Source organism: Marmota flaviventris, chromosome 10 (genome assembly GCF_047511675.1).
Source record: "Marmota flaviventris isolate mMarFla1 chromosome 10, mMarFla1.hap1, whole genome shotgun sequence".
Classification (NCBI taxonomy): Eukaryota; Metazoa; Chordata; class Mammalia; order Rodentia; family Sciuridae; genus Marmota; species Marmota flaviventris.
The window spans coordinates 70,295,773-70,578,831 of record NC_092507.1 but is presented as its reverse complement, the minus strand read 5'-3'; the positions used below and the strand labels follow the sequence as shown (position 1 = coordinate 70,578,831).

At 35.7% G+C, this 283,059-nt stretch overlaps 1 protein-coding gene and 1 non-coding gene across 5 annotated transcripts; one reads left to right on the top strand and one right to left on the bottom strand.

Annotated features, from left to right (window-relative positions):
- Nucleotides 1-73,098: 73,098 nt before the first annotated feature.
- Ttll7 (tubulin tyrosine ligase like 7) lies at nucleotides 73,099-226,461 on the top strand. 4 transcript variants are annotated; one of them, XM_071617983.1, is made up of 23 exons: nucleotides 73,099-73,280; nucleotides 92,991-93,122; nucleotides 140,541-140,641; nucleotides 140,940-141,071; nucleotides 142,907-143,028; nucleotides 143,842-143,909; nucleotides 147,776-147,934; nucleotides 151,409-151,625; nucleotides 155,337-155,501; nucleotides 163,699-163,857; nucleotides 168,403-168,497; nucleotides 174,243-174,390; nucleotides 174,474-174,547; nucleotides 175,615-175,750; nucleotides 178,207-178,293; nucleotides 182,438-182,633; nucleotides 183,032-183,109; nucleotides 188,589-188,794; nucleotides 189,803-189,937; nucleotides 191,714-191,794; nucleotides 204,250-204,410; nucleotides 211,097-211,270; nucleotides 222,285-226,461. In XM_071617983.1, exons 4-23 carry the CDS (start codon nucleotides 140,972-140,974, stop codon nucleotides 222,403-222,405), a joined length of 2,682 nt encoding a protein of 893 aa, XP_071474084.1. In that variant the 5' UTR covers nucleotides 73,099-73,280; nucleotides 92,991-93,122; nucleotides 140,541-140,641; nucleotides 140,940-140,971; the 3' UTR covers nucleotides 222,406-226,461. The 4 variants fall into 4 exon arrangements, with proteins under 4 accessions (XP_071474084.1, XP_071474082.1, XP_071474086.1 ...); XM_071617981.1 differs by having other exon boundaries at nucleotides 140,541-140,736; XM_071617985.1 differs by lacking the exon at nucleotides 155,337-155,501 and having other exon boundaries at nucleotides 140,541-140,736.
- Nucleotides 76,534-76,605, bottom strand: Trnav-cac (transfer RNA valine (anticodon CAC)). The gene has a single exon. It is a non-coding gene; the product is annotated as a tRNA-Val (tRNA).
- Nucleotides 226,462-283,059: the final 56,598 nt, after the last annotated feature.

Genomic DNA, 283,059 nt, shown 5'->3' with positions numbered 1-283,059 from the left:
CTCTTTGGAGGAGCCGCGGGTGATCGTGCAGGGTGCAGTTTGCTTACGTTGTGCCCCGAGTCTCGGAGGCTCTATTCACAGCCCTGGGCCAGAGAAGAACCTCTCTATCGGGCGGGAGAACACACGCAGGGGGAAAACCTCGGATCCTTCTGACCCTACTGTCAGCGTCAGTCTTTGGGAAATGCTTGATCTTTAATCATGGCTGTGAATGGAGCTTCCCTTTCTCTTCCACCAGCAGGTACTCACTAAACCCACCACGTTGTTGCTCTGGTTCTTGGGCTTCAGTCACAATTTCTCAGATGCATTGAATGCGACGTTCACTGGCCATGGCCTTACTTGATTGCCCTCAAAGGTTTTGTCAGATTTCCCAGGAGAGACAAAGGAAAACATTACTATTTTTGCACAATTTCTGTTGCTGTACATCATCAGATTTAGCAACCTTTGGTGTAGATTGCAAAACAAATATATTCCCAACCATAGTTGAGTTTTTATTAATATACATCTTAGAGCGCTTGAATTTGCTATAAACTGTATTCGGTCATTTATGTAGCCTTCTAGTAAATTTTTCTATATCCCTTTAAACTTTGCTCTGTGTGCATTTATTCCAAATTTAGAGTAGAAAAATTAACTTCTGGAGGATCCAAGGTCACACACATTTATTTTGTGTCTTCAGAACACCAAGCCCCATAGGTATTTATTGGGTACCAATTGACTTGAAGTAAGTGAAGGAAATTTCTCAGAATTTTAAAAAAAAAAATCATTACTAATAAAACAGAATGGTAACTGTAGAAACTTTTCTCAGTAATTTCTTCCTGCTATCTCTTTTTGTCAATTCCATTTAATTAATAAATATTTATATCATGTAAACAATATTCCAAGTATTATGGTCCTAAGAACCCTATGAGATTTATAGTATTACTATCATTGTTTAACTTATGAGCAAATTGAGGCACAGAAAAGTAACTTGCTACAGGTTGCACAGCTATTTTTCAATAGAGGCAGGATTTGAACAGAAGCAATTAAAGACATGCCACCTCAAAATATGCCAGATTGGTATATTATATTAAGTTAAAATCATTTGAGCAACTATAAATTTAGAAAGGGCCACCTGGCCTTTCACTATATACAGCAAGTCATATTCTTTTTGGAGGTATGTTCTTCAAATACCAAGGCTGGAAAATAGCCTCAGGTACCAGACACTGATAATTGAAGCTGCAATGAACCTGAATAAACAAACTCTTTGACCTAACCCTTATCTTCTACTAGCTTCTTGTTTTAGTCTGCTGTTTTGCTGCTGTGACCAAAAGACCTGATCAGAACAATATAGAGGAGGAAAGTTTATTTGGGACTTAATGGTTTCAGAGGCCTCAATTCTGTCTCAGTCCATAGACAGCCAATTCCATTGCTCTGTGCCAGAGGTGAAGCAGAACATCAAGGCAGAATGGTGTGACAGAGGAAAGCAGCCCAGGACATGACAATCAGGAAACAAAGAGAGTACTTCTCTCACCAGGGACAAAATATGTACCCCAAAGGCACAGCCCCAATGACCCACCTCCAGCCACACCTCACCTGCCTACAGTTACCACTCAGTTAATCTCTATTAGCAGATTAGTGCACTGAGTAGGTTAAGGCTCTCATAATCCAATCATTTCGCCGTTAAAGATTATTACATTGTTTCACCCTTGAGCCTCTCTGGGATGTAACACTTTTACATTCCCTACATCTATCTCTTAGTAAAGTCCCTAGAATTTATTGCCTTTGTTCGGCTATCCATTTGTCCTGTCCTTCCTTCACAAAGTTGTTGTAGTTTATCTAAAAAGTCCAAAAACATCATGATTTAGTCATTTCTTCAGACTTCACTGTTTGGGGAAGATCCCATATGCATGTAAAATGAATACAACTTTTATACTTTTCTTTTGTTAATTAGCTCTTGCATTTATTAATTGGGTTCCCAGATCCAGCCGAAAAATTCACATAAGAAATTAAATAGATTAGAGAGGATTTCTCTATAGGATCTAGGCAGATTTTTGTCCGTAATGTTGATCAGACAGCTTTAGATGTAGTGATAAATTACATTCCCTCCATCTGAAATCCTATTGACTTGAAAAGATAGATGAACAAGTTTACTACCTGAGGATATTCTATATTGATCTAGTATCACAGTTTACTGAATTATTTAATGTATTTATATCCATTGAATCTAAACAAAGTAAAACAATAATAGGAAAGCAATGATTTGAACTAAAATAGGAAAGCAGTGATTTGAACTAAATGATGTGAGATTTTTGTCTCAACATGCAATAGTGCCATTTCTTTCTAAACACATTTTTGTCTCAGCATGCAATAGTGCCATGTCTTTCTAATAATATTAACCTTTGCATATGTGATATTCTGCCCTACATATGTAAAAAGTTTAATAAGTAGCAACAACCAGCTATATACCAAATTTTTATTTATTCTGTCCTAGAAAGAATCTTTCTAGAACTTAGAATACTCATACTATCCTCACTGGGATGGGTTTCAAATGTAAGCCTAATAAAAGAGTGTTGTATGCTTAATTTGTCACTTTCCTTAGCATTATTTTGAACTCTAGGTCTCTAATAAGAGAGCAGCCATCTGTTTAGTAAATCATTAATTTGCAAAGGAGATGTTTGATAGCTCTTAAGAACTTAGGTACAGCATAACCATATCCTAGAAAATTCATAAATAAAGCCAAAAAAATCAGCCTTGTAAAATTATTTCCTTTTTCAATTTAACTTCATAATTGGATAAGGAAATAAATTATTTGTTAATAATAGAGAAAAATGATCAGCAATTTAAATTGCTTGCAAATTTTCTTTATACCATTATTTCTGTTTCTTAGTTTACATTGTTGTTCTGGTTAAAGGAGATTATACTTTTAAAATATGGTTTAGTAAGTAGTTTTTGACTAGTTGACATTAGTAATCACTAACTTGTAATTACTAACTTATAATCACTAACTTGTAATTACTTGCCAGGTATATGCCTGTAATCCAGTGCTGAGGAGGTTGAGGCAGGACAATCACAAGTTCAAAGCTAGCCTCAGCAACTTAGCGAGGCCCTAAGCAACTCAACAAGACCTTTTCTATAAATAAAATACAAAAAATGGTCTGGGAATGTGGCTCAGTAGTTAAGTGCTCCTGAGTTCAATCCTAGTATGAAAGAAAGAGGGGGAGGGGGAGGGAGAAGAAAGGGGAGTGGGAGGGAGGTTGGGAGGGAGGGAAAAGCATTGTTGGAATTGATTGCTTATATAGCATCTAAAAGACTTGTTTCTTCTTTTCCACCTCTAAATTCTGGGGCAGAAATTTCATTAATTGTCCAGTAGTTCTTCAGTGATTAGAGCTAGCATGGGACAGTTGCTCCATGGCCACTGATGTCTTTGCTATAGATAAACATTGAGAATAGTATCTTGTAAGTATCAGTATCACAGTAAGAAGGGAGTTGTACAGAGAAAAGACTTTGAGTCTACACCCATATAATATTTTTGTTAATCTGAGAACATGCAGCACTATGGAATAAAAAAAAAAATTGTACCAGTGGCAGCTTCTTTATAATTCATTATCTGTTTTCTAATACTTCATAAAAAACATTTTCCCATGTCATTAATATATCTGATCCCCACAACAAAACCTTCAAAAGCAAAACATCTTATATACATTAGTCCTGTTGTACAAATGAATAAAACAGAAGTTCAAAGGAATTAAGTAATTTGGCCAAGGTAATTCACATGGTAAATGACAGAGCATTAGGTGACATGCCATCACTGTGTAAGACAAAGATACTCTCAATCCTCTTTAAGATTAAATTATATTATCTCTATTTTACAGATGAGAAAACTAAGGTTTAGGAACTAAGAGCCTTGCCATCTTCTTCCTAGAGTTAGATCTTCACTTAGAAGTGAGAAAAGGAGGGAAAAAAATGAATCAATTGTTATTTATACTTATTTTCTAGTTTTAACTTACATTGCCAACTTCTTATATTGCCTACTTGATTTCATAGTACTTTAAAATAAAGCACCTTTTCTGGGCATGGTGGCACATGCCTGTAATAATAGAGGCTCAGGAGGCTGAGGCAGGAGGATCCCAAGTTCAAAGCCAGTCTCAACAACTTAGCAAAGCCCTAAGCAACTTGGTGAGATCTCTGTCAAATAAAAAGGGCTGAGGATGTGGCTCAGTTGTTAAGTGCCCCTGAGTTCAATCCCTGAAATAAAAAACAAATAAATGAAAAATAAAAATAAAACACCCTCAAATACGATATATATATATAGAGAGAAATACTTGTTTTTACTTTACTAGGGCAGATAAACTGAAATTGGCAATTCTTAGAAAATATGATCAAGCAATTTTGCTTTTATATTGTATTTTATACCAAATAAGTGCAAGTGTGGGATTTATTAACCATTAAAAGATTATGAGTATTTTATTTGTTTATTAATAATCCACCTAATCTAGTATTTCATTAATGAATAGTATATCCTAAATCAAATGACACCAAATTAAATATCAGGCAAAGAACAGAATGTTTCCAAAATGAAGAGTAAATGTCATAACTAATAAATGACAAATATGATAATTGTTCAAATCATTCTAATTCAGTACAAATTTTTTCTTGGTGAACATATTTTTAATCTCTTTGCTCAGTTCCTAATATTTTATCCAAGGCTTAGAATGTATCTTTTCCCATATTTCTTCACAGGTAAGGAAACTGAAAGAGTTGACTGTGATCTGGTAACATGCTCAAAAGACAACAAAAGTGAGGGACTGTCAGAGTAGAAGTTCAGTTTATCTTTGCAGAGGGACTAGAAAACAATCTGAAAATGTCAAGAAAAAGAAAAGGAAACATGGAGGGGAAGGAAAATCAATAGCCTCTTTTCCCTTTCTTAATGCATAATATGCTCCAAAACTGTAGTGAGATCTCTGGTATTTGAGTTTTGAGCTGTGCATCTTCTGATGAGTATCAGTAGAACAGTGCTAATACCTGGATTTGCAACCCTTTGCTCCTTTATGAAATCACTAAACTTGACACAAGACCTTTCATGAAATTTCAACGCTTATATTTGGAGCCTGTCTATGACTAAAGTGAAAGGGCAGAATCTGGGCTAAATTAATTCAATTTATATTTATATTATTGATAGTGACAAGCCAGAATATGTGTAGTGAGGTAAAAAGAGAGTGTTAGGGACAAAAACCCTCTGAGATTATGCTCTGTTTTTGCTACTATATGTGACCTCTACTTAAGTTACTTAATTCTTTTGGCTGTAGCTCTGTCTCCTACTCTTAATTATATTCTTTTATTTATATTTCAACAACAATCACTCAATAAATTTGGTTACAGTAAGTTTAATGAGTTCCTGCTAAATGCAAAGTACTATGGGAGATCCAAAGATAAACAGAATCTGTTCCCTATGCTCAAGTGCCGCAGTCTGGCTGGGCACAAATGCCGCAGTCTGGCTGGGCACACAATCACGAGCCACCACACAGCTTGTAGATTCAAACAGCAACTCTTTATTCCCGAACTCACACCAGCCGTCTACAATCACGTTCTGGCGAAATCCACGTTCTCTGCCCAAATCCACCTCCACTGGGCTTCTGTCTCCAAAATATACTGTCTGAATCCCATGAGAACTCAAGGGGAACTCAGGCAGCAGGATACGCCCTATTCCCAGCAGGAATAATCTTAAACCTTAAACCTGGAACCTAAACTGGGAACGCCCTAAACACGATTATCTTAAAACCGGGAACACCCTAATCTGCCTTGGTCCTTGAGCAAGGTCACCTACATTCAATGTCGCTGCAACATGTCGGCAACATGGGGTACGCTGGCAAGGAAATTGTCATACCTACTTGGCTAATGGCTCCCAGCACTCAAGAAGTTTCTGTGTAAGACAAGAAGGACTTACAAGTAATTATGTAAAATAAGACAAATTAAATGTGTACTATAGTGTAAATATAATATAATCCAGTAGTAATAAAAGATTGAAAATTATTCATAGATTTTGTTTCCTGAGTGACAGAGCAACAGAGATTAGAAATGAAGATGATAAAGCGTTTTTAAATTAACAACATGTGTGATGTGAGTTATACCTAGTGAGAGGTAGCTACAGTTTCTGATTCTTACTCAGAACAAGGCAAGTAATTACCAGTGTCATGAGACTCATTCATGAGGGATCAGAAATTTCCCATTATCTAAAGAAGATGGAATAGAAATTGAAATATTAGAAGAAGAAAAAATGTTTACTACAGATATCTACTACAGTTTATTTAACAAACTGAGTAAAGACAAATATTTCTTAGTGGAATTGTCTTATAATGCTCCATCCCCCCTCCAAAAAATGTGGTGTGTGGTGGGCTTTATCATAAAGTCTTAGTTTGTTAAAGATGCTGAAGATACTCTGTTAACTGATATGGTAGTAAGAATAATGCCTTCCCCAAAATGTCCATGTTCAAATTACTAGAACCTGTGAGTATCTTACCAACTATGACAATGGGAATTAACATTTCTGGTTAGCTGATGTTAAAACAGGAGATAATCCTGGACTATCTCTGTGGGTTCTGTGCATTCACAATGGTCTTAAAAATTGGAAAAGAAGCAAAAAAGGAGGTCAAAATGGTGTGATAGGAGAAGGACTCCATGTCATTGCTGACTTTGAAGATCGAGGAAGGGAACTAAGTCAGATAATATGGGTAACCTCTAGAGGCAAGTTAAGGAGAGGAAAATGATTCTACCCTCATGCATTCAGAAGGACATACGGAGCCATATTCTCTTCCAGTGAGGTGCAGGTCACTGGCCTAGCTCTATGTAAGAAAATTTTACATTGCTTTGAACCACTTAGTTTTTGCTAATTTTCTAAGGCAGCAACCTAAAAGTAACCCATCTCATCTCATTATAAAAATAGAATAAATAGAAGGTTAAGTGATTTGCTAAATTAACCAAGACTCCCAGTTTCTAAACCAGTAGTCATGGGCCTTCATACAGTTGTGTTAGAAATCTTACCACTTAAACTCATGATTATTTGAAAACACAGGATAATCTCTTAACTAAGCTAACTAGAAATCTTAATTCCCTTGATTCCCTTCTATCTTGATAGAAGGCAAGATATTCACAGTTTCTAGGATAAAGAATACATAAGGAAAAGTATGTTTAATTTTCTTCTATCTTATTTTGTTAAATAAGTAATTCTTCAAAGTCCAAGTAAAGAAAATGAGATTAAACATAATTTCTTAGTTCTTATGACCTGGAAGTCAAAGGGGTTAAATTCAATTAAATCTATTGAATATGGTAGAATTATTATAGAAAATTAAGGTGATTTTCATTTCTTTCTTTTACTTTAAATATGACAACTACATTCCAAAATTTATTTCCAAACACTTTAGTTTTTATTTATATGCTACTTATAACCACAATTACTTTCTTAGAATCCTAAATAAAAGATTTTTTTGTTTGTTTGTTTTTTAATGAATAACTGTAAAAGTGAAGGGGTGGCTAGAGAGAGCTGCATTCCTCTAAGAGAAAATTCAAAATTCCAGAAAGGAAGTGAGGAAGAAGGCTAGAAAGATTATCAAGATGTCAAGACACTGACATATTGTATGTGGTGGTACAGCCAATGCAGATAGTAGATCTAGCATGTAATTGATTCCAAATTGTTTATAATGTAGCACTTACGATAGCCCCTCAACCTTCAATTAAAGTTCTGCTACATGCAACAGTCTTGTCATTGTAGTTACTCTGAAGAGAAAAAAAAATAAAGGGTCATTTTTGCCTTTCACTTAAATTATGACAAACGAATAGCCGTGAAATATGGAACAAAGAACAAAACTTTTCTGAGAGGAAGAAACTGAGAATCAGAAAATCTATTAAACATATAACCCCATCAAAGGTGCATATAAAAATATAATCCCTCAAAGGTGCGTATAAAATTATGAGGAAATTTTGATCCTGAAATCCATATGATCAGGATTTGAATTACTTTTTTTGTGTGGAAAGTTAAATATCTGGTTGATACCAGCTCACTAGTGTTGAACAGAATATAATCATTATGACCAATAATTTTAATCATGATAACTAAAATTTATAGGAAGTTCTTTACTAACCTCTGCCCCCAAACCTTTTAAATATATTACTTTATAGAATTCATTGAAGAATTCTATGAAGTAGTAACTATGGTGACTTCCATTTCTTTTTTTTAATATTTATTTTTTAGTTTATCTTTATTTCATTTTAATGTGGTGCTGAGGATCGAACCCAGTGCCCCTGTGCTGGGTGAGCACACTACCACTGAGCCACAACCCCAGCCTATGGTGTTTCCATTTCTTAAGATGAAAATGAAACATAAAAAAATAAAAATAAAAAAAATTGCTTGCCCAAGATTTTATGCACTTAGAAAAGGAAGAACAAAACACTTCACTTGAACTCAGATTTGTCTCATTTCACAATGGTAATGAGTAAAACCAGTGTTTCCAAAAATCTAGTCTAAATCATTTGTTAATATGATTGGATACTATTTTATAAATGCAGACACTTGGACCTTGTCTAAACTTATAATTGAAAATTAAGCCCTGTTCAAGCCTATTAAATCTTCTGTGTGAAATTAAGCTTCCTTTTAACAAAATATGATCTGTGTGCGTGTGTGTGTGTGTGTGCATGTATGTTGTTCTTTATTTGTTTAAAAGTGATCATTATACACATTTAAGTTTAAGCACTACCACATTCTAACATATCCAAAATCTTAATTGCCCTAGATCAACTGTCCTAACACAGGATTGTGCAAGAACCCTTATGCATACTGAGGTTGTACTGGGCTTCTGGATTTGGCACTGAAAACTTATTTAGTATATTTTTGCAATCTACTTATATACATGTGAGAAAATGATTGAAGAAAGAAAATTGACACTTACTGAATTTCACTTTGGGCATGTACCAAGCAAGGCACTTACATTAACTCATTTAATCTTCAAATTGTTATCAAACTGCTTCCCTCCCCTTCTAGATGAAACAGAACTTCAGGTCTTCAGATTTCTCTTGTGTAGGTAACTATATTATTTATATCTTGTAATTATTGTCTCCACCACTTATCTCCTTTCTCCCACTCTTTCTGTTACATGTTCTTAAACTGTGAAGTGAGGCATACCAAACAAAGACTGTATAAATGTAAATATACAAATTCAGAAATAATTACAATAAATCAAAATTTTTGTACCCACATTCAGGTCAGAAACAGAATATCATCATATTTCAGATGTATACTATGCCCCCCCCCCCGATTTATATTCTCCATCCAGACACAAACATACCCTCAATTAATTAGTTGCCCAATTCTCTTGTTCTCTTTTATAATTGTAGGTTTGCTTGTTGGGTTTTGTGGTGGTGGTTTTGCTACCCAAACATAACAGCTGTAGAAAAATAACTGGCTCCATTTTGCCTGATTTTCAAATTTTTAAGAATTCTTTTGTAATCTGTTTTTTTATACAATGTAAAATATAATCATATATATACATATATTTGCTGTAATTTACTCATTACATGTCTATAATATTTTATGAATGAATTTTTATATAAACATACCATAAATTTTGCATCTATTATTTTATGAATAGATGTTTACAACGCTTCTAGAATTTATATTTTAATGGTGTTTCCACGTGGACTTTTGATTCTTATAATCTAGGAACATGGAATGGCTTCCAATTGTTGTGTTTCCTTCAATTTCCATCATCAATGTTTTATTGATTACTGTCATGATTTCTAGTTCATATAATTTGTTATCGATATATTTAAAAAGCTACTGATTTTTATTTTAATTTTGTGTCCTAAAGTTTGCTGAATTTGTTTGTTCTAACAGTATTTTGATGGTTTTTAGTGTTTTCCATATATAAAAATGTCATCTGCAAACAGACAATTTGACTTCCTCCTTTCCAATATGGATGTCCAATATCTCTTTCTCTTGTCTGAGTGTTCTAGCAAAGACTTCCAATACAATGTTAAATAAAGTAATGAAAGTGGGCATCTTTGTCTTGTTTCAGCTTTTCAGCATAATGTTAGCCATTGGCTTATAGTATATAGCCTTTATTATGTTGAAGTATCTTCCATCTATAATTTGTTTCAGGTTTTTATCATGAAGAGATGTTGAATTTTATCAACCACCTTTTTAGCATCTATTGAGAAGACCATATATGGTTTTTGTTTTTCATTGTGTTAACATGCTGTGTGCCCATAATTATTTATTTTTATTTTTATTATTACTTTGAAAGTTCTCTATGTCTTTTATTAGCTATGTCATTTGTAAACATATACTTTAAATCAGTGGTTTGATTCTGTCAAAGAATAGATGCTCTTAATTTGAGGAAGTTCAATTTAATAGTTTTTGTTTTTCCTTTTCTTTCTTTTTTTCTTTTTTTGAAATTCCTTTTGCTATTCAATCTAACAAACTTTTATCTGTTCCTATGTCATAAATTCCAAGCACAGCTAGCTTCACTGGTAAATTCTATGAAAATTTCTTCTTTTGAAGAAAGAAGAAATACCAATCCTACAGAGAATCAGAAAATTTAAAATACAGAGAAGTGGAAAGGGGGATATATATCTCATCTTATTGTGGTGTCAGCATTCCTATTACTAAAACCAGACAAAGGCATTACAAGATAATAAAACCACAGACCATTATAAATCACCAGCATACAAGCAAGCATGCTAAATGAAATTCTAATATAGCAAATCCAATAGCATTTAAAAGGGAAAATACATTATTGGCATATGGAATTTGTCCCCCAAAATGAAAGCATTTCTTAACATTGGAAAAACAATCAATGTAATGTACCACATTAACAGAATGAAATATTATAACAGATATTCATCTCAATAGATGCAGAAAATAATTTGACAAAATCCAACTTCCATACCTTATGGAGGAGGAAGAGAAAGGAGAAGAAGAAGGAGAAGGAGGAAGAAGAGGAGAAGGAGAGGAGGGGTGGGGGAAGAGAAAAACAACACTTTTCAGCAAACTATGAATAGAAAGAAACTTCCTTAATTACAATATATATGCCATCTTCAAAACCCTACAACCAACAACAGACTTAGTTAGCAGTGGAAGATCAAATGCTTGCTCCCTAAGACCAGAACATTGTGAGAATGGCTACCTCCACCACTTCTGCTCAACATTTTACTAGAGATTCTAGTCAGTGCAATCAATAGTTAAGGAGAAGACATAAAAGCTATATAATTGAAAAAGAAGAAATTATATTTTTTTGCATAGGATTGTGCATGTGGAAAATCAAATGGAATTTATTTAGAAGTACTAGACCTACTAAGGGAATTCAGCAAGGTTGTAGAATATCAGATCATTATTTAAAAAAAAAAAAACTTTTTTTTCAGTTGTAAATGGACACAATACCTTTATTTTGTTTATTTATTTTTATGTGGTGCTGAAGATCGAACCCAGAGCCTCACACATGCAAGGCAAGCGCTCTACCACTGAGCTACCCTCAGATCATTATCTAAAATTTCCTAGCCCCTTAGATCATTATTTAAAATTCAATTTTATATCTATATTTTAGCAATGAACAATTAAAAATTTTAAATATATCTTATATAGCATCAGTTATGTTAAAAGATTAAGTTTGAATCTAACAAAGAGTTTCAAGACCTGAAAACTTAAAACTATAAAACATAGCTGTGAGAAGTTAACAAACTAAATAAACTAAGGGACATAGCATGTTTAGCTGGGTGAGGTGGCAGGAGTGGCTGTGGGGCTGAGGTAGGAGAATCCTCAAAGCCAGGCTCAGCAAGTTAGTGAGGCCCTAAGCAACTCAGTGAGACCCTGTCTCTAAATAAAATATAAAAAGGGCTGGGGATGTGGCTCAGTGATTAAGCACCCTTGGGTTCAATCCCCCATATCAAAAAAAAAAAAAAAAGGAAATAGCATGTTTATAGATCAGAAGACTCAGTTTTGTTAAAATGTCAATTGTCTCCAAACTTTTTCTAAGGATTTCAATGCATTCTCAAGAAAAATTACAAAAGACCTTTTTTGGGGGGCTGGGGGTGGGCATTAAATGACATTGATTCTAAAATTTATACAGAAATGCAATGTATTTAATTAATACAACTTTGGAAAAGAAGTAAGTTAGAAGACTTACTATCTAATTTAAAGACATATTAAAGCTACACTATCAAGAGTGTGCTGCTGCTATGAAAATAGACAAGAATATCAGAGACAAAATAGGACCATACATACATATATAGTCCAGAAATAGGACCATACATATTTTCAACTGACTCTTGACAAAGTACACACGGTTCAAAACTATATCTTCTGTGAAGAAAGGATAATCTTTTAAAGAAACTATGTTAAACAACCATTGGATATCCATAGTTTTAAAAAGAAATTTGATTTATATCTCACGTACAAAAATTAAAACTATGTATTTCTATGTGTAAAATAAAGCCTATAAATGGTTATCTAGTAATATTTTATTAATTTCTAGTATTTTTGCTAGAGTACATTCTTTGTATTACTTCATTCATTGAATTTGTTTAAATGTGCTTTATGACCAGGTAAATAGTATTTTTTTTTTTTTTTTTTTGTACTGGGGATTGACCTCAGGTGCACTCAACCACTTAACCACAACCCCAGCCCTCTTTTGTATTTTATTTAGAGACAGGTCTCACTGAGTTGTTTAGTTCCTTACTTTTGCTAAGGCTGGCTTTGAACTCACAATCCTCCTGCCTCAGCCTTCTGAGCTGCTGGGATTACAGACTACCTCACCCAACTAAATAGTACATTTTTGCACATGTCACAAATCTACATGAAAAGAATAAGTGTTCTACAGTTATTTTGTCTTGTTTCATATACCTCAATTAAGTTTGTTAAACTTGTTATTGAAGCACTTTACATGCACACTGACTTTTGGATATTTAATCTAACAAATACTGGAAGAGGTAAATGAGAATCTCCCACTAGGATGATGGATTTGTTGACTTTTAAAATAATATTTACAATTTTGTTTCCTATATTTTGAGACCTGTTATTAAAAGCATGAGGTGATAGAGCCTCATTCACTTATTCAACAAACACTTCCTAAGCTTATGCTATCTGCCAATTATTATGGTAGATTCTGAAGATAATAAGGCCAAGGAACTCAGTGTAGGGGAGAACACAAATAAGCAAACACCTTCTACTGCAGTGTGCTTTTCCAAATGAAGGGTGATGCAAGGTATAGTGGCATAGATCTGCAATCCCAGCAACTCAAGAGGCTGAGGCAGGAGGATCAAGAGTTTGAAGCCAGTTTGGGCAACTTAGTGAGACCTTTCCCCAAGACAAAACAAAAAAATAAGATATCAGGATGTAGCACAGTGGTAGAACACCCCTGGGTTCCATCCCCAGTGCAAAAATAAAACAAACAAACAACAACAACAACAAAACAGTGTTATAAGTACTTATTGGCATTCGTGGGATTATTCAAAGGGAACATATCTATCTGTGATTTGGGGAAAAGCATACAGAAAAAAAAAAGTGTTGTTAAACTTAAATGTTGAAGTGGAAGTGGAAGTTGGCTGGAGGATTTAAGAGATGGTGCTGTGGTTTTAATATGACCCCTCAAAATTTATACATTGGAAACTTAATCCTTTAATACACATGTAGATAATATTTGGAGGAGGGGCTTTAGGGTGGAGGTAGGGTTAGATGAAGTCATGCAGATGGAGGCCCATGATGGGATGAATGGATTTGTAAATGGAGGAAGAGAGACTTGAGCTGGCTTGTTCCCTTGCTCTCCTCATGTGATGCCCTCTACCAAGGGATGACTCACCATGATGGAACCTTGATCTTAGACTTCTCAGGTTCCAGGACTATGGGGAATAAATTTCTTTTCTTTACAAATTATACTGTCTGTGGTATTCTGTTGTAGAGTGCAAAATAAACTAAGACGAATGGGAACAAATTCATGAAGCAGAACAGACATTTGAGCCTGTACAAGGGCAGTGAAATGCAAGAATGTGGTCAAGTCAGGGAAACACAAAGCTTCCTGTGAGGAAGTGTCTTGATGAGAATGGGGAATGAGATGAAGATGGTGAAGTAGAAAATGACTAAATTAGAAGGGACTTGTAACCTATCCTAATGTGTTTTTATGTCCTTTGGATGTGAAAGGGAACCGTTGAAGGATTTTATAGGGGAGGTACTAATGTGCATTCCAGAAACGACTCTCTTATCAGGGTGAGCAATAAATTGAAAACTCTCAACCGGAGTCAGTGCTGTTTCCCTTTCCAAAGTTCATTTTATCTCTTCTTCCCTACTAACACAGCACAGTTATATTTGGCTTTGTGAGAGTGTGTGCATGTGTGTGTGTATGTGTGTGTGTGTGTGTGTGTATGTATGTATGTGTATATATATTGCTTTACCCAGGCTCCTTCACAGCTGAGGGTGGATATACAATCAACCTGGGGCCAAAATATATAAAGTAAACCTTTCTGAGAAAGTGTTCAATTTTCTGACTTAGGTGCTTTCCCTTCCTTCTTACCCTTCCTCCTCTTTCCTGCCAAGACACAAAGACAGAAACCACTTTCTCCACATGGGACATTAGAAAGAGAAGAGAAGCCTGGTCTTTGATGATGTTATTGAGTCTATGAAACAATCTCCTTTTAAGCGGCCTATACCCTTCCTTAAATGTTCTTAAACACCCCCTTTCACATTGCTGTTTCCATCATCTACCATTTCAAATCTTATCTCCTTAACAATAGTATATACTTCTTGGGGAAAACAGAGTGTTATACTTTTTACAATGTTTTATAGATACTGTAAATTTGAACTGCATACTTACTATTCCTTTATCCCAGGTTTGTAAGATATATTTGAAGAACAACGTGGCAATGTGCTTAAAGCAAATATTGTTACTATTCTTTTTCTTTCTGTAAATGAGAAAATAATTTGTGATAAAAATTTGACTAAAAAAATTGAAAAGAAGTCAGCTAACTCAAAATATTTGGTATTCTTTTAATTTTTTTATAAGTTACTTTACCAATTTTTCTGAGATTGAGAGTTTACCTCTAAGAACTCTCTTGTTTCCAAAACAATTCTATTTCAATTTTATGGTCAAAAGAATACAAAGCTCTTATGGTCTCCTTGTAAATTAGACTATTATATTTAGTTATCCCTATTACTAATATACATAAGGAGTATGAAATATATAGCACATTGGCTAACTATTAAGAAAATAAATCTAGATGATTACCTTATTTCTTACACTAAAATTAAGAAATATTACATATATACATGCAATAAGTACAACCCTAGAAGTGCTGTAAGAAATCATAAGTGAATTTTTTTATAAGTGAATAATTTTATAATGAGGAAAAAGATTGTCTAAGTATAACATTGGACTGGAAATAATACAATAAAGGAAGATATGTTTGTGTGTGTGTGTGAATATATTAACATTTTAACAAATGTCTTTAGAAGACTATGTAGAAATAAAAAGGAAAACAGAAAAAGAAAAACATCGAAAAATTACAATGGATTCACTAATGACTTTATAAATTAAATTAGATAATCAGTTATTAATCATTTAAATTAAAGAGTACCTACAAGTGAGTAAGATGAAAAAAAAAAGGCAACATATGAACAGCCAAAAAATAAGAAAGGAAATTCAGATTTACCCATGCTAATAAAATAATAATGTATAGGATTTTCTACATATCTAATTCACTACTGTTATGAAGAATGATGACATTGGACTTGAGGCTTGTTAATGCATGTGGTGTTTTATAGTGTCTGGAAGGGAGTATTAATTTATGCAATTCATTTGGAGAACAATTTTGTAAATAATGACAATTATTTTGCAAATAATGGCAATTCCTATCAGTATGTAGAAAGTATTAGAAAGCAATAACAATAGATTAGTAAAGATAATTTGAAAATAAAAATTAACAAATTAGAAAAAAATTACCATATAAAATGAAGCTATGCCTTCCGGTTTCAAAATGAGATAATATTACCAACTAGCTTAATTATGATCCAAAGGAAAAAAAATTAGACTATCATTCAGTCCCTAAAAACTTCAGTAGTGTTGCAGACACAACTTCCATGGAGTTTATCTCCAACCTTCTGACATGCGTGTGTCTCACTAGAGCATTGAGTTTGCTTTCCACTTACCACTCATCAGATTCACTTGGCCCACTGTGAACCAGCATAAGTTTCTATGGAATGTCAAATGTTAAGGTCTCAATGAACTGCATTTTGACAGAGGAATTAGCATGGTTGTAGGTCAACATGGTTTGAATGTTTGTGTTCGTGTTGAAAATTAATCCCCAATGAAAAAGTATTAAGAGGTGGGCCTTCAGAAAGTGATTAGGCCATGAAGATGTGACTTCATCAACAGACTAGAGTTTTATGAAAGAGCTGAAGGGAATTAACTAGGTTCTTTTTGTTCTTACACCTTCCACATTTTAGGACATAGCCACAAGGTGCCTTTTTAGAAGCAGATAGCCATCCTTTCCAGACACTAAATCTGCCACAACCTTGATCGTGGACTTCCCAGCCTTTAAAACTTGAGAAATAAATTTCTGTTATTCAATAATTGCCCACTATTTTAGTCAGCATTTTTGCTGCTGTGACTGAAAAGAGCAATTTTAGGGGAGGAAAAATTTATTTGGGGGCTCATGGTTTCAGAGGTGTCCGTATATAGACAGCCAGCTCCATTCCTCAGGGCTTGAGTTGAGGCAGAACATCATGGCAGAAGAGTATGGCAGAGGGAAGTGGCTCACAGTGTCAGAAAGCAGAGAGAGCAACTCCACTTATCAGATACAAAATACATACCCCAAAGGCATGCCCTAATGACCCATCTCACCCAGCCACACCCTACCCACTTCTATCCGCCACTCAATTAATCCCATCAGGGAACTTATTCACTGATTGGATTAAAAGGGTCTCATGACCCGATCATTTTTCCTCTAAATCTTCTTGCATTTTCTCACACATGAGTTTTTAGGGGATACCTTACATCCAAACTATAACACCCCATCTGTGGTATTTTGTTATAGCAGCAGGAATGGACTAAGACAGGTGAAGATAATGAGTGAATAATGCTGTCTTTACCATGTAAATACCATTTTTATTCCTCATTACTCTGGGTTTTTTTTTTTTGGGGGGGGGGCATGTGCCAGGGATTCAACTCAGGGGCATTCAATCACTGAGCTACATCCCCACCCTATTTCATATTTTATTTAGAGACAGGGTCTTACTGAGTTGCTTAGCACCTCACTTTTTACTGAGGTTGGTTTTGAACTCTCAATCTCCCTGCCTCAGTCTCCCCAGCCTCTGGGATTGCAGGCATGTATCACTGCTCTGGGCTCCTCATTACTCTTGCCAAAAGAGCAATTTCCATGATAAGATCAGTATCTATGAAGGCTGTGTTGATCAGCAGTCAGCAGCTACACTTAGGGATATCACCTGGCTAACTTTATAGCAGTGCACAATATCCATTGCAATCCACTTAAGTTTTGCAGACACGAAATAGACATATTGACAGAAGATACAACTCCACTCCAAGAACTACCACCCCTGTATTCTGCATTCCTTAAGTTTTTGATAGTGATACTATGGTTTGAAATTCCTCCTGGAGCATAGTTGCTTTCCTGTAAGAGTGGCTTGTATTCCATAGACCAGGGAATACTTTGAGGCATCTGATATTGAGTACATCTATTCCAAGTATATGCTTGACGATTGGGGAACGAACTATCAGGAAAGTTATAGATCCAAGAACCTACTTCAGGACAGACTTAAACCAGAACTCCATTCATTACCTAGTTTTTATAAGCCTATCAAGGGTTGTAATGTCACTTCAGGATCCCTGGTATCAACATCAATTCATATTCCATATCTGAGAATTCTGAAAGTACATGAGCAGTCCCTCCTCTTCAGTGCATAATTACATTGATAATTGACCACAGATGTTTTAAGTAAAATTCAAGGGAATGTTTATCACACATACTTGTATTGTGTTGCCAGATATTTCCTCAAGAGGGTTTGGCTTCCTTCAATCAATGTGCTTTGGGTTTGTAAACTGACATAGATACAAAATGTCTGAGAAAGTACTATTTTCCATTGCAGTAGCTAATCACCAATTGCTAATTTTTGTTGCCTATACAAATTAAGTAACAGCCCTCATTAGCTGTCCATTTTCTTCACTCCCTAGAACATTTTTTGCCCATCACCACAGTTCCCTGTGAGTTAAAGCACCCTGATTGTTTTATGGCCTTGTTGTCCATTGTAGTCCTTATGTCCACATTGCCTCTAATATACGGAGCCACCACATGACCTCTCCCTTTCAGGAACACTCTCACGAGCAAGAAAATCAATTCCATGGTGATATCTTCTACTATTGGTCCTGAAATATTGAGCTATGTCATTCATTCCTTGTTGCCTGGGCTCTCTTAGGAAACAGTAGGATAATGGGTTTCCAGTCTTCTACATCCAAAGCATTATACCAAACTATCCCAAAGTATTTCTAGTATCCTCACTTCATTTCTATATGCATCATTACATCCAAGCTTCAAAATGTCATCTCAAAACCATACTAAAACTGCCCCCAATCATCCTTGTCAAAAGGCTGAATCACAAGTCCTGGGAGGATATTTCCATGTTAATGTAACTTCCCCTATTGGTCTATATCCCTCCATGACTATTACTGCCAATCTAATACCAAAAGTGTTCCCCTAATTCTTACAAGTACTTCACAGCCAGGTCTGGAAATTTCTTTTGTATACAAGGTGCTTCAGGGGCTGGAGCTGTGGCTCAGTTGTGGAGTGCTTGCCTCTCACATGTAAGGCCCTGGGTTCTATCGTTAGCACCACATAAAAATAAATAAATAAATATGCTAAAGGTATTATGTCCATCTACAACTGAAAAAATTTTTAAAAAAATATATAGAGAGAGAATTTTTAATATTTATTTTTCAGTTTTCAGTGGACACAACATCTTTATTTTATTTTTATGTGGTGCTGAGGATGGAACCCAGCACATTACTGCTTGAGCCACATCCCCAGCCTGCAGAACATTTATTTTAAAAAGTGCTTCAACTCTTGTTACTTGCAGTAGTTATATTATATAAAGTCATCACATTAGAAAATACATAGGGCAAATATAGGGGTAGGTTTCCATGAGCTTCTGGTTACATTTTTCTCATCAGATAAATATATAACCATTTTTATATGTGTTTTGTTTAAAGATACTTTATTTAATATTTTTTACTGATTCAATAACATTTCTTTTAATTTTTAAATTTGTTTTTAATTGACTCATTAAAAATTGTGTGTATTGGGAGCTGAGGTTGTGGCTCAGTGGTAGAGCTTTTGCCTAGCATGTGTGAGGCACTGGGTTCAATCCTCAGCACCATATAAAAATAAATAAATAAATAAATGTCTAACTACATCTAAAAAATTTTTTTAAAAATTGTACATATTGGATAGTGTATGATATTTTGATACATAAATTTAATGTTCAAAAAGAGTAAGCATATTTATCTCAACAAATATTCAACATTTCTTTGTGAAAGCACTCAAAATCACTTCTTGCTTTTTTGAAATATACAGTACATTGTGATTTTATGTACTCATCCTACTGTGCAATAGAACACCAGAACTCCTACTTAACTGTACCTTAGTACTCACTGATCAATATTCCCCTCCCTCCATTCCTTCATTCTTTACTCATTAATGTGGAACTTGCAGCCAATAGCACTACATAACCTGAATGAAGCTTATATAACTCCTACATTTTCTCTATAAAGCACATTTTGTGCCAAGAAACATTGAGACAGCATTCTATCATTACATTTGGGGTCCATTTTGAACACTGAAATTACCGATAAAGAGCACAAAAATGGGAAAAATATGGTTACAGATAGACTGGCAAAGGGGCTCATGTTTACAGTATCAGAGCTAACACAAGAAGGCACAGAGTGACCTTGTTCAACCTAACCTGAGAATGTATGCCATTAACACTCAAATTTTTGTAGTTCTGTGTATGACCTTGAATGACAGCAAAGTGTCATATGAGTATTGTCTTGTGGTTACAAATAAATCCTAGTAAGTAGGTGAATTTGCAAACAAAGTCCTTGAATGAGGATCAGCTGTATTTCCAGATGAAACAGGCTACATCTCCCTAGTCAAGGCAATGGGTGAATGATGGAGAAGGTAGATCTTAAAGATAGACAAACATTATCTTTTAAGTCTGTCTCATCTCAGGTTCTTATTAGGTTTTTAGCGAAGGGGAGGCTACTCTCTTTTAATAAGTGTCGAGGGTTTGCTATTCAGGGTACTCTAGTGATATTAGTCTCAGGCTCATAATCCTGTCTTTGACACTGGAGACCTGAAAAGGTTGGGCATTCTCTCTTTATTATAACATTGCCACTCTTACAAACAGCTCCTGAGTCTAGTTTTCAGTTAGCCTGCATGAGACAAAATGCAAACACTACTATTGACCACATACACAGAATTAATGGAGTTTAATTAATTGAGCTTGTGTTTTTCTTTTTCAAAAGAATTTTTAACTAAAAGTTAATAAATGCCTACAACAACTCCAGTCTTCATAATTATTCTCTTTCTCATACCTGTCAAATGCTATAACTACTATATAGCCCGATACTTTACCTTTTACTTCTACTCCATTCTAATCCTAGTTAACCACAGGAAAATTCTAAAACAGGAAACTAATAGGAAAAGCACAAGCTTTATCAGATATTAAAATATTTTACTATCCAGGTAATAGAGGGAATCAATAGGAATTAAAAGACAAACCAATGGAATTGAATAGGGAAAAAGTGCAATGTATATGGGAAAATAGTGTATGTTTAAATGTTGTTTTTCAAAGTAGTTAAATCACGGATGTTTGGTGGTGGTGTTACAGAGCTGGGTCCTTCCAGGAAACTGAGGCAGCATGAAGACCCTCCTGCTCTTCAAACTCTGATTCTTGCAATGAAGTCAGAAAGATTTCAGACATGCCACAGAGTGACAGGAATATGTTTAGTGATGAGATAGGCAAAGGGAAAGGGGACACTCTCAAGGGAGAGAGTAGGTCCTCTCAAAGAGGAGAGGGACAGTGTGCCCCTCCTGCTCTCCAGTTTTTTGGGGAATCCCAAAGAAATTTCCAGAGAGTCCCACTCAAGTCCACTTCCTGACTTTTTAAAAATAATTTATTTATTTATTTTATTTAGGTATATATGAAAGCAGAATGCATTTTGATTCATTGTATGCAATTGCAGTACAACTTTTCATTTCTCTGGTTGTATATGTGACAATATATGTGCAGTCATACTGAAAGCAGGATATAAGACTTTCAACTCCCCACTAACATGACCACTCTTAGGTCACTTTGGCCCATGCTAACTAGTTCTAATTGAATTTTTTTTTATACTGGGCATTAAACCCAGAATGCTCTACCACTTCCCTAGCCCCTATTTGTAATTTTTTAGAGACAGGGTCTCCCTAAGTTGCTGAGAGCTTCGATAAGTTGGTAAGCCTGGCTTTGAACTTGTGATTTTCCTACCTCAGCTTCCCGAGCCACTTGGATTACAGGTGTGTGCCATTGCACCTGGCTTCTAATTGGATTCTTAACCATAAATTCTTATAGATTTTATGATTAGTAGGAATTATCCTTATCTCCCTGAGTGTCAGGATCTAATTTATGAAAAGGGTCACAAAAGTCTCCCCCTTCAGGATAACTTGATTCCTCTTACAGATGTTATTTTAGGCCTACTACATTTCTCCTGCAAATAACAGGTAGTTTGCTGAGGAATGTGACATAGCCTGTCCACTTAAGCTAAGCAGAGTTGCAGGTAATTACTTCTTGGAAAAGAAAGTGTGTGGATGTCAGCACAGTGGGTCCATTTTATATTTTCTTGACCTCATGATCCCATCATTCCCATCTGTCTGTCCCCTAACATTCTTCACTTAAGGACTTTGGGCCCCTAAATTCTTTTAGGATATTGGACATTGACTTATTCTGGCTGCTTCCTGCTGAGAGAGGGCAAAGTTGGGGGAAAGTGACCAAAAGTCCTTGTTCTCTATCAGGTGGATAGTTAAGGGTATTACCTCACCTTCCCACCACTTGCCACTGTCCTTTAACAGGAGAGGCAAGAGGATCTTTCTGATGTGTGTGAGGTGTGGAAGTAGAAGAGTCAAGGATGATTCTTGAGGAATGAGTAAATGAATAATACTAGTATGGAGGAGTGAGGGAGTTTCTGAATGAGATCAGAAAGATATTTCTGGGGAGAGAGTGCAGATGAATGTAGGGTGTCATGGGCCACAGTGAGAATGTGAGAATTTCAATTATATTTCGAGTGAAATTGTTATTGGGCAGATGTAATACCAACTGAGAGGAAAGAAGCTAGTCTATAACACTCTGCTCCGGAAATACTTTTAGTCATATTGGTAGGAAAATAGGTTTTATTCAAACAGCTTTGAAGGAAGAAGATAGAAGCTTAAATTGTTTCAAAAGTTCCATTTCTGATAATCCTGAAAATAAGCATGACTTAATTTTTTTTTTTTTAATACTGAGGATTGAACCCAAGGGCACTGAGCCACATCCCCAGCCTTTTTTATTTTTTTTATTTTGAGAGAGAGTCTCACTAAGTTGCTTAGGACCTTGCCAAGTTGCTAAATCTGGCCTTGAATTTGTGATCTTCCTGTCTCAGTCTCCTGAGTTGCTTGGATTATAACCATGGGCCCTAGCCTAGCTTAGCAGAGTTTTAAAGAAGAGGAAGGGAGGTGACAAAAGGCAGGAAATGTACACATGTTGATTTACTGAGCTTGCAGTTAAGACAGGCCTGAGCAGGCAATCTCTGCCCCCATCTTCTTTGGTGCTTGTCAGTTTGGGGAATCAGAGCCTTTTAGCTTCCTTGCTCAGCCGGAGGAATGTGTTCCCAATTTGGGGAGAGAGGGATCCAAATTCAGTCTATTTAAATCCTCCTCCCATTTAGTTCATACCCTCAATCTTGAGGAAGTTGGAGTTTCCATGTCATCTGGCTGGCAGTTCATAAGAAGTTAGATGCTTATTCCTCAATGAGGCAAATTCTGAAATTTTAATAGCTCTGCCCAGGGGAAGTAGTCTAGTGTTATTCTGTGTAAGAATTCTCTTTTCATAAACTTCTAGCTGTTTATTTTTTTGGTGGGTTTTGACAAGTGATTCTACATGATTTACACTCCCCATCCCCAACTGTCTCAGAATGATTCTCTCTGAAAAATCTATTGTTCACTTGCCAAGCATCTTGGCTTTGCCCTCTTGGGAGCTCTTTCAATCCTTTTATCTGAGTGCTCCCGTGTTGATGCGAAGTGACAGTTGGAGTCAGCAGTAGAAGACCCCCCTTTCAACCAATTTTAAGCAACAGAGGTTTTCTGAAAGATTAGCTCTTAATCAGATGTGGTGATGCATGCCTGTAATCCCAGCAAGTTGGGAGGCTGAGACAAGAGAATTGAAAGTTCAAGGCCATTCTCAACAACTTAGCAAAATCCAGTTTCAAATTAAAAAAAAATAAATGGGGATTTAGCTCAATGGTAAATCACCTATGGGTTCAGTCCTTAGTATCGAAAAGGAAAAAAAAAAAAAAAGATTAACTCTTAGACCTAAAAAATATAAACCACTAATAAGAGGATAGCAATCCAGTCTGTATAACAGATTTGAACTAATGAACACAATCTCTTTAGTTTTATCATCTTTTTTTTTTAATTTTTTATTGTGGGTTGTTCAAAACATTACAAATTTCTTGACATATCATATTCCACACTTTGATTCAAGTGGGTTATGAACTCCCACCTTCACCCCATACACAGATTGCAGAATCACATCAGTTACACATCCATTGATTTACATATTGCCATACTAGTGTCTGTTGTAGCTTTATCATCTTTATCCAAAGAAAAACAGCCTGTCTGAAGTAGCAATCCTGTCAGATCTGCACTGGAAGAGTGTCTGTTTAGCTAGAATCCTTTTTATGTAAATCAAGACTATCAACTGGGTAGAAAGCATCTTCAGAATTAAGGTACATTTTACAGATTGTAAAAGCTTTGAAAAAAGGTTGCAAGGATTAATGTCATTACATCTATTAAAAACATACATTTATTGGAAAGTGCTTTGTAAACTAAGTTGCAACACAATGTAAACAAGTTCAATTAAGAAAATCCCTTTTTAAAAAATAGCCAGTCTTACACATATATTAAAATCTTTAACTTTTAAATTGTCTTGTGTTGGAGGATGAATGAAAAAGAACTACCCCCTATGAACTACAGACACATGGTTTACATTATGTAAAAATGACTGCAAACAACATAGAAGTTACTATTATTACTCAGAGAACTTAGCAACTTAGTAAAACAATTTAGTTACCTCTCTAATATGTTGACACTAAGCATGATTTACAGCATTATATTCAGACTGTCAGATTTTTAAAGCTTCAGAACATTTGTAGCAATAAAACATATGACATTACTTTTTAAAAAAGTGATTCATTTAACTAGAAGTACAAACTAAAAAAAGACACTCTAGAACAAATGAATATTTGAACAATTGAATATTTGAACAAATCTTAATTCTTGTAGGACTTTATTTTCTTTTAAGCAATTAAAAGCATAACAAAATCAGCAGAAAACCTGAGATTATCTTGATAAAACATAAAATCTTTTTCAAGCCAATTCTCTGCAAATTTTGCTGAGTGACCCAGTTATTGCCAAATTATTGGATCCTTACTGGCAAATGCATTTTAAAAGTTATTTTTAAGTTCCTCTGGAATTAAAAGCATTGCTAGACTTTTGACAGACACAGAACAAAATTCATTTAACATTTCAATAAGGCAGTGAAGCACCTTGTTGATGGGAGTAATAAAACCCAAGCAGTTTGTGCAGTAAATACAAAACCATGAATGGAAATTACTTGAGTTGTTCCACATGTATCACCATATCCTATATAGTCTCTAACAAGGCAGGCATGATAATAAACTCAAAAGAGGCAAACTAGTTTTATGGCATTTAGGTTAGCGGATGAAAGTACAGGTTTATAGTTAATTTCTGAAACTGATAGAATTTATAATCAGTTAACAACAACAAAAACACTACAATTATGGATCATTATAAAATGTTTTTCTAGAAATCAGAAATATAAACTATACATAGTTTACCAGCCTTTTCAATAATCTGTTATTTCCTTTGGCTTCTCAGGTCTGAAACAAGGGAAGTGTTACTAAAAGCTCCATCCTTGTCCCCAATGCCAATTTAACAATGAGAAAATGGTTTTGAGAAAAAGGAAAAAGCAATGTATTGCTTTGATTGAAAAGGAGAAACCACTGAGCCACAAAAAAAACCACTGATCCATAAAAAGCCCAGCCCTTTTTAATATTTTGTTTAGAGACAGAGTCTTGCTGAGATGCTTAGGGTCTCACTAAATTGCTGAGGCTGGCTTTGAACTTGCAATCCTCCTGCTTCAGCCTCCCTAGCTGCTGGGATTACCAGAGTGCACCACCAGGCCTGGCAGAACAGTGTATTTTTAAAGAAGCTATCAAAGGCTACATTCCAGATGTTTCCTGTAAGGGGATTATGATTCACTTCTTAATTTGGGACAAAGAGAAGAGGAAAAAACTTGTCTGTTTTAAGATAAGTTTCAGTGACGGAGCAGCAAGGGCTGTTTCATTCAAAGCATGAAGAGGACCAATGTTACAAGAGGACAGTGAATTTCCACATCTATCAAACAATTAACATTGTAGATAAACCATGAATGTCATACATAGATATAAGCATCACACATTTATTATACAAAACAGAACACTTCTGATCTTAAAACACGATGATTTTTATCCCTAAATTATGATTTTATTGTGAAATCAAAATAATTTTAAAACTTACATTTTTAAAAATTCAAAATGCCTGTCCAATTTACTCACTTTAATAGCTATCTTTAGATTGCTCAGGGAACTTTAGCATAGTTAACATTTGAAAGTTTACTTTTTTTTTTTTTTTTTGCTGAAAAGGTTCTAAAAGGTTGTTGTATATAGAAAACATTAAACACTAATCTCAAGCATCTAGAGCAAATATCCTAATTGGTTAGCAGGCTAGAAAAATGTTACTACGTTTTAAAGACATTCTTATTCTGAATGTTTAAATTATTTGTTATAAATTTACTAAAGTTATGTAGATCAAAAGGCATTTGGACTAAGTTTCTATAAGTCAACTAAGTACATGCAAACAGACAACTCAGGAGCATATAAACATACCTAAAACTTAGATTTAACATTTGCTAGTTTCAAAATTCAGACTTTTGACCAGATATTGAAAGCAGTCAACTTTTAAATGTGAGTTTTCAAAGTTGTTGAGGTCAGGTAGAAAATTTATGCCTTAAAGACAATGGCAAGGCCTGGTGAGCAAGTTTCTTATCTAGAGACAGACAAAACAAAACAACAACAAAAAAATACTTTAGGTAGAGAAAACTAAAAGCCTTAATTATGCAAAGCAAAAATATACAACTTAATCATGAAGAATAAAAAACTCAGTAAATTCACTTGATGTGATGGGTTAGGGCAATTTATAAGGTCTAATAAAGCAATCATGGACGGATTTAATTCATTTCCTTTTGATAGAGGCCCATCTGATGACTGAAGCAAAGAGTATGTGGGGAAGATAAAGCTGTTGCAGCCCTCAGAGTCTGCCTAATAAGCCAGTTGTCAAATTAACAAACATGAAAGAATTACAATAAATCAGTGGCAATTTTAGGAATTCGGGCCATAATATACTCTTTTTTTTGGTACCAGAGATTGAACTCAGGGGCACATGACCACTGAGCCACAAACCAGCCCTATTTTGTATTTAATTTAGAGATAGGGTCTCATTGACCTCACTTTTGCTGAAGCTGGCTTTGAACCCTCAATCCTCCTGCCTCAGCTTCCTGAGCCACAGGAAGTGCACCACAGGCATGCACCACAGTGTCTGGCTCATGATCTACTCTTCCAAAACAAAACCAAACAAATTAGTGTTCAACCAAATCAATATAATCCTGGATTTTTAAAAAAATTCTTACTAACCAGTACCCCAAAGCAAAGGTATAGAACAGTTTACTTAAGTTCCTGGCAGCTGAAGTCCCAAATGGGTCACTTGAGCCCAACCAAGAAAAAGCTCAATGGCAGCAGACACCCAGTACAGCAAAATGATAGCCAGTACTACCAAAAATGGTAGTCCAAGTATTACTGGGTGGCCCAGATTCTGCTTGGGCAAGAAAGAGGCTAGGCCATAATACTCACGGCTCCAGAAATAGTGGGAATAAAATTGGTAGGAAAATAGGTTTTATTCGAAGTTAGCTTTGAAGGAAGATGGAAGAAACTTCATTGTTTCAAAAGTTGCAACTACAAGGGGCCACATATGGTGACACACATGTGCAATCTTAGTGACTTGGGAGACTAAGGCAGCAGGATGGCAAGTTCAAAGCCAGCCTCAGCATCTTAGCAAGACCCTGTCTCAAAAGGAACTGGGGATGTAGTTTTAGCTCAGTGGTAAAGCACCCCAGGGTTCAATTCCCAGCTCACTACACACACACACACACACACACACACACACACACACACACACACAGAGCAAGCTCTGGGAGGAGGAAAGCTTTAAAGAATGAAAGGGGTGCATTAGGACAAAAGGAGTTACAAGGTTCTGTCTCCTTCAGAATCATTGTCTTAAAGGAGTTTCCCAAGTTCCAAGTACCCTCCCCAGCCTCCTCATTATATAAGTTAGGACCTCTGGGGACCAGCATCTGTGTCTCCCTTTTAGAGGTTTTCTTTAGAATTTAGAATGGGAAAACACGGATGTCAGAGATGGAGAAATAGATTGAAGAAACAGGGAGGGAGCCTCCCCAATTTCCCTTCTTAGCAAGAGGAAGGCATTCTCTGTTTCAGATGGTGAGGGATGGTGGCAAGTTTAGTCTGTTTCATTGGAAGATTCAATTGTAGATCACACAAGGGAAGAAAACATGGAGGTTAACAAGGGGTTGGGCTTGGGATAATTTATGAAACAGGATTATGAAATAGGATTTGCTGATGAATTGGTTACACAATATGAGAGGAAGTGAGGTGTCAAAACAGATCCTTTTTTATTAGCTAGAGAAATTCAAAGAATAAAATTTGACTTACTAAGGGAAGCATGGGGGAGCAAGTTTGGAGGGAATTGTAGAGAGTGGAAGTCAGGAGTTTGGTTTTAGACACATTAAGTCTGGAGATGACTATTAAATGTCCAAGAATAGATGTCAAGCAGACAACTGGCTATGGGACTGGAGTTCAGGTGAGAAATTGGACATGTAATTAATTGTCTGTAGTATACAGGTCTCTTTCAGAACTTGTTCAGTACATATGAGAACATGGCACAAGTTCCCTAAAATACTTGCCTTAGGGGCCAACCCCACCACTTGGGAACATTTTCCTCCCTCTGAGAAGGAACCTGCCTGGGGGGAGACTGCAGTCATTGGCCCTGATAGGCACCAAAGAAGATGAGAGTGGGGACTGCCCCTCAGGCCTGGGTAACTGCAGGCTAACTAAATCTGCGTATTTCCTGCCTTTTGTCCCTTAAAGTTCTCTTAATTTTTAGGGATTTCCGAGATGGAATTTCTGAAACTATGAAATGTCTTCCATCTTCTTGCAAAATTAGCTTTAGCAGAGTGCAGTGGCCCATCCCAGCAACTTGAGAGGAAACTGAGACAGGAATCTTGCAAATTCGTGACCAGCCTCATGGAGACCCTGTCTCAAACTGAAAAATAAGGAATGTGGCTCAGTGGTTAAACGCCTCTGGGTTCAATCCCCCCCCACCACCACCCACATGCAAAAAAAAAAAAAAGTTGGCTTCAAATAAAACCCATTTTCCTACTAATTTGACTCAAAATATTTCTGAAACAGTGAACTTTATGGACTACTTTATGTACTAGTCTTTTTCCTTCCTGGGCAGGATCTTGTGCCACTTATTATTAACAATATAATGAGGTATCTCAGTGTGTGCTTCAACACAAATTAATGTTTTACTTTGAAATGTGTCTCCAGGTCAAATTTCTTTCTTTCTCCTTCCTGCCTTTCTTCACCATCTGGTGGGCCCCTTACACAGTTTTGCCCTTGCCTTCTGATTGCTCAAGAGGGGCAAACGCTTGCCATAACAACTGGAGTCATGTCTTTCTCACTGGCCTGTACTTCCTCAAGGGCCCTAGGATACTGGGTGCTGGAGAGGGTACCGGACTAGCATAACTCATGCTAAATATAACAGGAACAAGAAAAGGCACACAGTAAGTCTTGGTGTGTGTGTATGTGTTTGTTTGCTTGTTTTAGGTAGCGGATAGAATCTAGGGATGCTTTACCATTGAAGTATATCCTCAGCCCCCCCCCCCTTTTTTTTCTTCTTCTTTTTCTTTTGAAATGGGTGCCTTACTAAGTTGCCGAGGGTCTTGCTAAATTCCTAGAACTTCTGTTCCTTCTGCCTCAGCCTCCAGAGACCCTAGGTTTACAGGTGTTTGCCACCATGCCTGACTCAGGCAGTAATTTCTTCAGAAGAATATAAACCTAGCAAAGGCCTATACCTAACCTCTGACATATATTATTCATCCCATGTTACTATGTACTAGTATTAAATTCTCATGCTTATGGAGTCCTATTTTCTCCTCTGTCATACTTCTATTGTAATCCATTTCAAACTTCACTTTGTTTTGGTAAATATAGCTAAAATGTTAGTATATTATGTCTAGAAATAACCTGTCATAAGAAGAAACCTGATAATGTGATTAAATGCAAAGTTTGCCTTACATTCCCAACAAATTTGCTTAAGATCTCTTTCCTTATGATCTGAATCACTATCTAGGCCAAATTCCTTTTTTATTTACTTTACTTCAGAATTTAAATAATTTTCCTCAAGATGTTTTCTTTGACTTTGTAAAGACAAGAAAATTATGAGCATGTTGTATCACTTGTTTATTTAACTACCTCTAGTTTTACTTTACTGGTTTTAAAATAAACTAGAGTTTATTCCATGGCTTTCATTTGAGCTGCATACTAATGTTAGTCTGTGGTGCTCCCCAAAGAAGAAAATTAAAGAATAAGGTCTTGAAACATCTGGGGAGACATGATTAGATGGGCTTTAGGAGGGCTCTTGGGGGAACAACCTGAAGATTCACAAGCTGACATCTGGAGCAGGAGTTCAAAATATAACATAGAAGGCAAGTTTAGAAAAGTGGGGTTAAATTCCACTGGTCCTAAATGGCTTTCATTAAGAATTTTATTTGGGTTGGACTACTATAAAATGGTATTTAATAGCAGTCAAACCATTTAATAGCATTTGAAAAGGGGACTAAGGTAATAAAATGCTCCTTAGGAATATGATCTAAACTATAATATGCAGGTTAGTTTGGTCCAGAGACTGTACTCTCTTTTTGAGTATTCTGGTATTAGTACAGTCAATCAGAAAATGTTTGGGGTTGGCTTAATTGCATATCTATTTCTTTTAATTAATACTGCACTTCTGGTCTCAGCAAAGGAATATGCAGAGTTTGATAGTGAACGACCAATACCATGTCTTTCCTGGAGTCATGACCTGTGTCCATTTTAAATGATTTTTAAAATGAGATTTTCTTTAGGTTTAAAAATAAGAATGAAGATTGATTCTTCACCCTTCTTGTGCATGTGTGTGTATGTGTGTATGTCACATATAACTAAAAAGAACAAATAAAAAACTGTTTTAAAAAATTAGGAGAGTGGCATTCATTTACATTTTAAAAAATTCTTTACTATCTGGCTTGAGAGAGCACAGCTGGATTTTCATATCTGCCTTTGCATTTAATCTTTTGTAAAATACTGCTTTGGTTGAAATGTTTGAGGAAACTCCACACTAATACAACTATGTAGCTGGTCTTTTCAGATAATGTAGTTATTCTTCTTTGATACAACACTCAAATTCAACAATTGCTAGTTTTTTTTTTCTTTTTAGTTTTGGGTACCAGGTATTGAACTCAGGGTCACTTGGTCACTGAGCCACATCTCTAGCCCTATGTTGTATTTTATTTAGAGACAAGATCTCACTGAGTTGCTTAGCACTTCACTTTTGCTGAGCCTAGTTTTGAACTCATAGTCCTCCTGCCTCAGCCTCCTGAGCTAAAGCTGGATTGGAGACTCCGAAATCCTCCAGGTATACAGGCCTGCACCACTGTGCCTGGATGATAATTGCTAATTTCTTAAGGGTTACCTGTACTGTGGAATTTGAAACTTTATCAATAAACTTTATGCATACACTTATATTAAAAATCAGAAGAAGAAGAAGAAGAGGAAGAAGAAGAAGAGGAGGAGGAAGAGGAGGAGGAGGAGGAGGAGGAGGAGGAGGAGGAGGAGGAGGAGATGATTATGATGGTGCTTTGCTTACACATCAGGATCTAAGAAGTTATGTCACCATTCTGAGCCATGCAGGTACTCAGAGGCCTGTGAGTCTTGATTCCAGGGAACCCAGGCACTGAGTGAGCTGGGCAGCAGACCATGGTGTCATCCACATTGTTCTGGTTCTGCAGGAATGCTGGCTGCTCAAGTTAAGGGGTCATGGCATCTTCCACTGAGATTTCAAAGGAAGGCCTGAGAGGCTGAGCAAAGCGTCGCAGGGTCAGAATCCCTGTAATGTCCCTGAGAAGGTGATGCATAAAGCTATGAAGGTGAAGCTGAAGCTGGATTGGAGACCCCAGGAATTAAAAGATGCTGGTAAAGTAGACTGTCTGCTGAAAAAAAGCTCCTGGTTGTGGAGAAAGACAAGCTAAAAGAGAGACCATGTGCACTACAACCAGTGAGGCAAAGTGCTGGGGCTTCCCAAATCCTTTGGAAATAACACCTCACGTGGATGTGTCCTAGATGCTATATGTGGAGTTATAAGAACTGTTTGTCCAGTGGATTTTGATCCTGTTTTGGCTCCATCTTTTCTTTTTGTGCCCCCATTCTTCCCTTTAGAAATGGGAATGTTTACTCTGTGCTGCAATATTGAATATATATAACTTGGTTTTGATTTTTAAAACAGCTTACAACCAAGAATTTGCCTCAAATCTTAGAGGACACTTTGGATATAGACTTTTGGACAATACTGAAACTGTTAGGAATCTGAGACTCTTAGAGATGAACATGTGAATTTTGTATTGTCAGATAGAGATAAACTTTTGGGGGCCAGGGATAGAATGTTATGGTTTGGATATAAGGTGCTCCCAAGTTTCTATTAATGCAGGAATAGTCAGAGGTAAAAGGATTGAATTATGAAAGCAATAATCTAGTCAGTCCATCCTAGTTTAAATAGACTGATGGGATGGTAACTATAGGTAGCTGGTCACGACTGGAGATAGGTCACTGGGTAAAGTACCCTAGAAGGGTGATCTTCCCTCTAGCTCTTCCCAGTCCTTCTCCCTGACCCTGCCATGAGTTCAGCAGCTTTCCTCTGCTGGGCCCTTCCCCTATGGTGTGCTGCCTCATCTTGAGCCCAGAGCAATGAAGTTGGCCATCTATGGACTGAAACCTCTGAAACTGTGAGCCTCGAATAAATTTTTCCTCCTCTAAATTGTTTTGGTAAGGTATTTTGGTCACAGAGATTTCAAAGATGACTAAAACAGGTACTATGTGTAGTTTTCTCCTTACAGAATCAGTGCATTGTAAGAACATTTTAAAATATACAATTTTGTGTTGTTCATTCAATTTTCGTTCACACATACTCCTTTTTTATTGTTGTTAATAATACATTTTTAGAGTAGCAGATAAATGACTCTGGGACATTGCCTGGGCTATGTTTTTTTTTTTTTTTTTTTTTTTTGCGGGGGGGGGGCAGTACTGGGGATTGAACTCAGGGGTACTCAGCCACTGAGCCACATCCCCAGCCCTTTTTTGTATTTTATTTAGAGGCAGGGTCTCACTGAGTTGCTTAGCACACCACTTTTTTGCTGAGGCTGCCTTTGAACTTGCCATTCTCCCATCTCAGTGTCCCTAGACTCTGGGATTACAGGTGTGTGCCACTGTGCCAGGCTGGGCTACAATTTAAAGAAACATAATCATAATACCTGGAAGGCTAAGTCAAGTATTCCATGAAAGTAAGACATTGAAAGCACAGAAGCAAAGTATGTCTGGTTCTGCAAGTTTTAGAAGTATTTGAAATCTACTAACAGTAGAAAGTAAAAATAAAATGTGCAGATGTGTAAAACATGGCTATAGAACTAAAGTGCTGGAGACTAAGATGCAGGTACAGCTTTCAAGGCCAGTTCTTGTGGTGTATTCTCTGTATTTCTATTTCATTAGCCCTCTAAGTCTCATTTCCTAAATATGTGAAACGAGGAAAAATAGTGTCTATCTTATGTTATTGCTACCAAGATTAAAATGAGGTAAATCATGCAAAGCACTTAGCACAGTGTATGATGCACAGTGACTACAAAATAAAAATGTCAGTTACTTCTTGTTAGCATTGTTCCTATAGCTTTCATTCAGAGAAGAAAAATCACTACAGGTGTACAGACTAAGGAGTTTATTATAGGGATTAGAACTTTCACAACAGTGGTAGTTTGTCAGACTGCATAGTCTTGTACCTGTGATTGAGTCTAAAATCACAATAGTTCAACTGAGCTGTCACTTGGAAAGTGCTGGGTAACAAGTTGGGGAGAATAAGGGCAAATTAGAACTGCAGTGATGAATTGAAACCATGAGAACAACTAGACCCTTAATGGTGTGAGGAACCTGCCGAAGGAAGTGGTACTTATGCTATGGAGCGTCACATCTACCTAGCCCAGGACAAAAAAGAAGGAATCTGGGGTGAGCTGAAGAAGCTGTTAAGTCCTGATGGTGCCCCATACCTAAAATTTAACTAGAAAACCAGTGTGACCTGCCATAATTTCTGGTGCCATACTCAAACTTGAGAGCACAAAAATGGCAGTTAAAAAAAAATTCCACCATCCAAACTATGATGGTTAATTTTTGGGTGTCAACTTGATGGGAGTGAGGAATATCTGGAAAATTAGTACAGTATACTTCTATATTTGTTAGGGTGTTTTCAGATAAAAGTGGCACGTTGGTCAGTGAACTGAGTCGGGGAGAGCTGCCCTGAATGTGAGTGGCACCATCCCAGACTAGAGGCTCAGATGGGACAAAAATAGCAGAAGAAAGGGACAGTCTCTATTGCTGTCTCTGTCTGTCATCTCTTCCTCTCCCTCCCTCTCCCCTCTCTATGTGTCTGTCTGTCTCTCACCTTCCTGGTTTGAGATTTAACCATTCACTTCTAAACACATTTCTGCCATGATGTTCTGCTCTCACCAGAGGCCAAACCAATAGGGACTCCCAATCTTGGACTTGAACTTCCCAAACCGTGAGCTATAGAAAATTGCTGTCAGTTGACTTAGGCATTTCATTGTAACAAAATAAAGATGACTAAAAGAGAAGATTGGTAATGAGGAGTGGGGCCATTACTGTAACTATACCTGAGATGTGTAGAAGCCTTTGGAATTGGCTAATAGGGAGAGGCCATAAAAGTGTGGAGGATAAGGCTAAAGAAAGCCTAGAATATTCATATTGTAAATGAAGCATTTAGGGGCAATTATGGGGAGCCCAGACCAGAATGCTGACAGAAATGTGGACAGTAAAGGGCTGCCTGACTGACGAGGTCTCAGAAATGAGGATTTTAATGGAAACTGCAAGAAAGTCTCCCCTTGTTATAGTGTGGCAATGAATTTGAAAGCCTCATGTCTATGCCCTGAGACTTAGTGGAAGGTCAATCTTAAAGGCAATGAACTAGATCATTTGGCAGGGAAGATTTCAAAATATCAAATCATCAGGTTGTGGGCAAATCATTGTCTATTTTAAGCTAATTTTTCAGTTAAGAATTAGAAGTGAAAAAAAAACAGAGCAGCAATAGATGAAAAATTTGCAGTCTGGCCAGGAAAAGAGTGAAAAAGCTTGTAAGGATGTGAGAAGGAGGGTGCAGTTAGTTGCTAAGGAAATTAGAACCCATAAAAGGAAGCCAAGTTCTTTACATATGGACAATAGATGCCACAAAGATAGCTCAAAAGTCTTGGAGGCTGTAGCCCCTCTCACAGGTTTGGTAGTTTAGAAGTAAAAATTTACTTTAGAACTTCCAAGACAAAATTCTTCCAAGAAAGGAATACCCTGTATATCCAGGACCACCTTGAAATTTCTTTTCCCAAGTTCAACCAGCAAGGCACCTCACAGCCAGTGACATGGTGTAAGTTGGCCCAGGTGCAGATCTTGCCTCGTTGATGTGATGCTGGTTTGTGGAACATCCAAAGTGGAAAAGATATAGGGTCATGGTGGCTTCCACCATGATTTCAAAGGAAAACCTGGTGGCCAGGCAGTATGGGTTGGGATCAGCTCCTGTATAGAGCCCCTGATGGAGTGAGGCCTAGAGGATTTATAGAAGTAAAGCCAAAGCCAAAGGGGGGAGGAGAGAGCAAGAGTGCAAGCAACATACAACACCCACCAGAGAAATCAGCAGGCAGTGAGCAAAACCAGATAGCTTCAGAGAGCTGCCATGTAGGATGTACCTGCAAATCCATAAGAGCAGGGCTGCTCAAACCTTGAGAACCCACCTCCTGTTACAGTGTGCCTCGCAAGCTGGACATGGAGCTTCAGTCTTATTTGGGTCCTATTCCTCCTTTCTATTTTCCTATCCCTCCCTTTTGGTATAGAAATGTTTTTCCAGTGCCTGTCCCACCAGTGTATCTTAAAAAGATAATGATTTGATTTTCATTTTTAAAGGGGTTCACAGCTGAGAGTTTACCTTGAGTCTCAGATGAGACCTTGGGATAAGATTTTGAGCAAAGTTGGAACCATTAAGACTTGGGGATTTTTAGGGGCAGAATTTTGCATTGTGAGATGGATAGAAACCTTTGGGGACCAGGGGAAGATGATATGGTTTTGATGTAATTTGAATGTCCTCCCAAGGCCTATTATGTTAAAGATTTGGTTACCATGGTGGCATTATTGAAAGGTGCCGTGGGCTTTTAAAAGGTGAGGTTTATGGGAAGTCCTTGAAGAGGACTGAAGAGGTGTCTCTATAATAGGATCTGAGGAGTTGCTGAAAGAAAGAGGGAACTTAATTCGGGACTAAAGGGGTCCTTGATATGAAGGAAAAGGACTTCAGCATGTGCCATTCGGAGGCATGGTGGTCTATTTAGGAAATTAGACACATATTCAAAGGAGAATACAAGTTATTTCAAGAGTAAAAGATGCCTCTTGGAATTCCCAGTTCTTCTTCTAAAGGAAAGTTGGTACAGAATGGGTATGGGAAAGTATGGAGGAATGATATCAGTATGGTGATTTCAAGATGATTTATGGTGATCTGGTCAGTCTTTGCAACCTTAGGCTGACATGGTCTCCATTATTGTATCAGTAAATGACACTAGAAAGTTTCCTGCATTACCATAGTGAGTGGCTACACTTGCAGACATCCTAAGAGAGCTCCTGTATTTCAGAAATATTCTTCCTTACTTCCATTGTGGAACAGCCCTGCAATTTCCCTGTAATAGTTAGTATCCATCACCCCAGCCAGCACAGTAAGTACCTTCCTTGATTCAGAGGGATGAGGAGTCCAAAGTAGCCATGTGACAGTCTTACATTCAGTTCAGTGGAATCATTGTCTTGGTGGAAGCATTCTTGCATTTGAAACTAAGACTCTTAGGCCAGCAGAGCATAAGGTTACAGGAATGGGAAGCTAACATTGTCCTACTGGGTCACCAGGAATATTAGTGAGTGACACTATTTCTACTTTCACTCCTTGATTCTTGGGCTTTAATCCTAGCTATAGGAGTAAAAGCACTATATATTGGATGCTGATTCAGAGCATATATAGCATTACACAGTCAGCCTTCCATAACTGTAGGTTCCACATTCATGGATTCACCAAATTGCAGATTTAAAATATCTCCCCCAAATTGCATCTGTTTTGAATATTTACCAATTTTCTTCTTGCCATTATTTCCTAACTAATAAAACAGAACAACTATTAACATAGCACTTAGATTGTATTAGTCATTATAAGTGATGATAATTTAAAGTACACTGGAAAATGGGCATGAGTTACATGCAAATACTATGCCATTTTGTATAAGGGACTTGATCATCTGCAGATTTTGGCATCTTCAAGAAGTCCTGGAACCAATTACTCATAGTGAAGGACAACCGCACAGCCTTCTGGAGAACCTTTATCAGCTCTGTAAGGTGTTGCCATTTTTCTGGCTCTATAATTGTGTCTTCAAAATGCTATTCCACTGTTCTGTCAAAAGAGCTACTCAGAGTAATACTCCATTGTGTATAAATGCCACATTTTTTTTTATCCATTCATCTATTGAAGGGCATCTAGGTTGGTTCCACAGTCTTGCTATTGTGAATTGTGCTGCTATGAACATCGATGTAGCAGTGTCCCTGTAGCATGCTCTTTTTAGGTCTTTAGGGAATAGACCAAGAAGGGGAATAGCTGGGTCAAATGGTGGCTCCATTCCCAGCTTTCCAAGAAATCTCCATACTGCTTTCCAAATTGGCTGCACCAATTTGCAGTCCCACCAGCAATGTACAAGTGTACCCTTTTCCCCACATCCTCGCCAGCACTTGTTGTTGTTTGACTTCATAATGGCTGCCAATCTTACTGGAGTGAGATGGTATCTTAGGGTGGTTTTGATTTGCATTTCTCTGACTGCTAGAGATGGTGAGCATTTTTTCATGTACTTGTTGATTGATTGTATGTCCTCCTCTGAGAAGTGTCTGTTCAGGTCCTTGGCCCATTTGTTGATTGGGTTGTTTGTTCTCTTATTGTCTAATTTTTTGAGTTCTTTGTATACTCTGGATATTAGGGCTCTATCTGAAGTGTAATGACAAAATCATAGAATTTACAGGGAAATGGATGGCATTAGAGCAGATTATGCTAAGTGAAGCTAGCCAATCCCTAAAAAACAAATACCAAATGTCTTCTTTGATATAAGGAGAGTAACTAAGAACAGAGTAGGGTCGAAGAGCATGAGAAGAAGATTAACAATAAACAGGGATGAGAGGTGGGAGGGAAAGGGAGAGAGAAGGGAAATTGCATGGAAATGGAAGGAGACCCTCAGAGTTATACAAAAGTACATACAAGAGGAAGTGAGGGGAAAGGGAAAAATAATACAAGGGGGACAAATGAATGCCAGTAGAGGGGGCAGAGAGAGAAGAGGGGAGGGGAGGGGAGGGGGGATAGTAGAGGATAGGAAAGGCAGCAGAACACAACAGACACTAGTATGGCAATATGTAAATCAATGGATGTGTAACTGATGTAATTCTGCAATCTGTATATGGGGTAAAAATGGGAGCTCATAACCCACTTGAATCAAATTGTGAAATATGATATATCAAGAACTATGTAATGTTTTGAACAGCCAACAATAAAAAATTAAAAAAAAAATCCAAGTATAATCAGATATTTTGTGTTGTGAAAGAAAATTTGACCTATTGAAATAAAATATCAACCTTGTAAATTTAAAGTAAAAAAAAAAAAAAGAGCTACTCAGGATAGATTGGGAAATATGATAATGCCACTAAATTCCATGAACCTGGGCCTGTTGCTGAATTTCTCTGGCTTTGAAGTGAGTTCCTGGATTACAAGAAATGCTCTATGGAATGCCAACATGGTATTCATTAAGTCATTCTTTTAAGTCCACAGTTTTGTGAGAAGCATTTGCATGCAGGGAAATCTGTATCCGGAATTAAGTATCTATTCTAGTAAGGACAAAATGCTGCCCTTTGCATGGTGGAAGTGATCCAATGTAATCAACCTGTTGTCAGGTGGCTTACTGATTGCTCTAGTAAATGGTGCCATAATAGGATTCAGTGTTGGTCTCTGAAGCTGGCATATTGGTCACGTGGTCATAGCCAGGTCCACATTGGTGAGTGGAAGTCCACATTGCTGATTCCATGCATAACCTCCCTTCCTGGCACCATGATCACTTTGATCACAAGCCCATTGAACAACGAAAGGGCTGCCCAGAGGAAAGAGGTTGAATAATTATTTTATTCATTTGGTTTTAAATCCTTCTCTGGGGGCTGGGGCTATAGCTCAGTGTCAGAGCACTTGCCTCTGATGTATGAGGCATTGGGTTCGACCCTCAGCACCACATAAAAATAAACAAAAAAAAAATAAAGGCATGCTGTACATCTACAGCTACAAAAAAAATTTTATTTAAATCCTTCTCTGATTATGTCATCCTCGAGTGATTATTCAAATGGGCATAAATATCTTCATTTTTTTTCCTATTTAGAAGACATCTATCCATATGCCTCTTCCCAAAATTTCCTTGTCATCTATTTTCCAATCCTGTCCCTTCAAAATCCCTGATAATCCAGCTAATTCATTGATCATAGCCCATGAATCCACATATGTAATCACATGTCTGGCTATTTCTCCTTCTAAGCAAAGCGAACAACCCAGGTCCAGGGCTTGAAGTTCAATCCACTGGGAGGATTCCCCTTCACCACTGCCTTCAAGGATATCCCTACTGGCATCTGTAATGCAATAGTATATCATGTAGAACCATGTCTAAACTAGGCTGAAACCTTTTCTTCCTCTGTCAGCTTATCATGGAAAGCTTCCTGTAGGGTCAAATGTGCAGTCTGGGAGATAAAAGGCAGTGTAACCGGGCTGCCACTTCTTCATAGAAATTACTTGGGCTTTCAGGGCCTGCTCAGGCCCATGACACATATACCACTTCTATTTGATAATGGAGTGCTATTGTACACAACCAACTTTATAGATTTATGGGCCAGATAACACCCAGATCATGATGGGAAGCTCAGGTTTCATGTTAGCTTAGCCCAAAGTTAACATCTGTCTTTACTAAGGCCAAGAGTTGTTTCTCCAATGGCCAATAGTTATCTGTGGAGAATGACAAGACTTTTTGTCCAAAATCCTGAGGGCCTATATCGTGATTTACCTATAGGGACCTGCTAACAGCTACAAACAGTATCTCTGACACTTCAAATACCATTCGATATGCAGGATCATATGATTCAAGAAGCAGAGAAGCTTGCACAGCAGTCTGGAGCTATTGAAGATTCCTCTCCTATTCTGGGTCCCATTCAAAACTAGCAGGTTTTCAGTTCATATAGTAAATGTCTGAGAGTGGAACACTCGAATGAGGAATATGTTGTCTCTAAAGTCCACAGAAACCCATTACCCATTGTGTTCCTGTTTTGGGTTGTAGGAAAGGCCAGATGCAACACTTATTCTCAGCCTTAGAAAATAGATCTTAATATGCCTCCTACTGGACCTCTAGAAATTTCACTAAGATAGAAGATCTCTGAATATTGTTGAATTATTTCCTAGCCCCTAGCATGTAAATATCATATTGATAAGTCTAGGGTAGGTGCTTCTTCTTGCTCACTAAGTCCAATCAACTTAAATTCTGTCAATGTAATAAACAATGTAGAATCTTTGGGAAGGGGATGACAACCAATATTCATGCAAATTAAATTCTTCATAGGGCTAGAGAGTTGATATATCCCTGATGTAGTTCAGTGAAGGTGTATTGAGGCCTTACCATCTGAAAGCAAACTGCTTCTGGTGGGTATTGATGACAGCAACAGAGAAAAAGGCATTAGCTAGATCAATAGCTGCATATCAGATGCCTCATAGGGATGTGTTAATTTGCTCAAGCTAGGAAACCACATCTGGTATAGCAGTTGGAATTGCCATCTGTTTCAGCTTATGATAACTCTCTGTCATTCTCCAAACTCCATATATCTTCCATATAAGACAAATAGACTATTTGAATGGGGATATGGTAGGAATCACCACCCCTGCATCCTTCAAGTGTTTGATGGTGGTACTAATCTCAGCAGTCCTTTCAGGATGTAGTAATGCTTTCGCTTTAGTATTTTCCTAGGTGGGAGAAGTTCTACTGGCTTCCATCTGGTCTTTCCTGTTGTAATAGTCTTCCCTCTGTGGGTCAGGGAACCAATGTGTTTACACTGGAAATGGCAAGATTGTTTTCCTCTACTGAGCATAAATGGAGGGATCATGAGCAATTTAAGTTCAGTTACAAAGAAATACAGATGGCTTTACTGCTGCTTGTCAATATTATGACTATACATTTTAGACTGCTATACGTTAAGCCTGTGGCATGTAGGAAGCATTCTATAAATATTTTCAATTATTATTAACCTCCCACTCCCTGAATGCCAATTATTTGGTTCTCTATCCAGGAGTCTTATTTTAAATTATAGATTCTGCTTTCTTTCAGTGGTCTATCCCTGCCCTGGAGTTTTTCAGTGATACTATGGTTTTCTGTTACTGACTGCTTGCTTTATAATACATATTCTAGGCCCTTGCTGCTGTCAGTTGCTACTCCCACGGTCCTTGCATTAGTCTGTTCAGTTGATAAAACAAGATACACCATACACATGATAGCTTAAACAACAGACCTTTATTTTCTTTTATGACTACAGGCTGGTAGTCCAAGATCAAGGTTCTAGTTAATTCAGTTTCTGGTAAGTGTTCTCTTTCTGGCTTGTAGGAAGGGGTCCTCTCACCTTCTCTATAAGACAATATACTTATTGTGTTAGCATTTTTCTTAGTGTGTGTATGTGGTGGATTTGGAGAGCATGAGGGAATAGAGGGAGGACTAGCTTTCTGGTATCTCTTATAAAAACACTAAATCAATTGGATGAGGCCTCACCCATATGACTTCATTTTACTTCACTTCCTTAAAGGGCCACAGCAACACTGGGGATTAGGCTTCAACATATGAATTTTGAGGAGTCCACAAACATTCAGGTTGTAACAGGTCTGCTCCCAGCCTGTTACTCCATCCTCTTCTAGGTTACTTTCTTTGCCCTGGGAGTTCCCACATTTGCTTGGCTGTGGCTATTTCTTTTCTATGCTGACCATTCAAGTGAGTCAAATATTCTTAACCATTGTTTCCTATTTACCCAGTGTATTTAAACCTATTTACATGTTAAACAATAAATGCCATTAAATTATTCTATTTAATTTCATTTATTTTGTTTTATTAATCACTAGGAGAGGATGGTGCATTTTCATGGAAAGGCATAAAGTAACAATTTCATTTGTTAGTATACATTTTTAAAACATGTGTTTTCAAAGTTATTACAACATATTATTGGGAAAATAGTCTTGTCTAGTGTTTAGACTTGCCTCAAAACTGAGAAATAAGGGAGCCACTAGTAGTTCTATTTATTTAAATTTGATTGACCTTATTCACCCTTTCTGATCCATCCCTATCATTTCATACTCTCTCCTGGCACTTTTCACACACACACACACACACACACATACACAATCCCCACCACCACCACACACACACAAAGGAGAAGGAGAAAGAGATGAAGGTTGGGGGGTGGAATAATAACTCTCAACAATCCATTGAGATAAATATTTATAGATGTGAGGACTGAGTATTAAAAAACCATTTTAATGGGTAATTTGCATAAATTATAATAGCCTTGGGAACAGAGGTGACTGTAGTGTTGGTGGCACCAGCAGTAGCAACTGCTGACTCAAGTCCCTGAAAGGTGGAGCAGAGATTGACAGCAGTAGTGGACTATGGAGCATGTACCACCAGGGCTTTGACAAGGAATGGGTAAGATTTCAGCATTGAATTTTGGCTTGTTCAGTAGCAATAACCACTAAAGAATGTTCTTCTTGACATTCATTTTATGATATTTCATTTGAAATAGTAGTGAGAAAAGTACTTTTGTTAAATCATGACTTTAAACTTTTAAGAAATTGATATTTTGACCCAGACCCAAAACACACACACACACACACACACACATATAAAACTTTATTTTCATTTATTTATATGTGGTTGCTGAGAATGAACCCAGTGCCTCATACATGCTAGGAAAGTACTCTACCACTGAATTACCACCCCAACACCCAAACCATAAATCTTTAGGAATATTTGCTATACATAAACTGGAGGCAGAGAAATCTGGTCTGAACTCCAACTCCTTCCTTTATTAGTTGTACCACTTTGGTAAGTTATTCAACCCCTTAACCCACATTTGCTCATAAATAAAATGAGGATAATAATAATATTACCTAGTTCATGGTGTTGTGATCAGTATTAAACTATATAATGTATGTACAATGATTAATAGTGTCTGACATGCAAGAAGTAATCAATAAAAATGTTAGCCATATACATATATTTTGATGAATGGATAAAGATGAATGGGGCTTTACTGTGTTGGGTAGGCTGGTTTCAAACTTCTGGACTAAAGTGATTCTCCTGCCTCAGGCTCCCAAGTAGCTGGGACTACAGGTGCACAACACTGTGCCCAGCCAGTCATGTGTTTTTTTAAAGTGCAAGGAATGAAAATTTAAGTTTGACAATATCCTTAATGGTGATGCTTAAAGACATACAAATAAATAACTATGATGCAGTATGAAAAATGGTTTAACCGAAGTATCTAAAAATACTATAGGAAAACAAAAAAGTAATTGTGTAGGGATAATGGGGAATACTATGGAAATTACATGGTTGTTTAGTTAGAACAGAGAGAGGAGTATACCTCCTCAAGGAGAACACATTGATGAAGGTTATTTAGGGAGAGACATCAAAGGCAAGAAATATTGAGAGTGGATGAGGGCCTGAAATAATCATTTAATTTTAGTTAAAAATGTTGAAATGGTTTTCTGTGTAACGTAAAAATTCTCATCTGTTTTCACTATTATAATTTTATTCACATCTGCAATTCTTTTTTCTACTCCCTTTTTAAACTTTAAATTTTATTTTAAAAATCCTCTTTTCATAAAATGATATAACAGTCAAAAAAGTTAACATAGTTTCAAATTGAATGAATAAAAAGTAGAATCTAGAAAAAGGAAAACGATAGACAATCTCTATTCTTAAGTCAAAACTGAGAGTTTATTATTCTAATATATCTGCCTTGCAAATTTCAAATAAGAGTTCTTTTTAAATTTTAATTTGTTATATATGACAGCAGAATGCATTACAATTCATAGTACACATATAGAGCACAATTTTTCATATCTCTGGTTGTAGAGTCACACCATTCATGTCTTTTTACATGTACTTAGGATAATGATGTCCATCTCATTCCACCGTATTTCCCTCCCTCCCCTTTGCCCTATCTAAATAGAGTTTATCTAATCCTCCCATGCCCCCCACCCCACCACATTATGGATCAGCATCCTTAAATCAGAGAAATCATTTGGCATTTGTTTTTTGGGGGATTGGCTAACTTCACTTAGCATGATATTCTCCAACTCCCTCCATTTACCTGCAAATGACATGATTTATTCTCTTTTAATGCTGAATAATATTCCATTGTGTATATATACCACATTTTCTTTATCCATTCATCTACTGAAGGACATCTAGGTTGCTTCCACAGTTTAGCTATTATGAATTGTGCTGCTATAAACATTGATGTGGCTGTGTCCCTGTAGTATGCTGTTTTTAAGTCCTTTGGATATAAACCAAGGAGTGAGATAGGTGGGTCAAAGGGTGATTCCATTCTTAGTTTTCCCAGGAATCTCCATACTGCTTTCCATATTGGCTGCACCAATTTGCAGTCCTACCAGCAGTGTATGAGTGTGCCTTTCCCCCCACATCCTCACCAACACTTATTGTTGTTTGTATTCTTAATAGCTGCCATTTTATTTACAAATAATTGAAATATTCTTTGCTTGCAGTGGTCAGTTCTGAGCACAGTGATCAAGAGGGACAAGGCAAACTGTAGTGCTTTCAGATGAGAACAACCACTATAGTGATGAGAAATTTAAAACATTACCTGTGAAAAACATTCGAATGATCCAGAAATGATAATTAGAAAAGAGCAGATAAAGGAAAAGGGGAGAGAAACAAATGACCACAGAAGGGAGAATCACTAGCTATACGAAGTTAAGAGAAAAACTAATTCCCTTAAATGTAAGGAAGAATATCCTAACAAATCAAACCGTCTCAATAATAGGGCTGCTTTAGGAAGGAACAAGCTTGTGACCACTAGAGTTGCTTAAGCAGAAGTTTGTTGGAAATATCATATACAATATTGCAGTGTTATATAGGGAACTAGGCCAAATGACATTAAGGTCCCTTGCAGATCTGAAACAGGACCTCTCTTTGAAATTTGAAGATATGTGCCAAGACCCCACTATGTGGATGGAAGTCAATGAAAGATGCTTAAATGATTATAGATGAGAATGTATAAATAATGGTAGAGTAGAAAGTAGGAGAATATAAAAAATCCTATTGTAGCAGTTCACTTTTGTTAGATAAGCTGGAGTTATATCATTCCAAAATGTTGATGGCCTATCAAGAAAGTGTCTTTCTTACTCTAATTACATATTAACAGCAGATGGACAAAACTTCTGGATCACATATTCTTCTTATGGTATCTGGCTGAAAAAAAAAAGCCAATACCTAGCCACTAGTGATATTGTGAAATTGTAAAATCTTGTGAAGTTTCTTAAAACTTCTGCTTATTGTTGACATTGCCATTTCCACTCCACTTCATCAGTCACAGCGAGACGTATGGCTAAGCCTGCAGTCAGAAGAACAGGATGGATGGCACTGTAAGGGAGAAACAGCAACTATTTTGACTACTTTTAATGTATTACATAAAATCTTGTAGTTCTGGTTTGACACTTGACAGTTCCACACAGTGAAATGACTTCTAAGGAGCAAGAAAAACCTTTTTATATAGCACTTATTTTGGAAGTGCTTATTCCTGCCAAAAAGCAAAGTAATTTAGAAAAACCAACGGCCTACTTCACTGCAGGAAAAGAAAACAAAACTCCCACTAATTCAAAGAAAGTACATTTGTAGAGTTGCAGGAAAAGGTGTGTGTCCTTATTTTTCATTTTGCCTGCGAAGAGACATAGAATATCAATGGCTACTTAAAATGGATGATAAAGACTGTGTTTTAAAAATAAACTTTTGGGCAATAACTATGGAATTAGAGAATTCTTTGTAAGTTTATGACCATAACTGCTTAGATGATGCGAGATATGACCTTGTTGCATGTTGGGGCTGTGCAGCCGGGTGGAGGAGCTGGTGGTGAATTGGACTAGAACAAAAGAGATAAGCAGAGGGTAAATTTTCAAGCATCTGTCATATCAAATTAAGCATCTGGACTAAATTTAAAGCTCTAAAGAGTCAACAAAGACTTTAAGCATGGGAGAGGCTGGATCAGGTGTGTGTTATTAGAACAAAATGACTTGGACAACTATATCGAGAGTGGATTAGCAGTGGGACAAAATTTGAGGCAAGATTAGGTAACTGTTAAAAAAAAGTAAGAGTAAATCTTAGAAGAAGTAAAAAGTCCTTGAAGTAGTCCAAGAGCAATATAGTCCAAGAGTAATATAGCAGTGAGAATAAATGAAAAACTATTATAGAAGTCAAATGGATGAGACTTGGTGGCTAATTGAGTTAGAAGGATGAATGAGAAGGGCTCAGTTGGTTGACCGTCACATTTTGGGGGTGGTATAAATGGGAAAGCATAGTGAAATGTCATAGGAGTGCATACCTAGGTTTAAGTCCTAACTCCTATGTTAGTGGCCTTGGATAAGTTGTTTCACTTTGTTGAGCCTCAGTTTCTTCATCTGCAAAACTGGGTTCGTAGTACTACCCGCATCATATCACTGTTGGAAGAGGTTACACACTGTCCCCAGTGCCAGGTTTTAGAGACCATTTAGAGCACTTTAGAGAGTTGGGGAAGACATGAATCATTGTGCCATTTTATTGTATTGTGTTTCTGGAAAAAGTTGGCCCCATTGGGAAAAGAGAACATGGATGCCTGTTTTTTTTTTTTTCAGAATGGATATTCTGAAAAGTGCTTTCTCAAGAAAGCCAAAACCTTTCCTCTCTTGTGCATAGTTCAATTCTGGTTTGCCTCATATACGTTTCTGCTGGGTGGCTCTTCTCTCTTTAGTTCCGTACTAGATATCTTTGAGTTTGAGCTTTTACACAGCTCCAGATTCACTATACCAAGTACTGAGAATTAGTTTAGCTTTTACAGATCTGGTAGGAGGAATGTAGAACATTTTGGGATTAAAGCTCAAATGTTTTGTTTAGCAGAAAAGGAAGCTTCACAGAAAAGTGGACAAATTTTAAAATTTTTGCATCAACTATAAGTTCTTGGTACGTTAGTGGAGAAATCACAGAATGCTCAAAAAATTCTACAAATATCAATCAGATAACTAATTTCCCAGCCTGATGTCAGCAGTGAAAACATCGTTCCTATTAGTTTTATTAGCTAGTATTATTCCAGAGAGATGGCCAATTGAAGTGTGGCCAAAAACTATTAAGAGTTCTTGAGATTCATGAAAAACCAGAAGGGAATAGCCAAATTGGAAAGATGTGCTTGTATCTATTTACTCTGGATACATAAGATGTATGTGTGATTGCTGGTTGTCTCTCAAATTTCATTCTTCCCTTCTTTCTTTTAGTAATGGACTCCATGAGCTTAAACTCAAGTGAAAACTGAATCTCCCAGTCTACTTTGCAGCTAGGTCTGACCGTTCTGCCCAATGAGATATGAGCAAGAGAGGTGTCACCTCCAGGTCCTATTCTTGAGAGGTAGCTACTTGCCCTTCACTTCTGTGTCCCTTTCCTCATGGGAACTATGTGTCTATCAGGTGAACAAAGACAACAAAGGTAGGAGAACCACAAGTACCTGAATGATATTGTGGAACAGACCCACTTACAGTCCACCTACTTGTGGAAAGTTACATGGCAGAGCACTGATTTCTATTTTTTTAGTACTATAGTTTTATTTTGGAGTCTCTTCCTTATAGCGAGTTAACCTAACACTTTAAATAAAACTCTTGATACCCTGCCAATCAACTGAAAAACAAAACAGCAAAACTTTTAAAGATGTATAAATGATTAAAATATGTAATTAAAGATGGTGTCTAAAACTGTTATTATAATTAAGTTGTAATTTTCTGAGTGCAGAAACCATCACACCTCTATAACCTGCCTGTAAATTGCTTAAACTTTGTACAAACTCATTTCACTTTTTGAGGAATACATTAAGTAAGGGATTCTCAAGTGTTTTTAAAGACACATTCTTTGGGAGTGTTGTGGCTTTTTCTGGCTTCAGAACACAGATAGCAGAGCAATTGTCTTGGTACGAATTCCAGTGGGACTGCTATTTAGTTGTTAAGCAAATCAGGGAGTCTGCTCCCACATCATGTATCCTGGATGTGCATGAAAGGCTTCATGTTACACCAAGGTAGTGATGATCACAGTGCTGAAGAAATAGAGAAGATGTGCAAAATGAGAGAGAAAGAGAGAAAGAAATTTCTATTTACAAAGAAAGCAGTGATTTTTTGTTGTTGTTGTTGAGTTATTACTAACAATCCCAATTAGCACCTGCTCCTTTCTGTACCATCTTTTGATGCTTAATATATTAGATATACCTCAAAACTCAGAAAAAATAATCATTACTATAAATGAATAGTGTTATGTGTCTCTGGGTCTAGTCAAGCATTAAGTTCCCAGATACAATTTTCTGGTATTTTTTTCATTTAATAAATTCTGTATGTGTACATATTATATTTCCTGAGTTTCTATTGCCCAGATTTTTTTCTTCACAATTTTAAAACCATTGAATTTATATTTCTACAAATGAAAAGCTTTCAGCTAAGATAAATAACAGATGGACTTCATAGAAGTCAGGGCTCTAATGCCAACTCTTATCGTGAATAACTATGTGACTTTGGCCTGGTTACATAATTGATTTAGCTTCTAAACTATAAAATGAGAGAATTAAACTAGATAATTTCCTAATGGCTATGTTCTGTAACTCTACAAATGTGTGTATCATGAGATATTTTATCCTCAGGGAGTCAAATTCTTTGTTTTAGCATATTTAATGCATGAGGAATGTACATTTAAAAATATTTTTAGTTGTAGATGGACATCATACCTTTATTTTATTTATTTATTTTTATGTGGTGCTGAGGATCAAACCCAGTGCCTCACACATGCTAGGCAAGTGCTCTACTATGGAGTTACAATTCTAGCCTAGGAATGCACATTTTTAAAGACAGACATTTTTTTCCCATAAAGTGTATGCATTTTATATTTTCATGCATTTTAATGTGAAAAAATCTGAACTTATGAGACTTTAAAAACATTTTAAAGGCTTTTATTGGGTGACTGCTAAGTTCTAGACCATATAGTGGGGAGCAAGGCAGACAAGATCTTGTCTTCTATGCAGCTCAGGGAAGGAGAATATCAAAAAGTAGTTTACATGTGTATTCTGAGGAAGAAGTACAGGAGGCTTTGACAGTATTAGAGAACTGATGACAGTCTGTGTAGGCTACAGTACGGCATGAATAGAAGGAGGTGAATTTTGAGATTAACATTTCAAAAATAAATGACTATTTCTTTTGAACAGCAATAGAGTTTAGAGGTCCATATTAGCGCTGGCACACACTGTGTCATTTTGGAAAATTTTTCTAAACCAGATTTATCATCTGTGAAATGGGGGAAATTGAGAGTGCCTACTTCATACGGTTTTCAGGAGGGTTGGGTGGGATACTGCTATGCCTTGCAAGATAATCATTACTATAAATTAATAGTGTCACGTGTCTCTGGATCTAGTCAAGCATTGTTTAGTTCCCAGCTACAATTGATAGATCAACTCTGATTTGCAGCAGTGATTTTTAAATTTGCAAACTAACAAGCAATTAGTAGTTTAACCAAAGCAGAGCTTCATAGAACTTCCCTAGGCTCTTTCTCTTGTGTCATAAACAACCTCTCCTCTATCAATCAGATGGGAGATATAAAGGGGAAATGGGAAAAGAGCAAGGAATGAGCAAGAAATAATCTTTTGGGGAATTTCAGCCCATGTGCCTGACTCTACAATGATAAACTTGAATCTTTCACCACTCAGTTGCCATTCTAGCAGGATGTGGACTTGATCAACATCCATTGTATATAAGACATAAACTTTATAAGTCATGATATGCTTAATTTCAGAAAAATATTAACTGGTTAAGGAGGGCAAACCTAAACAAGAGTGACAAATCATGGCATTTGCAAGTAAATGGATGGAATTGGACAATATAAATGCTAAGTGAAGTTAGCCAATCCCAAAAAACCAAATGCCAAACTTTTTCTCTGATATAAGGATGTTGGTTCATGATGGGGTTGAGGGGGTGAGCACTGGAGGATTAAATGAACACTAGATAGGGCAAATCTAGTGTGGGAGGGGAAGGGAGGGGCATGGGGGTAGGAAAGAGGATGGAATGAGATGGACATAATTACTCTAAGCATATGTATAAAGACATGGATGGTGTAATTCTACTTTGTGTACAACCAGATATATGAAAAATTGTGCTCTATATGTGTATGATGAATTACAATGCTGTCATAGATAACAAATTAGAATAAAATTTTTAAAAAAGGAGTGACAAGGGTTGGGGCTGTGGCTCAGAGGTAGAGTGCTTGCCTACCATGCATGAGGCACTGGGTTGGATCCCCAGCACCACATACAAATAAAATAAAGATATTGTGTCCACCTATAACTAAAAAATAAATATATTTTTTAAAAAAAGGAGTGACAAAAACAATTCCAGGAGGGGAAAGAGAAATTTTCTTGGCCAACCTACAACTAGATATAAGAATAATGTTGTATTAGGTATAAAAAATACTTGAGTCTGGATATCTATAAAGAAAAGAGGTTTATTAGTCACAGTTCCGGAGATTCAAGGACATGGTACCTGCATTTGCTATGCTCCGGTAAGGACCTCATGTTAGATGGCACCATAATGACAAGACCATATGTGGGAGGGAATGATAATGAGAACAGAAAGGAAAGCAGAGAGTAACTCAAAGACCAGATCACTCTTGCTCTTATGATAATTAACTAAGAGTCTTACAAGAGCTATCTTAATCCCTTCTGAGGAGGGCATCTCCAATGACCTAATGACTTGGCACTAGGTCTCCTCTCTTAGAAGAGATCCTAACATCTCCCAACACTGCCACACTGAAGACCAAGCTTCCAGCACATGAACCACAATCTCACTTTCTTCCATGTCAGCAACATCACACACTCTCAGATATTTCTATGCCTCTGCAGGCTCTGACATTCTGATTTGTGAGACAATAAGCTGTATGCAGCCATGTTTCCAACCTTTTTCGTGTTCTTGCTACCTAGATAGCCTCATCTTTCTTACTCTTAATCAGGTTCAGTTGCCTGAAACTTTGTCTTTAAGCCTTGGCTCATTCAAAAAATATAAAATATGATGATATGCTAGAATATGCTATGATACGATAATATACAGCAGAGTTATGAGCAAGCTTGGGAAGAGATATGATCCACTTAATATCCAAAATAGTCTTAATGTCCAAAATGACAAACTAGTTGAGGTAATCACAGTATCAAGTCCAGAATCTCAACTGATTAGAGGTTGATGACAATTATTATTTCTCTACACCAACCTCTTCATCAGAAAAGAAAGTAGGTTATTGGAAATTAAGCTCAATCTTTCAGATTCCTTAGGTAACATCCTCTATACAGAAAAGCCCAACCATGTGACAGAGAACTTTTAAACATGAAATCGTAAAAATTTGAGTTTATTTTAAAAAGTGATAATAAAATAAAAACTAATATAGTGGTGAATGTTATTCTGCTTTTCTACTAGAACCCAGAATGAATAATAACATCTTGGCTGGTCTTTTCTTGAACTTGTAAATAATATTGACATTGATTTTTATTATTAATCTTGATATTTATGATTTATCACTTTATAGCTTTTAACCAAAACCATTCTGAAAACCAGTACAATTTAATGATTCTGTTTCCTAACAAAATGACATCTCAAGAACATTCAGGGGACTCCCCCACCTATGGAAATATACCATATGCTTCAGTGATACTGGAATGGACAGGCAGAGCCCTGAAGGAACATACAAGATTGGCCTTCAGACATGGCAGTAAAATCATCTGAGGTTCTCATGTATCTTCTCTCATTATCTTAGGGCAAAGTGATGATGCCAGAATGTAAATACATGAAAGAATTGCCTGAAGACCCTGTCATCATAAAAAAAAAACATTCATAAAAGACAAACATCCAGGCTGCCTCTACTTTTATGTTCCAAGAGATGAGCAAAGGATAAAAGCTTTTCATATGCCTTTCCCTGAAGAAAAATATCATTAATCTTCCTACTAAAGACTTCAATAAAATCATGTCAAAGGAGCAATTAAATAAATCTCAACTTACATTAATTTGATATATACATAGGAGAGGTAAAAATAAAGTAAATGGCTGTTCAGAATTGTCAGACAACTGGAAAATGCAGAACTGGAGCAAGAGCTGAATCATTTCAAAGATGAATAAAAAATTGCTCAGAGACAAAGGGAAAAACAACAAAAAACTTCTACCAAAATCTTGTATCTTGAGGGTTTTAGTTATGCTGCATGGTAAAAATGGAAAGTTTTGTTCTCCAAGTTAACTCTTCCTTTAATAGCAAACCAGAGATGACAGTGTGTCTATCATTTATTGCCCAAAGTTAGATGTTAAGAAAAACTACAATTTGAGATTATTGCCTTTTATGAAATAGGCTTTTTTTTTTTAAAAAAAAGGTTTTTGTAATAGTAAAAGTTTCTACCAGGAGGTGAGATGTATAATATTTTAATCAAACACCTAGAATTTGTTTTAATTAGGTATGGTAAGACATGAAGACACAGAAACAGTTGTCATGAAAGAAGGAGTTGGTACTCACAGAGTCCCTAGAAACAAAAGAAGTGGCTCAGGGAATAGGGACTCTCTCTAGTTGCCTGATATCTAGACCTGAGGCAATTAGGACAGGTGGATCGTGGCCCAGGATGCAAGAGCCTGATAAAGGAGGTGAATGGGAATATGGGCTCTGGATTGGTTGCTTTAGCTCTAGGAGATGTATTAGCAGATGAACTACCTGCTGTATAGAAAATTAACTAACCCAGGAAAGAAACTTCCTTCAGGATTGGCAAGATCTCAAATGGCAAAGCATGAAAAACAAACAGACAAAAAAACCCAAACAAACAGACAAAAAATCCCAAACAAACAAAAAACAACCCTAGAAACTATGGTTATAACATAGAGATATAATAATAGAATTCATGAGAAAAATATAGCCAAAACATTGAAAATATACAAAACTTTAGCCAGGTGATGTGGCACACACCTGTAATCCCAGTGGTCATTTGGCTGAGGAAGGAGAATTGTGAGTTCAAAGACAGCCTCAACAATTTAGCGAGGCCCTAAGCAACTTAGTAAGTCTAAAATATTTTTGTAAGAATACATTTTTAAATATAAAATATTTAAAAAGCCTGGGAATGTGGCTCAGTGGTCAAGTGTCTCTGGGTTCAATCACTGGTACCAAAAACAAAACAAAACAAAAAAAGCAAAAAAACCTCAAACTTTAAAAAACATTGAAGTATTCATCAATACCCAGTATGCAGTATGACATCTGGTTAAAGGCAAATTATTTCAAAGCCAATCACTATGTATCTTAAAAAAAAATACTCTATGAACAGAAAATGACACTTTCTCACACTAAATCATTTCATTCCCCCTCCAAAAAAATTATCTCAAAAAACCTGGCACAAGTGAAAGATTATCATGACTGTTCATTTTTTAAAAAAATACATATTTCCAGGTCTTTAAGATGACCATTCAAATATGGCCTATTTACTGCTTTAAATCCATCTGAATGTGTTTTTTTTTCTTTAAAAAATTTTGTTTTAGTTGTAGATGGACACAATACCTCTATCTATCTATCTGTCTATCTATCTATCTATCTATCTATCTATCTATCTATCTATCTACCTACCTACCTACCTATCTATTTATTTTGGGGGGGCACCCAGGATTGAACTCAGGAGGACTTGATCATTGAGTCACACCCCCAGCCCTGTTTGGTATTTTATTTAGTCGCTTAGCGCCTCGCTGTTGCTGAGGCTGGATTTGAACTCCCAATCCTCCTGCCTCAGCCTCCTGAGCCACTGGGATTAGAGGCGTGCATCACTGTGCGTGGCTATTTGTTTATTTATTGTTTATTTTTTAAAAATTAAAAAACACAATTTTTTAGTTGTATATGGAAGAATACCCTTACTTTACTTATTTATTTTTATGTGGTGCTGAGGATTGAACCCAGTGCCTCACACATGCTGGGCAAGTGCTCTACCACTGAGCTACAACTTCAGCCCCATTTATTTATTTTTTGCTCTAATACAGGCACCTCTCTCAAGTTTTGGATTCATACATCAAACTTTGTATTTGACAACTCCATTTGGAATGTAATAAACATCTTAGCATATCTAAAACAGAACTATTTTTACCCCACTCCTCACAATCTTTAACAGGCTTCCATAGCCTATGCAATTCCACACTTCCAATTAGTAGGATGAATTGGAAACTTTTTAACTTCTCTTTCACATTCCACATCCAATCCATCAGCACACCCTTCTAGATGGGTCCTGCTGAGTGTTCCACAATCCATTTCTTTCTATTGCAAATCTGGGCCCCCAATATTTGTTTATTAATATATAATAGTTAAATGTTGTTTTAGTCAGGCTTGATAGTTTGTTTAGCAAATGTAGAAGACTCATCTATTTTTTTGCTAAAGCTTATCATCAAATATTTATTTTGTATATCTTACATACTGTCAATCTCATTTAAACCTGATTTTTTGTGTTTAAATCATAATGATTTTAAGGATTCCATCTGATGGTTTCATTCTATCTGGGCCATCTCTGAATTGGTTCTGTAATTGCTTTATAGCTTCACAGTAGGCTTTTTTTCCCCTTATTTTTTTATTCAATGTTGGTCATGAAGGTAAACAGTAGAGATGAGGGTAAAGAGTATTTATACCAGATGTGGGTATATCTCTTCTTCTGTCAGGCCTTTAGCCAGGAATTGAGCTAGGTTTGGGCATTATTTTTGCTTTTCTGCTTTCAGCAAACCACAGACTTCAAAATTCTTAGCAGTTGGGCTACTACTACTTTTTTACTTCTTGGGATAGAAGTCAGAGTGCTGAAGGGTTTCTCTCATGGTTCCTGCTCCTTCCTCTACTTTCAATCATCTTGGTACAGCTGTGTTGCAGAGGGAGTCTGTCCCCACATTCTTGCCTCACTTTCCTCCATGATAGAATGCAGTTTCAGAGAGATTCTCTGGGGTCCTCTTCTAGTCTCATTATTAGTAAGATCCTGTACAGCTGGACTGAGAGCATGATGCTTTCTCAGTATTTCTGCACATTCTCTCGGTGGCAATGAAACTATTTTGTACCTGGGGTTGGTTTTGTGCAAAATATCCTGTTTTCTCCCTGTACCAGCAGACTTCTTCATTAGTAGAACTATAAGATACACAACCCAGGAGTGTTTGTTTGTTTGTTTCATTCTTTTGTACTGGGGATTCATTCAGGAGCACTCGATCACTGAGCCATATCCCCAGCCCAATTTTGTATTTTATTTAGAGACAGGGTCTCACTGAGTTGTTTAGTACCTCGCTTTTGCTGAGGCTAGCTTTGAATTTGAGATCCTCTGGTCTCAGCCTCTGGAACTGCTGGGCTTACAGGTGTGTGCCACCACACCCGGCTCCAGGAGTGTTTCTTGCCTCTCCCTAAGAGGAAGGTGGGTTTTGCTTCTACTGTTTCCTCATGCAGAGAGTCTTTGGGTGTACCTTATAGGCAAGATAGTTTGTTGCACCTTTCCAAGTGATTTTTTGGTCTTTGCATCATAGGAGAAAAGGAAACAGAAGTAATCAAGGCCATGTGTTGCTAATCATTTCCATCATACTTAATGTTAGTGCAGTGGATCTTGAAGATTTAGCAGTTAATTTGTGAGCATAAAATGCTTGAGAATGAATGAAATCTATTCTTTTTGCTGGGATGCCCAATTATCCCTTACCCCACATTTTAAAGCCATATGCGGCTTCAAATGTTTTAAAATATTTTTAGCATTTGTTGTTGTTATTGACTTTCACGAGGGTCACTAGTTTTACCACATTCTACTGAGGGTCAAAAGGTTTATGTGTTCTATCTCTCCTTGAAAGAACTTGTCTCTCTCTGGAATTCAGATTATTTAGTTGACTTATGATTGAAGATTTCTGAAATACTTAAGTCTGGTTGTGCTTTTGTAGATTATCTAGCCTTTTTCTTGTTTTTAAGTTTAGCATGATCATATTTATAACTTGGTATATCCTAAGAGGAAATTGAAATCTTCTCTTCTTCAGTTTTAAGTTATAGAAATCAATTTTGGCTAACTTAAACAAAAAAGACATCTTATATTGCTTTTGGGGATTTAACTGAATCCACAAGTAAGTTAGAGAGACAGGTTCAATATTATGCAAGAACCAGGGAAATTTCAAATGTTGAGGCAACAAGAATTACTTGACTTGTAGTACCTCTATGGAAGGACACACTCCAACTATTCTTGGTTCTCAAGAGTGAAAGTCTTAGGAAATTTCTGATTGGTCAGCTATATCTGTCTCTTCCTTGGCTTTAGGAAGTACCACAGCAAGACACAAACAGGTACTATGCACCAAAATAATTGTTACATCACAGTAGTAGGGTAGGCAGATTCTGTGTAGGTAAGAAAAGTAAATTTCTACTATGTCTATAGTTGTTACTGATTTGTTGACTTTAATTTGTTGTAATCTAGATTTCATTCAACAAATATTTATTTGGTACATCTTATATACAAGGCAATGTTATTGTTGGAATTATGGCCAAATAATCACAACACAAAGAACATTTATGAATTAAATCAATAATTTTATGCTTTATTTTTTTATTTATTCTTGAACATTTAGGTAATAATGAACCTATAAAATTCTAATCTACTTTGTTCTGGCAACGAGTAATAATGGAAGAGTAGAAAATAATACTAGGGTACCTATTTTTACTCAATGAAAATGCAAAATGATGATGTGGTTTATTATATGACACTTTAAGAAAAACAGCATCATATTCTTTGGAAGAGAAATACTCTGCATAGTATAAAATTACTTTTCTGTTTTTATATTTAGATGAGCTTTAGTGATTGCTCTCTATGTTCTGAGAATGTTATAGGATCTATTAGTCTTGGCAGTGACTTAAGGCCAAAAGGCAAAGTCAGAGGCAGTACAGAATCACATTTGATAGGATTATTTATTATGAGTCAGGTTTTCGTTCCTGTACTTCTAAGAAAATTTCTGTTTTGGGAATCTGAGAGTGGGCCAAAAGGTTAGCAATTTTAATGTTATATATTATTTACTTGGCAGATGGAATAGATTTCCTAAGGAATTGGCCTGGTGATGAAATGTTTTTTGTGGGATACTTGAGTCCTAAAATGTGGTGGACTACACAGACTTCTCTTTCTTAATGAGGTAGGAGAGTGAAGTGGGAAGGATGGGAATGTGCTGAGAAATCAGGAAGAGCCAGATTTAGACAAACTTAGTTTTGAATCCTAAGAAATTTTACAATTTCTTCCTTTGTGACCTGGGGAAGTTATTGAATATGTTGAAAATTTCAAATTCCTCAGGTATGAAATGGAGGTTAGGTGGTCTTCTCATAAGGATTAAATGAAGTATTTTATACTATGTATTGTGCTTACTGAAAGTTCTTTTAAAAAGTTGTAATTATTACCTTAATAATCTACCAAGCTTATAGGCTAGGTAATTTGGTTTAGATGAAATTGCTTTATTACTTATTTAGTTATTTTGAGACAGGGTCTCATTAAGTTGTTTAGGGCCTTGCAAAATTGCTGAGGCTGGCCTTAAACTTGTGATCCTCCTGCCTCAGCCTTCCACGTGGCTAGGATTACAAGCGTATGCTGCCAGCCTGGCTTGCTTTATTTATTTTTTTATAGAGATAAATTTGATACACTGAAATCTTGTTATTAACACATTGACTTACTATAATTATCAACTAGAAATTTTAGTCTCACTCTTAAAATAATCAGACTTGCAAATTATAAGAAGGTGTCTGTCACTGGGAGCAGCAAACAGAAAACCTAAGTCACATTCTTGACAGAGTGGAGAAGTGGGAGCTGCATTGAGTAATAAGAATCACATTCCTTTTTTAGATCAGATCAACCTAGTTTGGGAACCATGCACATACCAGAGATCACTCTTTGCCTGAGGGACTCATGGAGGTAGTAGTCCTTAAACTCCATCATAAAAATGTAGAGCCCTGTTGAGAGGCACAGCCGAAGGGGCCCCAGCAAACTTCCAGCTGCCAGCAAACTTCCAGCTGCCAGCAAACTTCTAGCTGCCAACTGATTGGCTCCTCTGCGGTGATGCTCATTGGGTTGTTTCCCCGCTCTTTCAGACCACGGAGCTGCTCATTGGGGGACTCTTTTTGGCTCCGCCCACAAGACCCAGCCAATCGGCCTCAAGAGCAGGAAGAGTGGGGGAGGTGGAGAGGCTTGTGGGAAGCCGGTGGTGGCAGTTGGGCTCTGAGGGTTTTTCCTGAGGAGCTGTGTGGTGTGGTGTGTGTGTTCTAAAAATAAAGTTTGTCTTTTGATAATGGAGTACCCTCTATGGTGGTTTGAGAACGGCATTCATTAGCTCAATGTCTCCCTCTACGGCATCGTGGGCAAATACCCGGTATTCTACTCCTTTGATACCTAGTTTTGTTAAACCCTCCTCCTATGGGGTAATTCCTTTTAAAATGTCCTGTTTGTTCACAATTGTAGCATGTTCTTGGCCTGGCATCTAAAACCTGTTTTACTGCAGCTGCCACAACTTGCCCTTGTTCATTAATGTCTCTACATAATTTAATATATGTGTTTAAATCTTCATGTTTCCATGGTCTAATGACCTCTCTGCACCAACGATTCGCTTGCTCATAAGCCAGTTGTTTTATTAATGGCCTTGCTTGTTCTGTATTCCCAAAAACTCTGGTAGCTGTTTGAATAAGCCTATCTACAAATTCAGTGTAAGGTTCATTAGCTCCTTGTGTTACCTTAGAAAATTGACCTTGTAAACCTCCATGTCCTTGTAAAGTCTTCCATGCCCTAACCGCATCTACAGCAATTTGTGCGTATACGCCAGGATCATATGCAATTTGTTGCTGCTGATCCTCATAAGGTCCCTTTCCTAACAACATATCTAGATTTCTCTGAGGATAACCAGCTGCTACATTTCGCCTAGCCGTCTCCTTGCAAAATTCCTCATTGGCAACCTTCCATAACAGGTATTGTCCTCCATTTAGCACAGCTTTACACATATTAGCCCAATCTGCTGGCGTCATGTTCAAGTTGTTAATGGATTCAACCATGCTTACAGTGAAGGGTGCTTGAGGACCATAGGTTGTTACAGCTTCTTTTAGCTGCTTCACTGTTTTGAAATTTAAAGCATTGTGAATTTGCTGCCCTCCTGCCTCAAATACAGGGCATGTTAATATTTGAGATCCTGTCTCAGGATCCCATCTATCAACTGCAGGGGTTGGGGGCCTCACAGCATATGGAGGTGGTGTTGTTGGTTGGACACTTATGCCCTCTGGTTATATAAAGGTGTTAGTAGCAGTCTCCTGTTGTAACTTTTCCCCTGATGGCTTTTTCTGCTCTAAACTTTCTCTGACTAGCTCGAGAGGCCTTCTCTTTTACTTGAATTTTTTCCTCTGTCTGACTAGCTCGAGAGGCCTTCTCTTTTACTTGAATTTTTTTCTCTGTCTGACTAGCTCGAGAGACCTTATTTTTACTTGAATTTTTTTCTCTGACTAGCTCGAGAGACCTTCTCTTTTTCTTGAATAGTTCTACTATAACTATAATACAACCCAACAAAATAACGCCAAACAAAACTGAAACAGAATGAAACAAAATTGGAACAACAAAAAATCATTATAGCCTTTCTATCCTCCTGAAATGTCCATCCGTCCTTTCTCCCTATCTGTTCCTCAGACGTAAATAGTTTTTCCTCAGATGTGAGTGGTTTTTCTTCCATCTTACACATCTCCAGGGACAGGAAACTTAAAAGTGAAGCAAAACAAAAGAAGAATCTTAAAATGGCTACCCATCCTCTTGCCCTGCCCTCAGGGGCGAGCAGTTTACCTTATCACTTACCCTCAGTCGTTCCCCGTGCGAGCCACCAAATGCCACAGTCTGGCTGGGCACAATTCAGGAGCCACTTGTCAAAAGAAATGAACTTTATTTTTAGAACACACACACCACACCACACAGCTCCTCAGGAAAAACCCTCAGAGCCCAACTGCCACCACCGGCTTCCCACAAGCCTCTCCACCTCCCCCACTCCTCCTGCTCTTGAGGCCGATTGGCTGGGTCGTGTGGGCGGAGCCAAAAAGAGTCCCCCAATGAGCAGCTCCGTGGTCTGAAAGAGCGGGGAAACAACCCAATGAGCATCACCACAGAGGAGCCAATCAGTTGGCAGCTAGAAGTTTGCTGGGGCCGCTGTGAGCCAATCATCAGCTGGCAGCTGGAAGTTTGCTGGCAGCTGGAAGTTTGCTGGGGCCCCTTCGGCTGTGGCTCTCAACATCTCCCCCTCTCTGTTTAAACAACAAGCATGTGGCTTAGGGACCGTGCCTGCCTTAGGTTGTCCAATAGTACATATGGTCCTTACCCGTCATTGGATGAGCTGACCTCAAGGCGTCAGCCTCCTGTCTTTGATTGGTACCATTGCAATTGGATCTTACCCGTCATTGACTACCGGTCCAGCATACAGCCACACCTGTGGAGAGGTATTTGTACCAGCAGGGGGGGGGTGAGGTTCTTTGCCTCACCTCTGTTGGCCCCCAAATTTTAGCTGAACGATCATGACAAGCAGAAGGGAGGAAGATACACCAAGCCAATTGACGGCTCCTTTTGGAAAAATTGTACCACTGATGACACCATCAGCAAAAATACCCCAACACTACCACAAGTCGCTGCACCAACAGATAGTTCACAATGCATACAAGTGAGTTCACAATGCATACAATTGATACATAGTCCAGGCAAGTTCTGCAAGCAGTTCAGTGATGGCTATTGCAGAAGCTGTAGATTGGTTTTATCTTTGTCTTCACCGGCACTGGGATGAAGATAGGAATTCTGGCAATAATGGCTAAAGAAAAAAATTATGTAACATTCCAGAAGGCACTAAAAGAAAACAATTTTCTGAACAATTTACATTATCTTGAACAGAATTATTAAATATAATGAAAAGGAAAGGTGAAAGTAAACAAACAGATCTGTTAACCTCCTTTTTTGTTCACATATTAAAACAATCCTCAACAGCTGTTTACCCAATTTAAATTAAACCATTTAAATCACGTGAATAAAAAAAAATATTTGGATCCATTTTTTCATGAGCGCTCATCATATATGATATATGGACATACGTACATACAACATAAAACACAAGTGTGCACACATAATATAATACATACAACACATAACATAATAGTAAAGGCCTTATTTCAAAAGAAAGCCCAAATCGGCAGAACAAATATTTCAGAGGGTTCTTTAAAAAATGTTTAAATTTTCTTTGTTGGTGATTCCTTTAAATTGTTCCTTCTCTAAGTAAAAAAGAGACATCACTATGCATTATGAGCTAGATGAACCATTTGAGTCCTTGGATCAGCCATGGATTTCTTATGGGACTCTAGAGAATGATCATGTGACCCGGTTTCCTTCTAGGTCAAATTTTGATTATAAAATTGTATTCCTTCAAACTTCAGAGTCTGGGAGTAAAAAGGGAGATAGAGTAACTATGAACAGCCAGACTGGGTTCCTTCCATACCTCCTTCTTAGATTCCCTGAGAGGAGTGGGACTGGTAGAGAGAGTTGCTCAGTTCAGGACACTTGGTTACCATGTGGCATCCTTCCCCTTTGCTTGAGATTTCAGGAAATCAGTCTGCTGCTAACTGTGCCACTTCTCCCTCAGTTTGCTAGTTGATGATAATAAAATGCTATACCTAAAATGGGAGCCAGTTGAGACCAGGAAAAACAAAACAAAACAAACAAACAAACAAAAAAACCCCAAGCAGCCAAGATCCCAAATTAAGCAACACAACTCACTCATCTTTGTCATGGCAGTCCCAAAAGCCACTTTTGGGGAGGTCTTAGTCTACAGTAAAGTAGGCTTTTTACTTTTGCTTGAGCTCCTACCGTCTCTGGAATTGAATCTGGGAGCTGGGCTAGAGGATAATGTGAGCAAAAGATATTAAATTATACCCAAATTTCCTCTCTCCCCCAGCATAAAGGCATGATATTGAAGCTTGTGCACCTCACTTCTCCCTTAGGATAAATACTTTTTTACCGGGAAATTCCTCAGTCTCTCATTCAGATATATGCTTGGCAGAAATTAGTCTTCTAGTCAAACCCTAACTGATCTTTAAAGTATGGACTACCTGGACTCAGTCAGGAGCCCTAGTTTCATTGTCCTTATTGTATCCTTTTTAAAATATGAAAATAGATGGTAGAATATGCAACAACAACTGACTCAGACAGCCTGGCTCTATGAGGGTAGCAAAATGGTCAGATGACTCAGAGCAGATGCCCACTTCTCTTGCCCCAACATCTTAGCATCATATAAACTCCAGAATCATGACCCAGTCCCAAGGAAAATGTGGGAAGATCTTGACTTGAGACTAAATCATTGACTGATAGAGAAATTAAAATAAAAGTTAATTTGAGTTATCAAAGAATATGGTTAGGCCTAAGGGATATTCTGGTCATATCTTGACACAAACCCTGCTTCAGTTTCCTTCACCCTCAGCTTTCATGCATGTGCCTCTCAGGAGCCTTATGACTTCTGGCTTCCGTGGGCAGCTATGTGGAAGTGAGGTCTTAGGCTTTGTTGGGATTTTTAGCAGAGAGAAATTAGCACAACACTTTCTCACACAAGGGATGGACAAAGAACACCATCATGTAGCTAGTTAGAGCCAAGAGTATCTGTCATTGGGAAATGCTGGGTGGTTAAGAGATCTGTGGGTCTCAGAACAGAAGACAATGTTGGCTCAGATCTCCTGACCTTCACAAGGCCAAGAACGAACTGTGCAGGAAGTTAGATCTTCCTGTTTCTCAGGCTGTGAGAGTACTGGGAGACTTGAGATCAGGGGTGGGGTGATTTCCTTTAGGACCAGCCTCTCTGCTTTAAACTGTAGGCCCCTGTAGCTAGAGATGGCTTCATCTTTTACTGTCATTTAGCATCAGCACCAATGAGCTGATATAGAAGAATAATCCATCTAATAGCTCAGAGGAGAGCAGTCATAAGAACAAAATCACTGTTAAGAGTGCTATGGAGGAGATAGTGACAACAGGAATTAAGAGTCAAGAACAGTATGAACATTCTTTTGGAAATGACAACATGGCTCCCCATGCAAAACATAAGGAAAAAAACTGAAGGTGATGATAGTCTCTATTGAAATCTGAATTAGTTATCTTGAAGATTCAGGCCTAAGAAATATCTCAAAGCATAATGCAAAAAAGTGAACCTTAAAAGGAATGGAAAATGAAGTCCACTGCATCCAGCCTTTCTCCCAATTTCAAAGGGAGAGATGCCGCAGTCTGGCTGGGCACAAATCACGAGCCACTGAAGCAGGAACAAACTTTATTTTTAAACTGCAGGAAAACACTTCACACAGCTCCCGGGGAATCCTCCCAAACACGCCAGCAACCCCCAGCCGGAACTAACTCTCCCGCAAATCCCTCCTCCTGCACTTCCCCAACCAATGGGAACTCTCGGGGAATCCCCGGAAATCCCCACGAGAACTCCAAAATAGTGCGAGAACTCAAAAGTTGTGGCAGAGGCGGACAGGCAGAGGCGCCTGTCAATCAATACTGTTGGCAAAATGCCAGGGGCCATACAGACTCAGCCGTGGCTCTCAGCAGAGAGAAAATAACAAGTGGAAAAAAGCCAATAACGTAAAATAATCAGAAGAAAATTTCCCTGGTTTAAGACTTAAGTTTTATAAAATTCTTGAATGCTAGTGATATAGAAAAAAAATCTCACAAGTTTCAAAGCTAAAGAACAAATGATCTATAGAGGAAAAATATATCAGATTTCTTACCTGCAGTAATGAAAACTAGAAATAATTAACCAGTATCCATAGAGTACTTTAAGAATAAGATTACAGTCAGATAATTCATTACCTGGACAAGATATCATTCACCTCTCAGCAAGAAAGAAAGATATTTGTAGATACACAAGAGTTAATTGCTTGTGTATTTCATCACAAGAAAATCTACAAGATGAAGAAAAACACTTTCAAAACATTTTTCAACTAAGAAATAACAATGAATATAGAACCAATACAAAGCCTAAAATTTTATATATTTATCAAATTTTCAATATTTACTTGTGAAAGCATGTGTTAAGATACATGAAAAAAACTTAGAAAAGGCAAAAGCATCTTTTTTTTCTGAATGTGCACATTAATAGAGACTTATTTAGCATAATTTTTATTAGTGTTATATTTCTAACTTAATATTTTCTTTCTCTTATTTGTACAGATTTTCAAGAAAAAAGGTAGAGAGAATTTAATTCTGAAAAACTATATATGCACTACATACATTCAATTATAATTTTTTAACATTTTTTTCCTCTAGTTATCCAATTTTTAAATTAAATGTTTTATTTTAGAATCATTATCAATTTTCAGAAATATTATAAATATTACAGTTTTTCATATACCCACAGTTTTTCTTTTATTATAAACACCCAGCACTATCTTGGTGTGTTTGTGAACACATAGACATATTATTATTTACTAAATAAAATTTTATTCATATTTCCTAATTTTTTACCCAATTTCCACTTTTCAGTTCCACGATCCTATATATAATACAGACTGAAAAATGTTTTGAAAGTGTTTAGACTTACAGTAGACATAACTTACAAAATATAACAAAAATATGATGTGTTCCATTAAATTAACATTGACGTAAATGTTTAGAAAATAAGTTTACATGTGAATTAATTGAAGTATTACAAGTTGTTCTGAATATTTTCTATATCAAATATGTTTGTATGTGTATATGCAAGTGAATACCACAAGTTCAAACATTTTTAAACTCACATACAGTATTTTAATATTTAAATGTACAATGATAGTGGGGAGTTTTATTTTTATTTACTATTTGAACTCAAATTGCTCTCTCTGTAATTTATATTCAAAGTTATTCAGTGCTGAACTTCAAGTGGTATCTTATTTCTCATTTCTCTTTTGTGGAGTGTGCTCTTAAAACATGAATATTTTATGAGAGACGAAATGCAGAGACTAGTTTGTAAAAAATCTGAAAAATATTTTAGAATTTTGGTGAATGATAAGCACAAAATAACTTAATATTCAATAATTGAAGACACTTGAGTCAAAATAATTCCTTCAACAGAATTTTTTGAACAAAAATGTATTCATGATATTTTCCCTAAAACTGAGGCACTGCTGTAACAAAGTTTTATATTTTAAAACTAAAGGTGAACAGACTGCCCATCAAAATCAGAAAATCTTTCACTGAGTAGTGGTAATTTTACATGTTTTATTATGATATTTTATGAAATATGTGGTTTAATTGTTCTAAAGGAAACAAATAATTTCATGTATAAATACATTTTTAGTAAAAGGAAGATTTTAATTCTTTACATTTACGTTAAGTTTAATTGAAGTATATATGAGTTTAAATCACTATTCAAAATATTTAAAAGAATGAAACATTTCCTATACTCTATAATCTTGATTTTTGTTATATTTTCCTGCAATTTTCAGCTTATTTGTAATTTCATATAATATTCAACCAGAATAAATTAACACTAAAAATAAAAAAGATGAAGAAAAAAAAACAACCTGAATTAAATAAGAAATAAACTAGAGCAGAAATCTCAAAATAGAAAAAAGATAAAGAGAGAATTAGAATTGATAGGAGAAAAAGAATGTTAAAAGAGGAAGAAAGGAAAAGTGTTCTAAAACACTCAATGAAGGAAGAAAAGAGGGAAATAAAAGACCTGGCAATAAAAATATTCAATACTTTGCTTTCATATGATAGTCCAGTAATACTCTCTAATTAGGAGAGCAAGGGAAAGGATAACCATTTATGAAAAGGAAAAATCTATAAAGCTTGAAAATAAGTGAGAAACAAAGGTAATGAATGAAATCTGATCAAACAGGCATGTATAAGGAAAAAGTAAAAGTGGATAACATGATCAGGTGAATTAAATACAAAATAGGATGAAAATAAAGTCAAGAATATCAGGTATTATACAAAATGTGAAATTCTTTTATTAAAAAAGACTTAGATTTAGTTACTAAAAGAACAAATTGCAAAAGGCATACTTAAAATAGTAATAAAGAGATTGAAAATAGAAGAATCAAACAAATCAATTAATACAAACATATACAAAGACATCAGAAGAGGCAACAATAGTACAAAATGTGGAATATAAGATTAAAAACACTAAAAAAATAAGGACAGACATTGTGAATTGCTGTTTTTAGCAGATAACATAAGAAACAAAATATATATAAAATTTTTAGGAGTATGAGAGGACATTTTATTAAAAAAAAAAAAAGTGAGGGCTGAGCATGTAGCTCAGTGGTAGAGCATTTGCTCAATTCCAAGTATCACACTATCTCCCTCTACCAAAAAACAAGAAACAAAACAAAACAAAAGAAAAAGAATCTGATTTTTCAGCATATTTCCCAGAATTGGAAACAAAACAAAAGCCAAAAAACTATAGAGATGACATGCTATAAATGAATAATATAACTATTAAACTTGATTCAACATATTACATATTGCCTTTAGTACAATCTGACTACTATAACAAAGTGCCATAGACTGACTAATTTATAAATAATAGAAATTATTTCTTAGTGTTCTGGAGAGCAGGAAGTCCAAGATCAAGGTGCCAGCAGATATAACGTCTGGTGAGGGCTCTCTTTCTAGTTCACAGATTGTGCCTTCTTGCTGTGTCTCACATGGTGGAAGGGTTAAGTCAACCCTCTTTTAAGAGCACCAATCCTATTCATTAGGTCTTGTCCTTATAATCTGCTTATCTTCCAAAGGCTCCACCTCTTAACATCAGCACATTGGTGATTAGATTTCAATGTAGGAATATTGGGAGGGTACAAATAAACATTCAGATCACAGAACAATTTAATATAGAACACTTTATGTATTGAATAGGACATGTACATATAAACAAAATATATTTAATCGTTCCATAAAACTTTTACAAAAATGAATCATGTGCTTAACCAGAAAGAAACCTTTAACAAATACAAAGAATTAGAAAGTTTATGGGTTACATTGTCATCACAGTCCAAAAAAAGTTAACAGGAAATAAAGAAACACACAGTGATTTATGTCTTGTATGAAAGAGGAAATTAAAGAAGAAATATAAAAATGTCAAGAAATGTTGGAAAATTGAACACTTTTAAAACAAGGAGTTACCATAAAAACAATGAGGCTGAGTAAAACCTGAACTCAGAAGAAAATACATGACCTTTAATTATGGAAGCAAGAAGGTGGAAATAAAGAAAGTAAGTACTTACCTTAAATTCAAGGAAGAATGACAACACCAAAACAAAAGAAATTTTATAGAAGTATTAATAATGATAAAGCTGAAATTATTAAAGTAGATGAGATAGTAGAAAAATATAATAAATTTAAAGATTGGTTCTCTAAAAAGATAAGATTGATAAACACCATGTGAGCTTACTAAGGAAAAAAGAATGAAATTAAATTAGGCAAGATTAAATATATGAAAAGAGTAAAGAGATTAGAAGAATTCTAAGTTAATTCTAGTAGTGACTTGGTATCAATATATTAACAAAAAACAGAAAAATTGAACACTTTCCTAGGAAAATGTTCATCAGAACTGACACAGAAGCAGTGAAAACCTGCATAGACCAATTTTATAGAAGAGATTGGAGAAATGATTAATGATATACTATTGAAAAAGACTGCAGGCAGATGAATTCATAGCTGAATTTTTAATCTAACTATTAAAAATAGATAATTTCAATATTATTTAAACTATTGTAGGTGTTAGAAAGATTGAACGTTCTTCAGATGATTTTATGAAGTCAGAATAACTCAAATAAGAAAGCCTAACAAGGAATCCAACAACAATTAAAAATACAGGCCAATGTCATCTTGACATAGATGACAAATATTTAAATAGCATATTACAGAATATAATGGAGGAATGAATCAAAAGAGCAGTACACTACAGCAAAACAGACTTTATTAGAAGAATAAAAGTGCAGTTCCATACCAGGAAGCCTAGCTACATATTGATTACATTAAAAATTAAAGGATAAAACCCCCTGAGCATTATCAATAGAGTATGAGAGGAAATCAGATAAATATCTAGTGACCAATGCAAGTGTAACTCTTAGCAAAATAGGAACAGTAAACTATTTTAATAATAAAGGTAAGCGACCAGCCAACACCATTATAAATGACAAAAATTAAACTTTTTAACTAAAATCAAGTGTCACATTTACATTGGTGCTTCAAGCAATCATAAATAAAACAACTTGTATAAATGTCAGAAAAGAATATAAATCTCTTGATAATGATCATATACCTGTTTTCTTTGAAATCCAAGAAACTCTCATGAAAAGGCAAATAAAAGCATTTGATACATTGAATGAATGCAAAATAAATTGTAGAAATCACCAGCCTTTCACTAGTCAGGCAAAATTACTTAGAAAAGGATATAGAAATAGCATTTGATTCAGAAGACAAACACTAAAATAATTTGATATAAGTTTGGTAATAAAGAAGCAGGATACAGTATATGAGCAAAACTGTAAAAATATTATTAGGAGATGTGAAACAAAATATAAACAAATGGAAAAGCTATCATATTTTTTTGGATAAAATGACTTAATATTATAGTGCTAACTCTCAAAAATTAATGCATAAATCTATGCAGTTCTAATAGTCTTTTTTCTCTGACATAAATGCCATATAATAACTGAAAAAGGCTTAAGTTGTCTACATACAACAGTGTACAGTGTCTATAGCAGTAATTATCAATAATTTTAATCTTTAATTGATTTCCATATGTGTTTGTTGGGATCAACCTAACTACTATATATAACCATAAAGCTCTAAAATAAGAAATAGTCTTTAACTTGGAGCTTCATAAAGCCTTGTTGAGAATCACTGAAACAACACTACAGAAAGGTTCTAAAGACTTGAATAAAAGCATTTCTATTGGGGATGAAGTTGTGGTAGAGTGCTCACCTAGCACGTGCGATGCCCTGGTTTGATCCTCAGCACCACATATAAATAAAATAAAGGTATTGTGTCCAACTACAACTAAAAATAAATAATAAAAACAGTTCTATACAACAAATGTCAAATTATATATAATAGGTTTTAAATATCCATCTCCCATTTCCTGCTCCATAAATGGTGGAGTTAAGATTAAGTCTAGGAGGCTGTATTTTTTTTTTTTTTTTTTGAGTCCACATTGCTCTTGTCCTGTAGGATGTAGTCAAACTTGATTGATGGATTGTGTGTTAGAGTCACCTATGGACCTTCATAAGAATATCAACTCAGGATTTCATCTGAGTTCCTTCATTCAGAATCTGCAGCAAGAGTTATAGGAATCATAGGCAAAGTTTATGCTGTAATGATCACTTCTATCAAGATCACTTTTCTGATTGCAGAAATCTAGAAAAGGGCACTCAAAGTTTCCACTAGAGGATGGTCATTTAAATCTTCTTTGTGAGAAATGACTCATTTTCTTTTAGAAATGAGTGTTGAAAATGAATTTACAAAATACATACATATCAATTTTTAATTAGAGAAATCTGCAATGTACACCCTGCTTTCTTATATCAGGAAGCAGTAAAAAATATGTTGACAGGAACGGTTTGTGTTTGAAACCATATTTGGCTCTTTTTAGTTTACCTGGTGAAACTCTTAATTTGTTCATCTATAAAATGCACATGATAACAGTATTTACTTTGCATGATAATCACACCTAAAATGCACAAATTCTTTAGTAAGTTTTAGCTAAAAGTAGACAAGCAGAAGCGCTATTAATCTCCTAAACAAGAGTTATTTGAAATAATGTTAATCATAGTACATGTCTCAACATGAGGCTAACATATAGTAGATAATATTCTTGAATCAAGGTTCAACATTGTATGATTTATCATGAAGTTTTATCAAAGCCATTAAGTATTCTTTTTCTGATTTATTATTGGTATCATTTCAATGAAATATTTTCCAACATCCCCAAGTCATGCTACTTTGTGAATACAAATGAATTCACCTTAATATTCAGTGTCTAAATCAAGTTTAACAATCAGCTTAAGTAATAATTATTCCTCCAACCCAGGTGCCCTCATACATCACAGGAAATCCTCAGCTACGTGTCCAAGGTGCTCAGGAACAATTCTACTCCTTCTCTTCACTACTGTCGGATTCGAGTCATTTCCTTGACCTTGTATTGGTCACAGTGTCCTTCCTGAGAATATGCCCTTGCTGGGCAGAGTAGTTCTTTATTGGTGTCAAGGCTGCATAGAGATCTATGGCAGACTAGTGGACACAATGGCTCTGGGCTATAATACTTTGTCACTCAACTCGTAGTAAGCAGTTAATAGACTGGAAAACTCACAAATTATATATAGTAGGTTTTAAATATCCAAAGTATTTGTGAAAATGATTCCTCAGCTTCTGGACCTACTGTGTTTCCTTAGGGAGCTCAAAACAATTTGAAGACTCTGAGGGAGAGCAGAGACTTTAGGTACCATGCAATCAGGTCCCTCCATTCTTTTTGACCGTTTTTCAAGGCTACCATCACAAAAATTCTATTCTTCCTTTATTCAGAAACGTAAGTTCTAAGCATGTCACCCATAAAATAGATGGCTAAAAATGACATCAGTTCATCAGATCCATAAATGATAAGTTGTAAATCCCACCTTGGTTTTAGGTGGATCACTCAAGGCCTCATCTTCCTTCCTATACTCTACCATCCAGCATCTGACATAAGGCCCTAATTGAAAAGGCATCTTGTCAGCCCTTGCTCTGTTCATGTCATTGCCTTTGAAAGCAAAATAAGTGCTCATGGAGAGAAGAATCACATTTCTGAGATTGAGTCATTTGGCCCACAGTCGAGCTGCCTGGCTTCTCTGGGGACCTAGTGCTCTGTCTCCTCAGCAACATGGAGCTCTGGGGATTTCTGTTGTGCTGGGATTGACGTGTGAACACTGACAATAACAGTTTAGATAATAATAATAACACACCATACAGAAACAATTTAATCTTATTCTTGATTTCTGAAAAAGTTTTCTTGAGAAAACGTGAGAGTTGTTAGTGTCCTGTTAACCTGTTGCTTTTTTTTCTTGAAATTTTGGTAAGGTGCATGAAGAACCATGAGAGTAGTTTTGTTGTAAAACTCTTGCTCCTTTCTGGGATTGGAAGAATGATAGCATAATATGGTTGAAGTGCAGCATAAAGTGTCATCTAGTGCATCTACTGTAAATGATCACGTAACTACTGATTAATGGGAATGCAATGGAGAATTGCTCCTCATCTCACTTGATCCTAGCAATGCATTGCTGATATTGATGTTTCAGTCTAATTCTGGGTGAAGTCCAGGCTTTTCTTTCTAATTCCTATTCCTACATCAGGGTGATGTCTACCTTAGATACACCCAAGGTCTCATCTCTGTACTATAAAACCCATTTCTCACAAATGAAAGTTAAACAAATTCACATTAGGTGCCAATCACAGGTGTGATAAGGCTTAATATGTTCTCTCTCCTATAGACACTCTTGTGGAAAGGCATTAGGTGAGAAGACTAGGCAGCAAAGTCTTCTCTTCCACTTATAGTCTATGAGAGTTTAACCCAGCACTACAAACTCTTGGGTCCAGTTCCCCCATGTAAGAATTAGGAAAAATGTTACCAATCTTACAGTTTTTAGAAGAATAATGAAGGGTCGAAATTGACAATACTCTCAGTACAATGTTTAGTTTATAGTAGATACTGAACTTATGTTGATTTACTCAAAATAGGACAAAACTTCAATCTTGAGAAAATTAAGTTGTAAAATTTCGTATTACTTGTGATGCATTTGAAAGGGCCTTCCCCCCCTTTTAATCACATTTTATAGATAACTATTAATTCTGCACTCACTTCTCTTTCTTTCTGTAAGGAAAATTGTACTGTACACTTGTTTTGATCTTTGCTATGGTCTGAAATGAACCTGTGTAAGTTTGGTTGCGAAAGGGGCCAGAACCACAAAAGTCCAAGGAATGTCATGTATGGGAGCTTTTCCCAGTTTCTATAAAGTTCATTTCATATTAAGGACATGATTGTCTCCGACTTCAGACATTAATATTTAACATGGTGAACAATGAACCTAAAATATTCCTGAATTTTTTCCCTATAACCTTTTGTAGATCTCTAAATGGAAACAGACTCCTAATCTTATACATTCCAACTGCTGCAATTCAACATCTTGCTTAGAACTAAGTGTGATTCACAACTCTTCCTCACCTTCCGGTAGGTGCCTTGTACCTACTGGATGGGGCTGCACCTGTTTTTATTTTCTAACTTTCAACACGATCTTGGATACCCCTTTTATTCTTTTGCTTCAAAGATGCTTCGTTAAAGGATCTGACGAGCACCTTCAAAAATTCGAGATGCTCCACTGTCTTGTGGTGAGCTGTCGGTGATAAGCCGCACCATACAGGACCTGGTGCCACCGGGACTCAAGGTAGAGGTGGAGGTGGCACGCAGCGCGGCGCGCAGGCCAACGCCCTTTCGCATCTCCCTCGTAGGGGACACCGCCCAGGCGCTCCCGTTGCTAGGTCTTCTGTTTGCCGCGTTGTAAAGGAGCCCTGAGCGCGACCAAGGCTAAAGGGGAGGGGGGTGCCAGGAAAAGCTCGAACGCTGTCTTCAGTAAACCTCGAGGAGAAGCAGCGGCCCTTCCTGTGGTCCCTCCTGTCCCCAAGCCCCCACCGCGCTGGGGGCGTCGAGCTTTCCCCTTGTTTTTGGTCGCTCCCAGCATTCGCGGGCCCTCAGCGCCCTCTGCGCCCGCGCCTCTCAGTACGATGCGCACCCCCAGTCGCGGCGGGCTAATGGTCTGGCCCGTCGGTAGCCGCCACCCCCTTGGGCAGCTACAGCTGTTCCAGCGGCTCCCGGTCGAGCGCAAGAGTCCGGAGCCGTGGCTGCCGCGGGCGGTGGGCGGGCGGGGTATCACCGGACCACCAGCGAAGCTGCCCAGCAAGGGGCAGCCCCCGCCGGCCAGTGGCGGAGCGCGGGACCCGCCGAGGGACCGCCCGCAGCGGAGTGGCGAGGACCGGGGCTGGGCTTTTCTCCACCCGGTGAGTACCTTCTGCCGCCATCCTTCCCGACCCCCTCCCACCGTCCCCTAACCCCGGAGGTCTCGGTCCCTACCATGCCCCCACCAGTGACCGTCCCCGACTGTGTCCTCGGCCGGAGACAGAGCGGGACAGAGAGCTGCTGCTGTCAGGCTAATGATTCAGCACCATTCGCGCGTAGAGGTTTGGGAAGAATGGGGGAGGGGGTAGGGGACGAGGTCAGTTGCCGGTCTCACCTCAGTTTCTAGGCTCCCTATAGATGACCTGGGCGCCGGGGTCGGGTAGGGTGAACAGAGAGGATCTCTGCTGGCTTGTTCTGTAATTCCGTGCTTTCCCCACAAGCTAGTGCAAACCTCCGTGAGTATGGGTGCATTCTGGAAAGTGTGTCAGATTAACGTCTTTTCCCCACATCCAAGTGAAGTTTAGGGTCCTTGTAGGTACCTCTCGGTTTCTTTGCTTCTGTTTCCATTGGGTTCATGCCATCATTTATTTTATTTTATGCCACAGCATTTCTTCCACTAATGTGAAAGATGTCTTATCAAAGTTGTCTTGTATTCTGGGTGGGTTTGATTGGTCCTGGCACAGAAGGAAAAGATTTAAGGGAGGTAGGAAGTAATACTTTCATATCATAGGTTCTTACTTTTATATATAATATTTCACTAAGTCCTCACAACAACCCAGGAACAAATGTGGAAAGTGAGAAGCAGAGATGTTAAATTACATTCTCAAGGTCACAGAATAGGAATTTGAATTCAGGTCTCCCTAACTCCAAAATCCATTGTTCTTACTGTACTAAACAGTAGTGGGTCCAAAGTGTACATATATATACACACTACTAGCTATTAAATATAGTGTTTTCATAGGAGTGATCTCAAACAATAGCACCAACCTGTAAACTTTCTGTATGTGGAATTATTGCTTTTTTAGTACAGAAGAACATTTTTCGTTCTTCATGTGTAAAAAAAAATGATTTTCTTAGAAAACATTTAGCAAAAAATAATATCTGAACAACATTGTAGAGGAGGGTTAGGTCATGATGGATGTTCAGCACATTTTTGGTAGTGAAATTTGGTGGGTGCCCATGGGGAAAGTCATGAAGAAATCATTAGGGCAATAAAAAGAAATCTGGAGTATTTTTTTTAACTTTAGGTAACATTTTAAATAAAAGCGACCATTTGGTTCATGAGCCCTGTGACATAATGACACAGAAAAGAGTGACAGATATACCTAGACTCAGATCATGTTATTTGATTCATTACGGCTCTGTAATTTGACAGTAATAACTCCATTTTGTAAACTAAGGAACTGAAAAACAGAATGTTAAAAGAGTACTCAGTAAGTGGTGGAATGTGGACAAGGATTTACTCTTAGGTGCTACCTCTCTCAGTTAAAAAATATGTATGTAGTCATAAAACAGAGTTCCTTATAGTGCAACGTTGAATTGATTTGTTTTTGCCCTATCTTTCAGAGTCAACAATTATATTGACCTTGTATATGCCTTCTGTAAAAATAATGGATGTGATGTTCTTTTTTCTTTTTTGGTGGGTTATTTGATTTGCTTTCATTCATGATTATGGAGTTTCTCTTAAGATGTCCAATCATGTTGATGTCTCAGGGAGCAGGTTGCTATAGGACAAATGTTTATTTTCTCTAAGTATCAGCATAGTATTTGATGGTAGATAGCAACATAGTCATTTAGTTTATCATTTCTATAGTATTGAGCTATTTACATTGGCAAATTCTTTCTTAAGTTAGTGGGAGATTGATAACTAAAACCCACTGCCTACATAAGGACATAAAATGAGAACACATATTCATATTTGTTGTTGAGATAAGACTGTAAGTGAGGTAGGGTCCTATATCTAGTCTTAAACTTGATTCCTAGGAGGTTATTTCTTTTTGTGTTTATGTGTCTATTGGCTATACACTGAACCTTGGTGAGGCATTTTGCAATCCAGTCTCTTGAATCCCAAGGGGACAACCGAATTGATTTGAATGAATAAGGAAAAATACAGCATCACTGCTGTTCAAAAAAAAAAAAAAAAAAAGGAAAGTGCATGTCTTAGTGATGGATGGTCAGTAGCAACACTTTAAAAGGGAGACATCATGTTTTATTTAGATAACATCACTGAAAGTATGAATATAATATCAACCCGGCTTTAGAACTATACTTTCTGTCTTTCCCTGTGTTTATCCAATTTCTGCTGTCAGCAGACCTTCTAAATTCCTGACTTAAGGAAATTAAAGTCTAGTTAGGGAGATATTTACTTAACACATGAGTAATTTACAACAAAATAACTTAGAATTGGCTTATTATTGGAAAGAGATGGTACAGAATTAAGTGTTATAGCAACACCTTAGGAAAAATTAGAAATAGCAGAGGTTGGGGTGATCAGAGGATCAGCAAAGCCTTCATGAATGGAAGTGTATTAAACCAACCTCAGAACTGATAAGCATTTCCACAGGCAGGGAGAATGGGAGACAAAGGTTCATCTGAGAAGTGCTCATCTATCGTTTGGATACATGGTGACAGATTATGAAGAACCTTGAATGTCTGATGTGAGATCTGTTTCTGATCTGGTAATAATAGAGAACTAGGGTAGATTTCTAAGCAGGTCAAGTTTCTCTTGCTCATGTTCTCCATATCCCTTGCCCCAAATCCCCTTCCAGAAATCCATATATTTCCTAATAGTAAAATAATTTGATATCAATTAAGTGAAGAAAAAGGTTTTTTTTTTCCAAAAAAAAAAGAAGAAGAAGAAGAAGAAAAAGAAAAAAGCTTTCCCTTCTAAAGAAATTTGCCTTTTTTTAAAAAAATGCCAAAATTGAATATGGGGGCAAGAAAGATGGGGGAATGAGATGGACATCATTACCCTAGGTACATGTAGGACTGCACATATGGCGTGATGCTACATTGTGTACAACCAGAGAAATGAAAAGTTGTGCTGCATTTGTGTACAGAGAATCAAAATGCATTCTGCAGTCATATATACCTAATTAAAATAAATAAATTTATTAAAAAAACCAAATTATGAACAATCTAAAAACTTCAAGAATATGAAAAGGAAAAAAATTTTCATAATCTTACTATGTAAAGACAACCATGATTAATATTTTGATTTTTTTCCATGTATAGTTTTAATCATGGTATATTAATTACTTTTTTATATATATCTTAATTTGACAAGAGTATATTTTGACATATTATGTATACATGGAGTATAACTTAGGAGCCTACTCTTTTTTTGGGGGGTGGGGGTGGTACTGGGGATTGAACCCAGGGCCTTGTGCATGTGAGGCAAGCACTCTACCAACTGAGCTATATCCCTAGCCCTAGGAGCCTACTCTTGTCATTGTACTTGGTGTGGTGTTTTAGTGGTCGTGTATTCTTACATGAACATAGGAAAGTTATGTCCAAGTCATTCTACTGTCTTTCCTATTCCCATACTCCTCCCTTCCCTTCATTCCCCTTTGTATATATATTTTAACTTTTAACTCTATAACATTAGTTTTCACTGAATAACAATTAGGCAGTAAACATTTAAAATGAATATAATCTTCCACTAGGTAGATGTACTAGAATTTCGTAATCATTCCTGTCACTATATTATTACATCTTTGTTCATAAAAATTCTTTAGGATAGTGTCTCTGGATATAGGGGTATGGATTCTTAGATTTAGACTAGTTTAAGCAAGTTTTGAAACTACTTCCATTTACCATATATATATATATATATATATATATATATATATATATATGTATATATATACATATATATATATATATATATGTATATATATACATATATATGGAATATAGAATATTTGTATGTTAATATTGAAGATACTCAATACTGTCTATAGCTCCTTAGATTATACTCTTTCAGGTAACCTCTTCTTTTGATTAGAAAGATTAACTAAATCATAGTAACTTAGAGAAAGGCGGGTAGTAGGGACTATAGAAGAGAGAAGCTGTTTTAAAGTGGGAGAACAGGTTTGGGGAAAGTGAGCAAGAATTTATAGTCTTAAACGGGCATACATGATCATTGATTTTCTGATCCTAGGCTTTTGTTAGAGGACCGTAACTTTAAATCTCCACCTCCCTTGTCCCACTACACACTGTACACCATATCTGTCTCCTTCAGACTTCAGCTTCTGTCCTCCTGTATCAGATTCTCAACTCTCCAGCTGCATTATTATCCTAGTAATTCAAGGCACAAATATGAGCTCACTCTTGCACTCTAATTTGGAGAATTCACATTGTTGATGATAAGAATTTGGGACCTCTGCCCAAATCTTAGCAGATACCCTGGGTACAAGGTACAAGGTACAAGGGTGTGTGTGGGAAGCACACTTGATGGACAATGCAGATTCCTGTCCCTTTCCTTAAGCACATTTGCCAAAAAATGACCTTTTTGAGAAGAGTGGCTACTTGGAGAGGCATAGCGTTCCTAACATCACCCCCAAGCATCCAGATACTCCCTTCTCCTTGTTCCCAATATCTCTTCACCAGAGAAAGTTCCCCTCATGGAGGAGAGACACTTGCCTCAGTTAATTCTGTTCTAGGGACATATGGCATTTGCTCCTTATCATGAGAAGGACAGGGACCCAGTTTTGGACATGTGCTTTGGTCAGACCCCTGACTTACTCTCACAAGTTTTCACTGAGCTGCTTTTGGGACCTGTTTCCACTTACCTAGGGCTACAAGGATGAGAATCTCTTGAGGCGCATAGGCCGTTAAGTATCTCTGAGTACCAGTGAAAGGGATGTCACAGATATGAATGTACCTTGAGGGCACAACTGGGGAGCAGAGGCAGATTATTATAATATTCCATCATTCTTGGGGAAGCCTGTAAAGAAACAATGATAACAAAAACATCATGTTATAAACCTCAAACAGACCATTCTCCCCCTTTATCAAGTCCCAAGAGATGATTTCTGATGAAACTGGGCATTTGGTGGGCAGAGTACTTTAAATAGAATTTCTGCTGTGTTTATTTGAGACCCATTATTAAACAATTTGCTTAAGCTCTTAGAAGGTGGTAAATCTGTTTCCATTTCCCTCATGCATTATCTGTCAAAACTGAAGTGAGACTCAGAAGTTTCCCTAGTGTTTAAAATAAAAGTCAAATTTCAATACACTTTCCTATTTATTCTCTGCTAGCCTTTATTTCCCATTTGACATTTATCTGTTAAAACTTCTGTTCTTAGTACACATAGTAGTTGACAGAGCTAAGGCACTGGGATTGTTTAGGCTATGGGAAGCTGAGTGATAAATAAATATTCTTCTTTTTTTTCTTTTTTTTACTTGAAAGTACCTGATCATCACACACATTTCAGTGTAAATCTTTTGAAGATTTAAATTTAAGTGGTCAAGTGCTCACTGATCTTTTCTCTAGCTGGCCCAAAGATTTCTGAGAATGCTTTCCTTGATGAAAGTGATGATAGTGTTGGACCACTGGATGTGCTGAAGTACCTACATTGTTTGCTTTTTCTAAATTGTGGCACCGGAGCTTCCAAACTTCTTTGTTATTTTTGTCCTTCTGCCTAGCCATGTGAAATGGAATGCTATATTTGACAAAGGGTTATTTTTGAACATTTCTCTTACCCACTGTTTTGTAAAGTGTGAACTGGTGCCACAGCTAATTTGACAGGATGGCAGTAGCCTGTTTCTGTAAAAAGTTGTTCTTGTTTCTCCTTTTGTGTAGGTGCAGTGACATTATCTTTCTTAAGTAATTTGAGCATTTGTAGATTTGGATGAGAGAGCAGCAGTAATCCAGACAGCAGCTTCCAGATCATTTCTAGGCTTAGGATCAGAATTTTAATGGATGCTTATGTATAACTCTTGGTTAAGATAGTACTGTCTTTCTTTTATAAGTGAAGTGACCCTACTTAAACTTTGTGTAACATCTGTTTTAACTGATGTGGTCCTACTATGTCATAAATGTGTGGAGTATTGGTAGAAAAAGTTATGAACTATAGATTTAATTAGAATTATTGCATTTGTTGGAATATTTTCATGTGTAATTTTCTCATGATTATTATTTTAAATCTTTTTTCAAGGTATGTATAAAATAAAATGTATGCCTATGTGTAACATTCATAGTGATTGCTAAAAAATTAGGACAATAATTTCAGCACATGTCTCAGTCTATATTTAGAACACTCTGCAGCTAACCAACAAATACACGATAGCTCTGTGGAGAAAAATGATAGGAATTGCACACATTCTATAGTCAGTTTAATATTTATGAAATCAGATGAAGGTATTTTCATTTAGCTTTAGGTTTGATCACATCCAAGATGATATTTTGTTACCTAGCATGTCTTAATCTAGAATCCTGAAGATTGACACGTACTATGTTGTCCATTTTAACAATGTGCAAAAATAGAGCTAGAGAGGAAAGAAATAGGTAAATTAACATTTAGAATCACAGTGATATTAGAAATTGGTCTGCAGCTGCCCCTGATTGTATAGTGTTTTTTTGATTTACTTCTTTAAGGGTTTTTAAGGAAAAAGTAATTTCATTGAATGTTTTTTACTGATCTCTGATATTTATATTCAGTTCTCATCATCTTCTACTTTGTTCAACACACACAAATTTTAACTCATTATTTTTGGAATATATAAACAAGTTATTTTTACATCTTGCCATAATAATTAAAGGAAAATTAACATCTAAAAATACCAAGAGAAATTTGAAAGGGATGTCAGTGTTTCTCAAAATTAAGCAGACTGTATATATGTGCCAGTGCTTTTTCACATGTCAAACATCAGTGCCAAATAAACATTTTTTTGCCAGAAAGAACCATGTTCTACTACATATGTTGTGGTATTTTCACTTTGAAATAAGTGGCATTTTCTCTTTTAAAAATTATATTACGTGTATAATACATTTTGAGAGCTATTTTCCTCCTTGATTAAGAATTAAAAATTAAATATATTCTTCATTGGTTATAATATGGCATATGTACTTCCATATTGTGTTCAACAGTGTTACTCTGAATTTTGATTTTAGAATTTACAAGTAATTAGAATAATCAAATATAGGAATCATGAAGGTAGTAAAGTGTAGCATCTACTGGGAACAAAGTTAAGGAAATTCACTGAGCAAAATCTATGAACAGAGAGATTTAGATCTCTAAGAAAAATTAACTACTGATGTAGCCCAGGTTTTTTTTCTCTTCTTATTTAACTATACATATTCTGGCAATGTGAAAGTTATTATCATAGTTCTTGAAGAAAAAAAATATAATAGTCTCATTATATATGGTATCATTTTCCAGGGTTTCAGTTACCTATGGTCATCTCTGGTCCAAAAATATTAAATGAGAAATTCCAGAAATAGCAATTCATAATTTTTAAATTGTATGCTATTCTGAGAAGCATGATGCAATCTCATGCTCTCACATTCTCTCCAGCCATGAATGGGAATCTGTTTAGTGTATGTAGGCTTCATATCTGCCCACTGTTAGTTACTTAGTAGTCATTTCCATAGCAGCAGCCCAATGTTGTTTTCAGGTAACCCTGCTTTTACTTAATGGTCCCAAAGTGCAGAGTAGTGATGCTGGCAATTTGGATAGGCCAAAGAGAAACTGCTCCCTTTGAATGAAAAGATGAAAATTCTCAACTTAGTAAGGAAATAAAAAAAAATCATATGCAGAGTTTCCTAAGATCTACAATAGAATAGACATTTGGAGAGGGAGGAAACAGTGGGATATGGGGGGCAGGCACATTTATATTATTTTTACTATAGTATATTGTTATAATTGTTTGATTTTATTATTAGTTAATATTAATTTCTCACTGTGTTTTAAATTAAACTTTACCATAGGGGTGTGTGTGTGTGTATGTATGTATATATATATATATATATATATATATATATGTATATATATATATATATATATATGAAGAAACAGTATATATAAGGGTCAGTACTAACTCAGGTTTCAGGATCTACTGGGCGTATTGGAATGTATTCCCTGCCAATAGGGTGGACTACTATATTCAACATTTTTTTTCAATATAACCTTTTTTTTAGAATAGTGTGAAAATATTGCTATTTATGTAATTCTTTGGGTGATATCTGACATGTAAGGATTACAGAGGTGCATACTTTTTTTGCCAGTGAATATTTTGTAGTATTGGTTTCTTTTAATAGTTTTTATTGTTATAAAAATACACAATATTTTATGTGTTAGCCATTTCTAAGTGTATAGTCTAGCATGTTAAATATATTCCCATTTTTGTGAAACTGGTTGTCCAGACTTTTTCCTCTTGTTTACCAGAAACTATATACCCATTGGTAGCTCAGCTCACCTTCCTTCCCACTTCATCTAGCCCCAGACAGCCACCATTCTACTCTCTGTTTCTGTGAATTTGACTACATTAAATACCATAGATAGGTAGAATCATATGGTATTTATCTTTTTGTAACTGGCTTATTTCACCTAAAATAAAGTTCATCCATGGATATGTCAGAATTTCTTTCCTTTTCAAGGCTGGATAGTATGCCTCTTTATCCATTCATTCATCCCTGAACATTTGCCTTGCTTCCACTTCTTGGTTATTGTGAATAGTGCTTCTGTGATCTTGGGGATGCAAATATATCTGCAGGACCTTGATTTTATTTATTTATTTTTAATTAGACCCAGAAGTGGGATTGCTGGATCACATAGTAGTTTTATTTTGTATCTTTTGAGGAAACTTCATAGTGTTTTCCATAGTATTTGTACTATTTTACAGTCTCATCAGTAGTGCACACAAGTTCCAATTTTACCAAACTCTTTCCAATACTTTTTGATTTCTGAGATGATACTTCATTGTAGTTTTGATTCTCACTTCTCTGAGGATTAGTGATGTTGAGCATTTTTTATATGCTAATTAAACATTTGTATATCATCTTTAGAGACATGTCTATTCAAGTTCTTTGCCTATTTTAAAATAGTGTTATTTGATTTTGTGATTTTTTGCTCATGTAACATTTGTTATTTTTAGCAGTTTAAAGAAGGTATTGTTGAAATAACTTCAAATTGATGTTTATTGTTTTTCTCCTTATTCTTTAAAGTCTACAAGATTATTTTGCAACTATGTAATTATTATGCCTGCCATAATTATTTACAGATTATACTTAATTTGATTGACTTTTTCTTTGTGAAGACCCACTTATGTGTCTATTCAATGTAGGATTTTGTTGTAATAATTTAACCATATGTTAATAGGAATTGTGTGAAACCTATGCATCATTTTAAAGATAACTGACATCTTCACTATATTTATTCTTCCATGGCATATCTTTCCAGGTATTTAAGTCTTCTTTGGTGTCTTTTATCAACATGTTATAATTTTGATTATACATCTTGTACATGTTTTATTAGATTTATACATAAGTATTTAATTTTATTTGGAGCAAATAATAGGAAAATTTAAATTTATGTTTCCATTTCTTTCTTATAATGGGGGAAATTCAGTTGATTTTGTATCTTGATCTTGTCAGGCAGCTTTACTAGACTTGCTTTTTGGTTCTAGAAGTTGAAGATCTTTTGAATTTTTCTTTAGTGTATAGGATTATGTCATGTGTAAATACAAAGTTTTTTCTCTTTTTTATCTATATGCCTTTATCATTCTTGCCTTATTCCAACAACTAGAACTTCCAGTACTATGTAAATAAAAGTGGTGAGAGTGCTTTGTTCCCAAACTTAGAGGGAAATCATTTAGTCTTTCACTATTATTACGGTAACTGTAGTTTTTTTTTTTGTACAGCCATGCTTCTTTATCTGTGGGGCCAGTCATACACATATTTCTTTCTTGTCATTGCTTGCTGAACAGTACAGAATAATAGCTAATTATATATCATTTATGTTGTATTAAGTAGTAATCTAGAGATATGGCTTAAAGAATACAGACAATGTGTAGAACATATGCAAATACTATGTCATTTTACATAACGGATTTGAACACCCAGAGATTTTGATATACATGGAGGATCTTGGAAATAGTCTTCCACATATATGGAGGAACTAAAATTGTACATGATTTTTCTGGGGTCAAGCAAATTCCCCTCCGTTTCTAGTACCCTGGGTCTTTTTTTGTCCTATATGGTTGTTGAATTGCATAAAGTACTTTGTCTATGCCAATTAATATGGGTATATACATTTTTTCTTCCCTAGTCTGTTGATACAGTGATTACATTACTTGATTTTTGACTATCAAATTAGCTTCTCACACATGAAACAAAATTTAATTCATCACAACTACACACACACATTATTTACATACATGCATCTGTATACACATATGAACACACATTTTTGGATTCAGTTTGTAAAACTGAATTTTTTGTAAAAAATTTTACAAAAAAAATTTGTAAAGATTTTGCATCTAAATTCATGAGAATTAATGGTCTATAGTTTCCAATGGTTTATAGTTTCCTTTTTATTATGCTTTCTTTGGCTTTGGTTGTTCCCTTCTCTTTCATGTTCTGAAAGAGGTTGTTAAAAATTGGTGTAAATTATTTGAGTGTTTGACAGAATTCTCCAACGATACTATCTGGGCCTGAGTATTTCCTTTTCAGGAGCTTTTTTGTGAAAAAAATCAAAATTATTTCTCTAATAATTAAAGAACTATTCAGGTTATCTGTTTTTTTGACTTATTGTTGGTAATTTGTGGTTTTTAAGGAATTATTTATTTCTTGTAAGTCGTTGAATTTATGATTGTAAGGTTATTCATAGTTTTTCCTTATCCATTTTCCCCCATTGTTCTTTTATTGGCCATAGATTCTGTTGAGATATTGTTTTATTCTTGATATTGGTGACTTGTGTCTTATCTTTTAAAAAGATCTTTGTTAGTCTTTCTAGAGATTTATTGATTTAACATTTTTTTGAAAACCTCGTTTTTGTGAGTTTCATTTTTATTTTATTGAAGTATATACACACACATACATCAATGTACATGTATTTTTTCTGCTTCTTAAAGTAGGAACTTAGATTACTGATTTATCATTGTTTCCGTTTGCTTATGTAAACATTTAGTGCTCCAAATTTTCCTCTTAACATGGGTTTGTCTTTATCTCACAAATTTTGGTGATTTTCATTTTGAGAATTTTCATTCTCAAAAAAATTTTCCTTTGAGGCTTCCTTTTTGGCCCATGGACCATTGAGAAAAAATTTATTGTTTGTCTGCCCATCTGTCTGTCTGTCTGTCTATCTTTCTTTCTTCTATCTAGATATGGAGTCTTACTGTGTTGCCCAGGTTGGTCTTAAACTCATTGGCTCAAGTGATCCTCCCACCTGACTTCTGAGTAGCTGAGACAACAGGCATGTGCCACCACACCTGAGAAAGCATTAATTCCCAAGTGTTTAGAGATTTTGCTGTTATTTCTGCTGTTCATTTCTAGTTTAATTTCGTTCAGTCAGAGAACATACTCTGCATGGTTTAAGTTCCTTTAAACTTACCTGTCCATGTTTTATGAACCACAGCATGCTGGTGAAACTCTACAGGTTCTTCAAAGAATGTGTGTTCTATTTTTGAGTAGAGTGTTATAATGTCAATCAGATGCTGCTGGTTGATGGTGTTGCTCAGCTTTTCTACATTCTTGCTGACCAGTTTTTCCTAGTAGTACTATGAAGTTCTCATCTACAAATGTAAATTTTAAAATATTTTTTCCAACTTTATCAGTTTTTGCTTTGTGTATTTTGAAATGTGTATGTTTGGCACATGCACATTTAAGACGACTTTATTTTCTTTGTTAAGAAAATATGCAAATACTATGCCATTTTACATACATTTTATTATTTTGTCATAGCCTCCCTAATAATTTTCTTTTGCTTTGAATTCTACTTTAGATGCTATAAATACACTTTTGCTTTATAAAATTCATGACTGCATGATATATCTTTTTATATCTATTTATTTTCAACATACCTATGATATTATTGTGAAATTGAGTTTTGTAGACAATATGGAGTTAGATTATATTTTTTAAGTTTACTTTGTTGATCTCTCTTTTAATTGATGTATTTATACCAGTTATATTTAATTATTGATATGTCAAGTTCTCCCTTTACCTCTGATTATTTTTTTTGTGTATTTTCTGTTTCTTTTTCTTGCCTTTCTGTGGGAAAGAACATTTTAACATTTTTTAAGTTGCATTTTGATTTATTTATTTATTTTTTGTTATATCACTTTATATGGTTGTCTTGGTGGGTGCTCTAGATGTCTGTCACAGCCTACTGCAGACAATTAGCCATGGTTTAGAAAACTGCACTTCCATTTAGGTTCTTTTACCCTCTCCACTTTTTAAATATAATAAGGTATTTCTTCTACATACATTGATGACTGTAACAGTGGTATATATTGCTTTTCCTATAAAAAATGATTAATGAATTTCATGAGGTTAGTGACAGGCTATTATGTGTACTTCTGTTTTTACCTTTTTTGTTTTTCTCTTTTCCCTTCTGAAGGTCCCACTCCTCTGTTATTGTTTTCTTTTCATTAGAAGGTTTTCTTAAGACATTCTTTCAAGTTAGGTGTGCTAGTAACACATTCTTAGTTTTCCAAATTCCTCTCTAGAATGCCTTTTCTATCTTTCATTGCTGAATGTTAGTTTTGCCAGATAGCGTAGATAGGGTTAATAAGTATTCTCTTTTAGCACCTGAAAAATGGGCCCCTGTTTCTGGCTTCTGCAGTTTCAGATAAGAAATTTATTGTCATTTGGATTGTCGTTACCTTACAAATAATGTCAGTCATTTTACTGTTTTTAAGATTTTTTATCTTTAGTTTCCATAAATATGATTTTGATGTGTATTGGTGTATGTTTGAGTTTATCCTATATGGGATTCACTTAGTTTCTTAAATCTGGAGGCTTATGTCTTTTGCCAAATTTAGGATTTTTCAACCACCATTTCTTCAAATGCTTTGTCACTCTTATATTCTTTCTCTTAATTACTAATAACATTAGATTTTTTTTTTTGTTATTATCCCAGCCTGCTTTCTCTCTATTGTTAAGCTTGAATAGATTTCATTAACCTTTCTTAAGTTCAGGGGTTCTGTCTTCAGTCATTGCTACTTTACTATTGAGACCGTTCAGCAAGTTTTTAATTTTAGCAGTTATATTTTAAAGCTCTATAGTCTCCCTTTGATTCTTTTTCCATCACTTTTATTTCATGGCTGAGATTTTGTTTTTTCATTTGTTTCAAGAAAATTGACTATTGAGGCAACTGAAAAAAAGAGTTGCTTTAAAATTCTAGTTAACTCCAGTATCTGATTATATTGAGATTATTCCAGTGTGATACTAATATCTTGATGTTGGCATCATGATGGTCTGTTTTCATTCAGTTTGTGATTTTCCTGGATTTTGGTGTGACAAATGAATTTTAATGGCACCCTGGGGATAGTCTTGTTAGGAGACTCTCAGTCCTATTTAACTCTTAACTTTATTTAGCAGGTAGTCACTTATTTAGATCTGGAGTGTAGGTTCTGTCCTACCTTTTTGTGCTTTTCAGAGCCATGGCAGTGCTACTTTGGTCTGTTTCATTTTGTGGTGCTCCTGAGGCTTTTGCCTATCACCCTTTGCTGATACTGTCTATGGGGATGTGGTATAAGGCACTGCCCTGAACTGCCACTGGTGGGGAGATGGTGTGGGACTTGGGTCTCCTTATGTCTCTGGGTGGAGGAAGGAGAGACAAAAGTCTCTGCTGACACTTCCCAAGCTAGGGAATCATGCTGTCTGAATCACCTTCCTTGTGAATGGAGGTGGAAGTTCCTCATTAGGTCCATGTTAGACTTTCCTTTCCCAGTCTTTCCCAGTGAGAGAAGCCTTTTTTTCTGGAGGCCTGTTGGTGGTCATGGGTGGAGGATTCTGTGATGCTCTGTCCTGGGGAATATGTGAGATTAATAGAAAATCCAGGGAACTCAGCACATTATTGTTTCTCACATCCTGAAGTTCCTAAGGCTAGTCTGCCTCCTTACTTTCACCTTTCAGAGTCCTTTTATTGTTTTATGATGAATAATTTCCAGAGTAGTCAGTTGTGTATAAAAAGCAGGATCAGAAAAAATTAAATCTATTACAGTTTGTTCTAGAATCAGAGGACATGGTTTTTAATGTGCCGTTTTACTCACAGCAAAGTATGCACAGAGCATTTCTGCTGTACATCAAAGTTTGATGGCTGTCTCAAGAAAAGCACTTGTGTGATGTTTTTAACTGCTTTTGAGATACCGTACCATTTTTACTTGAAAGAAAAACTGACATAAAACAGTTTCTTTTTCAGACTTGAATGTTTGGCAGGCATTTTTCTTGAAAGTGAAATGAGCCTATTACTTAAAGAAAAACCAGTATTTGTTGCAAATGATGAAATTGTGTTTGCAAGAAAAAAATCAGAATTTTGGAAACTTTAATCCACCACTGTGAGCTTTTCTTCTTCCCAGTACCTAAATGTGCTTTTGATGAAATCATTTAGTGTTTTTAAAATACTGTATAATAAAATGTATCAACCTTTGGAAGATCTGGATGGCTGAGTAAACCAATATTTTGCAATGATTAATGCACAGTGTTGCAGAATTACACACAGGTAAAACTTCCCTTTAAAGCATAATATAGACCACTGAATTTTAAAAAAAGTTATTAATATTATTTTTCACTGACAAATCACAATCGAATATATTTTGAGGGTACAATGTAATGTTTTGATATGTATATCTACTGTGGCATGATTAAATTAAGTCAATTAATATATCCATCATGTCACTTACCTGTCATTTTTATTGTGAGATGTTTGAAATTTACTCTTTTAGTTATTTTGAGATATATGATACAGTTATGTGTTGCATAATGATGTTTCAGACAAAAATGATAGCCTCTAAGGTTATAATGGAACTGAGAAAGTTCTGTTGTCCAGTGTTTCTGTTCTGTCTTTACATGTGTTCAACACATGAATACTTACTATTGTGTTACAATTGCCTACAGTAGTCAGTACATTAACTTGCTATACCTGTTTGTAGTTTAGGAGCAATGGTCTATACTATATGGCCAAGATGTATAGTAGGCTGTTCCTACTAAGTACACTCTATGATGTTTGTACATTGACAAAATTGCCTAACAATGCATTTCTCAGAACATATCCCTGCTGTTAAGTATCACATGGCTATATTTTATTGTAGACTACAGTCATCTTTCCTTGTAGTAAAGCTCAAAATCTCTGAGTCATAAATTTTGTGCCTTTCACCTATAATTCAGCATGTTCATCCCCATCCCAGCCTTTGATAAGCGTCATTCTATTGTTATTGTTATTATCATTTTGGTACTGAGGATTGAATTCATGGGTACTTAACCACTGAGCCATGTTCCCAGCCCTTTTTAAATATTTTATTTGTAGACAGGGTCTTGCTGAGTTGCTAAGTGCCTTGCAAAGTTTCTAAGGCTGGCTTTGAACTCTCAATCCTCCTGCCTCAGTTTCCCGAGCCACTGGGATTACAGGCGTGCACCACTGTGCCTGGCATCATTCTACTTTTTATGAGTTCAACTTTATTAAATGTCATATTTAAATAAGATGATTCAATATTTATCTTTCTATACCTGGCTTATTTCACTTAGCAAAATGTCCTCCTCCAGATACATACACATTGTCACAAATGATGGACTCTTCCCTTTTAAAAGGGTGAATAGTATTCTATTGTGTATCTCTCTCTCTCTCTCTCTCTCTCTCTCTCTCTCTCTCTCTCTCACACACACACACGACCACATTTTCTTTACCTATTTCCTGTTCATTTGTTGGTAGAGACCTAGGTTGTTTTCATATCTTGGCTATTGTGAATAATGCTCCATCACAGCAATGAACAACCCAGGAGCAAAGATATTCCTTCAACATAATGATTTCAGTTCCTCTGGCTATACATCTAGAAATGTGATTACTGCTTTGTGTGCTGCTTCTATTTTTGGTTCTTTGAAGAACCTCCATATTATCTCCCATAATAGTCGTATTAATTTATATTCCCACCAACAATGTACAAGAATTCCTTTTTCTTTACATCTTTCCTAGTACTTGGTACCTTTTGTCTTTTTGATACTAGCCATTCTAACAGATATAAAGTGATATCTCACAGTGTTTTTTATGGGCATTTCCCTGATAATTAGTGATGCTGAACAGTTTTTCATATATCTGCTCTCCATTTATTTGTTTACTTTTCTATACACAAAAGCTTTTTAATTTGATGCCATTCCGTTTTTGCTATTGTTGCTAGTGCTTTGGGAATCATGTCCAAAAAATTGATTGCCCAAGCTAGTGTCAAGAAGCTGTTCCCCTGTTTCCCCCGCCCCGTTTTCTTCTTGCAGTTTTACAGTATCAGTTCTTATGTTTAAGTTGTTAATCCATTTGAGTTCATTTTTGTAAATAAAATAAGGTTCTAATTTCACTCTTCCACATGTGGATATCTAGTTTTCCAGGATCATTTGCTGTGGTTGGAATATGATTTGTCACTTGCAGAACTCAGGTTGAAATTTGATTGTCATGGTGATGGTATTGGGAGGTGGGCTCTTTAAGAGGTAATTGGGTCTTGAATGCTCAACTCTCATAAATGGATAGTCCATTCATGAATTTATGGATTCATGGATAAATGGGTTACTGCAGAAATGTTATAAAAGCCAGCCTTTGTTTGGCTTGCTGGTTCTGTCTCCTCATGTGGTGCCCTTCACTATGTTATGATGCAGCAAGAAGCCCTTCCTGGATGCCAGGGCCATACTGTTAGACTTACAGTCTTAACCACGAGGTAAATAAAGTTTTATTCTTTATAAATTATTTGGTTTCAAATATTTTATTATAGCAACAGAAAATGGACTAAGACACCATTTATTATAGGGACTAGCCTTTTTTCATGGTATGTTCTTATACCTTTGTCAAAAATCAGTTGAATATAAATGTGTGGGTTTGTTTCTGGGTTCTCTATACTTTTCCATTGTTCAATGTGTCTCTTTTTATGCCATTACCATACTGCTTTCACAATAATTGCTTTATAAAATGTTTTGAAATTAGGGAGTGTGTTGTCTCCAGTGTTGTTCAATGCTCAAGAGTGTTTTAGATATTTGTGCATTTGATGTAACAGAAAACAAAAGTTCATTAATATAATTTTAGATTTCACTCCTCTTCTTTGTAACCGCCTATCTCTCTGATGTCAGATTTTCTCATATTATCTAACCAGAACAATTTAGATTGAATGTGGAAGCACATGAAAGAATACAGCTGTCCTGTGTGAATAGTCAAGAGATTCGACAAAGTGTAAAACAATTTCCCTGTTCTCCTTTTTTTTTGTTTTGAAATTTATAGTTACTTTTAAATAAATGTTTTGTTTTTATTAATATTAAAAATGAATAAATATTTTAATTATCACTTTTAATTTCTAAGATGGTAAGTAATGAAGGTGTAAACTATAAAACTCAATAATTTTTAAAAGTGTAAAGGGTTCCTAGATCAAAAAGTTTGAGAATCATAGCCTAAGACATCCAAGATAAGAGGAAAAGTGAGGCCAGAGGTGTAGGCATGTGGCATCTCACATTTGGCTAATGAAGAGCTCTCTTCTCACTGGGTTGTGCTGTATTCTTGTTTTGTTCTCTTTAATACTTGCATTTCTATAAAAGATGCTTTTTCCTCCATATTGAATCATCGATATACATTCCTCTCTCTGTAAATAAATGTAGTAAACAGAACCCTACAATGTAATATTAACAACTAAATCTCTCAAAACTATCTCTGTTCTGACTTTACTGTAATCAATACAACATGTAAAACACAACTGTATCTTAATTATGAATTATAATAGAATAATAATTTTGGTTCAATGGTGAGTCACCCAAGATGAAGTAATTAGAAAGTTTTACCAAGAACTGACTCAAAGATGATACAAAATATCTGATTTACTTTTTTAAAAAAATTGATTAGTTAAATGACTTTTGTACTTTTCCTCAGTACTTTATCAAGGTATAATTTAAGTATAGTAAAATGTGCAACTGATTCTTTACAAGATTTTGACAAGTAGCTTTCAAAGTTGCAAGTGGTTTGTGATAGTATGCACATGCAAGATGAGAGGAGCAAATTTGAGAATATCAGTTTAAAAAAATAAAATGAAGTGATCTTGGGGAGAGATCAGTTGACAGAATTCATGCTCTGAAATCCTATGTATTTATTAGAACCAGGGCACTCATTTAATTCTTAGTTCTTTAACTTCCAGGTAAAGAAGGAAGTCAAAAGTTTAATGATTACTTAAAAAACTGATCCATAAGAAACAAATTGATTGTTCAAAAAGAACAAGTTTGTCTTGGTATAGAATCAAGAGTAGAATTACTGTTATTGTTTCTTTTAAAGTGGACTTAGTATAGTGTAATTCACAGTGTACTCAACATCCTTACAGTGAAATCTAACAGCATTCCATTTAGGCTGTTTCTTTAATGTCCTTCAATATGGGCCCATGACATGGCTCCATGTCATTGGGGAAAGTAACTTCTCAAGGTATTATTAGTTTCCTTTCTTTCTTTTATTAATTTTTTTTTGTAGTTGTGTATGAACAGCGCGCCTTTATTTTATTTGTTTATTTTTATGCGGAGCTAAGGATCAAACCCAGTGCCTCACATATGTTCGGCAAGTACTCTGCCACTGAGCTACAGCCCCAGCCCTATTAGTTTCCTTTCTAATATGACAATAATGTTTACCCTTCAAGCATTTTGACATCATAAAGATAATATAGTGAGTACTCAATAAATTATAATTATTGTTCTTTTGTTACAGTAGCTGTGACAGGCAATGTGATATGATCGAGGTATGGAGTTTTCTGGTGACCTTATGTCAGAAATGGATGTTGTAATGTCCAAAGAATGAAGGTCCTGCATTTTTAAAAGGAAATATTTCATATATAATAGTACTTTTCTTAGCTGAAAAAATTTGAGGGCTAGTATAAAGTTTTACTGCCTCAAAATTGCCTATTATTTGTATCAAGTCAAATGAAGAATCACATGATTTGAGAGTTATTTAAGAAATAGGGGTCTTCCAAATATATGTGTTTGAATAGAAAGTCATAGCACCTAAAGAAATGACTGTAGAGAGGTTTGAAAATTTCCTCCAAAATAACTTTGGGTTTGTTCCAACACAACAGAAGAGCTGATGACAGAAATTCCAGACTTGTGACATGAACTGTAACTCCAGATACCCATCTCAGCTAGCACAGTTTTATGTACAAATAAAACAGGCAAGACTACTGTCACTGGTAATCCTCTTAGAGGAAGGAGTAATTTTTTTTTCTTCAGATCACAATATTTTCTTCTGGAGTGTTCTTTCAACTATCAGTCAAGTCTCTATCAAAGGAAAGAAAAAACAAATTTATTAGGGTTAGGTAAATTCTCAGTCAATGAAGGTTGAGTTAGGCCTGGACTATATAAACTTTTCAATTTAAACAGAGGAGTAGATTAGATTGTAGTAATTGCACAAGCATTCCACAAGGATGACTTGCTTTGTTAGTGGTCTTTTAAGATCAGCTATCAGAGGAACCTATCAGGATTTTGATGTTTTAAATATTTGGAGTCTTTGTTAAGAGTAGGATTTTCTTTCATTATTAACCCCCTGAGAATTTGACTTTAGCAAATTGTGCAGTTGCCACACATTTTCAACATCATTTAAAGCCACCTTGGGTTATCTACAGAGGACTAACCAAGATTTATCCTGTATCTGCAGACTGCTGAATCTAGAGCCGATCTCCCGTCTCCACCGGGAGAACCGCAGAAGAAAGGCCCAGGTTCTTCCTGCCTGAACTAATCCAGTGGGAAGATCGTGGTCATAAGAATCTGAGTCCACTAGGTTCTTTAGGTATGTGTTGAACTAATCAATAAATTAAGACTCAACTATATATTCTAGTCTCCAATAGTGTTGTATTTCATATTAGAAATTTTCATTTCGATCACTGTTAGATTGGAATTTCAGGGTTTTAAATAAATCTCTCCTTTCATTCTTATTTATTTCTTCTTTTCCAAATACCAAGGTACTTCTTATTTTATTTGGAAGCCCTTGTGATATATTTTGGTTTAAACTGGTTCTTAAAAAAAATCAGTTATAAAGAGGTAAAATATTAAAATATCAATCTTATTTTCATGGTTAAGATTTATAATTTCTCATAGGAAAATTGGATGACTCTGTGTGTGTGTGTGTGTGTGTGTGTATGAGAGAGAGAGAGAGAGAGAGAGAATGTGTGTGTGTGAGAGTGTGTGTGTATGTGTACATTTCCTTTATTACTCACCACTTGATGGACACTTAGGTGGTTTCTGCTTCTTCGTCATTGTGAATAGTGCTACAGTTAAATATAATTTATATTAAATATAATTTTATAATTATAATTATAATATAATTTATATTAAATATAATTTTAAAATTATATATTATACTATACATGGGAGTGCAGGTGTCTGACACATTAATTTCATTTCTTAATTTACATTCCCACCAACAGTCTGCAAGCATTCTTCTCTTTTCTCCACATCCTTATCAGCATTTGTTATCTTTACTCTTTTTGATATAAGCCATTTTTACTGGAGTGAGGTGATACTTCGTGGTTTAGATGAACTATGCATGATTTTTGACATACACTATTTCTTCTCTATAATATGTGGAATCACGAGCATACCATTGTAGAGAGTGATTGGGAAGGGTAATCCTCCTTTTTTTTTTTTTAAGTGACTATAATTTACCCATTTCATTTGCATTTGGGATAGAGTTTTGGTTAAGGATCCCTTTGTTAGGCTCAGTCTTCTGCTTGTCTTTTTATTTTTATTTTTGTCTGTGAGCAGTCAGCTAAATGCACTGAAAAGCCGAGAAAGAAAAGCCTTGTGGTTCATGCACGGGCACATTGGTATCTCAGTCTCTCTTTCTGCCTGGTGTCTGCATCATTTTTTATGATCTATTTAAGAGTGGCTTCAGATTCCATAGTGGATGTAAGATGATTATTTTTACTCTGTGATTTTTAGTTATATATTAAGTAGGTAAGATAAATGTTATATAAAATCTAATGGACTAAATGAGGAGAACAGGAAATGCATTGGTATAGGCTTCTTGCAGGGAACAATATCTAAATGGCAATCTAAACTTTTAGGTGAAATAGTCACATAACTCTTGTAAATGGAATTGAGCAAATAAGAAAAACATTGCTCTATTCTAAAAACATACCTAAATTATCTACCATGGAATCAGATTTTGGCTTTGAAAGGTTTTTTCTTTTAAATTTATTTTTTAGTTGTAGTTGGACACAATACCTTCATTTTATTTATTTTTGTGTGGTGCTGAGGATCAACCCCAGAGACTCATATGAGCTATGTGAGCACTCTATCACGGAGCCTACAACCTCAGCCGGGCTTTGAATGTTTTTACATTTATGTTGTCCCATTTCTAACTTTTTTTTTTTTTGGCTAGAAGAGGCAAATTGAAATTCAGACAGCAAGCTATGATTTGTCCATTCCTAGTTCTTCTATCTGTGCTTTAAGAGGAAATATTTGGCTTATAGCCAATTTTCTACCTTCTTTGGACATCATCCAGCTGTGGGTGCTGTAGTCTGTCTCTTCCTGAGATAAATTGGCAACCCTGCTTACCAGTCAGTTCCAGCCATGCTGGCTTTTGCTTCTAACAGCTAAGTCTGATAGTGTTATGTGAAGCTGTATAAAATAGAAGATACTGATCTGGGCCAGAAATTTAAAGGAAAAAAGTGCTAAATAATTTTTCCCTTTTGTTTTAAGATTTCATGATGTTTGTATATAACGATTTTGAAGTTTAACGTCTCAGAAAGAGTGGCAGAATTTTTGCTGTGGATTCCTAAAATAGATTTTTATGGAACAATGTCTGTGCTCTCTGGAATTCTCTCAAGCTTAATTCCCATTTCTGTCCTATAGTAATTTTAAACTTTTTATTTTTTGAGGCAGGGTCTTGCTAAGTTGCGTAGGGGCTTGCTGAGTTGCTCAGGCTGATCTTGGACTTGAGATCCTCTTGCCTTAACCTCCTGAGTTGCTGGAATTACAGGCATGTGTCACCATGGCTTTAATTCTTTTTTTAAAATTATATATTATACTAATTGGTACTTACTAGATGTAGTCAATAATATTTATTAAATGTCTTAATTATTTAGGTCATTGTGATACATAAGACTTTCTGCTTGTCAGGTATATAAGGTATAAAGTCACACACACACACACACACATATATATATTATATGCATGTTTATTAAAAATTTTTTTAATTATGAAAACATCCCAATATTTCATATTAAGTTGAGAAATGGGAGACATGATAAAATGACTTTATTGATATGACCAAAGATAATGAAAAGAGTTTGATGGAGCTAAGAAGTGAAAATCAAGAATGTAGTTAGTATTTGGTATTTTTATGAAATTCTTTTTCCATTACAATTCATAGCATAGAAGAAACCATAACTTATTTGGTGTATTTTACTTGTAATTGTTCAATAAATGCCTGTTAAATTAAAAGCAAGTAGAGAAACATGAATTGGAAAAGTCTGTTTTATATTAAAGTGGGTAAGAGTATATAGTATGGAGAGCTGATCTACTTAATTAAAAAACAAAATCTGCTATGTTAAGCTCTGTGCTTTATTCATATTGCTCAGAATGATACTGCCTTTCCAGTAAAAATTCAAAAGCAAATACTTAAAAATATAAGACATAATGTGGTAGGCATTGTAACAGTGGGAATGAACTTGTGTTAGCTTTTCATTGTTGTGATCAAAACACCCAACAAGAACAACTTGAAGGAGGAAAGATTTATTTTGGATACAAATCAGTAGGTAGAGCTTAGAATATAAAGAGAAGCCCCTTTGATATCCAATATGTAGATATGCATAGGAACTATTTGACTCCTTCTCTGCAGAGTTCCAAGATGGTAGGAAACACTGATGACAGTGGCAAATTTGCCATTCAGAAGCCAACATGGTATAGTGTAAAGACTTGGAGAGTTAACAGACTTGTCTAATTCTTTAACAAGTCATTGAATCTCTCTCTGAGTCTTAGTTTTCTCATCTGTAAAGTGAATCAATAAAGCAACTTATGAGGACAAAATGAAATAACTATCTAAACAGTGGTTCTCAAACTTGTCTGCACATATAAATCACACAGGGAGCTTTACTAAGGTCTCACACCCAGGCTTCAGTCCAGACAATTATCTCAGAAAATTTGTGGCTGGGACCACCACATCAGTATTTTTAAAAAGTTCATTTGGTTTAGTCTATGTTGAAATGCTTGGTCATAAAGCCTATAATGAAATATGTGTAACATGGTAGGCACTCGATACACATCTAGTTCCCTGAAACACACACAAATGACAGCCTTTAAGAGTACTTAGTATATCATGTAGAAAATGTATTTGCTTTGTTTTTACTATTGTTCTGTCAGATGATGGAATAACACAGGACTGAGATAAAAAGAGAGAAACTGCTTATTAGAGAGGAGAATGGCTACTTTTATTTTCAGACGCTATCTGTAATTATTTCAATGAATTATAATTATTTCAATGAAGCAAGACAGAAAATTTAAAAATATTTTAATTAAAATTTAAACCTTAATGGCTCACAGGTTGGGGATAACCTTAATTTGATACAGAGAGATACTTGAAACATATAACAATCTTAATTTTAGCAAAGATATATTCATATTACATAGATCATGTCTACATAATAAGTGTTCTACATAATATGCAGACATGTAGATGTATGTTTTCTTTATAATAGTTGGTTGACTTTTAGTATTTGTGTGAAATATCGAAACCAGAGTTGAATCTTATAAAGACTGACATGTATTGTTAATATGATAATTTGCCTCCTGGTTTCATACTGCTGTTGTCATTATCAAATTATCTCCTCTGATCGTGGAACCTGAGTCTCTGAGTATAGATACTTCTATTAGCCACCAAAATCTATTAGGCTAACATCATGAAGACAAGAACATATTTTATGTGTTTATTAACATGATCTATATTTTCCATTATATCAAATAGAATATTTAGCAGTCTGCTTGTATACTTTTTAAAAATTGTTTGTTTTGACTTTGATCTTAGAAAGGTCATTTATTTATTGGAATTATTTTTTCAGTATGATTTTTTTTTCCATAATAACTACTTTGAAAAGAACATCTAGAATAATAATTATTTGAAACATTCTTTAAGAAAGAACTTACTTATTCTTCTCATAGTCTTTACTGTTGCTAATTTTCAGCAATCATATATGTTCCTTATATTAGGTGCACATTCAGACAACAAAACAAGCATTTTTCCCATTTCCAGGAAATTGATGTATAAATTGGTATATTAATTTTGCTTAGGTGAAATGCAAATTTGTTTTCTTTTACTTTTATGGTTTTTAGATCAACATGTTCAATTATTAGAACATTTGTAGACTACCTATATCCTCAAATTTAAGTGAGTTAATGCATGTAAAATTCTTTAAATAATACCTGGCACACAGATTTAATAAATATTAGTTATTGTCTGCTGTAAGAAAACTGAATAATGTAAAAGTACATTATAACAGAGCCAGATACTTGCAAAATAAGTTAGAGAATTTTAAATTTTATGACTGAGTATAAGAGTTTATATTTCTGCTTTCTAGTGTTTACCACCTGAAAAGGAAATGCTTGACACACCAATAGGTATCTTGTATTCAGAGATGAAATTAAGATCGAAGTTTCTGGTTCCAGGAAGGAAAAATAGCATTTGGAGGCTTAACTAATTTTGTTAAAAAACCCTGATATTAAGGATATTAAGAAAATTGAAGAATTATAAGCCTAGGGAAATGCCCAATTTGTTGTTTCCATAGCTTTCCAATATGACAAAACCCAAACTGGTAATAATCCACTTGGATTGAATTAAAGAATTTGTGAGAAGTATCCAAACCAAAGTTGAATCTTATGAAGACTGACATGTATTAGTATGATCATCTTCCCTATGGTTCAATGCTTTGGTCATTATCAAATTACCTCTTCTGACACTGTGGAACCTTAAGAGTCCCTTGTGATTGACAGTTAAAATCTAGAACCTGTCATGGATAGATTTTGGGACAATATTATCAGAGGCTATATGATTTATTTAGGAATACCGATTAAGCATATTTCATAGAAGGTAATGAGTTCATGCATTCCTATGTGACTAAGAAAACTGACTTGATTTTGCCAAGCAGAAAAATGTAACTCCAGTCCCTCCCTCTAATCTTCTTCCATCTGCTTTCTTCCCTTACTATATTTTTTATTCCTCCTTCCATTTCTTTTTGAAGAGCTTTATTTTTAACTACATTCTTTTGAAAAATGCTCACATACAAACAGGGAAATATATTTTCCATTCTGTATTACCTTTCTTTAAAGAGCTTGAGATATGTTAAAATGATGTTAATGAAAAAATAAGTAATGACATTGTTGGTCATGATCATATAACTGTGTTTTTCTTTTTCTTTTTTTTTTAATTTATTTTTTTTATTGGTTGTTCAAAACATTATAAAGCTCTTGACATATCATATTTCATACATTAGATTCAAGTTGGTTATGAACTCCCAATTTTACCCCAAATACAGATTGCAGAATCACATCGGTTACCCATCCACATTTTTACATAATGCCCTATTAGTAACTGTTGTATTCTGCTACCTTTCCTATCCTCTACCATCCCCCCTCCCTCCCCTCCCATCTTCTCTCGCTACCCCATCCACTGTAATTCATTTCTCTCCTTGTTTATTTTCCCATTCCCCTCACAACCTCTTATATGTAATTTTGTATAACAATGAGGGTCTCCCTCCATTACCATGCAATTTCCCTTTTCTCTCCCTTTCCATCCCACCTCATGTATCTGTTTAATGTTAATCTTTTCTTCCTGCTCTTCCTCCCTGCTCTGTTCTTAGTTGCTCTCATTATATCAAAGAAGACATTTGGTATTTGTTTTTTAGGGATTGGCTAGCTTCACTAAGCATAATCTGCTCTAGTGCCATCCATTTCCCTGCAAATTCTATGATTTTGTCATTTTTTAGTGCTGCGTAATACTCCATGGTGTATAAATGCCACATTTTTTTTATCCATTCATCTATTGAAGGGCATCTGGGTTGGTTCCACAGTCTAGCAATTGTGAATTGTGCTGCTATGAACATCGATGTAGCAGTATCCCTGTAGTACGCTCTTTTAAGGTCTTCAGGGAATAGTCCAAGAAGGGCAATAGCTGGGTCAAATGGTGGTTCCATTCCCAGCTTTCCCAGGAATCTCCATACTGCTTTCCAGATTGGCCGCACCAGTTTGCAGTCCCACCAGCAATGTACAAGAGTACCCTTTTCCCCACATCCTCTCCAGCACTTGTTGTTGTTTGACTTCATAATGGCTGCCAATCTTACTGGAGTGAGATGGTATCTTAGGGTGGTTTTGATTTGCATTTCTCTGACTGCTAGAGATGGTGAGCATTTTTTCATGTACTTGTTGATTGATTGTATGTCCTCCTCTGAGAAGTGTCTGTTCAGGTCTTTGGCCCATTTGTTGATTGGGTTATTTGTTTTCTTATTGTTTAATTTTTTGAGTTCTTTGTATACTCTGGATATTAGGTCTCTATCTGAAGTGTGAGGAGTAAAAATTTGTTCCCATGATGTAGGCTCCCTGTTTACCTCTTTTATTGTTTCTCTTGCTGAGAGAAAACTTTTCAGTTGAAGTAAGTCCCATTTGTTGATTTTTGTTATCAACTTTTGTGCTATGGGTGTCCTATTAAGGAATTTGGAGCCCGACCCTACAATATGTAGATCGGAGCCAACTTTTTCTTCTATCAGACGCAGAGTCTCTGATTTGATATCTAGCTCCTTGATCCACTTTGAGTTAACTTTTGTGCATGGCGAGAGGAGGGGATTCAGTTTCATTTTGTTGCATATGGATTTCCAGTTTTCCCAGCACCATTTGTTGAAGATGCTATCCTCCCTCCATTGCATGCTTTTAGCTCCTTTATCAAATATAAGATAGTTGTAGCTTTGTGGATTAGTCTCTGTGTCCTCTATTCTGTACCATTGGTCCACCCTCCTGTTTTGGTACCAGTACCATGCTGTTTTTGTTACTATTGCTCTGTAATATAGTTTTAAGTCTGGTATCGCTATACCGCCTGATTCGCACTTCCTGCTTAGAATTGCTTTTGGTATTCTGGGTCTTTTATTTTTCCATATGAATTTCATGATTGCTTTATCCTTTTCTACAAGAAATGCCGTTGGGATTTTGATTGGCATTGCATTAAACATATAGAGAACTTTTGGTAATATCGCTATTTTGATGATGTTAGTTCTGCCTATCCATGAACAGGGTATATTTTTCCATCTTCTAAGATCTTCTTCTACTTCTCTTTTTAGGGTTTTGTAGTTTTCATTATATAAATCTTTCACCTCTTTTGTTAGGTTGATTCCCAAGTATTTTATTTTTTTTGAGGATATTGTGAATGGAGTGTTTTTCCTCATTTCCGTTTCAGAAGTTTTGTCGCTGATATACAGAAATGCCTTTGATTTATGCGTGTTGATTTTATATCCTGCCACTTTGCTGAATTCATTTATTAGTTCTAGTAGTTTTTTTGTAGACCCTTTTGGGTCTGCTAGGTATAGAATCATGTCATCTGCAAATAGTGATAATTTACGTTCTTCCTTTCCTATTTTTGTGCCTTTAATTTCTTTCGTCTGTCTAATTGCTCTGGCCAGTGTTTCGAGAACTATATTGAATAGAAGTGGTGATAGAGGGCATCCCTGTCTTGTTCCAGATTTTAGGGGGAATGCCTTCAATTTTTCTCCATTGAGAATGATGCTAGCCTGAGGCTTAGCATAGATAGCTTTTACAATGTCGAGGTAAGTTCCTGTTATCCCTAGTTTTTCTAATGTTTTGAACATAAAGGGATGCTGTACTTTGTCGAATGCTTTTTCTGCGTCTATTGAGATGATCATATGGTTCTTATTTTAAGTCTATTGATGTGGTGAATAACATTTATTAATTTCCGTATATTGAACCATCCTTGCATCCCAGGGATGAATCCTACTTGATCATGGTGCACAATTTTTTTGATGTGCCTTTGTATCCGATTCGCCAGAATTTTATTGAGGATTTTTGCATCTAGGTTCATCAGAGATATTGGTCTGTAGTTTTCTTTCTTTGAGGTGTCTTTGTCTGGTTTCGGAATCAGGGTGATGTTGGCTTCATAGAATGAATTTGGCAGAGCTCCTTCTTTTTCTATTTCCTGAAATAACCTGAAAAGTATTGGTATTAATTGTTCCTTAAAGGTTTTGTAAAACTCCGCTGTATACCCATCTGGTCCTGGGCTTTTCTTGGTTGGAAGTCTTTTGATTGCTTCTTCTATTTCATCTATTGTTATTGGTCTGTTTAAGTTGTGAGTATCCTCCTGACTCAGTCTGGGCAAATCATATGACTTAAGGAATTTATCGATGTCTTCACTATCTTCTATTTTATTGGAATATAGGTTTTCAAAATAATTTCTAATTGTCTTCTGTATTTCTGTAGCGTCTGTTGTGATATTGCCTTTTTCATCCCGTATGTTAGTAATTTGAGTTCTCTCTCTTCTTCTCTTCATTAGCATGGCTAAGAGTCTGTCGATCTTATTTATTTTTTCAAAGAACCAACTTTTAGTTTTGTTAATTTTTTCAATAGTTTCTTTTGTTTCAATTTCGTTGATTTCCGCTCTGATTTTAATTATTTCTTGCCTTCTGCTACATTTGCTGTTGTTTTGCTCTTCCTTTTCTAGGGCTTTGAGATGAAGTGTGAGCTCATTTATTTGTTGGTTTTTCCTTTTTTTGAGGAATGACCTCCAAGCGATGAATTTCCCTCTTAAAACTGCTTTCATTTTGTCCCATAGATTCCGATATGTTGTGTCTGTATTTTCATTTATCTCTAAGAATTTTTTGATTTCCTCCTTTATGTCTTCTGTAACCCATTGATCATTCAGTAACATATTGTTCATTTTCCATGTGATGTAGGATTTTTCCTTCCTTCTTTTATCATTGATTTCCAGTTTCATTCCATTATGATCCGATAAAATGCATGGTATTATCTCCACCCCTGTATATTTACTGAGGGTTGCCCTATGGCATAATATATGGTCTATTTTTGAGGAGGATCCATGTGCTGATGAGAAAAAAGTATATCCACTTGATGATGGTTGATATATTCTATATATGTCAGTTAAGTCTAGGTTGTTGATTGTGATATTGAGTTCTATAGTTTCTTTATTCAGCTTTTGTTTGGAGGATCTGTCCAATGGTGAGAGAGGTGTGTTGAAGTCTCCCATAATTATTGTGTTGTGGTCTATTTGATTCTTGAACTTGAGGAGAATTTGTTTTATGAACGTCGCAGCACCATTATTTGGTGCATAAATATTGATAATTGTTATGTCTTGTTGGTGAATGGTTCCTTTTAACAGTATATAATGTCCTTCCTTATCCCTTTTGATTAATTTAGTCTTGAAGTCAATTTTATTCGATATGAGGATGGCCACCCCTGCTTGCTTACGAGGACCGTGTGCGTGGTATATTTTTTCCCAACCTTTCACCTTCAGCCTGTGTATGTCTTTTCCAATCAGATGTTTCTCCTGGAGGCAGCATATTGTTGGATTTGTTTTTTTAATCCATGTTACCAGCCTGTGTCGCTTTATTGGAGAGTTTAAGCCATTAATGTTTAGAGTTACTATTGATATATGGTTTGTACTTCCAGCCATGTTTGATTATTTATCTTCTTCTTTTTTTTTTTTTAATTTAGTTTGTTTCTCCATGGTTAGCTTTCCCCCCGCCCTCTGTCTTTATAGAGGCACTTCCCACTGATGGTTTTGGTTATTGTTTTTCATTTCTTCCTCGTGTAGTGTTTTGCTCAAGATGCTTTGCAATGCTGGTTTTCTGGCTGCAAATTCTTTTAGCTTTTGTTTATCATGAAAGATTTTTATTTCGTTATCGTACCTGAAGCTTAATTTTGCTGGATACAGAATTCTTGGTTGGCATCCATTGTCTTTCAGTGTTTGAAATACGTTGTTCCAGGATCTTCTCGCTTTCAGCGTCTGGATGAAAAATCCGTTGTTAACCTTATTGGTTTACCCCTGAATGTAATCTGCCTCCTTTCTCTTGTAGCTTTTAATATTTTCTCTTTGTTCTGTATATTGGATATCTTCATAACAATGTGTTTTGGCGTTGGTGTACTGTGATTTTGTGTGCTCGGTGTCCTGTATGCATCTACAATTTGTATATCCATTTCCTTTTTTATTTCTGGAAAGTTTTCTGTAATTATTTCTTTCAGCAGGTTACTCATTCCCTTGGTTTGAATCTCTGTACCTTCTTCTATCCCGATGACTCATAGGTTTGGTTTTTTTATGTTATCCCATATCTCTTGGATGTTTTTCTTGTGGTTTTTAACCAGCCTTTCTGAGTTGGCTAGGCTCTTTTCAAGATGATATATTTTGTCTTCATTAACTGATGTTCTGGCTTCTACTTGCTCCACTCTGTTAGTGATACTCTCAATTGAGTTTTTAATTTGGTTTATCGTTTCCTTCATTTCTAGAATTATTGTTTGGTTTTTTTTTTATGATCTCTATCTCCTGATAAAGATGCTTAACTTCTTCTTTTATCTGTTTATGTAATTCATTTTCAAAGTGTTCTTTCACTGTTTGGATTTGCTGTCTTGTATCTTCTTTAAGGTTCCATTCCATCTGTCTAAGGTATTCCTTGAGTTCTTTATATGACCATTTTTCTGCTGACTCTAGGTCCTCCTGAATATTTAGGCTGTCCTTCATTGTTTGTACTCCTTTTCTTCCTTGCTTTTTTATGCTGCTCATGTTACTTCTTGTTCTGTTTGACTGCTGAGTTACTGTTTACTCTTATAGATTTATTTGATGCTTGGGAGGAAAGATATTAGAAGGGAAGGGAAGAAGTCACTAAAGAGAATGAGAGTAGGCAGGTAGAATTCAAGGAAGGGGGAATAAGAAAATTGAAAAGAAATGAAAAGACAAAAGAAACAAAAATAACAAAGATTAGATAATAGAGAAAGAAGAAGAGACGAAAAAAAAAATTTTAATAAAAATAATAATGATAATAAAAAAATGGAAATTAAAATTTAAAATATAATAATAATAATTAAATAAAATTTTTTTTTTTTAAAAAATTAGAAACATTGAAAAAAAGTTAAAGAACAACAACAAATAAAAATTGAAAATGAAAGAAAAAGAAGAAAAAAAAGAAAAAGGAAAGAAAAAAAAAAAAAATGATAATAATAATAATAAATGCAGTCCTAGAGTTCTATTAACTTCTCTTCTAGTAGGTGGAGCTGTGCCCACTGGGCCAAGCTTCTCCTCTCAATAGGTGGGAACCATTCCCTGTGCAGCAGCTCTTTCTCCTAGAATGGGCGGGTCTCCAATCCTGAGTGTCTAGGGCCTTGTCTTGTGTTTCCTCAAGCCAGGCCGTGCTCACCTGTGGCGCTCACCACAATACTGGCTACACGCCAGGTCTGCTGCTCCTGGGAGCCCTGTTTTCATGAACACCTGGGCTCACTCTCCCTGTTTGCCTCCCTCAGACCCTAAGTTTGTAGAGCTTGGGGCTGAGATCCCCCAGCGAATTTGCTTGCCCTCCTGTAGCCACGCCCCTGGTGGCTGGTGCAAGAGACCTCAGTTGTCAGCACTGGTGGGAGCTGTAGCCGGGAGTTCCGCGCCGCGAGTCCCGCGCCACTCCTGATTCCCTCAGTCTGGTTATTGCGTTCACAGGAGAGCTGGGAGTGGCCCTTAAGGTTTCCCAGCTGTGTGGAGAGAGATGACTAGGGGATTACACACCTGTCGCGCTGGTTTCAATGCAGTTATCTCCTCCGCCCGTGATGCCATTTCTCTGCCATGGTGGTATCCCATGCAAATGGTGACCGTTTGTTCCCTTTGCCGGGTGACCAATGCAACGGGTGGGTCCTGACTGTCTCTCCCAATCCCCGTTTCAGTCCTGTGGCCACTGCCTATGAAGGCTCGGTTGGCTTTTACCTCTGTAAGTTCCTAAGGGCCGGCCAATTATTTCAGCGGGATCGTTAGTGCTGAGTCACACGAAGCAGGCGAACCGGAGCTTAATTGCCTCCGATTCGGGCTCTGTGTGTGTGTTCTGAGGGGCCCAGCCTGTACACCCCAGATCCACGTCAGCTCAGCATTGCCTAGTGATCCTGAGCAAACAGCATTTAGACAGTTTACGGCTCCCTATGCCCGCGCAGTTGAAGATGTCAGAGACTTGATCTCTCTGCGCCCGCCACCATGTTAGATCCCCTCAATGATATTCATGTTGCCCTTACAGCTTCCTGGCATAGGCAAGTTCTTGGGATTATACAAACTGCTGCTTCTGTTTCCAGTCCAGATTTCTAGAAATGAAACCCTGCCGCCGTCGCCTCCGTCTCTGGGCCGCGCTCACGAGCGCCGCGCTCGTCTGCGACCGTAGCAGAGCCGCCCTGGCCTCCGCACCTCTTCAGCCCGGTGCCCGGCCCCAGGGGCCCAAGCGGCTGCCGCCGCGGCTCTCCGTCCCCCTCCTCCGGAGCACGGGTCCCCTGGCAGGGGGGTGCAGAACGACCCCAGAGCAGGCTCTGCCCGAAGGTGCAGCGGCGAACAGGCCACCGAGGCGCTCGAGGCTGCAGTCCAGCCTTCGGAGGACAGGGCTCGGCACGCAGCCCAGCTCCAACCTCTAGATGCTGCTGCCGGACAGTGTATACAGAGCCATCAAGACAGCAAGCAGAAAGCAAATGGCGGCTCCTGCTGAGTGGATTTTCGGCACAGAAACCACAGCCCCGCCAACAATCCCAATCCACAAACTCTCCCTGTATAAAAAATATTCAAAAAAAAAAAAGAAAAAAAAAAAAAGAAAAGAAAAAAAAGGCGGGGCGCACTGAGCTTTCTTTGCCTCGGGTACTTACAATCCACTGCTGATTACACATTCAGCTTCTCCGCCCGGAGCGAAGCGAAAGAGGAAGCTATAACTGTGTTTTTAAAGGTGCTTTGTTGTGCCTTCTAATCATCTTTATTGACATCTGAAAAGAAGGTAGTGCACGTAGGGTTAGCTCACTGTGGAGGTCAGTCATGATAGGGTTGTTGAATCTGAACATGGAAAACAGTATAGGGATGAATTTGAAGCTTCGCTGCAGCAAGGTGGATGGATCAAAAAATATATTTTTTTAAAGTAATGAACTGATGTTGGAATTGCATCCTCTAGAATCCAGGATGGCTGTAGGTAAGTCAGCAAAATTCTTTAATCTCAGTTTCTTCATTGTTAAATGAAGAAAATAATCTTTATTGACTTTTCAGTGTTTTGAAGAAAGCAGGGATTAAGAGTATGAATGCCAAACTAAAACTGTTTTTGCTTATGTAGTAGTATACCAGTCCTATCACTTACAGCAGTGTATCTTCATCTTTTCATCTTCAAAATGGGAATGATAGTAGTACCAATTTTTGAGGTTTTGCTAGGTATTATATAAGATAACCTATATAATGCTTAACATAGTGTTTTAACAGAGAGCAAATATTCATTCATTCACTCATTCAAGAAATGTTTATTGAGTGCCTGTTATGTCCTAGATACTTTTATAGGTGCTTAGGATATGTGAGCAGAACCAAATAGTACTCTTCTTTGCAAGTTTATAGTCTAATGAGAGAGAATTAAACACACAATTACTATGCTAAATGTTGTAAAAGAAAGGCACTTCAGGCTGTGAGAGTCTTGTCGGGGGAAAGATAAACTGTAAGTAGGCAAAGGCTAAAGATAGGAAGGAGTGGATTCCAGGAAGAAGGAATAGAATGTGTAGAGTTCATGTAGTAGGAATATGTGGTGGGTGATTACCACACAGAGTGTGGAAGGGAAGGTGACTCAGGATCTGAATGGAAAGATTGGAAGGCTAACAGGTATTTTGTTCTGTTGGGGCTTCCAACAGGGAGGCAGAACCTCTGAAAATGATTTGGAATAAGGTGTTACAGGTACTTGGAAGATGGCTTCTGAGGACTGGTATCTCTGCATTGGGTGGTGAATCAGCAAGGCTAGCTATCATGAAGAACAGCTGGACATCAATTGAAACTCACTAGGATAAAACCAAAATCTGTATCAGACTCTTTGCAACCTTGATCATGTGGTTGACCTCTATGAGAAGCTGGTGCTCTTTGCCAAGGAGCTGCATACATGCCTAACCCAGGGGGCCTGGGTTTGGAGGAGCCAAAGGAGAAGTGCTGGCAGGAACTAGGGAAGTTGCAGAGTCAAGTGTTTTACTAAGCCAACAAGGGGAGCAGACCCATGCCAGTATATAGGAGCTATAAAGGGACCTTATATTAACTTTCAGAGCATAATGATCCATACTTTAATTCTGCCTTTCAAAATCATATGCTAACTTATTTGCCTAACTCCAACTTGGAACCAGGCAGGGAAGGGAATTGTGTGGAATATTATTAGCTTAATTGACAGCATCTTTCCTCAAAAGGTCTTTTTTTGGCTCTGATTAGGGTTTTGGTTTTCATGATGTGAACATTGAAAAGCCATCAAAAACAGCTGAAGTGTTGAGGAGATGAGAAATGGGAGAGTAACATGGCGTGATTTATAATTTTGAAATCCTGCATTCCATTTCAGAAAATAAATTGAAAGAGATTGAGGGTGAAGATAAGTACTGTTAGGAAGTTAGTACAGTGGTCCAAGTGAGAGGTGATGGTGGCTAGGAGTAGAGATGCAGGCAAAGAGGATGTGAACAAGTAACAGTGTGTCCCAGAGATATTCAGAGGGTAAAGAACACAGGATTTGGGGATGAAATTGCTTAGAGCGGAGGGAGAAGAATACATTTTGAGTATTTGGTGGCTTTGAGAATATCCAGATGGAAGCGTTTAGTAGACAGTATAATACTGATATTAGTCACTGTTACAGGAGTAGAAGCAGCAGTTACAGAGCAGTTTGTTTATATTATTATCATTGACTTATTTTTCAGGGACATAATACTACTTTAATTTTATGGGTATGCAGTACCCTGATTATTCCCTGGCATAGAATAGGGCTAGCTTTTTATATCCCTCTTTTATTCTTTCACTAAATCTTTGCATAAGGATACATTTTTTTTACTCTTTTCTGTATGTCTGTTAATTCCATTTCCTCCCAGTTCCTAGATGATCCTCTTGACTTAGTTTGGGGGTCAGCACACTTTTTCTGTATAACACCAGTTAGTTTCTTTTACAACTACTGAACTCTTATCTCTTTAGGGGAAAAGCACATATGGACAATACATTAACAAATTGGGCTGGCTGTTCAGTAAATCTTCCTGTCCTCTTCACTGTGTAGGTTTTCTGATACAAATACTGTACCTACTTGACTCCTTTTAGATTTATTTATCCATTTTATTTAATTGATTTTAATTCAGTAAATCTTTATTTACAGAATAGGCATGAGGTGAATTTGGCCTATGAGTGGTAGTTAGACCCTTGTGCCTAGCCCATCATGTGCTTCACTTTTGTTTTATTTTTAATCACCTTCAACCTACTGGCTCTCAAATATGTTCAAGTTTTTTTTTTTTCTAACGTCTATACCTTCCCCTCACCGCTCTCCCAAGAAACTTTCATTGAGACCTTCTTTTGTCAAAATTATATATCATCTTCTTTCCTCTCACTTCTTGAAGGTTATCTCTTCCCATCTAGTTATCTTAGTAATTCTGATTTGTCCTATTGCTGCCTCAAAACTAATCATGAACTTTTCTAAATAAAATGACTTCCCTTTTTTCATCTTTCTCTTTGTAATATCTCAGGTGGTTGCCCAAGATGTGCCTTTTGGAAACTTTGTTCTGCCCTTGACTGCTGTGACCTTGGAGTGTCCCCTCATTCTCTTCCTCTCTCTGGCTGTATATCACTACCTTTTAAATACTTCAGGGACAACATATTTAGAATAAACTGTACAGATCTTAAGAGTCCAGCTTAGCTATACCCAGATCAATTTATAGAACCTTTCCAGCAACCCAGAAGTCTCCTTCACGACTCTTCCCATCAATTACCCTGATCCTTCCATCCCTCACCACATTTCTTTTCCTTTTTCCTCTCTAATTTCTATATATGAGAGAAAGCATACTACCCTTTGGCTTATTTCATTTAACATAATGATCTCAAGTTCCACCCATTTGCCTGCACATGACATCATGTCATTTTTCTTTATGACTGAATAAAACTTTATTGAGTATATATATACCACATTTTCTTTATTCATTCGTCTGCTTGTGAGTACCCAGGCTGATTCCATAGTTTGGCTGTTACGAATTGTGCTAATGCGGCAGGCTTTATTAAACACTCTTTACTGGCTGCTTTCCCTTCCCTCTGATGAGTTTCTGGTTCTGTACCAGTGTTTCCTGCACTTTACAAAACTACTTGTATTTGAATCCTCATATCAAGGTTTGTTCCTGGAGAAGCTGAACTAAGACAGATTTCTTGGGTAATGCCTACAGCGACTTAACTTGTAAATATCCTCTAATTTTCAGCTGATTCCTGGAGTGACTACTTGGACATATCTCAAATAATGACATGTCCAAATAAAATCAGAACTTGAAAAATGAAGTGCTTCTGCATTGATTATGAAGAGAAGATATCTAAGATTTTGTCACTATGCTTTCTTTCTATTCATTTCTGAAGGAAAAATCTTTTAAATGATTCAGTATGTACTGAGTGTTCCTAATTTTCTCTGACTTGGGTGTGAATAGCACCTCATACAAATATAACTTATATTGTAGCTCACAGTTAGCTATTTTTACATGATGATCTCAGCCTTGGCTTGGATTCCTGGAATATGGGATCAGTTGTTTTATATTTGGATTTACCCTAGGAGTATTAACTTCAGAGGTGGTTTAAGAAATATTCAAGTACTGAAATAAAGACAAAATGTTGTAATTCACATATATAATCCTGTGTGCTACTTGGAATGGCCAAATTTATAGATTATTTTAAGAGGTTTTGTGAATATTATATGTTAACATTCATCCTGACATATCATTTATAATTGATTTTATTCTTATATTTGCTTTAAAATATTAAGAGCTTTTAAAAAACAAATTGAATTTAATATGTGGAGTAGATAAGCAAGAAATATAATATACCAGTTTTTCCCCTGGCTAAGTTATAGTAAATATATAAAGATTTGAAAAAGAAATATAGTAGTTTAGACACATTTGTGTAGTTGTAATAAGATAAAAAATCTTTTTTTTGACATTATTCATTCACGGTAAAATAAATATTATTTCATTTAGTATAAATCCTTACTCAAATAATTATGTCCTTTCTATGCCAGGAAAATCTCTTCATAGTCACTTTTAAAGACAATATCATATTCTGCTGTTTGTCCATAACTTCACTATTTAATTTCTTTATTGTATACATTTCGATTGTTTTCAGTTAGCAGTATTTCTAAATAATGTCTTGCCATACATTCTTGTCCACAAACTGCCTCAGTATTTTGGATAGTATTAGAACTGGTTTCTAGAAGTAGAATTATCAAATTAAGAGCATAGCTACAGAACACATTTTAGGCTTTTGCTAATGCTTTCTAGAAGGTTTGCTTTAGTGATGGTCCAGAGAGAAAAGTTCCTATTTTTTATTTTTCCACATTTAAAAATTTTTAAAATTCTAATTTGTTATATATGACAGCAGAATGCATTACAATTCATATACATATAGAGCACAATTTTTCATATCTCTGGTTGTACACAAAGTAGAGTTGCACCATTCATGTCTTCATACATGTACTTAGGGTAATGATGTCCATCCATCTCATTCCACCTACCTCCATGCCCCCACCTTTCCCCTCCCCACCCTTTGCTCTATCTAGAGTTCCTCTAATCCTCCCATGCCCCACCCCTACCCCATTATGAATCAGCATCCTTATATCAGAGAAAATATTTGGCATTTGGTTTTTTGGGATTGGCTAACTTCGCTTAGCATTATATTCTCCAACTCTATCCATTTACATGCAAATGACATGATTTTATTTTCTTTTAATGCTGAATAGTATTCCATTGTGTGTATCACATTTTATATATATATATATATATATAAATCACATTATATATATTTATATATATAATCACATTTTCTTTATCCATTCATAAACTGAAGGGGATCTAGGTTGGTTCCACAGTTTAGCTATTGTGAATTGTGCAGCTATAAACATTAATGTGGCTGTGTTTCTGTAGAATGCTGTTTTTGAGTCCTTTGGGTATATACTGAGGAGTGAGATAGCTGGGTCAATGGTGGTTCCAGTCCCATTTTTTCAAGGAATCTCCATACTGCTTTCCATATTAGCTGCACCAATTTGTAGTCCCACCAGCAATGTATGAGTGTGCCTTTTCCCCTACATCCTTGCCAACACTTATTGTTGTTTATATTCTTAATAGCTGCCATTCTGACTGGAGTGAGATGAAATCGTAGTTTTGATTTGCATTTCTCTAATTGCTAGAGATGTTGAACACTTTTTCATATATTTGTTGATTGATTGTATATCATCTTATGAGAAGTGTCTCTTCAGTTCCTTGGCCCATTTATTTATTGGGTTATTTGTTTATTTGGTGCTTAGCTTTTTGAGTTCTTTATATACCCTAGAGATTAGTGCTCTATCTGATATGCATGTGGTAAAAAATTGTTCCCAAAACATAGGGTCTCTATTCACCTTGCAGATTCTTTCTTTTGCTGAGAAGAAGCTTGTTAGTTTGAATCCATCCCACTTACTTATTCTTTTTTTAAAATAATATATATATGTATATATATATGTGTGTGTGTATGTATATATGTATATATACACACACACACATATATATAGTATATATATATATATATATATATATATATATATAGTTGTAGTTGGACACAATACCTTTATTTATTTTTATGTGGTGCTGAGGATCAAATTCAGCACCTCACAAATGCTAGGCAAGCGTTCTACCACTGAGCCACAACCCCAGCCCCCATTTATTGATTCTTGATTTTAATTCTTGTGGTATATGAGTCATATTAAGGAAGTTGGGGCCTAATCTGACATGATGGAGATTTGGGCCTACTTTTTCTTCTAATAGGTGCTGGGTCTCTGAGTTAACTTCTAGGTCCTTGTTCCACTTTGAGTTGAGTTTTGTGCATGGTGAGAGATAGGGATTTAATTTCATTTTATTGCATATGGATTTCCAGTTTTCCCAGAACCTTTGTTGAAGAGGCTGTCTTTTCTCCAATGCATGTTTTTGGTGCCTTTGTCTAATATAAGATAACTATAGTTATGTGGGTTTGTCTCTGTGTCCTCTATTCTGTACCATTGTTCTACAAGTCTATTTTGGTGCCAGTAACATGCTGTTTTTGTTACTAGTGCTCAGTAGTATAGTTTAAGATCTGATATAGTGATGCCACCTGCTTCACTCTCCTTGCTAAGGATTGCTTTAGCTATTCTGGGTCTCTTATTTTTCCAGATGAATTTCATGACTGTTTTTTTCTGTTTCTACAAGGAAAGTCATTTAGATTTTGATTGGAATTGCATTAAATCTGAATAGTGCTTTTGGTAGTATGATCATTTTGAATATTAATTCTGTCTATCCAAGAACAAGGGAGATCTTTCCATCTTCTAAGGTCTTCTTTAATGTCTTTCTTTAGCACTCTATAGTTTTTGTTGTGGAGGTCTTTCACCTCTTTTGTTAAGTTGATTCCCAAGTATTTTTGTTTTTTTGAGGCTATTGTAAATTGGATAGTTTTTCTCATTTCCCTCTCAGAGGATTTGTCACTGATGTTCAGAAATGCCTTTGATTAATGGGTGTTGATTTTATATCCTGCTACTTTGCCAAATTAATTTATCAGTTCTAGAAGTTTTCTGGTGGAATTTTTTGGGTCTTCTAGGTATAGGATCATATCATCGGCAAATAGTGCTAATTTGAGTTCTTCTTTTCCTATCCATATCCTTTTAATTTCTTTCATCTGTCTACTTGCTCTGGCTAGAGTTCAAGAACTCTGTTAAATAGAAGTGGTGAAAGAGGGCATCCCTGTCTTATTCCAGTTTTAGAGGGAATGCTTTCAATTTTTCTCCATTTAGAATGATGTTGACCTGGGGCTTAGCATAGATAGCTTTTACAATGTTGAGATATGTTCCTGATATCTCTAGTATTCCTAGTGTTTTGAGCATGAATGGGTGCTGTATTTTTTCACATACTTTCTCTGCATCTATTGAGATGATCATATGGTTTTTATGTTTGAGTCTATTGATTTCCATATGTTGAACCAACCTTGCATCCCTGAGATGAACCCTACTTGATTGTGTTACACTATCTTTTTAATGTATTTTTGTATTTGAGTCACCAGAAATTATTGAGAATTTTTGCATCTATGTTCTTTAGAGATATCGGCCTGACGTTTACTTTCTTTGATATGTCTTTGCCTGGTTTTGGAATGGGTAATATTGGCCTCAGAATGTGTTTGGAAGTGCTCCCTGTTTTTCTATTTCATAAAATAATTTGAAGAGCATTGCTATTAGTTCTTCGTTAAAGGTCTTGTAGAACTCAGCTGTGTATCCATCTGGTCTTGGGCTTTTCTTGGTTGGTAGGCTGCTGATAAGCATCTTCTATTTCATTGCTTGAAATTGATCTGTTTAAATTGTGCATATCATCCTGATTCAATTTGGGCAAATCATAAGACTCTAGAAATTTTCTATTTTATATGAGTGAAAATTTTCAAAATAATTTATAATTATCTTCTGTATTTCTGTAGTGTCTGTTTAATATTTCCTTTTTCATCACATATGTTAGTAATTTCAGTTTTCTCTTTCTTTTCATTAGCATGGCTAGGGGTTTGCCAATTTTATTTATTTTTTCAAAGAACCAATTTTTGTTTTGTCAATTTTTTCAATTATTTCTTTTGTTTCAATTTTATTGATTTCAGCTCTGATTTAATTATTTCCTGTCTTCTACTGCTTTTGGTGTTGGTTTGTTCTTCGTTTTCTAGGGCTTTGAGATGTAATGTTAGGTCATTTATTTGTTGACTTTTCTGCTTTTAAGGAATGAACTTCTTGCAATGAATTTTTCTCTTAGTACTGCCTTCATAGTGTCCCAGAGATTTTGATATGTTGTATCAGCGTTTTCATTTACTAAGAATTTTTTAATCACTTCCTTGATATCTTTTCAAACCCATTGTTCATTCAGTAACATTATTTAGTCTCTAGGTGTTGGAGTAGCTTTTTTTTTTTTTGGAGTAGCTTTTATTTCTTATTTTATCATTGATTTCTAATTTCATTCCATTATGATCTGATAAAATGTAGGGTAGTATCTCTACTTTTTTGTATTTGCTAAGAGTTGCTTTGTGGCATAATATAAAGTGTATTTTAGAGAAGGATCCTTGTGCTGCTGAGAAGAAAGTGTATTCACTTGTTGATGGATAATATACTCTTTGTATGTCAGTTAAATCTAAGTTATTTATGGTATTATTGAGTTCTGTAGTTTTTTCATTCAGCTCTTGTTTGGAAGATCTATCCAGTGGTGAAAGAGGTGTGATAAAGTCACCCAGAATTATTGTGTTGTGGTCTATTTGACTCTTGAACTTGAGAAGAGTTTGTTTGATGAACGTAGATGATTCATTGTTTGGGGCATATATATTTATAATTGTTAAGTCTTGTTGATGTATGGTTCCCTTGAGCAGTATATAGTGTCTTTCTTTATCTCTTTTGATTAACTTTAGCTTGAAGTCTACTTTATTTGATATGAGGATGGAAACCCCTGCTTGCTTCTGTGGTCCATGTGAGTGGTATGATTTTTCCCAACCTTTCACCTTCAGTCTGTGGATGTCTTTTCCTATGAGATGAATCCCTTGGAGGCAGCATATTGTTCGGTCTTTTTTTTTTTTTTTTGATCCACTCTGCTAGCCTATGTCTTTTGATTGGTAAGTTTAGGCCATTAACATTCAGGGTTATTATTGAGATATGATTTGTATTCTCAGCCATTTTTGTTATTTAACTTGACTTGGTTTCTCCTTTGATTCGTTTTTCCTTTAGTGTACTACCTCCCTCTGCTGATTTTCATTTCCTCTTCATGGAATATTTTGCCAAGGACGATCTATAGTGCCGGCTTTCTAATTGTAAATTCTTTTACCTTTTTAAATTTTATTTTATTGTTTTAATTGATTTTATTTTTTAAATACATGACAGCAGAATGCATTACAATTCTTATCACACATATGGATCACAATTTTTCACATCTTTGTATATAAAGTGTGTTCACCACAAATCATGTCTTCATACATGTACTTTGGATAATGATGTCCATCACATTCCACCATCCTTGCTAATCCTCTGCCCCTTCCCTTTTCCTCTCACCCCTCTTCCCTATCTAGAATTTATCTATTCCTCCCATGCTACTCCTCCCTATCCCACTATGAGTTATACCCAAAGGACTTAAAAACAACATACTACAGGGACACAGCCACATCAATGTTTATAGCAGCACAATTCATAATAGCTAAACTCTAGAGTCAACCTAGAATGTCCTTCAGTGGATGAATGGATAAAAAAAATGTGGCATATATACACAATGGAATTTTACTCAGCAATAAAATAGAATAAAAATCATGGCATTTGCAGTTAAATGGATGGCATTGGAAAAGATTTGCTAAGTGAAGTTAACCAATCCCCAAAAAACAAATGCCGAATGTTTTCTCTTTTAACTTTTGTTTATTATTTTATCATGAAATCTAAAGCTTAATTTGCTGTATATGAGATTCTTGGTTGACATGCTTTTTTTTTTTTTCAGAGCTTGGTATATGTTGTTCCAGGATCTCCTGGCTTTGAGGGTTTGGGTTGAAAAATCTGCTGAGATATGAATTGGTTTCCCCCTGTATGTGGTCTGATTCCTCTCTCTTTCAGCCTTTAAAATTCTATCCTTATTCTATATGCTAGGCATTTTCATTATAATGTGCCCTGGTATAGATCTATTGTAAGTTTGTACATTTGGTGTCCTGTAAGCCTCTTGTATTTGATTTTCCATTTCATTCTTACGTTTGGGAAATTTTCTGTTAGTATCTCATTGAAGATATTGTGCATTCCTTTGGTTTGAAACTCTGTGCCTTCCTCTATCCCAATAAGTCGTATATTAAGTCTTTTGATGCTATCCCATAATTCTTGGATGTTCTGTTCATGGTTTCTTACTATCCTCACTGTGTGGTCAACTTTATTTTTCAGATTGTGTACTTTGTGTTCATTTTCTGATGTTCAGTTTTCCAAGTGATCCAGTCTATTGTTGATGCTTTGTATTGAGTTTTTTATTTGGTTCATTGTTTCCTTCATTTCAAGGATTTCTGATTTTTTTTCAAAGTCTCCCTCTCTTTCTTAAAGTAATCGTTTGGTACCTGTATTTGCTCCGTTATCTCTTTGTTGGTATGATCAATGGATGCCTGCATTTGCTCCCTTATTTGATTATTGGTGTCATCAGTGGTTGCCTATATTTGTTCTCTTATCTCTTTGTTGGAGTGATCAGTTTTTGTCTGTATTTACTCATTTAGGTCATTCTTTAATTCACAGATCATTTTACTTATGAACGTTCTGAACTCCTTTTCTGACATTTCATCAGCTGCACTGTCCATGGGTTCTGTTATTGTAGTGTCCTGTTTGTTTGGGGCATTTTCCTCTCTTGTTTTTTCATGTTGTCTATGTGTCTTCCTTTCTTGCAGTGTGGATCTGAGGTATTACAGTTTTTACCATATAATCTCGTAGTATCCATGCAGATTATCTGTACCTCACCTTGGTGTTGGGCTTCCAGACCCTACCGGTGTCCCATGATGGATACTACTGCAGCTAAAGATGGGGGCGACAATAGCGGAGGTAACTTGAGATAGCAGTGAAGGTGCCCCAAGATGGATGCAGTGTCTTTCAGAGATGGGGCTGAAAGGGTGGGCCTTACGCTGGCTTTGGGATGCCTGCTCCAGACGCAGCTGCTTTTAGGCCTTGTCTGTTATCCCAAGGTAGAGGCTACTATGTGGTGAAGGCTATGGAGTTGTTTGCAATGTCCCAAGATAGAAGTGGGTTAGGCCTGAGCTCTCAGGTGTGGGGAGGTGGCAGACCTGGATCTACCCTGGGCCTGGGTTCCCTTGCAGGTTGGTGGAGGTGGATCTGGTCCTGAGCTCTGTCTGGTGTCTGCTGGTCGGTGAAGGTGGTCTGGTCCTGTACTGGAGCCAGAGCTCCAGCTGAGGTCTGCTGGTGGCGAGATGGACCCGGGCCTACCCTGGGCCTGGGCTCCTGTGCAGGTTCTTTTCATATTTTTAATTGGTGCATTATGATTATATACAGTAGTGGGATTTGTTACATATTCATACATGCACAGTAGAACAATATAATTTGGTCAATTTTGTACCCCAGTATCTCTTCTTTTCCTCCCCTCCTCCTTCCTCCTGTTTTCTTTTCTCTACTTTACTGGTTTCCTTTCTATTTTCATGAGATTCTTCAAACCTTTTTTTTGCCCTTCTATTTTTTTTCTCTAAGTTCCACATTTGAGAGAAAACTTACAACTCTTGACCTTCTGAGTTTGACATTTCTTTTAACATGATACTTTTAAGTTCCATCCATTTTCCTGCAAATGAAAAGAATTTTATTCTTCTCTTTGGTTAAATAAAACTCAGTTATGTATACATAACCCATTTTCCTTATCCATTCATCCATTGATAGACACCTTGGCTGATTCCATAGTTTGGCTATAAACAGGATACGCACATGTTGTTATGGTATGATGATTTAGGATAAATGCCAAGGAGTGATATGGCTGGGTCATATTGTGGTTCTCTTCCCAGTCTTTTGAGGGACCTCCATACTGATTTCCAGTGTTTGTACTAATTAACAACTCCACCAAGAATGTAAAAGTGTTCCTTTTCCCCTACATCCTCTCCAGCATCTATTATTGTTTGTATTCTTGATGGCTGACATTCTAACTGAAGTGAGGTGAAATCTCATATAGTTTTGATTTGCATATTCCAGTTAATATGTGGACTATTTTATCATATATTTGTTGTTCATTTGTATTGTTTAGTTCATTTGCCCATTTATTAGTTAGGGTAGTGGTTTTTGTGTGTGTGTGTGGGTTTGAGTTCTTTGTGTATTCTGGATATTAATCCTCTGTCAGAAAAGTAGCTAGTAAAGATTTTATCCCATTCCGTAGGTTCTCTCTTTTCACTCTTGTTTCCTTTGCTGTGCGCAAGCTTTTTAACTTGAGGCCATCTCATTTATTAATTTTTGGTATTGTTTCCTGAGCTTTAGGAGTTCCATTGAGGAAGTTATTGCTTGTGCCTGTATGTGGGAGTGTTAACCATAGGTTTTCTTATAGCAGTTGCAGAGTTTCTGGTTTAATTCCTAGGTCTTTGATTCATTTTGGGTTGAGTTTTGTGCAGGGTGAGAGATAGGATGTAGTCTCATTCTTTTGCATATAGATAACCAGTTTTTGTAGCATAATTTGTTAAAAAGTCTTTTCTGCAATGTATATTTTTGGCACCTTTGTCAAATATAAGATGTTGTATCTTTTTGGATTTGTTTTTGTGTCTTCTATTCTGTTTCATTGATCTATGTGTCTGTTTTTATGCCAGTAGTATGCAACTTTTTATTTTTTTGCTATAGCTCTGTAACATAATTTGAAGTTCAGTATTGGGATGCCATCAGCATTGCTTTTTAAAAACTTTTTTATTAGGAATATTTTTCTTTTTTTATTTACATACATGACAGTAGGAGTAATTTTGACATAATTACAAAAACATGGAATTTGTTCTAATTCAGTTCCTGGTACTTCTGCTTTTATCTCTTTCTTCCTTCCCCTGTTCCTTTCCCTCTGCTCTTTACTGCTATTTGCTTATAGTTTTTTAAAAAAATTAGTATCTTGTGGATGTACATTGTGGTGAGATTCACTGTGGTATATTCATATATGTATGTAGGAAAGTTAGGTCAGATTTATTCTATTATCTTTCCCTCTCTAATCCCTCCTCTCTTCCCTTCATTCTTGTTTGTTTACTCCATTGATCTTTCTTCTATCCTTTCCTCTTATTTTGGATTATCTTCCACATATCAGAGGAAATATTTGATCTTTGACTTTTTGGAACTGTCCTTTTTCACTTAGCATGATAGTCTCCAGATCCATCCATTTACTGGCAAATGCCATAGAGTCATTCTTTTTAATGGCTGAGTAATACTCTATTTATGTATACCACTTTTTCTTTATCCATTCATCTGTTGAAGGGCACCTAGGTTGGCTCCATAGCTTAGCTATTGTGAATTGAGCTGCTATGAACATTGATGTGGCTGAAACTCTGTATTATGCTGATTTTTAGGTCCTTTGGATATATACCAAGGAGTGGGATAGCTGGGTCACATGATGGTTTTTTCCTAGTATTCTGAGGAATACTCCATACTCTGCTTTCCAGAGTAGTTGCAACAATTTGTGCCAATTTCCTTAAGTCTTTGCCAAGGTTTATTGTTACTTGTTGTATTCTTGATAATTGCCATTCTGACTGGAGTGAGACGAAGTCTCAGTGTTGTTTTAATTTGCATTTCTTTAATTGCTAGACATGTTGAACATTTAAAAAATATACTTGCTATTCATATATGTCATATATTTCTTATTTTGAGAAGTGTCTGTTCATTTCCTTTGCCAATTTATTGATTGGGTTATTTGTTTTTTGGTATTAAGGTTTTTGAGTTGTTTGCATATCCTGGGTATCAATGCCCTATCTGAGAAGCAGGTAAGAAAAAAATTTCTCACATTCTGTAGATTGTTTCTTCACATACTTAATTGTTTCTTTTGGGGTGAAAAACCTTTTTAATTTGATGCCATCCCATTTATTGAGTTTTTATTTTACTTCTTGTGTTCTAGGAGTTAAGGAGGTCAGTTCCTGAGGCAACATGTTGGAGTGTTGGGCCTACATTTTCTTCTAGCAGGTGCAGGGTCTCTGCTCTGATACCTAGATCTTTAATCCACTTTGAGTTGAGTTTTGTGCAGGGTGAGAGACAGGGTTAAATTTCATTCTACTACATATGAATTTCCAATTTACCCAGAACCATTTGTTAAAAAGGCTATCTTTTCTCCAGCATATGTTTTTGGTGCCTTCGTCTAGTGTGAGATAGTGGTATTTATGTGTGATTGTCTCTGTGTCTTCTATTCTTTTCCATTGGTCTTCTCCTGCTTTGGTGCCAAAACGACGCTGTTTTTGTTACTATAGCTCAATAGTACAATTTGAGGTCTAGTATTGGGATGCCTCCTGCTTTGCTTTTCTTGCTAAGGAATGCTTTGGCTATTCCGGTTCTCTTATTTTTTTTTTTTAAGTGAATTTCATGACTTGCTTTTTCTGTTTCTGATTGAGGAATATCATTGGAATTTCAATGAGAATTGCATTTGATAGAATTTCTTTGTCTATTCTGGTACTTTTATTCTTCCAAATGAATTTTGACTGCTCCCTTCCAGTTCTGTGAAGAATGTCATTGGTATTTTGATGAGGATTGCATTGAGTTTATTTATATATTGTTTTTGGTAATATGGTCATTTTATAAGTATTAATTCTGCCTATCCATGAACATGATAAATCTTTTTATCTTCTAGTGTCTTCTTCAGTTTTTTTTTTTGATCAGTGTTTTATAATTTTCATGGTGGAGGTGTTTTTAACTTCTTGGATAGACTTATTCCTAGTATTTTTTTTTAGGTTATTGTGAATGGAATTGTTTTTCTCATTTCTTTTTCGGCAAATCCATTATTGGTGTATAGGAAAGCTATTTATTTTTGGATGCTGATTTTGTATCTTGCTGCTTTCCTGAATTTATTTGTTAGCTGTAAAAGACTTCTGGTAGAACTTTCTGGATGTTCTCAGTGTAGAACAATATCATTTGCAAACAGTGATAATTTGACTTCTTTCTTTATTTTTATCTATTTTATTTCCTTCTCTTGCCTAATTGTATTGGCTAGGATTTCAAGTACTATATTGAATAGGAGTGTGAGAGTGTACATCTTTGTATTGTTCTGAATTTTAAAGACAAGTGTTTTCAGTTTTTCCTCATTAATTATGATTTTGTCTTTGGGTTTATTTTATATAGCCTTTATGATGAGGTATTTCTGTTCATAATGCCTTCAGCATTTTTATCATGAATGGGTAATGACAGAGGAAAATTATAAGCTATCTTTAAATAAGCAAACCAATAACTTTAAATGCTTTCAGTTTAATTTTAGTAATTACTATGCCCAGTTTTCTAATTTAATAGTACTAAAGACAATGAATTATTCATGAAGTGATGATTTATATTTACAACAGTGATACATTTAATGTTGTATTACATGAAATATTATTTGTAAATGACATTTCCAATTTAGTGATGTAACTCTGGATAGAATCAGTACAATCTAGAATAAACTGAAAAATAACCATTGTCTATCATACAATATTTTCTCATGTTCCTGCATCCTCTTTGGGAATCTAAATATTTACTTTATTAAATTACCCTTTTACCCTTTACCCTTTTACCAAGAGTAAACTCGAGGAAAGTATGGTAATCAGGGAAATGCATTGAATATCATCAAATTGTGTTCCTGACATTTCTAAGAATATCTGTGTTTACTTTGAGGAAATAATTATAAACAATAAAATTGAATAGAGAATTTTTCAGCTATTTTTAAAAATTGTTACTTTAATTTAAAAAAAATGTTTGAGCTGGGGGTGGTGGTGCTTTCCTATAATCCTAGCAACTTCGGAGGCTTGGTCAGGAGAATTGCAGTTCGAGGTTAGCCTCAACAACTTGATGAGATCCTGTCTCAAATTAAAAAACAAAAAAAGGATAAAGCATCCTTGGGTTGAATCCCAGTACTACCAAAACAAACAACAACAACAACAACAACAACAAAAACAAAAACAACAACAAAAGAAAATTATGGAATGCTGGAGGGCCTATCATGTTCAGAAGATGTTTCTTTATTAGTCAAGGGACAATTACTCTTTTGTATGATTCATAAGTACAAATAAGTAAGAATGGCCTTTCCTGAGAATAAAGATTTTATGTTGAAATTAATGTTTGTACTTAACTCTTTATTCTTCTCATTAAGAAGAATATATTTATAAAATTTTAAATAAGAATAAATGACAGGGATGCTTTCTATAAATAGCTTTAATGTTCCTCATTGATATCCTTACTACAACTCACTGCCTCCTTTCATGAAGGAAAATTAATTCCATTTGACAGTTACATGATTGTCTCTATGAAGTCAGCATTCTTACTTCTTCCTTGACAGCATAAGATGAGAACTCCATGGGGAGAAGTGTAATTACGAGGAACTTTGTATTGAGAAAGATACTTCAGCTCCCTAGTCTTAGTGTTAAAAGAGATCAAGAGCAATGATAATTTTCCAGGCCAATATATTAGTTTCCTTTGAGTCTTCCAATATATATATATATATATATATTCTACTAATATTTGTAGTAATGTCGTCTGCCTGGAATTCAGCTGTTTTGCTGTGTTTTAGTTAGCTTTCTCACTGCTGTGTCTAAAAGACCTGATCAGAACTATTGTAGAGGAGGAAAAGATTTTTGGCGGGCTCAAGTTTCAGAGGACTCAGTTCATAGATAGTAGGCTCATTCCTCAGGGCTCCAGGTGAGGCAGAACATCATGGCAAAAGAGTGCGGCAGCGAGTGAGAGGAAGTGGCTCACTTCCTGATGATCAGGAAGGAGAGAGAGAGAGAGAGAGAGAGAGAGACAGACAGACAGACTCCACTCAGCAGATACAAAATATATACCCCAAAGGCATGCCCCAATGACCCACCTCCTCCAGCCACACCCCCTCTGCCTTAGGTTACCACTGACTGAGTTAAAGCTCTTATAACCCAGTCATTTCTCCTCTAAAGCTTCTTGCATTGTCTCACAAATGAACTTTTGGGGGGCATATCACACCCAAACTATAACATACAGTTTCATCTAACTAGAACCCAAGTGATAATCAAGAAGTAAACATAATTGAGTTCTGGTTAATCAAAGAAGAGAAACATCCCCATTGATAATGTGAATTTATATATTATCTGTTTGCCATTTGAAACCTGCTAATGTACTTATCTTCTTGGTAGATGAGTGAGGAGCAGAGAGTAAGGAAAGCAGAAAGAAATGGCAGGCACCGTCATTTTGGGGTTAGGTGATATGAAGGGCTGGTAGTCATGACACCTGTATTTTTCTGGCTAATTTTTTTATTGCCCAGGATCACAACCACAGATACCTGTGATAGTGGCTCTTCATTATTTTTTTCCACTGAGTCTGCTATTGTTTTTGGCAAGTCCAAAGGCAAGGTGCTTTTCCATACTTTGCTTCAAATCAAGGCAGTCCCCCCCACCCAGCAACATGGATTCTGGTCCTTATCCTGCCCAGCCCTGGAAGAACTATCACAGAAAAGTGGTGGAGTATGGGAATGGTCCTAGGTTGAAATGCTGCTCCCACTTCTTCCCCAGGTTCATTACTGCTACCCTTACTACCTCCTTTCGTGAAGGAAAATTCCATTTGACCCTTATGTGACTGACTTTATGAAGTTTAGCATCCTCATTTTTCCAGCATTCTCACTTTTCCTTGAATCCAGGCTTCTTTATTTCTTGTATGCCTTTGGTCATTTTCCAGAATCCTGAAATGTTTGTTTCTTTGACAGTTTTATCATTGTCATTTGAGGAGAATTGCTGAAAGCAATCTGATTCTGATTCTATATCCTTTTTTTTTTTCAACCAGAGATTGAATCCAGGGGTGTTTTACCATTGAGCTACCATTCCCAGTCCTTTTGATTTTTTATTTTTGAGACAGGATCTCACTAAGTTATTGAGGATTTTACTAAATTGCTGAGACTGACCTTGAACTGATCCTCCTATCTTACCCTCATGAGTCACTGGAATTACAGATATGCACCACCCTGTCTGGCTCTAGGTTCATTTTCAGCTGAAATATGGGAAGTTCTATTTTGAGTGAGACTTGCATTAGAAAACCTATCTAGGTTATGAATGAATAACTTAAACCATTTCCACCTCAGGGCCAAAACTTTTGAATTTTAGAACTAGAAAGGATTTGAGTTCCACCTTCTCTCTTTTTCACATTCATGATTGTAAACCTGAGTGCCTTCTGCAGATTATTGATGTCATTGATTTAGAAATAGCTCATGCATGAGTCAGTCATTGCTTTCCCCTGCCCTGTGCAGCAGCAGGAACTGATGTCCTTCCTCTGTTCTCAGCCCTCTGACTCTGAGCTAATCCAGGTCTAAGTGCAGAAGGATTCTCAACCCTGCCCAGGGGTGAGTCTCATGTGAATTGTGGTGTATTGAACCAGAAGCACAAGCAGTCTTTGTTTCCAGGAGATTTGGATGCACATTCTAGTTTGAGAACTACTGGCATGGTGTAAAGGCTTAAATGGTGTTTACTGCTGCCATGAGTTCTGTACACTAGACATTCTGATAGCTAGTAAGTTGCTGTTTCTTACTATAGCTAAGATCAATTGCATGCAAGACACCATTGTTTTATTCACTTAGGCAAAGAACTGCAATTTCAATTATGTAACAGTGCTTTCCTAATATTGCAGTTTATTTCATACATGTTGATAGAGTCTTTAGAGGTAGTTTTTAAGCATCACATATCACTTTCATCCATATAGAGAAAGGAAAATACACATAAAATAAATTGATTAAAGCATTCCTTAAAAAATTCTTTACATTGGAAGAGAAACTCTTTTGAATTTCTTCTTGATTCAGTTCTCATACCAAGGTATCCATTGAGAGTCAATGTTGTAGTATTTTATTTTACTCTCTCACATTTTTAAAAATATATATATTTATTTATTTATGTATCTTTAGTTTTAGGAGGATACATTAGTTTGTTTTTATGTGGTGCTGAGGATCGACCCAGTGCCTCATGCATGTTAGGTGAGCACTCTACCAGTGAGCCACACCCCAACCCCTACTCTTACATTTTTTATTGGTGTATCAAAATTATGCATATAACTGGCAGTTGTTATTAAATATTCATATATGCACACAATATAACAATATAATGTGATCAATTTTGTTCTCCAGTACCAGTATTTATTAAAAGAGTTCCACTCTTGTATATGGGTTTTTCTTTCAGCTTCCACACTGATGCTGTGAATTTTGTTGTGTATGCGCAGACACTGTCAGGACTGCCACCTGGCTGACAGCAGTGATAAGATACATCATAATTCTTAGAGGTTCTTTTTAAGTGGTATAAAAGAAAACAAAACAGTGTGGCTTAGAATCAAAGAAAAGTGGTGGTAATCATGGATAGTATCTTATCTCTGATTTCCTCACTTTTGTTATAGATATAAATTTTATTGATTGTTCTTTATTCTGTGTCCTCATCCATTTATTTCTTTTGTAGTAAGCATCCTTGCTTTTTATCTTGTTTATATTTATATGGTTTATCTTTTCATCTGGAATCTTCTTGCTGTATAAAACATTTTCAATTGTAATTTTAGTTATATGAAATATAACTGATCCTATGGAATAATGAATGAATTAGTCTGGGTTCACCAGAGAAACAAACAATAGTTTTGTTTTTTTTTTTTTTTTTTTTGTGTGTGTGTGTGTATGTGTGTGTGTGTGGAGAGTGGCGGGGGAGGGAGGAAGAGGAAGAGAGAACAAAGATACTTATTTAAGAAATTGGATTATGTGATGATGAAGGTTTGCAAGTCTAGTAGGCTGGCAGGAAAGAGTTGAAATTGCAGTTTGAGTCCAAAGACGATCTGAGGCTGAATTTCCTCGTTCTAGGGGAAGCTCAGCTTGTTTTCTCTTAAACTTTTAGCTGATTGGATGAGGCCCACACACATTATGGAGAGTTATTTGCTTTACTCAAAGTCTATAGATTTAAATATTAATTTATCTACAAAGTACCTTCACAGCTACATCCAGACTGGTATTTGAACAAATATCTGGGTATTGTGGCCTCTCAAAGTTGTCATGTCAAATTAATCATCTCAATGAGATTACCTGTGTGAATGATCTTAATCTTGTGATGCCAAATCTTGATCCGATAAAGGTACAGTTTCTGAGTGAATTTGATCATTCCTGAGTGATTGTACCATTTTTACCTATTGCTGTTTACTTAATAGTGGCAAGTTTCACTTCTCAGACTCTATGATCTTGGGGTGTGTGGTGACGATGTGAAAGTCAGGTCTGCTGATGAGAAAGAAGAGCTTGAAGTATTTAGTTCCTTAAACACTGGGACTTAAAAATGAAGCTCCTGATGCCCAGTGCTGTGGAGATATAGGCTGTACACACTGCACCTTTGCCCTTAAAAAACTGCATGGTACTGGCACCAAAACAGGCTGGGTAGACCAGTGGTGCAGAATAGAGGACACAGAGACTAACCCACAAAATTATGACTACCTTATATTAGACAAAGGTGCTAAAAGCATGCACTGGAGAAAGGATAGCATCTTCAATAAATGGTGCTGGGAAAACTGGAAATCCATATGCAACAAAATGAAATTAAATCCCTATCTCTCACCATGCACAAAAGTTAACTCAAAATGGATCAAGGATCTAGGGATTAAATCAGAGACTCTGCATTTAATAGAAGAAAAAGTAGGCCCTAATCTCCATCATGTGGGGCTAGGCCCCAATTTCCTTAATAAGACACCTAAAGCACAAGAATTAAAATCAAGAATCAACAGATGGGATGAATTAAAACTAAAAAGGTTTTTCTCAGCAAGAGAAATAATATGTGAGGTGAATAGGGAGCCTACATCCTGGGAACAAATTTTTACCCCTCACACTTCAGATAGAGCCCTAATATCCAGAGTATACAAAGAACTCAAAAAGCTAAACACCAAAAAAACAAATAACCCAATCAACAAATGGGCCAAGGACCTGAACAGACACTTCTCAGAAGAGTATATACAATCAATCAACAAATATACGAAAAAATGCTCATCATCTCTAGCAATCAGAGAAATGCAAATTAAAACTACTCTAAGATACCATCTCACTCCAGTAAGAATGGCAGCCATGATGAAGACAAACAACAACAAGAGCTGGCGAGGATGCGGGGAAAAAGGTACACTCATACATTGCTGGTGGGACTGCAAATTGGTGCAGCCAATTTGGAAAGCAGTATGGAGATTCCTTGGAAAGCTGGGAATGGAACCACCATTTGACCCAGCTATTTCTCTTCTTGGACTATACCCAAAGGACCTAAAAACAGCATACTACAGGGACACAGCCACATCAGTGTTTATAGCAGCATAATTCACAATAGCTAGACCGTGGAGCCAACCTAGATGCCCTTCAATGGATGAATGGATAAAAAAAATGTGGCATTTATGCAGAATGGAATATTACTCAGCACTAAAAAATAATAAGATCATGGCATTTTCAGGGAAATGGATGACATTAGAGCAAATTATGCTAAGTGAGGTTAGCCAATCCCAAAAAAACAAATGCCGAATGTCTTCTCTGATATAAGGGGGGTGACTCAAAATGGGGTAGGGAGGAAGAGCATGGGAAGAAGATTACCTCTAGATAGGGAAGAGAGGTGGGAGGGAAAGGGAGGGAGAAGGGGAATTGCATGGAAGATGGAAGGAGATCCTCATCTTTATACAAAATACATGTCTGAAGATGTGAGAAAAAAAAAAGAATAGCGTTACCTTAGATTAGGTAGAGAGAATTGATGGCAGGGGAGGGGAGGAGATTGGGGGATAGGAAGGATAGTAGAATGAAACAGACATTATTATTACTGTGTGTATATATGTGACTGCATGACCAATGTGATTCTGCAACCTGTATACTGAGAAAAATGAGAAATTATATCCCATCTGATTCAAATGTATGATATATCAAGGTCATTGTAGTGTCATGTGTAACTAATTAAAACAAATAAAAAATTAAAAAAAGAAACTAATATTTTAGTTGATGTGTATTTTAGAAGACATTCAAGTGAAATATTTAATAATTGAATAATAATGATGTAAGTATTTAAAATTGCATACCAAATATATATTGTTGTAAGACTTGTCTTTTCCATGTTCTTAATGTAAATAAATCTGTTTTTGTTTTAATAGAGGGCCCGAGAATAGAGAAATGAAGTTTTTCAAAGAAATGTGTTAATATACACTTAACCAATATGACATGATCATCTAAACCAGCTTAAGCCAGAAACAGATGAGTTTTGCAGTACATTGATTAAAATTTCTCTAATAAATGTGATTTTTTCCCCAGTGAAACTTTATGTTGGATAATTCTGAATACTAGATATGATTAAAAAAAAGTAAGTCCAGATCCCCTGAGGCACAACTGAGAAATCAACTGGCTTTGTTTTTTTTAGTATACAAGTTAATTTACAGCACTAAGATGCACATTGTGGGTATATAGTTACATATGGTTTTATAGACATCTAGGGCCAATCATCATTCTTGAGTATATTTATAGTTGATGAGAACAGTATGTCACAGATTCTGGATGTGTTTTTATTTTTCAAGTAATTTGTGAACTGATACATTTTCTAAAAGAAAAATGTGTACGTCAAAGACAGGAGGCACACACACATTCATTTATTATAAGTATTAATGCATATTGATTGTACAAAGTGATGGAACAGTGACATTTCCATACATGTATATATTGTGCTTTGATCATGTCCACCCTCCCTTTTACCTTTTTTTTTTTTTTGCTCTCCCTTTTCTCCCTATCACCCTCCTTCTCTTTCTCTAATAGTCCCTCTTGTATTTCTAAGTTTGTTTGTTTGTTTTAGTTTCTGCATATGAGAGAAAATGTGATACTTGTCTTTCTGTGTGTGGCTTATTTTGCTTAAAATGATGTCCTCCAGTCCTGCCTAGCTTCCTGAAAATGACAAGATTTTATTCTTCTTTTTGGCCAAATAGTACTACACTGTGTGTGTGTGTGTGTGTGTGTGTGTGTGTGTGTGTCTTATACTTCATGCATTCATCTGTTGACAGGCAGTTCACCTGTTGACAGGCACCTGGTCTGATTACATATCTTGGCTGTAGTGAATATTGCCACAACATGGATGGCTATTTGGGTTCCTCTTTTGCATTCTGACTTCATTTCCTTCTCATAATGGCCAGGAGTGGGTAGCTGGATCATATGGAAGTTCTGTTTTTAATTTTTAAGGAACCTCTATACTGCTTTCCACAGTGGCTGTACTAATTTACAATCCCATCATCAGTGTATAAGGGTTTCTTTTTCTCCATATCCTTGCTAGCTTTTGTTATTTTTTGATAATAGCCATCCTGAATGGGGTGAGATGGAATCTCAATGTAGGTTTGATTTGCATTTCCTCTAACAGCTAAAGGTTCTGAGCATTTTTTTTCTTATATTTATTTGCCGTTTTGTATTTTGTCTTTTGAAAAGTGTCTATTTGGATCATTTGTCCATTTTTTTTTTTTGCTAGGATAACTTGTTATTTTGTTGTTAAGTTTCTGAATTCTTCATATATTCTGGATATTAATCCTCTGTCAGATGAATAGCCAACAAAGATTTTTCTCACATTTTGAAGATTGTCTTTTCACTCCATCGACGGTTTTCTTTTCGGTGCAGAAGCTTTTTAATTTGCTGTAATCCCGTTTGTCAATTCTTGCTTGGTTTCCTGAGTTATTAGAGTCCTATTCAGGAAATTGGTACTGGTGGCAGTATCTTGAAGTGTTTCTCCTGTTTTTTTATAGCAGTTCCAAAGTTTCATTTCTTAAATTAAGATCATTGATCTACCCAGGATCACACAAAAGAAAACAAAACAAAGCAAAAAGATCATTGATTCATTTTGATTTTCTTTTTTACAGGGTAAGAGATAGGAGTCTAGTTTCCATCTTCTACATTTGGATATTCAGTTTTCTTAGCACCTTTTGTTGAAGAGGCTGTTTTTTTTTCTTCCTGTAATGTAAGTTTTTTTAAACACTTTTGTCAGGAATGACTTGACTGTAGATATGTTGGTTATTTCTGGGTCCTCTGCTCCATTCCATTTCTCTACATGTTTTTTTCGTCCCAGTGTGCCTCTGCATGTCCCTGAGGGCAGAGGGAGACTATGGAATCTCAAAGATTTGTGCTGGGGGCATGATGGTGGTGGGTTCTGTGCAATTCTCCATCCAGTTTTGGTGTTTCCAGTCCTTACTTCCCACCCCATGCCACCATGTGCAACTGCTTACTTTCCCAGACTCTAGTAGCTGGCTTGTCAAAAGGAGGCATGTTCTGTCTCTTCTGCCCTGATTCTCAAAGCATTGACCTCAGACCATAGGGCCCTTCCCAAAATGGCAGAGAACTTCTCCAGAGCCAGTTCATCATGCATATGTTTAGTCTGTGTTTCTAAAGGGTGCTGAATCCTGAGCCAGTGGTGTTCACTGGGACTCTTCCTCTTTCTCCTCTCCTCTTGCCAACCCCATCCCTGCCATGCTTCCATTCAGTTGGTGCTTTTCATTCTGTTTCACTCTCTATTCACTTCTCTTCCACTATCCAATATCTCTGTGTTTCTCCAACTGTCCTGGAGAGACTAGTATGTCCACTGTTGAACTCGGGTCACCTATCTCACTGAGCAGCTACATTGTAGTTGTTTTCATTCTGTCTCAAGGAGATACAGGCAAGTTCTTGTTGCTTTTTATCTGCTATCTTTGGAAGCATGTATATTATCTTTGGCATGTATTTTTTTTTTCTAGAGTACCCAAGGAGATGATGAGCATTGAAAAATATTAGCTGCTTTAATATCGTCTGTAATGAAATAATGAAGAACAAATAAACTTTTAAACATATTGATGACACATCTTTATAGTATTTACCATGTGTGAGAAGAGAAGATAGTGGTCAAGAAAAGGAATGAAGGATTAAAAAATGAATTTGAATTATTCAGAATATCTGTGGAGATTATATTATTGTCCACTGGTTAACTTTAGGACCCAGTTCTATTCTGCATTCCATTATTGTTTATTAGAGTGAAGGACAAAAATAGTTCTTTTCCTCTGCGTTTCCATAAAAGGAAATGCCTCATGACAAAGATTGTAGTGAAAGAGAGAGAGTGTTTTCAAAGAGCTGGAATGACTTCTGGAAAAGAGTTCTATTTTAAAATGAGCTACACTTATTAAATATAGCTGATTTGATTTAATTTTCTCAACAGTCTGTTAGATAAAGGGTGTTAATATTTTATTTCTCTTCAAAGGTCATCTTGTAAATTCACTTTGCATCTCAGCTAATAGTTCAGAAACAAAATAGTCTTATTATTCTCTTTCAAAATGTTAGACTCACGTTCTAGCTTGACTAATGGAGGTATATGCTGCATTATGTGGGATAGGTCTATGGGTTTGCCTTATTCCACATGGATTTTGTGAACTTTGATTCTTGGACCATGCCATAATTTACTGGGATTTAATTTAATTGTGAGAGATTTGAAAGCTGTGACAAATTTATCTGATTCTAGAAGTTAGTACAATTAATTTCTTTCTAATTTTAAATTCAAAGACTTCCTAAAGAACTATAGCCCCTAATATGGTAGCTCAGCAGTTGTTCCTGTGTTCCAGGATCTGTGTTTAGCATGGAGAATGTGTACCTTAAGACACTTTGCAAGCTGTCTCAGAGAGGAAACACGTAAGGGAGCCTTCTCTTATTTCATATAAGTTGTGACATTTTAGGCAAAGACATTTTAGTAATTTTCTTAATTAAAAAAAAATCAAACCTAAATTATTTCTCAGGCTCTGTGTAGAGGGAAGATGGGACCAGCATCTGTAGGCATGTATCTTCTCAGACTCAAATCTAGTTCAGAAAAATAACCTATCTTCTGAAAATTAGCCCCAGTGCTGACCCTCACTGGCTTTCATTGGATCCATGTTCATTGCTGAACCAACTCCATGGTCAAGGGGATGGAATTCTTTATTGTTTTCGGCTAAGTCATTGACCCATTCTTGGAGCTAGGATCAGCATCATCCCACCGAAAACACGCGTGAAGGAGATAATGCAAAACAGGCCGGTTGGTGGCATATTGATTATTTCATGCTGAAGTTACCTGAAGAGCTGGAATGACAGAAGGGGCCATTTGACCTGATTTTCCCTAGATGCAGTTTCTTTTGAGAGAAATATCCTTCATATACCAGTTTGGAAATAGGTCGTGATTATCAGAGATTAATAATGGGGCTGCAATGAGCCTGAATAAGCAAAACCCTTGAAGTGACCCTTATCTCCCACAAGCTTCTCCTTCCTTTATACCTATACCACCCACCACAGATCTCTTTGTGACATCCCTAGAATTTGTTACCTTACTCAAAGTATCCATTTATCCTGTCCCATTCCTTCTTAGATGTTTTTTGTTATTTGCCTAAAAAGCATCATGTTCTGGTCATTTCTTCAGACCTTACTCTTTGTGATGATCCACTTGTACATCTAAAATTAATAATTCTTTTACACCTTCTCTTGTTAATTGGCTTTTGTATTAACTGGGTTCCTAAACCAGCCAATGAGTATACATAACACCTAAAGAGGAAGCATGATCTCTCTTTCCCCTACACAGGGGTTGAGAATGAGGGAGAAGTGCTTCACCAGAGGAAAAATAGATTACTGTTAGCAGAAAATGGACAAACATAGACTGTGGCAAAAATGATAGTGTTCAGAATCACTGTATCAGTGACTTTGCATTTGGCTTGTGTATCTTTTTTTTTTTTTTTAATAACCAAAACAGTAATTTCTCTTGGAGTAGCCTGTTCATTCAAAGGTGCAGTTACGTGATTGTAACAGAAGCTTAAAGTAACAGTGGCTTAAACGTGATGAAGGTTTATTTTCTCTGGAGCTGGGCTATCTGAGGTTGACACAGCATTTCCAAGACAAAATCAATGTCACTGGCATTGCCTTAGCTCCTGGAATCACATTTTCAGACCTTACTCTTTGTGATGATCCACTTGTACATTTAAATTAATAATTCTTTTACACCTTCTCTTGTTAATTGGCTTTTGTATTAATAGGGTTCCTAAACCAGCCAATGAGTATACATTGAAGAAAAATAAATAAGTGCTTTCAAGGTGTTTTTCTGGGAAGTCCTGCTTAACAACTTTAATTTTCACCTTATTGGCTCATCAGTCCCCATGTTCTTGGCCACATACACATGCATGCAAGGAAGTCTGGGAAAGGGAGTTATTTAAGCCATCTCTAATAAGCCTCAACTGGTGGTTTGTTTGCAAGGACAATTTAGGAAATACCTACTAGGTAGGTGACTAGTAATGTTAACTAAGTGCTGTTAACTAATATGGGTAGCACAGGAGGTTTATTTAACAATTCAATGAATTTTATAACTTAAAATTTAAAATTCATGAAAGCAGGTGGAAATACAATTATCAGAACTAATATATGCCCTGAAATTGGTACCAAGGTATACTTTGAGTATTAAACAGGAGTTCAACAGAAAATTAAAGATAACTCTGATGTATTTCTCTTGGATGCTTGACATTCCATGTTAGGTATATCATGATATCCTTTACCAAGATAGGAAACATAAAAGGAATATCAGGTTTTCAGAAAGAAGTTAAAGAGTTAAGTTTTGGATGTTTAAAACAGTAAATACTGGCATCAGATGACATTTGGTTGATGTCATCTGTTCACCAGCTAGGCAGCTGCACATTTTAATATCTATTGTGCATTATCTGGCAAACAACGCATGGCTTGCTATTTTAGAAATTTTCCACTTCTCTTGTTCCCTCTCTTCCATCTTGTTGGATTCCCTCTCTCCAGGACCTTGGTTATGCTAGGCAAGTACTCAGCTACTGAGCCACAGTTCTATCCCATACTTTCACATTTTGATCCAACTCTAGGAAGAGTTGGGTCCAAAGAACAGTCAGTTCCAATGCCATAGCTTAGAACAAGAGTTCTTTGTGTACTAAAGCATAGTTTGGATGTTTGGAGGATATGAAGTTCAATTCTCCTAGTCTGGGTTCAGTATCTTGCAGGATGAGGGACTAGGAGGAGGCAAGTGGTTTGACAAAAGTAAGCAAAAATGAGGAAGTTAACTGATATCATCACATGAGATCTCTAGGGAGCAGATGCAATTTATTTTTAGGCTATTGGAGTACTATTTAGATATGAAATATTATATTCTAGGGGAAAATATTATATTCTAGGAGAAATGTATCCAGTCTTTCAGCTCATTTAAGCATTTGATAGATACATTATGAAATAATTTTGTCTTCTGTCAGTTTAAATAACTTAACTGTAACTCTTACTTACTTTGACCTTTTCCATCCATCATTTATTGAGTGAGGTTTTTGCCTTTTTTATTATCCTATGTAGCAAAAATACAGACATTGATAAGGAAAAATGCTTCTAAGATATGCTGTGTTACCATTACCTTTTTATCAGTACCCCTGCTTTTTATTGTCACTCTAGGCTAAATTCTAAAGACAAGATACACTATAGACCTAAGTGTAGGTGATGTAGTTTAAAATCATAAATACTGAATAAATACTAAGCAAGCTTAGTATTTGCCAACATTAATTCATTACAGAATGAATAAATAGTTCTATTTGTTCTTCCAGAATATCACAATTGATTTATTTTAGCTATCAGGTTTATAGAAGTGGTTGATCAAATGATACTTTCAAATATCTGGAAGAAACTACATCTTTAGCTATGGCTTTGGGGAATATGCCCAGCCGGAAAAGGAGGCAAGAGTTACTATGTAGGGGAGTAAGTAGTTTCTCTAAACCCCTTACTTTGTACAATGAGTGGTGTCAATGCATTGTTGTTACTGGGGGCATTTGGGTGATGTCATTTGTTCACCAGTCATGCAGCTGTGCATTTTGAAGTCTATTGTCATTTCTTGGCAGATAGCACAAAATAGGATCAGTTATGCTTTGGAAGGGACCTTTCTGTGGTCCCCATTTATAAAAATAGATGATTTCTTTATCCTTTATCTCCAATTACAAATTGGCCTTCTTTTTTGTAGGCATTTTTTCATTTTGATGCAAAGTACCAAGTCCTATCCTATTTCCTAGATGAGAAATCTCCAAGTTATTTGAGATTACTTTTCCCTTCTTGATCACTGAGTCCTGTTGCTATTTTGTAGTAGCAGTATTCTTCTCCCTGTGATCAAGCTCTTAGCATCTCCTTCCTGTACTTTAGAATGCCCTTCTAAGACTCTCTGTCTTCACTCCTGCACTCACAAGAACTATGTACTGTGTCAAAAGGAAATCTGGATTATGTTACTCCCCTTAGTGTCCTTTAGAGATGCCACAATGCATACAAGTTAGGAACACACTTAACTTTCCACAGTGTGATTTAGGACACAATATGTCTGAAAAGACACACAATGGCTCAAGCAAAAGTATCATGGTTGTTTCATTCCCACCTGTTATTTCAAAAGGTTAACCTGTGATCAGTGTATACTTTTCTTTATATTAGGAAATATGTCTATGATATGTAGAAGAATACAGACGCTCACTCTATAGACCAGGGCTGGCTATTTTGTCTTCCTCCTTCCTCTCAAGAGGCATCAGATTTGGTGTTTGTCATTCCCACCTAGTTCTTTATATTTTTGTTTCATATGTATTTTCTAAGCTAACTAAAACATTATGTATATATTTGTAAATATATAAAACACACATATACCATATACTCACACACACAAACACACACATAACAGTTATTTAGATAGCTTTTATTCACTGTGTCCAAAATACCTGACAGGAAAAATTTAGAGGAGGGAAAGTTTATTTGGGATTAATGATTTCAGAGATCTCAGTCCATAGATGGCTGACTCCACTACTCTGGGCCCAAGGTGAATAACATATAATGGATGAAGGGCCCAGCAGAAGAAAGATGCTCAGCTCATTGTGAGATCAGGAAGCAGAGAGAGAGTGTGTGTGTGGGGAAGGAGTGGGAAGGAAGTGTCACAAGGAAGATGAACCCTTTTAGGGCATGCCCCCAGTGACTCTCCTCCTCTAGCCATGCCCCACATGTGTACAGTTACCACCCAGTCAGTCCATTCAAGCTAGGAAGGACTGACTAGGTTATAGCTCTCATAATTCAATCATTTTACCTCTGAACATTCCTGTATGACAGGAGCTTTGGGGGGCATCTCATAACCAAACCATCTATCTATCTATCTATCTATCTATCTATCTATCTATTAATTATCTATCTAATGAAAACATCTCCACCATTCTTTGGTGGATATGTATTGTGATCAAGAAATATATCCTTAATTATTTTAAGTTCCTGAGATTTTTTTTTATTTGAAGGAAAATATACTCTGTTCTGACTAATAAAATTTGTTTTTTTGTGGGTTTTGAGAACTGAAAGTCATGCAAAAGGATAATAGTTATGAAAATGAGATGGGGAATAAGCTAGATTCCAAAATGTCACCTATGATGCTAGGTGACAAAAAGAGAACATAAAGGTTGATGGCTTTTGTTATAAATATGAAAATGTTGACACAAACTTTTATTATAGTATTTTACTTTTTTTGAATAGTGAAGTATGCACGGGGTACTAAAAGGTGTTCATGCAGGCCTGTCTCCCTTGGCCCTTTCCCCAGCCATAGTAGGCCACTATTGCAGTCTGTATATATTCCATATATTCTTCTGTTGGATTACCCAAGTGGCAGTATAATAACCTTTTTTACTTTAAAAACATGAAAATAATAGATTGTGAACAGTAACATGTTTTCTTCTCAGAGATCTGTGACTTTCCACTGCTTACTCCCAGCTATCATAGCTGATATTTTTCAACTTATTGTCTTAGTCCATATGTTGTTACAACAAAATACCACAGATGGGGGGAGATCTATCTATCTATCTATCTATCTATCTATCTATCTATCTATAAATTATTTTTCATAATTATTAAGACTGGAAATCTCCTGATCAAGGGGCCAGAAATATCCTTGATCTCTGAGGACTACACTGTTTGCTTCTAGGCTGCCACCTCATTGCTGTGTCCTCTGGAAGGGATGGCCTTAGATGGCATAAGGGCTGGAAAGGCAAAAAAGGGCCAAAAGCTGTGTGAGGGCTTTTTTGTAAGGGTCTTAAGTCCCATTCATGAAGGAAGAGCTTTCACCATCTAATCAGCCTCTAAAGTCCACCCACCCCCAGTACTGTTGCATTGGGGATTAAGTTCATCATGATTTTAGAGGACACATGAATGTTCAAGCCATAGCACTCATGAGCGGGTGCTTTTTGGACACTGTCTCAGGCACCATTCAAGGCTCTGGGAGTGGAGGAATGAAAAAGATGGACAAAACCTACCTTGTTTAGGGAGAGCTTGCCTTTATTATAATAGAGATATAAGTAAAGATCTCCATGATAGACCAGAGGAGGGAGAAATGAATTTCTTCAAACACAATAAGAGGAAGATTTCCGGGAAAAGCGGATGTGTATCTGGACTTTAAGTGATTGGTAGAAGTTCAACGGGAAAAACTGGAAAGAAAAGATTCAATAGCACATTTGTACTGGAATTATTTTGGTTTTATTTCAATTGTGTGTTATCTATTGTACTAGGAAGTTCTATATTCAAGGTTACTATTGGCTTGAAAATTTGGCAACTTGTTTTCTTTTAAAAATGATTTGTTTTGTTTCTTAGGAGTCATTTTCTGATGACCTACTTTTTTTTTTTTGACCTGTTTATTTAGGTGAAATCGACATGAACATTTTTATAAATGTTTTTTATCTGATTTTTTTCCTTTTTTCTAAAATTCATAATAGTTTTTTCTTTGTTTCACTTTTTAAAAATAATTTTTTATGCATATGTTTTAATTTTATTTGCTTTAATGTCATTAGGTGCCTATGGTTGAAACTCCCAACTTTGGATTCATTCTAGAATTACTTGAAGAGCTTTACAAATGCCATTGACTAGGCACTATTTGTTTCTGAGGTTTAGTCTGGGCACCAAGATTTTCAAAAGCTCTTCAGGTGTTTTTCCTTTGCACTCAAACTTTAGAAACTATTGACTTAAGGAGTTTAGAAAGTAATTAAAACATGCTATTTTGGGAAAGTAAATAACTGTGGCTCACCTGAGTAGCGTGATCAATCTATCATCTTAAATTTCTTGTCTGGAATAAAGTGAAATAATTAGAATTGGGATAATATACATTGAAGTCCTCACATTTGATAAATATTTTTATCAAACCATAAAAGGAATTAAATGAAACCTATATATGGACAGAATAATTTCCAAGGCTTAGATTCCTGCAGGGATGGGATAAATTGTCTTATTATTGTATAGAGTTCAAACTCTATACAAAACAAATACAAGATTTGTTACAAATTAGTAAACTTGCTCACAGAGCCTGTTGGTGTTAGGTGAACATTGTTTTCAAAGTCTTCTTGACTTTGGCACCTATTTTTAATGTACTGAGTACACTGATACTATAAAGGAGGCCTTTGTTTACTCTAGTAACAAGATGTTGGACATGACCTAGTAAACTCCTACCTCCCGAACTATCAGAAAACCTCTAGAAAGATATGGAGCTGAACTCTATGCTTCTACTGTCTTTTCTTCTGTGATGCGATCTAGTTTGTATCCAGCTTACAATAAAAAACTGAAGGGAGGTTTAGCAATGTTTACTACGATTTCACTGTTCGGTTTTAAGTATCGCAAATACTATTGCAGTACATATTGCAAGACATGCCAGAATACAGCTATGTCTTGCAGTATGTACTGCACTAGAATTGTAGACTTCTGATATGCCTGTTAGCATGGTATCTGAAAATAGTGAAATTCAATGAAGAGAATATTTAATTAGAATTGAGTTCAAAGTCTAGATTTACAGTTTCTAAGCTGCTTTATCTCATCTCCAGCCTTAGTTTCTACATCTGGAAAATGGGAAAGAATTGAACTGAAGTTTAATGTTGGTTAATGAGATAAACTGTTTTAAATATTAACACATTGCCATTTTTCTGAAATAATAGATCACTAGTTTTGAAATAATGGTATTTGGGATGATATATGTGAGTCCCATTTAATGTAGCTGTATTTCTGAATTTCTGATGAACCAAATAAATTTCCTAGTAAAGGTGTTGGTAACATGCTTTTATCATAATAATAGATTTCATAATTTTTCATGCGCTTAGAGACGTTTTATAAAACTCAAAGATTCTTAACATTTAAGAAGGGAAAAATCAGAATGTTGATAATATAGATCTCACAATATAGTCAGGGCATAGAAACCAAAGTTTATACATATACAGTACCCACACAAAATGTACTGTAGGCCATGTTGACATGCAGATCAAAGTGGTTTATTCATCTAAAAATGCTTGTTGTGTTCCTCTATGTACTCAAATAAGATCATCATGGTGATAACCCCTCCTATTTTATGCAGCTTAAAATTGTTCTTAAAGATACAATTCAAATGTGGTCTACTTTATTATTATTCCTTTCTTCCCCCTTCAAAACAAATCCCTTCTCCACATTACTCAGCAAGCTGTCTCTACCCTGGTGGTTATTTTATAAAATATAAATATTTTACACATATTAAAAGTATCACTGCAGTTATATTTTAGGTATTAGATTGAAGGTTGCATGATTTCTGGTTAAGGAAGTCTGGCTCTGACATTAGAGGTATCTTCATTTTGGGGCAGGAGCTGTGGCTCAGCGGTAGAGCTCTCGCCTAGAATGTACGAGCCCCTGGGTTTGATCCTCAGCACCACATAAAAATGAAGAAATAAATAAAATAAAGGTATCATGTCCATCTATAACTTAAAAAAATAAACAAATATTTTTTAAAAAGTATCTTCATTTTAATTTCCACTTTTGTCTCTCAGCAGACAAAATTGTTTGTTCTTTACAAGCTCAATTTAGTTACCTGTGAGATGGGGACAAAAAGCTTCTACCTCAAAGGCTTGCTGAAATTAAGTGTCATAATATAAAATGCTGAAGATTGTAAGTGTTCAATAAGTGGTAGTGAATTTTTTATTGTTGTAATCATGTAAAAATGATACATAATTTCATAAAACCCCCTCCACTTGACACACTCTTCCAGGACCAAGACCATCACTTGGCATTTTGTGTAACTTTTTAAAATCTTTATTTTTTAGTTGTAGTTGGACACAATACCTTTGTTTTATTTATTTATTTTTATGTGGTGCTGAGGTCAAACCCAGGCGGGCCCTTTACTCCCCCAACCCATTTTGTATATGTTTAAGGAGAAGTTCATTAATAAATACTTGTTGACCAAATACAGTAGTTTTTGTCATTACTTGACTTTAAAAAAAAATAGCATTGGCATATATAAAAAATTCATAAAACATTTTTTCTAAATTATTTTGTTTTAAAATCCCTATAGGTACCTTCGAAGTTCATAACTGTCTTAAAATCTGAGGATTCCACCAAGATAATATGATAAGAACTCACAATGATTTGGAACCACATCCTACTTAAACTAATGTAAGACGTGCAGATTTCATGAGAGTGTGGTACAGCTGCAAACATTGCTTTCCCATTGGCATAGGCAGTAATGCCATCTCTGCCTCAGGAGGGAGGTGAGCAGACTGGCTGAGCCACATTACACCATATGATATGATGTAGATCATTACTGTTTACTGTTGAGTGTGCAAAATTACTTTTATACTTTTGAAGTACCATAATTTATTATTTTACCTTGTTGGGGGCATTTGTGTTTCTGGTGTGGATATTTTTTTTCAATTTCTGTTATATTTGGTTGTTTTTTACATTTCTTTTAAAGTTATTCAGGGACCCTCTCCCCTGGATTTGAATATGGAGTTACCTTATCAAAGCACCATGAAAAGAAAAGTTAGAAAGAAGAAAAAAAAGGGAATCATTACTGCAAATGTTGCTGGGACAAAATTTGAAATTGGTAAGTCTCCTCAGAATCATGGGATTTTAAAAATTGCTGGAAAAACTGATTTGGTGATGAAAACAACATAAAATTGCAGAGAGATAACTATCTTTTATGTAATGGGTTTTTAAGTGCTTCGTATAAAATTTCTGACATGCTGGAAGGATTCTTTTTCTATGCAGTGGAGGATGATATCCTTAAAAAGATCCTAAGTGGTTTCTAAAATTTCAGTTCAAACAAAAAGGCAGTTAAATAGCTTAGATGAAAAAAAAAAAAGTGAGAGTTTTAAACTTGACATTGTATTTTTCCTTAAAGCTCAACTTAGCTCTCTGAACTTTGATGTTCTTTATAAATGGGATTTAGACATGACTGACCCTAAAATTTGATTTTGTGTATATAAAGAAAGAATAGATCTTCTTCATTCCTCTTACACAACCTCCATGTTGTCAGCTCCACTGGTGTGTGTGCCCATGATACCCAGATTTAAGAAGCTTATCATACTCCCTGCTCCATAGCTGCCAGTTCTGTTTATCTCAAGTTCCTCTCTGTGAATTTTGAGAGGCCCCTGACAGTGGCTCTCATTTACTCAGGAATAGGTCTGCTCCTGAGCTGTTTGTAGACCAGTTAAAGAATTCTCCCAGGCTATGCTGCTATTGTCCTTGCCCTCTGTATGAGCTGTAGGTGGCACAACCCTCAGGATGCCAGAGCTCTGACAGGAGGCAGGAATGGACCTTTTCTTCAGTTCTTGTGTGTTTGCACATGATCACCTGGGGCTTGCATACAACCCCAGGTTTCACTTGGCCTCCCTGGGAAACAGCAACTCCATCTCAGCAGCTGTCTCCATTTCCCTCCCCTCCGTCACCCTATTTGCTGTTCTCTTCCTCATACTTGTCATGGACACTGCTGCATATAGAGTCCTTTCTTCTCAGCTAGCAAATGTTAGGAGGCCCTAGAACTTGAGACCAACAGGTGTGGGGTTATCAGTTTTCTATGTGAGCTAAGTCATTTCAACAATTGATACATCATAGATAGGGTACTAGTAAAAAAAGAAAAAAAAACATTAAAAACTTGTATAGTTTTTAATGCACTCTTATATAGTTCCTGCATCATTGTGTTCTGGTTCAGAATTCTGTAGGAACCCCCAAATTATGCTAAGTATATTGCTTATCTTTATTTTAAACTTGAAATTTGTTGGAAGAAAAAAATGTCAATATATTAACTGTGTTCAGAAAGGAATGCTTAAATAGTTTGTACTCAAAATGAAGTTTTTCTCTGGGTATTGATTTCCTCAGTAGAATGACAGAATTAGGTTGGAAGCACAGGAGGGGCCATATCTAAATTCTTCCTGTGAATTCTGCTACACTGGTTCATACTCAGAGTAAACAGAGATGACTTGGTTTCAGGAGCCAAAAATAATTTGAACTAGGGAGGTGGAAAATCCAAGATAGTTCTGAAGATCAGGTGCTATTTTACATTTGCCCTTTTGTACCTATCTCCAGGTCATGAAAAAGAAGTAAAAGTGAAATTTGTATCTCAGTCTTGTCTCAGCTGTTTTTTTTTTTTTTATTGTGCTAAAATTGACTACTTAACCCTTTGGGAGTTTATGTGCCTGTTAAATCTGAGAGGACTAAAACTAGGGTGTTGCGTACAACCTAATACAGTTCTTGGTTATTTTGAGAAAAATTTGTTCTTAGATAAAACTGTTTTAATTAGAATTGAAGTTATGCTACAAGTAATGCATTTTTTATAAATGAAATACTACATTAATTAGTTTGTATTATTTATGACATTATATATTACATATATAAATATTTCAGAAGTATTTTAATTCTGGTTTAACTATTTGTTTACAGTTCGCTTAGTAATAGATGAAATGGGATTTTTGAAAACTCCAGATGAGGATGAAACGAGTAACCTTATATGGTGTGATTCTGCTGTTCAGCAGGAGAAAATTGTAGAGCTGCAGAATTACCAGGTGGGACATTAATCACAACCAGTTTTTAGTATGAGGAAATTATATGGACTCCATCATGGTTTCTTTACATAGACCCTTAGTCTACTGACATAGTAGATTCCAGTTCTAGTTTACCTCAGCCTGTTTTGTTGCTTTGTGGTTGTGTTGACTCTGCATGGAGCCTGCATCTTTTTCAAAAAACTTAACTTTTAACCTCCTCTTTCTTTAAATTATATTTAGTAGGAAAAAATCCTTTTCCCAAGAATGTGTTCTGCATTACACATAAAGAAGAGATTGCACAGGGAGATCAAGAAATGGAACTATCTTGCAATGTTAGATATATGTAATTTGGCTTTTATTTTTAAAATGTAACATAAATTTTTATTCAGAAGAAAGTAGAAATCACATTGAAAAACTAAATACAAGGACTATATAAGTTGAAATTTTATATCATCCTTCTTCATTTGTTAATTTAGAGGATAATATATAAATGGCCAGTTTTTTCTACAAGGCCTATGTGTATTAAGGTAGTAAATGTAGTATGCCCAAAACAGTTTGGATATTGAATTACCACATATTCAACACAGGACATCATTTACCATCTATGTAAAATCTTTATCTGATTTCTTTAAAATTTTATAATTGTGTTCTGTATTATGACAGACTTCTTAAATCACAATTTAATTATAGATCATTTAATTTAAAATCCTTTACATTAACAATTTCTAGTTTATTAAAACAAAACTCAAAGGATGGATTTGATTGTATTTAGTATAAATAAATATATTCATTAATTCAATGAGAATATTAATATTTACTTTTTTTATTTTCCAGAGGATCAACCATTTTCCAGGAATGGGGGAGATCTGTAGAAAGGATTTCTTAGCAAGAAATATGACCAAGTAATCTTCATTTCCTTGTAATAGAGAAGAGCTGTTTAAGATTTTATACTGTGAATATTTTAGTGCTCTTTTATGAGTTTCCATTGATTTGAAATGATTTCTAGATGGAAGAGAATTTTAGAGCTAGAACAATCTTAACAGTTCCCTTGTTCTAGTCTTTCATTTTGCAGAGGAGGTAACTGAGAATCAGAGAAATGATTATCTTGCTCAAAGTCAAACAAATAGTTAATAACAGAGCTGGATCAGAATTCATCTCATAATCTCAGTACTCTTTTTACTGTAATTTGCTGTTTCTTTAGTATTAGAAGTTGTTCTTTTAAATGTGAGTAGTAGTCTATGTGGCATTCAATTGATACTTGCTTAGTTTTAGTTAAACTGTACAGTAACTAATTGGTTGCATTATATGCCGTAAATGTGTGTGTGTGTGTGTGTGTGTGTGTGTGCGTGCGTGCGTGTTCACACTGGTTATTGAACATCTAACATGTGCCAGGCACACAATACACAGATACAGGTATGCATGCTCACTCAGGGATGTACATGCATGTAAATTAATCTCTGAGGTCAGTAACAGTGTACTTTCACAGAAAAAATTGTTAACAAATACTTCAGTGTTTTTCTAGATGAACTGTAGAATGTTTATGTACTTTATACTTTTGTTGTTTTATGTTTTAGATTTTTTTTTCAGTTTAAGAATGTTGAGTGGTAAGAATTTACTAAAAGGAAAGAAGTCTATTCTTAAAGTATAGTAAATTTATGTTTATAATTAAGAACTATTAATGTGTGAAAGTTTATAATTTTTCATCTATTAATGATACAAAATTTTTTGTAGGTCTCGTATATGATCCAGAGGCTGCTAATTTTTAAGTAAAAAGATAATAAAACTTAGTTCCTGCCTAAAACTCACAATTTAATTAGAGAGTAAGAATAATACGAAGAGTCATGGTGTTCACAGATCACTATTAGAGAGAGCTCACACTATTCGGGGGTCAGAAAGGTACAGTTAAATATACAATGGATGTGGAAAATGTGTACAGGGCTTACCCTTTGAGAAGGTAAGGAGCTCACAGCAGACATAGCAGTGGGAGAAAATATGTGAAGACTTGAACCAGCCTGACATTTGGGCACCTTTAAGCAGTTTCTATGGTCATGTATGATGTTGCAAGACCCAGTCTGAGATGATGCTGGAGATTTATGCAAATGCAAGGACACATGTGCCATGTTATTATATTTTATTTCATCATTCATTCATCTTTTTATCTACTCAGCAAAAATGTTGTTTTTCATCTTGAAAGAGGAAATTATTGAATAAACTTAAGCAGAGAAATAATGTCTTAGAATCATGGTGGCACTCTGCATAATGAATTCAATGAAGGTAGGAGTAGAGGGAGAAAACTGTGAGATGATTGTCACTAGTTAAGAAGTAATGACCATCTAATGAACCACAGGAGTGTTAGTGGGAATGAGGAATGGAGAAGAAATCTGAGTGTTGTTAAAGATAAAATTAATGTGCCATCAGGGATATTAAAGAGATGGAATTGACTGAAAATGACTTTGATGTGAGTATTAAAGATGGGGAGGGGAGAGGCTTTCAGGATGATTCCCAGGTTTTTGACTTGGAATATTATGTAGGTAGCATGATTAGAAGGAATATAAGAAGAATAGGCTTCAGGGGAAATGGAATTTACCTCTGTAAAGTTTTGGGCATGTGTCTCGTTTGTCATTTAACACACTTATTAAGGACCTACTATGTACTATGAATGGTGTTGGGGTCTGGGTACATAAGTCATCAATAGCAGATCTATTGTTACTACAACATTCAACTGCAAGTGTGATAGTGCTATGAAGTGAAGGTTTGTAGTTCTAAACCTGTGTGTAGAACAGGAGCTCTGACCTAGTTAGGAAGGTATGGGAGAGTTTCCCTGAGGAAGTGATGTGGAAATTGATACATGAATGATGAATAGGACTTTATTGGTACAGATACTAGATAAGAAACATCCAGGCAGGAGGAACTGCATGGGCCAAGGTCATATGGTAGGAGAAAGCATAAATAATCAATATACTGAAATAATGTCAAGTGCAGTTGCAGCATAGAGGTGGATGGGGAACAGGGGAGAGATTAACTGAGGGTGAAGATGTTCAGAATTATGATCTTTATCTCCAAGCCATGGGGGAGGTAGGGGTAAGGAGACTAGGAGTGATGGTAGTTTGCCCAGATTCTCATTTTGTAAAGATGCTTTTGGCTGCTTTGTAGATAAAGAAGTTTGTGTGAGAGAGGTAAGAGGATAAAGGTAGCTCTGTGAGCAGGCTACTGCAGATGAGCAGTTTCTTATTACACAGAATCCATGGAATTCTCCCTATGGAAAAAGTAGTTTTCTAGAAGTTATAACCTAAACATAGAGTTAACTAAATTACTTATTTACTATCAGTAAGTCCATGACAAAATAGAAATTATCACAGATATCTTCTTAATTAAAACTGAGTATTTCTTTTGAGCTAGATAACTTAAATGGAGTAAGTATTCACTTGAATATATGCATGCTTTGCTCTTTTCCAAATATGTATGGTTAGTTTTTGAGATGTATTATTCTGATAAAAACTTTTACATGATCTAATTTCATAGAATTGTTAAATACATAATAAATTTAAAGGTGTTGGAAACAAAGACCGTGACATTAGCACTGTTATTTTGCTTTGTTTCAATTGTCTTTAATTTTCAAACCAACCTATGTTATTCTATTTTGTACTGAGATTATTTTAGTTCGTTGGCTTAAAATAGATTTGCCAGATGAAATGGGTAATTATTTTCTTTCTCTTAGGGGTAACTTTTTTATAGGATTCTCATGAGAAAGCACTTTTTAAATATAACTATATGAGTCTTCTGTTGTGTAACTCAAGTGACTGATATATTCCACACCCAGTCTTAGAATTTAGACTCTGATTCTGTGCAAGCATTATGCTAAGACTCCATTTTATTTTTAATCAATTTTGCTTGGGGAAGTGAAATTTCAGAAAAGACTTTTGGAAAAAAATTTTCTTTTAAAACAATCAGATTTTCATTAGTAGGCAATATTTAAAAAACCTTTCTCATAATTTCTTCATTTTACTTCTAAGTACGGAATTATTAACATTTGGGATTAATAAAGATTAAACATTTTAAGCTTATTATTATTTCTAAATTATGTGATCTAATAAAAGAGGTGACCTAATTTATAACAAACCAAAAGTATCAGGACCTACATCATAACTACGCAATCACATGTACAGATAGTGCATACAAATAATAATCAACACCTCTGTTGATTCAGATGCTTTCACATGGTTTCTCAGAAAAGCAGTTAAATTCTAAAAACAGTAGCATCAAAGGAAATTAGTTGTTCCCCATGGGTGACCCAGAAGTCACGTTTAAAGAGCCAGTGTGTCTGGCATTTGGCCTTGAGCTTCCTTGCCAGTTGGTGACTCACTCCCATGCCCTTGCCTCATATGCCATCTATGCACTCATCATTTTGTTTTGTGATTAACAGCCTTTCTCTGAATTCACTGGGGCAGAGACTATATTGCTTTTATGTTAATATTGCCAGTACCTGGCACAGTGTATAATCAAATAGATCTTTGGTGCAGTAATACGGAAATTAAATACATAATAGGGCAGAGATTTTGGTCTACGTTTTGCACTGATGGATCTAGAAAAGTGTAGACTAGTGTCTTGTACATAGTAGGTGCTTAATAGACATTTGTCGAACTGGGTCTATAAGTGAGTGAATCAATGAAGAATTGGAGAGAATTTAAATCATTGTAGTATCCCTAGCAGAGAAATAAAACAAAAAATTTTAATACAATTTATCTTTCATACTGTCTCTAATTTATAGAATGATCAAGTCTCGGCCTCTGGATTATACCTTTATTCCTCGAACATGGATCTTCCCTTCTGAATATACTCAATTCCAGAACTACGTGAAAGAGTTGAAGAAAAAACGGAAGCAGAAAACTTTTATAGTAAAACCAGCTAATGGTGCAATGGGTCATGGGTAGGTTTATTATTACCTGGAATATATAAAAGCTATAAAAATGGAAGGAAAGTAATAATGTGTATAATTACTCATGGTTGAGTACTGTTATGAAAAAATAATAAAAATTAAGTTTTTAATTACTGTTTTTTGGAACTAAATGCTTAATGAGGTTCATTCTTTAAAGTTATCTCACAAGCTTCAGTAATTCAATTTAAAGATTAAATCAGTAGGTGTGAGACCTTTAATAAATAACGAAATGGAGGGGAAAAAAGCTGTATTCTACTTTCTTCATAGACATAAAATGCTCATTTATAATAATTTTAATAATCTTAGAGAGTAAAGTCATTTGTTATAGTAAAGAAAAGGAAATGGAAGGAAGTTATTCTTTGTATAGCTATAACCCTAAAACAGAATAGTATGATCTTTGCTGGATAAATAGTTTTTTTTTTTTTAACTGTAGCCATGATAATTGGGTTGCAAATGAGTAGAACACATTTTAAGCTAGAGTGCCAAGAATTAGACATGTTAACTGAAAATAGAATGTGGACTTAAAATTCTTGTTTCCTTTTGCTTTTTTATATTTAGTTGTTTACAATGCACTTTTAAAAAGAAAATGTGGCTGAAGCTATTTTTAATAAAATAGACTTAAGTGATTTAAATTTTTTATAAAAAATGCTATGGGGAAAAAGGATTCTTGGAAATGGTAGCTACTCTGGAAATTATTGTCCAAAAAATTTCCTTTAACTTTTAATCATAATGTAATATTTCAATCATACATTATATTTAAATGTAGTTTGATAAAATAATCAAGTATGTTAGTGGCAATTTTGTGTCAACTGCTTAATGTTAAGTTGGTTTCCTATAGGTATCAAAAGGAAATTTTTTGGAAGGATTATTTAATTTTATATTTTTCCTCAATTTTAGTGTTAATATTTAATATAAATATATTTATATTTATTGTTAAAATGTATGTAAGTAATAATTCTCCAATTTCTTTTTATTACAAATTAAAATTACTGGAAGAGCAGATAATTGAAAGGGTATTCTGTGTTGCCTGAGTTTGTGTCCTGTAATGCAACAGTATGTATGTAAAGTTGCTTCTTTTCTTTGTTAAAGATGTCTGCTTCTTGCTGATCTTCTGTGTAGTTATGGAGTACTGTTGCTTCCAACTGTTATTGAACTGTTTATCCCCTTGACTATACCAGTTTTTGCTTTATATGTTTTAAAGCTCAGTTGCTAAATGCATATATATTTGTACTTATTATGTATTCTTGATGCATTGGTATTTTTTATCATTGCATAATGTCATTTTTTACCTCTTGTAGTAATTTTTGTCTTAAAATGTCTTTTATCTTATACTAGTATAGCACTCCAGATTATTGTTTACATGTAATATCTTTTCACTTTCAGCCTATTCATACCTTTGACTACAAAGGGAGTTTTTTTTTTTTTTTTTTGTAAATAGCATAATAGTTAGACCATATTTTAAAAAAATCCATTCTGTCCAAGCCCTGTCTTTCATTAGAGAGCTAATCTACTTATACTTAATGTAATTACTGAAAAAGAGTTATTTCATTTTGCTATTTTGTTCTTTATTTTGTATATATCTTATTATATAGTTTTTATTCCTAAATTTCTCCACTCTACTCTCTTTTGTGTAAATAGATTTTTTTTTGTAAACTTAAATTCCCTTGTCATTTCTTTTACTATAAGTTTAATGCAATTAACACTAATTTATAATAATCTAGTATTCTGTGTCCATCAGCATAGATTTATAACTGTTTTTTTAATGCAGTTGTCTTTTAAATCATTAAAATAATGAAGAATTACAAACCCAAACTACATTGTTAGTAACTTTCATACTTATTTGTGTTGCCACCTTTCTGGTATTCTTTGGCAATTTATTTATTATAAAGTAGATATGGATCTCTTTGAATTTATTCTCCCTGGAGTTAAATAAGATTCTTGGATGCATAGATACATGATTTCCATCCAACTGGGAAGTTTTCTGCCATAATTTCTTTAAATCTTCTTTTTGATTTTTTTCTATTTATTTTTCTTTATTTGTTTTTTATTTTTCTTGTTCCACAGACTACATAATTTCAACTGGCCTATCTTCAAGTTTGCTGATTCTTTTTATGCTTTCCCCAGTACACTATTTAGTGACTTTTCCATTTCAGTTACTTTATTTTTAACTCTCAAATTTGTGTTGGTTCTTTTTTTAAAACAATTTTTTTATGCTCTGTTTAATGAGATGTTGTTTTCATGATTTTCTTCAGTTATTTTATATAGTTTCCATTAGATCTTTGTATAAATTTTTTTTAGATCTTTGTATAAATTTTAAATAGTGATTTAAATAGTTGATTATCTAGTAAAGCCAACATCTAGGCTTTATTTCTTTATTTCACTGCATATGGGTTATATTTTGTTTCTTATTTGCATACTTCATAATTTTTGGTTGAATATTATAATGTAGCAATCATGGAAATCAGACTCTTTCCCCCTTGTGTTGTTTGTTGTTGTGGCTTTGTTGTAGCATTTTTTTGTTTATTGACCTCTTAGAACTGATTTTGTGAATTCTGTATTTTTTGTTGTGTGTGGCCACTGAAGTTCCTTCTCTGGTTTCTTAGCTGGAAATTTGACAGAGATACCATCAAACACTTAGACCCCCCCAAAAAGCTTGGAAAACCTGGCTGTCTTTGCAGATGTGTGCTGTGTTTGTTGGGTGCTCCTTTACCAGTTCACTTTAGCCTTTAGTGCCTACTTGTTTGATGGTTAGTCTGAGGTGAGAACGTGTGGTCTTTTCAGATATTTACTGAGCACGCACAACCTACCCCTGAGCATGACCATTGCCCTCTAGCCTCACTGGAGAAAGGACTTCTCAAAGTCCCAAAGATTTTCATTCCCAAGCATTTTCACCTAGTCTTTTTAAAGTTAGTCTGTTGTTTGTTCCAAGTATTGTTTGTTGCAGTAGGCAACAGACATTTACCCTTAAATATTTTCAACAATTGTCCCCCAAGGGGCACCTCAGCTCTGGTAGAACTCTGAGTTGCATAAGATAAACGGAAAGCCTTGAGTTCTTCCAGGGAAACACAGACAGGTAAAATAAACAACTGCAGGAATAAGGTCCATTCGGCACATTCCAGAATTGGTACTTGTGCTAGGAATATAGGCTGTTGTTTAAGGCCACTGCTCAGCTGGGATTACATGGTGGGGCCAGAGCAGGTTAAAATACTACAAAACTTTTTTTTATAGATTTAGCTGTTTTTTCCTTGATTAAGTGGCCTCTGGATCTTGTAGGCTTTTGATAAGTTTCTGGAGCTCTAAAATGTTGATTCTGACAGTTTTTAAAAAACTATTTCTTGCTTTTGTGGAGGGATAGATTTTTGGAGTTTCCTGTTTCGTTATTTTCCTCCAGAGTATGTAGATGACTTTTTGAACATTTTGTTTCCATATCACATTATTCATTTTGGTGTTTCTCTTTAAACTTAGGATTTCTTTGATACGAAATGGTGATAAACTTCCATCTCAGGATCATTTAATTGTTCAAGAATACATTGAAAAGCCTTTTCTAATGGAAGGTTACAAGTTTGATTTACGAATTTATATTCTGGTAACATCATGTGATCCATTAAAAATATTTCTGTACCATGATGGACTTGTGCGAATGGGAACAGAAAAGTATATTCCACCTAATGAGTCCAATTTGGTAAGTGGTACCAGAGAGAATTTTTGTTTTCATTTATTTGTTTAATATATACTTACTGAAGTATCTATTACATATTTAAGATTGTATGAATCAAAATTGCTCATCTTAGGCTTTTATGATCTAGAAGAATCATATGTCCAAGCAAGACTGCCTCTAATTTTTGTTAGCACAACAAAAAAAGTAGGATTGTAAATTTACACTGATGAAATCTGAATTTAAGATATGATTTAGCAGTTTGTGTGCTTTTTAATGTTTATTAATCGGAACGTTTTGTAGATGCTTTTTCATTAAGATTTCTTTTGTGCAGGCATAACATATTCATGAAAGTCATACTGTAACATCATGGAAACCATCAACTGTAATTTGCAATTTATGAAAGCCAAGTTGCAATTTCTTATCTATACATAAAATTTTAGTTACCTTCTAATTCTATTTTTGGATCTACTATTCATAATAAAAATTGCAATTAATTATTGTTTTTTGTTTTGTCAAAAGCCTGATTATTGTTCCCTCCTAGTATTATGCACATAACTATCCCCAACAAGAGAGGTCATATTTCAAAATTGAATAGTGGCTGCTCATAAATTTTGCTGTTTGATACACTGAGAATATGTAAACATTGGCAAAGGAAGAACAAGGGAGCTGTCAAAGTTTTATAGGAAAGGCCATTAAAAGAAAGAAACATCTCATTAAAGGTCATAAGGAGTGGAGATAGCCAATCACCAAGAAATGTTTGAAATATACTATGTTGTAGGCATTGTGCTGGCTTTGGAAAAAGAATGACCAGGACAGATACAGTGCTTGACTTCTCAGAAGCAACACTCTAGTGGGGAGGCAAAAAATAAAATAAGCAAATATAATTACTGATGGTAAGTGTGATGGTCTAAGAAACTGAGGACGCTGTGGCAGTGCATAGCAGTGGCACCTGACCCAGTTTAGGATAAAGATTTAGAGAAGTAGTTTCTTTGTAAATTGAAGTCTGCATAATGGGGTGCTTATTCTGGTTTGGATGGAGTGAGGTGTGGGGTTGGCTGGTGCCAGAGGAATGAACAGATCAGAGGTAAAAGAGAGGGTAGTATGTCTGGAGAAAGCAGAAAATTCAGTTTGGCTAAAGTACAGATGAAGTTGGAGAGTTCGGCACAGCAGATCTTTCAAGACTTTGTAGTCCATGGTTGTGGTTTGGTGTGGGTATGAAGTGTCCCCCCAAAGCTCCTATGTTATTGCAGAAGTGTTCAGAGGTTCAGCCTAGCTTGAAGGAACTGACTGGGTGGTAACTGTAGGAAGGTGGGGTGTTACTGGAGGAGGTGGCTCACTGGGGTGTGCCCTGGGAGGGTTCCTCTTCCTTGCAGGCCCCTTTCCCTGTCCTTCTCTCTGCCTTCTGGCTGCCAGGAATGGATCAGTGCTCCTCATCACCCTCTCCCCACGAGGCACTGTCTTACTTGGGTCCAGAGCAATAGACTCAGACGTCAGTGGACTAAACCTCTGAACTATGAGCCAAAATAAACTTCACCTCCTCTAAGTTGTTCTTGTCAGGTATTTTGGTCACAATGACACAAAACATGACATACCATGTCTAGGATTTTGGAATTTGAGTTAAAATGGAAGGGAGCATTGTGAGATTTTAAACTAAGGAAAGAAAGGGCGATATTTGTGTTTTAAAAAGGTCACATAGTCTGCAATGTGGGGGATGTGATTGGGGTGCAGATGGGTAGCATAGATTAGAGGAAGGGAGACAAGAGACTGAGCTTTAGTGTGATCACATATGAGAAGGGGAATGACTTAAACTGAAAATAACAGCATTGAGGCTGGACAGAGAATATGAAATAAATCTTGAGATTTATTTATGATAACATGGCTAAAACTGATATAATATGATGGCAGGTTGAATTTGTGGAATTGAGAGTAAGGGAGAGGAAAATCAAGAATAAAATTCAAGATCTTTGGCATGGGCAAGGGGGTGAATGGAACATTATTCACTGTGACAGGGGTTTATCAAAGATTTTGTGGAAAGTTTCTGTGTTCCTTTGAAATGTTTATGTGACCTCCAAGTGTATCTCTTCTGTAGGCATTTGGATATATTGTATGGGCTTTTGAAGTTCAGAAGAGAGGTCTGGACTGTAGGTGAATCTGGCACATGCCAGTTCATAGATTATAATTAAAATAATTGGAATTGGTAAAAATGGATTATCAGTTATGTGAGGCCATAATAATTTTTTTTTTTTTTGGTAGTATTGGAAAGAAGCCTTGGAAGCTCTTTTTTGGGTGTTTCTTTTTTTAACAAATGCTTTATTATTACATGTGAGGATTGTGTGTATACAATTTGCTCAAGAATACTGGATTAAGAAATTATAATGAGTGAAGGGAAATGTGACCTCTAAAGTCTCATTTTGCCAAGTGCTCTGGAATCACAAAAGCTCCTGGCTTTGGTTTTTCATAGAACAAGGATGTTTTTCTATTTAAATGTCATTGTTAATTATCATACAACATCTACAATTTAATGACTGAATTCCTAGAATGAGATATGAAAACTAAAAAAGTGAAATATGAAATTTTATGCAAACTGAGACCACAGTTATGTAAAAGGTCAGTTTAAGATAAAAGATTGGGGGGAAAAAGAAATCAAACAACGTTTTCACTGGTTGTTTTGGGTATCAGGCTGCTGCATTCTCTTTTCCTATTTCCAACTTTTAAAACAGTGAACATGTATAATCAGCTGTGTATTTCTATGAAACTTAAATATTTAAAAACTAAATATAAAAAGATTTTAAGGCAAGAATGTCAGTTGTGTTGCCATGTAAGAAACATTCATTGTAGTGGTTGGCCAGTCCTTAAAAAGCTCTGTGTATATAATTCATTATGTTGGCACTGTTATATTCACAAACAGGGTAAAGTGGGATCATATCATTTTCACCCTTTGCAAGTTGCAAGATAGACCAAGGAATGTTTATTGCTAGCTTGATAAATCCATCAATTTTGTATTAATTGATCATTATATGAGACATTTTAAATTTTGGCTTATTTTTTAAGTTTGTTTAAGGAGAATATTGTCAACAAACTTAAGAACATAAAGAGACTAAAATGTAAGAGCCCCAGCATGGAGCACAGAACGTTTCCTGTTAATCATTCAGACACTCATAGCATCATGTGGTTCTGTCTGCCAGCCCTGAGTGCTCTGCCCTGTTGATGAGTTATAGTGACCCCCCTTCAGTAAAGGAGCCCTGAGGTTGTGTTTGGTAGTCCTGTCTCTTGATTTATGCTACTTGTCTGAGCTTTTGTTTTTTTTACTTTTCTTTGAAAAGGCATAAAATGCTTTTGCAGAAAATTCCTTTCCTCAAATTAGGGTGAAAATGTTAAGGACCCAAAATATTAAAAACAAAGTAATGAAAACAAATTGGGAACATTTTGCTGCTTAGCAATAGATAGTTTCATACTTTAATCTAATTATTTTTTATGTACTATTCCTTTGATGCTTCTTTATGATAGCTAATGTTGTGAATCCTATATAAGGTGATTTTGTAGGTGATTACATTCTTAATCCTTTCAAGGGAAATAGGCCATTCCATTTCAATTGAAAATTACCCAAATAATAAGACGATTGGCAATCTGTATAGTTTAAAACCATTTTTAATAATTGAACGCCTTCTTTTCTGTGAAAATACACAGTTGCAGAGTCGCCTAGGTGGTTATGACTTTGGTTCTTACTCCTTACAGACCCAGTTATACATGCATCTGACAAACTACTCTGTGAACAAGCATAATGAACGTTTTGAACGGGATGAAACTGAAAACAAAGGCAGCAAACGTTCCATCAAATGGTTTACAGAATTCCTACAAGCCAATCAACATGACGTTGCTAAGTTTTGGAGTGATATTTCAGTAAGATTGTCTCATTCAATTGTAACCATCTTTTCTCAGCATTAATTTAAAATGCCATGAAGCACTTAAAATAAAGAACAGATTACATCAGATTGTGCAGATAAAGAGCATTTTCATGAAGGATGTGGACCTTGTGATGGACCTTGACAAGTAGGACTTTAAAAACTGCTAGAGAGAGGAATTTTAGGTGAAGACAAAACATAGGTAAAGGCTTGGAGGTATGAGAGTAGTGATAGGTGGTGTAGGTTGTCATGTAAGGTATGTGGGATATCTTGGAGACTTACTGCTGAAAAGATATGTGGGGCCAAATTTTAGGTCTGAAAAGTGAGGCATAGCTTGGTCAGCAGTGGAGATTTATTCAGTTTTTTTTTTTTTTGGAAGAGAGCAATATAACCCAAACCAATGCACTTAAAAGATATATATATATATATATATATATATATATATATATATATATATATATATATATATATATATAATAGGGGTAGTATGGTTTAAAGTGAAGATCCAGAGTAGACAGGGAGGGCACTGGGAGTCTCTAAAAGTAGTTGAAGTGAAAAGAATGGTCTGAATTGAACCTCAGTAAAAGAGGTGACAGTGAGGTAAATATTGGGGTGAACTGAGTATCTATGGTGGAGACGATTGGAGTCCCTTCTGAAGTTTTCAGGAAGATTTGTAGGAAGAATGTGTGTTGCATTATCTGAATTAGACTGAGAAGGAATTTATTTTAAGAAGATGTAGAATCTTCTTTTGAAGATGAAGGAAAAGAGTTTTGTTCACTTATTCATTTGTTCATTCAGTCATGTAATACATGGCATAAGTCTGTCTCTGGTTGATAACTTGAAAAGTTAAAAGTCACAGCTTTGATGGTTACACAAAAATTGTTAGTAGAAGGCAGTGTCATGAGTACAACAGAGGCATGCGTTCCATACCATGGAGATGTGGAAGAAGACCACACCTGGTAGCTTCAAGTGATGTAGACAGAAAGCAGAACTTCCTGGAAACAGAGACACCTGAGCAGAGGTTTTTAAAGTGCATGAGGCTATGGTGGTGAGTTCCACTTTGGATATGCTGATCTTGAAGTGCTGTCTTAGGTAGAAAGTCAAGAAGGCAGTGAAAAGTGTGTGTTTGGGGTACAACTGAATTAAAGCTGTGGCAGTGGTGAAATTCCAAAAGGTGAAGATATAAAAGAAAAGGAAATGGATATAAAGATAATCTTGGTGGAACAGATCCCTTATCAGTCCTGACGGAAGTATAAAAATAGTATTTATAGTTACAGTATGTCTGCTGAAAGTCTCCGTATAATTAAGACCATACAACTCATCTGAGGTTTCTTCTTAGAATGATCAAATAATACATCTGTCATGGAAGATGGTCATGAAAGTTCAGAGTTGGTTGGACTTGGTTCTAGTTAAAAGGTTCTTGATATTTTTCAAGAAAAATATCACCTTACTTGTCTGATACCTAAGGGCCTATAAGTCCAAGGTTCTTAGGTATCAGACAAGTAAGGTGTGAAGTGATCTGAACAGAAGAAAGGCAGGGTGTGGTATGCTGGGAACAGCGGCAATGCGAAGAGAGTGAGAGGTCCAAAGTGGGTGCGGGCTACTCAGCATGAACCTGTTGGTGCCACGTGGTACTCTAGGCTCAGCGTTACTCATCTGCTAATTTGTTAATAGAAGACATAATGATTTAGCTATATTGGAAATTAATTCAAGAATTTATTAAAAAAATGTTGTCATCTGGATGTGGTCTGTTACCTAAAAATTTGTTAACTTTCAACTATATCATCCTGAGAGACTAAATACACTAAATAAGAAATTTGATTATAAAAATGTGTACTTGTTGGTTTCATTTATCAAGGCCAGTTTTGTGGAAATTCCAAAAATTGTTGTCTACTATCATAGTGGGTTGGAAGCATCCAGGTGGTGAAATTCATTTTCTTTGGAGAGTACCTCACTGATGGAAGGTCATACGTAATGACCTCTGGATGATTAATTGAATGAGCCATTAGATGATTAGCTCAGTGATATCAAGAAAGTTTTACAGACCCTCTGGCATTCCGTTTTTTTTTTTTTAATCAAAGTTTTTTTTTAATTTAATTTATTTTTTTATTATTGGTTGTTCAAAATATTACATAGTTCTTGACATATCGTATTTCATACATTTGATTCAAGCAGATTATGAACTCCCATTTTTACCCCGTATACATATTGCAGATTCACATCGGTTACACATCCACTGTTTTACATACTGCCATACTAGTGTCTGTTGTATTCTGTTGCCCTTCCTATCCTCTACCATCCCCCATCGCCTCCCCTCCCCTCCCATCTTCTCTCTCTACCTCATCTACTGTAATTCATTTCTCTCTCTTGTTTTTTTCCCCTTTCCCCTCACTTCCTCTTATATGCAATTTTGTATAACAATGAGGGTCTCCTTCCATTTCCATGCAATTTCCCTTTTCTCTCTCTTTCCCTCCCCCCTCTCGTCCCTGTTTAATGGTTATTTTCTTCTCATGCTCTTCCTCCCTATTCTGTTCTTAGTTGCTCTCCTTATATCAAAGATGACATTTGGCATTTGTATTTTAGGGATTGGCTAGCTTCACTTAGCATAATCTGCTCTAGTGCCATCCATTTCCCTGCAAATTCCATGATTTTGTCATTTTTTTAGTGCAGAGTAATACTCCATTATGTACAAATGCCACATTTTTTAATCCATTCATCTATTGAAGGGCATCTAGGTTGGTTCCACAGTCTAGCTATTGTGAATTGTGCTGCTATGAACATCGTTGTAGCAGTATCCCTATAGTACGCTCTTTTAAGGTCTTTAGGGAATAGTCCAAGAAGGGGAATAGCTGGGTCAAATGGTGGTTCCATTCCCAGCTTTCCCAGGAATCTCCATACTGCTTTCCAAATTGGCCGCACCAATTTGCAGCCCCACCAGCAATGTACAAGTGTACCCTTTTCCCCACATCCTCGCCAGCACTTGTTGTTGTTTGACTTCATAATGGCTGCCAATCTTACTGGAGTGAGATGGTATCTTAGGGTGGTTTTGATTTGCATTTCTCTGACTGCTAGAGATGGTGAGCATTTTTTCATGCACTTGTTGATTGATTGTATATCCTCCTCTGAGAAGTGTCTGTTCAGGTCCTTGGCCCATTTGTTGATTGGGTTATTTGTTATCTTATTGTTTAATTTTTTGAGTTCTTTGTATACTCTGGATATTAGGGCTCTATCTGAAGTGTGAGGAGTAAAAATTTGTTCCCATGATGTAGGCTCCCTATTTACCTCTCTTATTGTTTCTCTTGCTGAGCAAAACCTTTTTAGTTTAAGTAAGTCCCATTTGTTGATTCTTGTTATTAACTCTTGTGCTATGGGTGTCCTATTAAGGAATTTGGAGCCTGACCCCACAATATGTAGATCAGAGCCAACTTTTTCTTCTATCAGATGCAGATAGAAGAAAAAGTTGGGTTTGATTCTTTGAGGAGGTATTTGTGAAATCATGGGAACTGTTGGACTTCTTTAGGAATGTATAGGGGGAATCAGCCAGAGAGAGATAAGCATCATTATTCTTGCAGACATGGGTTTTAGGTGATACTTTTTCTAGACAATTGAATTAGAAGAAGATCCATAAGCAAGACTAGTAGAGGGCAAGGGAATTGACTTTTCCGTTATTAGCTCAAGTATAATTTTTAGAAGTGAACCCAAAATTGCTAATGTAGGCCTGTTGAACTCTGACACATTTCATGATCTTGTCTGTAAGTGGATAAATTTTGTATCATTATTGGCTGTTACTTAGAATATTATATCAATAATCTGTAAATAACCAGTTACGTCATAATATTTTTGCCAAAGATGTATGATTATGTACATAATTGTTGGCATACATATAATTATTTGAAAATATGCCTTATTAAGAATAGGTATACTTTATATAAATATTTGTTTAAGGTGAATCAATGGTATAATATAAAAATAGAATTACAGGAAAAGGTAGAGATAACTATTATGCAGTACATTTTTATCTGAATGCCTTGATTTACAAATTCCATGAATTAACTAAGGCTCTTTTAAAAAATATATTTTTTATGATTTTATTTATTTTTTTATGTGGTGCTGAGGATGGAACTCAGTGCCTCACCTTTGCTAGGCAAGTGCTTTACTACTGAGCTAAAGCCAGCCCCTAAGGCTTTTTTTTAACAACCTATTTTTTAGATGCTTTTTTCAAAAAGTAACCATCTGTATATGAAAACTAACATTCACGAATACCTTCTGTGAAAATCAGAGCTGTGTGTTTTTGTGCTGGTCAAAAATGAGTAAGAAATCAGTATTAAATCAGGCCACATGGTATATATATACACAATGGAATATTACTCAGCCACAAAGAAGACGAAATTATGGCATTTGCCAGTAAAGGGGTGGAACTGGAGACCATCATGCTGAGTGAAATAAGCCACTCTCAAAAAACCAAAGGTTGAATGTTCTTTCTGATATGTGGATGCTAACATACAATATGGAAGGGAGAGCCAAGAATAGAAGTTCACTGGGTTAGACAAAGGGGAATGAAAGGAGTAGAGGGGGATGGGAATGGGAATGAAAGTAGAATGAATTGGACATAACTTTCCTGTGTTCATATGCGAATACATGAAACTCCACATTATGTACAATGGCAAGGATGGGATCCTAATTAGAATTAATTATACTCCAGGCATGTATAATATGTCAGAATACACTCTACTGTCATGTAGATCTAAAAAGAACCAATAAAAATAAATAAAAAGAAAGGCTACAGAGATTAAAAATGAGTATAAACACTCATAAAATCATCTCTACTGTGTGCTTTTTATACAAATATACTTAATATACAAATTTACAAATCATATACAAAACAAGGTCACTATTGGAAATTCCCCCAAATAGTGGTGGAATTTCATTTGCATTTGGTTATATCACTCTGAACTTTCACATCTACTTGCAGCTTTGCCTTTACCACTTTGAAGTGTTGTTTTCTGTGAAGCGAAAACACAGGTTTTTAATTCAAGATCTTGTTACATAAGCCATTACCCTAGCCTGTCTTGTTTCACAGAGATACTTCCTGGCTAAATTTTAACTTTCTCCTACTCTTTAGAGGTTTCAGTGATATCTCCAAAGATTTATGTGACATGGCTTTAGTCTCTTATATGCCATGGTTTATGGTGAATTTATTATCTTAACTTCCTGAGAACAACTCTTTATGGCATCTCTCATACTTATCCCCAAGTATGAGCTGTACTATGGTTGTGAGTAACTATGAGGTTAATGTATATATTATAACTATAATAACTATTGCTCCCACTAGGAAGTAGAATACTTGCATCAGACCTGACGTGAGATGGAATTCAAGAGAAATGATGGATTGGCAATAACAGAAATAGTAGTTAAGTAGCTAACAGTTATTGCAGGTTTACTCTATGCTAGGCACTATGTTAAGAGTTTTGCGTGGAATCTCATTCTGTCCTTATGTCAGTCTCTTTCAGTTTGCATTTAGGAAAAATGAGACTCAGTGTTTAAGCAACTTGATTGAGGCTGCACAGATAAGAAGTAGCAAAACCAAAGCCAGGAGTAAATCCAGAAGTCTGACCTAGAAATCTGTTTCTCAGCTGCCTTCCTGTACTGCCTGTACTTGCAGAGAAAGTGTTAAAAAGCCAACGTTAAACAAAAAATTAGTCAAGATAGGTATATTTCCATAATTCATTGCTTTTTCTCAAACATCAGTGAAATTCATTTGGAAAAATAAGAGGTCCAAAATAGTCAAAGCCTACCTTACTGAGAAAAGTAAAGCAGGGGGCATCACAATCTCAGACCTTAAATTATACTACAGAGTTATAGTAACAAAAACAGCATGGTATTGGCATCAAAACAGGCATGAAGACCAGAATAGATAACACAGAGACAAATCCACAAAAACACAGTTAACTCATATTAGACAAAGGCACCAAAAATAAACCCTGGAGAAAGAAAGCCTCTTCAACAAAGGTTTTGGGAAAACTGGAAATTCCTATGTAGCTGTATGAAATTTAACCCTCATCTCTCACCCTCTACACAACTCAACTCAAAGTGGATCAAGGATCTAGGAATTAGACCAGAATCTGCGCACATACTAGAAGAAGATGTATGCCCAACACTCCAACACGTTGGCTTAGGAACTGACTTCCTTAACAAGACCCCTAAAGTGCAAGAAGTAAAATCAATAATCAGCAAATGGAATGGCATCAAACTACAAACCTTCTTCACAGCAAAGGAAACAACCAAGAACGTGAAGAGAGAGCCCATAGATGGGAGAAAATCTTTGCTACCTGCACCTCAGATAAAGCTTTAATTTCCAGGATATATGAAGAATTAAAAAAACTTAACATCAAAGAAACCAAATAACCCGATCAATAAATGGCAAAGGGACTAAACAGACAACTTCTCAAAAGAAGAAATATGAATGATCAACAAATATTTGAAAAAATGTTCAACATTTCTAGCAATTAGAGAAATGCAAATTAATAAGTACACTGAACTTTCATCTCATTCCAGTCAGAATAGCAATTAAAAAGAATACAAGTAACAATAAATGTTGGTGAGGATGTGGGAAAAAAGGTACACTCGGACATTGCTGGTGGGATTGCAAATTGGTGAGGTTGCAACCACTCTGGAAAGCAGTATGGAGATTCCTTAAGAAACTAGGAATGGAATCAGCATTTGAATTGGTTATCCCACTCCTCAGTATAAAATCAAGGGACTTAAAACTAGCATACTACAGTGATACAGCCACATCGATGTTTATTTATAGCAGCTCAACTCACTATAGCTAAGCTATGGAACCAACCTGTGTGCCCATTATTAGGTGACTGGATAAAGAAAATGTGATTTATATACACAATGGAATATTTCTCAGTCTTAAAGAAGAATGACTTTCTTATTGACTTTACAACATTTGCTGGTGAATAGATGGATCTGGAGACTCTCATGCTAGGTGACATACACCAATCCCCCGAATCCAAAGTTCCGATGTTCTCATAAGGGCAGGGAGGGGAAGAATAGAGGTTCAGTGGATTAGACAAAGGGAAATAAAGGGAAAGGAGGAGGGATAGGAATAGGAAAGACAATGGAATTAATCTGACATAACTTTCCTATATACATGAATATCCCATAATGAATCTCAACATTGTATACATCCATAAGACTGAGATCCTAATTGGAGTAAAATATAGAATAAGATATCCTCCATGTTTCAATAAATATATCAAAATAGGCTTTACTGACATGTATAACTCAAAAGAACAAAAATAAGCAAAACAGCCTTCTTAAAAATAAGTTAGTAATTAATCCTAGTTTCTATTTTGTGTTTCCTAACAGAAAATGTTGATAGCCAGTTCTTTAATTGGAAATATTATCATCTCAGATAAACCTTAAGAACTACAAAATCATCATGGTACAAAAAACAACAACAACAACAAAAAAAACCTCTAATGGATTATATTTTTCTAGCCCTTCCATCCTTTGTCTCAGTAGAGGTCCCATGGTGTTATTTGTAAGATAACTCTCCTTGAATTTTTTCTTCCCAATTACTCTCATCCCTTTCTGTATGGGGCTAGCATATGCTCCTGATCTTACGTATTGAACAGATAGAACCGCATGTATCAACTTTTTTTTTTTTTTTTGGTTACCATTGTTTTTGAGCATCTACTAATGTGAGGCAGTATTTTAGGTACTGAAATGGGACTGTAAATAAGACAGTCAAGGGCCCTTCTTTGACAAAAAGAGCTGGTTATATCCTGTGTGTAGTGATGCAAAAAGCAATCATGGTTGGTTATTTTTCAAATGGGTTTGAGAAAGGCCTGTGAGAATATCAGAGAGTCAGACAGGGGAGTGAGTGAGTGCAGGATAAAGAGTGTTCCAGGAAGAGGGAAGAGCTAGTGCACAGGATCCAAGCTAGGAGGGAGTGCCATTTACTGGAGAAACCCAAAGAAAGTGAGCATGACTGGGGCCTCGAGGGCATGGGAAATGGTTGGATGAAATGAAGCCAGAGCAGTGGCAGAGGACAGATGCCATAAAGCTTAGGAAACAGGGTCAGGTTGCTAGTTTGTAGGCCTAGGTCATGTCATCCTGGTATATATGTAAATGAGATGCAAAGAAATAAGTCATCTTCACCTCTTTTGTCGTAATCTTTGTAGGAATTGGTGGTAAAGACTCTGATTGTAGCTGAACCTCATGTCCTGCATGCGTATCGAATGTGTAGGCCTGGTCAACCTCCAGGCAGTGAAAGTGTCTGCTTTGAAGTCCTGGGATTTGACATTTTGTTGGATAGAAAACTAAAACCATGGCTTCTGGAGGTAAGGCACTCTTTAAAAAGTCAGAGAAGTTATCACTGTTGTGTATTAAAACTTGTGTTTTATAAACGTGTTCTTGGCACCGTTGTCCTCATTAACCGACTAGAATCAGGCCTGACTAGAGTATGTGGGAGGAAGAAAATGAAAATTCAGGGATTCGCATACTTGTAAGACTGAATCAATATGTGTGTGATATTACTTTCCCCAAGTAATTAGCATTCAGTGAATTTTTAGGATTAGAGATTTTTGAATGTAAGCACAAATCTACTTTTCCTGAGTTATTGAGTTAGTACTTACTTGATCTACGAATTCTGGGTATGATCTTTCCTCTGTGTGGCTGCCTGGGCTTCAAGACCCAGCCTTCAGTGTGTCTCTTTTCAATCTCTCTAAGAAGACAGAAGTTTTAATTGGTTTATTAATCAATATTTAACGTCCGGTACACCAGGTGGAGTAAATTGTCCTTTAAGGCCATATTATATGCCTGGGGGTCCCCTCAGGTCCAACCTGTTAACTGTATGCCTTTGGGTTTGCTGCTCAACCAGGTAAGGCCAGAGTTTTCATTACTTTCTTTGATTATACAAGGTCACCTAAAACCATTTGAAAAATATGGAATAATATTACGGAGGAAACTAAAATTACTGCTGTTTAAGATGTTTATGTTTCCAGAAGTCATATTTATTTTACCCATGGGAAACGTTGGAAATCATGCTGCCCAGACATGCTCCATCCTGCATCTCCCTCCAAGCTCCCTGAGCTGGGGTCATGGAACTTTCTCATGGCTACTGAAACACTGTGTTTAGGCAGCTGTCAGAAAAATAGCACATATCAAAGCAGTATTTACTGAATTAATAACATATTGCTACAGAAGTTATAATCAATAGTTACCTTTTGTTTTAAATCGATAATCTCTTTTTTTTAGCCATTTAGAAGTTGGAAATTGCATCTGTAATACCAAGTTTTGTATAAGCAAGCTGAATGAGTGATAGGTGAGATCATGATGTTTGCAGTACATATTTTATAGATACGAACTTTCCTAATTTGAAGGCCAAACCTCTGTGTGTGTGTTCATCTCTCTGGGCAAATAATGTGTATTATATCTTCATGTAAATAAAGTTCCCTGCTGGCTATTCATATTTTGGTCAACCTGGCACTAGCAGTAAGATTACAGTGAAGAATTTTGCTTACCCTTTGCTCCCTCCATTCCTTAGATAGAAAAGCATGACTGGATGGTTGAATTCTGTATGTTTTTTTAAAGACTAGAAACACCATCTTCCTTCATTCTTTATACTCTGCATCATTATTTCCAGATCAGTCAGAACCATTAAAAACCTCTAAAATAAACAAAATCTGTGTATGATAAACATTTATATATTAAAACAGTTAAAAGAATTTTTTTAAGATCTTGGTTTGTATTTTGCACCCATCTGAAATTTTAGTGGTTCTGATGCACATTGTTAAAAACCTTTTGGCGCCATCAAGTGGAATAAGGTAGAAGCTACATCTGAGAATGTGACAGCTAACTAGAATAATTTCAGGTAATGATTGGTAGTGGTAAAATTTGAAGAAAATTTCAAACATAGAAAGCATTTTAAAAATGAAAATTTGTGCAGAGTGTTAATATATTGTCAATACTTTAAGTACCCTTGAATTAAACAAGGACCCATTGAGTTATAGACATGGTGCTAGGTGGTGGGGAAACAAGAAGAATCAGACAGAATACTTGCCTTGGTTTAGTGGAGACCCAGATGTGTGTTTTATGGTAATAGTTGGAAGCATTAACAAGGAAACAGAAAAACAGCACAAAAATAGTGATTAATCTCTATGTGCAGATATGTATAATTGAGAATTTAAACTAACAAATGAAAAAATCCAAACCAAATCAAACCAGACCAAACCAAACAAGAAATCTCTGCCAGTACATGTGCCTGAATTCCAGCAACTTGGAAGGCTGAGGCAGTAGAATCACAAGTTCAGGGTCAGCCTCAGCAACTTAGTGAGACCCTCAGCAATTTAGCAAGACCTTGTTTCAAAAAAAAAAAAAAAGCTAAGGATATAGCTCAATGGTAAAGGGCCCCATCCCCAGAAACACCCTCTCCCCCAAATCAAAAGAAACGATGAGAACTTTGTACAAAGAACATCTGAGCAGTCTTTAAGGCTGACATAGGGAGTTGGGCTGGGAGAGATTAGGTGAGGGTCAGGGAAGAGCTGTGGGACTGAAGGAACAGCAGTAATAATGTAGGAGCATCACCTAAATTAGTTTTTCTTCTGTCTGTGCACATATTAGTTTATCTTGTGTGGGTAAATTTTTCAAATACTAATTTCTTCTGTATTGTAGTAGATGGAAGAAAGAAGTATATGAAAATTGTCTTATACTGAGATGTCAGTAGCATCTTGGAGGAGGTATATACCTGGCAGAATTCCCCGCTGCAATTTGGAATGGAATAGCTAAATAATTCTACAAAGATAGATAACATTCTAGTGAAACCCTTAATCATCAGTTCCTAAATCTGGTTTACTTCATAATCTTGTTACATGTAGCAGCCAGAGCTATATCATTAATCACCTTAAAATTTCCAGGGATTTGAATTAGTATGGTTAAAACTTTTTTCATATAAATATATTACTTTATCCTTTCTCTGCACTTGTAAGGGGGAAAGGCTTAGAGCTTTGAAGTAACAGATTAATAAATTCTGTTTTTCAAACTGACCTAGAATATATGGATGTTCTTATAATTCTCAAGCTATTTCCTTATCTTTAGACCACATCACACAAAGACAGGATTATGTCACCTTCTAAGTCAGAAATCAACAGAGAAGTCAAAATACTACATGACCTTTGTCTGTGAAGGGAGTATGATGCATTCATCACAATGATGGCTTGATGAAAGATTTGCATGATACATTGTTAAGGAAAAACTTGGATTATAAAATAAAGTATGGTTAGTATAGACATGTATTTAGAAAATAAAATGAATTGTAATATATATATATATATATGCATAGAAAAAGTAAAGTATGGTTAGTATAGACATCTAGAAAATAAAATGAATTGTAATATATGTATGCATAGAAAATGTCTGAAATACTCTTGACCAAATGGTTAAGAATATACCAGGGAGTGGAATGACAGGTGATTCTTTGCTGTTTGCTTTGTTTCTATTTACTATTTTTCTGCTGTGAAACCGTGCCACTTTTCCAATTAGAGAGATGACATTTCTGGATGTAGTTTTGAGTATAATATGGTATTTCCTCAGGTCTCAGCTATAGAATGTATGCTATTGGTTGTCCCTTGTGATGAATTTTTGTAATTATGTCTAGAAGCGTATACTTTTGTTGAGATAGTTTAAGGGGTCAGTTGGTAATGAAGAAATGAAGTTATAGTTTTAAACTCATCAATATTCTAACCAACTCATTTAATTTAGAGTCTTAAAAACCTGCAGTGCCCATTAATTTTCCTAACAACAGTATTAAAACCCAACAACAACAAATACAAAAAGAAAATCTCTAGCCCTTGAGAATAGTACAGTATTGTACAAGGAATTTCAAGGTGTGTGTGTGTGTATTTTATATATGTTATATATATATATATTGCTTCTTTTTCATCTTGATAAATTCCTGGGAATAATGTCAGAATGTAGGATGGTCAGGAATGGCTCATTTATCCCCATTAGTCTGTTCTTGTATGGTTAGAAAGGCTCTTAGAGATCTGCAGCTACCCTTAAGAGGTAACATCTTCTCAATAGGTAATGGAGGGAGGGTAGGGGAAAAGGAGAAGGAAGGACAGTGGAATGAATCTGACAGAATATTTCTGTGTACACATGAGAAAACATAACAGTGAATCCCATCATGGTGTACATCCACAAGAATGGCATCCTAATTAGAATAAGATATACTCCATGCTTGTATAATAATTATGTTAAAATGGATCCTACTGTCATGTATAACTAAAAAGAACCAATAAAAAAAGAGTATCTCTGAGAAATTCAGTCAATGCCTTTTGAAATGAAAATTGATGAATCATTGTTTGAGCCAGCTAGAAAACACAATTTATTTTCTATGCCTCAAAAGGTGACTTCATCAGGAATATCTGAAGCAGTGAAAAGAGAGCACTGATATTTTCTACTTGCTAAAAATGTACATGTATGTAATTATTATGGTGTTGGTAATGTGCATGTCACAATCACTGTTCTTCCAACTTTTTGTCAAGTTATGTTCCTTTTAACTTCTCTAAACTTAAAAACTCCAGTGTTGGGTTAATGGGCTGGAGAGAGTGGCCAGGTGATGCCGACTGACAATCTAGATCTTCAACTTGAGACAACAAGAGCAGGAGGTCATGCTCCTAGTCTATTCCTTGCCATTCCTTGACCTAGGGTGATGGGCAGGTAAGATGCGGTAGTGGTGACTGGGCCTTCCACCACACAAAGCTTTGGTATTTATTGTGGCTCCTTCTCCTGATTGCAGATATAACATTAGATCAACAAACATGTGTGGAATATTTATTGACCTTCCAACATTTGGCTGCCAGCATTGTTTTCTTTGTAAATTTCAGATTAATCGAGCCCCAAGCTTCGGAACTGATCAGAAAATAGACTATGATGTAAAAAGGGGTGTGTTGCTCAATGCACTGAAGCTACTAAACATCAGGTAAAGTATTTCCCCCATTTGTTGGAACTTTTCCCATACTTGGCATAGGTAAATCACTTGTATATGAAATTGGCTTGTAGTCATTTGTATTTTTTTTACTTTGAATTTTTAATTTCATTTTTTAAACCCATATAGTTTTTTAAAAATATTTTCCCCTTCTTCCTGTAAACTCCTTTTCCTCACTCCCCTTCCCATATAATACTCTACACCTGCAGTAATTATGGTTAAATTATAGTAAGTACTGGGAATATAAAGTCTCCTATGATTCCTAGGTTTCTGGCTTGGATTGTTTGATAATATGTCATTCATTGAGATAAAGATTATAGCAGAGTTATAAATGGGGAGGAGTGATGGAAGAAGAGAGGGCACAGAAGGGAGAGATATAATTCAATTTTAAACACACTAATTTTTTATTTGTTCTAATTACTGTATATGAGAGTAGAATGCATTTTGACATATCATACATAAATGGAGTATAACTTCTCATTCTTCTGATTGTACAGGATGTAGGATCACACCGGTCATATAATCATATATGCATATAGGGTAATGATGTCTGATTCATCCTACTGTTCTTCCCACCCCTATGTCCCCTCCCTTCCCTTTACTCCCCTCTGTCTAGACAAAATACCTCTATTCTTCACCTCCTCTCTTATTGTGAATTAGCATTTGCATATCACAGAAAATATCCAGCCTTGGATTCATTGGGATTGGCTTATTTTGCTTAGCATGATATTCTTCAGCTCCATCCATTTACTTGCAAATACCATCATTTCTTTCTTCTTTAAGGCTGAGTAATATTCCATTGTGTATGTATACCACATTTTCTTTATCCATTCAACTGTTGAAGGGGGCACCTATGTTGGTTCTATAGTTTAGCTGCTGTGAATTGAGCTGCTGTAAACATTGATGTGACTGTGTCATTGTAGTATGCTGATTTTAAGTCCTTTGGGTATAAACCGGGGAATGGGATAATTGGTCAAATGGTTGTTCTATTCCAAGTTTTCTGAGGAATCTCCATACTGCTTTCCATAGTGGTCACACCAATTTGCAGCCCCACCAGCAATGTATGAATATATCTTTTTCCCTATGTCCTTGCTAACTGCTATTGTTGCTTGTATTCTTGTTAATTGCCATTCTGACTGAAGTGAGATGAAATCTTACTGTAGTTTTAATTTACATTTCTCTAATTACCAGAGATGTTGAACATTTTTTTCATGTATTTGTTGATCGATTGTATATCTTTTTCTGAGAAGTGTCTGTTCAGCTCCTTAGTCCATTTATTGATTGGGTTGTTTTTTAAATTTTTTTTTAATATCTCCTGGAGATTAATGCTCTATCTGAGGTGTATGAATATGTTAATTTAAAGATGATTTGAGACACAGAGATAGAATTGTTAAATGGTAAATTTGATACATAGGGACTCAGGAGGTAGAGATATCTGATTGACACTCATGTACAGATTGCAGTTGATTCTAATGAATAAGATCAGACAGTTGGATTCTGTATTTTAAGAACTAAAGAGGGGCAGAGTCAGAGCACCAAGAGATGCTAGCATTTGAAGAGATTTTTATAAGCTCTGATATTCTGATCAGATAGTTTCCATACTATAAGACAGAGTTTAACTCCTTTATATTACATACAAGGTACTTTTTGATCTGGCCCTTGCATCTCTCTCCAACCCAATCATTTCTTGTTCTTTTTTCTCTGCCTTGGGATTGATTTTTCTAAGAACTTTTTTGTGTTGTTCTCATTAATATGCTTTTTCACTTTCTTACATTTAATATTCATGCACCTTTGTCCCTCTGGTGAATGTCAAATATTTTTAATTGTGGTAAAATATAGTTAGCATAAAATTTACCATCTTAACCATTTTTAAGTGTACAGTTGAGTGGCATTAAGTACATTCACAGTATTATGTAATTATCACCACCCTGTGAGAACTCTTCATCTTGCAAAATTGAAACTCTACACCATTTGGTCCTAACTCCTCATTCACCTCACCTCCTAGTTTCTGGAAACCACCATTACACTTTTGATGAATTTGAGTGCCCTATTTTTATCTCATAAGAGTGCAATCATTTGGTATTTGTCTCTTTGTTAGTGGCACATTTCACTTAGCATGGCTTCAGGTTCATTGTAACTTGTGTCAGAATTTCTTTCCTTTTTAAAAAAGTCAGAGTAACATTTCTTTGTATGTTGTCTTAGATTGTTTTCTGAAGGGATACCTGACACTAGGAAATCTATAGACAACAGGTTTACTGAGGTGACAATTCTAGAGATCCAAAAGCATGGAGCAGGCATCTGCTCAGCTTCTTGTGAGGACTTCATGTTGCAGGGTAGAAAAGAGCAAAGAAAAGAGAGGCATGCAGAAGAGCACATTTACAATAGTGAATCAGGAGAAGCTGATCTGTTTTATAAACAACCATTTCTCGCGGTAACTAATTCAGTGCCGTAGTATCCATCTCAATGCTACAAGGCTTAATGCAGTCTCAAGAGAACTAACCTAGTCTCTGTAGAAAATCATTAATCCATTCCTGACAATGGTGCCACAATGATGTAATCACCTGACACTGGGTTCTACCTGTTAAAGGTCCCATCACCTCTCAGTACTGTTAAATTGGGGACCAATAGCACATGAAATTTGGGGGGAAATATCATAACCAAACCATAGCATAATATTGATCATATGTTTGTCAACTCATTCTTTTTTTGAATTTTTAAATATTTTTAAGTTTTCTGCGGACACAACATCTTTGTTTGTATGTGGTGCTGAGGATCGAACCCGGGCTGCACGCATGCCAGGCGAGCGCGCTACCTCTTGAGCCACATCCCCAGCCCCTGTCAACTCATTCTTAAAACCTTGCTCAAGCTTAATTTCCTGTTTGAAGCCTTTATTAAAGAATCATGGCTCACTTCTCCCTTTGTGCTATCATGATACTCTCACTTTGCATCCATCTCCCCACTCTGTTTAAACTGTCACCTCCTTGAGGGCAATGGCTCTATTTCTCTTTGCTTCTCCTGGGCTATATCTACAACTAGTATAGAGTGAGCAGTAAATATAATTTGGGTTGGAAGACAAGCCTAGAGGAAGGACATTTCATTTAAGTTAACTACTTGTTGAAAAATAGGTAAGTGGAAAGACAAAGCAAAGCATGTTCATAAATCTTCCAGTGATTCTGTACTTCTGCAGCATGGAGCAATATGAGACAAATGGTTAGAGAAATCCCTTGGATGGATTCACAGGGTAATGAGTAGTGGGAAGGAATCAAGAAAGTCATGAACAAAAATTTTTAGGACAGTGTATGGACATAGTTGAGTAGAAAAATGCTGATTAAAATGCTAAGTGAATCAGAATATTTCGGTCTTTGGTTAAATTTTTTTCTGGTCTGTGAAGTAAGTGCTGAGAGTCATTAGGTCTAACTTATGCCTGTAGTTATAGAAATGCAAACCAAGTTTTACAATGACAGTATTCTAAAGGCCAAATGTAAAGAAAATGATCTAATTAAAATATCATTATCATCTTAATCATAGTTGCAGTTCAAGAGCTATCTTGTAGTACTGGTATTATAGTCTGATTTGTGAATTAAAGATTTAATTTTCCTGCTTATTACTTTGCTATTTTTTTAAATGAAAGGCCATATAATAATAGTAATTTAAAAAAACTCAGTGTGGTTGTCTTTTATTCATTTTTTAATGTGTCTGAGAGGACTTCTGTGTGAGCTTGTTTTTGTTACTTTTCTGTTCATATGTGTTTGAGCTGTTTGTGTGTCAGTATCCTTGACTGTCAGAGTCTTGTTTGCTGTGGATGGCATCTAGGTCTATGTTTATTTCTTTTCTAGCATATTAATTAAAATATCTCATTCCTTCTGTATTCGTCTTACTTTTCTTTTTCCTTTAAAAAATTTTACTTCCTTCTCCCCCCCTCCTTATTTTCTGTTTGGTCTTTTCCCCTTTATATTGTTTTCACTTTTTCCTTTCCCTCTCCTACCTGTAAACTGCATTCTATATAGAAATGATTTTTCTATATGAAATGGAATATAAAAAAGATCAAGTATCAAGAGCTACCTCAACCACTGCATTACCTCTTCCCTTCACTGAGAAAACTCGAAGACAAATTGTCTTCATCATTGGAAAAATGATATTCATAATTACCCACTCAGGAAAATCAGAAATTTTGGTATGATTACGAGTTTATTCCTTTTCCTTATTCTGCACATTGAATTAGTCACCAGAGCATTCCCATTCTTTCTCTAAAATATTCTTCTAAACTCACTCTTTCTTTAACACGCTGCTTCCCTGGTCCAGGTCTTCATATTTCCTATTGTTAGTGAAATAGTATCTCATCTTCCTACTTCTGTCCTCATCCTCTTCTAGGCCACCATACACCACACATACTGCCAAGGCCATAATCTTTATTTAACATATGCAAATATAATTATACCCCTCTTCTTTAAAAATTCATGTCTTTTTAATTGCCTAAAGATAAATTTGAAACTCAGTAACCTAGTGTTAACTCCTTATGATTACCTGAGTATCCTGCATTCACCTGTGGGTCCAACTGTACTGAATGGTTTCCAATGTTCTGGATATGTTTGTTTATTTTCTCGAATTATTTCTTTTATCCTGACCACCTGTTGAATGCCTACCACTGAAGCTTCAGTGTTGTCCTGAAAGAGAATGGATCAATTTCCTAGCACTCCTACAAGTTGGGGTTGTGAGGGAATATATACTTGAGGCAGTAGCAATTTCTTTACTGTCCAGAGTCTTGATCTCATATTTTCCTGGAAATCTTCTGATGAATTGAATGGGACCATATGTGAACTTAAGCACGTCTTTTACCTCTCCACGGCAGAAGGTGGCCAAATGATATTATGTCCAGTTCCTTTTGATTTGCATCCATACCTGCCAAGATAATAACAATATGAGGCATAGGCATATAAGCTCTGTTTTTCTCCCTAAGGCTGAGGGCAGAATTCGCTATGATTTTCCTTTATTCCTGAATTCCACCCTGTTCTTGAGAAGTCTTTCAGGGGTCATATGTAGGAGTACAAACTGGAAGAGTTAGAGAAGAGACCTCAGACTCATTGCACCAGCCAAATGGAGGGAAACAGGAAAAAGTGTCTCAGTGGAAAATATTTCAGGATTGGGTTTCTTCTATAAAAAACAGAGACTTATAACTAAATTTTTATGAATAAGCCAAAAATTAGAAAGAATGTGCAATTTTTTCAAACAAATAATGACTGTTAGGCTGGAATTTCAGTCATAACTGAAAATGTGCTCAGGAGTGGTCAGTATAAATGAGAGTGCTTAAATATAAATAGAATTGGTTGAAGTGGGAGAAGAGAATGACTAGTTACCTATTAATAGCACCACAAATTGATTTTTATAAGATCTCTAGGAGGGAAACATTATTATTTTTAATAAAAAATATGTGGGAAATAGACTTAGCACTTAATTGACCAGTGTCAGATTGTATAGCTGCTAAGGTGTTAGTATGGAATATCAAACTGGGACTCTCTGACTCTTGAAGCAAGCATATAGTATTTCCATTTTATCTTGGTATCATCTGTTTACCATGCAGAGTTCCATATTTGGTGGGTGATTAGATGAATATATGTGAATATATAAAATCAACTTTTATTTCAATCTGCACTCTCTCTGTATATCTACAAATGCTCCTCATAGGAATAAGATTGGAACTTGTTTGAATTCTAGCATATGGTCTTGTGTTTCGTATTTTAGGACCAGCGATAAAAGGAGAAACTTGGCCAAACAAAAAGCTGAGGCTCAAAAGAGGCTTTATGGTCAAAATTCAATAAAAAGACTCTTACCAGGTTCCTCAGACTGGGAACAGCAGAGACACCAACTGGAGAGGCGGAAAGAAGAGTTGGTATGAACATTTTAGCAATGTATCCACAATTTCAATTGCATGACTCATGCATTGGGTTTTATTTGTAAACTCTTTATTTCTAGAAAGAGAGACTTGCTCAAATACGGAAGCAGATTTCAAGAGAAGAACATGAAAATCGACATATGGGGAATTATAGGTAACTTTGCTGCCATTTTTGTATGGACTGAAGGAAGTGAAGTGTCAAATAATCATTCTATATTTTTAGACCTTTTATGCTCACTTGAAGTACAGTTCTTTTCATTCTTAGAATGTGCTTTTTTGCTTAATATCTTTAAAGGAAGAAAAGGTAGTCAGCTAGTGAGCAAGTAGTGGTTCAGACTTGACAAATCTCCTGCCAGCTCTCCTTCCAACAGGCCTGTGGAGGGCCTGTGGGGAGTCTTTTTAATCAGCCATTCTGGGCCTGGATTTGGTTATTATACACTATTTTAAGAAAGTGGAAATTTAGGTTCTAATAGTTTTCTGCCAACTCATAGTGGTTGCTGTTCTTTAAACTCAAATTCTAAGGAAATGGAAGAAATAAGAAAATATTTGAAGAAGTCAGGTAGAGACAGTAGACAGGGTTTGGACTGTGTTAAACTGGTACCCCTCATAGTATCATCCTTGACAAGGATCTAAAGAGGCCCTTTAAGCTCCTGTGCTCTAGGAAGGTTGTCCCTCCTTCCCAGCTTGACCTTGCTTCAATTGGCATAAGAATGTATGGGCATAGAGTTTCTTACAGGTGTCTTTCCTGTTCTTAGCACCCACCTCCTTAGTAGTGAGGGGAACACATTCTTCCCAACCTACCACTACCTAGTCTTCACTCCATCACCCCAAAACAAGCCATTAAGACTGATGCTGCATTTTTGCATGCTTCTGTCACTACATGAAGTCAAAACTTCCCCAGTATTCCTCATCATCTGAACACTCTCCCACAAAGTTCTGTGTTTTACCAATTCAACCAATTGCAGTCACTTTCTCTGAAACAAACCCTTATATCTTATCTTCTGGAACTACTTTGTGTAATGATACTTCTCTAGATAAGCATTAATTTGTATGGGTAACACAAAAATTTGTGAACTTCTCAAAACTATCTTTGTTTCTAGCAGTTATCAATATTAACTAGCATGGAGCAAGAAGGCAATGGTTTTCTAAACAATTATCTTAACTACTGAGCTGTGATTACTTCTTTTAAACAAATTGGGTTATCTGATTTTTTTTTTGTAGACGAATTTATCCTCCAGATGATAAAACACTGCTTGAGAAGTATGAAAATTTGTTGGCTGTTGCCTTTCAGACCTTCCTTTCAGGAAGAGCAGCCTCATTCCAGCGAGAGCTGAATAATCCTTTGAAAAAAATGAAGGTAAGAGATGAGCATTGATACAGAGAAAAAAGGATGGAACCTAATAATAGTGTGTCTATAAAAACAGCCCACCTTCATCCTCCATGTGAAAGCACTATACTGTGATTTTATAGTGCACTTTAGGCTTTTCATTTTAACAGTTGGTAGTGTTTTACTACGAAAGGGACTTCATCAATAAGATGTCTAACAGGACAAATTATGGAGTAGAGAATTTTGATATAATATTGTAATTATCATATGTCAAGAACATTCTTATTACACCGATTTTTTTTTTGTATAACTGGATAAAGAAATCCATTGAATTAACTTTGTGGTTTGTGACACTCTTGTTATTTGGATTATAATTAACACCATGCAGCATTTTTTCTTGATAATATATATATATTATCTAGTATGAGAGCAAGTAAACCATACACAAACACACACACACATATACACACACACACACACAAATACACACGTTTACCCTAATAAAAGGTCTATTTCTCAGTTGGTAGAGTGCTTGCCTCGAATGCACAATACCCTGGGTTCAAACCCCAGCACCACAAAAAAAAAAAAAGAAGAAGAAGAAGATTTACACTAGTATGGCAATTTGTAAATCAATGGATGTGTAACTGATGTGATTCTGCAATCTGTGTATGGGGTGAAGGTGGGCGTTCATAACCCACTTGAATCAAAGTGTGGAATATGATATGTCAAGAAATTTGTAATGTTTTGAACAACCCACAATAAAAAATTAAAAAAAAAAATAAAAAAATAAAAGGTCTATTAGTTGTCTATTTGCTTGCTCTTTGTTCTGCAATATTTCTGGGGGCCATTGAGTGGTTCTTTCACTGGTCTTGCCTGGAGTCAATCAAGAAATATTCAGATAAATGTTTCTTGCACTCACTAAGGGCTAGAATTCCAAGGTGGTTTCACTCATGTATTTGGTACATCAAATCAGATAGCTGGAGTATCAGGGAGCTGACTGAGTGTATCTTTCTCTTTATGTGGCCTCTCAACATGGTAGCCAGATCTCTTAATAATAGTATCTCAGTGTTCTCTTCCAAAAGGTAGTATATTAAGGGGATTCTCTGTCTCCCAGCAGAATCTCTTACTTGCCTATGATAGATCTGATTTTTGCCCACAAACGCTCAGTCTTGGCAAAGGACCCAAAGTAGAAAGTGGTAATTCATCTTTGTTCATTTGGGAAGAACTTACCTTTCTCTGGAATTTGTTCTTTCACACTATTTTTTAGCTATGGCTTTCTGTTTTAAAAAATCTGTTTAGTTCATCAGATAATTTTTGGCTGCTACAATGAAAGCATTATCTGTTGTGATCTTTCTTCTGAACAGAAGCAGAACTCTGTGGGATCTTTTTAAAAATGCTGTTATCCACGGAATTCATTATAGGATTATTATTTTGTCAAAACTATAATGAGTCTTTTGGTGTTTTATTAGCTAATCTTCCGTATATTGGGATGAAGAATAACTTATTTTAAAAATTTCTCTTGTATAGTGAAACGTCTGTATTTCAAAAAACACTTATGGGGAAGTTGAAACACAAATCATGAATATTAAATAAAGTTCTGATTTTTATAGGTGGAAAATAAGTAACAGTGAAGCAGTTGATTAAACCTCTTTCAGTATAGCTACTTCTTTGGTTTGTTCAACATCCACTGGGGTGTATGTTTATATTTTTTCCTTTTGACTTCAAAATGTCTCTGTAAGAGCATAAGAGACTGGTATTAGGGTGCTTCTGGATTGACACTCTCATTAATGCCTATAGAAAAAAAAAGATGCTTCATGAAGCCCTAAAAATACTTTTGTGCAGGGCTAGTGTTGTGGCTCAGTGGTAGAGCACTTGCCTAGCATGTGTGAGGCCCTAGGATTGATCCCCAGCACTACATAAAACTAACTAAATAAAAGTATTATGTCCATCTACAGCTAAAAATATTTTTAAAAATACTTTTGTGCAATATCAAAAATTTATAAAAATTTTCATTAAGTGTTGCCAAATACTAATATTAGATTGATTATAAATGAAATTCTTAGTATAATCACCAATTTTCTGTCTGGAGTTTTAGTATTTTTTGGAGTAATTAGTACTGGAATGATTAGTTGAAGTTATAGTCTAGAAAATTCTGTGCTTCCAGAGATTTGAGTGTCCAAAATGCACTAAATTATTGAAGTACTATATTCTAAGATTTTAATAATATATCATAATAGAAGGAAACATTTGTTTATGATAATTATTACTCAATAGATTTCAACTATATATTATTTGCATTGCCAGACTTTAGTGAAAGTTTCAAGAGAATTTGCCATAATCCTTTAGTTCCCCTTCTTTGATCTGAAAGATCTTCACTAAGTAGTTTTAAAAGTGCTCCTTGTACATTATTTTATGGAGATTAATGAAGTTGGAAAAATTTTAGAGTCCATTAGTGATCATGATTTAAATTAAAATGTTTTTTGAAGGAGGAAGATATTTTGGATCTTCTGGAACAGTGTGAAATTGATGATGAAAAATTGATGGGAAAAGCTACCAGGCCTCGAGGACCAAAGGTGCAGTATTTCAACCTTTCTGTATGTAAAAGTAAATGCTACCACGTGCAGCTGGCTTTCCCTTGATATTTCTCATTTTAAGAGTGGTGCCACTTTGAAGGAGCACAGGTGGAGTTGGAAAGATGGTGCTATCTCACACTCAGGAGTTTTGTTTCGTTTCCTTTTTCTTGGCTTTTTCCCTAGTGCTAGTAAGAACCTTAGGAGTCAGGCTAAGAGGGTCCAAGAACTAGTGTTCTTATTCTAAAGTCACTATTAAGTTTTCTTTTTATCTTTTAGACCAATAATTATCAAGGAAACATGTAGCATTAGAGATAAGAAAAATCATGACCCTGAAGACTCATATTGATAATTGAGTCAGCAACAACAATAGTGTTTTAATAAAAGTAAGTACAGATCCTAGGAATAAATAATAAGGTGTCATGTAGGTAAGAAAGGGCAGGAGTTTGCTTTACATGCATCTGCTCTGTTGTGGTGACATCTATATGTTTTTCTGACATCTGTTGAAGTTTTTGCTAGTGGAGAAAGAGTTGAATTTGAAAAATCTTGGAAACATTTTTCATCCTGTTTCTTTTACCTTGTATTTCAGCATTACTAAACTATGTCTGCATGGTCAGACAGTCATGCTTTGTTGTGCTGTCATGCTTTTTCAAGCCTCTGGAATGCCTGCTTACCAAAAAAAATAATAAATAAATAAATAAATAAATTCATGATTTGATGCTTGATTGGAGACCCTTTCCTAATCTGCTGCCTTTGTGAGACCTGCCCTCTTTCTCCCAGTTGACACAGTTGCCCTCCTTCTCTTGCTATGCCATAAACAACACTTTACAGAGCAGTTATGACAAATAACTATTTGCCTGTTGGCCTTAGTATAAGGTGGTTGAGCTCCTTGAGGTGGAAAGTGCATTTTCATCTTTTATCTCTGCTGTGTAACGTTGCCTGGCACATCATAAATTCTCAAACTCTGTTAGTTCAATTTGTTAAATATGTTCATAAGGGCTTCTTTGGCAAGTGGAAGATCAGATTGATAAACCCCAAAGCAGGAGACCATGTAACAAATATGCAATAGAGAATGTAAAGTGCTACAGTGGCTTAGAGAAGCACAGGATCAGTAGCTATAATGGGAATGACCTCGTAAAGACTTTGCTGTTTTTAACTGGATTTTCAAAAATGAGAAGTACTCCACACCTTTAAGAGGGGTGGAAGAACATTCATGGTAGAGGGAAACTTAAAGGCATAGATAGACTTGACGGTGTGTTATAGAAACAAGGAAAAGTTTGGTATGACTCAAGTGGAAGGTTCTTGAAGGGTGAAATTGTGTAAGATGGGTCTGGTGAGAGATCATATCTAAGTAGATTTTTGGAGGACACTTTCTGATTATCTGCTCTGTTTTTAGGCACTGTGGAATAGGTAGTTGAAAATTCCTTTGGAATAAACATGGAGTTATTTGTAGAAATGAATACCTTCATAAATCTTGGCTTTATTTTGGGAAATATTGGGAAGTTTCTAATCTTATGTATCAGTTATTGCAGTTTGGCAAATCATACACCAAACCTCCTGGGGGTAGATGGCAAAATGGCAAATGCGAAAACCCCGAGGTAGTCAGACACTGTTGTTTCCCTCATATAAGATTGGCCATCCAAACAAAAGTACAACTTCTTGTAGGGCAGAATTCACATTGTGTGTGTGTATACATAATACACACACAAAAATATATATATATGTACATAAATAATATATATAAAATACATATTTTGGGTACTGAGGATTGAATCAGGGATACTTAACCATTGAGCCACATCCCTAGCTGAGGCTAGTTTTGAACTCCTGATCCTCCTGCCTTAGCCTCCTGAGCTGCTGGGATTATAGGGTTGTGCCGCTGTGCCCAACATTGTATATTTTTTAATCCCTTTCATTTTAGGCAAGTTGTGGGAGCTAAAAATGTATTTGTTGAAATGAAAAGAAATGAGCATATCCTGTAATTGTTAAAGCCAGCAGTATCTCAAAGTTGAAAGCTGCATAATTAGTTTGAAGTAGAAGCATTTTTATAACTTTTATGTTTATGTTTTCAAGGGTCTAAATGGAGCAAACTTCAAAGCAAATTTTCCTTTTTAGAGGGCTGATACTGTGTGCCAAACATTGGTCTCTCTTTTTTGGAGATGACCAAAGTTAAATAAAACTTTCATTTGTATCAGGAGGAATACTAACTTTTTTCTTATTTTAGAATTTAAGAAATATTAATTAGTCACATAAATAATAAATGCCACATATAATATTAGCAACCTCCTTCTTCTTAAGCTGGATGGTAAATATATGGATATTTATCTTATTATTTACAGATATTTTACATAAGACTGATTTTATAGTAAAATTGCACATAAAGATAAGTAGTATGGTTTGTGTCATAACTCAATGCCTATTTCCAAATTCCATTTTAGAGTTGAGGAACTATTGAAAGTTTATCCTGCTGTGATTTCTAATTAATTACTTGAACAGTGTCTTGGTCATAAAGTCCCAAATGCATATATGACACAAAGTTTCAGTGGTATTTTTCCCTATGGTTCTTCATAGTGTCAGACAACTCATTATGTAGTCAGGCTCCTTAAGAAACCTTAAAATGCTTGCTGCCTGAGGGAAGGTACTTCTAGCAAGTCCAAGTGTGCTGCTGTTTCTTCTGTGTGTGCTAAACCTTTGGAGCAACATCCTTCCCCTAGAGATCATATTTCCTAACATTGTCAAAATGTTTGATGATTGTGTTACTGGTAAATGTTTTTATGCACCTCTCTTTGAACATTATTAGTGCTCAGTGAAGATTAAACTATCAAAAGGAGAACAAGTGTTGAAATACAAGTGTGCCTTGGTGTATTAAACCCGTTTCCTGCTTTGGTTATATTTCATCCTTGCAAAGCCTGTAACTTTAAGAAGCTCATGCTTTGGCTTACTATGTATTCCAGGCACTTCACGAAGTGCCATTTCTCTGTCTTTTATCCTACACGATTACACTGGAGAATATACTTCTTTTCAGTGAAATCCCATGGTATGCAAGGATTTCATTATCATGTATGCTAACATCAAAACCTCTTTGTTTGATTTAACACAAGCCTCTCGTATGCAACGGCAGGAACCTCTCCCAGAGGAATAGGAGGCAAAGTGTGTCTGTAACAAATTGTCTGTTAAAATGACTGCATCACAGAATGGTCCTGTTCTCAGTCCTGTGCATTCCTTCTGAAGTGATGCTGTCCCATGCCTTTTTCCTGTAACTTCAGCTGGCATCTTTGGAAACTCATTGATTGGGAGGATGGGAAACAAGCGATTCTGATGAGACGTTTTAAGTCTTTACAGATCTACCTACCCTTCGACCTAGGTCCCATCCTCTAAAAATCTCCATGTCAAACTGATCTTCACATTATTATCATTTTGTAAGCTGTAGCACTGACAATAAAAAGAAGCATGACTCCCTTATGGCCAGACTGGGATTGTCAAAGTAAGGAGTCCTCCGAGAAGAGACATGAGGTATTCATGACCCATTTGGGAAATAGATAATTAGCTAAAACTTTTCATTTTTATATATGAAAAGGGTTAGGGGGTATAGCTCAATAGTAGAGTGTGTGCTTAGTGTGCACCAGGATCAATTTCCAGCACCAGGACTAATATCATCCACGGCAAATTAGTACCTTGCTCCTTGTTGTACCTAGGGCTCTGTTTTAAGATGTGGCCTTACTTATAGAGGCTTCTCTGGTTGTTGCTTTGTGCTCTCTTTGTTCTTCTTCCTTTGCAGCCTTTCTCCCTACACCCCCACATTTATTGAGTGACTTGGTATGGAATGAAGAAAAGCCAATTACCTTTGTGAATTTTGATATCTTTCTGTCACGTTTTCCCTTAGTTTTCTTTTTTTTATTCTTGTTTACAGATACTTCTGGTCTTTGTTATGATCACGTAGAAACATTTTTCATGACTGAGCTATATTATTTAAGAAAGCATATTTTGCAGGAACGACAATCAGTGAGTGCTCTGTAGGCTGAGCAGTCTACAGCAGTAGCCTTCAGTGAAAAGCAGCAAGTGAAGGGGAAATTAAAAATAGCAACTAATCATTTTAATGAGCCTTTTGAAAAATTCTAGCAGAATAACACATTTGCCTCTGTTTCAGCCTCTATGTTCTATGCCAGAGAGTTCCGAGGTAATGAAAAAGCAGAAGTATTGCAGCAGCGACAGCAGTTATGAGAGTAGCGGCAGCTCCTCAGAATCTGACGAAAACGAAGAATACCAAAATAAGAAAGGAGATGAAGAGCAAGTTCCATATGATCTTAAGCACTCCAACCACTGCAAATTAGTTCAACAATCCAGTAAGTCATTTTCTTCCAAGTTAACTAAATATATGAAGAATTAGGGAGTTGAATTTCAACTCAATAAAAGGTCCTTGGACCAAATGAACCCTTGTGTGTGAGAAGACCTGGATTCTACCCCATTTCCTTCCCTACCTAGACTTGGGCATATACATCCATCAAGCCCTGTCAGGTTCTGCAAATAGAAAACAATAGGCTTACCTTAAGGATCCACCCATCTATATTTCATGGTTTTTAAGTATTGCAGTTTTGCATGGGTCTTTCAAAATGTGCCTGACGACTCATCTGCTGGTTATGGTTTTTTAAAACCCATGTAGTCATTTTCCACTTCCCCCTCTCCTGTCACCCTCTTTGTTTGATACCACCACCTATTTTTTAAACTGTATGTATCCCTCTAGGCAATTCACTTGAATGTATCTGTGAGCCACACAATTGTGAAATAGTAGAAGTTTTGTTCCCTCCTATTTTCATCACAGGTAAGCACTAAAGTCAGGGCTTTTGGTGCATAGGAAATATTTAGGAAAGCACTCAACCAACTTCTCAGTCTCCTTCTTTTTATGTTTCCTTTTCTCTCTTTTTTTTCACATTTCCCTTTCTCCTATCTTTCATTCCTTCTTCGATCCCAAGTGCCTTCTACTGTCCTTGTGATTCTTCTTTCATCCACAGATGTCCAACATAACTGATCTGCCTCCAATCCAGGACTTTATTTTTAACACCTGTCTTTGATATGTGATTATGTTCCAGTATGCACTGTTTGCCTAGTGTTCCATGTCGAAGGGTTCTTTTAAAGGGACGACGCGTTCAGTTATGCAGTAAACAGAATTGTGAGCCTTTGTCAATCTCTAGCAATGGCTTAATATGTTAAGTCTCCAGTAATATGGATATCTCCAAACTGGCCTTGCATGATTATGGCAAAATCCATGTGGAATGAAGAATAGATTTTAGAGGAATGGTCTTAATTTTACTTCCAAATTATTCCAGAAAGTTACATCCTACGACTGCTCTTTGAGCATTTGTATATTTGGAAATAATGTGTTTTATGTTCTGTATCATTTGTTTAAGGGGTGTTCACCGACCACCTCTTCCAGAGTTTGTAAGCTATTCTACCTCCTTTTTTTCTTAAGGATTCCTTAAGTACTTTCAATGTGTCTTCAGGTAAAAGCCTCCGTTTCTGTTTTGGAAGTTGAAATTTTCCTGCCCAAGTGTTGTCAGTTTTTGCCAGCTGCTCCTACTAGCTAATTGTCTCTCCATAATAACATCAACTAGTGAGGGGTAAAGGAAAGGTAGAGAAAAAAAAATTGCTGGGGTTCTTATGAGCTTTGAAATTCTTTTTGATTCTCAGACCAATAGATTAAAAAATTGAGATAAGTACAGTTGTGTACTAAAACAGGGTATGGGTTTAAAAAAAATGTTTTGAATATAAATGTTCATTTTAAACTAGCCCAATTCAGTTACAAATCTTTTTCCTTATTAGTTGTATTTTCTTTTATACTCAATTAGGAATTATAACAAGGGTTTCACCTTGTTTTATATTCTCTTTAATCTTACACATTGTACCAACAAATTCTCCTAGAGTTTTGTCACTGAAGTGATGCAAATAACCAAGACATCATCCTGATTATATGCAGCACTATAGTTAACTTGGGAAGTTCAGATTTGTAATGGTTTCAGAGGGCTATGTTTTGGTTTGATCTGAGGTGATCACATAAAAAAACTATATAAAATACTTTCCTTACGTAATTTGTGGAAGTTACTACCATTTTTTTGTTAATCTACCAAGTGTCATTGGGGTGTTCAGCTGTTTTAGTTTTTCTGTATGAATTTTCTGTGTTTGCAGATGAACAATGGGAATCTGTAATACTTTCCCTCTGCTTTGTGACAAATTATACACATCCACACCATCGCCTTAAGCTCTGAGGTTAAGTGATCAGGACTCTAGTGTAGTTAGTAGGAAATTATTTGGGATATTTTCTTAGTAGAAGCTTGTTCTTTGTACATACTGAATATGTCCAGTTCTTTGTAAAAACAAAGAAAGATGGGCTGACCAGTAGTTATTCTCTAGAAGCAATGTGTTTTGCTGACTTTTCTTTTTTCTTTTTAGTACTGTACCACTGAGCTACATCCCCAGAACTTAGTTTTTTTTTTTTTAAAGATTTTGAGACAAAATCTCACTAAATTGCTGAGGGTCTTACTAAGTTGCTGAGACTGGCCTTGAACTTGTCATTCTCTTGCTTCAGCCACCAAATCATAGGGATTACAGATATGTATCACTGCACCCAGCAAAAGCAATGTGCTTTATTAATTAATTTATTTTATTGGTTCTTTTAAGCTAAACCTGACAGTAGAATTCATTTTGATATAATTATACAAGCATGGAATATATACTGTTCTAATTAGGACTCCACTCTTATGGATGTACATAATGGTGGGAGTCGCTATGGTGTATTCATATATGTACAAGGGAAATTTATTTTGGATTCATTCTGCTTTCTTTTCTTTCCCTATTCTCCTCCCTTCCCTTTATTCCCCTTTGTCTAATCTACTGAATATGTTATTCCCTTCTCCCCTCTTATTGTGGATTAGCATCCACATATCAGCGAAAAATTTGAACTTTGGCTTTTTGGGGCTGGCATATTTCAATTAGCATGATAATCTCTAGATCCATCCATTTACTTGCAAGTGTCATAAAGTAATTCTTTATGGCTGAGTAAATACTCCCTGGTACCACATATACCACATTTTCTTTATCCATTCATCTGCTAAAGGGCACCTAGACTGGTTCTATAGCTTAGCTATTGTGAATTGAGCTGTTATGAATATTGATGTGTCTGTATCACTCCAGTAAGCTGAGTTTAAACCCTTTAGATATATACCAAAGGGTGGGAAAGCTGGGTCAAATGGTAGTTCCATTCCTAGTTTTTTTTTTTTAAGGAAACTCCATATGGCTTTCCATAGTGGTTGTACCAATTTGCAGTCTCATCAGCAATGTATGAGTGTACCTTCTTCGCGTTCTCACCAACGTTTATTGTTGCTGCATTCTTGATAATTGCCATTCTGACTGGAGTGAGATGAAATCTCAGTGTAGTTTTAATTTGCATTTCTTTAACTGCTAGAGATGTTGAACATTTTTTTCATATATTTGTTAACCATTCTTTTTTCTTCTTCTGCAAAGTGTCTGTTCAGTTCATTTGCCCATTTATTGACTGGGGTTTTTTTTTGGTGTTAAGCTTTTTAAGTTCTTTATATATCCTAGAGGTTAACACTCTATCTGAGGTGCAGGTGGCAAAGACTTTTTTCCCATTCCATAGGCTCTCTCTTTACATTCTTGATTGTTTCCTTTGCTGTGAAAAAGCTTTTTAGTTTAGTGCCATACCATTTACTGATTATTGATTTTACTTCTTGAACTGTAGTCTTGTTAAGGAAGTCAGTTCCTGAGCCAACATGTTGGAGTGTTGGGCATACATTTTCTTCTAGTATGTGTAGGGATTCTGGCCTAATTCCTAGATCTTTGATCCACTTTGAGTTGAGTTTTATACAGCGTAAGAGAAAGGGGTTAAATTTTATACAGCTACATAGGAATTTCCAGTTTTCCCAGCACCTTCATTGAAGGGGCTATCTTTTCTTCAATGTTCATTTTTTTTTGTGCCTTTATCTAGTATGAGATAACTGTATTTCTGTATTGTCTCTGGGTCTTCTATTCTGTTCCATTGGTGTTCTTGCTTGTTTAGGTGTCAGTATCATTCTGTTTTTTATTACTGTCACTCTGTAGTATAATGTAAGGTCTGAGATTGTGATGCCTCCTGCTTCACTTGTCTCAGGAAGGATTGCTTTGACTAGTCTGGGCCTCTTATTTTTCCAGATGAATTTCATGACTGCCTTTTCTATTTCTATGAAGAATGTAATTGGAATTTTGTTGGGAATTGGGTCGAATCTGTGTAGTGCTTTTGGTGGTATGACCATTTAAATTCTTTTTTATTTGTTCTATTTTGTTATACATGACAGTAGAATGCATTTTGACACATCATACATAAATGGAGTATAACTTCTCATTCTCTTGGTTGTACAGGATGTAGAATTACACAGGTTGTATAATCATATACGCATGTAGGATCATAATATCTGATTCATTCTACTATCCTTCCTATACCCATAACCCCTCCCCTCTGTTTACTCCCCTCTGTCTAGTCCAAAATACCTCTATTCTCCCCCCGAAACTTATTTTGAATTAACATCTGCATCTCAGAGAAAACATTTGGGCTTTGATTCTTTGGGGTTGGCTTATTTTGATTAGCATAATATTCTCCAGTTTCATCCATTTACTGGCAAATGCCATAATTTCATTCGTTCTTAAGGCTGTTTAATATTTCATTGTGCATATTTACCAAAATGTCATTATCCATTCATCTGTTGAAGGGCAACAGATGGTTCCATAGGTTAGCCGTTGTGAATTGAGTTGCTATAAACATTGATATGGCTGCATCACTGTCGTATGCTGATTTTAAATCCTTTGGGTATATACCTCAGAGTGTGTCAAAGGGTGATTCCATTTCAAGTGAGTCAAATGATGGTTGCATTCCAAGTTTTCTGAGGAATCTCCATACTGTTTCCCATAGTGATTGCGCCAATTTGCAGTCCCACCAGCATGTATAGCATTTTGATAATATTAATTCTGCCTATCCAAGAACATGGTGTGGGAGGGTCTTTTCATCTTCTACGGTCTTCCTCAGTTTCTTTCTTCAGTGTTGTGTAGTTTTCATTGTAGAGTTCCTTCACCTCTTTTGTTAGGTTGATTCCCAAGTATTTTATTTTATTTGAGGCTACTGTGAATGGGATAGTTTTCCTAACAAAGAGAAATGTTTGGGTATTTTGACTGATTTTATAAAATTATTTAATTAATGAAGATTGATATATTCCCCAAGGGGAGGTGGGGTGGAGAGAAGAGAGACAGACTAAATGAAACAGAGGTTATACAGAACTGATGAATTAAAAAGAGATTAAAAAAATATTGATAGTATTGAGTGATAATCTGTTTCCCAGAGTCAACAGGCACATTTTATCAGGAACAATTGGATCTCTTTCTTATATATTCTCAGTGTACATTGGAGGAAGATATTCTGTTTTTTTTTTTTTTTCCCTGAATAGTTGTTCTGGTAACAATTCTATAAATCCATATGTTTTCTTCATTTAGATTTTTAACTATTAAAATTTAATCTAATTTTTATTCACTTCTGTAAATAAGATTGTTTAGTATTATTTTATAATAACCAATTATATATTTAAATTCCATTAGAATAATCTTTATATTTTTCTTCTGCTTTATTTTTTCTTCAAGGGCCTATATTCTCTAACTTACATATTTATCCTGAGTGTTTTCTAGACTCCTTTCCTGTCCTTCCTACAAATCTTATAATAATATTCAATCTCTAGCTTATGCTTAGGTTCTAATAAGTGACCAGTCTTGTCCCAAGAATGGTAGATGGCATATCATGATATTATAGAAAGAGGGAGGCCATTGGATTTGGATAGGTAAAGATTTAAGCCTGAGCTTGCCACCATGTTGGTGTGTGTCTCTTAGCCTTTGGGCCATTAGGATTATTTTCTTCAGGGGACTTCTGTGAGCATGATATACCTGGCCTATAGAAGGTTCTCCATCACTGTTAATTTCCTTTCTTCTAGTTTTTTTATGTAATGTTTTGAGAACATAACATTAAAGTACTGTTTATAGTGTTATCCCATAAGAGCCATTCTTTGCACACTAGTGAGGTTCTACACCAAATTCGTTGTTTAAATTTAAGAATCAACTCCAAATTTATATTTTCATGATGATGTCTGTGCTTTGACATTTACCGCCACTCTACTGCCACCTAGTTTGATCTTTGGTTTATAAAGACTTGCTACAGGGGGAAACTTCTACTTACACCACTACTGTACTTCCCTCTTTTCCATCATTGATAGATTCCATGAGGCGGTCAGTCAGTTGCCCTCGGTCCATCTCTACTCACTCACTTCCCATGGGGGACATTCGCCCTGTTTCTGCTCAACAAGTGATATCAATATCACGGCCAACTTCAGCATCTCGGTCACATTCCTTGAATCGTGCTTCCTCCTACATGAAACAGCTCCCTCCTGGTAATGAAGCCAACTCTGCCAACTCTGAGGTGGTAAGTCATCTGCTTTGCCTTTTCAGGATTTCAGACTGTACTCTGAATCTTGGTGGCAAAGGGAATCTGCTTCAAGGAGAACAGGTTGAGCCTCAAATCCTTTCTGTAGTTCAATTCATGACCTTCTGGCATTGGAATTACTCATCTATTTTAGGATACAACTTAGAATGGACTTTTAGAATACAGACTTTATCACAGAACTCAAAGATGAAACTGAGAATAGCATTATTTTATTTTCTACTTGCTGATGTAGTAGGATAATATTGTTGAAAATCATCTGAATGAATGTATGGTTTTGTAGTATGTTATGTAGTCTGTCTGTAAATTTCAAAAAAAATTGTTATATAGAAAATTTCACTTACCAGGACTATTGATTTAATAGATTGAAAAAATATTGATAAGTTCTCCTTAGCGCACTTAAGTAACAATCTTGTTTATAACATATATGTTAGTGCTTCTTAGAGCAAAGTACAATATTGTTAATATTGAATATATATGTTGTTTATTATGAATATATAAATTAACACACAACATTCTCTCTTTAGCATGAATTCCATAAATTTAGAATTAGTCAGTGAATTTATTTTGCAACCAAGTACCTTCATATAGATCAGGGATTTAATTAGTTCATTTATTTATTTAATGTTGTTGTTTCCAAAGAGAAGATGAATTTCTTTTGGCGATGATGATTAAATATTTTTTCTAATTCACAGTTGTCTAAGGTATATGTAGCAAATGAAACTGACCAGGAAGTCATTTTTAATTATTCATATTTTTATTTTAGTTCTTTGAGTAAAATAAAACATAACCATGTAGAAACATGAAAGCTACCCTTGATATTTATATCCATTTAATGACAAGAATTTGTAAATATAAAAATTATATTTTTCCTTTTATTATTATTTTTCAATTAAAAGTGCATCATTTTTACCTAGAAATATCTTTCAGATTATACTGGCACAATGAAATAAGTCCCCCTCCAAATATCTGTATTCTTTCAAATTTAAGAGTGAGACTTTGCGGCAGCTGAAAACAAAAGAACAAGACGAAGATTTAACAAGTCAGACCTTATTTGTTCTCAAAGACATGAGGATCCGGTTTCCAGGAAAGTCAGATGCAGAATCAGAACTTCTGATAGAAGATGTGAGTCTTTGATATATTTAAAATATCAAGGAGCATTTATTTATTCTTGAATAGTAAAATTTATTTACTGGTAGCATTATATCTCAATGATATACCAAAATTAATGGAGCTTCTTTTCAGCTTCTAGAAGCTTTACAAAATATAGGGAATTATTTTAATTATTATGATTCAGGAACAGCAAGACCTCATTTATAATCAACAATGCTCAGTATATAGTCCTATTTTAATAACTTTCATCAAGTAAAAATAATTAGCATTAAATAATTATTATTCCTAGTGATTAAAGAAATATCACATTAAAATCTTTTATTAAAATTTAGATCTGAGATGTGATGAAAAAAGTGGGGCCCTGACATAAAAAGACATTTTGAGTTTCACAGTTTTTGGTCAAATTTTGAAATAGCGTATGCTGAATTGTGTTTTTCTTTCTACATGCACCTTTGCACCATCTAGTGGACCATTATAAAATGGCAAAGAATCCTGAACACTTGAGAGTTGACTTAACATCTCATTCATGAAAGGTCAAAGTTATTAAGATATTTTTGGTGAAATAGCATTTTCTCACTCAAGTTTCCATTTCTTTATTCAAGCATGCTTTTCAAATGGTTATTCTTAGATAATTCCTCTGTAATGAAACATTGTTTGCTGGGATCCTCTTGTTGGGGGAAAGGGGTGTGGGGGAGGGGGATGTTTTGATTTTTACAGAGAACTAGGCACCATCTAGTGGTCAACTGTAGAATAAAAATCCACACTTGGCCTTTTTAAAATTTTTAGCATTACTTTAGGCCTAAAGCAAGTATATACAAACAAAAACAAAAAACAATGAAAAAATCTTCTTTGGTTTAAAAAATACACAATAACAATTTATATTTAGTAATTATGACATAATTACAAATTATCAACCCCAAATATTATGCATTTTGTTGATATATATTACTAAAATGGCATCTTGTTTGAAGTGAGGTGATACATATTACATAAAAGAAAAGGGAAGAAAAATAGACACTGGAAGTAACGTATTATGTTAGATATATTTTTTATTTATGTACGCTATCTTATTCAATCAAGTTCTTTTCTAAGTAAAGCCAATGACTTTGTACTAGACACTTATCATTTTATGTATTTCTTAGAGATATTAATTATATTTTGCTGCTTTGAATAAGAAGAAAACTAGACAGTCATAGAGTAGAGCTAATATCTGTGGCTAATGTGACTGTTCTATAAAGAACCTATAAAGGTTTATATAATTAATAGTTGACATAAGATTGCTACATGTTCACTATATGCAGTTCTTTAATCTGTTTGCTATAGTATATATTATTAGGCTATATATTTAGAAATTCTGTAGATGTATACAAAAGAAAGAGATAGCAGAATCCTAATTAAATATAAGCTGCCTTCTAATGTATTATTCAATATTCTATTACTATGGATGATGTGGTTATTACAGCCAGGGGTATAAAGATAGAAAATCTATGTCTTCGATTTCTTCTCAAAACATATATGCCTGAAGACTTCTGCTTTCCACTCATTGTAGATTGTGTTATTGGTACAACAAGAAGAGACAGCTGTGGATTCAAATACTTTCTATACCTCATGTTGTAGGTCTTCACACATGTCTTTTTCTGAAAGTTGTCATTCTTTATTATGAGTGTTATTATATTGCTTTCATCCCACAAATTAATTAATAAAATTGTCTTTCACCCCTTTATTTTTCATGTATTATTTTCAATGAACATTCTAGAATAAATTCTTAATGTTTCTTCCCCCACACAGATCATCGATAACTGGAAGTATCATAAAACAAAAGTGGCTTCATATTGGCTCATAAAATTGGATTCTGTGAAACAGCGAAAAGTGAGTAGTGCTCAGGAACAGCTCTGTCCATTTGGATTGTGTATTAAGCCAGGGTCAGTTAGTCAGATAGTCAGATCTGTACACGTTTGTTTACTCATTTCCTCACCAAGTATTCAATGAATACCTACTATGCTAGGCATTGTTCAAGATTCTGAGGATTTAAAAAAAAAAAAAGATCCATGCTTTCATAGAGCTTACATCTTAGTTAAGATGTTTGATAGGGTTGGGGTTCTGGCTCAGTGGTAGAGGGCTTGCCTAGCATGTGTGAGGCCCTGGGTTTAATCCTCAGTACCATATAAAAATAAATTAATTAAATAAAGGTATTGTGTCCATCTACAACTAAAAAAAATATTTAAAAAATTTTAAAAAAGGGGGCTGGGGTTGTGGCTCAGCAGTAGAGCGCTCGCCTCCCATGTGTGAGGGCTCGATCTCCAGCACCACATAAAAATAAATGAATAAAGGTATTGTGTCCAACTATAACTAAAAAATAAATATTTTAAAAAATAAAATAAAAAAGTATTTAATATTAAACATGCAATAGAATTTAAGATAGTATTAAGTACTATGAAGGAAGATAAAGCAGGATTAAACAGTAGAAGGTAACTTTGGAGAAGAGACTTAAATGAAACAGGAACCATGCTCTGCAGATACAATATTATGGAGCAGAAGGAAGAACTAGACAAAAGATCCTGAGGTAGAAATTAGATTGATGTGTTCGTGAAGCATAGCAAGGCACCATTATATTTATTCACGTATTCATAGTCCATTTATTTTTGCTGGAAAAGAATGAGTGATTTAGTGGTGAGAGATGCAGTTGGATAGATAGGCAGGGCTCAGATCACAACTTTATAGGCTATGAAAAGACACTGGGATTTATTCTTACTGGGAGGGTTTGACCTAACCAAGGACATTTATTCTAATTAGAGGGAGGGCAAAGATAGGGTAGTGTAGTGGGAAAATGTGAAAGTTTTTTTTTCTGGTGGGAGATTTGAGAGGAGAATAAGAGGAATGTTACAGTTCTTTTGGAAAGTGGGAGAGAGTCTGTCAAATACACTGGAACAAAATTTAAAAAAGGAGGAGATATGCTGTTTTAATAACTATAGTGAAGTTGCTGTATTCTTTCAGTAATACAAATTACCATTTGTCCTTTCTAGAATTTATTGTTAATAAGTTGAACTTGACATTGATCAGATTGACTTGTAAATTATATATTTTATCTGTGTCAGCTGAACTCACTGTTATACATTAGTACATTCAACAGATATTTATGTCATGTCTGTCACGTGCGAATATAGTGCTGCTATTGAGAAGGTTATATCAGAGCTGGTGACAGGGATAGACTGTAAATCATATGGTAACCCCTGAATCCATGTTTTCCTAGTCACTGGCTCTGGCCTTGATTGATGAAGATAGGGCATTTCATTAGAATTATAACCCTGAATTTCCTGAAGTCCATGTGATTTTTGCAATTTAAAAGAGAGAATAGTGTAGGTAAAATATTAATTAAAATAAGAAATAGGTCAAATTATTTATAAGACATGAATATACAATAAATGTGATATTTCAAATCAATGGAGAAAAAATGATTTTTCCAGAAAATGATACTGAAACAATTGGCTATTTGTAAAAAAATTAAGTTGGAGTTTATCTCTGACCATATACAAAAATAAATACCATATAGATTATAGTTTGATATGTAAAAAAGAAAATATTAAAGATTTAAAAGAAAATGCAGAAAGATTTTAAAGTAGGGAAACAAGAGAGACCTAAAAACTCCAAGTCTTAAAAGACTGATAGAGTCAGATTTGACTATATAAAAACTGATGGCAAAAGACACGTAAAACCAAGTAAACACAGTGGTAAAGAGAATTGGGTAAGAGGGGGTCGCTCAAGGAAGATAGATATTGTTGCATATAAAATGAAAAGTAACATCAGTAAACCAGTACTTCCTACAACTCAACTGCAAAGCAAACTAGTCTATAAATATCAATAAATAAAATGGCAACACATAAAAAAAAAACGCCCTGAAAAGACAACTTATGGATCTTCACATTGCCAATTAACATGTAAATAGATCCTTAGCCTCACTAATGATGAAGAAACAGCAAATAAAACCCATCATATTGGCAAAAAGTAATAAGATAATATCCAGTGATGGGAATAGTGTGGATAAAAGGGGATTTACCATACTATTAGAAGGAGAATAAATTGATATAACTCTTTAGAAAGGTAATTTGCAGTATCTATTAAAATTACAAATGTTCATATCCTTATAACTCAGCAAACTCGCTTCTGGCATTTTGCCCTATGGAATTACAGCCTGAATATATCAGAGATTTCTCTATGTGAGCATTCACTGCAGTGTATTTATGAAAGCAAAATACTCAAAGCTGCTTAAATGTCTTTCAATGGTTTATGGTTAAATAAACTTTAGTACATTTATTCAATTCAGTTGCATTCAATTGAATACTATTCTACAGTCACAGATATTAACCTGAGAGAGAGCACAAGACTGTGACTTTGACCTATGAAACATATGTTAGTAAAGTTACCCACACTTTGCTAATTATGACTGAAGGACACATGCAGGAAACAGCCAGTAAGTGCAGGGATTCTGGGAAGCTGAGTCTGTCTGCTCTCTGGTGCCTCTAATACCAAAACCCGGAGGCTGTCTGGGTTCAGAGTAACTCACAAGTGCCATATATGTGTGGCTCATGTTGGCACAGAGGGAACCATTTATATTTGGGTGGTTTTTATTTTTATTTTCTATTGGTCACCTGTGAGACCTATGTGACTAACTTCCATTCTTCAGCCACATGAAATACAAATCCTAGGCTTATTTACTATGTATGGGCTTTGTTCCACAGAACTTTCTGCAAGGATGCAAATGTTTATACCTGTGATGTGCAGTGTAGTAGTGAATAGCCACATATGGCTATTGAGCCCTTCAGATGTGACTGAGGAACTGAATTTTTTATTTATATTTAATTAACTTAACTTTTAATTTAAAGAGCCAACTATTTTAGTGGCTTCTGTATTTGAAAGTGTGGATCTAGATGCAGTGTTCTGAAACATTTTTGATGAGAACTTTCTTGGTTATCTTTCCGCTGATAAATTCAGAGGGTTTGCAAGAATGTCTAGTAAGTCAGAATTTCCATGGGCATTTCAAAGAAGTAGCACCATTGTTAACTTTCTCACTTTGATACTATCCTAAAAAGATACCAAGATATTAAAGAAACAAGTTAATAATATATAATGTCCCCTTTAAACTACTTATGTATGTGTGCTACTCTAATATATATATATATATATTAGATTTAATGATATATATATATATATATATATATATATATATATATATTTAAAAGATTTGTTTAAACATGGATAACAGAATTTTAAAACTTATTTCTGGAGAGAAAATTTCTTAAGCCAAGTAGAGAAAGTAGTGGCATTTGGTGTCCTTTTTCCTTTTGTTTTTGTTTATGTATATATGTGTGTGTGTGTGTGTAATTGTGTTTATATATTATGTGTGTATACATATACACATATATATTGCTATTGTTGTTGTTAGAATAATCTTTTTAAAAATAGAGGAATGGCAGGAAAACAAAGACTTCTTTGTGGAAAGGCGCTGATAATATAACAGGGATGTTAACCTGGCTTCCTGTCCCCAACAATGACCTCATGTTGAAGCAGGGGCAAGGGAAAGAGGTGGATAGGATCTCTTGGGGCCTCAGGACCTTGCCCAGCTCAGCTGTCCTTGCTGCCTGGACTCACTCTTCCTGTACAACATTCTTTTGGAAGGTACAGTTCATTTTCATGAAACCTGTTGGGTTCTTCCACAGCCAAACATCATCCTTTCCTACTTGAATCTTCTTGGCACTTTGTCCTCAATTGTACTTGTGGTCTACTTTGAGATATTTATGGATTTATTTTTTTTTTCCCCATCCTTTTAAAAACAAGAGCGCCAGACTTACCTATAGTCACCTGTAGGAGGCATCCTCTAAACACTTGTTAAATTAGTTCAATTCCAGACTTAGGAGCCCTGTTAATACCAAGCTCCTACCCTTTTTTCCTTGCTTCCTTTTTTCCTTGTTTGAATGCAATGAAAAATTAAGACAATGCTCTTCTATGTTTCACATGTGATATGAGAAGGCCTGATGAGCATTGTATGACATGATCAACTGATATGTCTGATTAGTTACAATATTTGTGAATAGGAAGAAATGATTTATTGCATTGTTAAGCTTCATTGGGTTTCTAAATTTAGAGTAAAAATAAGCACTTGCTTATCAACTTACTAGCACAGCACCTATCCTAGTATATCTATTTTTTCCATGTAGATTTTCTCTAAGAATATTTGTATTATCTTTTCTTCCAGTTCTAAGTGTGAAATGGAATTTAAGTGTTCATCGTATACTGCTATATTTAGGTGGGGGTGGACCTATAGTGCTAAGGTGAGGGCAGGATCTTTGTTTACAATTTATCCATCCTCTTACCTGTGTTTTGAGCTCTTGTTTTGCCTATTGCTTTGGTGTAAATGAACAGTATCATATTTCCTTTGTGTTCATAGACAGCAGCAAGATATCCCACTTGCAATGTGAAGCTTGCTAACATCCCACAGTTTGCACTAGCCAAACAGTTGCAATCATTCTTCTACATAGGTAATTTAATAAACAAATCTATTTTTTGACAGAAGAATTCATATATTGAATTTTGGCTCTCAAAGAATAAAAATGTCTGATATTAAGTAGAAAAAGTTTATCTTGCAAAGAGGCCCCTGAAAGGGTCTGAGGAATGCAAGGCACAGGCTGTGAGCTGAAGTGAAAGCTCAGGATTTGCACATGTGCGACTTATTTGTAGCAATTTTTCATGCTATGGTCATGATTACTGTGGTTCCTTTTCTTTCTTCAACCATTTTGTTCTTTAAGAGACTTTTCCCCAAACAGACTCTACTTTCTCAGATAAATAGTGAAGGGTGAGCCATCTGGGAAAAGCAGTAAGGCGAATCTTTCGGCATCATTGTGGGTTGACTTTCTTCCCCCACCACATGGTTAAGAGCTTTTACCCACGAGTAATCAGTAAAAGGAATGCCAAGACATATTTTTGTAAAACTTTTCATTTTTGTTAAATTAACTGTGCCAAAATATATCATTTTCACTCATAATCACAAAAAGAAACATAATAAACATACACATTGGAAGCACAAGTCATCAAGCCAGCCAGCAGTGGGGAGGCCCTGAGATTTCATGTAAATGAAGATTTCTTTTTGGAGTTTTAAAAAGTATTGTGTCTACTTAATCAATAATATTAAGATTAATCAGGTGAAATACTTCAGACAGAAATAACAGTATAGCAATATTGTGGAGACCACCATCAGCTCAAACTTCAGTGTTCTTAACTGATTAATTTACATATATAGAATATTAAATATGTAACTAATTTTTCTATGCCTTTTCTCTTCCTCAAGTTGATTTTAGATGAAAGAAGATGAAGAGATCACAGATGGACTAACTGAAAATGTTTTTCCTGATAATAAGAAGGGTAAAACTAGAAAGTCAGGATTAGGTGGTAGAAAGAGGTACTCAGCTTATAGAATTATAGATTTGGGTTCATGACTGCCTTCATCCCTGCTTCTAGGAGGTAACTTCTTAGAACTTTTTAAAGACTAACTTAAGTCCTGAATGGCTCTTGTCAGGAAGTAGGACATAGAATGGGGTTATCATCTAGCCTTACAGAGGGTACAAGGCAGACTGATTTTTTTTTTTTCTTCGTTACTAAGGATTCTCATGTCAGGGTGTTTCTCTAATGTATTTTATTTTACTAAGAATTTTTCAGTTGCAAAATTATTTTGTATAGGATATGGTCATCAGTTTGAAACCTGTGCTATTTCCTTATAAAACTAGGAAATGCATCCAAGTAAACCAAAAGAAGCATGGAAATTTGGTCAGCTGAGGAATGCAGAATTAGGTATTATAAAAAGTCACCCATTTAGAAAGCAAGAACTTAACTAATTTACACTAGATGTAGATTAATCAGATTCATCCTTTCTGTGGTTGTGATAATAGTCAACAACCATTGGAAAGCTTCGCCAGTTTAGTCCTCTGGGAGGTACACCCTAAGATGCAGTTAGAGCTGAAGGAGACTTATATGGGACAATACCCATGAGAGATAAAAGGTAGAGAGAGCTGGAAGAGCCTTTAGACTGCAATGCAGATCTGACACCTGTGAATGAAAGGGAGGAAGATTGCATAGGAAGGGCCTCAGACTCTAGTGAAGTTCTAAGAACATCTTGGTCAAGGCTGATGGGCCCAGAGCCTGTTAGAGGGAACATGCTGGGTAGAAATAGCTCTTCACTGCTTGCTTCTTGGCTGGGAGCAGTCTGAGGAGACCACAAGCATGGCTTGGATATTACAGGGGATCCTGGATGGGAAAGCATCAGTTTTAAAACATGTATTCTTTAGAAAAAGTTAGTTTAAGTGGCAAGTCATTGTAGCTGCCACAAAGGCTGTGTGCAAATCAATTTAATTTGATAAACACTTATTGGTTTCCAGTTTTGTACAAGAATTTTGCTAGGCACTACAGGGGATTTTGAAAGTTCATTCATTTATTTGCTCTCTCAAACATACATTCAGCAGATATTTATTGAGGGATTACCTTGTCCAAAGCACTATTCTACATGGTATAGAATGCACATCTGAATTCTAGTTAGGGACCACTGTTGAAATATTTGTCTCATTTTTTTTTCTGTTCCGAGATTAAGGCATTTTCTGGTTGTTCATTAGAATATTATAAAACTAAGATTAGAATGCCATACAGTCTCCCACCTGCTTTCCTTTCTTGTGTTCTTGGAAACAAAATTATTTGCCTTTTCACATTTTCCTTAATAGGTATAAAATGTAAAGATCCTGGGTTACAGGAATTAAGTACTGAAAAGAATCCTCACCAGGTGAAAATGAAAATAGTTAATCTTATTCAACATCATGTTGTGGTAAATCCACACTTGCATAATTTAGCTTTCTGCCAAGGATGCAGTTGCCTTAAATAGTTTGCAAGGAATGTATATGAAGTATGAAAATACTGCAGTGTTGGTGGGCTGTGAAGAATGCCACATTTGCTGAAAAGCTTATTCTCTGTTGTGATATCTAGGCATAAAGTAAGATTAGAGGATGAAGAGAAATCAGTAGTGAGGTGAAGGTTGCATTTTATTTGCATTTATTTTAGGTTTCTTGGAAATCTTTATTTATTGACTACTACTTCTCTAAATAGCAATTTATTTTTCATATCTACCCTTGTTGCTTCTGCCTTAATTTTGGTTATGGTTTTCCCATCTCTCTTTCACATGGGCTGACATAGATGCTGCTCAAAAGTGTTGGTTTTTGCATCAGCAAAGATGCCTCTACCCTATAGCCACAGCTGCTGCACGCGTCATTACTACAGCATGTAGTGATTTTAATGTTATTTCTAAACTGCCTTCACCTTGTGCCATTATTTTAATTTAGGACCAACTGTTCAGCCATATGGAGCGGTTTGTCATTCAACATCTGAATGTTCTTACAAAATATGAATTTGTCAGTGTGCTTTATGCTTTCAAATGTGCTATATCTCATATGGAAAAGACAAATCTTTTTACTTTATTAATGTTGTCATTGACTAACTCTCCCATTTATTTTTCCCATGGAGAACTTAATGTTGGACTGGGATGCTTTTAAATGTCATAATGTAAGGAAATGGATACCCACATTCTACAAGTTAGCCTCACTTGAACCCATAGATAAAAACAAGGGCACCTTGCTGACCATTTTTGTGTTTCACGGATTATTTATCTTCATCCAATTGCATCTAACCTTAAAATACCAGGAATAAAAAAATATCACAACTAAAACTGGCACTAATTTACATTATGTCAGTCTGATTTCTGGCCTGCCTGATCTCTGCATTCTTGAAATTATTCGATGATTGTTTTGCTAAGGTACAGTCATTGTTTCCCATGTATATATATAACCTTTTGCAAGCTCATCATACTCCATTGTTATGAAGGAGAGGGGTGCTTATGCACCTCCCCTGCTCTATTAGTACCCAGTGGCCCTCTCCCTTTCCCAAATACACTTGCCTAGAGGTACAAGTGAGTCTAAGAAGAGACAGTTGGTTTCTCCACTCAGCTTTTGCTATTGGCATCTGGGAAGACCGCATGGTGAGGCAGTGTTGGGAGATAGCTAAGAGCACAGGTCTGGATACACACTGGTCCACTTAGCAACTGTGTACTCTTCATGTTACTTATCTGTTCTGTGCCTGAGATTTCTCATCCATAATATGAGATCCAAAATATTTTCACAACCAAAAACTTTTCATAACCCTTAAGGCAGCAACAACTCACCCCCCCTTAACTCATTTGCTCATGATCCTCAGACAGGAAGTAATGTGTTGTTTTTGTCTGTTCCTGAGATTGAATATTCACATCTTTTTTCTGCAGAAATATTAATGTATATAATTGTGGAATTTATCCTCAAGATTTTCAGAATGGCCCTGTGGACCAATAATATCTGTCTCATGTTTTTGTTTTGAGATTAAATGAGTTAATATGTATAAAATTGCCTAGAATAGTAATTAACATATTGTAAGTCCTTGATAAATGTTGGCTCTGATTTTTACCTTGTCTGCAAAGGTTTCACTTTCTTGCAAGGAATAATTCACTAAGGTAAGCAACGACTAAGTGGTAGCCTTTATCTTAAGCCTTGGAGACAGGTAACTATATTACCAACATGGCCACAATTCCTCCCTTTACATAAATAGTAGTCTTTATTAAATGGGAAATTAAAGTGAGATGATTAATAATGGAAGAGGAACCAGGCACTGAAAAATAATATAAGTTTGGTAGGTAAGGTCTCCTTAAGAAATGATGTTTAAGACAGAGTGTACCAGGTGAACAGATAGAAGACCGTTATAGTCCAAAAAGAGCTATATGAAAGAGATATGAAGCACTTGGATTCTTGTTCCCTTTGTTTGTGTCTCCTCCTCTTTTCCAAGTCATGGGAGCGGGTATTTCTAACTACCCCTCTTCCTAGGACCCAAGCTTGCCTTCTTGGGGAGGGTGTTTGGAAACTGAAGGCAAAAGGAGCAAGGGGGGATGTACATTCTCAATGTGTTACCCTGGAAAGGAAGGAGGAAGTGCTTGGGTTGCTCAGACCATGCCAATATCACCAATCTGGGAAATTGTTCCTAAGCAGGTGTAACATGCCTGGAGATTGTTCCGTATCCGTGTTGCAGGACCCATTCAGAGTGGAGCAGAAGCATCCCCCATCCATTCTGAAGCTGCTGCTTTGGGCATGTGTGGCCTAGGATATTGGACCATCAGGCTTTTCAAATTCCTTAGAATGAAGAGTAGTGTAGAATGGTGACCAAGAAAGACTACTTGAAGGCAGTGTACCTTGCACAATACGTGGCATAGAGTAGGAAGCTCTGTGAGTTGCCCTTGTGTTTGGTTCTTGTGTAGCATATATTCATTTTACCATAAGATTATTTAAAGAGGATGAATATTCCATAATTTCAACTGCTTTATCAATTAAAAGATGAACAATCTCTTTTATAACATAAGGCGAAAACATTGATTCAGGGCAATCTTACAATTCCCAGTGTTGATAACATTTTCAATTTCAATTATTTTATATAACTCATAATTTTTTTACATTAATTTATGTTAACCTATAACTTGCTAGTTTTCCATTGTCTCCTTTCTGAATTGACTTTCAGCCTGTTATTCCTCACTGATACATTGACAGAAAGTAGAAAATTGAGAAATTATTTAAATTTATCTTTTTATAATTCGTGTTGATTCTTCTATCACATTAGTTGTAAGTACTGTTGTCTACATTGAAAAAGAGTTAAAACTAATAGCATCAATGAAAGTTGTAAAAAACAAAAGGCATAAATTAATGCCTAATATGCATATGATATCAGCATTATTGTGAATAATTCATATTAAACTTTAAAAAATTCTTCTTTTTAATTAAGCATTCACTATTTGTGTTAAGGAGCTTTTCCAAGACAGTGTTTTTCACGAGCTTCTTTATTGTAGATTGCATTATCTGTCCTTCCCCTCCCCTTGCTGACAGACCCTGGTCCAGTCTAGGGTTTGCATTTCTGCCTCCACTTCACAGTGAGGGCAGCTGGCACAGGCAGGGAAGCAGTGATGCTGCTCAGAGTTCATTGTGAGAAACTGTAGCTGGTATTCCAGACTTACCATTATCAGGGAGAAATAACATCACTTCCTTAATGTTCCTGTCTTAAAAAGAAGGAAACTTTCTTTTATATGTTTCCAGTTTTTCAAATGTTTGTTCTTGTTGAAATTATGTCTCTGCTCAGCCTTTATATTTGACAGTCATTTTTTTTTCTGTTTTCATCTTTCACTCTCATTTTTATAGCATTTGCCATAATTAGATAAAACAAGAAGTGAAAAATCTACTTTGGTGAGCTGAAATTAAAGTGGCTGTATGTATTGGCATTAACTTTTTTATGAAAGAGTTTTATTGGAAATCCCTGCATTGCGTAAAAATCAAATACTCATGCATTAGGCAAAGCAGCTTTCCCCAGAATGTTTTCTAGGACCACTTGGATTTCAGATATCCAGATTAACCGTAGTCCTTGTTCCCTGATCATGTCTCCTCATTATTCTGGATATGGCCTACTTTTATTTATTGTTTTTAATATTATATCACCTGTGAAACCAACACCTAAACAATGGCTAATCTGTTGATAATAATCAAATGGATCTCTTTTATCCCTCTGTGTCCCTTGTCTCAGGGAACTGTTTTCTTGAATTCAGCATTCACCAGTTCCTCACTTTCTTTCTTTATATTTTAATATCATAATAATGTATTTTTCCAAAAAATATTTTAAAAATTTCTTGTTTTTAATTCTCTTAAGACTGTCATACTATATATAATTTCTGACATATATTTTTGTACATGACAGTAGAATGTACTTTGACATCTTACATATATGGAGTATAATTTCTCATTCTTCTGATGGTACATGATGTAGGATCACATCAGTTATGTAGTCATATATGTACATAGGGTAATAATGTCAGATTCACTCTACTATCCTTCCTAGCCCCAGATCCCTCCCCTCCCTACTCTCCTCTAATCCAAAGTAACTCTGTCGTCCCCTCCATCCTGTTACCTTATTGTGAATTAGCATCCACTTCTCAGAGAAAACATTCGACCTGAATTTTTTTGGAATTAGCTCATTTTGCTTAGCATGATATTCTCCAGCTCCATCCATTTATTGGCAAATGCCATAACTTCTTCCTTCTTTAAGGCTGAGTAACATTCCACTGTGTGTATATACCACATTTCTCTTTATGCATTCATCTGTTGAAGTACACCTAGGTTGGTTGCATAGTTTAACTATTGTAACTTGAGCTGCAATAAACTGACATGTAGTTTTAAACCCATCACTCATTATACTACCACATTATTCTGTGTTATGTGTCATATTTTATTCATTTTTGAACTACTGTATAATAATCTGGGGGGATGAACCCATTTCTCCACTATCACTATTCGTTTATCCATTCTCCCACTGTTGGAGAGTTAGGTCGTTTCCAGGTGTTTATAACTGTGTGGCTGTTTGAACAATCTTATGCATGCCTCCTATTTTTACCTCTGATAGATTCTCTTAGGAATAAAATTGCTGAGACAAACAGTGCATGAATTTTCAAGCTGTTTTCCAGAGTGATTGCACTAGTGTGTACTCATACCAATAGGTCTGAGAGACATGGTAGATTGCCATCCACTTGGTCTCATTAGACTTTTTTTTTTCATTTAAATGGGTATGAAATGATATCTTATTACATAGACTTAATTTTTATTCTTCATATTTATTTCTTCTTTTGTAAGATGCCTGTTCATAAATTTTTGTCTAAGATATTTATAAGTTGTTAGAAATCTTTGTATATTCCTGATACTAGTCTTTTGTTGGAAGGAAGTATGTGTTTTTGAATATGTTTTCCAAATTTGTAATTTGGTCTTTTATTTTCTTTAGTGACCAGTAGTTCTTCATTTTAATATGATCAAAATCTGTTAATCTTTTGTGGTCTTATTCCTTTTTGTGACTTTAGAAAAGCCTCTTTCTAAAAGGATTTGAAAAATATTTACCCCTAATTTCCACTAAGATATTTGATGGTTTACTAGAATTGATTTTTGTTAGCTGAGAGAAGTAAGGATCAACCTCATCTATTCTTTTTCATAAAGATTATTACTTTAAAATCTCCATTTATTGAACACTCACTTCTTACTCCAGTGGTATCACTTGTTGTCTCTGTTATATACCAAAGTTTCATAAGTGTATGGATCTACTTTGGACTTTTTAATTCTGTGCTGTTGTTCAGTTTTTGTGTGTGTGCCCATCTTTGAACATACCTAGATTTTTAAGTGCTTTGGTTTTTCCATTAGGTGTTGGACATAGTAAAAACAAGCATTCGTACAGTTCTTCCACGCATCTGGAAGGTAGCTGATGTTGAGGAAGTAAATTTATATCGGATTTTCAACCGGGTTTTTAATCGCTTACTCTGGAGTCATGGCCAAGGACTCTGGAATTGTTTCTGTGATTCAGGGTAAGTTGTAAGTCATCTCTTATTGTGTAATTTTTAAATATTTTACCATTTAGTTATAGAGGTAGTCCAAAAAAGTGGTTAAATTTCTTTGATAATCTGTAAAAATGGATTATTTTTACTGCATGTAATGTGGTAGTATTCACCTGTAATTTATATTAATTAACCTGATTTATATAAGATGATTAATATGAACATAACATCATGTAACTAATTTGAATTCAGTGGAGAGAAAGTAGTCTTAATTAATGAAAAAATTTAAATTACAAACCAATATCCTTAAATCTTTATGAAGGAGACTTCTAAAGTTATGGCGATACCCTTCCTCCCCTCCAGAATTCCTGTGCTGCCCAAGTTGCTGTGACTCACTGTCATTTGGTCTTCAAGATATCTGAAACTGAAACACTCCATACTATTTCATTCAGAAATGTCTTCCCTTCCTGACTTCCCATAATCCTGATGTTATTCTCCTAATCATACAGGTGTGATGTTTCTGAGGTGTCTGCATCTTCCTTCTCAATGCTGTCTTTTTTTAAATATTTATTTTTTAGTTCTAATTGGACACCAAGGTATTGTACCTTTATTTTTTAATTTATTTTTATGTGATGCTGAGGTTCCTCAAACCCAGGGCCTTACACGGCTAGGCAAGCACTCCACCGCCGGGCCACAACACCAGCCCCTCAACGCTGTCTTTATTCACTCATTGGTGAAATCCTACCTGTTTTTCTGTCACATTATTTCGACTGTGGCTATTATAAATTGTTTATCATTATTCTTTCTACAGTCATCAACATTTAACTGTTGGGTAGATACTTTTGGAGATATAAAAGTGAATTTGATATAGCTGCTCCTCTCAAGAAGGTGATAAAAATAGTTAACAATGCTACTTATTGTAGGCCAGGCTCTGTTTAATCACTTTACATGTGTTTAAGTGGTTCATTCCTCATAGCATCACTTTGAATAAGGCTCTGTATTGTCTCTGTGTTATAGGTAAGGAATCTGAGATGCACCCAGGGATAAGGACCCAGAGTAACTGGGATTTGAACTCCATTAGCCTTGACCCCAAAGTTCATGCTCTTAACCAATAAGCACCTCTGCCTTTTGTAGACAAAATACGATGTACACAAAAGTAAACAATATAAAAGAGGCACAGAGAAAGTATGACAGGATTTCAGACAAAGGGTATCTTTTGATGGAAGGGCTAAGTGACATTAAAAGATTTCTAGGCATTTTTGTCTATAAAGTTTTGTTTTCCTTACTGTCTTACTGTCAGGGTCATTTCCCAAAATCTAGTGATTTCTCTCATTTATCTTCAAAGTCTAAATTTCTTATATATAAGTCTAATATGCTGATTATTTTTTATTTTTTTCAATCTTCTCTCTTATTACTCTCCTACTTGAACTCTGCTCTAGAAAAACAAACTCACTGGTTTTCCAATATTCTAAAAAATCTGTACCTTCTGCATTTTTCAAATCTTATATAAAGACTGAGACTAGACCCATCTTTTTTTAAAAGAATCTTGAAGTGCCCATTTCCATATTCTAATCATCTGATGCTGAGTCATTCAAATCATTTGCAGACTCCTGACCATCATCTTTTTCCTCAGCTGCCATTCATTCACTAACAGGAAGAATCCATAAGGCACTCTGGGGTGTGATAAAATGTGAGCACAATCCTGGGAATAAGTGATTTCTACAGAGTGAAATATTTGAACCATATTTCACAGCCCCTTAATGAATTGTTTTCTGTAAAAGATCTCTCAATCTGAATTCAAAATTGAATATTTTCTTTTTCTATTTGTTGATCCCTTGGTTTGATGCTGTATGTGGATCTCAGCTACTTTCCACTATGGATGGCAATGAGACAGTCTGATGCTAAGATTGGTGCTGGTGGCTTTGAGTTCCTACGCAACCTCTAGTATCAGGCCATAGAGATACTTGAGGAGTATACTTCCTTGCCTCCAGGGCTCAGCTTTCCTGAGCTAATTTGCTAGCATACTCTAACTCTTTTGAGAATCTTTCTCCTGTCCTTGGCACATCCCTCCAAATTTCACTGTTGGGTAGATACTTTTGGAGATACAAAAGTGAATTTGATACAGGTGTCTTTCACTACTATTAATGATTGTGATGGGCTCACAATTGAAGACCTACTGATACTGTTTTAGATGTTAAATACCTATAAAATCCCCACAAAATATTTTTGAGTAAACTACTATTATTATCCACACTTGACAGATGAGGAAATTAAAACAGAATATGTAGGTTGCTCACGTTCCCAGAGTAATTGGGTGATCCTACGTTTAAACCTGCGTTATCTGAGTCAAGAGCCTAGCCCTTAAAACTGTTCATTGACTTTCTTTGAAGTGGAGTTACCAGTGCCTGACAAGCTTGTTTTACTGCAACTCCAAATTCCTTGCCCATTTGTGCCTGGGCTGGTGGAGGAGAAATAGTTTTGACTTAGAAATACTCTACTCTCCATCCAGCTCTTTCAATTTTGTGGTTTGTAGAGGTAAATTTAACATCAGGTTTTATTTTGCAGCTTTACAAATGGGTTTCTTAGGCTTCCTTAATTTAATGAAGTCACTTAATACCATTTTTGATTCTCAGCTTGGATCCAGCATAGTTAACACTTTGTCCTTTGAATCATGTCTAATCACCATACACTCCTTTAACATTTGGTCTAACATCCTGTCAGTCAGAGTGAAACCCTATTTTTTTCCAGATCTGAAGGAATTGTTTTAATATAAGGCACAGCTCTTTCCCAGTTAGGTGTAAAATCTTGTGAAAATATGACCTAATAACTGGACCATCTTGATTTCTGCCTCTGTCAACACACCCAAGAATAAAACAAATTAAGCCATTCCCTGTTCACTTCCACAAACATCAAAGAGTAATGTAGTTCTTTTTGACACATTTCTTTAGAATTGGCTCATGAGTTTTATTGATGCCAAACAAAAAATACTCAAGGCTGAGCCGATAGCCAGGAGCCCTTCTATTACATGCAGCCCCCACTGAGAGTGTCATAACGCCCCACATTCCAAATATGATCTCTTCAGGGAAATAGCTCTTGGAATTTTTGTGAATAAAATTATCCACCAAGTTGTATTGGAAGAAAGTAAGTCTAGGATTCTGTGGAACTCAAATGTAGACCTGACAGCTCAGGAAAAGTGGCTGTGGCTACTAGCATTTCAGCCGAGACCCACAAGAGGAATAGGAGTCAGCCACTTTAATGCAGAAGGAGAGGCAGTGGAACAGAGGAGAAGGAATTAACAGTTTGCAAACGCTAACTGTACTCAATCCCCAAGGTGAAACACCCAGGTCCTTTGGACCCTTTAGTCAAAAGTATTTTCTTGTGGGAGTCTGCCATGTAAAATCTTTCCTTTCAGAATTTTAGTGTACAAATACACTTTAAGGAGCATTCTAAGATAACTGTTGTTTTTAGGCTGCCTTATGCCGACTTGAATATACATGCATAAAATATGGACTACCTAAAATAATGTGAACCTCACTTTCAACTGGGGATGTTCTTGTTGGTATTTTTCAGCTTTCTGTTGGTGATCATTCATTCGGTTGATATATTGATTTAAAAAAACAAAACAAAACTTTCTTCTTTCTGGCCAATCAGTTTAGTACTTACTTTTACAGAGGAGAAAAGAATGAACCAGTTTCACTCTTCAGATAACTGCCTTATTAAATGTTTTGATGAGAAAGGGGGTGAAAATTATTGGATCACTGAACAATATGAGAATTTTTAAGTCTTTGGATTTTCATTACTTTTCCCCTTTGTTGTCAGACGTATTCCGTATTGTATATCTTATCATTATCTTACTAAAAAAGTCATTTAAAGTCATTCATTCACTGTCTTCTCTGAAGATTAAGGAACTCCCCAAAGAACTTATTAATCATTTTAATTTTTCTTTTTGAATTCATAGGTTTGGGTACTCCACTTCTTTGGAATTTAGATTAGAAAGCAGGCAGATGAGACCCTGGTTGCTCTGATAAAAGCACTGGTATTTTTAACTATTTCTGCTTTCTCTCACCTTTTAGCACTGGCGATTAAGAGGTGCTAAGGTGGTGTTTTGCAGGACACAGCCATGCAGGGTGGTGGGAGTGGGGCCTAGTGTGAGGTGCTGTTAGAGGCACAGGTTTCCTCTGTGCAGAGGGGTGCCATTAGCTTGGAGCTGGAACATGCTGGTCTTTCTCATTGTCTTTCTTCTTATTGAAGGGTTTTGGTTTGCTGACACTTGAACATGAATTAATCCAGAATAGAATAGAGTCTGTGGCTGGTAACGATGACTGTACACATAAGAAATAAACATATAGAGGACTTTGATTCATATATTAATTTTAAATATTTTAAAAAGAATAAGAAAATGAGAAGCCAAACCTGGTTAGATTATAACTCATATATTACTCAGAAAATTACATCAAACTAGGGTGTTAAAGTAGCCCTTTTGTTGTTCTCCCACTTTGTTTATTCTTTTTTCTAACTCTAAACCCCAAGTTAAGAAAAGGAAAAATTACCTTAATGTGAGTGACCTGATAGTAGCTCTAATCAAATGGCTCCAAAGTATAAAAATAATATATCCCTGTTGAGAGTTGATGGTGGTAATGGAGGTAGACTTTTATAGACATACTCAGAATTCTGTCAGCAAAGTGCTAGGCAGGTAGTCAAAACAGGATGTTTTCTCTGTGTATTTACATTTATATAATTTTTTTTATATCTGAATCCAGAGATTTAAGACCTGGAAGGTTATGGAATATTGATTATAAATACAAATTTTCCCTATTTTTTTTCAAATTAGGTAAGTTTATTTTCTAGTTACCTATCTTTATCTTGATGAACATATGGTTTTTCTTATATTTAGTAATATTTTAAATTATTTGAGTTAATTTAATTAGCATATTATTGTTTATTGAGTGACAATGACTGTTACTCCTCTGTTAAGGAACAAAACACTTATTATGTATATATATGCTCTCTTTTTGGGACCAGGTTTATCCTGAAAAGGAGAAGAAACCATTTGCCTTTCTAATAAAAATACCTTTCTGAGTATCTAAGGCACTTGGTAAAATTCTAAATATCTCAAATAGCCACAGAAGTTTGAAAACAGAGTTTTTGAATTTTCCATTGGGAAGTTCATTTTATCAGGAAAATATTTTTCTTAATATTTTTTTCTAACAATCTACTGTTTTCTCTCTAAGGACTACATGAATTGGTTCATGTAAAATGAGACTTGAACCATTATCAAGTCTCAAATCACTTTCTCCTCAAGGCTGAAGAGTTTCATTTACATTAGAGAATAAGTTTCTCTCTTTTCTTGGGTGGCTGGGTGGGCGGTGAGGTCTTTCCTGATTGTTAATACACACACACACACACACACACACGTACTTGAGGTTACCAAGGAAGTGTGCACTAGCTCTTGCTTTGGATTGAGCCAAGCATACTGAAAGAGGAAGGACACTGACTTTAGGATTGCTATGCCTCCACCTGCACTGCTGAGCCCCTAGAAACAGGCTAGGGGTGATAGGGGATTAAGAAAAACACTCAAACATTAAGAGAGAAAGCTGGGATCAGGTGGGATACTGATCTCTGGTTGAGAATAGTGATCCAGAGCTGGCTCAGCATGTTTATTATATAGGTTTTATCATTCAAAGGTTATTTGTGGGAAAGTTTCAGCAAAGCAGCGAGGCTTAAAGGTCACAGCACTGAAGAAACATTATGGTTTTCTTGCTATGCTCAGAATCCCCTATCCCTGGGAGCTAGTATCTGAGTTTCAAGGTCAAGACTGATAACTCTGAACCTGTGCAGTTTCCTCAGGCAGGGTATCACCATAGCAACTGGGCAGTCTTAACCTGTACATTTTTTGGTGGGGGTTACTGGGGATTGAACTCAGGGGCTCTCAACCACTGAGCCACATCCCAAGCACTATTTTATATTTTATTTAGAGCAGGGTCTAACTGAGTTGCTTAACACCTTGCTTTTCCAAGGCTGGCTTTGATCATCCTGCCTCGGCCTTCTGAACTGTTGGGATTAACCTGTACTTTTGCTAAGGGGGTTCCCAGTACAAGTGCACCACAACCACGAGGCAACCAAACACCTTGATCCAAATCACTGCTCCCCACCTTGCAGTGTGTTAGTACTTATGGAGATAATGCTACTTCTAGAGCACAGGACCTGTGCTCTGGGAATATCATGGATGTAGTCTTAAAAAGGGTTTAACCTAATTGTCCTAGTGCTATGGTTCACAGATTAAATTGCATCAACTTTTTAACCCCTTTGTAGGATCATTATTAGTGTTAAGGTAAATACAAATTCTTAGAAAACCTAAATTCCTAGAATACTTAATTTTTGAGAAATCAGTTCAGTATTTTACAAAACTATAATATGGAGTAACTCCATTTTTTTTTAGGAGATGTTGGAAGTCATCCTTTTAGCTACCAATGATTGGAACCACCAAAGTCTTTAAAGACTAATAGTACATGAATTTGATGTTGGTTCTTTTATTATATAAAGATTAATTTCCTAATTAATTTGTATTTCTTATATACTTTTCAATCATCTGTATGTATTATAGATGTGTGAGAGTATTTCTAGCTTTCTTTATTGGTTTGTTGCTAGGTAAATGATATAGCTGGTTGCCATTTTTAAACGTGAACACGAAGTCATGTCTGTTTCCATGCCAACAGATCCTCCTGGGAGAGTATATTCAGTAGAAGCCCAGAGATGGTAACTCCTTTGCAGCTCCAGTGTTGCCAGCGCCTGGTGGAGCTTTGTAAACAGTGCTTGCTAGTGGTTTACAAATATGCAACCGACACAAGAGGATCACTCTCAGGCATTGGTCCTGACTGGGGTAATTCCAGGTACTGTTTACATTCTCTATTCCCTGAGATCTTGATATAAAATAATGTCACAGTACAGTTGGACATTGAGAATTTCTTTTTGCTTGGATAGGTAGGGATAAAAGTCTAAAGGCTAAAAATTACACATGCAATAATCGACAAAATATTTTTAAATGGCACATCTTTTCCTTTAAGGGACTAAACAAGGACAGCAATCACAAACCTGGACATGAGGGAAACAGCATACATGGAAATAAACTTATTTGGTTTGCATACTTATTTAAATACTTATATAAACTTATTTGGTTTACAAAATGCAGTAAGAGCATCCAAATATGTGGTAATAAATTCAACTTTTGTTTCCCAGTAGGGATATTTGAACATTTGTCCTGGAGCTTTCTTTATGGGGAAGATGCCTGTGGTTTCATCTTATTGTTCAGAAAGCCTTCACTACTCCCTTCAACACCAAAAAAAAAAAAAAAAAAAAAAAAAAAAAAAAAAAAAAAATCTGTTGGAGTTGAAATTTTGTCAAGTTTCACTTCTAATTTGAGTTTTATGACAGTTGTTAAATTGAAATAGATAGCTTTCCAAAGCTCCAAAAAAAACCCCACCCAATATTGTTTTTAAGTTGCAAAAATACAGAGTGAATTAAATAAGAAGCACATTTTTAGTATTTCTCAAAACAATTGTAGCTCCTACTAGAAATAAAATGAATATATTAGCTTTATTATGTGTACACATTTAGTACTACTCAATGTAGAAGGAAATAATCCACAATAGTCAAAAAATTCAACTAATATTTGAGTAAACAGTAAGGAAAATGGAACCACAATAGTTTGGATTTTTTGACACAGCTGAAAATTGATCTGTTTATTAAACAAAAAGATCTCAGGGAGAATAGTAAAACCAACTTTCTACAAAGTGACTGCAACAAGCAGGATCCTTAGAATATTATGCACAAAATCTTTTACAAAGATATTTTAAATCTTTGTTTTGGATTCTGTCATTGTACTCTTGTAGTACCTTTAACCTATATTAATTCTTCTGAAAATAATAACTGATTGATCACAACCAGGACAGAAGTAAAATTAACCATTTTGAAAATATGTAAATATCAAACTTATATTCTATAGTTTTTATGGTTTGATTGAAGCAAATTATTGAAATAAAATTAATTAATTATTTTCGTGAATAGTCTCGTGATGTAAAAGAATGAAATCCATTTTTTAGACATTATAGTATATAAGTAAAGAGCCTTCGCATTAAGTGGTTATATTTTCGGAGCATGATCAGGAAAACTTTAAATTCCATTCTAGAAAGGAATTCATCCAGACTATGATGTGATTTCTGCAATTCCAGATGTCATGACCCTGTTTCTGTGATGAATCATGTAGTTTTGTGGGTAGGCAAATAGGACAAAGTCTTTCTCCTTGCACCAGAAGAAGAAGTTATGCCTTACTGTTGCTTCAGGCCTTTTGATTTTCTTCTCCTTGTTGTGGTCAGAAGAGATATTCCTGACCCTGTAATGTTGTTCTTGGACTTCTGATGAGTTCTGTAATGAGATCTGGACTTCTGACGAGTGCTCAGGGTGACCCCAGTATTGTGAGTATAAGCATTTTGGAGTGTTAGTAAATACATTTTTATTCTGCCCACATTCAGAACCTTTTGAGAAAGAGATGTGGGAATCAGACACAGTCATGAATGTAGCTGTATTACTTACAGAAGTTACACTGGGGACATGGTTTAGATGTGAGATTAGTGGGTTTTCCAATATTGAATTCCAGAACTAAACTTACCTATTCCAAGGCAGAGCTGGATCAACCCAGATTTTCCTCTACCCTTGCCTGATGAAGTCTAGTGGGAGGGCAAGTGTGAATGTATTCTCTCTGCAGAATTGCTGAGCCAAGCATGCCCGTTTCTTTGAAATCCACAAATCAGATAACTCAATTATAGAACCAACCCAGATGCCCTTCAATAGATGAATGGATAAAAAAAAAATGTGGCATTTATATACCATGGAGTATTACCCAGCACTAAAAAATGACAAAATCATGGAATTTGCAGGGAAATGGATGGCACTAGAGCAGATTATACTAAGTGAAGCTAGCCAATCCCTAAAAACCAAATGCCAGATGTCTTCTTTGATATAATGAAAGCAACTAAGAACAGAGCAGGGAGGAAGAGCAGGAGGAAAAGATTAACATTAAACAGAGACATGAGGTGGGAGGGAAAGGGAGAGAAAAGGGAAATTGCATGGAAATGGAAGGAGACCCTCATTGTTATACAAAATTACTTATAAGAGGTTGTGAGGGGAATGGGAAAAAAATAAGGAGAGAAATGAATTACAGTAGATAGGGTAGAATGAGAAGATAGGAGGGGAGGGGAGGGGATGGGGGATAGTAAAGGATAGGAAGGGCAGCAGAATACAACAGACACTAGTATGGCAGTATATAAAACAGTGGATGTGTAACTGATGTGATTCTGCAATCTGTATTTGGGGTAAAAATGGGAGTTCATAACCCACTTGAATCTAATGTATGAAATATGATATGTCAAGAGCTTTGTAATGTTTTGAACAACCAATAAAAAAAAAGAAGCCAGGAAGGTTATGCTATTGGAAGTTAAACATGGAAACATAAGGAGCAGAGGGAGATAAATATTTCTCCCTAATGTCTAGCCACTAAAACCTAAGTCAATGTTACGTTAATTTAAGAACATAAATTTTTCCTCTTAAGTAAGGGAACCTTTAGCGTTTTGCTTTATATGTAGAGGTAACAATATTTGTTAGTAGCTTTATTTCATTTGTGCAGTATACCTGATAAAATGTACATATGAATTTATATTTATACATTAATTTTAAATATTTAAATAAATATGTAAATATTTTTAATATGCTTAGGAGGAGGCACACCTAAACTACTTATTTATTTTACACAGATAGAGTATAACTTGTTATTTCTTTGGTTGTACATGATGTAGAGTTACACCATTCATGCATTCATACCCATATATTGGGGTAATAATGTCCATATCATTCTATCATCTCCCCCGCTTACTCCTCTCCTTCTCTGCTCAATCCAAAGTTTCTCCCTTCTTCCCTTGCCTCCTGTTCATTATGGATCAGTATCCACTTATCCGAGAATATATTTGTCCTTTGGTTTTGTGGGATTGGCTTACTTTGCTTAGCATGATATTCTCTAGTACGGTCCATTTACCCATAAATGCCATAATTTCATTCTTCTTTAAGACTGAGTACTATTCTATTGTGTATTTATATCACAGTTTCTTTATCCATTCGTCTATTGAAGGACACCTAGGTTGTTTCCACAGTTTAGCTATTGTGAATTTGAGCTGCTGTAAACATTGAAGTGGCTGCATCTCTGTAGCGTGCTAATTTTAAGTCCTTTGGAGATAGACTGAGGAGTTGGGATAGCTGGGTCAAATGGCATTCCATTCCAAGTTTGCTAAGGTTATCTCCATAATGCTTTCCAAAGTGGTTACACCATTTTGCAATCCCATCAGCAATGAATTACACCTTTTGTTCCACATCTTTGCCAGTAGTTATTGTTGCTTGATTTTTTGATAACTGCCATTCTGTTGAAGTGAGATGAAATCTTTGAATAGTTTTGATTTGCATTTCTCTAATTGCTAGAGATGTTGAACACTTTTTCATAAATTTGTTGATTGATTGTATGTCTTCTTCTGTGACGTATTTGCTCATTTCCTTATCCCATTTATTGATTGGGTTATTTGTTTTTTTGGTGTTAATTTTTTTGAGTTCTTTATTTAATTTTAATTATAAATAAATATATAAATATTTTAATATGCTTATAAGGAGATGCACCTAAATAATTTATAAGGTGAGACATTTTGGCTAATTTATCTATAAAATTAAAAAAGAAAAAAATTGAGTTAACATCAGTCAGGTTTATTGATAATGTTTATCTTGATTAAAGATCTGTGGGATATTTCCTAGGAGTTGATGACATTTATTACATGAAAGAGAGTGGCCTTCTCAGAAATGTAATCATAGGCATAAGTAGTAAAAAGCCTTTCTCAGGGCCCATAATATCTAAGCAAATAGAACTGATATATACATCTAGGTGGTCAATTAGAATTAATTAATCTATGTATGTATGTATGTATGTATGTATGTATCTCCCTAACGGATACTAGCATTCTTGGAACCAGCTCAATATCTCACTGTAACTAGGTTTACTTGGGAAGCTTTAGGATCTCCAGCCACTTTTTGGCCTCCTGGTTTACATGGCTTCACTAGTCAGTTCTATCAAACCCATTCAGAGAACAGGAAAAGAGAAAACTTTATTCCCTTGTTTTATGAGGCTGCCATACTTTTGATACCAAAATCCAACTGGAGAATTATTGCAAAAGAGAATGAATGTTCAGTCTTAACGCTAACCATAGATATAAAAATTCTAAACCAAATAGTAACAAACTGAACCCAGAGAGTTTAAATAGGATAATATATCATGATCAACTTCTGCTTAATCCATCAATTTAAGGATGCAATAGCATTAAAAAGTGATCAGTATAATTTTCTATATTAATAGAATAAAAGATCACTTTGAAAGACATAAATAAATCACTTGGTAGAATTCAGTGTACATTCTTGATTTAAAAACTCCTTAGTCGCCTAGGGAAAAAATTAATTCCACAGTCTAATAAAGGATAGCTATGAAAATATCACAACAAACAAACCTAAATGTTGAAGTGTTAAAGGCTTTCCTTTTCAAACAAAGGACAAAACAAGATTTCTCATTACCACTACTTCTATCCAGTATTGTGCTGGAAGTCCTAGATTATGTAATGAGGAAAACAAAATAAATTAAAAAATTAGGTTTGAAATAAAGAACTAAAACTCATTACCAGTAGGTATGATTGTGCTGATACACATATAAACAAATTTGTAGATTCATTTAAGTGAGTGCAACAATTTTGATGAAATCAAAGTCAATATAAGAAAATCAATTGCATTTTCTATATTAACAACAAATAGTTAGAATATGAAATTTTAAATACGATTTTAAATATCTTGAAATTATATGTAACCCTTAAGAATAAGTTTGTATGATATGTCAAGATCATTGTATTGTCATATGTAACTAATTAAAACAAATTAAAAAAAAGAATAAGTTTAACAAGAAAGGCAAGAAAGCTTAAAAACATGAAAAGATATACCTTATTCATCATTGAAATGATTGTTATTAATTTGTCAGTTCTTCGCAGATAGTTTTTGTACATATGTAGTTTTCAACTAATCTTATTTTTATTTACTTTTGGTAAGGAAAATATTAAACCAAAGCTTTTTTTTTTTAGCATTTATAATACAGAAAAGCAAAGGAATAATCTTGAAATAAACTATGAACTGGTAGAATTTGTTAAGTACTGTGTACAAAAACTTATAGTAAAGATAAATTAAGCCAAGATAATATGAAATTGGCAAAAGCATAAATAATTGAGCCATAAATAAACCCAGGCCTACATTTTGACTTGATTTATGACAAAAAAAGGGGAATGCTTTACTTATGAAGAGTGGGAAAAAGAAGTTTGTTTAAAGAAGTTGTGCTTGACAATTGGATTTCCAAATAATAATTTTAAAAAGGACTTGACTTTACCCATGCCATAAATAAAAACGATTTCCTGGTGAACTGAGTAAACCAGTAAAGCAAAACTAGTGCTTTCAGGCGATAATATGGGATATATTCATGAATTTGAGAAGTTTAATAGTTATAAAAAGAGGACTGAAAAGTGCTAATCATAAGGCAAAAGATGAATATATGTGACTGTGTTAAATCAGGAACATTTGTTCATCCGAATACCCTATTCAGGTGCAAAAAGCAAGCTGCAGGATGGAGGAAGGTATTTGCAACCCATAAGATACATTAAAATGTTCTTGTACATATTATATAAGAATTCCTACAAATTTCTAGCAAGAAAAAGAGACCACTGAATAGGAAAATGGGGAAGAAATTTGAAAAAAAGACCAACAAACATTTGAAAAAGTATTTAAGGTAATTAATAATCAGGGAAATACAAAATCTAAAAAATAATGCATATCCAGCTCTGCATACCAAGAGATGACAGGAATGTAGAGAAATGGGAACTCTCTTACATTGCTGGTGACAGTAACAATTGACACCTTTTATGTACAGTTCAGTATCACATACTAAAGTCTACCTGTTTTGCAGCTATTCTACTCCCAGTATACTCTTGGTGGAAATGTGTGGGCATGGGCACCAAGACACTTAGTAGAATGAGCATTGCAGTATTTGCTCATAATATGTGAAAATTGGAAACAATTCAAATATCCATGGAAGAATGGATGCATTTTCTTGAATATTATCCATACAGTGGATATTAAACAAATTGCACATCCAGTATAACAACATGGATGAGTCTCAAACATAAAGTTGAGCTAAAGAAGTCAGATATAAAGGAATACATATTTTGTCCATTTATTTAAAATAAGAATATGCAAAACTAAATTATGTTTAAGGAATACATACTTAGGTGGCAAATAAGGAAATTACCATAAAGGTTAGGATAGTGATTACTTTATGGGGAGGGAGTGCGTGGAGATGCTGTAATTCAGAGCTGAAGGATGCTATGAATGTTCAGTTACCTATCCTGAGAGGTAGTTATGCAAATACTTATTTTATAATACTCATTAAATTGGATATTAATATTTTATGTAGTTTTCTGAATGTGTATTATACTTTACAATTAAGAAGTTTTAAAAACTGAGGAGTTAAATACATGGCGCCATTTACGGCCCTACATTATGATAAGTTTGACACATGTTCTTGCTAGTGAGGCTGATGCTCATAATACATAAATTATTAGAAGTATTTCATTTATGTACACTATCACATTGGCGCCATACTCTGCAGGCATGGCAGAAGCTACTGGACTTTTTTCACAACTGAGAAAACGAAAAAGTCTAAAGAAGTTAAGTGGTTTATCAAAATCCACATTGCTAACACGTGACAGAGGTGAAACTTGAAACCAGTGCTTATCCCTTAATCTCCCAAATCAAAGTTAAAAATCAGAACAATGTATATCTGCTATAATTGGTATTTTAAAAAGTGCAAAATAGTAAGTGCTGGAAAGGGTGTGAAGTTGGAACCTTCCTGCATTGCTGATGAGAATGTAAGACAGTGAAGCAGCAGTGGAAAATAGTTTGGCAGTATCTCAAAAAGTTAATAGATTTACTGTATGACCCAAGAAATACATTCCTAGGTATATACCCAAAGGAATCGAAAACAAAGACTCAAACAAAGAAATACTTGCACATCAGTGTTCACAGCAGCATTTTTTACAACAGCCAATAGGTGGAACCAATTCAATGGTTCATCAACAAATGGACGGATGAACAAATATGATGTACATATATAATGAAATATTATTCAGCCATAAAACAAAATGGAATCTGATATACAAAACAACATTGATGAACCTTGAAAGCATGCTGAGTTAAATAAACAGACACAAAAGGACAAATATTGTGATTTCCATTTACATGAGAATAGGGAAATTTGTAGAATAGGGAAATTTATAGATGTCACCAAGGGTAAGGAGGAGGGGAATGAGAAATTTTTGTGTTTGTGTGTGGTGTTGGGGATTGAACCCAGGGCCTCATGCATGCTAGGCAAGTGCTCTACTACTGTACTATATTTCAGCCTAGAAGGATGGAAAATGGGAATTAGTATTTAATGAGTATAGAATTTATGTTTGGGATGATGAAACTATTCTGGAATCTGTGGTGATGGTAACATAATATTGTAAATGTACTTAATGCACTAACTGTATTCTTGATAATGGTAAAAAATTATAAATTTCATGTTATATCATTTTACTATAATAAAAAAGTTTTCAGAAAATACTGGAAATATATTCTGATGAACTTTGCCTACTCTCCATTCCCCCACCAGGCAGCTGAGTTTATTCTGGTTTGGGGTGTGGGGGGGTCAGATGTCTTTGGTCCTATTCCAGGAAGATCCTAGAAAGTAGGTAGAGCATACATTTCCCATTTCCAAGGTTAATTTCCTACCAGTTTTGAAATGCTTCATGTTCTAGAGATCCTCCACAACTGACAAGAGGGAACATAAAAGACCAACCAATTCTACATCAATCAGGAATAAATGAGTGTGTGTACTATGTGTATAGGAAGAGGGTATGTGAAGATGCTCGTGCCTAGCCTTAGAGAAAAGGAGTGAGGCTATGTGGGTGAAGCAGATGGAAATAGGGTGATCTGAATTATTTCTCCTTGGCATGAGGCAGCTGAGGTAGCCTGTTTTGTATATAAAAAATAAACTAGCATAAAGATAAAGATGTAATTTTCAGACTTTTTGGTGTTTTACAAAAACTCTTTAGACTTGGTCTTTAAATTTGCTTCCTTGAGGTAGTTTTCCTGTTTAAAAATTCAAATTGTATTACTTAACTCCATTGCAAAGAACATTCAAAAATATTCTTTAGTGTTCAGCTACTGTGGGAATCTACCAAGAGATAATAATGGAAATATTAAGACAAATAGTAAATATTATTTCTCTTTAATGCTTTAAGTAAGCAAACTGTTTCTTCTAATTTAAGTTCATATGTACTTCTTTATCTAGTCTTAGAAAAAGCTTTTAACTTTTTCTGCTTCTATTGAAAAGTTTGATTTTGTGACATGTATAATATTTTTTTATTTCAGCATTATTTCATACTTCATATTTTTGCAAAAATCATATAATTGTACCCATTAGTTTAAAAATTTAGATTCATGTACAATGACAATTATGTGAAATTGTTATGACAACATAGTATAGTGGTGATGAGCAGTGACACTAAAGCCGACCTTTATGGCTTTGAATCCTGGTTCACACTTACTAGCTGTGTGACCATAGGAAAGGAATTTGACCGCTGTATGTATCATAGAGTTTATTTATACATAAAATGTAGCTAACAAGAATATCTAATATATAGAATTGTTGTGAAAACTAAGTGAATTAACATTTGTAAGCTACTTGAAATATTATCATGCTCACAGAAAATGCTATTTAAATATTTGTTTAATTAAATAGAAGTTAGCTGTGGTCCAGACTTTGCATTTTTATTTTTTTATGTGTGAAATGAAGATTTTTTTTAACACAAAAGTTTGTGTGAATATTACTGAAACATAAATAGTAATGTTTGCTTAGAAATTCTTTGTAAGAAAGTTGGTAGAAGTTACTCTTTACTATGTAATTACCAGTACAGTCAGAATGCATTTTCAAAAGAAGATAGATCTGTCAACTAATACAGAATAGTGGGTTTTGATCAAACACTTTAGTTGATTTTATACCTCTGTCCTAAATAGAAAGGGAAGCTTTTACATAATAAAAGGTATCAGATTAATCATAACTCCACTAACTCTTGACATAATAATTAATCAATATAAATTACCCATGATGTTAAGAAAATACATAATCTGTGATATGAGAAATCAATTATTTCATTATTCATCATTCATTATAGAATTTTGATTTAATTTACTTTGTTGTATATTATTTTACTGGTCTATTAACTTAATAATTTGAGCAATTGCTTATAGTTTTTGATGTTAGATAATAGATTTAGTGGATATTATTAGATAATTTATGCTGAAAATAATGTTTATGTATATTATGGAAAGTGCTGCCATTTTAATTTGAACGCTGTACAAAGTTGATTATAATGAATCCATTTTCTTTCAACAAAATTCAAATAAAACAAATATAAATATAACTTTCCATTGACAGGTTACGATAGTTTCCAATATTGTCTAACATAGAATAGTAGCTAATAGTATTCTTGACCTTCACTTTTTTCATTTATCTATGAATTTATTATTCTGTCACCAAAGGATTCTGATGTCAAATGAAGAGAATAAAATGAATATTTTTATTCTTATTGTTTATTTTTAAACCACTGCTAATTACCAGTCTCCTTCTGTTGCTACTTATCCTCTTAGAAATTTCTCATAGAGATCTTTGTTTTGACTTTTTAGCAAATTCCTTTTCAGGATTACTTGGACTTACACTTCAGATAGAGTTGTTTATTTGTATTTTTTCATTTGGATTTCCTTGACTGTTTCTCTCTAGACATATAAATAGGACCGGCATAATGCTAATCAACGTTTTTCAAAGAAAAGGGATTATATGGGTGTATGATTTTCTTTGGAAATTCCAAATTTCCAGAGCTTTGAGTGAAAAGTAAAAAAAAAAAAGCAGCGGGGAGCATTTATCGGCAAATATGACATTAATCAATATGAAGTTACTCATTGTCTTTGTCTGTCTGATTTATTATGAACAATCACATATTTTACTATATTAATATTAATAGTTTATTTACAGGATGCTGCCCTGGGGTCCAGTAGAAATGTGTAGTATATACGCTATATTGTCTTTGTAAAATCAGGAAAAATCACATCGTCTAAAATACATTTAGTTGTAAGGGTTATACATAACCTGTAATGATCAGCACTGAATAGCCTAAGAATATAAAATTTCTAATCTAATTATGAATGTTAGTCTTTAACTTTTTCTTTTAGATTACCCTTAGATATAATACATCAACAATATATTTTAAATTCTAATCAGTATTTCCAGCTTCTTGGAAACATAATTACTGTTAATATGGTTTGTCAAAAATTCTCATATCCCATATTTTAAAGAAATATTTAGCTCCACACATTACTTACAGGGACTGATGATGGATTCTAAATTAACACGAGCCACATAAACAGTTTCATAGCATTTGAGTTCAATGATTGTTTATGGGATATCTTGAGATAATAATATCATATGTTGCATCTATGTTCAATTTTTTGAGTAAAGTTCTATGAGCTTCCTTGACCCCTGATCTTGGGGAGAAAATCTTTTTATATGAATTGCACTGTTATTCCAGTAACATTTTTCATGTAGGGTGTATAAATTACTAAACACATAGCCCTTTAGTGAGAAATGTTAATACTAATTTGCTTGTAATAATCTAATTTTTTACCTGTCATTTTTAGGTATTTACTACCAGGAAGTACCCAGTTCTTCATGAGGACACCAATCTACAACACAAAATACAATTCTCCTGGAGTGACTCGCTCCAATATTTTGTTTACATCCCGATATGGCCATTCATGAAACTGAAAGGAAGATCCATCATAGGTCATGCATAATAGCAATTAATTTACTGCCTCAAGTTGAACACACAAAGACAGTAACCATTAAGTGCTGTTTTATGTATATATGACATATATGTGTGGAAATATATGCACACATGCACTCAAATTATATATGTATGTATATATATTTATTATAATATATGAAAGAAGAATTAGCAGAAAACTGAATATAAGATTTAACCTTTCTGGAAATGTAATAAACCATGTTAAATTGTTTACACAAATATGTGAATGTCTAGAATTTGCTAGGTTTATAATTCCTTCCTACTAGAAATGTTATTTTTGCTGCAGAGATTATAAAATGGAATTGATCTTGATGATCCCATTACAGTGTTAAATTATTTTCTAGATAACACGGCTTTTGACTTGAAAAAGCATTAATAGTATAATATATTATAGTTCTGTTACACTAGCCATTTAAAATGAAACACAAAAGATTGAGAAGCCTGGTGTTGCTTGATGATGGGATTAAGTATAAAAATGGGCTTACCATTAATATACACATGTAAAGTACTAGAAAAAAATCCCAAACTGATTTTCCTACATTTTTATTCCTCTGTGTGGGAATTCATCAACATGTTGTAATAAAGTACATTTTCAGTAAGGATCTGGTAAGATCATATTATGATCTAAAACAGAAGACAATCCATTGGGCTAACAATAAAATGTAATATAGTTTATATCTTTACATTTTATAGGGAGTCATGGAAAGGAACAGAAAATGATGGTAATGACAGAATTCTATATGACTGTTGTGTCTCATAACATTTTTATTTGGAAAATATGTCTTTGATGGGTAAACATATGCTTAAGTACAATTCTTCTGCAGAAGTACAAGAACAGACATTTCAAACTCATTTTGGTGTTAAAAAAATAATGCATCACACTTATTATATAATAAATCTCTCAATCTTGACACCAATTTACAAAGTTTAGTATGGTAGTTTCTCATTACACCATGGAAAAATCTAAATGATTCTGAATACAAGATTCTAGTAGCCACATATTACTAATCATTGACATACCCTTGAGAAATTTGTTTTAATCAAAGTACAGTATGAAGTTTTCTTCCTGTCAAATGTTATTATGGATAAGTTTCATAGCAATTTACTTCGATTTCTGGCTTATGGTTTGAAAACCAATGAGTGAGCCTTTAGTTTTCCACAAATATATAAATACCTCTATCATTGAACTCCTTAGAAAGTATATTACTTTCAGAAATTTATTGAAACTTCCTCACCCAGTGGTTCTTCTCATAGATGCTAATGTATTTGCAAAATTCATGAATGTTGTACTTCTTTGTAATATCCTAAAATTTATTTCCAGTAAATCAAGAAACGGCCTCACAGCAGGAGAACTGAGACAGGCAGATTGGCCTGGTTTAATTCAGAAGCTGGATAGTTGACAACCCAGAGTTGTAAGTCAGACAGATTTTTGCTTTAAGGCCATCTTCTGAGAGTGTTGGACCGAAATGATTTATTTCTTTCCTAAATTATTGCTCGTTACTTTATTCTTTTGACTACTTAACATCCACATTCCAGTTGGGAACTTTCTTTGCTGGATGCATCCCAGTTAATTTGCCATTGTCATTGTAGGAAAAGAGGACAAGATATCGGGATGAAGGAAATTCCTAAAAAGTGTTTAGGACTCTATTTTGTGAATTCTTAAACATGGTGTAGCTTTTCCAAAATAAATAATGTAAACACTGGGCTCTTATAACACCACTGTAAGAATGATCAAAAAGTCAGTCATTTCATGTAGTATTTTTAGTCATTTTTTTTTTCAAATTCATGCTTTGGCCATGAAGGAGACACAACTTGCAATGGCTGATAAATGCTGTCAACCCAGTTTGATGGTCATTCACTTGCTTTAGCTTAAGTCACAAATGGTCACTTAATTTTCTCTAGTATATGTTTTAGAACTTCTGTGTTTATTCATACAAGAGTGAAATTTTTATTTAAAATAAAAAAATGAAAATGTTCAACACTGGGAGGAACCCTTCCTCCAGAAACACACTCACACAATTGAAAGATAAAAGTGAATTTTAAAGAATAGAATTACCCTGCTATTTGATGAACTAAATTTTACTTCTCTAGCTACATACATCTGGCCTTATTTTGAGCACTAGAATTTTATTACCCACATTTGCCTTTTCATACTGATCTGCTTTGATATGATGAGGTTATGAATAAAAGCCATTTGCTCATTGTTTATATATGCTACCTGGCATGCTGTGCACTCTAGCTGCTGTAGTGCTATTCCCTAATGAGCAACTAAGAGGAGAAGACACAATAATGAACCATGAAGTCTCCAGAGACCATAGAAATGCTTTTGAGACATAAAATATCCCTTAGTTTTTATTATAAATTTTTTATTCACAGGGTAAAAATATATCAGCATAAGCAATAGTACAAATTCAACTGTTTTTTTTTTTTAAGAGAGAAAGTAGCTTTATTTGAAAAACTGTGAAAGCTGTTCTCACCAGGGGTTTTAAAAGGGAATTTGGTTTACTTACAATGGAAGCATACTTTCACTATGATATAGAAAAACATACCCCTAAATTGGGTAAATCTTAAGACTGGAATGCTTACCAAAGCTATAAGATTGGGTTGATTTCCAGATTGTCTAGGAAAGAACCTTTTTATTTTAAATCATGCCATACCAACCCAGTCTGAGATTGCAAATTAGTTTTCACTCAAATATTCCAGCATTGTCGATTAGTTATCATTTGCTTTATATGATATATTAAAGGTACCGTTCTTCATATTTTGATTCATTTTATAAGCAATAAATTTTAATGCATTTAATTTACTGTAAGAATATAAAAATGATGTTGTAACAGAATCAAGCATGGAAATGGAAAGGGTAGCCTCTGTTTAGTATGTAGTTGTATATTACAGATAAGATGCCAGGATATGTACACAAATTTTGTTATATGTCTACGTTAGGTGTAAATACACCAAAATTTCCTTAGTTCTTCCTCCCCAAATTAAAAAACTACCAAACCAAACAACAAAAGTCCCTTTCTTTTCATTTAATATTTATGCACAATTAGATAATAGTGGCTTCTAGTCATAAGAAATTGAGGGCATCCAACTAAGTGATGTTCATCTAGCTGCCTGACCACAGACATTGTGGCCTTCTGAATTTGGGGGTAATTGGTTACAAAGCAATAGATAACTAATACATCTCAGAGCCTCTGACTATTCTACTATTAGTTTGACAATTTGTTTTTTAAAGAGATTATTATTGTGGCGTATGTAAAAAAAACTGAAAATGATCTTATTTTAATTTTATTTTTAACTTAGTAGATGAGAATGGAATTTTATCTAACTTGAAATTTCAGATGTTTTAATATAAATAAATTAAAATATCTTCTTCTTTAAAATGTGAAAGTCATTCTGTGTAGAAATTCTCTTCAACACACTACAATATTCAACATTTTCAAAAGTACCCAAAAAAGCTTCATAAATTTTATTATTTAATTTTCTGTAAAGCATTGATTCATTCTTAATTATATATTCTTCAAAAATAATAGGAAGTACCTCAGGAGTGACAGAAGATGCTTCCCATTTTTGTTTTGTAATGCTAATTTACATTTTGAGTCTTGGTTTACTTCATTCTAAGAGTTAACAATAAAAAAATGTAACTATTTAATGAATTGTCTTCCTGTGATCTGATGATTTTTTAAGTATTTGCTCTTCTTTTTAAATTGAGAAATTTGTTTTTGAGAGTCATATTATCTAAATCTTTAGTTATCTAAATATTTTGGACTAATGTTAACTTAAAAATAAATTAAAATTTAGAAATATATTCATGATGAAAATTTTATTCCTTACATTGCTTTCTGTTTCTCTTCTCCCTCTTATCTTTCTCCTTCTCTGAATGCCCTTTCAAGCTTTGAACTTTGCATGGACAAAGTCAAGAAAAGAGAAATCCTGCTTTTTAAACATTCATTGTCCTTGAATTTTATGGTATGTGTTTGCCTGAACAACAATAAAATTTAGATCCAACATGTTACTGGATCAAGTTCAGTTTGCTGAGATTTTTAGGAACCGGGTTGAAGTCTCTATGCCTAAAAAAGCATTAATTACTGGATCCATACAAAAAGCAAGATACGTGGCTACAAATAACATTCTTGCAACCAAAAGTTTTAATATTAAAACTTATTGCACACTTTGAGACTGCAGCCATTTTTTTATCTATCATAAATATGTATATAATATATTGAAGGAAAATTGTTCAAATAACATATCCTGTATTAACTGGGCTGTCTTACCTAAGAAGAGTAAATAAAGCTTTCATTTTATCCCCTGCTACTAACTTGAAAGCTATTGGTAAAACCATCACTCAATAGACTAATTATTCTTAAATTAGTAAGAAGACTTACCTTACAAAAGTGACCCTATAATGCTGATATTTCTCTTTCAAAGGCTAACCACAATTCCCTGTCCTGAGTTCATACAGTAATGACTATACATACTATAACATGTGATTAATGGATTTACAGAAGGTTTTGGATTTGAGGATTAGCTTAAAAGCAGTACATGTACTAACACAAATCATGACTCAAATATTCCCATGTGCTTTACAACCTGTATATGAATCCAAATATTGTCACAGAAAATGTGCTTGAAATGTTAACACAGTATGCAATTAGCATTGCATTGTCATGCTCCAGCATGTGGTATCTGTATGGTGAAGTTATTTCAATTACTCAGATATGTTACTATAATAAAAAAGGTTTAACATAAGAAAGCCTACAGTATGTCATCAAATGCTTATTTCTGTTTCTCTCTCTCTCCACACATACCTCCCTCTCCCCCTGCTTACTTTAGTAATAGAGATTGGTTTCAAATTAAGCTTTCAAGGTGATGAGATATATTTTCACAATAATTTTTGCTGCTGTACGGACAGCAGTAGCACTATCCAGGATAGTGCTACCTGCCATTAAAGTCAGGTCAAGTAAACAAAATGGGTTTGAACTCCTCTTTTGGTTAACTGGAAGGCAGATAGTTCTAAAATTTAGAAATTTCACTTTTATATCTTTCTAGTATTGTGGATTATAGGAACAGTATTAGTAATCTGATTAGAATTATGTCAGAATCTCAGGCATGAAGTTCATTTTTTTCTGGAATTTATAATTATTCATCATTGTTGAAATTTACACAGTAATCTTCAAAAGGAAACATGTCCTATTGACCTTCATACCGTTGTGATTTAAGATAATTACATATAAAGAATTTGGAAATGTTTTCCTTCATTTACTTAGTTTTTGCAATGCTGGGAACTGAACTCTTTGTGTATGCTAGCCAAGAATTCTACCTGTATACCTCAACTTAGAATAATTTTCCTTAAAAGAACAAAAGCACTTTGGATAAAATTCCTATCATCCTAGGGGCAGGGTTTGTATACCTGAGAACTGAGCTCTTTAAGAGGCCGAGGCAGAAGTTCAAGTTCAAGTCTAGTTTGGGCAACTTAGTAAGACCCCTGACTCAAAATAAAATAAAAAGGCTGGGCATAATTAAAAGAGAATAAAATCATGGCATTTGCAGGTAAATAGATGGAGCTGGAGAATATAATGGTAAGTGAAATTAGCCAATCCCAAAAAGCCAAATGCCAAATGATTTCTCTGATTTAAGGATGCTGATCCATATGCATATCCATAATATGCTGTGGGGTGGGGGTGGGTGGGAGAATTAAATGAACTCTAGATAGGGCAATGGGGAAAAGGGGAGGGAAAGGAGGGGGGAAAGGGGTATAGGGGTAGGAAAGACAGTGAAATGCGATGGTCATCATTACCCTAAGTATATGTATGAAAACGTGTGGATGTCACATCCTTGCTTTACTAATAGAGATTGGTTTCAAATTAAGTTTTCAAGGTGATGAGATATATTTTCACAGTAATTTTTGATGCTGTACAGACAGCAATAGCACTATCCAGGATAGTGCTACCTGCCATTAAAGTCAGGTCAAGTAAACAAAATAGGTTTATTTATTTGACCTGACGTTAAGGAGGATGTGACTCTACTTTGTGTACCACCAGAGATATGAAAAATTGTGCACTATATGTATAATATGAATCGTAATGCATTCTGTTGTCATATATAACAAAGTAAAATTTTAAAAAAGGTTGGCATGTAGCTCATTGTTATAACACTTACCTAATATGCACAGGTCCTGAGTTTAGTCCCCAATACTGGGGGAAAAATCCTATCATGTTGTAGGTACTTTAATGTATGCATGCCTTGCATTAACAACCAGATTGTATAAATGTTAACTTTTCAAAAAATATATATTTAAAATCATATTATTTTTGTAAAGTTAAAATATTCTATACAGACTTTAAAAGTTGGATTCTTTGATTTTTTTTCAGTGAAGATAAAGATGAGGTGTGTGGTTTGGCATCTCCCTATTTTACTAAATAATTGACATATATCAAATTTTTATATATATATATATATATATATATATATATATATATATTCCATATTATAATTCCATTTAATTAAATTTCTTAAGTATTTAAAATTATAAAGCAAAACATTCTGACATAATTTCTAGTGTCAGAAAACTACATACAGTGCCTTGAAAATGAATATTAAGTTGTTTTGTAGAGAGTAAGATACAGGCATTTCTAGCTCCCAAAAGCAAAAACTCAAATGTTTTCACTGATATGTGGAAACTACCCCACAATAAAAAGGGAGTGGGGAAGAATAGATATACAGTATATTGGGGAATGAAGGGAAGAAAGAGAGAATAGTGAAAGGAAAGACAGTAGCATGAATCTGAAATAATTTTCCTGTGTACATATATGAAAACACCATAGTGAATCCCACCATCATGTATGTTCACAAGAATGGGTTTCTAACTAGAATGAGATATATTCCATGCTTGTGTAATTACATCAGTATAATACACATATTCTATTGTTGTGTATAACTAAAAAGAACTAATTAAAAAGGATATAGGCTTTGAATGCTTATTCATTACGTATATAGAATATGGTGACAATAATGCCCATTGCCATGGTCAAGTAAAATTTGAAAACACTGACTGTAAAAGTTGGAATGTGTTTCTCTACTTTCAATACCTCTGAGTCTTTAGTATCTCAAGATGCACTTAGAATCCTAGAAGGGGGTACCGGAGATAAAGCTCAGCTGTACAATGCTTGCCTCACATGGAAAATCTAAATCACCCATTAGCAGAAAAGAACTTTGCATTATATTATGGAATATCTAGAAACACTTGACAACCATCTGAAAATATAGAAATAAAAAGCTCTGTTTGTGGCTAACCCAAAAAGTTGGGTTTTATTCAAAGTTTGTCATATTATTTGTGAGAGTCAATATTATGTCAGATTTTTGTCTATGTTTATTTGTTTAAAGCAACATGGTAGGACTTCCTAAGCCTTAATAAGCTTTGTCACACTTAGTTCTGTTTTATCTCAGGTAAAAATATTGCCCTTTAAAAATATAGTACCTACCATTCATTATATTTAGGAAGTATATATTGAATGGTGCTATAGTGGCCTAAACTGAACTGTTTCATGCATTTTTAAAAAATACTGAGATTTCTGTAGACTGAGTAGTGGGTTGTCTATTACACAGAAATAAGACATTAATTTTTGAAAAACTATATTAATGCATCCTTCAATATTTTGTATAGTAATGGAAACCTGCAATGAGAATAAGCAAATTCCAACTTTTGTTTTAAGAATATATGCAAATGGATACCACCCCTTTAAGTACTGAATAAGTACTGTAGTGACAAAGACTTTCAAGGGCAACCACAAAACTATACACATTTCATTAAGCTTTGTTCTATTATAGCTCTGCTGTTGCTAGTGTTAGAATAAGATAATGTAAAAGATTGAGAGACATAAAATTAATTTTTTAAAACTGCAGCATGCTGTTAGCAGTAAAAATGTTAATATATTGGCCAGTTGATAATATATCTGATTTAGAGGAAAAGCATATGACAATGTATATGAAAAATCGAGAGTATATAAACCTTAATACAATCTAAGAAAACACCATTTCAGCATATTACCTCATTTTCATTAAAATGATGAAAATGTGAATACAGAAAATCACTTAGTCCTTAGGCTAAAAATAGGTAGATCATCAAAACCTAATACCATTTCAGCTCAAATTGGTATTTGTTCAGTAAATGTTCTACATCATAATATAAAAAGTACAAAAGAAAACTCAAATTTGGGGAGAACTTAAAGGGGCTTTTTTAAAATAAGCAAATTTAACTAATTCTATTTGGACTTCCAAACTGAAGCAATAGAGTTGTCATGAAACATTTACAACAAATAAAAAACAAGTAGATTCTTCAGAAATTAGTTTGAGTTTGTATTTTAGCCTCAGGCTTCTCGCCAAATATTACTTATATTGGCTTTTTGAATTTTTTTTCCCTTCCATTTCTCAGCTTCTAAATTTCATCTCATTTAGCTACACATTTTCTCATGTGTTACTCTACAAATGCTAAGTAAATCTTGCTTATTTTGGCTGTTTTTACTAAAACATTGAATTCTTACATTTATAAGAATGGGTAGAAAAGGCAAAAGCAATTCTATGAATAATAATTTACCTTTTTTGACTAATTTTTTTTTCTTTGCAATTTGGCTCATAGTGTCCTATTTGAGCTCAGGTAAGTGATTATAACTTTTCTAAGTTTTGTGACTGCTCAGACTCTCACAAGAGTTATACATCCTGGTAAATCACAAGAAACACACTCAAAGACACGAAATGTTCTAATGTTGATTTCTAATATTGTTTCTTTCTACACATGCTAGAAATACTGACTGCAGTTTGCAGATCTGACCTGGGTACCTGTTAGCTGGAGGATTTAGATTTCTAAAAGGCTACATAGAACCCTAATACTTCACCAAATAATGCAAAAGTTTAGGTAAAATTAAAAAAAAAAAAAGCTCCTCTACTTTATTAGCGCTTATTATTAGTCTATTGTTTTGTGTGTGTGTGTGTGTGTTTTCTTATGTAGTAGAAAATACTCTGGAATGGGAAGCAGAGGATGTAGGTTCCAATCTGGGTGGTGCTAAGAATCTGCTGGGTTGGGCGGGGTCTCTGTTTCTTAAAAAATAAGTACCACCGTGTTTTTTATGAGAGTTTTGTTGCCAGGAGCATAGCACTAGTCTCTGGAGTAATGTATTACAGTTTCCTCACTGTATATGACAAACATATCACCAGTGATCAGAAAGAGTTATCACTGGGTGAAAGAATAGGACTCAGGAAACGTGTTACCAGGTGGTAATCATCTTCGTCCATGCAGGAACAATGTGTTGGGTACACGCTAACTAGCGGGCATTCTAGCTATCACTGGGAAACAAGACTCCATCTTTAATGATTCTCGAGCTCCTAGAGCCGGGTAGTATTTCCTGGGGGGAGAGAGATGAAGCCGTGCCATCTCTCTGGTACAGAGGCCAGAGTGAAAGGCTGCCCTCACCCACCTTCCTGCGGCACAGCAGGCATCCCGCCTTGCTGGTGCTCCTAAGCCGAGGAGGAGTTGCTTCGCATCATCGTGGACCTGTGGTGGACATGAAAGATGACATAAGACGGGCGTCCCGAGTGGAGTAGAACCTGTCACGAGGGCTGGCGCGTGAAGCGCTGGGACTCGGCGCTCAGGGAGGCCACTTTGGCACCTGTAGCAAAGATCCTCGGCCTCCCAAGGCGCCCGCTTAACTCCAGAACAGCCTGGAGGTGGGGGAATGAAGACCTGGGGCGAGGGAGCGGGGGAGAGGAGGTGAGTTCAGTTCCAGACCCTACCAGGTCCTCCTTTCTGTCCAGGTGACTCTTCACGCGCCACATCACAAAGTAAAAGTCATGTAGCCAGGAATGTTTAGCCAAAATGAACCCCAAACTCCTTGATTTTATTATTTTCAATAATGCAACACTGTAATAAAAGAGCAGCTTCAGATGCCACAATGACCTGAGTTTCAATCCCCGGGGAGCCTTGGGCAAATGACTCTGAGCCTCAATTTCTTTAGTTTTGTGTGTATGGACATCTGAGCGCCTACCTCCCAGTGAATGTTCTCACCCCAAAGAAACAGTTGTGTTGAAATACTAGATTGAGCGCTCTCCAAGCCAGTCTGGTATTCTTGGATGTGCTCAGCGTTTTCCCATCACACATTTCCCCACCTTGCTGTCTTACTCCTTCTCGCAGGTAGCACGGAAGTCGAGAACAAGGGGGCAGACAAGAGTGGTGGTTCGATTCCCTAGAAGTTCATCTGTGGGGTGAGTTCTCATTGTGTGAACAGAAGGAAGACTTGGGCCATTGTAAGGAGCAGTCTTCAGCATGGTCTTAGGAAATACAAACATCACAGCATTACCATGAACATGCTTTTTCTGAGAATTAGTAAGAAAGATGATAAGTGAAAGCTTTTAATTGGTTATTTCTGATTTTACCCAGTAGGTCTTGATTAATGTAAAAGCAGTCACTTGTTAAGCAGCATAAATACTAAAGCTACTTCCTGCTGAGCACTGTGCTCTGGGATTATGCAGAGCTCCTATACTGGGTGGGGAGACCCATAATCACTACTAAATGATACCTGCAGACAAGTAATATGATGGAGACACAAGGCATTTGTGGGAATATAGCAGAAATCTTAAGTGTCCTTTGTGGGAAAGCTGAGAAAAGAGACCACTTCCAGTGGGTCTTGACATATGAGCAGAGTTTCAACAGCATAAAGCAAGGATCCAGACACAGGAAACATCAGAGCCAGAGGACCCAACTTACTCAGGGGACTTGAAGGTCAGCATGTCTGAACGTGTTTTGGTGGGTGCTGTGGTTTGAATATAGTTATGTTCCAAGGGCTCATGTGTTAAAACTTGACATCAGTACTGTATTGTGAAGAGGTGTTGGGAACTGAAAGAGGTGAGGCCTAGTAGAGGTGAGGCCTTGTAGAAAGTCAATGGAGTGCTATTCTTAGAAGGGAGAGATCCTTGGTTAATTCTGTAAAGAGCTTTTTCCCCCTTTCTTCTTCTCCCTCCTTCCCCCACTCCCTCCCTCCCTCCATCCCTCCTTCCCTCCTTCCTTCTCTCCCTCTCTCCTTCCTTCCTCCATTCCTTCCTTCCTTCCTTCCTTCCTTCCTTCCTTCCTTCCTTCCTTCCTTCCTTCCTTCCTTCCTTCCTTCCTTCCTTCCTGCCTTCCTTCCTCTCTTTCATAAAAAGAGCAATGCTGGCACTGCCTCTTGTTCTGGCTTCCTGTCTGGAAGTATGATCTCTAACTGTCATACCACTCCTACTACCATGGCATTTCCACCATGAGACCTTCAGGAGAGTTGAACAGAAGCCAGCACCAGGCCCTTAAAATCCAGAACTATGAGCTAAATAAACAGCTTTTCTCTATACAATTATATAACTACAGACATTTCATTGAAGAGATGAAAAATAGAGTAATACAGGATGTGTATGGATAGGTGTAGTGGTTGGTTCAAATTCCAAATACTTAGATGTCATGCTTTAGAGTTTGGCTTTTACCCTCTACACAATGGAATCAATAGAAAATTTTAAAACAACTTGTGAGGTGATAGAGTCTTCATTTTATGGAATTAACTATGTCGGTCTCTGTAGAGAAGTTGGGGAAGATAGTTGGGGGTGGCTTGTTTCAAAAGAATAGTTAGGACACTGTAGTCAGAGTCCAGGTGGATTAAGAAGAGGCAGTATGAAGCAGAATTAAAAGAATGAACCCTTTTTCAGACCCATGTTGTATGAAGAATAAAGGTGACAAGTCAAGAAACCATCTAAACACATTTTCTTTTTATTTTAAAACTTCTTATTTAGTGCACAATACATGGTTAACTCTGTTTAATATGTAGGCTGGGATTTTCCTTTCAAAATTGTGTTTCTTGGCTGTGGTATGTGATTTCATTTTAACAGATGTGTTGAGTATCAGCTGTGTGTCAGGAACTATGCTAGCTAGCAAAGGAACAAATTATTAATAAGATGACAGCCTTACTTTCCATGAGCATGAATGCTAGTACAGGAAAAAGTCATCTAAAATAATTGTTAAATATAACGAGAATAAATTGCAGAAGTGTCTGTCAGGAGGTTTATCACATGTTACATTATTGCTAGCATGGACTACCTTCATATGGTAAGAGGGCCTGTCTGGTTCCTGGATGGAATGGTCTCAGGCATCAGGAATGTGGGGTAATCAGTTGATCAGAAGACAGAATTGCATGTATGCTATTGTAGAATATAAACAGGGGGCACAGAGTAGAAAGAGGCAAAAAACAGCTTAAGATGGAGATTTCTCTTTAGAAAGGATTCTTGGAGTTTGTACAGTTTTGTCTGTAATCCAGAAGAGATGTGTGTTACGCAGTTGCTATGAGGCTGGATTTAGGAGCTAAACTTCTAATCACATCACTTCCTAGTGATTTGACCTGTAAATTAGTTAATTAATGCCCTGCTTCTCATTTTTCTTATCTGTGAAATGGGGATGATAATGATAGTACTCATATGGTATTGATATAAACATGTATTTGGGCATTTCTGAAGTCAATGAGATGAAGCCTCATTTTCATTACTTATGATAGGAACCTTCAAAATAACTATACCCAGAGGTCACGTTTTTTTACTTTATTAAATAAATACCTTATTGATTTGTTGCAGTTTTTACAAAGTTATTTTAATCATATGGTTTCCCAATAGATTCTGATTATATGTTGTATTTAGAACTGATTCTCACATGTCTTCAACTTAATGACTTGTAATATTAAAAATTACATTCTCATTGATTGTTCTTTGCCACATGATGATTCTTTCTTTCCATGTTACAGATATGATGATTTTCCTATCCTTCTGTCAATATTAGAAATAATCTTATATCACTAGATACCTTTTTTATGCTGAGGTTTAAATGATAAATAGACAACTTTGGCTGATCAATAATTATGTTTTCTCTAACATCTTTTCATTTCAAGTATGCTTTTGTTATTGGTTTTCATTGTGAGGAAACACGTGCAAAGATGAATTTAAAAGGCTCTCTTTCTGCCTTCAATGGCTGGTACTGTTTATCAATTGCTCAGCTGTGCTGTCGCTGTTAGTGACATTGTTGGAGCTATTTAGCTGAACTATCGCTCAATTAGTTTCTTTTCATTATTTATATGTAATCATTAATTAATTAATATTATATTCTCTTCAATAGAATAGTCACCTTGAGGTATAACATATTCAAGTGGGTCCTAGGGGCAAAGGCAGTACTGGAATAATAATCAATCAAACCTTCCCTTGATAATCCTCCACACACAGCGAGCTGTACCTAATGCAAACGCAAGCTACTAGACCGTGCATTACAAGTTCATTTCCATGCCTTTGACATATGTGGGCTGCAGGAGACTGTGATACTTTAGAAGTCATTTTCTTGTCTTGGAGACAGGAGGTCCTATTCTAAGGTTTGAAACACTGTAGCCGTTGCTTTCCAGGTTGGTTCTCTAAATCTGTGGGTAAATCTCCCAAGGGAAAGGAAGATTAAAACAGTTTGGTCCCCCAATCTTACCTTCTAAATTGTAACCCAGTGAGCACTTGAGGGGCTTGCCTTATGAAACATCATTTTCAAGCCTTTACCAAATAGACTTTTACTTATATCTTTTACAGCTTCATTCCACCATCAAACATTCATGTCACCAGTCTCAGATGTAAAACACAAAAGCATACAAAACATTCTTTCACTTTGGTTGAGTGTGATATTTTTGATATGTTAAAAATTTTCTAAAAGTTACTCATTCCCATTTGATGACTGGTTAAAAATTGGTTAAAAAGGGGCTGGAGTATTTCTCTGAAGAGACTTGATTTGGAAGAGAAGAAATGGGAATTGTGAATAGTTTCTATTCTGACAATAACATATGTTATTTGATTTGTAAGTATTTGAAAGGGAGGGGGAAAGATGTCCTTTTGTTTCAAGGTACTACACTGTATTTAGTATTTTTCATTTATACAGTGTTTAGTATGTAGTGACTTCCCCTGAGAAACCCTTTATTCTGCATTTATATTTATTGCAATTAGGAAAATTTGTTAATTATATATCAATTGACTTTGGTCAAAGAGAAAAGTTTTTATTGGTATGTTCTTTGGCACTTCTATTGGTGTGCTGGTAAATGTTAACAATCAGTCTCTCTCTCTCTCACACACACACACACACAGAGAGGAGAGAGAGAGAGAGAGAGAGAGAGAGAGAGAGAGAGAGAGAGAGAGAGAGAAAATCTTTATTTATAGTGTTTTTCTAATTTCAGTAGTGTAAATACTCCCACCATGACAGATTTCATCTGTCAAAATTATGTCACTGAACATGGAGTTGGGACGATAACACTGTTAGCTCTTGCAAGCTGGTACCAGCTGGCTGCAGTGTGCCACTGGTTCTGATATTAAAATTGGTTATTGTAAACGTTTTTTTTTTAACATGTTGGATTTCTGCTACCATTTATGTCTATCCAATAACCTTTTCTTTTTTTAATGGATCATAATTTGTTTCTGCAAATAAGTGGATGGAGCACTTAGGAGACTCTGCCAATATTTTCACCTTCTTTTACTGAATCAGATTTTCAAAGTCAAATTTCTTGTATAGTTAGTACCCTCCTGCTCTTCATTTTATTTGGTACTTTGTTTATTACAAAATGAAATTTCCTGGAGTCCCTAAATGAAAACATTTGAGGTGTACTCCAACTGGCTTTTAATTCACATCAATTTAGAAACCCAGAATTATTTAAAGTAGTTCTAGCTGTTCTAAGGTTAGCAATTAGCACTCTAATTTGTGCAAATGGCACTGAAAATGCTGTATCAAAACAGACTGTTTCTCTTAACAAGAAAACCTTTCAAAGAAAAGTTTTTAAAAAATTGGTGGTAGTCAATTGGAACAGTACTACTTTTTCACCAAGAGAGAGCAACATAAGCTCACTTAACAAAAATGCGTCCAAGTGGCTGTTTTTCCATTGTAGGCAGTAGCATCCTGTACGTGCTTTATCCAGGAACCTATTACTTTACCTGCCTTTGAACTTGATGGATGAGGTGCAGCGATTAGTTAGGGTTACGACAACTGATGGTACATTGTATAGATATCATATTTTTGTCTTAAGACATTTTCTGTGCACAATATGTTTCTTCATTGTGCTTTCACTTATGGCCCATGTTTATGAGTTTCTAAAAATTGACGTTGTTTCTCCTGTCAGAAATGGCTTTCAACAGGACACATTTTCCCCATCTGTTATAGTGAGGTTAAGAAAAATCGTGAGTTTTAATTGTGTGAATGGTGGATTTTTAACTTTTGTCTTGTTTTAAAACAATTAACATACATAATATCAAACTTTTAGAGAACTGGTATGGCTGGAAATTTTCTTTAAGATGATTTCAGGACTGCTAAATGCAATGACACTTCTATGAATATAAACAGTTGACACTGGAATAAATGGATGGGTGAAGATTTCACCACTAAATTTTGAACTTTAAAGAATTAATTATAATTAATTAGAAATTTTGCTAGATTTTGTGGCTTACAGTCTTGCCTTAATTATTAGAGGGACACTGTTTCCACTTGCAGTTTTCATTCATCAGTAAAACAGAGTGTCTTTAGGTTGCAGTAACTAAATATTAAGATTATATTGCTTCCATATAACAGCAGGAATACCTGCAAAACATATCAGTTAAAACTCGATAAGGCCAAATCTTAAAAATGCCAGTAACAGGTGATTTATTATATTATTAAACTCATGTTTTATGGATCTTTAGATACTTGTCAGCCTGGTATAGGAGGAACATTTACCAAGGTGAGGGAAGGAAGAGAAGGGAAAAAAAAAAAAAATGGTCGTGGTCACAAATAAATGCAGTGGTTTCCTGCTTGTAGGAAAGGCATTTTCATGTTATTTTAAATTTAGAAAGATTCACAAAATACTTGTAATACATGTAAATTATTTTTTGTCAAAAGATTTAATTTTTGAAGTCTTCATAGGAATAAGTTGGTGGATTTAAAAAAAAAATTCTGTGCAAATATTTGTGTAATTTCTATAGCTTGCTGTTAGGCATTCCGACAGGCACATGTTAGGGACATCAGTGCCACATGGAGGCATTTGCCCCTTGTACCCTTGCAGTCTTGTACATCTCATCTTATTCTTTCATACCTAGTTTTGAAAACATAGACATTATATTTAAAATCCCAGGTCTAATTCTATACTGTGAGTAGTTATTTCAGATTATGACAAATTTTATGAATTCAGCTAACTTCCTATATATATTTTTTTCAAAATATTCCTGGATCATTTATATGTATGTTTATATCTGCAAAAAATGACATTTTAAATATTGTAACTTAATGACTACACACATATATACATATATCTCACTTCAGGGTTCATTTGTAGAGGAAACTGTCTTATTGAATCTAAAATAAAAATGGAATGAAATCTACTTTAAAGAACCATCGATCAACCAATAAGTCAGTTAGCTAAACAGATATTTGTTGAGCACATACTGTGTGCCAGACACTTTTATGAGTACTAGAGACACAATGATAAAAATATTTCAGCCAAAGAAACACATCCCACCAGAGCTCAGAGGTCCTGAAGTGGGACAGGATAGCCTGTTTAAGGAACAGAGAGAGGCCAGTGTGGCTGGTGTGTGAGGAGTCAGGGTGGGTGGTACAATGAGAATGGAGAAGCAGCCATCCACAAGGGACTTCCAAAGTCTTAGTGTAAAATCTGATATTAATTCAGCAGAAACTGGCTGATAATATTCATCACTCAGTACTTGGAGTTAAGGCTAGGACTTAAAATAAAGAGCCTCAAAAGAAGATGAATAAGGTGAACAATCTGATTTTTAGAAAGCTAGACCTTCATAAAATAGGATGCAACTAATATACTTTTAACACTTGATTTCATTTTATACCAGGCCGTTAATTACATGGGATCATGAAATAAAGTGAAATGGTGATTGACCCAGGTTTGATTTCATGTTATTTTCTATGTACATAGAACTATTTTTTCTTGCTTATAATCTGTCCATTTCCTGATATTTTTTTAAAAAAAGAGTATATGTTATTGTTCCCAAATTAAATTGCATTATTCTGGTTCACATACTAACTAAAAACATAAATGAAGGCCAGGTGTGATCGCTCCCACCTGTAATCCCAGCAACTGGGGAGGCTGAGGCAGGAGGGTCATGAGTTCAAAGCCAGCCTCAGCAACAGTAAGCCACTAAGCAACTCAGTGAGACCCTAAATAAAATACAAAATATAGGGCTTATGGATGTGGCTCAGTAGTTGAGTGCCCCTGAGTTCAATCCCTGGTACCCCCCACCAAAAGAAAAAAAAATAAATGAAATCAAGTCACATCTAATGAAAATCATAGTGTGACTTTTGATATCAAACAGTGAGTAAAAAAATACAAATGGATAAACTTATCCTTCTATTATTTATCCTTCTTATCATTCTACTTCACAGGTATCTGTTTATAATATAATATATATTTCTTACCTGGGAGTTGGGAGTTGTCAGCTTAGGAGATTTAGAATTTGATTTGTTTTCCTGTCAAGTTATACCCAAATGTCAATGGAGAAAAATTCCATAAGGTCTACATAAGTAAATATAAAGACCAATCTGAAGTGTTGAAATTAAGGTTTAAGATAAGGGAATACAAGAATTAACAAATCTAGCAAAATAAAATTTTTCTTGACTTACTAAGAAAAAATGAAGGAGTTCAGGAAGTTTGAAGTTTGAAATGAAGAGAGGGAGAGAAACACAAAAAGAAAGAGACTTCTGACATTCAGATGGCGAGCTGCAAAGCGAAGCAGAGAGAAGCATATTTGCTCTCCAACAGCAGCACAGAGTATGAAAGCAAAGTTCAACACACACACCCTTCTTATTTAGATAAATTGAACAGAAGGAAAGAAGAGACCACCATATAAATACACTAGATAAAAAAGATTATGAGCTCCCTAAAGGCAAGGGTTGTTTCTCATTTATCTTTGTGTTCTCAGCTCCTAGCACACCAAAGTAGTTTCTTATTAAATATTTGTTAAAATGTTGAAAAACAGAAAACAAATTTTTACTGAGTAATATCTCATCTTTTAGCCAATAAATGTACTTTGCAACTCTAGGCATGAATGGAATATATGTTTGTAATAATTTCTCCAAGGACTGTAAGAAGTTAGCTGAGTATTGAAGGTTTTCCACCTATGCGTTAGCCTATGGACATGGAAAGTAATAGAAGGAAGAAGTCCTTCTCTGAACTGTGGGGATCAGCACTGATAGGTTCTGAAATGCCCAATACAAATACATTTCAAAAGACCTCTTGGAAAATTTCTCTGTGGCTGAATGAAATGCCTATGAATCTCTAGGGAGTTGTGAAATGTGCTATGAATTTTTTCTTTGGCCTGGTAAATTTTAAGTACAGCTGTGTTGCTTAACGACGGGGATAAGTCCTGAGAAATGTGTGGTTAGATGATCTCACCATTGTGCAAACATCATGGAATGTACTTACACAAATCAAGATGGCATAGCCTGCTACATAGATAAGCTCAGTGGCATAGCTACCATCATACATGTGGACCATCATTGACAGAAATGTCATTCAAACCATGACTATTATTTAGTTTTGAAAGCTGAATATAACCAAACTCAATATACAGCAACTCCAAACATTTGTGTTGATTTGACTTTGGGGTTCTTTATAACCATACCTTCTCCACATATTCTTTTCCCTCTTGGTTTTCTTTTGATAAGGCAAAGAATCTATTTGACATAACTTAGTTTCTAGAAGAGAGTATCTTTTATTGAAGTGTTCTTAATAATATATGAGATCAAGGAAAACACTGTTTTGGAGCCAGTTGCCCGGGAAAGGCCATTTTCTGCCATGTTCAAGTTAAGAAAGAGATTTTGTAGATAGCTATTGTGAACCACTTAGGGTAAGTCAAATGGAATCTTACCACATTCTGCATTTTTCAAATTGTCAGTTTTCATTTTTGTTCTTGTTGTTGTTTTCCTGTAGGTCCAGCCTCTGTCCAGGGTCTCAATGACTTCTTCGCCTATTTGCATTCTTACCCACTATTGTTTTTTTCTTTTCCAGCCCTCTGAATCTCTCTCTCTCTCTCTCTCTCTCTCTCTCTCTCTCTCTCTCTCTCTCTGATTCTAGGGATTGAACCCAGGGCCTTGCTCATGCTAGGCTAGCATTCCGCTACTGAGTCCTATGCCAAATCTTTATCTCCTTTAAAGTACAATAATCTGGCTCTCCTTTGGTCTTTCTAAATAGTGTTATATCATAAACTTTGTTCTCGGAGTTCCTTTAATGCTTTGCTCTTTTTATTCCTTGCCCAATTCACCAAACCACACTTTTGGATTAAAAAAAAAAAACTAAATTTTTTTCCTGCAAAATAACTGAGTTCTTGCATATAATAACTTTAACTTTCACCTTTGTTATCACTTTCATAAATCTATTTTAAATCTCAAAACTGAGCATTGACTGTGTCTTTTTTCTTTTTTTTAATTTCTGCAATAACAAGTCTCTTCTTTCTGAGACACAAGGCCATTCATTATTATTTATTTATAATAAATAAACCACTGAGTTACTTACACAGCCCTACCTGCCTTTTAAAATTTGAGACAGGGTCTTGCTAAATTCTTACAGCCTAGCAAAATTGCTGAGGCTGGCTTTGAACTTGCAATCCTCCTTGTCTCAGCCTCCCCAGCTGCTTGGGACTATAGTGTGCACCACTGCACCTGCTAAGGCCATTTATTATCAAGTGTTAGGAACTCATCAATATTTTGTGGAGTTTGTGGAGCCACATGTGCTGGAAGAAGGATCAGCAGTAAAACCAGCCTGTGCTCCCATCAGAGATCTGGTGTCACAGAGATGTGTATTTTCCATGGAGAAAATGCTAGAAGTCACGGGGATAAGTCCTGAGAAATGTGTGGTTAGATGATCAGGCTCAGGCTGCACTGATGGTTCTCCTGATGTGTGTGAGAGAGAGGGTGGGAATCATGGGTTAGCCAAATACCCACATTGAGGAATTAGGGATCTCTGAAGTAACCACAAATTGACCCTGGAAAAAAGTTAAGATTCAGTCATATCAATGGCATGTGAGTAGCCTGAAATAGTCAATGGAGACTATAGGCAGCAACAGCTAAATGAAAATGCTTCGGCCTTTTCTCTAGACACTCATTCCCTGCTGCGACTCTAGAAAAGCCAGAGGTAATTGATGGAAGAGAGAGGGAGAATGAAGGAGCAGACCATGTCCAGCTTCTTTGCTGCAGAAGCCTGGATCACCTGGGGCTGAGCCCATGCTGGGAAGGAGAGAAGCTTTGAATGAGATGTGTGATTAAAATTTTAAATTTAACAGAGACTTTTACTACCTGGAAGTGATTCATAATTACTGAAATGTAACTGACTTCTTTTTGTTGAAAATGACTGGAAAGCTATGGGAGCTGCCTGATATGTCATGAAGGTATGGGAAAGGAGAATGTGACATATTGAAAGGCAGTAGGAGGAGGAAAACACAGCTGCTTCCTGTTTGTACTCATTATGTTCAGCCCTTTCAATAAATTGGTTATGCATCTATTGATTCTTATGTAGTCATACAGTGACTAATTGCTACTCACACTGCATCTCAATAGCATGAGAGCTAAAGGAAGAAGAATCATAGGTACAGCTTAGATATACCCAGGTTTCTCAGCCCACAGAAAGAGAGGAAGGAGCTCATCTATCCGTCTAGGAGTCTATGCCTACGATTCATGGTTCTCTGTTTCCTTATCCTTTTCAAGTCCCAGGCTGAATTTTTCATTGTTCACTTTTTAACATCTTTCTCATTCTGTGTTTTCTGATTTCTTTTCTCAAGCTAATCCTCACCATCACCTATGTGTGACCTTGTTCTTGACAGCTTTCAGCTTTACCATTCACATGAAGGATTAAACCTTTAAATTCTGTTTTGGCAATGGCTTTCAAAAATACTACTGCTTTAGATTTCTCATTTGAAGCCTTTATTAGGTTATTCACAAATGTTGGAGGGCTGTGGATTCAGTGTGGATAGACAAGAAATTCTTCTTATCTGTTGGCCCTTGTGGTTTATCCAGGGATGCATTTGTAAGCCCTTTTAATTCAATGTGATAAGTGAAAATAGTGAAGATAGGTTCAAGGAAGAGTCTGGTGACAGCAATAACTGCTTAGCAGAATGGAGAAGAATTGTCATGGAGAGACATTTGAACAGGTCTTTTTATTTTATTTTATTTTTATTTTTTTTATTGGTTGTTCAAAACATTACATAGCTCTTGACATATCATATTTCATACTTTAGATTCAAGTGGGTTATGAACAGGTCTTTTAAGGGTGAAATACAGAGAAGTGAGAAGTAGGTGGAAAAGTAAACCAGCAAGAAACCAGCAAGCAGAGAGAACATTATTTGCAAAGGCCCAGAGACAATAAGAACTGCTAGTTGTTCCTTGCAATTGGAGCTAGAGTAAGGTGGGAAATGACAAGAGATGAGGCAAAAGAAAGATATTTTCACATGTAGATTATTTCTTTAGAAAAGTTTCAGATGCTATTAATATTTTTGCTGGGGGTGGGAGGGAAACATGGGACATTTCAACAGAGAGCACACAGGTTTTAAGAAACGTGAGAGGATGTTTGTCTTTGTGTCTTTGTGTTGGAATGTGGGGCAGATAAAGCAGGATTGATTGGTTAGCCTAGTACACTGTGTCTTTTGTTACATGAGTTGGAGCCCTACTTTGTAGGGCATTGAAGAACATGCGTACATTTTTAGAAACAATTCTAGCAGTAATGAGAAAGCAAGTCAGGATGCTCTTACAAATTGTGCAGGTAAGAGGTAAGGAAGACCCAAAGTAAGTCAGTGCATAGCATGGCAGGGGTCAGGGGAGAATGCTATGAAATGAAAGAAATAGTAAGAAAAGATTGAAAGTAGGCAGTGGCTGCCAACCTGGCTGAATATCCAGATCACCTATGGATAATTATAGCTCTATGGATTTAAAGTCTGTCCCCCACCTGACTCAGAATCTGGAGGAATTGGCACAAAATCTTATGCCTAGATTTGGAAACCATTGCACTAATTGGTCTGCCTTTCCCTTCTCAGGAGAGAGTCGTCCTTTAACACCTAGTTCTGATTCAGCTTAATCATCAGTTAAACTATGAGCTACAATCAACTACTATTTGTTCTGCCCCTACAAGTGTTTTCTTTGCTTCTATGCCTTTCAGCTGTGCCACTACTTTTTGGAATATTTCATCTCCTACGTCCCTATTTGTCCAATTCCTATACAAGCTTGGAGAACCACCCGATCTGAGTTGTGTCCTGATACATTTCCTACATGCCTCTTCCTTCTTATCTGGCCCCCTGTGAATGAAACGATTATCTTCTCTGGCACTGGTCCCTCAAGCTCCCGAGTCATTTCCCTGTGTGGGTACATTTTATCTCTTTCATTAAGCTGTGAACTTCTTGGGAAAGAGATTATGTCTGACATATAGTAGGTGCTCAGTATAAAATAAATAAGTAAATGCTGGTCGTCATCGATTCTATCAATTTACAATTAATGTATGCTGTGTGTTTTAGTCAGTTTTTTTCAATGCTTTGACCAAAAGATCTGACAAGAACAATGTAGAGATGAAAAGTTTATTTCAAGGCTCTTGGTTTCTTAGTCCAAAGACAACAAATTCCACTGATCTGGGCCCAAGGTGAGGCAGACCATTATGACAGAAGGGAGTGGTGGAGGAAATCAGCTCAGGACATAATAATCAGGAAGCAGAGAGAAAGACAACTCCCCTTACCATGGACAAAATGTTAAACCCAAAGGCACACCTTCAGTGACCCACTTTCTCCAGTCACACCCTAGCTTATGCTATAGTTACAACCCAAGCTTAGGGCATTAATGTACTGATTAGGTTAAGGATCTTACAACCCAGTGATTTTACTCTGAACTTTCTTGCATTTTCTCACACATAAACTTTTGTGGAATACCTCATATATACACCATAACATTCTGCCCTTGGCACCCAAACACTCATGCCTGTCTCACAATGAAAAATACATTTAGTTCATTCTGAAGAGTCCCCATAGTATTAGCAGTTCCAGGATTGCCTCAAAGTCCAAGTCCTAAGCTTCCTCTGAGACTCTAGGCAAACTCTCAGCATAAGCCCCTATAAATATCAAAAGCAAGTTACATACATTCAACATATAAAGGCATATAGTGAACATTTCCATTCTACAAGAGAGAAATATGGGCATAGAAAGAAGGGATAGGACCAAAATAAGAATAAAATCCAGCTGGGCAAATGAGTTCTGTAGCTCCATGTCTAGCATCTGGGGCACATGGCATTGTGATGTTTTGTCTAAAGGACTCATGTAGTTCTACCCCTATGGTTTTGAAGGTTAGAGCCTACATGCTCTTGGCTTATCAATTCCTGCAGCTTTCTTCAGTAGATATTCCACATTATTGGCATTTTTTAATGTCAGGGCTCTCCACTGCAGATTTGGCTACCTCCTCATATCTCCACACATTACCTTATCATGGCAGCCTGCAGGGACTCCAAGCCTGTTGTACTTTGCCTGGCCTCCCAGGTTTTCCTTTGAAATCATGATGGAAGCCTCCATGACCCCTTAACTCTGGCATCCTTCCTTCTTGTAGTACCAGCACATGTGGTTGACACCAAGGTCTGCCATTATCTCAAGCAATAGCCAAGCCTCTTGGAACCATAGCTGAGACAGCCTGTAAGTGCTTGGGCTGCTGAGCAGGGTAAAATAATTCCTAGTCCTTTCTGTGGAAGTAGGGTACTTCACTGGTCTCTTTTCAAAGGAATTTTTATCTTTATACCCTTAAGTCTGAGATTGGTATTGTCTTGCCAATTCCAGACATACCCTGAAACTATCTTTCCAATTGTCCCTGGGTAAAGTCTTTATACTGTTTGTTTAGTGGCTTTAATCCCTTTTACAACCCCTTCCTTAACCCCAATTTTATTCACTTTTTTGCCCAAACTTAAAGTTTTTCAAGTTTTTCTGCTCTGATTTCTGATCCTGATTATCATAATAAGATTGACTAGAAGCCACCAGCAATATCCATGACACCCCCTGAAGGCTGTGCTGCTTTGAAATTTCCTCTGCCAGATTAATTAGTCAATCACCTTTAAACTTAGCTTCATAGACATGAGCCAAATGTAGGCAAATTCTTAGCAAGTACATAACATGAATGGCCTTTAGTCCAATTTCCAATAGAGTCCTCTTTTTTCTCTGAAACTCATGAGCCCAGTCTTTACTACCCACAGTGCTCTTCTGAGCATCCACTAGAATTGCCCATTAAGCTCCACTTATAATATTCTAAAGCTTTTCCAGCCTTCATTGCTAAACATTCCAAAATTTCTCTCACAAACTCCAAAAAGTTCCAAAAGCTTCTGAACCATGTGGTCAGGTGACTCATACCAATGACCCCACTTCTTGGTACCAATTTTTATTTTAGTCAGCTTTTACATTGCTGTAACAAAAAGACATGACAAGAACAATTTTAGCAAGAAATATTTATTTGAGGCTCTCAACTTTAGAGGTCTCTGTTCATAGATGATCTGTTCCATTGCTTTGGGCCCAAAGGAGAGGTAGAACATCATGGCAGAATTGTGTGGTGGAGGAAAGCAGCTCAGAACATGGCCACCAGGAAGTAGAAAGCGACTTCTTCTTTCACCAAGCACAAAATATATACCCCAAAGCCACACCCTCAGTGGCCCACCTCTTTCAGCCACACCCCACCTGCCTACAGTTACCACCCAATTACTCCTGATTAATGCACTGATTAGGTTAAGGATCTCATAACCTAGTCATTTCACCGAACTTTCTTGCATTGTCTCACACATGAGCTTTTGGAGTACTCCTCATGTATAAACCATAATATGAAAAATTATTTTTCCTCAGACAGGGGGTAAGACACAGTAATAATCTTATAAAGCATAGCCATCTAATGTGATCATCCAGCTTGATCAATATATTTTCACGATTTTGCATAGTGGAGTCAAATAATTTCTGCCTTTAAAATCTAAATATGTCAATGTTATTTGTTCCTTATTTTTAATAGAGATTAATTTACCTTTAAAAGAAAACTATTAATCTCTTTAATGATGAAACTCAGAAAAATTACTCCCACAATTCTGTTCTAAATAGGAGAGAAATCCCAGGAAAAGAAAATCCAGCAGGTGACCGCCCACATTTCTGTAAAGCATTTGAGCTCCTCTCCCCAAGTTCACGGCAGACAGCTTTGCTATTTTCTACTGGGCATCTGTATTTTTTGCCTTGCATACTGTTGTGTCTTTAGGATTTACTGGAAGTCTAAGTTATTCCTAGTGAATTACAAGAAATATGGATCAATAGGCATGTAGTATTTCATTTTTGCCTCATTATGCTTTAGATTTGGGATCTCCAGTTTTGTAAATGATAGCTACGATATATCAGTCCATCTTTACACATGCTCATGCTTGAATGCATTCTGCTTCTCCTCCCATATGGAACCGTGTCAATCATGATGTACAACTGTTGTTAAGATACATCCTGTGTCTACAGAAAATAACACATAAGTATTTGTTACGGAATAATGTATAAGATTGCAGGAAAACACAAGAAAAATTGTCTTGACCTTAACACACACACATGCACACGCACCCACACCCACACACTCCCTCTTCCTCACACCTTTAGCATGTTTTTAAATAGGGACCTATCCCCTTTTTTCAAGTCTTCAAATTCCCCTCATAGTTATTGCTACTTTCTGGGTGACTGAGATGTGTGCCACCATCTTCCAGTTCCTCAGTTTCTTCATTTGAAGATAATTTTGAGGGTTTAGAGTGTTTTGTGAGGAACAACAAATAAAAATGCTTTGGAAGTGCTTTGCAAGCCTACAGTACCCTGTAAATGCTTAATGATAATAATATACAGTAGGGCATCTTCCCTTGAAAACAGCAGGAGCATTTCCTTCCATAATGACCTGACAGATGGGTTATGGTATCTAATCCCCTTAAACCCCCAAAGCTCTTTGATAGTGGATGTTGTAAAAAGCCAGATTAGAGCACATGCTGCTCTTTTATTGAGCCCTTTCTTTCAGAATCTATGCCATATTCAATTGCTTCCTTCTCTAAGTACGTTCCATGTTAACCTACTACCTGCAGGAACAATCAGGAGCAAAAATAGAGACTAAAGGACAGTGCACTCCAGTAGGAAAAATTAGTTAATGCTTGTTGTCCCCAATATTAAAAATCCACTTTGGCCTTCACATGTGGCTTTTATGGAAGGTTCCTGCCCTCCTAATTCCTGACTATTAATCTCAAGCTGTGGGTATTTGTCCATGTTGAACACAGGCTTTTTTTGTGAGATAGTCCTGTGTGTGGTGAGAATTGAGCTTTAGTGATATTAATTCTAAACCAGTGAGGCTTAGGAAAATCACAGGCAGTTTAGGATATTTGTAGCATTTATGTAAGAGTTGAGCTTTCAATCAGTTCAAAATGAGGAAAGGATGATTAACGGGTATTCTACTGTAACCTTAATTCTGCTCTTGAACCTGGATTGGACCAAGAAGCTTTATACATTTCCACTTTTTGCTGTGCTTGTCTTTTGAGAATAGTTATTAAAGTTATCAGTTTCTAAAACCTTTTGTGACAACCCCTAAACCCAAATTCATCATCTGTCCTTAGTTACAGAATTTGCCTTTTTGCATGCTTGAAGAAGTATGAGTTGTTGTGAAATCACCCATGGCGTGTAATCTCTGTAATCAAAGAGAAGAAAAAGGAACAGCAGCAAATAATAATAGTTTTTTTTTTTTAAAAAAAACAACAGGATATATGCCAGTACTTCAGTACTGTTTTAGTACACTATCTCTTTGAATTTGGTATATTAAAAACAAACAGGATGCTTCTTAAAGGACTTTTCTGGGAAGTCCTCCATTTAGATGCTGAATCTTCTTATCAGAGAAAACATTTATGTTTTTGCCCTCCTTTTCCTGCATCTTCTATATTCCTTATTTTCTGGATCACTCTCACAGTACTAAATGCTGAAATATCTCACAGTTTTATAATAAAAACCCTTACTTTGAATCCGCATTCCTTTTCTGCTCTTCATAGTAGGACTCTCCAAAATAGTTCCTTACTTGCTTTTTACATCTTAGTCTGTTTGTATTATTATAAAAAGTACAGATATTTATTTCTCACAGTTCTGGATGCTGGGAGTCCAAGATCAAGGCACCAGTAGGTTTGGTGTCCAGTGAAGGCTGCTGTCTGCTTCAAATATGTCACCTGTTGCTGTGCACTCTAAAGTTCCCTCCTGTTTTTCTACTGGGTACAAATCCATTCACAAGAGCACAGCCATCATGACTTCATCTCTTTGCAAAAGGTCCTCCTCTTAACACCACTATGATGATGATTAAACTTCAACAGGAATTTTGGAGGGGACACAGGCAAACTGAAGCACTTCACTTTCTACTCTGTCTTTTCATGTTCTCTTTCTCCCTGTCCCCACCTCTCTTCCTCACTCTCTCAGGTGTGTGTGTATGTGTATGTGTGTGTGTGCGTATGTGTGTATGTGTGTGTGTGTGTGTGTGTATTAAACAGGTGCTAAATATTAACCATGAGTACCCTTGGAAACTTGATTCAGTTCACTTATTCCTTTGTAAATCAAAACCACTATTCATTACATATGCAATGTCGATGGTCGTGAATACCCACGTAACACAGCTCATTCAAGATACAAGAGAGAGAAATGAATCACAGTAGATGGGGTAGAGAGAGAAGATGGGAGGGGAGGGGAGGAGAGAGGAGGGGAGGGGAGATAGTAGAGGATAGGAAAGGCAGCAGAATACAACAGACACTAGTATAGCAGTATGTAAAAAGTAGATGTGTAACCAATGTGAATCTGCAATATGTATACGGGGTATAAATGGGAGTTCATAATCTGCCTGAATCAAATGTATGAAATATGATATGTCAAGAGCTTTGTAATGTTTTGAACAAATAATAATAAAAAAACAAAAAAAAAATAAAATAAAATAATTAAAAAAAAAAGATACAGATTATTGCCTAACTCCTGAATTCGCTTGTGCCTCTTAGTAGGCAATCCCCACAGGCAATCACTGTTTTGATTCTAGCACCTAGATTAATTCTGCCTGTTTCTGGATTTCATATAAATAAAATAATAAAATATGTAATTTTTTTGCTTAACATGATATTCTTGAGATTCAACTAGTTTTTAGTTGTATCGATAATCCATCCTTTTTGTTTTTGCTAAATAGTGACATAATGTATGAATATTCCACAGTTGGAATTTTGCATTTGTTTCTAAACTGTTTTTCTGTTGATGGACATTTGGATTGTTTTTATTTTTTGTCTCCTCAGAAAAAGCCTGCTAAGCATTCTTGAACAAAGCATTTTTCTTAGCATATACTTTTATTTACTTATTTATTCTTTTTTTGGGGGGAGGGTAAATATCTAGAAGAAGAGCTGCTAGGTAACCTAGTAAATATACATTTAATTTTATAAGAAGCTGTCAGTTTTCAAAAGTGGATGTAGCATTTTTATGCTCCTGCCAGAAGAGTATGAGATGTAGTTGCTGCACGTTCTCACCCACATATGGTGTTGTCATCATTTTTAATTTGGCCATTCTAGTATGTACGAAGTGGCACCACATTTGGGGATGATTTTGCATTTCCCCAATCACCACTTTTCATGTACTTATGGACCCTTTGTATATATTATGTAAGTTGTCTGTTCAAGTCTTTTGCCCATTTAAAAATGTGGGGGTGTCTTTTTATTTTTTATTATAGTAGGTTTTTTTGGTAGTCCTTATGCAAATCCTTTGTTAGATGTGTATATTGCAGTATTTTCTTGCAGTCTGTTGCATGCCTTTTTATTTGCTTTAAATGGTGTGCTTTGTTAAGAAGGCTTTAATATTGATGGCATCTGTCTTATCAACATATGCTTTCATAGTTGTTGATTTTTGTAAACTACTTACGTACTTAAGAAATTTTTGCATGCTACAAGGTGATGCAGATATTCTTCAATGTTTTCTTCTCCAAGCTTTATAGATTTAGGTCTTACATTTAGATCTTTAATCTGTCTCAAATTAATTTTTGTGTGTTGAGTGAGATCAGCATTAGAGTTCATTTACTTTTCCATAAGGATGCCCTGTTGCTTATGACCACTTGCTGAAAAGATTTTTCTTTTTCTATTGAACTATCTTAGCACTTTGACAAACAAGCTTTTTATACATAAACCTCAAATTTTGTTTCTTAGTGTTTGTAGTTGTTTTTATGCTAATGTCACTTGCATATTACTTAATTACTATGGATTTATATTAAAATCTTGAAGCCAAGTGTTGTTATTCATCTAACTTTACCCCACCCCACCTTTTTAAAGGTTGATTGGTCTGTTTGAAGTTAAATTTTATTACATATGTGTCAATTTTTATAAAAATTTTCTGAGTTTTTATTGGGATTACATTGATTACATTGGTGAATGTACACATTAATTAGGGTGAAATTAGCATCATCTTCAAATCTTCTAATCTGTAACCTGGTTTATTGCTCTCCATTTATTTAAGACTACTTGAATATTTTTCAGAATTGATTTGAGTTTCTAATATACAGGTCTTACACTACTTTTTTTAGATGTATCCCTGATATTCACATATTTTTGGTACTGTTTAAATGGAAAGACTATTTTATTTTCTAATTGTTTGTTACCAGGATATAGAAATATAATTGCTTTTGTTATCTTGTTTCCAAATTCCACCTTTGTAATATTGTGCATCCTGTACATTTCTGCCCGAAAAGAAAGGTTCTAGAAGACTTTCATTTCCTACATAACATGGCTTCTCTATTTTTGGCATTCAGTTAATTTGAGGTTCTTTTTTATTTAGTATTTTTGAAGGGTTTTAAATTCTTATGATTTTGTAGTTTATGTGCTTTGCTTTGGTTGGTAGGGTAAGAGTGATGGTCTCTTAGAACCCTCTATACCTAATCCCCAAATGGAATGACTCTTAGTATAGATTTAAAGTCTATAAGATCTGGAGTGATATTTCCTCTTAGCAATTTGTGTTTTCTGTCTTGATTTCTTGATCTGTTTTTAAAGTTCTTTAAAAATTTCATCCCTTGTTTTTGTCAATTTCCTCTGCCTTTTCTATTTCAACATTTCTGTTCTGGTAAATATATATATATATATATATATATATATATATATATATATATATAGACTTACCTTGATTTTTATTTGCACTTTTCTTACTAGTTTTAGGTAGACACTTAGATCAATATTTGAACACATTTTTTTTCTTTTCTGATATTTGTGTTTTGAGACTCCATGCATTCCTTTCTAAGCACTGCTTTAATTGCATTACACATATTTTGATAAGTTGCAATTTTTATTGCCATTTAGCTCAAGATTCAATTAAAATCTATTTTAGTTTTCATTATGATTTATTTTTGACCTGTGCCTTAGAAATGCATTGTTTTATTTAAAAATATTTTGACATTTCTAAATCTCTTTCTGTTATTGAATCTATTTTACTTTTGTTGGGCTCAGATAACAAAAAGTTTTAGTCTGCTGTATAAATTTTTAGTGTCCAGTTATTACCTATGTTGCTTTATAAGGGTCAAGTACATCAAGTTGACTATTCAAACATCTGTATATTTTTGTCTAGTTGATAAATCAGCTGTTGAGGGAGGGATGTTAAAAGAACCAACAGTGATTGTAAATTTGTCTATTTATTCTTTTAGTTCTGTTAGTTTTTGCTTCATGTATATTGAAGTTTTTTAATATTGCTGTATATCCATAAAAGGACATGATGAACAATGTCAAATGACTACCAATGGAATTGAAGAAACTATTTGGAAATCACATATATGACTAGAGATTAATAACTTGAATATATAAGGAACTCCTACAACACAGCAACCATGAAGCAAGCAACCCAGTTTTAAAAATAAAAAAGGAACTGGTAAAGATTTCTCCAAAGAAGACTACAGATGGCCAATAAGCACATGAAAAGATGTTTCATATCCCTGAAGATTAAGCACAATGAGATACTATAGTTATCTTATACCCATTAGGATAACTATTATGAGAAAGATAGACAATAACAAGTGTTGGTGTAAAGAATGTAAAGAAATCACAACCCCTGTGCTTGGCTGGTGGGAATATGAAATGGTGCAGCCATTATAGAAAAACTATGGCTGCTTTACAAAATAATTAAACAGAATTGCCATCTGACCCAGAAATTCCACTTCAAAGGAGTAAAAGGAAGGACTCAAACTTATATTTGTACGTCCACATTCATAGCAGCATTATTCACAATAGCAAAAAGTTGAGAAAAACCTAACTGTACATCATCAGATGAACGTGTAAATAAAAAGTGACATATACATGCACTGGAATAATATTAAACCTTAAAAAGGAATGAAATTATGACCCATGCTACTACATGGATGAATCTGGATGGTATTGTGCTAAAAGGACAGATACCATGTAATTACACTTATATGAGGGATACGGAATTGTCAGCTTCATAGAGACAGAAAATAAAATCGTGGTTCCCAAGGGGAGCAGGCAAGGGAGAAGGTAGTTATTAAGATGATCAAGTTTATAGATGGATAGTGGTAATGGTTACAGAACAATGTGAATATGCTTAATGCCATTTAACTGTACATCTAAAAGTGATTCAAGTGCTAATTTTAATATTTATGTATATTTTGCCAAATTAAAAAAGATTATTGTATCTTTCTGAGGAATTTATCCTTTCTACATTGTAAAGTGTCTTTCCTTAAACCTTGTAATAGTTCCTGTCTTAAATTATCTTTTGTTAACCATCATTGTAGCCACACCATGTCACTTATGGTTAGAGATCATACATCTTTTGCTGGAGATTGTTTATACATTTCTGAGTCTTTATATTTAAAGTCAGTTATTTTTTTCTGTATACAGCATATTTTATTTTCTGTATCACTTTGACAATCTCTTATTTTTAATTTGGTTTGATCATGTTTACTTTATGTAATTATTGATCCTGTTGCCTTACATCTGCTGTCTTGATATTTGTTTTCATTTTGTTCCACCTGACTATTTTTCATCTATTTTTCCCTGTGTTCATTTTCCAATTTTTCAGTCTTCCATTTTATTTCACCTGCCACCTCACTTGGTTACTGTGCTTCATCTACTGTAGTCAAAATGCCAAACACATTCCCACTTCAAGGATTTGCTTATACATTCCCTCAGATACCCTGTAACCCACTGCCTCGCTTCCCTGCTACTCAGAGGTGACCTTTGGAGGTCTTTCTTCATCATCCTTCTTCATGTCCCTGATACATTGCCTTAGTTTTCATCATGACACTTTTTACCACTTGACATTATATTCACACTGGTTTGCTGACTTTCTTTTACCAAGAATAGGATGAAAGCACCAAATGTCAGGCCTTTTTCTTGTTCCTGGCTTATCACTAGCACTTGGAATAGAGTCTGGTGAATAACAGATACCCAGAAATATTCTTGGAACAAATGAATGAAAAGGACACGTGCAAATGATTGAAAGAAGGACATTTAATCATGGGTGATTAAAAGAGTGGAATAGCCCTATAATAATAATGTCAATCATATTAAAATGCAAAATACTGAGGTTTATTTTACATATTAAGAACTGATACTATAATATGGACAGAAAAGAAAAAAAAACCACACAATTCCTCAATTGTTTTTTTTTCTGTGTTATCTGTCAAGGAAACCAAACTATCTATGATAGGACTGACATTATACAGGAAAAGTAGAACCAAGGGTGACAAAGAGATTTTAAGAAATCCTATACATTCTAAAAAACATTGCACCGCCTAGCACAGGTAGTTCATACTCCAGATGTCATTGTCCCTGTGTCAAAGGGACCTGCCAGGAACCCAAAGACTAGCTGAATGAGAACTAAAGAAAAAAAAGCAGAATACACAAGAGCTTAAAGGAGAGCTACTTTTATTAGTGGTGATGCCAGATGAATATCCAAGGCCCCTAAAACAAGAAATATAGTAATGTCTAATTCTGGATGTGACTCTGGTGATGACAAGCAGCACTTCAAGGTGATTGATCGGGGCATGGCAACAGTGCATAACTGATAGATCACCTTGCTGTATAAAATTAGTAACATATATCAGAAGAAGGACACATTTTTGACTGGCAAAAAAGTGTTTCGTACCCCCAGCCTGGGGATTTGTGCCAGTCTCAGTTCAAATTAAAATCGGACACAGGATAGTCAGAAATATGCAATCACAAAATCCATTATATGTGATCAGAGTTTTTTTTATTACTCAGGGTACAAAATTTGCTATAGGATCACAAGGTAAGAGAGTTACAGATAAAGTTCACTGATTGGGAGGTATATGACTTGGCTACTTTATCTCAGGGACTATTCAAGGCTGATCTTGCCCTTCACTGGATATTATTTCACCATATCTGAGACAGAAAACTTCTTGATACATTATGGAGGAATTGGAAGACTAAAAACAATTAAAAATCCATTTTAATAGTTCAAAAATGGAAAAAAAAAAAGGTGATTGATTGAATCCCAGATTCCTTCATTTAACCTGTATTTGTTGGGTGCATGCTGGATGCTGAACTCTTGGGACACAAGGCAGTTATGGCTACCTGCTCTCACAGAGTTTTCAACAGCCTAAATCAAAATATAAGTTCTAGACATTGTTGTCAATTCCAGGCAAAAATATAGGACAATCACGGAACAGATGGAGGGACTTACTAAAAGCAGAACATGCTAATCTGATTCTTTCCTTCAGAGCTATTTACTGGAAGATCTTAGAAATGTATTATTTTATTTTGACTTTTGCCAGCTGTATCATAAGCTTGAATTGAGAAGATACAAGGGGTGCTGGGAAGTAACATTAGGTAGTGTAGTAGCAAGTTGAACAACTATATCCAAATATTTCTGATGAATTAATCAATATTAATGTGGTGGCAAATTTATAATATTTCTATCTTCAAACATGTTCTGTGTAACATTCTGTTAAAAGTCTGCTTGAAAATATGAAAGGTGTGATTTTCAAATGTGCTAATAAGATGAGGCTGGGAAGAATATTAAATATTTGATGCATGGAGACATCAAGAGATGAATTGGAAAATCTATTTCTCACATTTTGTTGGCCTCTATCATAAGTTTTTTCAATATTGTGTAACAGGTGTGGCAAATGCTTCTTTCAGAACCCATCTCTGGATAGGTTCCTGTCCACCATCAAAGACCCTTGTGGAGAAATTCTGCAGTTGCTTGGATTAAGAGTTACTACTATATTAGTAGTATAGATCAAGATACTGTGAAGCTGAAGGATAAACAGAATCTAAGGGTAAGCATTTTATCAGAGTTAACTGTAAGGTCATGTGTATGGATTCAAAAACACTTAAACGGTTTTAATGATGTAGAATTAGAGAAAGGGGATTGAGATAGAGGAAAAGCCTAGCAACAACCTCTATTTATAAAAACAATCAGGAGATCTCAGCCAAAACCCACATGAGGTACAGTCACTCAGGAGCCGACACAGGTTTTAGTTTACCCAGATGAAGTTACAGTGTCTGAACTAATCAAAGACCATGTGAGATAACCAAGAGTGATAGAATCAAACAGGAGAGTTTTAGAGAAGGGCAACACAGAGGGTAAAGAGATTTAAAGTCTTGCCATGAAGGTAAAGGTGAAAAAGTTCGAAGCAGTTAGCCTGGAGATGGCTTGAAAGCAGCTGAGGACATGATAGAATTGAATAGTTGCCTTCATATATACCTGAAAGCTGCTGCGGAGAAGAATAGTTATTATTTGGTTTAATCCCAAGAATTAAAATAGGTACTAATGGGTATTAGCCTACAATTTAGTGCAATGAAATGCATTTGGGGTCAATAGAAGGAGGAACTTTCTAATACTCAAAATGATCTTAAAGTGGAGTGGGCTATATTGGAGTGACATGGCGAGGTTATAGAAATGCATAAACCTACTGCAGAATTCCTCCCAGTACTGAAAGGTTAGAGCTTGTGTTGTTGTAACCTTCTTAGGTGATTCTGTTATGAACCCAAGTTTGGAAACCAGAATGTCAAACAATCTTTTCCAGATATGATGTATAATAGAATAGAGTACTTGAAGAGGAGGTTGAGATATTGTCATGGTTTTAATACGAGGTATCTCCCTACAGTTCCTGTGTTAATGCATTGGCAAAGTGATTGGATTAGGTGAGCTGTAACCTTGTCAGTCTGTCTTAGCTTTAATGGACTGATTGGATAGTAACAGTGGGCAGGTAAGGCACAGCAGGAGGAGGTGGATCACTGGGGTAGTGCCCAGGAAGAGTTCCCACTCCTACCCCGGGCTTCCTGACCCTGCCATGGCAGAGCAGTTTTCTTCTGCTGGGTCGGTCCCATAATGTGCTGCCTCACTTTGAGCCTAGAGCAATGGACTTGGTGGAGTGTGGATGAGATCATCTAAGAACAAGAGACCCAAATAAACTTTCCTCCAAGTTGTTCTTGTCAGGTATTTTGGTCACAGCAATGAAAAGCTGACCAACACACCAATAAAGCCTCTTCACCTCAGAACTCATAAAGTGGCATTTATTTTTTTCTAAATTCACCTTGGTTCAGACTCTGACCCTCACCCTGGCTGCTCTAAGAACTTAAATCCATCTTTTTGTCTTAAATGTAACCAGACTTTAGATCTCCTGAGACACATGAAAAAATATTTGTGGGAACTTGTGATGACTATTTTGTTTTTGGTCATCAAACATCTCTTCTACTTTTCTACCAGCCTATTTTGTTTGTTTAGTTGTTTGAGTTTTTATTGTTGTTGTTTATTTGTTTGTTTTGAGGGGGAATAACTCTCTTATATTTGTTGTCTTTGTACTACAGTGAATTTTGCTACCTGCCATTCTACTGTGTAGAATGAAGAGGTACTATTCTACTAAGTAGATGAAGAGGCTCCTCCTGCCATATCCTTCATCTATTATGGCCAGAAACAGTTACATGACTAAACATGGCCAATTAGATTGTCTCTTCTCAATTTAAATTTTCAGCATATGGGAAGGCACAGGATACATATGGAAGTGTTTCTCACTGTGTTCTCTTTCCAGAATGTCCCAGACCCAAGATCATCCCAGTATCTTGGCTTCTGTTCTTTGGAGCTGTTTTTGTTCCTGGGAGATCCTAGGACTGAAAGTTCTGGTCTTCTAACAGTTTGACCTTCTAATAAATTCACTTTTCATTTCATTAATCAAAGTTAATTTGTATTGATTTCATGCAAAGAGTGCTCAGTGACACAAATTTATATATAAAACCTATAATGTATTAATTTACAAAAATACTGGATGCTTATTGAACAGGTGGTCTCTTCCTATAGAAAACCTCCATAAGAAGCTAGAATATCAGAATATTTCTTTTTTTAATTGATTTTATTTTTTTAAATACATGACAGTGGAATGCGTTACAATTCTTATTACACATATAGAGCATAATTTTTCATATCTTTGTATATAAATATGTTCATGCCAATTCATGTCTTTATTCATATACTTTGTGTTTTTTGCATTACAATTCATATTACACATATATACCACAAGTTTTCATATCTCTGTTTGTATATAAAGTATGTTGACACCCAATTCATGTCTTCATACATGTACTTTGGATAATGATGTCCATCACATTCCACCATGGTTGCTAATCCCCTGCCTTCACTCTTTCCCTCCCACCCCTCTTCCCTATCTAGAATTGATCTATTCCTCCCATGCTCCCTGTCCCTACCCCACTATGAATACACAATGGAATTTTACTCAGCAATAAAAGAGAATAAAATCATGGCATTTGCAGGTAAATGGATGGCATTGGAGAAGATAATGCTAAGTGAAGTTAGCCAATCTAAAAAAAAAAACAAAACACCAAATGTTTTCTCTGATATAAGGAGACTGACCCAGAATATTTCTTGGTAAGCATAGAATCAGAACAAGGGAATTTATGCATGATTCAGCTGTTTCATTAAACGACCTTGTGATTGTGGTATCTCCTTTGCACATTATGCACAATGTACACATTATGCATGTTGGCTTGGCAGGATACACTTTCTCTCAACAATGTTTGATGAACACCCCTGTAAATTCCTGCTGTGACTCTTCTTCCTTGCTTTGAAATGACTCATCCAATTTAGATCTGCGATTCCTTTCACTCAAGTTCCTGAGGATCCATATAGGCCTCAGAGCCCATTCACTGTAGTAAATTGTGTATTCATTCCTCTCCATCCTTGAGCACTCTCTAAGTGTCCTTGACTCTTCTTTATATTTCTCACCTTTACTTAGATTTCCCAGGTCACCTCGCTCAAGAATTTTGTCTTCATTTTGGCGTGAAATAGCAACAATTTCAGCATCTTTGATTACCATATAATCTTCAAATTACCCCTGCTGGAACTTTCTTTGATGAAGAAAGGACCTTTTCTGCGTGCAGCCAGTTGGCATTTGACATTTAATTGTGGTCTATGGAGGATAAAATTAAAAGTTAGCTGTCCTATAAAAATATTACCAAATCTAGGTATCATTATCCAGGGATATTCCTAAAAAGAATGTCAAAATTCACCAGTATTTAGGGGGATGTGTAGTCTTGGACATGATACAATGAGTTAGTGGAATTGCAATTTCTTTAGGGTCAAACTGGGTCAGATTGATTTTTTTTTTCCCTTTCAGAATGTTTGCCTGGAAAGCCAGATATGCTAGATCTAGTTTCACTAATGACTTTTCCACATTACCTAATTGGCCTGTAATTGGCCTGCTGTTTGTTAGAGGTTGTACAATATGAGCCAGTCTCAAGTTGTAGATATTTACATAAGAACTATCACACTTACTGACTTGGGCCCTCCTCACCTAACAAGAAAATGGATTCTCAATTTTATCAAATCAATTAGAGAATTAAAGTATGAAGAGTCAATTTACAAATGATTGATCTCTTACATATAGAGAGTTTAGCCATGCCTTTAGATCAATATCCAAATAACATCTATTTGAGATGCTAACATTATGAATTTTAGTTTTGTTGAAACATAAAATATTTGGGCATATCAACATATGAATGTTGATTTAATCAGAAAATAATTCACTTTTCAGGGGAAAATAAAGATACTAGTGACAAATGTGTCAAATAGAAAGTCAAATAACAATGTTCTAGAGAGAACTGGGTGAGAATTTTATTGTCACCCTTTATTAGTTGTGCGATCTCAAACAAGTTGCTTAAGTTTTCTAAACTTCATTGTCTATAGACTAGGAATACAAATAATTTTGCTATTATGTTTTGTACCAACAACAATATTTGTCTTAGCAGTGATATTGTCTTAAGAAAGATTCTGAGACTGCTGCTAGGCCTAGCGGCATTTTTTTTTTTTTTTTTGCCACATATGACATCTCTTTATTAATGTCTTTACTGGATATAATAGGATGTTGAATTATTTCTTTGCCTAAGATTTGCAGGGAGTTCCCCCAAAATGAGGACAGTAAGCTTCCTTTCTAAATACAGGCTCCAAAAAAATTCTTCCAGACTTACTTAAGAGGTGGCAGAACTAGTCCTGCTATTATCCCCTTCATTCTATAAGGAATTCAAGGGGCGCAATCAGAGATGTTGTTAGCTGGCAGACAGTACAGTCTTAGGACATCTGCCTTCTTCTGCCAGGTTTCTGTTCGCGACAAAAGGCTCAGGGGTTACTCCAGTTGAACTGGGCTAACTGGGCTGCGCAAAATAACCACACAAGAGACACAAATAACTTTTTCTTTGGGGTCGCTGTGACGGCTCCTCTGACCTTAAGGGTCCACAGGAAGAGAGAGAGTGAGAGCACGCACTGATCCCTTTTATTGAGGAGAAGCTATTCAAATGAGGCAAGAGGTCAGGTTTCAGGGAGCTGAGTCTATCTTCATGATGTCCACTGTCAGCAGGTTGACTGACACCTGGGTAGGTCACACCCAAGGGCACAGTAAGAGAAGGGGACACACACAAGGCACTTCCATGGAAGATTCTATCCTAAACAGGGCAAGGGATTATATTTCAAAGGAACAGGTGAGCATAGCTCCACCCATGGGGCTGTAGCAAGACACAACCCAAGCACAAGACACTGACCCTCAAACCCAAGAAGGGTGGGGAAAGCTCTGCCACATTTTGCGGCTGAGCATCTCAGCACCCAGCCAGGGAGTGTGACTCAGTCATGTGTAAAGTTGGTCTCCCACATTCTTCCATACACCAAATCAAGTGAGACAGGGCTAAGAGAGTCTTTTATATCTGTAAGAATGGCTAAATAAGAGAATGGTTTCTTCTCTCCAGATGGATGTCTCTGTGAGAAATTGGTAAGAGTAGGGGTATGGGGAAAAGGAGGTGACACAAGATGGCACAAAAAATGGGAACAGAAAAATTACCTACAATCACATTGCTCTTAGGTCTAGCAAGTTTACCTGAGTTTCTTCTGGACAGTTAGGACTCTGTTGAAGCTAGTGGAGCTCAAACCATCTGGCCAGCATCCTGACCATGTTACATGAAAGGAAACCAACACCAGGAATGCTAGGCTGGGTCAGATTTAGAGAACGTTGGAAAAAAAATCATGTCAGAGAGCACCTCCCTTGAGAAAAACATAAATTGTTTAGACCACGTCTCACAGTGTTCAGATTGTTCAATACACAAGTTGCATTTGCTTTCTTCTTAGATTTTTATCTGCAATTACAACAGGATCACAATAATGGCGACCCAATTTTCCCAAACCCTTCCTATCAATTAAAGTGTCCTGTATTTTCTTGACAAGTCCGTTTTTAAAGTAGATCTCCACATATTCACCTGGCTATTTCTGCTCAATCACTCTCAGCATAGACCAAAATGCTCCCAGGTGTCTGTGGAATGATCTTTTGCTTGCTCCAAGTGGTTAGTTCCAGTGGTTCTTTAGTCCTGCCCTAGTGGTCTTTGCATGGAAGTGGTAAGATATGCCCTTCTACTCTCTCTTGCTTTATTCCCTTCTTATCATCCCTGTGACTTAATATTTACTATGAGCATTTTTCTGTGAAGATAATCTGAGTGTCACCAGACTGAGAGGTACTCTGTCCTTTGATCCCTAGGACTCAATATCTGTGTCCTAGATTGAGTGTTTGGTCTCCAGCTGCTATTTCTGCTTCTTCTTTTTAAGGAACTTATTTCCTCCATTGGAACATCAGTGTCCCATCATAGTATTCATCATCCACCTTCATCCTGTCATAGTGTCTGCAGAGGCACTCTGCTTGGCCTGTGGGAAACGTCTTTCCTCAGAAGTTTAGGGATCTTAGCCCTGGCAATGAGGTAGGTGTCAGTCTCAGTATTTTTCAACACTTTCCTGACTGCTTGAGTCTTCCTGCAAAGGAGACCTGGCTGACCTTCCTTGCTAACCTCTGGGATGATTGAAGTCCATTGGGATTTGCAGTGTTATTTACTGTGGGACTTGGTTTTGGTACCTACTCATAGAGCAAATGATTCTTACAGGTGATGCTAATGGGGTAAGAGATCTCAAGAAGAGCAGATATGCTCATAATATTTCAAAATATTGAGTTTCTTTTTTTCTAATGAATCATATCTTCCTAATCCAGCTTTACCATGTTGGCCAATCTTGAGGCTTTGCTTTCCAAATGTTTTCAGAAATGCCAGTAGCTACAGGTGATTATTAACAACCGTACACATTATTTTGCAATATAATGAATAGTTATAGAGTTTAATAAAAGGGAAAAGGGCCAAGTAAAAAAATTTTGACAAGAATGGGGAAATGGAGCATTTAACAGGATTTGTTTGCAAGCTGTTATTTAGGAGATTTACATAAATCTTCTTAAGTACTTCAATTTTTGAGCCCTAAGTGTGCTTTAGTTTTAAGATTTTTTTTTTTTTTTTAAATTTAAACTAGGTAAATAGGAGCAAGCAAAAACTGTCCTAGTTACTGGGTGTGATGAAGTCTTCCCTCTCAAGTTCACAGAAGGTTTTACTACGAAATCTGTGAAAGATGCTTTCACACTAATTATACTTCTTAAAAAGCTGTCTCTAATTCTTGGTGTTTTTTTCTTTTTAAGCCAATGACAGTATTTTCAGGATTCCATCATTTTGAGATCAAAGTCCACATCCTGGGTCAGGCTAATTTAGGCAGATATTTCAGTGCTTCACAATCAAAGGTACATTCCTCAACTGTGAGTTCCAGCTTTCTGTCATAGAAGTCCCAAGAGTATATCTGTCAAACATGGAAAAATATTTACATTAATTGGGACTGTGCAATGGTTTTTGGTCCAAGAGGACCTGCTCACCCTGGGTAGGTGTGAATTGTCCTCTGAAAGACCTCCAGGCATAGAGGTTCCATAACCTTCTGCAGTCATCTGCACCATCTAGAAATGTCCTCTGTGCATTTGAGGGTTTCCTATCCTAATTTAATTTTTTTTTCTCCCAGTGGAGATAAGAAACAGCTGGTCCATATCTGTATAAAATTCCTTTATTCATGATAGTCCTACCCTCCCCTTACTCTGATTAAAAAAAAGAAATACTAATTTCTTTATTTAAAATATTCCTTAATTAATTAAAAACTGAAATCCCAGTTCCTTACGAGTTTAGAAAAATTTTGCTCCTTACTGAAACCATAAGGAACACATTGCTTTGAAAAATGTCATTTGCCAGTACATAAAATTTCAAGTCTCTTAGTATCAAACAGGTATTTAGAGGAGTATTTTTCTTACAAAAGCACCCTCTTCATAGACACTTAAGTAGGTAGGTGTGATCCATGTGTATTTTACCGGAAGCTGAGGCTTCTCAGGATGGCCCCCAGAGGTCTTCTAGGACCTGCTCTGTCAGTTATTCTCCAGGCTCCCAAATGTATAGAACAATATATTAAGTATGACCCTGGCCATGTTAGTAACACTTTGAACTGTTTGATGAGACCATTGTTAGAGAATTCATTTAAACAATAGTGATGTGCTGAAAGACCAGTTAGGAAAACAATACATTCATGTCTGATTTTCCCCAAATTATCACAAACTTCAATAATTTTATTGTTGCTTCATGTAAAAGTGAAGTTTCTAAAAGGAATACTTTGGTTTGCAATAGCTAGATGTTCACAGCTGTGCAAGCTGGCTTTCTTCATATTTCTCAATTTATGACCATTCAGTGAGAAGAATGTTATTTCATATCTGGAGACATTTTAATAAAGCCTTCAGCCTTCATGTCCTTTCTCCAAATTTTTAACAGATGATAGTGTATCATTCTTGATTCTTAAAAAGAAAACTTGCTTTAAGCAGTATGAAAAACATGAACTTAATATAAAACAGTGATGTGTGTTTCTACGCCAGAGGCTGAAGACAGAATAAAATTGTAGCCACATTAATGGTGGACTCATGTTCTTTAAAGAAATGTCCTATTTCTAACAATACAATTAATGCAGTCATAACTTATTGAGGTGCTCTTATGTGTTGATCATGGTGCTCAGCCTGTTATATTTTACAACCCTAAGAGATAGTTATTACCTTCTCTACTTACAGCTCTATTAAATAACTGAACTTTCTTTAAGAGGACAAGTGACTTGTCCAAGGTCATTGTTTTAATAGGTGGCTGAGCTTAGATTTGAGCTCATGCTATCTGACTCCAAAGTCATGCTTTCAAGCCATCTGAGGACTTTATTTTCCACTATAGAAATATGCCATTTATTCTGTCCTGAGATCTCTAAAATCTCAAAGGTTTCCATTTTAAAACCACAAAGTCATATGCAAGCAGTTTAAAAGGATGTTGAGCTCAACATCCTGAATGTCAAGACTTGTCTTTCCTCAGAGATTTAGTCTGGTCACCAGTGTTTCAGAGACACATATTGGTTGCAGCAATTACATTTCTCCACTAGCAGAACTCAGGAAAAAATATCTTATGCTAAAGATTTTTTTTGTTTGTTTTTTAAATTAGAGGCTGCCTTTTCCATTTATTAAAAAAAAGTTAAGCCTTTACCTAATTTATGTGGACTTGCTTATTTATACCCTTCTTATCTAGAGTTGACATTGCTTGCTAATTCCATTTCTCTTGTTCCAAGAGATCTTGATTGAGCAACTTGAATAGGCACCACTCCATATGGACACCTCACATATTTCCAATCTGTGTGGAAGATGACTTTGAGCCTTTCTTTTCCCATGGGACTTTTTTTTGTGTGCATGACTAAAAAGCTCTTAAGTCCTATGATTCACCCCAGTTGAAACCTAAGGCTAGAACTATTTTCAGCTTTTTGTACCTATAGTTTATTGGGAAGAAAGTTTTGACTCTTTCCAAATAATATAATCAGAACAAAACTAAATCAATGAGATATTATTTTATGATATCCATTATCCCAATTATTAAAAACTCTGAAGGTTAGAAATTGTCCTTATTACTTATAAAACTTTGAAATTTCAAATTCTAGCATATTGAGAATCAGAATTTCCCATACTTTAAATTAATATTTTATTTTAAATGTTAAAATTATAGATTTCCCCAAATCTTTTTAAATTTATAGATGTTGTTGTTGTTGTTAAAAATTTACATTTTTAAATTATTAAGAACTATAAATTTGAGAACAGTTGATCAAGTATTTGATTAACTTAACAAAATAATTTGTCTTCAAGTAGTCAGTCTCATTTACAAATGTGGCTATTTTAAATTGTAGCTATAAATGTAATACATTCTTTATTATTTTTAAGCATTTCAAGTACTTGACCAGACAAGTTCATGTCTCTAATGAGCAAAACTGTCTTGAGAATTTAAATGTCATTCAAGTGTAATAAATTATTAAACTTATAAATATAGTAAATCTAATTCTCTTAAACCTTCTAATTCTGTTTACAAACTTATTAAAAAAATCCTGCACCTTCAACTTGAAATCACAAGTTAATTACATATTTTAAATTGGAATCACAAGGCTAATCTGTCAGAATCTCTAATATGCCAATTCTAAATCTTTATAAACAGTTTAAATACTGAATATACACAGATTGTCCCAATGATTAAAAGCCTATTCCTGAACTTGACACAAAAGTATTAATACTTCATCATCTTTATAATTAATTCTAAACCATCCTGGATTTGGAAAGATGCTCACTAAGGGAATACTTTTATCATCTCAGATGTGGAATCTGGAGCTTTGCACATGTGGGGCGATTTATTTTATTTTATTTTTATCTTGAATATGGACACCTGGAGCCCTTTTAATAGTTGCTATGGAAGTCTCCAAGCTGTGTCCTCTGGATGGGCATTGTTTTCCGACACTTTTCCTCATGGGTTTAAGATACATTTTTATCAAGTTGCTTCAGTTTATTTGGGCATGGGCCAGTCTTAACACCCGCAACCAGGATATAACTAACTGCTAATGAGAAACTAATGTGACGCCATTTTTGAGAAACCAGCCTCTAACTCAAAGCAAAGCCTGTCCAAGGAAGGGAGCATGATCCTTGTCCTTGGAAAAACCCACAGAGCACTCCTAAGCACATACCCACCCTGCTGAGTTGCTTGTCTGTAAATAGCAGGAGAGGTCTGAGGCACCAGGTGTCCCTGACTCAGTTAGGCTAGGTGAGGACCCATAGCAACCCCCCTAGCAACCTCCACTCAGCATGAGACAGGGAAAATACCTGGGATGCCAGATGACCCCCCAGTAGTTTATGGTGGTTGATAACATGTTGGGAAACCATGTAGTTTAGCACGTACACCCCTCGTGGCCTAAACCAATAAGTTCAAATGAATTCCCCTTTTTGTACTAACCAATCACCCCTACCCAACTTGTTAATGTGCTAATCAATGTTAAGAGTTGTTGTTTAATTTTCCCTCCGTATGGAATGATTTGCTGTGTGATGTTGTGATGCATAGAGTATCCCCCCAAAACCTATAAAATCCCACTGAACAAAGGACCAGGACTCACTCCCTGGGACTGCTGCATCAGGAATGGTTGTGAGTCCAGGCTCCAGCTTGCAATAAAGACTCTTGTGTGATTGCATTGGATTCGGCTCCTGGAGGTCTATTGGGGTCCCACGAATCTGGCATAACACTAACACAGTGCTCTTTATTCCCTATGTTTCCTGATTAAATTCTAAATCTTTTCCATATTTTTCCTGACTCTTGGGGCCATAACACTTATGGATATGTTAATGACATCTTTTTGGATTCGGCATATTTTTTATACTTGTAGAGATATGATAATGACAGATACATTTTGAGGGAAAATATATTACAAATTGGAAACTGTTTTAGTAAATTCTTAATCAAGGATGAGTGGAGAAAACCATTAAAGACCCCTTTATTCTTTTAGTGTCTTAATTAACAAATTCATTTTTTTCTTCACAATTAGCCTGTGAGTGAAATAGTCAAAGTTAAAAAAAACAGATATCTTTCAAAAATGATACCAACAACATCAGCAACAAAATAAAAAGCAAATAATTTGGACTTAATCAAAATTAACAAAAACTTTTGTGGATAGATTGGCAAGACGGCTGAATAGAGATGCCTCTTCCTTTACAATAAAGAAACATAACAACAAACAAATAGCTGCATTTTGAGTGGTGAAGGGTGAGCACTGAAACCCAGCAAGGGAGATATGGGAAGCCTGTAGAACATGGCAACCTGGAGTAGTGGCACAGAGAGTGAAATAAAAGAACCAGCAACTATAACCATGGTTCCCCAGCTGGGAGGACTCCTCATTGCAAGGGAAAGGGTGAAGAGATGAGGCCCAGAAGACCCTGACCTTGTGGATGCCAGCTACCCTAGTTATAGGAGTTTTTAAGAGGCTTGGAACTCAGTTAGGGGGGCTAATTGGAATCTGTTGTGTAGCTTTGTTTCACAGGAGAAACTTGTCTTATCTCCCTCCCAACATCCAGGGCAGAGGTTACTGCTGTAAGTCATTCTTCTGATGGCAGTGCTATGCTGAAGGCCTGCAATTAGCCACGGTCCACCACTGGGCCTGAGGGCATGCATACCTTGCTCCATACCCCTTCCCCCCACTACTACTGTGGCTAGCCTGCAGTTAGCCTGAGTTGCCATAAACTGGGCCTTAGGATACATGTATTATGTTCTTATTGCCTGCCTCTAACATGTTCATGCCCCAGACATCAACCCACATGAGCTGCTAGATGACTCCTTCCTCTGTGTGGACCTCATGAGAGAAAGTCTCTCTGAACCCACTACTGTACGCCCAAAGCCATCAATTATAGCCAAAGAAGCCATAAGAAAATTACAATACAATGACCAACTGGAACCAAAGCTAATATAGTCTATCAAACCAAACAGCCTAAGACCTATTTATAGGAGAAAGTCACTTGCTGAAAAATCAATAGAGTCAATTGATTCACCAGATGCACAAATCCTAATGTTTTGGCATAGGAAATATAGACACAAGAAGTATGAAAAAACAAGTTAATGTGTGCCACCAAAGGAATACAACAACATTTAGCAACAGATCTCAAAGAAAAAAAATGATGAAATGCCTGATAAAAAATTCAAAAGAATGATTATAAAGAAACTCAATGAGATTCAAGAAAATAAAGACAATTCAATGAAACAGGAAAATAATTCATGATATAAATTAGAAGTTCAGCAAAGAGAGGCCATTAAAAAAATCCAACAGAAAACTTAGAAATAAAGAATCAGAAAGTCAAATAAAAACATGGTTGACAGATTCAGTGACACAGTAGATTAAGTAGGAAAAAATATTTAAACTTAATCACAGGTCTTTAAAGCTATCCCCAGTCAGACAAAAATATAAAAATTAAAAAGTGAAGAGAGGCTGAACTATAGGGGAAACCATTAAGTGGACCTATAACTGAATTGTAAGTATATCTGAAGGCAAAGAAGAGAGTAGAGGTATATAAAATATGTTGGTGTAGTAATAGCTAGAAACTTCCCCAATTGTGGGAAACATATGGGCATCCAGGTAAGAAGGCCTATAGGATCCCAAACAGACATGACCTTTAAGATCCTCACCATTGTATGTTATAGTCAAACTGTCAAAAGTCCAAGACAAAGCGAATTTTAAAAGTAGAAAGAGTATCAAGTCAAATTTAAGGGAATCCCCCATTAGACTAAAAGCAAATTTCTCAGCAGAAACTTTGTAGACCAGGAAAAGAAAGAATGACATGTACCAAGTTTCAAAAGAAAAAAACCAAAAACAACTGTCAACAAAAAACACTATATCTAGCAAAAGCCATCCTTCACAAATGGAGAAATAAGGATTTTCCAAGACAAGCAAACACTGAGAATTATCACCACCAGACCAACCTTAGAAATCATGATATATCCAAGTGCATTCTACTCTCATGTATAACTAATTAAAACAAATAAAAAATTAAAAACAAAATTATGTTTAAAGGAGTTAAAAGGGAGGAAAACTACCAGTATGAAAACACATGAATGTATAAAAACCACTCAAAGAGCAGACACACAAATGAAAAATAGAATAAATCAAACTTTATCAATACTGTAAACAACCATACCACAGAGCTAGAGGAGGAGGAGGAAGAGGGGGAGGAGGAAGAGGAGGAAGAAGAGAAAGCCTTGCAGAATGGATTATAAAAATCAAGACCCAATTATAGGCTGCCTACAAGAAACTTACCACATCAGTAAAGACACAGACAGACAGATAGTCAAAGGTTGGAAAAATATATTACAGGCAAATGGAAACCATAAGTAAGTAGGAGTAGCTATTAGAAGACAACATAAGGGAAATGAAACTCAAGACATCAGTATAAGCAATGATCGTTTTTGGATAAGACTTCAAAAAGCACAAAAAAAAAATGAAGGAAAAATAGACAAATGAGATTATATGAAACTAAGAATCTTCTGCATAGTAAACAGTGTGAAGAGACAAACTATAAAATGTAAGAGTATATTTTTCAGCTCTTCATTTGTAAAAGGATTAATATCCAGAATATATAAGGAACTAAAGAAAAAAAAAGGAAAGAAAAGAATCCACTTAAAGTAAGAAAATGATCTGAATGAATACTTGTTAAAAGAAGAAATACAAATAACCAAAAAAGAAAAAAATATTCAATATCGTTAGGTGTCAGGAGAATGTAAATCAAAACTACAGTGAAATATCATCTCATTCCAGGTAAAATGGCTACAATCGAAAAGAAAAAATTAACAAATGCTGGTGAGGATGCAAAGAAAATGGAACTCATATACTATGGGTGGGAATGTAAGTTAGTACAGACATTTTGAAGAACAGTATGAAGGTTCCTCAAAAAACTAATAAGAGTTAAACTGATCCAGTTATCCTACCTCTAGGTATATGCTCCAAAAACATTTGTAATAATCTTTTGCAAGTAGAAAAGTCCAATTTTTCTGTCATCATGCTCTTGGAATACTTAGAATAAAAATTTACTATAGATTTAGTCCTCAAAATGAGCTCACAGAATAGTTAGTATTATTATTTTTGTTTTACAGAGAGAAGACTAAGGAATAGTTACATGCCGCAGTCTGGCTGGGCACAAATCACGAGCCACTCAAGCAGGGACAAACTTTATTTCTGAACTCATGCGAACACCACCTACGCGGCCCTTCCAGGAACTCCACACACCAACCGGAACTCCCTCCACCAGACGTTCACCAACCAACGTGAACTCTCCAGGAATCCCCGTGAGAACTCAACCAGAACTCACGAGAACTCCAAGAGAACAGGAGCAGGAGGGGTATATAGACCCCTGCTGTCCGGCAGGAGCCGCCCTATTGCCGGACAGCAGGGGTCTATATACAACTGAATACTCAGCCTGTTTCAATCCAGCATCATCCAGCTACAGCAATTATACACAGCTTAACTTAATTATCATCATCTTAATGGCTCGCTGGCGGCACCTCTCAACCACTCCTTCTGGCAAAATGCTAGGCGCCATCCAACTTGGCTGTGGCTCTCAACAGTTACACTAAATAAATTGGCTAAATATACTTAGCTTGTAAATAGTGGAAGTAGCATTCAAGTAGACAGTCTCAATCCAAAGCTAAGATTTTAAAACTAATGTCCTTTTCTATTTTGTCTCTTCTTCTGGCTCTTTCTTTCTCATCTGCAAGTTGGAAAGAATTTTGAGATGGTGAAAATGTAAGATGAAGCCTGTTTGGATCCATCAGTCACTATTAGAGGAAAATTGCCCCCTACACTAGACACTGACTCTATAGCAGGCTTTGACATGAGTGGGAAGTGAGCAATTATTGTGTTAGGCCATGAGTCAATTTGTTACCAGAGCATACCTTAGTGTCTTCTAAGTCAGGATTGTCATATGATAAATGACATAAAATTTTGACCCATGGGACAAAATATTTGCAAGGGCCTCTTGGTGCCTCCTTAGTGATTCTAATGGTAGTTTTGTGTTCTCCCTCTCCCAGACAGAGTTGTTGCACATATAAGTAGTTAATATGAAGTCAGTAGGGTAGACTAATTCAATATGGTTTTCTTATAAAAAGAGGAAACATGAACACAGAGATGGGCACACAGAAAGAAGGTCACATGAGATGAAGGCAGATTATTTACCAGCCACGGAACAGCAAAGATGAAGAGCAGACCACCAGCAGCTAGAGGAGAGATGGAATAGATTCTCCCTCACCACTCTCAGAAGAAACCAGCCCTGCCAACACCTGGATCTTGGACTTCCAGCTTTCAGGATTGTGAGAGAATGAATTTCTGTTGCTGGAACCATGAAGTTGTGGTACTTTATTATAGTAGCCCTGGCAGACCAACACAGTAATCCAGGAATGTTACATCTAAGTGGAAGGGTGGTTGGGATGTATTTAGTCAGGGGCAGACAGACCAGGACATGGATTTACACATTGGCAGCTGGGATTCTCCAAGTCCTTTAAGAACTAACACAATAAGAATCCTTTAGATGATTGTTTAAAATGGCCCAAATGAAGTAATGATTCTTTGTTTTAAAAGAAAATTCCTTTACAAATAAACATGGGCGGGATCATGGGGTGAACCCAATGTTCAAACAGTGATAGGGTGTACTATATAATACATAGCATGGAAGAGCTGGAGGCCAAGTAAGACAATTTTAAGGTCTGAAATTGAAATTTCTCACTAATAAATTCTTTACCCTGTGACAAAGGGGAGCCTTGAACGGGAGAGCTCGCTAACCCCTGGGAGCTTGTTCCGACACTGATAGCAAACTCAATCTTCCTGGGCCAGGCAGAGGTCAAGTCCAAAATGGAATCCTTTTTTTTTTCCTTTTTGCCTGTAGATTCTGGTTACTCCCCTGCCTGTCTGAGCTACTCTGTCTGCATCTGTAAGTGAGACACCTGAAGTAGAACTTGAGCTCGAAAAAGGAAGAAACTTTCTCAAATACTCATCAGCTTCAGAAAGGAAACATTCGGATGCAGACAGCATCCTTATAAAAGGATGATACAATATAAGAAAAGCCCTGCTGTATAGATCTGTGCTTCGAAATTGCCTGAAGAAATTTTCCCCCATCTGAACAAGAACTATAAAAATGGTTAACAAATCACCCCAGATAACCCCAAGTGGTACGCCTTAAATCTGAGCTGAGCAATACAGACTTTATGTAATTTTCAATCTTTATTATTTCCCCCTCACCAACCTCGAGTAGAAGTAGATTAACGGCGATGAATCATGGTTGGGCCTGCTATTTATGTACTCAGATGGTTTTCATTCCCTAAACTGAGAGTTTGGGAAAGTGGCTTGGCTTGGCTCTACCTGTCTACACCTTAGGTTCCCTGGCTAGGCCTTTCTTCACATGCCTCCAGAAAGGTTTGTTTAGTGAACAATGTAAGATATTGATTGCCACCGGGATTTCAAACCCAGCAGGGATTTGCAGGGATAGCATAATGAGCAAGGCTGGAGGGGAAAGGGAAATTATCTGAAAAGGACTTCAGTTCTGACTCCAGGGAGTGCAGGACTTCAGTGCCTGTTTTCCCACTGTGTGCTTTCCTTGTGCTCAAGGTGCCAAATCTGAGAATGGGAATAGTTACCTCTATGGCAATGTACTAGTTCTCCAAACTCAGGAATATCTGACAAATCAGAAATCCTCAACCTGTCAATCAACAACCATTTAATGAGCGGGTCTGTTCAATTCAATTCAGTTGTCTCTTGAACTCTCATTACATTCAGAGCAGTGAGAAGGGCTGTAGAGAGGTAAACTTGAAAAATCCTGACCTTTCTGAATTTATAAAGAAGGGAAAAGTGACATGCAGGTAGGTAATGCAAGGTATAATGTGATGGGTCTCTTAGTCCAACTCAATTTCATCCCACAAATATTTAGTACCTAGAAGGAGCATGGAAAGACAGTGAAGTAAGAAAATTCTGGCATATTCACTTGTGTGGACTTCATGGAGGAAGTGAGGCGTTAGCAAGGTCTGAAAACTTGGTCTTTGGCTGATCCAGATGGGCAAGAGTATTCCAAGGTAGAAAGGGTGGACAAAGGCCACCAAGCTGGCAAGCCCAGGCCAGATTGACAGTGAGGAGCATGGGAACAGGATGTGTGTGGAACGAGGGTAGCAGGTATGGGACTGGAATGGTATATATCCGGGGAGGTGACTGAACAGAGTGGTGCTCATAGATCTGTTTCTGGAATAGTAGCCTGGTGCTCATATAATTTGAGGGAACTTCTTTAAGACAATGAATACAAAATTATGAATATAAAAGTATGTGTACAAATACAATATACTTAGAGAAAAGGAAAATAATTGGAGTCTTCTAGATTCAGGCAGATTCCTATCATCTGAGATCTTTTAAAGCAATTTACTAGAAATTTCTACATAGAAATCTTCTGTGATTGAAGCTTGGATTTTATTTTCTCCCAGAACACTGCAACTCCCCACATGCCCGCTACTTCCAGGAGCCTGTGAAGATCCCTGCAAGAACTCTTTAGCATCACAGTAAATCCATCTCTGCAGAAGTTTCCAAACTTCCCTGATTTTTTTTTTTCAGTGAAAAACTGTGGTCAGAGGATTGCCGCAGTCTGGCTGGGCACAATCAGAAGCCACTTGTCAAAAGAAACTAACTTTATTTTTAGAACCAAACACGCCAAACAAAACAGCCTCTCAGGAAAAATCCTCAGAGCCTCAACTGCCACCACCGGCTTTCCACAAGCCTATCTCTCCCCCCCACAAGCTTCTTTCCACCTCCCACAATCCTCCTGCTCTTGAGGCTGATTGGCTGGGTCACGTGGGCAGAGCCAAAAAGTCCCCCAATGAGCAGCTCCGTGGTCTGAAAGGGCAGGGAAACAGTCCAATGAGCATCACCGCAGAGGAGCCAATCAGCTAGATGTTGCTGGGGCCGAGGAGCCAATCAGCTAGATGTTGCTGGGGCCACTGTGAGCCAATCATCAGCCGGCAGCTGGATTGCTGGCAGCTGGAAGTTTGCTGGGGCCCCTTCGGCTGTGGCTCTCAACAGAGGATGAGGGTGCTGTGATGGTCCATTCAAGTCCGAATGTTTACTGCTATATCCAGGAGGGGATATTTGGGATAAATGGCATCTTCCTCCAAAACACATAATTCAAATTGGAAAAAAATAGTTTTCTGAAATAATGGAGATTGATGGACGTTTGGGTTACCAGTATAGTATTCAAGGGGAAAAGTGGTAAAGATGTAAAGAAGAGAGTGGAAATGGAGGGACTTTAGATAGGAGGCCCAGTTAGGAGACTAGCCCAGGTCTTGGATGAATCTGATGGCAATAGGTAAAGAAATGAAGGATCAGCTACAAGCATCATCTTGAAGAAGAGATTAGGCAGAGGCGGGATTTACAGATTTCACCCCCATTAATGAATCCATAACAACCAAACAGCCAAACACCAGGCACTTCTTATGTATTGGTCGAATTATCTTGCTATTTTATTTCTACTCAGTGCCTTCAAACTGCACTGTGGATATTATCTGTGATTTATTTCAATCCTCATAAACATATGCCCACTCACCAATTCTCAGGGTAGAGGTTCTTGTCTTTTTATTCTTTCAAAGGGGTCACCACACATCTTGTCCCTGTACATTGAGGTGGGCAGAATGCTAGTGCCTTGATTACTCAAAATGATCTCCTAGGACAATTTTGGTTTCTGTCTTTGTAATGGTAACATCATTATTTCTTGAATACCAGTCTCTGGCCTCCTTATGAGGAACAGTGAGGTCAGCTTCCATATGTAATGGCTCCCACTCAGCCCATAAACTTTGATATACTTAAACTAGTCTTTCACCAAAAGTTAGCAGTAAACAACTGACCTATAAAGCTTTCTCAGTGGCAAGAGAACACTCACTCTGTTGTATAATTATTACTTCTCTCTTTGTGACAACCCTTGAGGAATATAGTTTAAAAAGCAGAGATACCACCTTTCTACTTTTCTCCATCTGTTTATTTTTTGAACAGTAAATTGCCAGCTCTTGTTTGACATAGGAGTAAAACACTGCTGTGCCTCTTATCTGTAATTCTTGAAAGTGCAGCAAAGCATATACCCTTTAATTCCAATATAATCAAGAATTTACTTTCCCCAAACTACATTTCATCTCTTTCTCCCTCATGTGGCTGTGGGTGTTTGGAGCAGTATCAGGTTGTTTGAGAATGTGCCTACATCAACAACATTGGCAATTTATTTCTGCACACAGGAAAGACAGAGAAATGGAAAGTCCAGTAAGGTTAACGGGAAATCCACCTGTGGCAGACTCGTTCTCCTGGCCTGTGACACTATTACTCAAAGAATGCTTAATTCGGGAACACATTTATACCAACAGATGCCATGATCCTAAAGGCAGTAGGACAAGTGGCTGGATTCTAGTATCATTTCATGAACCTCAAAACCTTTGAAGCTGAGAGAAATGGAACTTCTCTCATTATTTGTGACCCAGTTTGGCAATATCACTTAAGCCATCATGTCTTAGAATGGCATTGAGTGCGGAGAGCCTCTTTCCCAGGGGATTTTAGGAAATGGGATAATTGATTGTGCTCTGAGTAGTTATGCACTTTAGAGATTGTGTGAGATGCTAATTAATTCACACATCCGCAACCATCAGTTCAGTTTTATTCAGCATGTACTTGTTTAGTTTGCCCTCTGTACCATGAGCAGGCTAATCTGAATAAAACATGGCCACTCTTCTCTTAGTGAAGATTCTGTTGGTTACATCAGAGTGGTGAATTCAGCGAGAGAACGTGTTACACAGGATAGCAAAGGATGAGGGGTACCTGACAAAGTCTGTAGGAGGTGGGAGTGAAGAATGGGGCAGGCTTTCTGGAGGGGAAGCAGCTGGCACTGAATCTTTAAAAAGGGAGTGAGACCCAGGGGAACTGTGATGGCAAAATCTGGGAAGCCTGAAGGAGCATGGAGTGTATGGGTTCCACCAAGCAGCCTGAATCTGTAGCAATTCAAGAGTGAGATAAAGAGTGGAGGAAATGAGGGTAGGGAACAGAGGCAGAGAGAGATCAAGGAGCTGCTGAGATGCCATCCTGGAGAGTTGGAACTTGATTCTATAAGCAATGGAGCATCAAAGGTCACAAAGTGAGTAACTAGCATGGTTTAGTTTGGGTTGACAGCCTGGATAGAATGGATTTGAGAAAGGCAGATTGGAGGTAGATGACAAGGGACATTGCAGCAAAGCAGGAGAGAACTGAGGGAGTCTTGGGAAAGGATGGCAGATGAGACAACAGAGGGAATTGGGTGGACTCAGGGAATGCTCTGAGGTTGAAGGCCAGGGCAGAAGGCTGGGAGAGGATGGGGATGGTACGCACACATCAATACCATGAGGGCTATGCTTAAGACTGCCTTTTAAGACCAGGTCACACATGAGTATCATCTTGATGTGGACTGTGTAGAGCAAGAGAAAATAGAAAACAAAATGCTTAGCTCAGTTCTCTGGTGAACCAGCATCTTTCAGAATTTAAAGGAGAAGAAAGACAATAGAAACTGTGTAGAGAAGAAAAAAGAGAATCACCAAATAGTGGTAGGACAGAGTTAGATAAGCAGAGAGTTCAAGTTTTTCTTTTTCTTTTCTTGTTTTTTTTTTTTTTTTTTGAGATATGTAGCCCAGGTTGACCTTGAACTTATCATCTTCCCACCTTGGAGGAATAGGTGAGATTACAGATATACCCCAACACATCCAGCTCTTAGTTAAAGATACTTTAACAATGATGTTGAATCTTCACATCTGGTACTGTGCTGTGAAAGGTAGTATGCATCAATTAATTCAACAAATATTTACCAAGTATTAAAGACGTATCACATAACTTACAATATTTTTAACGTTAGCATACTGAAGGTCAACTTGCAAATGACTAGCAAAGTGCAAGCTACAAACTGATTTGTTGGATTCCATTCTTAAATATTTTTCTGCTCAGCATTGTTTTGGGCTTATTTCTCCAAACTTTAAGATTTTAAAAACTATATAAAAAAAGGCAGATTTCCTTCTGAGCATAGCATTCAGAAAGGCAGTGGCAGAGATGTTGCTGACTGTTGGTGAAATGGTACAATAGAACAAGAAAAAAAATGTTCTTTCCATCCCTCATAATTATCAAGTTGGATGGTGTAAGAGGCTGTTTCTCACTGTTTAACAGAAAAGGTCGCTTTTCATTATTCAGGTGGAAGAAGCTTTCCTCTCTCCATGTTTCTAGTTCCCATAAGGTGAAAATATGTCACATTCTTTGAACACAGCCATGCACAAACATGCACTCAACATCAGCTGAATATATGATATATGACACCAAAATCCAATTTGCTTAGGTCAATCTTCATGTCGGATGAGTTAAATTTGCTTTTAATCATATCCTAATATGTCAGGAAAGGTCCCTGGAGCTATGTATAGGTAGTTAAAGATGATTTATTATTTAAATAGATATTCGTTTGTCATTATCTGATAGTGTGCCTGAACCTTACCCTAAAGTCAAAGAATTACCAAAGATCTGTTGATCCATGAGACCAGTCATTTTTTTGGGCATCAGACATTTACTGAGCAACTTGTTAGGCCTTGCACTGGGACCCGGGGTAACAAAGACACATGAGCTCTACTTATAGTCTTTGAATTATTCATGGTCCCGTAAAACAATTCAAGTAGATTGCAGTTCTCCGTGAACTTTTAAGTTCTTTCCCTTTAACCCTTGGCCTTTTAGATTGCATACATCTTAATATGCAGATAGAAGCAAGAAAGTAAGATGGGTTTTTGTGAAAAGCACATCTGTGGCAGGCAGTTGTAGATCTTTGTCATGGAACCTTGGTTTAGGGACGGGTCTTCAGATCCTTTCAAACTTCATTTACTGCACATGTTCTGGCTCTATTTTCTGGGTCTGGGAGCCCTGGATCATCACAGATGAGACAGTTCCTGTTCTGTCTGGGTCCCACAGGATTCTCTACTAGGAGCAATGGTTGGGAACACCCATGTTTCTATGTCAACATAAACATCAGTAATCGTACATCAAATCCCAATAGAATCACTGCATTTGAGCACTTGTAATTTCAGAACAAACAATATCTTATTAATTAGTTTAAAGCATGTTTAATGTAATATTACCAGGAATATGCCCTGTTCTTCTAGCTAAGCATTTATGTATATGGATTTGTTTTTATAGTTAAACATGTTATAATTACATTCCCTTCATGCTCACAAAATACCATTCAGCTTAAATAACTGATGTTTTCTCTGGTAAACTCCATGTGGCATCTGCTCAAACTACCCTTCAAACTACAGCATTAATTTGCTAAACAGTTGTCTCTTTGTACTTGTCTTGTGGAAACCTGTTTCTTGCTAATTCCCCTTTCCCCAAACTTTAGTAAACTTACAGCAATACCTCAGTGTGTTCCATTTTTCACATTTTCCTATGTGGTGTACTGGTTATGTGTGGAGGCTTTAGACTCCATCAGGCATGGTTCTGTGTCCCAGTTTTAGAACTTGATAGATGTGGTCTTGAACAATTTGCATCAACTTTCTGTGCTAGTTTTCCCCATCTGTAAAATGGGTAAACTGATATTAAACTTTTTATAGCATTTTTAATAGCATTATTGTTTAAAGTAAGCAGCTAGTGTCTTGTCTAGAGTACATGCTTATCTTTTCTTTTTTTCTCTATGGCATTGTCATAAGTTTATTGGCATAGTAGGAAGAACACAGGAATTGAAATCACACACTCTTTTAAACCATGTCACTGGACAAGTTAGTTGCCTGGGTCTGAGTTTCCTTCCTTATTAAATAGAAAAAAAAATAACATTTTACCATACAAAGATGCTACTACTAGTACTGATTAAGAACATGTAACAAAAAAATCTATCATTCTGGATGAAGTCATGTCATGGACCTTGTCATGACTCACTTAAAGAATCCTTTCTTATCATCAATCTCTTGCCTAATCTACAAGTATATTTAGCATATACTTAACATATAGGGGGTTTTACTATGTGTAAAATATATGGTTTCCTTGATTGGGATTGTATTCTATTTACTAACCATTAAAGCCCTTTTATAATTATTTCTTCTCAGGTCCATGTATAAGTGTTTTAATTGAGAATATTTTGTCTTTAAGTACTCTTGAGATTGTCTTTTGTTTATGCCATGTCTTTTGCCTACCATGAAGCACTGCTGGGAGTTTGCCAGTGCATACATGTGTTCATTCACCTGCTTGGCAATGTCTGCTGTACGTCTGTTTTGTACGGGGCAGTGCTTTCTGTGTTTGGGGTAATCAATGAGCAAACCAAATAAAGATACCTTACATTGCAATGGGGGAAGACAGACAATAAGCAATCACATTTATTTTATTTTATTTTTTAAATTTTATTCTATTTTGTTGTATATGACACCAGAATGCATTACAATTCATATTATATGCATAGAGCACAATTTTTCATATCTCTGGTTGTATACAAAGTATACTCACACCATTTGTGTCTTCATACCTGTATTTTGAATAATGAATGTATTTTGGGTGTCCATCTCATTCCACCTTTATTTCTAACCCCATGCCCCTTCTCTTCTCCCATCCCCTTTCCCTATCTAGAGTTAGTCTATTCCTCCCATGCTCCCCCTCCCTACCCCACTATGAGTCAGCCTCCTTATATCAGAGAAAACATTCGGCATTTGGTTTTTTGGGACTGGCTAATTTCACTTAGCATTATATTCTCTAACTCCATCCATACACCTGCAAATGCTGTGGTTTTATTCTCTCTTATTGCTGAGTAACATTACATTGTGTATATATGCCACATGTTTTTTATCCATTCATTTACTGAAGGGCATCTAGGATGGTTCCACAATTTAACTATTGTAAATTGTGCTGCTATAAACATTGATGTGGCTGTGTCCCTGTAGTATGCTATTTTTAAGTCCTTTGGTTATAGACTGAGGAAAGGGATAGCTGGGTCAAATGGTGGTTCCATTCCCAGTTTTCCAAGGAATCTCCATATTGTTTTCCATGCTGACTGCATCAATTTGCAGTCCCACCAGCGATGTATGAGTGTGCCTTTTCCCCAACATCCTCACCAACATTTATTGTTGTTTGTACTCTTAATAGCTGCCATTCTGATGGGAGTGAGATGAAATCTTAGAAAAGTTTTGATTTGCATTTCTCTAATTGCTAGAGATGATGAATATTTTTTTCATATATTTTTGATTGATTGTATACCCTTTTCTGAGAAGTGTCTGTTCAGATCCGGCCCATTTATTGATTGAGTTATTTGGGTTTTTTTGGTGTTTAGATTTTTGAGTTCTTCATATACCCTAGAGATTAGTGCTCTATCTGATGTGTGAGGAGTAAAAATATGCTCCCAAGATGTAGGCTCTCTATTTACCTCATTGATTATTTCTTTTGCTGAGAAGAAACGTTTTAGTTTCAATCCATCCCATTTTTTGATTCTTGATTTTAATTCTTACGCTATAGGAGTCTTTTTAAGGAAGTAGGAGCCTAATCCGACATCATGGAAATTGGGGCCTACTTTTTCTTCTATTAGACACAGGGTTTCCGGTTTAACTCCTAGGTCCTTGATCCACTTTGAGTTGAGTTTTGTGTGTGGTGAGAGATAGGGGTTTAATTTCATTTTGTTGCATATGGACTTCTAGTTTTCCCAGCACCATTTGTTGAAGAGGCCATCTTTTCTCCAATGTATGTTTTTGGTGCCTTTGTCTAATATAAGATAATTGTAATTTTGTGGGTTACTCTCTGTGCCATTGGTTTACCAGTCTATTTTGGTGCCAAGACCATGCTGTTTTTGTTACTATTGTTCTGTAGTATAGTTTAAGGTCTGGTATAGTGATGCTACCTGCTTCACTCTTCTTGCTAAGGATTCGTTTAGCTATTCTGGGTCTCTTATTTTTCCCAGATGAATTTCATGATTGCTTTTTCTATTTCTATGAGGAATGCCATTAGGATTTTGATTAAAATTGAATTAAATCTGTATAATGCTTTTGGTAGTATGGTCATTTTGATAATATTAATTCTGCCTATCCAAGAGCAAGGTAGATCTTTCCATCTTCTAAGGTCTTCTTTAATTTCTTTCTTTAGTGTGCTATAGTTTTTATTGTAGAGATCTTTCACCTCGTTTGTTAAGTTGATCCCCAAATATTTTTTTTTTGAGGCTATAGTAAATGGGGTAGTTTTCCTTGTTTCCCTTTCAGTGGATTTATCACTGATGTACAGAAATGCCTTTGATGTATGTGTGTTGATTTTATATCCTCTTAATTTGCTGAATTAATTTATTAGTTCTAGAAGTTTTCTGGTGGAATTTTTTGGATCCTCTATGTATAGAATCATTGTCAGCAAATAGTGCTAATTTGACTTCTTGTTTTCTGATTTGTATCCCTTTAATTTCTTTCATCTGTCTAATTGCTCTGGCCAGAGTTTCAAGAACTCTGTTAAATAGAAGTGGTAAAAGAGGGAATCCCTGTCTTGTTCAGTTTTTAGAGAGAATGCCTTCAATTTTTCTCCATTTAGAATGATGTTGGCCTGAGGCTTAGCGTAGATAGCCTTTACCATGTTGAGATATATTCCTATTATCCCTAATTTTTCTAGTGTTTTGAACATGAAGGGGTGCTGTATTTTTTCAAATGCTCATTCTGTACTTATTGAGATGATCATATGATTCTTATCTTTAAGTCTATTGATGTGATGAATTACATTTATTGATTTCCATATGTTGAACCAACCTTGCATCCCTGGAACAAATCCCACTTGATCATGGTGCACCATCTTTTGATATGTTTTTGTATTTGATTCGCCAGAATTTTATTGAGCATTTTTGCATCTATGTTTATTAGAGATAATAGTCTGAAGTTTTCTTTCTTTGATGTGTCTTTGCCTAGTTTTGGAATCAAGGTGATACTGGCCTCAGAATGAGATTGGAAGTGCTTCCTCTTTTTCTATCTCCTGAAATAAATCGAAGAGTATTGGTATTAGTTCTTCTTTAAAGGTCTTGTAGAACTCGGCTGTGTAGCCATCTGGTCCTATGTTGGTAGGCTTCTGATGGTGTCTTCTACTTCATCACTTGATATTGGTCTGTTTAAATTGTGACTATCATCCTGATTCAATTTGGGCAAATCATATGACTTAAGAAATTTGTCAATGCCTTCAATATTTTCTATTTTATTGGAGTACAAGTTTTCAAAATATCTCTAATTATCTTCTGTATTTCTTAGTGTTTGTTGTGATATTACCTTTTTCATCATGTATATTAGTAA

What these genes read in the sequence shown, in the direction of transcription:
- Ttll7 (XM_071617981.1), top strand. Translation starts at nt 140,712, where the DNA reads ATGCCATCTCTGCCTCAGGAGGGAG. An exon ending in AGAGGCGGAAAGAAGAGTTG is followed by an intron (nt 174,391 to 174,473) that starts GTATGAACATTT and finishes CTTTATTTCTAG; the next exon opens with AAAGAGAGACTTGCTCAAAT. An exon ending in AATTGTTTCTGTGATTCAGG is followed by an intron (nt 204,411 to 211,096) that starts GTAAGTTGTAAG and finishes CCATGCCAACAG; the next exon opens with ATCCTCCTGGGAGAGTATAT.